Raw genomic sequence first — 288,358 nt, 5'->3', positions numbered from 1 at the left:
GACATTTTTATTTAAATGCCACGGGGGATATTTAAATCCCCCGCGGATTTCCCTATTACAATCTCAAAAATTACCATGCCCCTTCCGGAAAAGGGGCCAGTGTAGACGAGCCCATAAAGTTTGGAAAAGTGGCTGCATTTCCATTCCTTTTCTTGGAGTTTTCTTTTTTTAACAGAATAGTTCAACATAAACTCAACTCAGACATCTTTCACAGACTTCTAAAATCCTGAGTTTGGTGCCTGGCCTTTCTTGAAGCTTGATCCCATTACAATTTCTATCGCTTCAGGTATAGCCCACTGGACCTTATATGTGGCTTGTGCAGAAAGCCCCTCCTTTATCCTTCCCTGGTGCTACATCTCCCTCTCTGAAGCAATGTCTACACAGCAGCATTATTTTGAAATAACACACATTATTCTGAAACAACATAGTCCACATCTACACAGCAAGCAGCTATTTTGAAATTGTCAAGATGGAGGACTTTTTTCCCCGACTCCAGTAACCATTATTTTATGAGAAGCAAGGGAAGTCAGAGGAAGAGTGCTCCCTTAGAGTTCCTGCTATGCAGACTGCACCGAAAGCAGCTATTTCGACTTAAACTGCATAATTGACGTACCTCAAGTTGCATAGCTTATTTCAGCTTTAGTTCTGCTGTGTAGACATGCCCCAACATAGCAGGTTGCCTTTTGTCAGCTGATTCCCTCTGCAGAACTGGGCTTGTTTTCATGCTATATCATCTGTTTTACCCAGGTGTTTTATTAAGACACCTTTCTGACCATATAGGGTATGTCTGTATCAAATTACAAACTCTGTGGGTAAGTCTACACTAAAACTGCAATAGTGGTGCAGATGCAGTGCCACACACACGCTGATGGGAGGCCACAGCCTTCAGTTGCACCAGGTCATGTGGACATTTGGAGTCGTTGTGCACAGCACATTCCCTCCTGGCACAGGACTGATCACCTCTCTGTGGTCAGGAGATTTAAACTTCTTCTGCAGGATCTGAAGTGAAAAAAAGGATTTGGTGCTTTTTTCAGTGGTTCCTTCTTGCATATTTACAGCATTGATGAAGTGGAATGGAAATGTTCTGCTTGCAGTGGGGCAGCAAAGATTCTTTCATCTTTCTATTTTTTTCAGTTTTTGGTACAATGTAAACTTTATGCACAAACAAACCTCATGGAAAGCGTAATTTTGTAAGCCCTTTTAACTCATTGAGCCGGAGGTGGTTCACCTTGGCTTTTTATTATCAGAGCTGCTTATAGGCACATGCAGCATAATTACATCTTTCATTCCATAGGAGTTTCTCGCCCTTCCCATTATGAAGGCTGAGAACCACTACAAACTGATCATTTGAACTGGAGAAACAAGTAGTTCCTTTGCCACAGGAGGTAGCCTAAAGATCCTCCTCTCAGAGTTTAAAGGTGAAAAAACAAAAAAACTCAATTCAGCCTGCAGTATGGGAAAATTTCCCATTGCCTTCAATGGGCTCCGAATCAAACTCTATATTCAAACAGACCAGATAACATCTGTTTTCAGTATTTCAAAATTTGTACATGTAAGAAACAAAAGGAGGTGGAAATGAGCAGAGAATGTTGGGAAATGGATCATACTAAAGATTTATAGTTGGAACATTCCACAGGAAATCAATATTGTTGCATACTTAAAAAAAACCTTCAAGTGACATTGTTAGCTGCTAGGCTAGGTTTCTGGATTAAAAGATCTGATGGTCTGTTTTCACTCTTGATTGACACCTTGGTGCTGCTGACTCACAACAAATGATTGCAAATAGTATAGATTAAAGCAGGCATGTCAAACTCTAAGCCTACTGAGGGCTGCACAAATGAAAACGGATAGCTCTCAGGGCCACCAAAGAAAAAGTACTTCTATCAGTCAATTATTTATTATTATTAGATTATGTTTTAGGTATATTTTATAATTTTTCAGATTTTGTTTTAATATAATACAGTAATTTGATGTGTAAAATTATTTGCCCATATAAAAATTTTAAATTTAACTATAAATTTAAGGTACTTTTTAATATGATACATAACTTGTTTTGTTGAGAAAATATAGACCATGGTTAATCAAATAGAACAGGCTTCTGTGAAAATTTCAGATATTTTGTAAGTTTGAGATTTTGCATAAACATAATTATTCATGCAATTGAAAAAATTGACATTTATTGATATACACTGTGATTTTATTTGGGAATAAATAAAAACCAAAATGTTAACATAATATTCCCCTCCTCTCCCCCAGAGCCAGGCACTGCCCATACCCCCATTCTAACCCAATCCTTCACTACTCACCCAGAGCACACCCCCTCCACTTTAACCCAATGCCTCATCCTTCCCCCAGAGCCAAGCACACATCCCCTTTAACTCAATGCCTCCCCACTTCCCCAGAACCAGGCACCCCCAACCTAATGCCTCCTCCCTCCCCCAAGCCAGGCACGCCCAGCCTCTCCACCTGCCCCTCCCAGCCCCCCCAAACTTAATGCCTGGGTCCTGGAGCCACCATCGCCACACATTTCTTCCTCAGGCATTGGGGCACTGAGCGCAGAGAGACCTGGCCGGCCATAAGCTCATGCTGGAGCACCCAGGTAAAAATGGCCCGGCTGGCTATGAGCACGTGCCGGGTGCCGTGCACAGAGCAGCCAGTCAGCCGGCTCTGATTTGCACTTGGCCATGTGCTCTAAGTAGCCATCGGGCCCCACTTTATTCTTTTATAAGAATGTAGTGGTGGGCCACAAAAAATTTTGATCGGGCCTCATATAGCCCTCCAGAGGCCTGTTTGACATGCCTGGCTTAAAGCATTTATTTTATCTTGAAAGCCAAGAAGAGAGAGAACCAAAATCCAAAACTGAATGTTCATTACTGCTCTTAACTACATCAGTCTAAAGAGAGATATGCAATCCCAAAGTTGAAAAGCTTCTTGCAGCAGATTTATGTTAGCAAGTTAAAGTGCACATCAGTAACAGAGGTGAATATTTTTCTATTCTACCTTTACTAGGTCAGCGAGCAAGTCATGCAATCTTTGCTTCAATTCCCTGCCTGTAAAATAGGGATGATGCTCCTCATTCACCTGCATCTAATCAGATATGAACTTTTGGGGGCAAGGACCCTTTTCCTATTTATTTGTGTAGTGCGTGGGTAAAATAAGGCCCACGGGGACTAACTCTATAGAAATATTCAGCAATAACTACATGCTTCTAGTTTCCATCCAAGACACCTTTTCCAATCAATTGTTTACAGTCAGGCCCTAAAATACAACTGGATTTGTTCCAGTCCCACAGGCAGAGACAAACACCTACAGAATCTATATAAACCATTCTTAAAACTGAAATACCCACCCAGAGAAGTGGGAGAGGGGAAACAGACTGACAGAGCCAGATGAGTACCCAGACATCAGCTACTTCAAGATACCACTTGTCATCACCTACAGCCCCCAACTTAAACCCCTCCAATGCGTTATCAAAAAATCTACAACTTATCCTGGAAAATGATCCCTCACTGTCACAAGGCTTGGGGGACAGACCAATCCTCACCTACAGACAACCCCCCTAACCTCAAACAAATTCTTTCCAATAACCACACAGCACACCATAATACTCATCCAGGAACCCACCCCTGCAATCAGCCTCAGTGCCAATTCTGACAAGTACTCTTATCAGACCATTTAGCATGGACGCTAAGGGTATGTCCAGACTACATGACTCCATCGACGGAGCCATGTAGATGAGTTTACTAGACATAGGAAAATGAAACGGAGATTTAAATAATCGCCGCTTCATTTACATCAAAATGGCCGCCGTGCTGTGCCGATCAGCTGTTTGGCAGCACAGCGCCGTAGTCTAGACGCTCTGCGGTCGACAATGTAAGCCTTTGTCGACTGCTCCGTTATGCCTCGTGGAATGAGGTTTACCGGAGCGGTCGACAAAGGTTTCCGTTGTCGACCGCGGAGCGTCCACACTACCATGCTGTGATGCCAAACAGCTGATCGGCACAGCGCGGCGGCCATTTTGATGTAAATGAAGCGACGATTATTTAAATCTCCACTTCATTTTCCTATGTCTAGTAAACTCATCTACATGGCTCCATCGACGGAGCTGTGTAGTCTAGACATACCTTTACTGACAATTTCTTTCCCCCTTTTTCCTTCTCCCCTCCACTATCCCTTCTCCATGCTATTTATTTGAAAACTGGATTCCTTAAACTCCATTCATCTGAAGAAGGGGTTGTGCCACGAAAGTTCATGATACCATCTACATTTTTGGTTTAGTCTCTAAGGTGCTGCAGGACTATTTGTTGTTTAAGTTTTACTTTTAGAGGGGTAGCCATGTTAGTGTTTATCTGCAAAAATAAGGAGTCTTGTGGCAGAAGCTTTTGTGCACTTCATCAGATGCATGGAATGGAAACCACAGAGGTCGGGGTACACATCACCAAAAAAAAAGTTATTTATCAAGTATAGAACCAGTTTTAATGAGGTGAATTCAGTCAGGGCGAATGTGGCTCATTACTAGCAATTGATGGGGACATGTGAATACCAAGAGGGGAAATTGCCTTCTTTCAGATAACCATTCTAAATCCTTATTCAGTCCTAATTTGTTCATGTGAAATTTGCAAATGAATTGCAGCTCTGTTGTTTCACTTTGTAGTCTGGTTTTGAAGGAGGTTTTTTAAATTTTTGGAGGGTGGGGAGGGGATTAGAAAGATGGCTACTTTTAAATCTATTACTGAGGCTCCAGGGAGATTAAAGTGTTCTCCTACTGGTTTTTGTATGTTACCTCTGTTGATGTCTAACAGAATGCGCTCAGTTTGGTTGGCCAAGTTATTTCCACCAATCCTTTCCTGACAGAAGTATTAATTTAGAATGGATGTTATTTCTGCATGTTTTCTCATGTGTTTTAATTCAAAATAGCATTGCAACAAGCTCTGCACAGGGAAATGCAAGCACCAGGATTAAGATAATTTCAGACACTGTACAGCTCTCATTTAAAAAAATACTTAGATTTTAAATGGCACTTTTCTGCAGCAGATACCAAAGCACTTTATCCAAGAAGTCAGTATCACTATCCCCATTTCACAGATGTGGAAATACACAGAAGGGATGTCAACACTACAATAAATAGCAGCAGCGACTCTCAGAGCCTGGGTCAACTGACATGGCTTCACAGAGCTCATGCTATGAGCCTACAAATAGAGGTGCAGACATTCCTGCTCAGATTGGAGCTTAAGCTCTAAGACCCTGCCCTCATGCTGGATTTCAGAGCCCAGGCTCCCACCCAAGCCTGTGCAGCTACACTGCCATTTTTAGCCCCACAAACCTGAGTCACTTGACAGATAGAAGAAAATCCACATCCCTATGTCTTACATCAATGTCAGCTTATCCAGAGAGGGGAAGAGATTTGCCCAAGGTCATCCAGCAGTCTAGTGGCAGAGAAAGGAAGAGAACCCAGGTCTTTCGGGTGGCAATCCACTAGGCCACACTGCTTCCCAAAGAATAGGTGTTATGAAACATCACATTTCCAGAAAGCAAATGTCTGTTTGCCCTTTAACTGTGCTTTTCCACCTGCCATCAGCCAAATGCAAATGCCACCAGTAGGAAATAAATGCCCAACTTCATCTGGCTGACCTTCATTCAGTGACTGTAACCATCAAATTACAAGCTCTCTCTAACTCCCCAAGAACTGAAGTCCCGGAAGAAGCTACTACTTTAAAAGAAGACAAAACTGCCAATAATGTGCTAGAAGAATTTGTAAGTGGAGCATTTAAAGCAAATGAAAGCTCCAGTGGTCACTATTAAAATGTCAAAACTCTGTGGTAAACGCTGACAATTATTGAATTTTTAAATGTCGACCACTGTATGTCTTTTATTGGAACATTGTAGCAGAAAGTTTTGTCATTTAAAAAGCACTGCCCATTCCTTTCAAATCTTCATGTTTGTGGGTTTTTTCAATATCTAGCACAAACAGGTAGCCTGTGCAACTCTCATCCCCCAACACATCCTACACCAAGGTTATGTCTCCTGTCCTTCAGTGACAGCTATATGGAAGCAACAAAGTCCATTTGGTAACTCTAGTCACATACACTTTTCCATATAAAAGCATTTATAATGCACAAAACCCTGTATGTGTGTCATTGTTGAGTGCATGATGGTTTCCCCCTTAGTCACTACACGTTAAGAATGAACTTTTCACAAGCATTCTTTCTAAACACCTCTCCCATTCTATTCCTATGGATGTCAGGGAGAGCTTAGTTACACCATTATTGCTCATTTTTGAAAATCCTACCCTGAACCTTTAATGCATCACTTTGTACAACACAGATCCACATCTGGGAAGATGCTGTAAGCAAGCCAACCTCTATCTTTATTTGAGATCTGGCCCTGAACGATGCACTGTTTGGGTACATCTATACCACACACTTATTTCAAAGTAAGCTATTCTGGAATAGTTATTCCGAAATAGCACATTTACACTGCAGGGAAGCCTCAAAATTAGTCCAAGACGGGCTTCTGTAATGTAGATGTGCTTTCTCAATTTAGAGCCCCAGAAGGCACTGGGGAGGAATAACTTAGAATGGCCCTGGTGATAAGTTGTGTCAAAATAGCAGGAATGGAGCATCTACACCCGCCTTATTTCAAAATAGCTATTTCGGAATAAGCGTTATTCCTCATAGAATGAGGCTTACAAATTTCAGAATAAGCCATCCATTATTTCAAAATTATTTTGACATAACAGAATGGCTGTGTGGACACTTGCATTGTTACTTCAAAATAACACTAGTTATCTAGAAATAACAGTGCAAAGTAGACACACTGTTTGAGTGGACTGCTGGTCTTGCACGTAACACACTAAAGACCATTGGGCCTTCATGCCAGGAGAAACCTCCACCCACTTGGAACAGTTTGCAGAAATGGAGCCTTTTTTTCCTCTGGGAAAGAAAAAAGTTTTATTTTCAGATGTTTGCATATTCTGATTCATATTCCCAGTAAAAAGCTAGAGTCAAGCAGATTTGCCTCTGGAGTAAGCAGCCCTGAATAGAAACATTTTTCAACGTTGACTAACTTACATTAACCCTCTGGATCAGGGACTGTCATCTCTTAGGTCTTCCCATTTCTACATTGTAATTAACCTTTTGGAATATGGTTCTTCCAGGAATGACTAATGTTGTTAGACTATGCTGAGCAATGGATGGTTTATGATCATTCTCAGAAGTAATCAGTTGGTTTTGAGATGTCAAGATAAGCTAAAGTGATAAATAAGCATTATAGACAATATTTCCATCCTGTCCATTCAAGTTTAACAGATCTCTTCCCCTACACATAGAAACCAAGCATTCTTATAAGCATTCCCCAATTAATATATTAAAACATTATTTTAACTTCTGGAGAGCCCTTTATTCAAGGATCTCAGCACAATAATTGAGTGATGTACATAGGTAGGTACAGCAATACCTTCCAGATTTTGTTGCAAATTTCTTTGCTCAGACCATTCATCATATCTTACATTTTGGGAGAAGGAGGAAGGAGTAGTTGAGAACATCAGGTTTGCTTTCACATACTTTTTTATTTTTGCTTTATGGTTTTATATAATACTTGTGATAGCAGATCAAAATGGGCATCAAATAATTTTTCATCAAAAAAGATAATGTTTGGCTATTGTTGAAACCCAAAACATAATTTTTGTCACCAATTTTTCAATCAATTCTAAACCATATATTTACTTCTGCTGCATCTGTTTTCATAATGGTCAATTGAGTTTCTGGATTTGATTTGGTAAAATGTATTTCAATAACAGCGCAGCATATAAAGAAGAAAGTAAATTTAAGGAATGTTTTGCACCAGACATAGCTGATATTGCATTGCTACTTTTATGAGACACGTTAGCCCATTTTTAAACAATAGTCAGACTAGATTTAAACTGAAAGTCAAAATTATTTATACACACACACACACACACACACACACACCCTAACACTTAAACCATTCCAGAGAACTTGTACAGTGCCCTTAGGTGAACAATTTTTAAACAATAAACAGACTATTATATAGTACAATAAAAATGACTGACATCATTTGCAATACAATGCCAGAAAAAAAACCAGGAAAATGTACACTATTTTTAAACCAATGATGTAGCCAAATGAGAGGGATTACAGTTTAGGTATAGAGTACACAACTTCCTAAAAGCAGCTGAATGAACAATTTCAAATAATGTCAGAATGAATAATTTAAAAATATTTGTCATGTCTGCATGAATTGCTTGATTTTCAAGGAGATGCAAGTTTAGGGATCATGAATCAGATGATCTTGGAAAATACACGCATAATATTTTCTTCTTTCCTCCCTTGACATGGAAGTGACAAGCTCAAAATAGAGCCAAGAGGGTAAATCAGACAAATTTGCCCCATGATATACACCTGACACAGTCACTGATTGATTGGTTATAGGGTGAATTAATTTAAAAGCACATTAGCTTTAGTTTACTATTATCAGGGCCGGACTAAGGAGGGGGCTAGCCGGGCAGCTGCCCGGGGTGCCAACCTATGGGGGGTACCTGATTGAAGTGTTAAGGGGTGCCGTGTACCCGGGGGCGGGGCTGAGCATGCGCCATGCGCCCACTGCCCGGGGTGCAACTATGGCTCGGTCCGGCACTGACTATCAGTGATGGCTGTCCACTGTTACACCTCTCACTTTCAAAAACCCCACTCTTATACATCACTCATTTGGATCCAAGTATGCTGCCATCCTTCATCATCTGCATGTTAACTTAGAGCTTATTACAATACAACCCAACCATCAAAAAACCTCAGTTTTAAAACAGAATTCATGATAATGAACACATGATAATGAACAAAATCTACATTTCCTTCCTCCAATGCCTGCAGTATTTTAGTTCTATTTCTTCTGTTTTAGTTCTCAAGTATGTGCACAGCTGGGCTACAGGAAACTCTTCTCGTATCACTATATATATCTTGTCCTCCCTCCTCCATCCCAGCCATGCATTTCTTTCATCCACCTGCTGTGTACTATCTACAACACAGGCTGAGAGCAGAAATTGACAAGTTATTACATTTTTATACACCTACCACAAGGAATTCTAGGTGTTGCCGTAACATACATAAGAAAGTAAATGCACCGACTTCACTTAACTTACCTCTAAGAGCAATATAGAATTTTCACATCCAACACATCTAATAACAAGGGGTCCCCCAAATAGTAATATTACAAAAGAAAAACTTCAAAAAACAGTGCCCAGCCTAGCCTCTCCCACTGGCTTGACAAAACCATTTGACACTTTGCCTCTGGTCCTGGCTAGAAACTAGAAATTAATAAACTTTCTCCTGAACATTTCAGAATCCCAGAAAATGTTGGGATCCATTTTGAAGAATTATCTGAAGGTTTTAGAGTACAAGCAGTTATAGAAAAACATCCTCTCTCTGAATCAACCTTTAGTTCAACCTTTTGTGGGAACAAGTTTGTTTTGTTTTAACAAAGTTTCCAGTGCAAAATACTTAACAGCATCTACCTGAAGAATCAATTTCCTCAGCTAAGAACTTCGGGGAAGCCTGGATCCAAACTTTGCAACTCAAGGCTATTCATTTTATTCTCCTCCTCCTCTCCCCATGTTAAGAGTGGAACTGGTCTTCTTTGCTTGCAACATAGCTTTAGGAGTAACGATATGACATGGCAGTAATTATACTTGTCCATGGTCTCAAAAAAAAAGTGTGTGTGGGGGGGATATATATCAATTCCTGTCTTGCCTGCATCCCTAGCATGCCTGTCGCTTTGAGTAATTCTCAGTGTATTATCAATGACACAGGTTGAGGGCAGGACTCAACATTGCATTTGTATACAACCCCGACCACAAGGAATTCTAGGTGTTGCTATAATGTACCTAAAGTAAATGCACCAGTGTGCATCCTATAATTCTTTCAGCAGCTTAAAGGTTGGCAATTTCTAAAGCTACATATACATTACAGTGGGGTTTGATGCTCTGAGATCAATCCTTCAATGGTCAATTTAGCGGGTCTAGTGAAGACCCACCAAATCAATCACAGCTCACTCCGCAGTTGACCACAATGAGAAGAGTAAGGTAAACTGATGAGAGAGTTTCTCTTATTAACCCCCATGATATAGACCCCACGATAATTCAATTTATGATTAATATAGCTGGAGTCAGTTTCTCACATAGTTGGAGTTATGTACCTTAATCAGCTTTCTGCACATAGCTAGGGGACTAGCAGGGGGCCTGGCACTACTAGTAGGGATTTCCACTTCCCCCTCCAGCAGTAGCAGGAAGCAGAGTGACCACTCTGCTCCCCCCGGCTCCCATCCATGTTGCCCTGCTTCCCACAACTGGCGAGTGCAGGCAGAGGTTCCACCCCTTTCCCCAGTGACATGGCCCAGAAGGCCGTGGGTCACAGGCTGCAGGGGTTGAGGCTCCTCACACTCAATGGCTGCAGGAAGTGGAGCAATCTGGTGCCAGCCCACTCCCCTCCCCGAGCTCCCAGCCACATTGCTCAGGGAGAGGGAACTGAGGGAAGGAGTGGAACTGTCGTCCCATCCTCACCAGTGGTGGGAAGCAGAGCCCCCTGGCTCCCAGCTGTGTGAACAGAGCTGTCTGGGACCAGGTGCAAAGGGGGCCGAGCCCTACTACTGGAGCCAGACCCCCGCTAGTCCCCCTGGCCGCATTGTTTAGGGAAGATGGTTTGGGGCAAGGGGTGAAGTGGGGAGGGGTGGAAAGAGGCAGGGCCTGGAGTGGAGTGAGGGCAGGAAGAGGTGACTCTCCCTAAGGCTAGAGGGGGTGGTCACATGACCAGTGTCCCATTGCGTCCTCCCCACCAGTCGCCACTGGACATAGGCTAAGAATTCTGTTACTGAGAGAGAGAGGCTGTTTGGACTGGCGTAGTTACATTGGGCCACTATTGCCTTTATCAGTCCTGGGTTTCCATGGGGTTTATAGAATGGTTTTTAAAACGGTCCCATGGCTAAACATGAGCATATAGGATGAAACCTTGACTGCACTGAAATTAACAACAAAACTCCCATTGACTTAAATGAAGCACAGTTTCATCCACAGTACCGGATGTTTTATCATTAATATTTCAGCTAGCTGTTGCTTGGTTTTTCAGGTTTAAAAATCTCCTATATCACTTGTTGTTCAGGGTCTTTCCAAAAATAGAAATGCAAACCATGGATTGAACTGATTTGTAAAAGATAGAATGCATAAATCCATGTCTATTCACATGTATCATTACGTGACCACATGTAGATATGAGGGATTTGCATCAGCCAACAGCCACATATAAGCAGCTGGCCACTTATACAGTCTGTATAAATGCTTTCAAGGTAATCATATATACATAGACTTGGACAGTTAATTCAGTCTTTTAAAAATAATTTTACTTGGATGCACTTGCATGCACCTGGTGTTTTGAAAAAATCAGGCCCATGCTTTTCAAATCATTCTAGAAAATGATGATGTGGTGTCAGGACTTGGCTACCATGTGTCTTCCTTTGTGCTCTGCAACAGCAAAAGACAGCTACTTTCCCCTGCCTCCTGTGGATTTCTCTGGCCCATTGCCACCATCCTTTCATAGACTCAGGTCAGGGGGCATTGTTAAGTAATGCTATATTCTAGTGCCGTGGTGTCCAAAACACTAGCCACAGGTGACTATATGGCCGGTTGAGTGTGGCTTCTTCATTTTAGAACAGGTTGGACTCTTCGACTCTAGTGAAATCCAGCTCTTTGAAATCCCTTAGAGACTGTTATAGCTGGATTCGTTAACTGAAAGCCTGAGGTAGCTCTGAGTTGCACTGCTGAACACACTGAATCCCGAGCAAGTCCAGCAAGGCAACATAAAACCACCTCTGTCTCTCCCCACAATTGCACAGAGCAAAGCTCAGCCATCGCTGAGCAATAAAGCTCAATATTGCTGTTAAAATAAGGGCAACAAAATGGCAAATGAAATTTAATGTTGATAAATGTAGAATATTGCACATTGGAAAAAATATTCCCAACTTTATTTTCCAAATGATGGGGACTAATTTGGCTACAACTATTCAGAAAAAGATCTTGGATAATTCTCTGAAAACATCCACTCAGTGTACAGCGGCAGTCAAAAATAGAATGTTAGGAATCATTTTAAAAAAAGGATAGAGAATAAGACAGAAAATATCTTATTACCTCTATAAAACCAAGGTACAATCACACCTTGAATACCACGTACAGATGCGGTTGACTCATCTCCAAAAGATATATTGGCATTGGAAAAAGTTCAAAAAGGGCAACAAAAATGATTAGGGGTTTGGAACCGGTCCCATATAAAGGGAGATTAAAAAGACTGACTTTTCATCTTAGAAAGAGGAGACTAAGGGGGTATGATAGAGGTCTATAAAATCATAATTTATATGGGAAAAGTGAATATGGAAAAGTTATTTACTTATTCCCACAATAAAAGAACTAGAGATCACCATATGAAATTAATAGGCAGCAGGTTTAAAACAAACCAAAGGAAGTTTTTCTTCACAGCCAGCCTCTGGAACTTCTTGCCAGAGGATGTGGTGAAGGCTAGAACTTTAACAGGGTTAAAAAAAAAAAAAAGAGCTAGATAGATTCATGGAGGTTAGGTCCATCAGTGGCTATTAGCCAGGATGGGTAGGAATGGTGTCCCTAGCCTGTTTGTCTAGACATGGATGACAGAAGAGGGATCCGGTGATGATTACCTGTTGTGTTCCCTCCCTCTGAGGCATCTGGTATTTGCCACTGTCAGCAGACAGGATACTGGGCTAGACGGACTGACCCAGTATAGCCGTTCTTATGTCCCCTCTCTTAATAGGAGGCAAGTGGTCAAAGACAAGTTGTTCATTTGCCGTCTCTATAGAAAGCTAAATGAGTCTGAGGAGTTACAGCTCTCCTGTAGGGAACCTGCAGCGAGAGCAAAGTAAAAGTTTAGTTCCCATGGTTTCAGCAAATTCAAACCATCAGGTCGGGATACACAGCTTAACACACTGGGATTGACATGGCACTTAATAATGCAGTGGGGTCTAGTGATCTTTTGCCATGTGATGACTAATTGCTAGGAAACGTCATAGGACCCAATTGTTCCTGATTGTTTTTTAAATGAAAATTAAACAAACATTATATAATCCAACTGGCATCAGAGCCAACATTTAAGTTAGCCTATAAGAATGTACAGAATATAACTGCAATTCCAGTTTCTGGCTTAAACCAAGTGTGGAAAAACTTAAGTCTCTTATGTGTCTTCAGACAGGAGGCTGTACCCTACATTTGCAGAAAGCCTGTCAGACTCCTGAGAGATGGAAGAAAAGACCCCACTGCACCCCCTCAAGTCTAGGGAGGCTGAAGAACCCTAGGAAGCAATGACGAGGCTGGGGGGGACTGCAGAGGGGCTGAAGTGAGGATGCGGGGGATTGAAGGACTGTATTGATGGTGGGTGCTGAAAAGATGGGATGAGTGCTAGGGGGGTGAGCTGAGGGAGGTGGGAGTTAATGGGATGGGGAGTTGAACTGATGAGGTGGTAATCATGGGGGTCTGGGAGAGAATTAACTAAAGGAGGGCTGAATTGAGGAGGGGGTGGATCGACAGAGAACTGATGCAGGCATGTAGAACTTGATTAATTGCTTGCAGGAGATGGACAGATGTGGGGGGCCAAAAATCACCTTATCGAATACGTTTAGAAGAGTGAGCAACATTAGTTATCACATGCATACACCCTGGGCATGGGTGGGAGGAGGAGTATTAAAACAAAAAACAAAACAAGAGACTGACTTAAAAACACAATATAATCTTTTTTTAAAATGTCATGGTTTTGAGGGCTCTAATCCCTGATTATTTGTTTCTCTCCTGAAGTTGGCAATCCTGTAAAAAGTTAGAGAAAGGAGTGGGGGGAAAAAAAGCCAAACTCTTCCAAGTTAGTAACAAATCTCCCATGCTTTCATAATCCTGGCTGTGTCAAAGGCCTCCCCTGTTTAATTAGCTAAAAGTTAAGACAAGAAAGAGCAAACCAGAGAAAGACAGAGGGTTGTGGTGGTGGAAGGAAGGAGAGGGACAATAAAATGAAGAGGTGGGACGCTTAAGCAAAGTGGAGTGAATGAGGAAAAAAATAAAAGGCTAACATGACTCAGCAGCTCAGCTCCCAGGTGGAATAAGGACTCATTTCTGGAGATGGAAGAAATATGAATGAAATCACATTAAACAAATATGGCCTGTGACATTTTTCACTCATCCTTTCATTCCTTTTCTTGAAATTTTCCATACCAGCTGTAATTCATTCTGAAGCCAAAATCCATCCGCAAATTGAAAGATATAAATGCTTGAGCCTATTGTATTTTTCTAAATAGATAAAATATAGCCCTGCTGGGAGGAAGTAACTGCCTCACTTATTACTGAATGTTCTTCCTTTGAAGTGAGTGGTAGGTCAAAATGATGTATTTGAAACCACACAAGCAAGTCTATAAAACCGCTTCTGCTTCAATGAGAAATTCAGAATTTGAAAAAACAAACAATTACATCTTCAAATTAAGCATTGTTGATATTAGATAATCCGTTAAATTGCTAGTGGACCACACTGAGATCCCTCAAAGAGAGAGTGCAGGGAAAGAGGCGTGCTAAAGATATAACAACACTGATTTACTCCTGCAGAAAGGAATAAAACCTCCAAGTGAAATGCTGATAGAATAACAAGCAAAGTAGTAGAATAGAGTCACACAAAAGCCTGAGAAGTTTCTAATACAGAGATATTCATATCACAAACACATTTCCATAGCAGACAAGGCAAGTTTAATACATTCCAACACACTGACCATTGGTGGAATCAAAGGAAAGCCCATTATGAGTAATTACAGAACTTCATCTTTCTCGCTAACCACAACAGGTTAGCAGCTGGCTTGTCCCGGGAAGTAAAGGGATTTGTATCATGTTTTTAGATTGAAAAGGTCTCATTATCCATATACATATCCAGCCTCTACTAAGCTTTTGGCCTTTTAGAATATCTTGTGTTAGTGAGTTCCACAGGATAATTATATTCTAAAATAAAGAAATATTCCTTTTGTTTGAAATATATAAAGCAGATTAATCAGCTCCCCTTAAAGAATGCCTTCTATTTTAGATATAAGGTTTTCCAGCCCTCCCTTTTGGAGCTGTGCGCTCCCAGCTCTGCCTGCTCCCCCACTCATAGATTCTCCCCTCAGGTTCATGGGCTGAACAGCCTTCCTTTCTAGGGCTATGAGCTTACCACCGAGTTCTTCTCCTTAGCAGTTCCTTCCTGACTGGACTTGGGGCTCCTTTTGTGTCATCTGTCCCATCTACTAATCAGTCTCTTGATCCTCCCCAGGTGGGCATACTAACCCCAGGCACCTGTCTGTGCAGGTTGGGTGAGAGAGGAATCTTGCCTTCCCTGCCCTACTGGGTCCCAGGGTCTTCAAGGACTATTGATGTGGGATGGTGCTATCCATTCTCTATGCCAGATGCTAACTATTCCCAGGTTTAATCATCTTCCTCCCACCCCGTCACCTCTGCCAACCCTCAGAAGCCAGCCAGAGCACACTGCACAGGGCCCTGCAGCAGTTGTAAAGGGCCCAGGGCTCTGGACACTACCAGCAGCGGCCATGAGCTCCGGGTCCTTTAGAAGCATTGGGTCCCAGTGCAACAGCACCCTTGTGCCTGCTCCTGCCCTCTGCGTCAGTGAGCTTGGACATGATCTAGTCACATGAAATGTAAATCAGTACAAAAGGTTTCTGTGAAATTCAAGATGCATTCATCCACTTTGTCAATAACTGCAGAGCACCCGAGACTGCCCCCAACACCCAAAACTTGCGCCTTGGGATAACTCTGCCAGGTATATTTCCTGCAGTTTCCAGTTCTTAAGTCTGCACTTTTCAAGACACTTTCAAAACTTTCTTATTGCCTTGCTTTTACAAAGCTGGGGAACTACACACTGGACACTTCATTGGAGAGAGACTGCACAGCTCTAGGGTGCCACCAACAGACCAGAAAGGGATAGGAAAAGATTTGATTGTTGCAGGCACAGGCATTGAATGTCTCCACATGCTACAGAGGGCATGCGTTTGAGATACATATTTGCACCAGTATCTCCTTGCAGCAGGGCCTGGGACCACACTTGCTATTAAGAAGCATTGTACAGAGTTCAAAAGGCAACAAGTTCTTTTATTCTTCCCTTGGGATGTAGGGTTGGACAAAGAACTGCTCTACATTGCAGACAGCAATATTCAAATGATTTCATTAAACACATACATTGTTATTTTTAAGGCCACAGCAATAGTATTTCATTGTCTTATTTTGATCCTTACTGGTTTTATTTAACCAGTAACATTTACATGAGAACCCCAGAGCTACAAATACTAGAGTTATGAACTGACCAGTCAGTCTCACATCTCAAGTGGAACCGGAAGTACACAATCAGGCAGCAGCAGAGGAAAAAAAAAATCAAATATGGCCCAGTGCTGTATTAAAGATAAACTATTAAAAATGAAGGGAACGTTTTAAAAAAGGATTTGACAAGGTAAGGAAACTCTTCCTGTGCTTCCCTCTTTTAAATTAAAATGATTAAAAGCAGCATTTTTCTTCAGCACAGTAAAGTTTTAAAGCCATATTAAGTTACTGTTCAGCTGCAAACTTTTGAATAAACCACTATAATGTTTTGAATATTTCAGAGTATTAACAACAACAGAATGTTCTCATTATCTCGGTTTCCCACAAGATGCTCTTGATCCATTATGTCTCTTTTCCTGCAGAACTAGAAGTTCGATCCCCATCTTGCTTGCAGGCAGCAACTTAACTCTACCCAGAAATGCAAGAGTTACCTTTCTCCAAACTCTGCTATCAAACCTTTTTGACTTTGTGATACAGGCATCTCCTGGAGCAGTGTTTCTGAAAGTGTTCCACGGAATCACTCTCGGAAACACATTAACTGGCCGCCCTGGTTTGTTTATTTACTGGCACCACAGTCACGAAGCCTCACGGCTCCCCTTGGGTCCGTTTTGTCTTTTTGCAGCCAAGGGGAGCCGCGGGAATTGGTGTGGGCAGGGCCACCACTTCCCACGGCTCCCCTTGGCTGCAAAGGAGCCGCGAGGCTCCGATAAATAAACAAACTGGGGTGGCCAGTTAACGTGTTTCTGAGAGTGATTCAATGGAACACTTTCAGAAACACTGTCCTAGAGTATAGCTGCTCTAGTCTCCAGACTGAAAATCCTACACGCATTAGAGAGCGAAATGAAATCCATCACCTAGTAAATCCTGATGTTTCACTGCTTGGCATCAGAAATCTAAACCTTCATGAGGCTAAACACTGCTGCTGGTCCCCTTCCCCAGCTTGATGCTTTGAAATAAATCTAAGTTATATTTACCTTGAAACAAGGTGTTTTTCTAACTGTCTCAAATGTATGTAGTTATATCTTAAAAACAGACAGACAGCAACCAATAGCCTTGACTCATAACATGCCTCCAAGCCATTCTAAAATTTTACAGGATGTTCTTTTTCTGAAACATCAGTAGCATTCAGAGCTCAGGAAAGTTTCCAAAGACTATCAATCTACCGTATTTTCCGGTGTATAAGGCGACTGGGCGTATAAGACGACCCCCTAATTTTCCAGTTAAAACATAGGTTTTGGCCTATACTCGCCGTATAAGACTACCCCCCCTTCCGAGGCAACACCATTTAATAACATCAGATTTGATTTAAATAACTTTAATTAAAATGGTTTTGACTTACCGGTACTTAAAATCCTTCAAAATCCTCATCATGTTCATCCTCTGACATCATAAGTTCATCAATGACATCTTGTGGTACATTTGTAAGACAGTCATCATATGGATCTAATTCCGAATCAGATGGTGTGGCTTCAGCTTTGGCTTCCCCTTCATCTTGCCACAAGAAGTCGTCCTCCATACCATCCAAAGAATTTGATATGCCACACTTCTTGAAAGACTTGATTACTGTTTCTGCATCAATATCATTCCAGGCTTTTATGACAAAGTTACACAAAACATCCAATTGTGGCGCACGCATGTTTCCTCCTTTTGTGAATGACTTTTCGCCGCTAACCATCCACTCATTCCACTGTTCTCGAATGCGATCTTTAAATGACTTGTTTAGGCACACATCCAGTGGCTGTACCAATGATGTCAATCCTGCAGGAATAACTGCCGCATCTGTGTTTATTCTTGCCAGCCTTTTCTTTGTGCTGGTAGTTAAATGAGCCCTGAACATATCCCACACCAGTAGGCTACGTTCTTGACGAAGTCCACCTGGTCGCCTACTCCATACATTATCAAGCCATAGCTTTACCCCTTCTTCATCCATCCAGCCTCTCTCATTCACATGTACAAAAACTCCAACAGGGAACTTGATTTTCGGCATTGTTTTTCTTTTAAAAATAATCATTGGTCCTAGTTTGGCGCCATCAGCTGTACATGCTAGTACCACTGTAAAACTGGACTTCTCATGTCCTGTTGTTTTAATTAACACTGTTTTTGCACCTTTTGGATTAACAGTTTTATTTCCAACCATATCGAAATTCATAGGAGTTTCATCCATATTTCCGATCTGACTTAACGCATAGCCATGTTTCTTGCGCTGTTGTAATACATATCGATGGAAAAGACTTACTTTGCCGTCGAGATCTGCAGGTAATTTTTGTGCAATTTTGGTCTTTTGCCTCAGTACCAGATTATGCCTTTCCAAGAACCTAGTACACCAGGATACAGTGGCCTTAAATCCTTTGCTGTGATCTGGGTTAGATTTGGCCCACTGAAGTGCAAACATACGTATTTTGTTTCGTGTCACTACATAACCATTTTGACGATGCTCATGCACCATGTCTGCTACGTGCTTTTCAAGTTCTGACCAATGTGGGGTGCCTCTTCTTAATGCACACTTACTACTTGGCATACTCTTTAATGCATCTTCATTTGCTTTCCAGTCTCGGACCATCTTTTCTGTTACTCCATATTGACTTGCAGCAGCACAGTTATTATGTTCCTTGGCAAAGTTTACAACTTTCAGCTTGAAACTGGCTTCACATTTCCTTCTTCTTGCTGGAGCCATGATGGGGTCTTTTCTACCACCCACTTACAGAACGTCCCTAATCTTTTAGGCCGCTGGATGTGCGGTAATACGGTACTGTAGCTTCGGCTACATACAGAACGTCCCTGTGCTGATACTGTATGTACCGTGCGGAGCCAATCCCGGCAAGCGGTGTATTCTATTAATGCATACAAAGCCTCCAAAGGTTGGCAAAGGTTATAATAGCCCACCTCTCTGACTCAGCCAATCCGAGCAGGCTTTGTATGCATTAATATAATACATCGCTTGCCGGGATTGGCTCAGCGCGGTACATACAGTATCAGCACAGGGACGTTCTGTATGTAGCCGAAGCTACAGTACTGTATTAGGGCACATCCAGCGGGCTAAAAGGTAATAATAGGGACGTTCTGTATGTAGCCGAAGCTACAGTATGTTTATACCCGGCGTATAAGACGACCCCCGATTTTTGGGGGATGTTTTTTGTATAAAAAGTTGTCTTATACGCAGGAAAATACGGTACTGTTACCTTAGAAATTTATGTGTTACTGTGACTTGGAAGAGGAGAAAAGGAAAGACTCTGTACAGTATATTCAACCACATTAGGAATTATATATTTCTCTAACAGATAATAATACATTGGGAGCATGATAGTGTGTAAAGTGGCGCAGAATTTGACAATCTCAAACATCCACAATCACCATAAAAATGCTAATGGTAAAGTCAGAGACAGCTTTCAGTTTGCAATAGGTGAATTTCAAAAGGACTGGAAGAGATTAGTGTAAGCATTTAAAATCAGAACTAGGACTGCAAATCTCAGACGAGCTGATGTTTTCATGTGATTTCTTCTACTTCCAGGGCACTGGAAACTAAAACAGCCTCTCTTATGGCGTATTAGTCCTTTGGGCTTCCAGCTAAGGCAGAACCTAGAAAAGGAGATGAACATTGACATGAAAAATCATGGAAAAGGGTAAGTTGTAAAAAGTGTTTCAAACTTCATTGAAGAATGGGTTGAGTTTGGAGGGACTATGGAAATGAAATTATATCATAACTAATTGCCTCAAGGAGGACTTGCAAATTGTTATACAGTTTCTCATTAAAACCCTTTTCCTTTTATACTTATTTCCATGGGACCATCACTTTTCCCCTCTCACTTCATGCCACTAAAGTAACCCTTTTTGTTTCTTTATTTGCGTGTTTTGTTTTAATGGCTTCTGCAGGCCAGTTATTTATTTCTGAATCAGCCAGCCAAAAAGCAGATACAATTTCAGCAGTTTCAATGGAAGCTGGGGCAGAAACTAAAGGTTAGGTGTTTAGATTAAGTTAGATTTTTTTCCTTATCAGAGGAAAGGGAGGAAAAAGACCCAAGTTCACATACTTCACAACGGAAGCCAAACTCTAATAGAGAGGGCTAGGGTGGAACTCCTCTGATGGTCTAGTTAGTCCATGAGAGTCCAAAGTGTGATTTCTCCCACTGGTCTGAATGATCCGCCAACTTGTCTGATGTGGCGATTCTTGTGCTCTCTATTTTCAAGGAATTTCTAACAAAACAGAGCAGATGTTAAACCAGAAAATCTGTTGTGTCTTTCCCTTAATCATTTACATCTGTTCCTTTTCGTATATTGCTTCTTGATGCAGTTTGACTACCATGAGTGAAAACGCGTTGTTTGCTTTCAAATTTTCTTGTTAAAAGAAAAATACTGTTGGACACTCGATACATATTCCCAAAGTATTCATCACAATACACCTCTAAATATCTTTAAAAACTAGATAGATTCAATCAATAGATAATTTGGTTGCTTAGAGGATAGATAATGGAACTGAGTGACATAAATTTCAATCCAGGTCAACAGTAATCATTAGTTGTTACTTTATGATGGCCTACTTGAAGCGAGACAAAGGTTTTAATACAGCTCATTGTAGAAGAGTATCTGTATCATAATGAGCTTCAGAGGAGTAGCCGAGTTAGTCTGTAACTGACAAAACAATGAATAGTCTTGCAGCACCTTAGAGACTAACAAAACATGTAGATGGTGTTACCAGCTTTTGTGGGCACAACCCACTTCCTTCAGATGAACTGAATTATTAAAGGTCTAGTTTCTAAATAAATAGGGACGGGGGGGGGGGGGAGGAGAAAGGAGGAAAATAAAAAAAAAGGGAAAGAAATAGTATCCATGCTATATGAAGCTGATAGAGAAAGTGCTAATTGTTCATAAGTACCCATTGCTTGCATTTTTATATCATTGGCTGGATGGCCCACTACATTCCACTCCTAATGTCTTTATTTATACCTTCATTATAGGAATCAAACTTTTAAACAAAGTTAAGTTCTAAGACTTCCCTGTGGAGTTAGCTTGTGAAATTGGCTGGAAACAATACAGTGACTTTGAGATACATTAATGAGTGTATTAATTAATAATACATTAATAATAAAATGTATCATGGTGAGTGCCACAGCTGGCAACCTTGATGTCAGTCTCAAAAGAAATGCCCTGGACTGTGCAGACATGAAGCCCTGGTCTACACTAGGGTGTGATTACAAAATACCCCCCCTTATTTTGAAATAATACGTGGACCATCCACACTACTAAGGCTGCTTATTTCAAAATCTGTATTCCTGCCTTCCTGGGGGACTACGCTTATTCTGAAATAGTTATTTTGGGAGTTATTATTCTGAATTTAGTTATTTTGAAATAATTTCCTAGTGTAGACATCCTCAGACTGAACTACCTTCTCCCGTACATATGTAGCTGCATCAGCTCAGGTTTGAAGCACATTGCCAGCACCATACAAGGGGAACTTGCACTCCAACTGTACATGCAATACTGAATGAGACCAGGTTCCCAGGACAGCAAACCAACCACTTCCTTGCAAATGGTACATTAAAAATTTGTAAAACTACAACACTGCTACAAAGCCAAAAAATGCGTCTAACAAATAACAGGAAGCCAAGTGCTGCTTGTATTCCTATCCACAATACTTGGTGGGTGTAACTATAATTTAGTAGACAGGTAGTGTGCTAACAACTCTATTTAGAGACAGAGGCCTGCAGCTGAACAGAAAACAATTACCTGTTGTGTTTGGCACCATTTTATGCTTCTTTTTTTTCTTCATTTCAATAAATATTTACATTTTCTGGAAGAAAGAAAAATATTCACTGTTTTGTTCCATCTAGTACTTTCTCCCTAAGAAGATTGTGTAGTTAAATAACTTCATTGAACCAGGCCTTTCAATACACCACAAAGCTGGCACAGTATCAATATCATTACACGCCTTTGAAATCCATGCCTAAAAACTATTCAAACAAACAATGCAAAAAGTGATCTATATTACAGCTAGTCCTTAGGTTAGAAACCTAAATTTAAATAAATGGTTACTCTTTATCTTCTTTTATTTAGAGTGAACAAAACGTGAGATTGTGTGTGAGTTACTCACTGGCCTATTCCATCTGAGTTCTAAAGTGTATTTGTACATTAAGGCATAGTAAAAGCACCCAAAGACTGTATCATTGTGTATTTAAATGACAGGGAATGGTCATGAAGGAAACAAATAAAGAAGGGCTAAAATTGAGCCTATAACTGAACCATTGGGTGGCCCCATGGTTAGCCCAGCTCAGAAACACAAGAACACCTATTTTCATGAGACTTGAGCTAGATGATGAAAGTCTTATTAGATGAATGGAGACTCCAAATTTCTACCTTTTGAAGACAGTGAAAATCTCAGAGATAATAAAGACAGCCCTCATTTTGAGTAGGACTGTCACAAGAGCAGCTAGTACCAAACTAGTGAGAGGAAACAAGAAGCTAATCTTATGCCTGTAGGACTCAGCAATACAATCTACACCCCATCAACATCCCCAGCATGGGGAAAGCCAAATGAATTGCCTTAAGTCTTTGCTCCAGTAGTATCAACCATTTTATTGGATCTTCATGTCCAGAACAGAGGGGTTTCAAACTTTGGGCATTTAACCTTATAACCAATTTCCTGCCATACATACACTGCACCAAGCTTTGGTCCATCTTCCCAGGATTTTTGGCATTCAAGCCTATGGGAATGGTTCTTCCTACAGTCCCACTAGTGGTTGCACATAAGTGTTCACTATATGGTATCAGGTTTTATACAAGTGATCTTTTGTTATGTTTGACCAAAAGCTTGGAATTCTGACCTACACAGCACCAAATTTCGAAATAAACCGCTATTCCGAAATATCCCTTATTCCTCCCGGATGCTGTAATAGGGAGTCCATTATAGTGTAGATGTAGCCCCAGTGTTTCCCCTCTTTGGCTGTACGTGCAGCTATACCTGAGAGATGAAAGGCTAGTTGCCACAGTGACACTCCACAGAGAATAGGGTTCCGGCCAAGGCTAGTATGGAGATATGCTCCTGTAGTCACAGCAAAGCTGATCATGTGTTTTGTTACTATGGCAAAGAGCACCAATCTTCAGACTCTATGTGGACAAGAATCCAGTATTTTTTTTATTACAAGGTCCCAGGAGACAGGGTGAGGAAGAGTTCCATTATCAACTTCAGAACTGAGAGCAAGAAATCCAGCACTGCTCTTTGGCTGGATTTAAAGGGATTAGCACCAAGTTACCATAAAATTTAGATACTACTGTATTATGTAGTCATAACGTGCACTGTATCCACTAGAAGTCTAAAAGGACTAGCTTATAAGTAACTCCTGAATACCTTGATTCCCCATCACCTCCCTTTCACCTCGTTTCAGGGGACCATTTTACAAGTGCTGGTCTGACATGTTCAAAAGGCAGTAACTAGATTCTCCTCTGCAATCTATATAAGACCCAGCAACAATTTGTAGCTGCCAATTAATCCATGACAAGTAACTTAGGATCTAGCAATGCTCATTCTGTTAGTTCAGTTGATTGCAAAACATTGTAACTTCTCCAATTCCTAACAGTGCTCGTGATTTGCAGTAGAGGCGCCATATGTCTACCTTGGATGACAATGAACAGCTTATTATGGCTCAAAATCACCTAGGTGTGTTTCCACCCACCCCCCGTGTCCACCAACTCAGAAAGCCAGGCTAAAATGGACCATTAAACTTGAGTATCTCCACAAGCAGGATTTGAGGGTAGCCACATGATTATTCATATGGGGGGAGGGGAGAGGTCATACTCCTCCACAGCAGTCTGTGCAGGTTCAAAATAGGGATGTAAAATCCCAGTTAAAAAGTTCACCATTTAAATGGAACAGTTAACCATGATCCTGTGGCACAGGGCTACTGGCTTTCCACCCGCAGTGCCTCGTGGTGGGCTGGGCTGGAACATCTCATGGGCAGGGGACAGCTCCAACCACACCAGGCCCACTGTGATGCAGGCTGCTCTGGGAAAACCAGGCCAGGCCCACTGCACTGCCCGGCCACAGCAGCCCCCTGCCAGTTAACCAGTTACCCGGGTAAGCATGCTGGTAAAGTGCATGCTTACCAAATAACCAATTAACCCTTTACATCCCCAGTCCAAAAGAGTTCACCGGTTTCAGGACACACTGCAGGGCCTCCAGGCTGATTGCCCACTCATCCTGCTCTGGCTTCTGCATGTGAAAAAAATTTGATATGCTAGCGGACCTCATCTTCATGAGGATTGTGGGACCACATAGGGTCCAAGGACATGTCAGCCTTTAGAACAAGAGAAGTAACAAGGGGTACTTTGAAGGCAGAGAATTAAGCTAACACAGTGATTGCAGAATATCCTGCTAATTCAACGAGGATCAGGGAAAGGTGCTGAGGACTTGCTTGAAGCATTCCACTTCCCTCACTATCAAGACTCCCTCTCCCTTCCCCTGCTACACAAGTCAGACTCCAAAGGAGCAAGTTGCCATCTCCTCCAGGAAAGTAGTTGTACTGGTATGGCACTAATATAAGCAAGCAAGGATTTAAGTTGCATCAGTTATATTGAAACTCATCTGAGCCACTATGCCTGCTAATTTGCCAGAAGGTCCCTCAGCCTACCAGTATTTGAGGAAGTTGTCCTCTACTGCTAGCAGCCTTTCTTCAGACAGTATACAGTGCCTCAATACTCTTGGGCATGTCTACACTAGGAAACTATTTTGAAATAACTAAAATAGAGGTAATAATTCCTGAAATAATAAAATTGAAATAGCATGTCCCACTACAAGGAACCCTTGAAATTGGTCCAAGGCAGGCTTATTATTGTGGATGCACTACCTTGACTCTGGGTGCATCTACACAGCACCCTCAATTCTAAATAAGATAAACAGTAGTTTATTTTGAAATTTGGCACATCTACACCACATTTTGCACCAACGTTTACTGGGATGGCAAAAAAAGCACACTTGTAATTTCAAAAAATATTTTGAATTAATGGATCGCTTAAGTAGATGCAGGGTAGTTATTTCAGGATACCTCTAGTATTCTGAAATTGCTGTGCAGTGTTGAGCCGCAGGAAGCACTGGGGAAGCAATTACTTCAAATTACTCTGGGGAGTAGTTATTTTGAAATAGCAGCAGTGGAGCATCCACACTACCCCTATTTCAAAATAACTGTTTCAAAATAAGCATTATTCCTCGAGGAAAGCAGGAGTACAGATTTCGAAACAACCAGCCCATTATTTCAAAATAACAGGCTTCGTAGTATGGACCCTCTGCTTACTATTTTGACATAAGGAAGGGTTCTTTTGAAATAACTCCCTAGTGTAGACCAGGCTTTGTAGGGGAAAGAACAATAGCATCGACTACAGCTAAGCATATTGCAAGAAAAAGGTGTACAAGCTTCCCACACAGTTTTAAAATGCAGATCCACAGCACCCCTTAGTGTTTTATTTATAAGTTACAGGCATCTGTTAACACATATTCATATCAAGTCACTCCAGATAGAAGCTTTTCTTGACTGACAGAAAAGAAGTTATTAAAACCACCCATTTATACAAGAAAAGAGTATAACGATAATGCAGCAATAACCTGAGATTGTAGTTTATCTGGAAATATTGAATCCTTCTCAATATAGTTTTAAAAATCCCTTTTCTGGGCACATGAATGGATTTGTTTTGTGCCTTGATGTCCTGCATGACAATCCCTCCCTCCACCCCTTTTGTTTTCTGGCATGACAGAAATCTCTCTGCATGCTTCCTCGCCTCATAGGACTTCTCCAGGAACTGGGCTGTGTGCCTCAAAGCCATATCATCATGGTCAAAAGAGCAGGACTGTGAAAATAAAAGAAATGAGCATTACACATTACAACTATGGCTAGTTAAGGAATCACAGATAGTTAGGATATTCTCTTTGGGTACGTCTAGACTACAGGCTTTTGTCGACAGAAGTTTTGTCGACAGATACTGTCGACAAAGCTTCTGTCGACAAAGAGCGTCTACATTCAGTTCTGTCGACAAAGCAAGCTGTCTTTGTCGACATGGTAGTGTAGACGCAAAGGACAGTTTACATGCAATAACTCCTTCTGTCGACAGAACTCTGTCGACAGAAGGCGTTATGCCTCGTAAAATGAGGTTTACCAGCGTCGACAAAACTGCTGAGTTCTGTCGACGTTATGTCGACAGAACTCAGCGGTAGTGTAGATGCAGGTATAGTTTTGTCGACAAAAGTGGACTTTTGTCGACAAAACCCTGTAGTCTAGACACACCCTTACATATATTCTACAGTACAACTGGCTCTGCTCCTATGAGCACATCTTCCTTCCTACAGCTTCCACAGCAGTGCTTCAAAATCCTCAAGTTTCAGTCTCCTATACAGGGACCTTTATTTGAGCCCATTCTGTAGCCACAGTACCCCAAATAACCCTCTATTGTTTTCAAATTAGTATTACCTCCAATACAATGCATTACTGGTGTCTAGATAAAAGACCATCTGATAGTTCTCCACCAAGGAAAACAGCCACACCAGCAAGAAACAAGGTTCAGAAACATTTCTAAAGTTAAGCCTTAGACTCTTTTTGGGGGTCTAAGAAACACAGACACTCACCATGGACAGATAGACAAAGCTGTTACACAGCCCCATTTTACAACATGGTTCACAGTAGCCTCAAATTCAGCATGGAAGTTCTGACACACCTGGGATTCTATTTGGCAGATGTAATTCTACAGCGACTGTAATAATTTAGGGCCCAATGAGGTTCTGGGCAAATTCTACTGAAGCACAAACATCACCCAGAGCAAATGCAGAAGTCGGGTCTCACACAGCCACTATTAATAGTGCTCAGACAAGGGTACGGCTATGATTGGCAGCTATTTCTATCCAATAGAGTTCTTTGTCCACCTTAGCCTCCTGGATAGTGCGTGGTAGACATTCCACAAGGTAAGAGCATGATTCAGCAATGAGCCAGCCCTGCAGATAACATGGGTATTAGTCACACGTTCTTGCAACAGCCTGAATAGGCACCTTGTGGCTCCTTCCCTTTGAGTAACTGTATAGAGTATGATACAGTATATGCAAAATGAGGGGAAATGAGTAAAGATATACAGATTCCATCCACCTCTAATGTGCATCTATATCACCAGTCATGGTAATACTTAGGTGTTGGTACCTCACAACCACTTCACCCCAACCCATTACTGGGGCTACCTGATGTGCCCTGAATATACACAGTTTTTAAGTGAACCCTGAATGGCACTATGAAGCATTTCTATGATCTATTAGGAGCCCTGGCCTTGCCAGAGGCATATGCCTATTACAACATACAGCAACCTCTGTTCTGTAGTCCAGTATCCTGAGTGTGACATTACAAACCTACCATTCAGGTGCTCTAATCCCATGCCACACTGACTCTCTCTGCAGCTCTAGGCAAATCGTTTCACCTTTCTGCCTTATTTTCCCCTTCTGCAAAAGAGGAATAATCATGCTGTTTGTCTGGTTCAAAAGGGAGCTGACTGATTTAATTAGCTTTGAAGTTTGAAAATGCCATGTAAATGCTCAATATTATTTCAGAACTCTGAGATGATTCAAAGTCAAGACATGGTCAGAGGTGGCCTTCCTCTTCACTATGTCGGAAACTGGCCATAAGCTATGACATCTTTATACTCTGCAATTTGAATATTTAGGGGGAAATCTTCTTTTCTTGGCTTTTGCTCTGCATTTATTAAGCTGTGTGTGCATTTTGTGCTAAAATGTTACAGTGCATGTGTGGCCTAGCAGAATAAACCTTGCAAATTGAGTAATGAACACCTGGGTTCCCTCACTACCCCCATTCCAACATAGATAATACCTTAGACCAGGAGGTTCTCAACACAGGGACTGTGCACACTGTGAGCACTGCTGCAATTAAATAATAATAAGGGGTTTATTGAAGAATCAGGGCCTAGCTCACTACACCCTCAATCTTGTGAACACTCAGGCTCATGCTTAACTTTAGGCACTTCAATAGTCCCATTGATTTCAGTGGGGTAGCTCATATGCATAAGGTTAAGCTATGGTGTGTCTGCAGAATTGTGGCTCTGTACAAATCAGTCTACAGCTTGTCACCTGTAAAATGGGGAAAACATTTACTGAATTCCACCAGAGATTCTTTGAGGATAGTTAGGTAACATGAGTTATACTTTGAACATGTGAAGTTATAAGTATTACATCAATTGTACTACAACTTTTCATCTGTTGTGAAGTAAAAGCAAATCACAGTCACAGCTTGAGCAATTCTGGGCTACCCTAGAGCCACAGACCCCAGAAAATCTGGCAGCCCCAAACTCTGAGCCAGCCAGGCAAGCCTCTGAGCTGCCAAGAAAGGAGCCTGGCTCACATCAGAGCTTCAATGAAACTGAACCATCTCCATGAAACTTTTCCAGTTAGAGAAATCAGCAATTTCAAACATGTTTCACCAGAAGTTTTGTAATGAAAGCTAATATTTCTATTGTCCCTCTTTACAGTGCATGTGTGTGTAGGAGGTGGGGGGGAATACATTAGGTAGAGAATGTAACATTAAGTACAGAATGTCTATTAGCTATTGAGCATTCACCATTTGTCCCTAGCCTCTGTTTCTCTGGAGGTGAGTGACAAGGGAGGATTACCTGTTGTGATCCCTCCCTCTGGGGCATCTGGCATTGGCCAGTCAGCAGACAGGATACTGGGCTGGATGGACCGTTGGTCTGACCCATTATTAGCCGTTCTTATTTTACACTTGGGTTAATACCAAAACATTATAACCTCACACTGAGGCCCAGATAAAACATGTCCCAAATCTGGATTTACAAAAGTTTGCAAAAGGTAGGACTATGATATTCCCAGATACTGGCAAAAAAATCCATAAAGTCCAATACTGTTAACAGAAGGAGCAAAGCAGGGTAAATACTTTACCTCGGTAGAGATCAGAGTATGTGGTGAACATGACACGGTCTTGAGCTGCTTACAACTGAGTGCACCTATCCACAGGCAGACTATCAGAAAACAGGGCAAATATCCCAAACTCGTGCTGTGCTCTGTCATTAGATTTTAGCAAGCCAATAAGCAGGGATTAAAGTAATTTACATTTCCTACAGATACTGTTGTACTGCACCCCTGGGAGACTCAGGGCAGGGAGTTGGGGTGTACATGCATGTGACATGCGAGAACAGTACCCGTAAGAAATTTAAGTGGCAGGTGGCATGTAGGGGGCTCAGGGGCAGAGGGTTAGGGTACATGTGGAAGGATTCAGGAGTCAAGGTTAGTGGTGGAAGAGGAGCTTGGGACAGAGCTCTGGGGTGTGGGGGTGCAAAAATCAGGGTTGGGGCATTTAGGGGCTCAGGATAAAGACTTGGGATAAAAGAACCCTTTAGAGGAGGCAGGGGGCTAAAGGCCCCCCCCCCCCCATCATTCTACTGATGCTTCTTAGTACTTGCTCTCCCCTGTGTCACGGGAGTAAGAGACCCAATGGAACAGGTTTTCCCCACACACAGTCCCCCTGGCTTCTATCTTGCCCCCCAAAACAAACTGGACTTTGATAAAATGGTTACTTAAAACTAATAAATGTGATTTCTGGTGTGTGTTTCCAGTCCCAAGAAAGCAGCCACTTCCAATTGGCACCCTAGGCCTTACACTAAATAAAATTCTGGCAGGTTTACTCAATAAAAGGAGAATGTGAAAGTTATTAAAAGTGAAAGCAGGAAACTTCTATGTACAGGGGGAAACAGCCTATAATTTTAAATGGTGGCAGCAATGTAATACACCAAGTTTCCCAACAGTCTTCTCACTGTACTGACATTTTCTCTACAGAATCTCTACTTTGCATCTGGCTCGCTTCCCAGTAAGAGTCCAAACAATCCAGAGATGCAGGATACTTCCTTCAATCCATACTTATAGCTTGTTTCCTGCGAGGAGCAATGTCACTACCCGTTGGCCTTTTCCTTTGATGGAGTGAGGAATGCAGTTGGAGCCTTTGATCTTCTCATACAATGAGTACTTGCTTTGAAGTTACCATATTTCTATTAAAAGTTCCTCATTTGCATGCCACAAGGCTTCTCACTCACTGGAGAGGTTATTGATTTGCAGGGAGATAAATGTTTGCCACTACACTCTACCTTGGATAACAGGATACAGACAAATGAAAAAATCCAACTAACACCCCAAGAGTTTTCAGGATTCAACACCAAGTGCACTCAGACATTTAACAATTGCTTTATTCTATTCTATTACACAAGTGAATTGGTATGGGGCTGGAACCTAGCTATCACTTCAGCTGCCGGTGTCACAATGGGCTTGGCAATTCACAGAGAACTTCATAACATACAGTTGCTGGTCCACTAGAAGTGATCCCTTGCTCTTTTCATTAAGACAATTTTGTTTGGTATGGTTTATGTGCATGGCAAAGTATCACAGTTAGACATTCTGCTGTCTTGGTATATGGTACTGGTTCAGATGACAGCACAAAATTGATTGTGAGGATGTTTGGGTACAGTCTACCTTGCATTTTGCTCAGTTCCTGCTCTGTTTCTTTGGGTTAGGCAACGTCTTTCAAAATCCCATTAGCTGCGCCTAGGACTACATCCCTTTTTTGTAAAAGGGATGTAAGTTAGACGTATTGCAATTGCTAACGAAGCAGGGATTTAAATCTCCCCCACTTCATTAGCATAAAAATGGCTGCTGCTTTCCTTCCCCCCCCCCCCCCCCCCCGCACGAAGCTTTGTCAGAAAAAGCGCCAGTCTAGACGCTGATCTTGCGGAAAATAAAGCCTTTTCCAAAAGATCCCTTATTCTTCTATGAAATAAGGGATCTTTTGGAAAAGGCTTTATTTTCCGCAAGATCAGCGTCTAGACTGGCGCTTTTTTCTGACAAAGCTTCGTGCGGGAAGGAAAGCAGCAGCCATTTTTATGCTAATGAAGTGGGGGAGATTTAAATCCCTGCTTCGTTAGCAATTGCAATACGTGAATTTACATCCCTTTTACGAAAAAGGGATGTAGTCTAAACGTAGCCAATATTATGTCCTTACAGGAAGGTCTGAGCCCACTTCCATTTAAAACAAGTATTTCATCTCTCTTGATTCTCTGCTCACTTCATTCAAGGAAGACAGGAAAAGAGGGTCTTGCTCCAGAAGCAGGTTTTCAAGAGTATTCATGGAAACCGCTGGAACAATTGGATGACTTATTCACAAGTCTTATTCTTGCCATTTAAAAAAAGACACACACACACACACACAAAACCTGGAAGATAATCCCTATGTTATTTTACCATAATAGTCAAGGTCACTGTTCACCGATTAGCTCTTTCATGAATGTTTGAATGACCCTCTTGTTACAGGGACACGAAAGGAGATATATAGGAAGAATTGAAGTTCTGATTACTGTTTGTCTCCATTCAACACTGACATGGATTACATTAACAATTCAGACACTAAGATCTCATTAGCCAACACTATCCTCACTATGACTCCCAAAGTGCCTGGCAGTCATATAGCCTGATTTCTAGCTCCCAAGCTTCACCTGCATTCATGAGCACACAAACTTCTGTACTCCACTGGATGTACAATGATGAAAGAAAAGAGGTTCACATTTACTGCCATTGTGGGGGTGATGTGTCAGAAACATACTATCCTCTGTTTTGGATAGAATCATTTTGTTGGAGTAACAGTCTGGTTATTGGTCATAACGTAAGAGGCAGAGAAGAGTTTCTGCTGTTAGAATATGCTCTTTGAATTCTTTAAGTAATGTGGGAAGTGACTAGGAGTTACCATGATACTGCTGAAACAAGATGTCAGATCATAAATATGGGCCTTTGTTATTTAAACCCTTATTACCCCAGAGTAATTAAGGGCATCAAACAGCACAGATTAAGTCAAGGGCTTTAAGGGTCTATAGACTGAAATATTGGCATAATCTCTAATGCAAAAGCAGGTTAGGCAGGGAGGTACTTGCACAATGTTTGAGCTGGAGGTTAGAGTAAATTCAAGGACATGCATAGTATTAACTTGATCAGCTATCCTTGTTGCTTAGATATACTGGAGTACTGCCTAGGGCTCTAATTTGATTGAAGAATGCCTAACATGCTTCCAACATGCTTTGATTGCTGCTGCAATTTTAATTAGAAGCACATCATGGTGTTCAGAGGCCTGTTTTTGCCAATATGCATGCCAGTGCAAGTCTACTGAGGATTAAATTTTCTTAACTTCTTAGATCAATACGCAGCTTCACCACCCCTCCCCCCCACATACACCCCTCTACTTTACCCACTGCAGAGCATAAACTATGCAAGGCAGCACCCGTGATTGCTAGCAAAGGGAACAATTCATCATTCTTACTTTTCCATCAGATTCCTGTACCCTCTGAGCCCTTCCTCCATCCAAACTGAGCAGATACCAGATTGCAGTTGAAGGTCAACCTTTATGTGGATTCATAACAGCCAGCATGACAGAAAGGCCTAGGAGTAAGTCATTCACTGCTCTCCCCCAGGATGAGCTGGTCAAACAGGTACTCTCCCATGCTGTTCTGGGACACTCCCAGGCGCTTCAGATTGGTGAGGTGGTCTCCCAGCTGCTTAATGGCCTTCACCTGCTCCTCCAGGAAGTCTGACTCCAGGATGTCACACAGCTGCAGTCAAGCAAGGAGAGGTAGAGGAATATTAATTTCAGTTTGACTATGCACCATTACATATCAGTGCAGAGTTTCAGCTTCAAATAAATTGATTGATCTGAAAGACAAACTAAATGACAAAGATCAGTTTGTTACCTGCATACATCATGTGTGACTGGAAAGGACTGAATAGAAAAGTTTTAAATCTCTTTTCAGTTCCAGGAGTCTTCCAGGTAAAGGTAAGAATCTCTGCTGGCTCAGCATCCATGGGGGGAGCGGGGAGAGGAAGAGATTGAGCAACCATTCAAGTTTAACATTTACCAACAGTCAGAATTCCCATCCACCCTTCCTGTCTACAGCTATTCCCAGCATTTTGGTTGCAAGAGAGCTTCATGCTGGTGATACTTACGTCTAGTAACGTTCTATACTGTATGGCTACAAATATTCAGAAGTGGATGCTGTTCGTGATGGGTTAAGATCCTCTTAGCAGGAAAAAGGAATGAAGACATCTAGATTGGGGTGGGCAAATGGCCTTCCAGGAGAGTTGATCCAGCCAGCAGAGGCCCTGTCGCTCCCCCCACCCCAGGCTAGTCAGGTCCTGGGGGCGGGGAGAAGCACGCAAAGTCTCCTCCCACCCTGCAAGGGGCTCATCACTAAAGTCAACCACCAGCTGCTGCTCAGCGGGTGGTTGACTAAGTATGGTGCTCCCTTGCAGGGCAGGGAGTGAAAGACTTCACGTGCTCCCCTCCCCAGGCCCTGATTGACCTGAGGGTTGTGGGGGGAGCATGCAAAGTCTCTTCCCACTGCCAGGAGAACAGGTACCTGCCAGTTGTTCAAAACAGTTGTTTGTTCTCTCTGGAGGGGAGCAAAGACTTTGTGTATTTCCCCACCCCCAGACCAATCAGGGGGTGTTGGCAGGAAAGCACAGAAGTGTCCTGGCCCTACCCTTTCTGCCTGAGCCCACTTCAAAAATTTCAGAAGTGGCCCCAAGTCCAAAACTATTGCCCACCCCTGGTCTAGATTCAACACAAGTGAAAGAGGCATGTGTTTTCCCACCTCATTTCATTCAAGACTGCTTATGTTCACCCTTGCTCTAAGTTGTTCCTGGAAGAATGACACTGATAACTAAATGGAAGATTGCTCTCATAATGCCTTTCCTCACCTTCTCGAAGGTCCAGCGATTCCTATGGCTCCAGTTAATCCACTGAGAAACAATTAGGGACCTATCAAAATGTTTGGCAATAGCTGGATCCTGCCCAGGATAGTTTCTGGTCATGAGGATTTCCCTGCCCAGTTCTACATAGTCTCCTCTGTGTACGGGCCCAAGTGCCAGTAATACTTTTCAAAGTCAATAATAGTTCTACTTACAGAAGCTTCATTAATAAATAAATAAAGATGCAGATCTTGCCTTTCAGTGCAGGGGTCAGCAACCTTTCAGAGGAGGCGTACCAAGATTTAACTTATTCATGGATCTATGTGCTGGGAGAATGGGTGTAGAGGAGGCAAGGCAGACTAGGTTTGGTGACCTTATTTTCTGAACCAGCTGCAGCTAGGCAGAACGGTTTAATTTAAATTATAAAACAGATTCAGCATATTAACTCTCTCATATTAATTTTGATAAACTAACATTTTATTTTATTGAAAATGATGTCTAGCACTAAAGGTTTCGATGTTATCTTTATTTATGGCAGCGATGGGGACACGTTTTTGGGTTTGGGGGGGTCCACTGACCCATAGAAAAATAATTAGTTGGGGACTACACAAGTGAGAAGCGAAAAGCCTCCTCCAAAGCCCTCCAACTAGAACACCTCCCTCCTTTGGGTGCTCCCACCCCATAGGGTGAAGGGAAGGGAGGACTGAGGTTTGGGGCTTCCTATAGGCCAGATTTACTTTTCTGGGGTTCCAGTGGATTTTGTGGACCCCCTTAGGCTCTGGGGTGGGGACTGGGCAAGTAGGATAGCGATGAGGTGCAGGATCTGGGCAGGAGATGGGGTATAGGAGGAGGTGAGGTCTGGGTGGAAGGTAGGGTGCAGAAATAAGCTGGGAGTTGGGCATCTGGCCAGGGGGAGGGGGCAGGAGCAGCCAGGCTGTCTGGCTGTGAGGAAGGGCATGAGTGAGGGAGTGGGGGTCTGGGCACGAGGTGGTGTGGGGGCACTCGCTTGTTTTCTTACCTTGATGTCCTGCAGGATAATGCGGCCCCCTCACTTGTTCTGGTAGGTCAGAAACTTCTCTGCATACTCTCTCTCCTCATGGGACTGCTCCTTCAGGAACTGGACCACATGCCTCAAGGCCACATCATCACAGTCAAAGTAGCCGGACTGGGAAGAAGGACAAGCCTCTACAGAAAACAATATTATTATGGCTATTCCAGACCCAATAGCAGTCAATATCAAGGTTGTGGTTAGTGCTCAGACTCATGAATGTTCAGGCCCATGGAATTACAGCAGAGCAATCAATCCATATAGTCAGGATATTTAAGCAGCTCTGGGGAAAACCTAGTTCTTCCATCACTAGCCTGTAGGAAGAGCATCTTCCCCCAGCTGTCCTTAGACAGACCTCATGCTATTTGTTTTGTGTGGCAATCCCGGCCATTGATTCAGTTGCCATTTTATCTGGCATGCAGTTTGCAGTTCAGTTCACTTAAAAGGAAAGACTGTCTGGACGCCTGGAGAAGATGCATGAAGAACCTTCAAATACAAGCCTGTTTGTTCTGCTTTTCCTGACGAGAAAAGAGTTTCTACAGCAATCATCCAGAGACGAGAGATCTCTAGAGAGAAAGGAAAAAAAAGTGGGGAGACATGATCCCTTTTGAAATAGAGCTACAGCTTACATCACCTTTTTATTGGTTTGAAAGAATAGGAGTAGTTTGTGCTTCAGAGAGCAGGAAACCAAATTATGTAGAAGTCATACCCAAGCAAGAACTGTCCAGCAATGCCTGTTTACAACCCTAAACCACAACGACCGGCAAACAGAGAACAGCATGAGAAATAGACACACTTGCAATGGACAAGTAGACATAGCTGGCATACAACTCCATGTTCACCATGCAATTGACAACAGCCTCGCAGTCCAGGTGGAAGTTCTGGAGCACCTGAGGCTCCATCTTTGCAAGTCCAAGAGAAGCTCACAGGTAAGACTAGCACATGCATCTCTCCAAGCGCTGTGAAAAACAAGGCCCCACCAAAGAGAAAACTCTGCCCTACCACAGCTATTCTTAATAATAGGCATAGGCGTGACTGGCAGTTGCTGCTGGCCAATGGAAATTCCCTTCACCAGCAAGGAGCTTGTTAGTATTGTGGGTGTATTTATAGCAGCATTTCTTCTCTTGCCCTCTGCCCACCTAAAGGAGTTGGGGATTGTAGATTTTCTCCAACAGCAGCTAAGTGAGGTCACTCCTTGGTTCCTTTGTATCTGATAACTGAGAGGAATTAGCTCTGATGTGGAAAAAAAAGCCAGTAAGTCAAATTTCCCCAAAAAGGGATGCTCTGAAGAAATGAAAGTGGCTTCCGGAGTCTGGGGCAGTGATACCTACTGTGCACAAGTCAATGTTTCCTTTTAATTCTGCCCTTGGGTGTCAGAGGCTTGGCATGATCATGGGACTTATGCATCTTACAGTCCCTTCTCTGCGTAGCCAGACTTCTCTCTTAGATCCTAGCTGTAGCCAAACAGAGATAGTAGTATTGACATGCAGGCGTCACAGGGAGAGTGGCGGACACAGACAGGTTACTGGGACAGGAGATATTTCACACTTTTGCCTTTTCAGACACCACAACTAGGGAAACTATTGCAGATCAAGGTTCCCCCAGGAATGTCATGGTGTGTACAGGAGGGGCAGGATGGACAGTGTATGTGGATCAAGAGGAGCAGCAAATGAAGTTATATCTTTCATATACTTTCTGAAAGACAGAGAAAGCCTTGGCTTCTGTGCCTCTGAGATAAATACCTCTGCTGCTGTATCAAAGAGATGTAGAGGTTCAGAAAAGGAAGCATTACATTCTCTTGCCTCTTTTTGAGAACTTAGTTTTCATTGGCAATGATTTTAATATTAACTAAACTGTCCCCCAAGCACATCCCTTCTGTCTAATCAAGTGGGGTTCAGCTGGAATTTCCTGGCTTTTGGCCTCTCACCACTGCAGAATACAAATAGCAGCTGATAAAGAAATGCTTTCAAGCAATTGACTCAAATTAACAAAAAATTGGCTCGTTTGGCCCTTATTCCTCCTGGGGCAGTTTGCTTCTTCTCCACCCCACCCTTTTAGATTCATTAGGTTATATTCTGTGTCCCCCACCACTATACCTAATGAAACCACTCTACTGTTTTCTGTGAGTTGCCATTTCCTCTGCCAATAAGGGCAGAAATTATTCTTGGACCACTTCTCGGAAGAAGTCACAAAGGAGGGAAAGTCCTTTTTGAGAGGGCAGGGCTTGCATCCAGCTTGGGTGATGACATTCCATGAAGTTCAAGCTCTCTAGTGTAGTGGTCCCCAACACGGTGCCATTTGTGTGCGCCCGCCCTGCCATTTGTGTGCCGGAGCCGGCCCGGGGCGCATGGTAAGCGCCGCCCCGGGAGCGCCGCGAATTGGCTGCTCGTGCCCCGGGCGCGCGGCGCTTGGGGGGAGGGGGGCGCCGGCCCCGGGCGTGCAGCGCTTAGTAGGAGCGCCGGCCCAGGCGTGCAGGCGCTTGGGGGGAGGGAGGTGCTGGCCCCGGGCGCCCGGCGCTTAGGAGGAGCGCCGGCCCGGGCGTGCGGTGCTTGGGGGAGGAGGGGGCGCCGGGCCCAGGCGTGCGGCATTTGGAGGGGCCGGTCCCGGGAGCACGGCGCTTGCGGGGGGGGGCGCCCGCGAGCACACGGCTATTGGGGGGGGCCATCCGCCCCCGGGCATGCATGTGTCCCCGCCCCCTGGCGCCCGGCAGGTGAACGGCCACGCCCCCTGGCGCCCAGCAGCCTCTAAAGGTTGGGGACCACTGCTCTAGTGTTTCCGTTGGCACCATTATACAGTCGGTCTTCACAACTGATGGCTAACGATGCTGGAGTGGTGATTGTTGGCTTTCACCCAGTAGAGAGCAGCACTCCAGAGCTCAGGGCCAGGGGATCAAACTTTCTAGTCTCCTGCTCAGAAGCAGAGATCTTGAGACAACAGTGAAGGAAGCAAACAGGTGCATGGTCAATGTTCTCTTGTCTTTAACCCCTAGCTTGCTTTTTTGATTGTAACCACATGGGAGCATTTGGAATACGTGCTACAGTGGTGATGTACATGATTCCTGCAATTGTTGTGCTGCTCTAGAGCCCTCTTTCTTTTACAGAGTTTTATAGTTGCCAATAGGTGACAATCAGGCCCTGGCACCATCAGACTTTACAACTCATGAAATATTGCTTCCGCCGCATACAGTGTGGCTGTGTCTAGACAGGCCAGTTTTTCCGCAAAATCAGCTGCTTTTACGGAAACTTGCCAGCTGTCTACACCGGCCGCTTGAATTTTCACAAGAACACTGATGCTCTCATGTAAGATTGTCAGTGTTCTTGTGGAAATACTATGCTGCTCCCGTTCAGGCAAAAGCCCTCTTGCGCAAATCATTTGTGCAAGAGGGCCAGTGTAGACAGCACAGTACTGTTCTGCGCAAAAAAGCCCTGATGGCTAAAATGGCGATCAGGGCTTTTTTGCACAAAAGCGCGTCTAGATTGGCACAGATGCTTTTCCGCAAAAAGTGGAGGAAGAGATCCAGATATTTTGCTCCTCAGAGGCCTTACAGAAAGGACACTCTCAAAGGTTATGACAATGCCTAACTAATGCAGTACTTAGATCTCAAAGCACACTTTAAGGTGGACAATACCATCGTCCCTATTTCACAGATATGGAAATTGAGGCACAAAAGTGATGGAGTGACTTGCTCAAGGTCAAGTGAATAACAAAACCAGGACTAGAACCCAGGTCTAAGTCCAATTCTAGTGCTCCATTCATTAAGCCCTATGGCTCTACATTTTGCTCTTGCAGGGTCAGCAAGTCATGTTTACAGTATGGAGAACTGACTTCTATCTCCTGGGGCATTTTAGTGCGCTGCCTGAGAATCTGTCCTTGAATTTGTTTCTCACCTTGATGTCCTGCAGGACAGTGCCCCCCTCGCTTGTTCTGATAGGTCAGAAACCTCTCTGCATGTTCCCTTGCCTCATGGGACTGCTCCTTCAGGAACTGGGTCATATGCCTTAGGGCTACATCATCACGGTCAAAATAATAGGACTAAGGAAAAGTGAAACTATTAGCAATGACATCACACACACACACACACACACACACTTTCCTTCCAACATGCAGGGGAGAAGCTCAGAGTAAGAAGAGTTATCCCATCTCCTACTTCTGGTGGAAGAGGCTAGACTCAAATTCAAGAATCTCTCCCAACTAACCTAATGAAGACCTCCCCACTTACCAAGGAGGATTACTATCATATTCCTGATACTGCTGCCATAGGGGCCTCAGGTGTTGAGTGTTTGTAGCTCTTCCACAGCCCACAGAACATGTGTTGCTGCAAGGCCTGACTATCTGTCTTATACCCACAACTGTTGATGAGCTCCTCCCGGTTCTCACAAGTAGAGCTAAGAGCAGCTTTGGGGGTGGTGAAGCACAAAACCGTGACTATTACTGGCTACATGATTTTGCTAGTCTATGTTTGAATTGTTGATATTTTACTAAACCTAGTTCGCTCCCTCTGTTACAAAGTTCTCTTCATATGCCTCCTCAGGAGCATATCTGTCTGCTTCCTGATAACAGCCCTGTCCTCTGAAACAGAGGAAATGCTTACCATGGACAGGTAGACATAGCTAGCATACAGCTCCAGGGTCACCAGATTGTTCACAGCAGCCTCACACTCAGCATGGAAGTTTTGGAACACCTGGGATGCCATTCCTCCACTTGCAAGATTTTTGCAGTCAAGTGAGAACAGCCAGCTAATGCTTAGGACAACTTCACTTCAACAGCCACTGCTCAAAACCCTCAACTCCTCCCTAGCACAAAATCTTTCCCACCACAGCTACTATTAATAGACTTAAAAGCCAGGTGTGGGTTTGAATGACAACTGTTGCTGCCCAATAGAAACTGCCTTTCTCTCCAAGGAACCAGATGGGACTGTGGGTGAGGCTCTCTCTCAAATTGCCAATTAGCAGAATGATCTAGAAGAACAGGCCATATAGACGGTGAATATCAATAAATGAACCCAGTTTCCCAAAGGCTCTGTAAGGAAGGGAAGGAGGCATAGTGGAGGTTTTGGAGGACGGCCTGTTGATAATGCAGGCTGGAGGAGTGAATAAATATGAAGCTTAGGGAGATACCTTGGGTTAGACAAAATGGTCTGTGGAGTGCACATCTTTCCTATGACATCTCCAAAGAGGAGCATGAGCCTCTGCTAACTACATGTTACCTAACACAGCTGGTGTTACATGGAGAACTTGGAAAGGACCTTGAGGTTTATCATAAGATAAGGCATGGGAGAAAAAAAAAATCAAGATCCGGAAGGACACATAGCAGCAGAGACCTATCACGCTGGGACTACACGACGAGCTCTCTCAGCAAAAAAATATTCAAATAAACTCATTTGCATGGGTTGTGATCTCATTTGCATGTTTTCTGCAGATCCATTTTTGTGCTGGGCTTTTTGTGAAAAAACAAGCTGTGTAGACATTCTTAAGGTGCAAACCTCCTTCCCCCCCCCCCACCTCCTTTTCTGTAAGATCAGTAAACCTCCTTTTTTGGGGGCATAATGATCTTGCAGAAAAAGGGTTTTTTGCACAAAAAGAAAACGTCCACACTGCTTGTTTTTGAGCAAAAATGGATAGGCAGAATATACAAATGAGATCACAATGCATGCAAATGAGTCCCTCATTTGCATATTTTTTTCAGAGAAAACTCGTAGTGTAATGCCCTGTGACTTTGTCTACCAGAAATGAATAAATAAGGAAAATATATGGACAATGGGGCAAACAGGGTGCTCCAGTGACCCAAGGAGAGAGAGCGGTCATGTCTACACAGTAGCATTTTGGAATAATTCCAAAACAACATATTGCACATCTACACAGCAAGCCTGTTATTTTGAATTTATTTCAAAATAACAGGCTTCTTACTCTGGCTTTTGTAAGCCTCATTGTATGAGGAGTAAGGGAAGTCAGAGGAAAAGTGCTTTATTTCAAAATAAGTGTTGTGTGGACATGTCCAACGTCAAAATAAGCTACTTCGATTTAATCTACGCAATTAATGCAGCTCAAGTTGCATAGCTTATTTTGAGTTGAGCGCTGCTGTGTAGACGTACTGGGAGGCCTGGTGGGAGCAAACTGCCACGTGGCATGTAGAAGCAGAGGTCTGAGAGTCGGCACTGGTGGTCACCGAAAGAAAAAGCCTGTCTGTGGAAAGGGTAAAGCTGAACACAATTCACAAATACCGAGCTTGAAGGTGTCAGTGCCGATGAAGTGTTTGTAGTGAGCAGTGGCCGAACAGAGGCTATGTCTACACTTGCAGCTTCTTGAGTGAGTAATATGCAAATGAGGCTAAGCATGGAATATTGCCATTCCTCATTTGCATACCTAAAGAGCCACCTTTTTTTCAGAAGAGGCTCTTGCACAAGAACGAGCGTCTGCACTGCCCCTTCTTGCACAAGAAAAACCCTCTTGCGCAATGCCATTGTGTTACACCTTGGTTCGGTGATGTGATGGGAGCCTCAAGGGTTAAAGCCTACTACCCAGTGAAAACTACTGGATGATGGTGAAACAAATGATTTTTATTCAGTGGTCAAAACCAGCAATTAACAAGTAGGTGTTTAAACTAGCAATTGCTCAATGCTTTTACAGTGTAGAAAAGCTTGGGCACAATTATACCCAACTGATTACAATTCTTTGATTACAATTCACTTATATCAAATCACTATCCCTAATTCGCCTAAGGCAACGTAGCATACAAATGAAAAATACAAAACACAAAGCCAAAGTAATGATAATAAAAGAACCGTCCAAAGCCAGCCCCTCTATGGTTATTTTAGGACAGCTGGTGGAGTTAGTAATAAATCTACTTTTACAACTTAACTCTGGGGCTTCTATTTCTAACACTTATACTTAGCCTAAATACAACACTACTATACAACACAAAATTATACAATTATACAATGTGGTTAACAACTTAGATACATTTTACAGAATTACACAGTGAAATTAACACAATTTAACTATTAAACCAACAACTAATACATTTAAGCAATACTTACAAATCCAGAAACGATAACAGAAAGACACACTAGAACTCGGAGCATGCTCAGGACTCGTGCACCCCTATATTTGACTCGAAGGGTGGGGAGGCAGCCTCAGGGTGATCAATCCTTTAGCCAGGCAAAAAAAAAAAAAAGACACGTGCCCTCAATACACGGAACCTCTGTCGAACAAAGGGATTGAGGGTCTTTTATACAAAAATTCGGTGTCTAATGCCATGCTAGGGTCTGCATTTGGCAGGGCCTGATAGGCTAGTGAGGAGGTAGTATGACAATACTGCCCTACAGGAATTTTCGTGATGTATGCGTGATCCCCTTGTGGACAGGACCAGATGGGGCATAGTTCGTGTAAGACAATTATGTTTTATTACCCTATGTTTTTTTCCCTTGCCCCTAAGACTGGTCAAGCTACAGTCAAATGAGGCTTATCTGTAAGCACTATCTAGTCATGCTCACCTCCCTGTTTTTTTGGCGCCTGTGAGTCCCAGAATGCCTATAAGATCAAATTCCATTCACAAAACTGCATTGTGCTGCCCATGCTCCTCTGAGTATCTGGGTTTTGTGTGAGGGGCCTTGTGTGGCAAGATGGGCTATACGCGAAGGCCATGGACAGAAAAAGCCTGCTTTACAACACGTTGCCGTTCTTCCTGAAAAGTAATAGGTATAACGGCATTGCGCAAGAGGGTTTTTCTTGTGCAAGAAGGGGCAGTGTAGATGCTCCTTCTGGCACAAGAGCCTCTTCTTTAAAAAAAAAAAAAAGGTGGCTCATTAGGCATGCAAATGAGGCTCAGCAATATTCCATGCTTAGCCTCATTTGCATATTACTCAAAAGAAGCCATGCCTGTAGACATAGCCTCTGTTACATTTCCAGTGGCTGGGGCTTAGAGTGAACATGAGTACATGTTTTGAAGAAACGGGCCAACCCGGGTTGTGGGACTTCTGTGACCCACCTTCAATGATTTGATTTCCAACATCTTTCTTCAATAGACATTTACAATATTTCCCTCCTTTTATTCCAAAGAGTTTCTGGCTGTATGGTCACCACAGAATACCACTCTCCCCTCTCCCCCGCCCCCCCCCGCCCCCCACACACCCAATGCCAGCACCTGGCTGCTAGTAGTAGAGCTAGCCTGTCCGCAAATTACTACATTTCAAGAAAGCCAGTGGCAAGAGCAGCAGTGTCGCCAAGGTGTCACACTGGTTTTTGATTCTCTGCCTTTTGCATCTATTAAATGGATCTTAGCAAGCAGGGAGGGGAATCTGGGGCTGGTACCTTTCACCAGAGGTGGAAATGAGAGGGGATCCCTTTGTACGCTCATGCACACTCAAAATGGGAAAGTCACCTGCTTGTAATAGCCCGAGCTGGTATTCTGCCAGTTTGAAAAAGCAGCTTATTAGGGATAGTGTCTATGTGCAGAGCTAACACCAGCAAGCCAGCTGCTCCCTGCTGCAGATACCACCTCATACACTGTAGCTGACAATGGGCAGCAGGGGGCAGCTAAGATTTACAGCCCAAGTTCTCTCAACAGGCCTCTAGTGTTAAGAGTAGCTCTAGAAACCAAACAATCAGCCAGAGCTTGGCCCAGTCAATTTTCTGTTTCATCACCCATGTCAAACCAACATCTAAATAGAGCCCAACCTTCGGTGCCTAAGCATTAGTCCTACCTATGTAACTGGGGTGGCACAATGGTGTATTAGTGAGTGGAAACATGCCGAATTCTGTTCTTTATGAAAAAGGAGAGGAGCCCCTGGCATTTGGTTTAGCATTACAGTAGCCAGAGTGAGGTAACAGCCGTAAACCAAGCTCACCGCTGACCTACCACTAGCAGTGAACACTAACCAACCACACATGTCATCATCCAGCTACGTAGTGTCTGGTACTAGGCTGTGGGAAGACAGATAATATTGATACTTGGTTGGGCAGGATGCTTTTATTGCACTTCTCAAAGCTAGCAGAAGAGGCCTGGGAATGGGTAGCATACTGCTATGCCTTAGCACAAAGAAAGGTTTATGGGAAGGCCTGTCCTCTTGTTTGGCATTATATGGACAGTTCTTGCTGAATTATTTTTAGCTGCTTGCAGGGCCAGATTATGTTTGACATGTCATGTAAGCCCAGTCCTGGAACAAAGCTTTCCACCCGTGCCTGCAGCAATGTACCTCACTGATGTTTGCTCTCCAGTTGAAACCCTACATTGAAACAGCCTTGGGTAGTAAGAACTAAGCTGGGTCTGTTCTTAAGTGACTGTAAGTAGATACACCTTAGCTGCAGGCATAGTAGTTTCTGCATCTGTTTTGTCTTAACCCATGAGTGAGACTAAGGATTAGAATGAGCCTCAGCTGCGAGTGTTGTATGGATTGGGAAAGGTAACAATAGCAGGCACAACTAAGAATCATGTTATTTTATGTAGTAATTGCTAGGGTACGGCATGTAGCTCTTGTTGCCAGTATGTAATGTAGCAACAGGCTAGGTTTACAAGGGCATGATCTTGTGCCAGAGCTATGCAAATGAGGCTAACTGGAATATTGCCAAGACTCATTTGCATATCTAATGAGCTGCCATTTTTGCAGAAAAGGCTCTTGCGCAAGAAGGAGCTGTCTCTACCACCCCTTCTAGCACAAGAAAAACCCTCTTGCACAATGCCGTTATTCCTGAAAATAATCAGCATAACAGCATTGCACAAGAGGGTTTTTCTTGTGCAAGAAGGGGTGGTAGAGACAGCTCCTTCTTGTGCAAGAGCCTCTTCTGCAAAAGTGGCAGCTCATTAGATATGCAAATGAGTCTTGGCAATATTCCATGCTTAGCCTCATTTGCGTAGCTCTGGCACAAGATCACGCCAGTGTAGACATCACCTTAGAGTTTACTAAGAAAGGGCACAGTCCCACTTAAACACTGAATAAAACATGGCTTCAGTTGTAACTCAATTAACTCATTTTCTCTGCATACAGAGGAGCCCCAAATACCCTTGGAGTCTAGTTCAGCTGCTCTCCCCCAGAGTGAGCTTGTCAAACAGGTACTCCCCGATGCCATTTTCGGGCACTCCCAGGCACCTGAGGTTGGTGAGGTGGTCTCCCAGCTGCTTGATGGCCTTCACCTGCTCCTCCAGGTAGTCTGACTCCAGGAAGTCATACAGCTGCAATAGACAGAGGAGAGTTAACAGGGAAGTCACACTGCTGCAAGAGAAAGACCAGAGAGTTAGGAGAACTATGCTGGGTTGCAGATTTTTGTATCTCAGCGATTAGCCACACTTCACAGCTGCAGAGTTTACATGGTATATGCCCAAAGTGGAACCTCCACTTTCAGGTATTGAGGAATGTTGCTTCTTGTACAGTGTTCACCCAACAGCACCCACCTCAAGCCTAAATGAAGTTTCCTATAAGAAAAGCTAGGAGGTGGTAGCAAGGAACATCAGAATTCTATTAACCACTTGCAAGGCAAAACAAAATTCCAAACCAGTCCAAAAAGTAGGCCATAGTCACCTTAATCCTAGGCACAAAGCATCAGATTAGAGGGGATGGGGAGAGCACAGGTGGGGGGCTGGGAATAAGTCACATGAAGGGGCATTATATAGGGACCCCAAAATTCTAAGAGTGTTCTAAAGGAACTAAGAGTTGCTAGTTTTCCCTTCTCCATTAGCCAGTCACTCACATGGGGGTCATTCTTCTCTGTAGCCAGCTTATGCAGGTCCAGCAGGGCCTGGTTCACTGTCTTCTCCAGCTGCAGGGCACACTGCAGCGCCTCCAGGCTGTTCCCCCACTCATCCCGCTCTGGCTTCTGCAGAAGAGACCAGCAATAGACTGGAGACAGTTTCTCTATTAGAAATGGATTCCTTAATTTAGAAGAATTGCCCCTTTGCTTAGCTCCTTGCTACACAGCCTCTTCCATTGAAAGGATGAGATCAAAATTGCCAAACACTTTGAATAAAAGCATTTCAGGGGAGGGGTCTTCCTTGACCCTGGCACACTTCAGTTATCTTCACACACCCATCTTGTGCAATGCTGTTATGCTGATTATTTTCAGGAATAACGGCATTGTGCAAGAGGGTGTTTCTTGTGCTAGAAGGGGCGGTAGAGACAGCTCCTTCTTGCGCAAGAGCCTTTTCTGCAAAAATGGCAGCTCATTAGATATGCAAATGAGTCTTGGCAATATTCCAGTTAGCCTCATTTGCATAGCTCTGGCACAAGATCATGCCCAATTTTCTAAGGGCAACAGGAAATGCTGAAGGATTTGTTGGAGAATATACACTTTAAAATATGTTTTCCAAAAAAGCACCAACTTAAGGGACACTCATTTCATTTATGAATGCATTTTTATGTACATGTATTATGCATATGATAAATAAATTGTTGACTAGGGCACATGGTGCTGTTGGATTCATTCTGCACTGTAACTTCCTCAGTTCCTCATTATTTGATTTTTTTTTCAGGAACTACCAGTTGACCCAATAAATCCAGTCCTAGTTTACAGGAACAAACTCTACACCCTGTCCAATGCACACCCATAGGTCGTGTATTATGTTTCCTGCTCTTTCCTTCATCTTATTTCCAAGAAAAGAGGCTTTGGATAGAGAGGAAACACTATAGTGCCAAAAAGGAGGATAAAGCAAGGGCAGACATTCTAAAAAGCGCATACTTAGTTGCATCAAAGGGTGAAGATAGTAGAGCAGATGCTGAAAAGCAGAAATTGAGTGTTTCGCATTATCTGTAGATGAAAGTCACTAGTACCACTGTCAACTCCAATATTCCTTCCCGCAGCATCCATGAGAGAATATCTACACTCAGCAATCTGGGAATGCTCCTTTTATGTAGTCAGAGAAGTGAACCTGGACAGGGCAATGACCTATTTGCTTATTATGTAGAACGGGCAATGGGGCCATTGTAGAGGCAGAGAACTGGCTGGCGCTTTCTGCCGACATAGTGAAAGAAACACGAATCAGAACCCACGAGTGCTTAGCTACCCCGTAGCATTGCAAGTATCCACACATGCTCCTTTTCCTGGAAAGCAGCAGCTAGCTACTACCCTCTTCTGCCCAGCACAGTGGAAAGGAAATAAGATTCCTGTATTCCAAGAAACTACCCTGCTATATGAAAGTTAATGCAGAATAAAGAAGCAGTGCACTTGGGTAGAAACTATGCCCACAAACTAGCAGTGCAGCCTAAGTAATTTTGGTATATAGTCAAAGAAGTAGAAATAGCCCCAGGATTGCAGTTGTTGCTCTGGAGTGCTGCAGTCATTACATTTACTATGATGTTTTCTTGTGTCAGGCTGTAGGTTTATTACATGCACAGCACACATGCGGATAAAGCATTTGTTAGATGAAGTTGGATATGTGACCATGCAGACAAAAGATATTCCGGGTCAGAAAAGATTTCAGAACTTAGTGTCCTTGTGACTGGGAGCAAAAGCTGAAGACTTCAAAGGATAAATTTAAAAAAAATTCTAGTCCTTCGTTGTTTCAATTTTGAATATTATATAATGCAAATACTAATTCCCAACCAAAAATCAAAATGTTTTATTCCAAAAGGATCACATTGTCAGAACTACACATTTTTACCAAAAAAGAAATTCTCTGCTTAAGCAACCTAATTTCATTAACCACTTTTATTTAAATGGAACTCGATAAGCTGAGGGACTATGGTTCCATCACCATATGGTGCCCAGCTCCTTATAATGTGCTATTTAGGAGAAAGGGGGGAAGTGCAGGGGGAAGAGAGAGAATGTTGGGAACAGAGTAAGACACTAACATTGATCAATGATGAACTAGCATTAGGTAGACTTGAAAGATGCAATTACAGTGAGAAAAGAGTTAAGTTATTTGTTGCTAGCGATTTCAACACCAGTAGGGGAGTACCAGATAAGTAAAAGGCAGCTACTTTATAGACTTGAATCCATTTATAACTGGATGTGAAGTCTCAATCAGCAGCCACATATGCCAGACAGTAAGAAGTTGGCTGTAATCTTAGTCAGAGCTGTAAGTCTGTTTGAGCCCAGCCTAGAAGATAGAATGACTCCTATACTTGCTGAGTTATTTACCCGTGACTTGCTTCTAGTCCCCCACATCTGTAGAGGATACTACATACTGTTTGGAACAGTATCAGTGACAAGACACTATTCTGTGTTCTTTGTCACTATCAGACTTCCACTAAACAATAGATCATTGCTTAGGGCATCACCTGCTTTGGGAGAATAAGCTATTTTGCCAAGTACTTTGAGCAGTGGTTTATTGCTACTTCAACCCAATTTTGCATTTGATCAGCAGGCTCCTAAGGAAAGGAAAAAGCACAAGACAATTTCTGGCATAGGGATGGTCTTGACTTAGGAATTTAATGAAGAGGATTCCTAAGTCAACATCATTGACTCCCTCCCATCAGGACTAGGACACTCATTAATAGCATGAAGGCTACCTTAGCTATCTATTCCCAAGTATGGTAAGCTAGCACTCTCCAGGCTTTCGGGAAATCACATCTATTGACATTTCTTCTGCCCTTAGTAAAGAGAGCTTCTCCCATTGTGCGTAGGTGGTTGTGTTGTGCAGCTTCTACTTCCTTTCCCGTGCTCGTACTGAGCATTCCCTCCCTCAGCTAAGTTTTAGGGTGTACGATGGGAAGGCTCTATTGGAGAGCGTTCCAGGTTGTAGTGGGGCTGGAGGAGCACAATATGGTGTGCCTCGGCAACATCCCAGCTGCCAGGGAGGAGAAGGAATACTGTCCAGAAAGTTTGGCTGACAGCCACTGCCACTTGTCCTCATTTGTCATCTCCGGCTCACATGAGAGCCAAGATGTAATACTCCAATAAGGTATAAGACAGGTATAGCTCAAAAGTTTTATTGTTTGTAGAACTAGTCCACTGCTTCTTTACTGTGACAAGAAATAAAAACCAGAAAGATAACAGCGAAGTCCTTTACAATTGCATTCATCTCAGGCATAGATTTTAGTTGCTCTTTCCCAGAGTGTGTGTGTCAAACAGGTCCTTTCCCTGCTTCAGGTTGGTGGGATGGTCTCCCAGCTACTTGATGACTTTTACTTGCTCCTTCAACTATTCAGACTTCAGGAAGGCACACAGTTGTAGAAGAGGAGAGAAAAACAGCACTGGGAAAAGGGGATTTTTAAGACAATAGGTTTAACCCAAAAGTTATGAATTTGTGATAGGTTTACAACTGGATTAGCAGTGGGCTTGACTAATCATAGGAGGCAATATGGGATTCCCTCCCAAAAACATGGAAATGAAGCGTTATATTATGATCAAGTACATGTTAATCTGATCATTTCCCATCTCAGTGACCTTAAGGGATACAAGTAGACAAGCTAAACTGTAAACACTTGATTGTTTATGGACAATTCCACTCCATCTTGATTCCCTGTTCCACTGTCATATGCCAACGGCAGCAATTGCTCCTAACTGTTCATGTTTGTCCTTCCTCCTTTCCTCAGATTTAGACTCCAGCCAAAGCGAAAGACATAATTTTGATCCAACCTAGTTGGGGTATTTCATTTGCCAAAGATTGTGACATTTTTTTTGATTGAGAAACTTCATTTTGGGCTTAATTTTGCAGAATTGCCAGCAGACAAAAGCAATCCATTATTCACCAAGTTTAGTCCCGTTTGCAGATTTCTAGCTCCCAATTAATATGTAGTTTTGAATTCTTGCAGAGTCAGGACATGACTTTAATGCATGGAACTAATGCTACTGGGCAAAAGAGGACACATGATCAAAACTGCAAATACTAGACTAGTCTTCAGAGAGAGATAAGAAGAAAGGGAAAGAGTCCACTCCTAATAAAGCCACACAAGAGCAGCGAAGACAATCTGGCTTAGAATTAGACTTGTCTTACAGAATTCATCCTACTCCTTCTCTCGCATTGGGGTCGTTCTCTGTAGCCACATTTTGCAGGTCCAGCAGGGCCTGGTTCAGAGCATTCTGTAGCTGCACTGCACACTACGGGGCCTCCAGGAAGTTCCCCCAATCAGCCCGCTCTGGCTTCTGTGTGAACTCAAACCAAGGACACGAGAGAGATTCCCAGTTCCATGACTCCTCCTCCCCCCTTGTCTTTTGTTACTATAAGTTACCACAGAAATTCCTCACTCGGTTAAAATCTGCAGAAATAAAGACCTGGCATGTGCTTTACATTAGCGCTTTAGTCTGCAAATTTATGTAGAAAAAGATGGAATAGCAGCACTGTTTGGAGCAGATCTTAGCTCAGGCAGTCCATGCTAGCCTCCTGCAAAGCCATGCCAGTTCCCAGTCTCCCATCACTTACTGGCTTTGGTCCTCAAACTGAGCCTCAAGTATACCAGACTACTCCATAATTTTGGGAGAATGCCTCAGTACTATAGCTTTGTGACCTGAAAGGGTAACTCATAGGCCTCATGCTTTTATAGACAAATTTCCAGGTTCATACACCCTAATTAGGACTATCATTACAAGACCTCTCCAGAGGAAGCTAAAACAGCTCAACTGCCCGCTAATTCAATCATATACTCAACGAGGAGAGTTAGTCAGCTACAGAGATTAAGAAGGGGGAACTAGACTGTTATAACAGCCATACTGGACCAGACCAATGAGCCATCTAGCCCAGCATCCTGTCATTTAATAGTGTCCAATGGCAGATGCATCAGAAGGAACAAACAGAGCAGAGCAATTATCAAATGATCCATCTCCTGTCAGCTTCTGATATTCAGAGGCTAGGAATACCCAGAACTTGGGAGTTACATTCCTGTCTTAGCTAATAGACATTGATTGTCTTGTCCTCCAGGAACTTAGTTCTTTTTTCAATCCAGCTATAGTTTGTTGGGGATGTTGGGAAGGCCCAACGAATTCTGCTAACTGACTGCACACAGCGTGAAGAAAAAAAAATGTCCTTCTGTTTGTGTTAAACCTGCTGCCTATTAATTTCAGTAGGTGTCCACTAGCGCTTATGTTATGTCAAGTGGTAAGTAATACATCTTGTCCACTTTCCCCACATCATTTGTGATTTTATTGACCTCTGTCATATCCCCATTAGTCCTCTTTTCTTACATGGACAGTCCTGGTCTTTTTAATCTCTCCCCAGACAGATGTTGTTCCATACACTTAATCATATGTGTTATAAGATATGAAGAAATGTCTTTTCCTATTTAAAACACATTTTTTCGGAGTCAGGGCAACCAGACCCGCAGTGTTCAAGGCCCGGGCATGCCATAGATTTACACAGTGATATTACAATATTTTCTGTCTTGTTATCTATCCCTCTCAAGGATTCCTAGCAGTGTTTGTTTTTTTTCCCCCGACTGCTGCTGCACACTGAATGGGTGTTTTCAGAGAACTATCCACAGTGACTCCAAAATGCCTTTAAGGGAGAACAGCTAATTTTGACCTTTCTATTGTATTTGTACTTGGGATTGTTTCCTAATGTGCATTGAATTTCATGCGCTATTTTGCTGCCCAGACACCCAATTTTGTGAGATCCCTTTGTAAACCCAAAGCAGACTGTGAGGGGTTAACACAATTGCAAGTGATGCTATACTGAACAAACAAGCTAATCGACAGAGAGAGAGGCAGAGGGGAGGAAAAGGCAGCAGTTGCTGAGGGCTCCAGGGCTCCCAACTGCTGCCACTGCTACAGCGACAGCTTCAGATCATCACTGGAGTGCTGCGCTGCACGCTCCAGACAGCTGCAAGGGGTAGGCAGGGGGAGAGCCAGTGCTGGGGACTGCCTGCTGGCCAGTGTGGCATGTTCCAAGTGGTGCTCAGGGATGGCTGCCCTACCCTTTGTGGGAGCCAGTCTCCCCCCCCAACACACACACAGTGTCCAGGAGCTGTTGGTGCCCCTTCCTGCAAACTGATTTCCCCATGTGTGCTGAAATGTGAACTTCCTCCACTCTGGTTCCAATCCCTTTTAGCTACATCCCATAGATATTCACCTGATTGTCCAGAAGGACGCTATGTCTCCCTCGCTTGCTCCGGTGGGTCAGGAATGTCTCTGCTTGCTTGCTCTCCTCATGGGATTGCTACTTTAGGAACTGAGCCGACAATCACAGTCAGTCAAAGTAGTAGGACTGAGGAGAAAGACAGTACTCAGTAAACAAACAATACCATTCAGAATTTACATGTATAGGTTATAGACCCTATAAAGTATGAAAGTGGGTGGAAAAATCCCAGCTGCCTATACATTGTGTTCCAAGGATGTATGAGGACATAAACTTTGAGTTTGCTATTGGAGCCCCAGAACTTTGGATTCCTGGTGTTTAATCTTAGACTTCCATCATGCAAGGAATTCTTCCATATGCAGTTAATAGAAAGACCTATTAAGAGACCCAGATTTACAAGGTATTATAATACTGCATTAATTGATAGTATGGCTTTCATACAAGCTGTTAGTAAAGGAGTTTAAGTCAGTATAGCTCTCAGCCTAACATGTCTTTAGGCAGCTATTGAAAAAGAGCCAAGTTTGTTGTGTGTCCTAGAAGATTTAACCTAGGAACCTCAGTGCCTCTACTAAAGAGAACATACTTGTATTCACTTACATACTTAAGAGCTACTAATCAGGGAGTACTAGCGCTAGTAAAACTTACTCCCTCACTCAAACAGGTTTACAAATTTCTCTCAAGTCATTAGTATGTAATAGATTGTACTGTTTTTGAATTTTGCCCTAAATGGGAATTTTGCCCTAAATGGGAAGACAGATGCAGAATGGAGAATGTGAACTTCACCCATCTTAACATTGTCTGCAATTTTCTTAGGTATTGCAGGGCCTAGATGTAAGCTCAGGAAGTAGGGTTACTATTGCTTGTTAAATCAAAAGCTCCGGAGTTCCTGCTGTGGCAATGTACTCTGTCCGCAGTCCAAAACCATGGCATTATCAGTCCGACTATAAAGACAGAACAGGGGGTATCTATCTGAGTGAAAGGAAGAGAGACTTGCAGGGACCAGGGGAATGCAAGAGAGGGAATTGCAGGATCAGGTCTACCCATGAGAAAAAGGGGCAAATAGGGCAACTGCCCTGAGGCCCAGCAATTCAAAAGGGCCCAGAACTCCCAGCTGTTGCTACTTCCAGCACTAGAGTGTGCTCTAGGTGGTGCTAAGGGCTGGCTACCCTGGCCCCACCCCTTCCACATGAGGTTCCCCCACTTCCTGGAAGAGCAGAGCAAATCTGGTGTCCCCTCTGCACTGGATACAGACACAAGAAGCGTGGCTCAGAGAAACATCATGAAGACAGGATGGGACCAATATGTAGAGAGATGTGGTTTGGGGCATTTGACTCCTATCAGCATAGCTTGTAGGCTAGGCTCTGTGTTGGCATTAGCAGCCCAATACCTGGACTCACTGCCCTAATGTGCATCTCAAAGTAGAATGGACCCAGCTTCAAGCAATTTAATCTCCCGTTTGGCTGTTGTAATGGTAGGACCTTTTCAAAAAAACACTCTGTAGTAATAATCCAAAATGCAGCCGCTATACTGCTTTAGCACCGTACTCTGACTGGAGGGCAGGGATATTTCTTTGGAAGACCCCACCCTTGCTAGTTATTCATGATGCTTCTTTTCTGAAATCTTGACCTGCAGAATTCCTCAAACTGTTACTTCCTCTTTCATGTACTGACTGGTATTCTGAGCTACAGTTCCAGCTCAGCTACACCATTCATTTGATTTAAATTACTGCATCTTGAGAGGGGCATAACTAAGTTCAGATTGGTGAGTCTGAAACCCCCAGCATCTTTTTAAAAGAAAAAAACTTCTCAGCAAACAGACATTTATCTGCTGGGTAGTCAACTAAAAGCCAAAGATACCATTTTGGAATTCAGAGCTTCCCCTTGTGCTGCCTAAATAATCAAAATATATCCTGCTTTCCTTTAGTTTTTGTGCAAAAGTGGCTGGATCCAATGAGTGATGTAGGCATGTACATTTTGGAAACACACAAATGGTACATCAGAACTGGCCCTATATTTGGTGTACTGTCTAAAATGTCTTTACCATTACTACAGCAACACAACATTAGAGTTAACAGCCTACAGGCCACAGTGAGGGTAATCATGTGGATTTTCTGCATAGTAGCAAGGCAATTTTTGGCCATTTATCACAAAGGCAGCATGAAGCATGTTACTGCTCTATACCTTTTTGATGCAAAGCATTAAATGGCAATTGCTTGATTGGAAGGCAGTTTCACAGTTTGCCCATGCTATGCAGTATTATCATCTTTGAACAGGTTAGTAATAAAGAAATCCCCTTGAGCTGGGGGTGGATCAAACCCTCCCAGCAGCTGATAGAAGTGGGGAGCATGTCTTGTCTTTAATGCAGCTTGAAAAGAGATCTTGAACACAAGAAAGGGCCCCTTGTCAGATTGGGGCAAGTGGAACCTAGCATGGGAGCTAAGCAGCAGAATGTTCTCTAAAAACACAAAAGACCATGAGAGCATCCTGTTTACTGCAGAGCCTGTGGGTTTTGGCCATGAAAGCTCATGATACTATATATACTTTTGTTAGTCTCTAAGCTGCCACAGAAGACTACTTTTTTTTTAAGTTAATTAACATAGCAACCCCTCCCTCTTTTTAAACACAAATAGTATTGCTACTACAGGTTTTTGCCAGCACCTAGAGCTAATGCCACACACAAAAATTGGACAGCACAACAGGTATTTTTGAAGAAAGTTCTGTGCTGCAAGAGGTAAGACAAGCCAGCTCAAAAATAAGCTTCAGTCACCGTTTCTAAATTTGTGTCTTATGGGTGAGGTGGGAATTCCTCTAACAAAACTGGGTCTACTGTGGGAATGACTAACAGCACAGGAAATAGAAGCCCAACTTAAATGTATATCCCAAATTAAAAAACACAGTAAGAACCAAAAAAGTGCCTCTGTGGCTTAACAACCAGTAAAAAAAAGCAGTGACAAATAAAAAGACATTTTAAAAAGTGGAAGTCAAATCCTAGGGAGGAAAATAGAAAGGAGCATAAACTTTGTCAAATTAAGTGGGAAAATACAATAAGAAAAGCCAAAAGTTTGAAGAACAGCTAGCCAAAAAAAAAAAAAAAAAAATAGCAGAATGCTTTTTAAGTATATCAGAAACAAGAAGCCTGTTAACCAATGGAGCCCTTGGATGATCGAGATGGTAAAGGAACACTCAAAGATGATAAAGTCAGTGCAGAGAAGCTAAATGAATTCTTTGCTTCACTCTTCATGACTGAGGATATTGGGGAGATTCTCAAACCTGAGACATTCTTTTTAGGTGACAAATCTGAGGAATTGTCCCAGATTGAGGTGTCATTAGAGGAGGTTTTGGAACACATTGATAAACTTGAGTAACAAGTCACCCGGACTAGAAAGAACTCAAATGGGAAAGTGTGGAACTAAATCAGCTTCTGTACCTAATGACTGGAAAATATCTAACATGACGCCAATATTTAAAAAGGATTTTAGAGGTGACCCTGGCAACTACAGACCATTAAGTCTAATGTCAGTACTGGGCAAGTTAGCTGAAACTATAGTAAAGAAAAAATTGAGATATATAGATGAATATAATTTGTTGGGGGAAGTTAACAGGGTTTCTGTAAAGGGAAATCATGCCTTACTAATCTAGGGTGCATCTAGACTGGCAAGATTTTATGCAAAAGCTTGCCAGCTGTCTACAGTGGCCGCTTGAATTTGTGCAAGAGCACTGACTTTGTAATGTACAAAATCGGTGCTTCTTGTGCAAATACTTTCATGCTCCCACTCAGGAGAAAGCCCTCTTGCGCAAGAATACTTGCGCAAGAGGGCCAGTGTAGACAGGGAAGAACTGTTTTGTGCAAAAAAGCCACAATGGCTAAAATGGCGATTGGGGCTTTCTTGCGCAAAATCGCGTCTAGACTGGCCACAGATGCTTTTTGCTTTTGCACAAAAGCACTTTTTGCGCAAAAGCACCCGTGCCAATCTAGATGCACTTTTGCAGAAATACTTTTAATGGAAAAACTTTTCCGTTAAAAGTATTTCCGCAAAATCATGCCAGTCTAGACGCAGCCCTAGAGTTCTTTGAGAGAGTCAAACATGTGGACAAGGGGGATCCAGTGAATATAGTATACTTAGATTTCCAGAAAGCCTCTGCCATGGTCCCTCGCCACAGGATCTTAAGTAAAGTAAGTTGTCATGGGATAAGAGGGAAGGTCCTTTCCTGGATTGATAACTGGCTAAAAGTCAAACAAAAGGTAGGAATAAATAGTAAGTTTTCAGAGTGGAGAGAGGTAGCTAGTGGGGTCCCCCCAAGTGTCAGTCCTAGGAGCAATCCTATTCAACTTGTTTATAAGTTATTAGAGAAAGGGGTAAACAGTGAAGTGGCAAAATTAGCAAATGATACCAAACTGCTCAGTTAAGACCAAAGCAGACTGAAGAACTTGAAAAAGATCTAATCAAACTAAGTGAATGGGCAATAAAATGGCAAATGAAATTTAATGTTGATAAATGTAAAGTAATATACATTGGAAAAGATAATCCCAACTATACATACAATATGATGGGGACTAACTTGGCTACAGCTACTCAAGAGAGAACTTGAAGTCATTGTGACTAGTTCTCAGAAAACATCCACTCAGTGTGCAGCACCAATCAAAAAGCAAATAGAATGTTAGGAATCATTAAAAAGGAGGGGGGAGGAGAAATACAGAATAAGGCAGAAAATAACTTATTGCCTCTATATAAAACCATGGTATGCCCACATCTTGAATACTGTGTACAGATGTGGCTGCCTTATCTCAAAAAAGATATTGGCATTGGATAAGATTCAGAAAAGGGCAACAAAAATTAGGGGTTTTGAAAGGGTCCCATATGAAGAGAGATTAAAAAGACTTGGACTTTATCTTAGAAAAGAGACTATGAGGGGGAGGATATGATAGAAGTCTATAAAATTATAACTGGTGTAGGAAAAGTTATTTACTTGTTGCCACAATATAAGAACTAGGGGTCACCTAATGAAATTAATAGGCAGCTAGTTTAACAAACAAAAGGAAGTTTTTCTTCACTCAGGGCACAGTCAACCTGTAGAACTCCTTGCCAGAGGATGTGGTGAAGGCTAGGACTTTTAACAGGGTTTTTAAAAAAAAAAAAAAAAAAAAAAAAAAAAAAAAAAGGAGCTAGATAGATGCATGGAGGTTAGGTCCATCAGTGGCTACTATCCAGGATAGGTAAGAATGGTGCCCCTAGCCTCTGTTTGTCTGGAAATGAGTGACAGGGGAGGGATCATGTGAGGATTACCTGTCATGTTCCCTCCCTCTAGGGCAGGAGGTATTGGCCACTGTTGGCAGATAAGAACAGCTAGCCAAGTATCCTATGAAAGGGTAACTAAGCCCCAAATAAAAGTGAGTGTAAACAGAGTTTTGGTTCTTTAGCTTGAATCATTATCAACACCCATCTTCTGAAAGCCAGTATGGTCTCACACTTGGCAGCAGAGTAATTTTATGTTTGCTGCTATTTAGTTATATAAGCTTAGGAACGTGCTTTATTCAGAACAATTTCACATTCGTTGTGTGATTAGATAGCTATTAGATCACTGAGAGCACCACGAGAGAGTAAACTAACATTAGGACCAGAGTGGAGCATTATAATCAGTTGTAGTCAAACATCCTGTCTGCTGCTGACTAGAAAAACCTCACTTCATAAGATTACCCAGAAACAGAGACAAATATATACTATCCATTGGTTAGGAAGAATTTTGCATGAAATTTGACAGATGTTTGTGTTGTAGGAGCTACAGCAGCATATTACCTGCTAACTTAAAGCAGCTGTGTGTTTGAGCCAGAAGTCTGGTTTTAGGTGATGTGCATATGCCCTAAAGATACAGATCCTCATACCAATGCTTCCTCTCAATCTACGCCAAGACCCAACAAAAGATTTTCTTCCAACAGGCCACTAACCCTAGTATTTATTGTAGGGCTGGTACTGGAGATTGTTTCACAAGCTATTCACCTGCACAACTGCTGCACTTTGTCAGCACAATTTCTCTTTACCTTCCAGTCTTCCCCTGACCATACAGGCATCTGATTTTTTTTAATCTATTTCCAACTGAGGACCTCTTATCTACAGTTACTTATCTGTTTCTAGGAGCACCAAACTCCCCATGACAGCATGGCTATAGTAGCACTGGAAGAAACACCATGAATGACCAAGTTTTACTCAGACAATAGAACTCAAGCAACAGATCTCAGCTCTTCTACAAACTCAGGCACCCAACTGGCCTCCCTCAGGGCATGCTGGTCTCCCAGCATTTTCCAGGTTAGTGAGATGGTCTCTTTTAAAAAAAAAAAAAGGCTACTGGGAGGCCTAGTTCAGCCCTTCTGCATGTCAGTTAGGCAAGATCATTTTTGCCACCTCGTTACTACAGGAAATAAAATGCAGAGATTGGTCCTGCCTTCAAAGTCTGGCAGCAGTAGGCACTTTGAGGACTATTGAAGCAACACTGAAGAAGGCAAACACCTGCTATCAGGAGAGGCAGGTAATAAAGGGAAGATAAGAATTAGGCAGGAAAAGAAAAGCAGAGGGAAGAAAATGGCAAGCCACATACAACTGGAGCCAAAAGAACATTAACACCTCCACCCTAGAAACAGCATTGGGGGAGGGGAGAGGGCCAGCACACAGGAGAAGGGAAAGAAGGTTGGGCAAGATCTTCCATACTACAAACCTCCTTGGTTCAGTGTCCTCAAATGCTGCTGCCTTACAGGAGCTTGTGTGTCTTCCTTTTGTTGTCCCCCCTTCTCCATAATCTGTCGTATTTCCCCCCTCCCCCCCTTCCCCGGCTGGGAAGCCAGGTTCCGTCACAAGCCTAGAGGCTCATAATCATCCCCATAGGGATGGAGCATTAGGAGTTTGTACACAGCCCAGGGATGCTGTTAGAGTGAAACCACTAATCTTGTTTCCAGCTGCAGAGATATTCAAGGAAATGGTTCCCAAACTTAGATCAGGCCTGCCCTTGTGTATAGTCAGTTATGAACCACACACACTGCCACCCAGCACTGCAGGCAGTGCTGGACCAACCCAGAAACCAAGGAGACAATGAGGAAGCAATACCACTACTTCCCCATGTGGACTTGCACCCCATTGTTACCCTGACTTCTGTGCTGCTGCAGGACCAGCCCTAGATGGACAGCCCCAAAGCCTCCCCATGAGCAAGGAAGGAGAGCTGGATCCCAGGTGGCACCAGCAGGGCTGCAGCTGTCCCCTTTGTCCCTGGGTGTGCCCCTCTCTCCTGCATGAGCCCCTGCCACCAGAGCAGACAGCCAGAATTCTCAGAAAATAGCCATGGACCACCCCTGGGAGGCCTGCCCCATAGTTTGAAAGCCAGGAGCCTAAGAGGAACTCACAGTTAGGAATGCCACATTCCCCCACCCCTAGTACAGACAGTTACTTTCACCATTGTCCATGAAGACCCTGCCTCAGTCCTTCTTTCACATTTAGTCTCAATACTAGAGCATGGTACTCAGTGTTGTGATTTTCCTGCCCTGCCCTCCACAAGGATCCTGTTCTTTGTAGCATCAGTGTGCCTTCATAGCACAGGGGGAAAGGCAACCAGCAACCCCAGTTAGATTCATTCCATGAGCCAGGTTACACCAGAAAACAGATTTTATTCTCAGTATTTAGGTAAGACAAGGCATCTATTTCCTGACCAATATCCAGGGTAATGCAGTTAGGACATCATGACCCATACTACAGTGCTGGTCCCTAGTGTAGTTCAGCTGCTCTCCCCCAAGGTGAGCTTGTCAAACAAGTACTCTCCCATGCCATTTTCGGGCACTCCCAGGCGCCTGAGGTTGGTGAGGTGGTCTCCCAGCTGCTTGATGGCCTTCACCTGCTCCTCTAGGAAGTCCGACTCCAAGAAGTCACACAGCTGAAAGAAGAAAAAGGGAGTCATTCTAGCTCATCTAGAATTCCCTCTTTCCTTCTCTGTTCCTCCATGGCAGAGCCTGAAACCTTGATAGTTTTCTTCCCTCGGGCCCAGCACTATAAATAAAAGCTTGGATTCTTGCAGGAGGCAGCTTTGCCAGATGACATCATGGTCAATAGCCCCTCCCACACACACACACACAGGGTGCCCATGCAGAAGCAGTTTGTTCTGGCACCAACACAAGATGCCCCAGGGAAGGAGAGGTTATATAGAGTTGCTCACATAGTACACACCATTGAGAACAGTAGGAAGTTAGCTGCAGAATAAACCCTCTTCCATTTCCCATCCCATCATTACCCCATCCCTAACCCCTCAGCCTATGCACTGAAGTTAGTTATCTAACAGTGCTGGTCCAGACAGAACCCATTTTATATGGGTTGATAGTGGCAGAACACAACTCACATGGGGGTCATTCTTCTCTGTAGCCAGCTTGTGCAGGTCCAGCAGGGCCTGGTTCACTGTCTTCTCCAGCTGCAGGGCACACTGCAGGGCCTCCAGGCTGTTCCCCCACTCATCCTGCTCTGGCTTCTGTGAAGATGAACCAGGAAGAGAACCAGACACTCTGCTCACTGGCAAGCTGCAGTTTTGCATCTGAAGTAGCTTTTCACCTATGCCAATAACAGCACCATTCATCCCAGTTTTTAGGGTTCTATAATTATGAATTGAAGTCATTGCTTGTGACAAGATGGAGTAAATGTCCTGCTCACAGCTAAGCAAGCCCTTCTACACTTAGTGCAGAAGCCCACCCATGCTTGCATGGGCTCTTTAACAAAGATAATGCTCTTGAAACATGCAGCTGTTCCTAGTTTAGATAGGAATGACTTCATTAGGCATAAGAGATCTCCCAAAAAAGCCTCCTTGCTTTCCCTTGAGGAAGGGCATTCAAACTCCAACAGCACACATGGAGATAGCAATCTAAAGTGCCCTCCCAACAACACCCCCCCTTTATTGCACACCTTGATGTCCTGCAGGACAATGCGGCCCCCTCGCTTATTCTGGTAGGTCAGAAACTTCTCCGCATGCTCCCTCTCCTCATGGGACTGCTCCTTCAGGAACTGGGTCATGTGCCTCAGGGCCACATCATCACGGTCAAAGTAGGAGGACTGAGGAGAAATAGAGGAGCACAGTTGAGGTAGTGATACTTCTAGCTAATGGCAGCATACAGTAAGTCTTCAAGCTTAACAAGAATGCTGACTGCTCATATGAACAAGTTTCACCATCTTCCCACAAGGAGATGACAACAATAGCTATTAGAGTCAGGCTTATAAGTGCCCCTAGTAACAAGCCAACAGGACCAGAAATAGTCTTACTTTCTCCCTACTCACCAGTATCGCCCATTGGGAAGGCAGAACACACAACTAGAGGGCTTTTTTTTGTAAGAGGCAATAGCAGAAAAGCCCTTATCTGAATTTAAATGAATTGGTTAAAAAACAAACCCCACCCTTCCACCACCACCACCCCCAGCACATCTCTTATATTACACTCACCATGGACAAGTAAACATAGCTGGCATACAGCTCCAGGTTTACTATCTTGTTGATAGCAGCCTCACATTCAGCCTGGAAATATTGGCGCACCTGGGACTCCATTCTTCTATTTAGAAGACTTAGCACAAAAGGCACTCAAAGACCTTCCAAAGCTACTAAACAGAGCTCACAGAAAGACCATGAGCCTTCTTCTTCACAGGTAGTAATAAAGCTGTCCAGAGCAGGGTGTGGGCGTGACTGACAGCTGCTGTCATCCAATAGAAATGTCTTTCTTTCATACAGCACCAGTCACCAATATCCACAGATGAGGGATGATTGAGCAGAAGGACAACCCTTGTTGCCCTATTACGTCTTGGGCAATGGGGGAGATTGACAGATTGTAATTAGATGAAAACCAGGAGTATTCACCAAATTAATCCAGCCTCCCACAAGCCCTTGAGACACAGAGAAGGTGGCAAATGGAAGGGCTCATTGTATATCCTTTCCCATGGGGTCTGTAGGTCAATGTTTCTCTAACATATTAAACCTGGGGAACCTTGGTCATTTTCTTCCAGTATTCAGAAGGCTCTGAGACAACTGATGAAAATTCTATGAAAGAAATGCAAACTCTCTCATTTGAAGACATGTTGGAACTATTCAGTCTGGAGAAGAGATGGAAAAAGAGGGGATGTGAGCAAGACATACAAATTAAAGAATGTATGTAGACTTTAAATTGGGTGCTCTCTTTTACCAGTAGAAGAGAATAAGGCTTTTTAAAAAGGATAAAAGGAAAAGCTTCTCAACGCAACACATATGTATCCTGTGGAGCTCACCGCGGGAAGATGCAGGATTGAGTGCAAGAGCTTAAAATGATTTTGAATAAAATGTTAAATGGGTCTATGACTGACAATGTGCAGTTTCATTACATCAGGTAAAACATGGCTGCATAGGGGAGATGGCCTCTCATGCTTTAGTGCATGTACCAGCTGCCAAGGTCAAAAGTTATAGAGTTGATTGGCTCATGCCTTTTTATTTCAAGAAATAGAAAACTGCAGAATTAGTCCCCATGTTCCACTCAGAACTCTGAGTAAACATATCCAATAAGACAAGTAGTATATTATGCCGTTAGGTGTAATCTAAGCATGGTGTATTGCTGGACACTTCCCTCAGGAAGGGAGAGAGATTGTTGGGGCCCAAATTTTACAGGCGCTCATGCAACCTAATGCAGATCAGTTTTTAATTCCTGTTAGCGGTGCAATAGACTTTGGCCCTCCCAGAAGTAGTTTGGCTAATAGGAAGAAAACTTCTCTTGGTACTGTATTAATTTGGGACCTCAAAGATCTGGGTTTAATTCCCTGCTCTGCTCCAGGCTTCCATGGGTAAGTCACTTAATCTTTCGGGGTCCCCCTGTAAAATGGGGATTATGCACTTTCCTGGGGGTGTTCTGAGGATTCAAACTGAAGGCATAGCTACTGTGAGAGGAGCCAAGTAAGTATCTTAGATGGGGGCGGGATTATATGGCTTTAGTTCTGTTCAGCAATGTTCTGTGGCTTCCTTTCTGTTTCCCTCCCCTTGGAAACCCTAGAAATATTGCAAGAGTTGGGACAGAATGCACAGTTCATGGGGGAAGCTGCAGGCAAAGTCTGCACTAGCTCACTTTATTTGTCCAACTGATTACAATTGTGTATATATAAACTCAACTATATAGTGTCCATCACTGCATGGTTTGGAAAATCTAATGCTTCAGTTGCAGTGTAGATTTTTTTTTGAGCAAATGCATTTAAGTTCTTTCTCTTGCTCATTGAAGACATCATTTAATCTCTCTATACCTCATCTAATACTCAGTACAATTTCTATTTTATCTCCCTGAGAATGGAGGTTAGAGGAACAATGAGTTTGTAAAGTGCTTTGGGAGCTAAAGAGAATATATGCTAGTGAGGTGAAAAGCAGTAAATAATAATTACATGGCAGAACTCAGTTTTTCCATATTCGGCTTGCCACTAAGATGATTCTTTTATCTCAGCTCCATTGGCTAGAATATAATCAGTGAATACAAAGATTAGTCAAGTCTACTGCATCACCTAGAATAGATGCCTTTTTATAAATGCCACCTTTAGGTATCCTAGATTTTTGCTATAGGTAGATGATACCTATGGGGAAGAACTGGTGATGTTTTCTATCCCATGTCCCTGTTAAAGCAACAGTGATTCAGTTAAACCTGGCAGGGTCCAGTGGTTCCCAAACTTTTTGGCATCACAGACCCTTTTGATTTTTGAGAAACCCTCACGCCCCCACCCCACCTCACCCCTTAGCAGCAAAACTTGTTGAGCAAAAAAAAAAGGAACTGACTGGGGCCAAAAAACAAAAATAGCAATACAGCTTGGGGAGGAGGGGGAAATTGATGCGGGGGGGGGAGTTGGGTTGCCTCGCACCCCCCCCCCTGGAATTTCTTCATGCCCCCCAGAGGGGCATGCCCCTCAGTTTGGGAACCCATCCTCCATCCTTTGGAATATGATGACTATTGGAACATGAGCACGACATATTGTTATTGACTGAAACATGAGTCAGACTTTTCTATTGTCATCTTGTGTTTGCTTCTACATAGTAAACCAGGAAACATGAAGACCCAGGAATATGTACCACCGAACATAGATTTCTCATATTCAGATGTAATTTTGGGAGTGGGGGATTAGACACAGCAGTTCCTTGAACAGTAATGATGCAACAAAGTTGGTCAAATGGATTTATTCACCCCTTTTTCTGGTTTCAGGTCAGCTCTGTTTGTGTCCCTGAGGGTCTTATACACTACAGCATGCATCCAGGTTCACATTTCAGCCAGTGCTTCAGACTGTTAGGTATAGGCCTATTTCTGTTTTTGAACTGAATTTCAAGTTCATCCCTAAACCAGTTTCAACCCCTAAAACAAGCCCTAATTAATGCAATCATGCTAGAACCCAATTTGCATGACACACAACTCAGGTTTGCTGAATGTTCCACCAGTCTGCAAGCTCTTTGCTAAGTCTAAGGGCTGTGAAGAAACTGAAAACCTCACTGTTTTAGCTGGTTGGGAATCTTATTCCAATATTTAATTGTGCTCTCGGTAAATCAGACAGCTGAATTGGCTTGCACCAAAGACTAAAGAAAGTCCAGAGGATCAGCTACAAAGTTCAAAATCACATTTCCTTTGCCAGTTTCATCACAGATACTGGGGAAATCTCTTTATCTTAACATGATAGAATTTCAAGCACATGAAAGAGTAATTTAGAGGCTTCAGACTGTCAAGTGTGTAAATTCCTTCATTTTCCTCTCCCCTTCCGCCTCCCCTCCCCCCAATCTATCCCTTATGTTGGCAAAACTGTCATCTCTAAATTGTATTGTTTTGTTTTTAGAAAACTTTCACCGTTTTCCCCCCAGTTTAGGGACACCTATTGAATTTCCTTCAAATACAGAGTCAGGCAAGATTTACTAGGAAGCATTACATTGTGGAAACATGGTTAGCATTAAGACTAATTAGATTTTAATACTTCAGCCTTTGATGGACAGGGTCAGTCCTTTGATCTTGTTAGCTTTTAAAAAGATTATGGGAATGAAATTTCCCGCTCCTACCCCTTCCCCCACAGTATGTGTTGCAGCCCTGCACTAGATATCACCCCTCGCGCTTCTTTAAACATAATGTAATGATACATTTATGTAGATAAAGTTTGGAGACATTGTGCTATTTTCTAAAGTACAAAATCACCCATCACTTTTAATTTTAGGGGTGTAATTGTGCTGACTTTGAATATCAAAAGAGCAGCTGTGGTTGCTAGATGGTGCCCCGCCTCCCAATACAATTAGAATAAATACATAATTGTCCAATTTTTGGTGTTCTCAGAATTGTCCAATTAAACAAGCACTCTCACTTCTAACTGGGCTGTGTTCTCAGGCTTTAACCCTCAGCTGCAGAGGAGAGTCGGTAAAGAAATAACAAGTGTTCTCCATATAAGCTTTTTTCCATAACTTTCTGCTCTTGTTTAGCCCAGAGACAACAGGAATCTAGAATGGCATGATTCCATTCTACATCTAGAATGGCATGATTTTCCGCAAATGCTTTTAACAGAAAAGTTTTCCGTTAAAAGCATTTGCGGAAAAGAGCGTCTAGATTGGCACGGACTCTTTTCCGCAAAAGCCTCTTTCTAATGTATTAGTTCTGCAGCTGCTTTTGCGGAAAAACTTGCCAGTCTAGACACAGCCCAGGTAAAGAGCCCCTCTCTCACCAGGGCAACACTTTTGCTTCCAGCCCAAGGCAAAAGCAGAGAGGCAGGAAAATAAACAATAATGTTGCTGTGAACATGCCATGAAATGGCTCTGGGGCGCTGACAGATTTGCTGAGCCCCTGGGTAAAGGATTGGGGGCCCCAGCTCCGTGTTCCCAGAAGACCCAGGGCCTCAGGCAGAAAGGGCAGGGCAGTTAGCCCTCAGCACTGCCCATAGCACACCCAGCCTGCCTTCACAGCTGCCCAGAGTGTGCCAGATGGTGCTAAGGAGGCTATTTAAAAGGACTGGGACTCCTGCTACCATGGTACTTATGGTAGAGGTGGCTGTGAGTCTCAGGTCCTTTTGAATCGCTGTGCCGAGGGCTCTGGAATAAATTGCTGAGCAAGGTTGTGGAATTTCCATCTTAAAACTCTCCAATGAGCAGGTTAGACAAACATCTGTTATGGATGATCTAGATGGCACTTGGTCCTGCCATGAGGGCAGGGGACTGGACTAGACTTCTCAAGGTCCCTTCCAGTCCCATGATTTTAAAGACCTTACACTCTCGTAGCCAGGATTTGGTCTGTCCTCTGCAGTTTCAGCAGAATAAGTTCTCATGACAGCTCCTAACCATTAAAGAATTGCCCTGTGTCATCAGGGCAGAAGCCGATGGCTGAAGTATTCTGTATCTATAGCTGATAAGTATGTTTGAGTGTCTGTAGTATTCCTGTGAGGGACCCTTGCAGGTGAAAGATACTAAGCAGAACTAATACATTAGAAAGAGGCTAATTCACCTGCCCCATAATAAACTCATTGCGGGCAGCGAGCTATCTGGACTCATGGTGCCCCGGCACTAAGAACATTCCTGGCCTGAGGCTCGGCTCCACCAAAACTCACCTGCTGCTGGTGCCAACCTTCGCTCTTTGCCTCCTGCATGCCCCAGCCCACAGATGATTTAAAATGCCCCTGAGGCAAGGGTGCCATTTCGGGAGGGAAAGGGCGGGCAGCAGCCATGTGTATTGGGATGCTGCTTGTAGGGTTGCCAGGTGTCCGGTTTTGAACTGGACAGTCTGGTATTTGAGGGTTCTGTTCGGGAAACAAATTGACAAAATACCGAAGTGTAAAGAGGCCGGTATTTTCTAATGAGGTAAGTTTTACTAGTATTAGGAGTATCAGTATGTAGTTGCGTACTGCCTGGCTGGTAGACATGCTCATGCGGCGTGAGTGTGTCTACCAGCCAGGCAGTATGCAACTAGGTGGAGGTGGGGGCCAGAGCAGGAGGGAATCCCCTGGGCCAGACTCGCTTCTACTTCACCAAGACCGTGCGCAGGACGGGCAGCGCCCCAGGATCTGCCTGCACCCTGGTCAGTCCCACTCCCCGCCAGCCGATTCTCTCCCCCCACTTCCCCCCACCAGCCCTGCTCCCCCTGAACCCCTCCTGACCAGCCCTGCTTCCTGCCAGCCCGTACCCCCTGATCTCCCCTGGTCAGCCCCACTCCCCCCGACTCTCTCCCTCCCCCCGCCAGCCCTGCTTCTCACTGGCCAGTTCTCCCCCCACATCCCCCGGCCAGCCCCGCTGTCCCTGACCTCCCCCCTGCCAGCCCTGCTTCCTGCCAGCCAGCCCCCCCATATCTCCCAGCCGACCCCCCCCCATTTGAGATCAAGTGTGTCCGGTATTTTTTTTGAAGGCCCCTAGTAACCCTAGCCGCTTGCTTTTCTTCCCATTCCCCTATCCAGGAGCAAGGGGATAGTCCATGGCTTGTGTGCTTGTCTTTCACTCCTGGCTGGTGAAGGGGCAGAGGAGTCAATCTACGGACTTTCCCCTCGCTCCCTGATAGTCAGGGGAGCGGGAAGAAAAGGAAGCCACATCCCGGTGCTGCTGCCCCCACGGCCCTCCTGAAATAGCTTCCTTGTCAGGAGGGGAGGGGCCACTGCCCCCACCAGCAGCACAGCGGAGTTAGGGGGCTTCCCGCCACTCACTCCCCGTGGCTGCTGCCAGCACGTGTGTCCTGCAGCCTGAGGAGGGGGAGGGGTCTCCGCGGGCTGCTCCAGCTGCTTGAGCAGTGCACACCACAGAGACACCGCCTTCCCCTCCCCCTCTCACCGTGCTGTGCTGCCAGTGGTGGTGGCGGCGGCAGGCCCAGAGGATGGATGAGGGGGAGGACAAGGGGACTGGAGGAGCGTGTGAGGTAGCAGGAGGACAGCAGCACCTCGAGCCCCCACACCTGCAGGAGCCATTTCCAGGCAGGGGTGCCCCCAGGTAAGTGTGACACCCCCACCCACACACCATTGTGCACCCCACTTCCTCCAAAGCCTGCGCCTCTCCAGCCCCCAAACTCCCTCCCAGAGCCTGCTCCCAGGACCCCCCACCTGCTGCCCCAGACCAGCCCCAGCCCCCACATTCCCTTCCAGAGCCTGCACCCCAGATCCCCACCTGCACCCAAGCCCCCCAGACCCACTCCTCTTACCCCTCCTGTACCCAAAGTCCCTTCCAGAGCCTGCAGTCCCTCCTGTATCTCAATCCTCTGCTTGCACCTGGCAAACTCCCTCCTAGAGCTCACAGCCCCCTCCCTATCCAAACTCCCTCTGAGAGCCTTAGGCTATGGCTACACTATAGCCTTCTTGTGGAAAAGCTTATGCAAATGAAGCTTGATGTGGAATATTGCCATGCTTCATTTGCATAATTAATTAAGAACCATTTTTGTGCAAGAGGCTTTTGTGCAAAATGGCTACTCATTAATTATGCAAATGAAGTGTGGCAATATTCCATGCCGAGCTTCATTTGCATAAGCTTTTCCACAAGAAGGCTACAGTGTAGACTTAGCCTTAGGAGGGGGAGGGAGTAGGAGAGGAGTGTGGGCTTTGGGCATTCTGGGCACCAAAATATTTCTGCAAACCTGCCAGCCCTGCTCCCCCTTCATTCATTCCATACTACATGTCAAGCCTTTCTGGGATGGGGCAATGACTGATGTGTAATAAGCAGCAGACGGTATAGGCACTGTAAACAGGGTCTGTGCAATCTGGCAGCTTTCACATTTCTACTAGGGTGGTAGTGTAGACATACCCCTAGAGTTCTAGGGCCTGAGTTTCAGAGATGCTGAGCACGTGTAGCTCCTGTTGCCTGCAAGGCCATGGGCATTGCTCAGCACTTCTTAAAGTCAGACTTATGGTCTTACCCAGTTATGGCTTGTTTAGATCTATTTCCTTTCAAGCAAATACTGACCATAGGCCTGCAGGAAGAAAACCTGGGTAAGCAGAGTGTGACGGGGCAGAACGCCTCTGCCCCGCCGAGGCGAACCCGCCCGCACGGAGCCGGTGGTGGCGCTTGCGCTGCTCGGCGCTGCCGGGGAGAAGCGGCGGGTTTGCACGGCTTGCACGGTCGCCGCTGGGCAGGGCACCATCGGGCGCGGTGGTAGCCCCGACATCCGACGGAATGACGTCAGGGAGGAGGCACCGGGGACGCACCAAGGGGGAGGAGCAGCGCGGGGGGATGACGTAGGAGGGCGGCGGGTAGTTTAAAAGGACAGCGGGAAGCTGCAGTGAGGGGGGGGGAAGAGAGGCCCAGAGTCAGGGTCAGAGGCAGAGGCAGAGGCAGGCGCAAGTGCCACAGCAGCAGTTGCTGTGGCGGGTTGGGAGTAGGAAGCAGCCCAGGGCAGGGACTGGAGTTGGCCCGGCGAGCCGGAGGGTTTCGAGGTTAGATTCCCCCGCCGGCTGAGTAGGTCCGGCCGGACCTGCTCTTAGGGCCCTGGGCTGGGGCCTGTGAGTGAGGGTGGGCCCGGGCCCCCCTACTCCCTCCCCCGGCTGAGAACCACCGGGAGGCATCGAGGGCGTGGCCGCGGCAGAAGCGCGCACTATGCTCCCAAGCGGCGAATCCGCCATCTAGGACCCTAATGTAGAGGGCAGGAGGGTGAGCCTTTCACCGTCGGAGACGGGATTTGAGGGGGGGGTCGTACCCCGACAACTGGACCCGGGAGGTACGCCTCCCCACACAGAGTATGAGGCACAAGGAGAAACTCACAGCTTTTAAAATCTAAAATTGCTCGTTAGATTAAGGACAAAACCAGAGTGGATAAGTGGCCATGAGCAACTGAGAACTCTGAGCTGTAGCCATTGCAGTATCTTACAAGATTTAAAGACTGGCCCAGGGACAATTTAGGTTCCCAAACTTCAGTTGAAATCCTGCATGTCATAGATGTGAGGAGCTTGAATTCCATTGAGGATCTCGCCCTCAACATACAGAACAAAGACATGGGAGTTACAAAGCTAAATCTGCCTATTGTATTAATTTAGCTGGAATAGATGGGCTCAGGGGGTCAAACCCAATCACTGTCCAACATTCAGAAGCTTTCAACAAGGTTTGGGTTTGGTATACAGCTACTTCAGCCTGCGTAGCACCCTGACAAACATCTGTGTAACCATATACTAACAATGCAGAAAAGACAGAAAAATGGTTCAAACATTTGAGAGGTAAAATACTAAGGCAGGTTTTATGTTAACACCTTTATTCTCTTTCTCACCAGCTAGAAGGTGAGGGAGTGTTTAGGAGGCAAAATCCCTTGATCGATTGTCTTTTAGATGGTACTTTACAAAGATCTTACAGCAATGTTGTAAAAATACATGGTTTTGGTTGGCTAAACTACACATTTATGACCCAGAAAGTAAAAAGGAAAGATATGGGAAAGAGAAATGAGGGGGCAGAGGGAGGAAGTCTCATGCGCCACTTGGTGTTTGGGAGTCAGGTGGAGCCAGTGAAGGTGGCAATATCATCAGGGTCCCTTTTTCTGGCTCAGCAAGGACAGCTCTCAGCATCAGATGACAAAGACTCAGTGGTGTTACAGGTTTCAGAGAGGTAGATGGGTTAGTCTGTTTCAGCAAAACTGAGGAGTCTAGTGGCACTAACAAATGTAATAGGGCTTAAGCTTTTGTGAGATATCACTCACTTCCTCAGATGCTTGAAGTAAAAGAAAAGCAGGGATAGAGAGGGGAGTGTAATTACAATGCTACTTAATTCAAGGAGGATGTGGGTCACCTCCAACAGTGCTGAGAAGGTGAGAGGACCTGAAGGGGAAATTACTTAGAGTAATGCGTGAGCCATTCCATGTCTCTATTCAGACCCCCTTCTGACTGTGTCAAATTTGCATACGAATTCCAGCTCAGTAGTTTCCTATTGCAGTCCATTTTCAAGGGGTTTTTTTGTTTTTTGCCCAAGAATGTCAACTTACAAGTCAGTAACTGTGTGTTCAGTGATGTTAAAGTGCTCCCCACTGGTTTTTGTATGTTGCTATTCTTGATGTCTGATTTGTGTCCATTTACTCTTTTGTGTAGAGACAGTCTGGTTTGGCCAATGTACATGGGGAGGGCTTTGCTGGCACATAAAAGCATTTATCACGTTAGCAGATGTGCAGGTGACCAAGTCATTGATGGTATAGCTGGTGTGGTTAGGTCCTGTGATGGTTTCACTAGGGTAGATGTTATGGACAGAGTTGGCAATGGGGTTTGTTGCAGGGATAAGTCCCTGGGTTCATGTTTCCATTGTAGAATTGTGAATATGTTACAGTGGATCCCATTTTCTGTCACTCAGTATTTGTTGCACTTCTGCATCTCTCCCTGATTTTGAAGTATTTTGAGGACCCCCAAAGGGCAAAACAGTCCATCCCCTCACTATTTTATCCACCAATTAAGCCTAATTTCTGATACACCAATTTTGATGCATCAATTTCTAGCCCTACACTTTTGTTTACCAGGTACAACACAATTCTGGAATTACGTTAGTAGACTGAGACTAATATTGTGACATTTCATGTTTTCTCAAAGTTGAGCTAATAATTAAGGTAATCATGAAGACCCAATTACAACTACATATCATAGGAAGAGAGGAAAAACAGAAGTGCTCATTTGATTTGTATTTTTAAACATTCATTTTTGTTTGCTCTCTCAGCTGTCCACTCCTTTATACAGGGAAATTAGCTTTATTAATGCAGACAAGTTGCCAAGGATGGTAATGAAAGGAACAGCACCCAACACACCCTTTATGAATGAATGGCTTAACCTCTGCCTTTCTGGCAAGACAAGGATTATGCTGGTTTAAAGTCTCCAGACAATAAGGAGGACTGTGCTTGCCTTCACTTCAGGAGAGCTGGTCTCTGAGAAAGTGCATTGTGCTTGTCCTTAAAGAGAAAAGCAGATTGGCATTTTATTATGGGAAATGCTATGTGGTTTCTCAGGTGAAAGCAGATGAAAGGGACCTACGGAAAAATACATTCAGCTTTGAATTTTGCCAGCTTATTATGAGGCAGTCCATTTCATTTTGCTCTTTAATGTTTCTCTCCCCTCCCCCTTTTTTTTAAATCTGAGAACCAAATTGAGGGTTTAGCTAGAAAAATATGAAACAAAACAGAGCACACATTTGTTATAAATTTAAAAAACTGTTTCAAATAAGGAGACACTTGACAGATGTCCTGTGTATTCAACTACATGAAGAGGGCTGTGTCATTTTTGCAAAGAGCTACATTTGTCACTTTTTGCTCTCATTAAGTCTTTAAAATTAAAGTTTGTATAACTGTTTCCCCAGACCAACAGTTCATACAGCTAACAGTATACCCCCATGTTTTCTGTCAGACACTCAAAAGAGTGGAGCTATAGTCTACCTTAAGGCAAGCCAATTCTCGCTGGACTGTGACCCATTTCTGTACTCAGTCATACAAAAAAAGTAGGCAAGTCAATTGAGTATGTACAAATCAAGACATCCTCACCCGACATTACATTTTGAGGTTCAAACTTTAATGACTCATTTTCATTTCCACATCTGAAAAGAAAGCCCCAGCACTGGAGCACAGTTGGTCCTGCTGAAAAGCAAGGAACACAAGCTACTTTATGGGTGTGTGGTTCTGTGATTTCTTGCACAAAGTTTGGATTTTTATCTAAGCCTCTAAATTCTGCAACATGCAGGGCATCAGTTTGCCCATCCACTCCCAATTAATATATCCATTTTACAAAATCACAGCCCTAGAAAATCTCAGGGGTTCTGCAGTGTACTTGCACAGTGTGCCTTCCTAACCATACTTCAGCCTCATATTGGACCAGCTCACTAATATGCCATCATCCTGTCAGCAATGAGATGTTCAGTTTGCACATTAGTGCACAATGGTATTTGTTGCTATACCACCAGGTTAATTATAACAGCATGGCCAATCCTTGGCTGATACCTTCAGCCCCATTGCTTCCGGGGCTTTGACTGCCACCTGGTGGTCCTACAAAAAAGTGGGGCATGTACTATCAGAGAACAGCCTAAAAGTAAATGCGCCAGCCCCCTTTGCATCTTGTGCTGAGCAAATGGAACCCAGCACCCAGTGCAGCTTCAGGAACTAAAAGAGCAGGTGTGCATCATACCTGGACCACTGCAGAGGGTATGTAACATAAAATCAGTAGGCCTGAAATCTAGTGAGCCAGACTTTAGCTCAGTGAAACTGCAGGCAGGAAAAAGGCTTGGCTAAAGAGAAATAGGATAAGCCAGGTTAAGCATAAAGTACCAGGTACAGGTACCATGCACAGGCTGTAAGCAAATTCCAGAGGGGTTCTAGCAGAATGCCTCACTGAAAAACATCTTGGTCCCAACTACCTTCTCATAAATAAAGTACATACTGACCTAGGTTCAGGACTGGGTCGAAGTTGACATCACAATAGATAGTCAGTAGATAGATGAATAGTAAGTAAACCCACTTCTGCGAGGTAAGGGGCGGTAACCAGGTAACAGAGGGTGGCAGGCAACCTTATATGTCAGTGATGTGTGGCTTGTTTGTACCTATGTATAAAAATGCACCTCAAAGGGTGATCACTAGCTGACCATAGGGAGGAGGATGCGCTGTAAATCCAGGGCACTTAATGAGTGTTAGTCCATTGCCACGGCTTACATAAGGTGTAGCGGCACAGTGGCGAGTCTGTCTCCTGACAACTATTAGTGTATGTTGTTTGGCAATAAACCTGCTCGTGTGATTTCAATCCCTATCTGATTTGTGGTCTCTGAAGGCTCTCCGGGAGTCTGTCATGTTAATTAATTGTGCATGGTTAACACACTTAGACAGGGGAGCAAACCCATGAATGCACGCAGCCAAAAGTTTATCATCAACGGACTAGAGAAATGGCAGGAACCCAGCAGGACAAACCTCAAAACTTGACTGATGACAATTTGCTCAGGAAACTGGCTGTGTCCCATCTTACCTCCACACTGCTACTTAGATCAGACATTGGGCCTGTGGTGACAGGGCTGACCTATTTCCTGGTTTTAGGCTGTGGTGTTGATTTTGGAAAATACATCTCTTTTATTCCACTTCATAGTGAGTGTCCAAGTGGCCAGGGTCTCTATTGTTAGAGGCTGGAGACTGGCATGGGAGTAGTGATTGGGAGAGATTTTCTTCAGGCTTGTCATCTGCCATGTTGTGTTGTAACAGCTGCTGTGGCCTGCCATGACCCAAACTCTTGGGAGGGCACCTGGTAGTTGCAGTGAGGCAGCAGAGATTGTTTCCTCTAAAATCACCAAGATTTGAATGACACCGTCTCAGCTACTTTCCAGGCCTGCTGTTTTTACCCAGTTCTTAAGAGGAGGATTATTTTCGAGATTGTTATGGCTTTAGCAGGTGCTGTGCTTGCTGAATACAGAAAACCCCTTGTTTGAAAGTACAGCTCTGAATTTTATCAAGCATCTAGCCTTGGCAGTACCTTCATACAAACCAGGGCTAAATGATGAGCAAGTTTAATCTGCCAACCTTCAGAGCATACCACAAGGCACTGCTAAATGGGGAACTTGATCTATGTTTTGTCTTAACGAGCAGAAGTTGTTTCTTTATCTAATCACGTAACAGGTAACTACAGTGCCCTCAGGATTATCTTTGTAAATAAATAACATGAAAAATTCACTAAGAATTGCCCCTCAGCGGGTGGTTCATAAACAATCAAATGCACATTTCCTCATGTGAACAACTCTCCCAAGTGCCTGGCACTCTAGTTCCCTCTTGTGGAGTTGAGGGTCTAAACATCAACATTTTTTGCAGAATCTCTCCCCACTGTAAAAGTTAAGCTTCAATAGCAAAGTACCACAGCAGTCCTCTTGGAAAACATTGCTCCATTGTCACTTTAATAAAAAATGGCGTCTACAAGTAACAGCAGAAATTCTGATGCTTGTACTCCATTAACATTTGTGGTGTCCCAGGCAGGCAGGGATAGTACAAATACTGCTATCTTTTTTTAACTGACAAAGATTGATATTTGCAATTTAAAATGTCATCTTGGCCTATAATATTTACATTTTTTTATAACCAATACAGAAATTTCTGAAGAAATAATTTCATGTATGAGCTTGTTTGTGTCCTGAAATTTATGCTAAATGTTTCTCGGCTTGTTATAAACTGTATCATTTCCAGTGTGAATGCATTTTGTGAATCTCCCCCATTACTGATGGGTTCACATCAGTTCATATGCACAAACCCATTTGATTAACACTAAAACAGAACACCTGGGGGAAATATGAATAAGTACAAGCTGTGTGGATTAGGAAGGGACTGGAAATACCCACAGTTCCATCAAGAGGCAGTTAAGGTGATTCAATTAGATACTACCTCTTTGCTTTGATTTTTTTTTTATTCTGCCTGTCCCATTCCATCTCTCCCATGAGTTTTCACTGGACTATTGCCCCTCTCTCCCCATTACACCCTACAAGAGAGGCTGAGAAATTTGGGGAGGTGGGTGAGAAATTTGAACTCACTATAAAAATACCAAGGACCAGGCCCAATTTTGTTTTCGCTGTCTGTATATTCCATTGAAGTCCTTTTTAAAAATCTATCTTGCATGCTTCCTGCCTACATTCCAACACAGCTAACCCAACGTGCTCAGCAGCACAAACAACAAACATTAGAAGTTAAGGATAAAGTCTTACAGTTCACTTGAGCATGCAGTAGATGGCACTAACACTCCTTAATAAAACTGAGTTGCATGATGCCAAATGCCACAGGAACATGATTTCCATGAGGAACAAATATAGCTTGTTGATTCTTCAGTATGGTGTAGCTCTGGAAAGTTTAAATATGGTGAGTGGATGTGGGGACAAAAAAAAAGTTAGTTCCTCAGAGCTGTTCTAATAAATTCTAAGGAATAAACCAACAAGAATAATATCTCCTCTATTACAAAACTGGCAAATAAGCTATTGTGATTGTGAACAGCTTAAGTTTATACATGTTCTTTTCCACACTAGCACTCATTGGAAGATGTCTTTACAACTGCTATTGTTCATCACAAATATTAAGCACGCTATACTTTTTTCAACTTGTTCTGAAACAAAGAGTAAAAATGATTAAGGCTGCCAGCTACTATTAACCAAAAAAAAAAAATTCAGTTCTTCAATACAGAGCTAGCCCTGTGGTCCTTTCATGAGAATTAAGCTCATGCAAAAAATAATGCCAGTGCTCTTCAAAATTCATCCCTCCCCCCCAACATATTTGTCCCTTTTCCTGCGAGGAGGCAGGTCCTTATGAATCATCTTTGTGGAGATTGCTATTCGGAGTGTTGAGAAGGGGGAAAGAACAAGCATAGAATGTGAGGAGCAGTTCAGTGTAGCACCCACCCGTCAGTGACCTGGCATGCTGGACACATGGATTGCATCCTGGGTACGCTGATAGCAAGGAAGAGAGCAGGACTTGCAACAGAAAGAGGAGATCAGAAAACCAGACTTTGTGCTATAATTCCACAATGGTATCTCTCTATCCACCCCCAGGTTACACAGTTCTCACTGTGCTCCCCACCATGGTAACCCCAGTATACACAGGGACATCTCAACATCTCCTAATTAAAAAGGGGAAAAAATCACAGCCCCTGTCATTTCAGTAAAGGAGATTTTTTTTGTACATTATTAATTGTAACCATCCAGTAATAACATCTAGGAGTCATTGACTAGATCAAAGAAACATCTGCATAATGTGACATGGGACATCTTTTTGCAATAGAACTTAGGTCATAGAATCATAGAATTGGAAGAGACCCATTCTAGTACTTCACCAGCCTCCTAGCGAAATAGTTTTCCCTAATATCCAGCCTTGACCTCCCCCACTGCAACTTGAAAACATTGTTTCTTGTTGTGCCATGTCACTACTGAGAACAGCCTCCCTCCATCCTCTTTGGAACCTCCCTTTAGGAAGTTGAAGGCTGCTATCAAATACCTCACCTCCACACACACACTCTTCTCTTCTGCAGACTAAATGAACCCAGATCCCTCAGCCCCTCCTCGTAGGTCATGTGCTCCAGCCCCCTAATCATATTGGTTGCCCTACGCTGGACTCTCTCCAATGCACCCACATCCTTTCTGTAATGAGGGGCCCAGAACTAGACGCAGTACTCCAGATGTGGCCTCTCCAGTGCCAAATAAAGGGGAATAATAACTTCTCTAGATCTGCTGTCAATGCTCCACCTAATGCACCCTAATATGCCTTTAGCTTTCTTGGCTACAAGGACACACTGTTGACTCATATCCAGCTTCTCATCCACTGTAATCCCCAGATCCTTTTCTGCTGAACTGCTACTTAGCCAGTTGGTCCCCAGCCTGTAACAATGCTTGGGATTCTTTTGTTCCAAGTGCAGGAGTCGGCACTTGTCCTTGTTGATCCTCATCAGATTTCTTTTGGCCCAATCCTCGAATGTGTCTACGTCATTCTAGACCCTATCCCTACCCTCCAATGTATCTACCTCTCCCCCTACCTTAGTGTCATCTGCAAACTTGCTGAGGGTACAATCCATCCCCTCATCCAAGTCATTAATAAAGATGTTGAACAAAACTGGTCCAAGAACAGATCCTTGGGGTACTCCACTAGAAATCAACCACCAGCCTGACATTGAGCCGTTGACTACCCGTTGGGCCCGACCGTCTAACCAACTTTATGCTTTCACTTTCCTGATTACTCCCCTGCATTCTTGAACAATATATCTATACTCCTCCCTGCTCATCTATCCAAGTTTCCACTTCTTGTAAGCTTCCTTTTTGTGCTTAAATTCACCAAGGATTTCCCCGGTTAGCCAATCCTGTCTCCTACCATATTTGCTTCTCTTGCTGTGCATCGGGATGATTCGTTTCTGTGCCTTCAATAAGGCTTCTTTAAGATGCTGCCAGCTCCCCTGGACTCCTTCCCCCCACACTCATGTTAGCATCCCAGGGGATCATGCCCATCAGTTCTCTGAAGGAGTCAAAGTCGGCTTTTCTGAAGTCCAGGGTGTGTATTTTGCTGCTCTCCTTTCTTCCTTTTGTCAAGATCCTGAACTCATCCATCTCATGATCACTGCTTCCCAGGTTGCCACCCACCTCCACTTATCCTACTAGTTCCTCCCTGTTTGTGAGCAGCAGGTCAAGCTGTGCATGGTTCCTAGTTGGTTCCTTCAGCACTTATACAAGAAAGTTATTCCCAACATTCTTCAAAAACTTCCTGGATCATCTGTGTACTGTTGTATTGGTCGCCCAGCAGATGTCAGGGAGATTAAAGTCCCCCATGAGAACCAGGGCATGTGATCTGGGAGTCTCTCTTAGTTGTCTTGTCTACCTCATCTGGAAGTCTATAGCAGACAACAATCACAACTTCACCTCTACTGCTCCCGCCTCTAAGCTTAACTCAGAGACTCTCAGCACGGTTTTCTCCCTCCATATATTAGAACGCTCTGAGCAATCATACTGCTCTCTTAGGGTACATCTACACTACAGCATTATTTCAAAATATCTAATTTCAAAATAGTTATTTTGAAATAACACATCTAAACACAAAATGCATTTTGAAATAGCGTTTTGCTATTTTGAAATAGTACGTCCACACTGATTGGACGCTGAATCGCATTTAAGGGCAGCTGAAACCACTTCTGGTAGGGCATCAGGTCAGGAGTTATTTTGTGTGGCTGAGGATTACATGGGGGTTGTTCCTGGGCAGTACAGGGGTGCAGGGCAATGGCGGGGAAGGAGCACACTCAGCCACCCTGGCACCCCAGTGACTCTCAGTTTTGTGTGTCCCTCTGCAGGTGGTCAAGGCCATCAACAGAGTGCTGCTCCGCAGAGTCATCCGCCTCACTGATGTGGATGCGGTGATCAAGGGGTTTGGCAGCCTGAGCTTCCCCAACCGCGGGGGGCAATTGACAAGATACACATCCCCATCCGTGCCCCGGACCACCAGGCCTCCCTGAACATAAACCAGAAGGGATACTTTTCCATCATCCTGCAGGCTGTGTCTGACCACCGGGGCCACTTTGTGGACATTAACATGGGCTTGTCCAGCAAAGCACACGACGCCCGGGTGTACTGCAACTCCTGTGCCAGGACTTTCTTCCCCGAATGCCACATCAGGGTTGGGGACGTGGACATGCCTGTGTGCCTGGTGGGGGATGCAGCCTACCCCCTACAACTCTCACATGAAGCCCTACACAGGACACCTCAACCCTTCCCGATAGGCCTTTAATGCCAGGCTCGGCAGGGCCCGCTTCATGGTGGAGGGTGCCTTCAGCCAGCTGAAGTCCCGTTTTTAGATGCCTCCTCACCCGCCTGGACCTCTCCAAGCGGAATATTCCACATGTGGTGGCGGCGTGCTGTGTGCTGCACAATTTATGTGACAGGAAGGGGGAGGCTTTCCTGCCAGCCTGGATGGCAGAGGCCGAGCACTTGGTCAGCCTGTACATGCAGCCCCGCATGGCTGCCAGCCAGGAGGCCCATCGGGGGGCTCTCCATATCCGGGAGGCCCTGCAGGAGAGCTTCCACCCGGAGGAGGAGTGAAGTCTCCCTGGTCTGCCCCACTGGAGGCTTGTGCCTCATTCCACCCTCATGTCCTTCCACTGACCCCTCCCTAACCCCCCTTCCTGAGGTACAAAAAAGACACGTGTGGATGAAAACAAACTCTCTTTATTGAACAAAGCTGGGTTGGGGGGGAATGAGGGGAAGAAAGGGGAGGCATAAACCTAGAGGAGGGAGCTGGAAGGGGGAGGCAAGGGGAAAAAGAGGGAGAAGCTCAGAGTTGGGGGTCTTGCTGGCCCACCTGTCTCCCAGCACTGTGGGTGTGGGGGCCTTGGCATCCCGGGGGGGGGGGCGTATTGAGGCTAGGGCAGGTGGGGAGGAAGAAGCGGAAGGGGGAGCAGGAGTGGGAGGAGGAGCGGTAGCTGGGGAGGCAGCAGGGGTTGGAGCAGCAGGAGACAACAATCTGTGCACCAGGGTCTGCAGCTGGTCGCAGATTGCACAGCCCTGGGCAAGCAGCTCCCGCCAGCTCTCCCACCGGAGCTGCAGGTCTTCATGCATCCAGTAGTCCAGGGTGCGGTGCAGGCCCCGCAGTATCGCCAGGTGCTGCCGCTGGTACTCCTCCTGGTTATGGGTCAGCCTACTGAGTGCCCATGTGCGGGAGGATGTCTTGGGCGGAGTGGTGCGCCCTGCACTGGCTGCTGCTGCGGCTGTGGAAAAATAAAGGAAGTGGTCAGTTATCCCTGGGGAAACAGTGGGTGAAGCCCAGCCCCTCTCTGCAAGGCAAGGACGACAGGTCTCTGCACCATCGGAGCTGATGTGCTTGCACACAGGCCATGTTCAGGATGTCCTGCTATTCCCAGGATTGGGAGCTGGCCTGGGACTGCACCCATGCCTCTGCTCTGTATATAGTGTGTATGGTGGGGGGGAGATGTCCCCTGCCTCTGTGTAGAGGGGGCTTGTGGAGGGAGGGCGTCCTGCTGTGTCCCGCCCCGGGGTCAGGAGCATGTCATGTGCCTTCGTACATACACGCATGTGGATAACAGGCCAAGGCCCCTGTGTGGCAGCCAGCTGGGGCCACGTGCCTAGGGATGGCATGGCACATGCAGAGGTTGCTGCGTGAGCCGTGGCCAGCAAGGCCCACGCGAGCGGTCCCTGGTCTCCCTCCCCTCCCGCCCCCACATACGGGGACAGTGATGGCACTCACATGTTGGTGCCTCCCTAGCCTCAGACGACACCGGCGACAGGTCTGCTGGGACGGCTCGGGGGCCCTGGCTGCATGGCATGCTTCCTCTGGGCTCCTGGCCCCCTCCTCGTCCATGCCCTGGTCAGGGCCCTCTGCCCCACGGTCAATGACCACCTGGGGGGCACGGACCGTCCCACCCTCCAGCATGCAGACTAGGGCATCATAATAGGGACAGCTGTCTGGGTCTGCCCGTTTGGGAGCAGCGCCGTGACCCTGGCATAGGCCTGCCGCAGCAACTTGGTTTTCATCTGAACCTGCTCCTAGGTTCGGATGTGGCCTTTGGGGTCCAGGCTGGCAGCCATCCACCTGTAGACAGCCACATTCCTCCATCTAGTGCAGAGATCATGGACCTTGGAGGCGGTGACCTTAATCAGGTCCATGATCTCCACACTGGACCAGGAAGGCACCTGTCTTTTCCGGCCCCTAGCAGGCTCCTGGGAGCTGGCAGCCTGGTCCTGGGGAGCGGTGGAGGGCTGGCTGCCACTGGGTTGCTGGCTCATGCTGCAGCCAAGCTCAGGGCAGTGGCAGAGTGGTTCTGGACTGGCAGACCTGGTGCTAGCCTCAACAGACTCCAGTCATGTGAGTCATCCCACCACGTCTCCATTATTCCAATCACCTCATAAATATTTAAATCCTTCCCATTACTCCCATACTGTGTTGGCACACCATTATTTATTATGGGGTATTACAAATCAGGCAATGTCAGACAAGACTTCGGCTGGGGTGTCAATTCTTCTTGCCTTTGACAGATAGTCTATGCAGATTTAGCTGAACAATTCCAATTCCACACAATAGAAAAGAGTGACGGGTGCACACTAGCTATTGCATTACAGAATATGGAACTCCACACTGTTTAATAATGGAGTGTATGCACATTTTATTGAAAAAATATGATCCTGCTGTACAGTATCATTTAATGGGCTTGGTAAAAATCTTCAGAGAGAGAGATCCATTAATCAAAAGGGGTCTTGGTTGTTTAAAAAAAACAAAAACAAAAAAACCCAATCCTACAAAAAAAAGCAGCTCCTGTACTTGTGCAAGTCTTGCGCACATTGTTGTGTGCAGCACACACTTCCACGTACTGGAGTTTCACTATACTCAGAATCATACAATGACGGGCTGCAGGAATTTTTAATAGGGAAGAACTGCACAGGACTTCTCTTGGATCCACTGATGAGTTGAAATTTATTTACGAAACCTCTCTGTGAAACACCGAGACTTTTTTCATTCATGTTTCCAATGTTTCTAACAAATAAATATAAAAATAAATAGGGATCTGCCTCTGCCACAGACCCAAAAGTCTCAGAAGCTACTCATTCTCTGTAGCATTCTACATACATAATCAGCTATATCAACATAATTTATTTAAATCTATAAATGTATTAAAGTATACTTTTTTATCCAAAACTCAAACTGTACTTTTGGAAAGGAACCCACAGAACTGTAGCTTTGTCAGTCAGTTCCTACATTTTAGTCTCCTGTTTAGAAAATGCAGTACAGCTGAACTTTTGCAGAAACTAGCTGCTATATAATGTCATTCTCTATCCCCACAAACTAATATAAAAGCTTTTAAAATTTTGTTACAGTAACTGTCAAGTTCTAACTTTATACAATTTCTAAAAACACTGCACATTAGCATTGTTTTCTAAAACCAGTTTAGTGTTAAAACTACATTCACAAATGCCAGAGTATCAAAGCAGAAGCGCCAAGTAATATTGTAGATTCATGATTCACTTGTGTTGCCAGTTGGATGGTGTCATTCTGCAATACAAAAGATATGTATGTAGCAACTGGAGTGTCACCTGACAGAAAACCAATGGAACCAGTACTAAGATCAATAGTATACTATAAAGGTTGGTTGGTGAAAATAAACCTAATACTCATTGAAGAGACAGTATGGATGCTGGAAAGTCTGTGTTTGTTTGGAAAGGGAAAGAGAGAGAACCTATTTTCTTCTCCATTTAAAACTGGAATGTCTTTTGTCATCAAGAAGGTATATGTGCAATGGTGCGAAAAGCTGTATTAAAATCAAGAGTAAATTGTGATGACTTCACGACCTCCTCCTCTAACAAGTAATACTCTTTCCAAACCCTCTGTCAAAACTTCCAGGAATTCCATGTCTGAATCAACAAAGTCAAGGACTAAAGACATTTTATAACTTACATGCAGATGGAGAGTAACTGGCATCCTTTATACTGAATAGTAATACAACAGCAATAAGCCTTCCAATATGATGAGTGTAACTAAGAATCTTGAGTAATTTCTCTAAAACAAACTTCTTAATTGGGTTCTTAACTCCAGAACCCAACCCTCTTCTCCCTACCTTCAGAGGGTCCCTTATCTTGCCTTCACAGGAGCCAGGTCCATCCCTAGTGCTGCCCGTGTTGGGGCTGATACACGGGATGCCAGGTCCATCCCTAACATGGGAGCCAAGTCCATCCCTAGTGCAGCCCGTGTTGGGGCTGATACATTTATCAGGAAGTCAATTGCAAGCTGTGCGGCTAGAGTTGTTTTAAACAGTATGAGAAAACTTTTAAAGAACCAGATAAATTAAACTTCTGAAAAGCTGGTAGAGTTAAAGTTTCTCAAATTGATACAAATATTTCATATTCATGGCAGAATATACTTTGTAAATGTTTATATTTTGAAACCAACTGAAAGGCCAAATTATATCTTGCCAGTAAATTAATTTCTTGCAACTCATTAAATCTAACAGATCTGTGTTGGCTTTGTGAAGAAATATAGCATCAGGCAACACATGTATGGGTTATCTCAGCCATATTTTGAGTCATGTTTCAACCACATACTAAATTTTTTTCAAACACTGCCTACTTCAGAATGCAAGCTGGGTCTATAAAGGGGCGAGAGTGGACAGCTGTCCACCAGGAAATTTTAATCCACGCCAACTGTAGGAGGAGCTAAGGAAAGCAGAGGGACAGCTAATTCATGTAAAATAGTAATAGAGGTGTAGCTGTGTTAGTCTGGTGTTGCTGAAACAAAAGACAGGACTATGCAGCACTTTAAAGACTAAAAAGATGGTTTATTAGGTAATGAGCTTTTGTGGGCCAGACCCACTTCCTCAGATCAAATTGTATAAGAAAACTGGCATGACCATATATACCAAAGGGATACAATCAAAAAAGTGAACACATAAAATAGACAAATCTCTATTCTAAAATCTGATTTGTCTATTTTATATGTGTTCACTTTTTTTTTATTGTATCCCTTTGGTATATATGGTTGTGCCAATTTTCTTCCACAATTTGATCTGAGGAAGTGGGTCTGGCCCATGAAAGTTCATCACCTAATAAACCATCTTGTTAGTCTTTAAAGTGCTGCATAGTCCTGTCTTTTGTTTCAGCTAATTTATGGATTGTATCTATCCAGAAATTTCTCCCATTCTACATCTATTCCTTAAGCTTTGAACCATGGGAGGCAATTTCAGTTGTTAGGAACTTCCAAATAGAGGGCCAAATAGATTATAGATTTGAAGTTACCATGTCAGAAATACTTCTTTTGTTCTATAATTAAAGTAAGTGCATCTTCAGAAGCCAATCAGTGAGTTAACCCCTTTCCCCCATTTTGCTTGTTAAATTTTGTGTAAAATTAACTGCTTCAAAGTACAATAAGAAAAGACTTACAAATGTTTTTTTAATTCATCCTGCGCAGACCAACTTGTTTACCTCCTGAAGCAATAAGAAAAAAGTAACTGCTATTGCTTGAAAGAGCAAACATCATTTCCATACTAAGTAATGGCAAATTTTTTAGCCTTATTGTGTAGGGAGCAAAATTACTGCTACTGAATTTCCTTACTGTTACCACAGCTTGTGAAGGCAGGCCCATTAGAGAAAATGAAACTAAGAAAGAAGTGCAGATGACAGGTGATATTAGTAAAGCATCCTGGGTACAAAACAGAACAGTGTTCACCGCAGACGTGACTTTCCCCGTAAAAATATTTACTGTATCTCAACTGTCCTGAATTACTACTTTCACACCATTGGAACGGTAAGTTACACTTATTTTGGTTTAAATACATATCTTTGATAGGCATAGTATGAGAACTTGGTTAGAAAGAGAGATAGATATTGTGTATCAACTTGGTTTCCCTTCAAAGGATACAGTTTTCATCACCATCTATGTTCTTTGGAGGGCCAGGCATGTTGAGAAGAACAAGTCTGGCATCATGGGATCTATTTACAATTACTTCATTTAACTTCACTGCTGTGTGCATTCTTCTGACATTTGACTGATTCCTGTTGAAGAATCACATGTTTCTTGTTAGAAAAAAGCACTTGTAAATCTGAATTTTTTAAATAAATCACTACAAAAAATAGCTCACAAAGACCATTTCTACCAAATACTATTTGAAATGCCAGCTAATCAAGTATGCACAATTATTTCCAGATTGTATTTTAAAGGCATAGAGTTATTTGTACTGCCACGTGTTTAGAGCTAATACTATTCCACTGGATTTTGTGATCTGTTCCAAAGATTTCATTTAACTTATTTCCTATTCCACTGCTGTCCTTGGTGTCCCCTAAGCAGCTATTGCCAGACTGCATGAAACAGAAAATTTACCTTAAGTGACACAATAAGATCAACAATCTTTTATGTATTTGAGAGAGTTTGTCTGTCTCCATTTATTCCAGAACTCTTCCTAAACTGTAAGAGCTAGGGCCATCAAATTTGGTATATAGCTTCCTCTTATCAGAATTTAAAGCAAGGTAAGGGGGATGTGCCTCGAATGGGATTGCTTCTCATAAAACCAGACAGAGAGAAAGAATCACCAGGCAGGTGAAAGGGCTGGCTGGGGGCAGCAACTCCCCTACCCCCATCTGCGAATGCCCCAGCCATGAACCTCCTCCCTTCCCCCAAGCACTCTTTAGGGAGAGCAGAGGGATGGAGTATGGGGATGCAAGAGTCAGGTTTAGGAGTGAGGAGGGGTTTAAGGCAGAGGGCTGCGTGTGTGTTTGTAGGAAAAAGCCCCCCCCCCCCTTCATACAGGGACATAGGTGGCTGTTGCTCTTAGTCAGAGAGCAAAGGGAAAATGCAGTTTGCTGCGTTCCTTACTCTGGATGGGGAACACATGGGCAGACAAGCTGGACAGAGTCTTCTCGCTCCCTGACAGGGTCAGGAAGCAGAAGAGCAAGAAGCCCTGGTATGAATATCGGGGAGAGGGGCTTTAGCCCCCGCCCTTTCCCCTACAAACACACATGCAGCCCTCTGCCCAAGCCCCTCCTCACTCCTAAACCGGACTCTTGCATTCCCGTACCCAACCCCTCTGCTCTGAGCCTCTCTCCGCACATATAAACCCTGTGTCCTGCACCTTCACACTCCCCAAGCCCCCTGCCCCTCGCCAAGGACCCAAGCAATGCTGGATAAATGTGCTAATACAAATATAAATACCAAGGTCATCCAATGTGACCTCAGATTAGAGTTGAGTTGAAATTCTTCAAGTGTCACGGCCAACAACTTACAACAACATAAGGAGCCTTCCACCAAACCTGTAGGGCTTTCAAGCAGGGCATTATAGGAGAAGGATCTGTGCTTGTGAACCATGGGATAAATCACTAGCCCTATGCATCCCCACACAGGGAATAAGCCACTGCTCCCCTACTCTCCTGCATGGGGATCCAGGCCTCAGGTTTCAGTACAGAAAGGAAAGCAGGCTCTACAGAGCCATTACTGCTCATTTGCAAGGTGGCTATGCTCCTGCCATGCACCAGTCAACACAGCCAGCATGCAGGTGTGGTAAATTGTGCTGAATGTTACTCCCTCAGAATCAGTCTGGTCCCTACGCTGCCTCTTTTTCAGGGCACATTACAAACCATTAGTCCATTATTCGCACAGACAGAATATCCCCCTCTCAAAGCACAGAAGAAATCCTCAACCCTGGGCACTCTGGCTGTATCTACACTGGCATCCTTTCTGGAAAAGAGATGCTAATGTAGCACATCGCAATTGCAAATTCCGCAGGGGATTTAAATATCCCCCACGGGATTTGCATTTACATGGCTGCCGCTTTTTTCCGGCTTGGGGAAAAGCCGGAGAAAAGCGCCAGTCTAGACGTTATTCTCTGGAAAATAAAGCCTTTTCCGGAGGATTTCTTATTCCTACTTGAAAGTACTTGAAAGTAGGAATGAGAAACCCTCCGGAAAAGGCTTTATTTTCTGGAGAATAACGTTTAGACTGGCGCTTTTCTCTGGCTTTTCCCCAAGCCGGAAAAAAGCGGCAGCCATGTAAATGCAAATCCCGCGGGGGATATTTAAATCCCCCGCGGAACTTGCAATTGCGATGTGCTACATTAGCAACTCTTTTCCGGAAGGGATGCCAGTGTAGACACAGCCCCCATGTTTCTCAAAAAACTCAAACTGGTGACGTGGGACTCAACACCGGCCCACGTATCTAGGAAGTGCACTGAGCTCAATCCCACAAAAGTGCTCAGGCATCATTAGATTGAAAATATGATCACATCACACCAATCTATGCTGGAGAGCAGGGAGTCATTTTTATCCAGAAGATTACTCATTGACTCATAGACTTAAAGGTCAGAAGGGACCATTATGATAATCTAGTCTGACCCCCTGCACAGTGCAGGCCACAAAATATCACCCACCCATCCCAGAATAATCCTCTCACCTATATCTCAGATATTGAAGCCTTCAAATACTTTGAAGACCCCAAGATGCAGAGAATCCTCTAGCTGTGATCTGTGCCCCATGCTACAGAGGAAGGCGAAAAACCTCCAGGGCCTCTGCCAATCTACCCTGGAGGAAAATTCCTTCCTGACCCCAAATATGGCGATCAGCTAAACCCTGAGCATGTGGGCAAGACTCATCAGCCAGACACCCAGAAAGTTCTCTATAGTAACTCCTATCATCCCTCCATTGACCTATTTCCCACTGATAATGAATGGTCAATTAGTTACCAAGATCATGTTATCTCATCAAACCATCCCCTTCATAAACTCATCAAGTTTAATCTTGAAACCAGATAGATCTTTTGCCCCCACTACTTCCCTTGGAAGGCCGTTCCAGAACCTCACTCCTCTAATGGTTAGAAACCTTCGTCTAATCTCAAGTCTAAACTTCTTACTAGCCAGCTTATATCCATTTGTTCTTGTGTCCACATTGGTATTAAGCTTAAATAATTCCTCTACCTCCCTGGTATTTATCCCTCTAATATATTTAAAAAGTGCAATCATGTCCCCCCTCAGCCTTCTTTTGGTTAAAGTAAACAAGCCAAGCTCCTTGAGTCTCCTTTCATAAGACAGGTTTTCCATTCCTCGGATCATCCTAGTGGCCCTTCTTTGTACCTGTTCCAGTTTGAATTCATCCTTCTTAAACATGGGCGACCAGAACTGCACACAGTATTCCAAATGGGGTCTCACCAATGCCTTGTATAATGGCACTAACACCTCCTTATCCCTACTGGAAATACCTTGCCTAATACATCCCAAGATCGTATTAGCCTTTTTCACGGCCATGTCACAATGGTGGCTCATACTCATTCTATAATCAACCAGGACTCCGAGGTCCTTCTCCTCCTCCGTTACTTCTAACTGATGTGTCCCCAGCTTATAACTAAAATTCTTGTTATTAATCCCTAAATGCATAACCTTACACTTCTCACTATTAAATTTCATCCTATTGCCATCACTCCAATTTACAAGATCATCCAGATCTTCCTGTATGATGTCTCCTTCCATTAGGAAATTAGGCACTAGTGAGGTTAAAAAAACAGAAGACAGACAGCTGCAGACCTAAAGGGAAAACCAATTTGCCTTTGTAACTTAGATAAGAATTTCTTTATTTCTATTAATGTTTTCAATCAAAATCAGATATTTTATAAAATGGAGTGAGGTAAGAACCCATTTTACATGTTAAAAATTATAGTAATAGACTTTAGGGAACTAATTTCTTTTCTGAAGGCTTTTTTGTTTTTGAGTCAGTTTAATGTTAGCTTTTATCTTTTAATGATTTATAGGGTTGCATATTTGTGACATTTTCTAGTGGAATAATCTTCCCAAAATATTCCAGAAGCAGCAGATACACCGATATGGCTCATTTGCCCTGCCTTACCAAGAGAAGGTGCTAGTGCAGAAAATGTTTAGGAGCAAGATTACAACTGGATGCAACTTGCCCAATTTGGAATACAGGAAGTCCCCGGGTTACGTACAAGATAGGGACTGTAGGTTTGTTCTTAAGTTGAATTTTATGTAAGTCGGAACTGGTACATATTGTAGGGGAAACTCTAGCCAAACATTTCTCCAGAGCTCAGTTTTATTCTCCCACACCTCACTTCCCTCAGTCCTTTATTCTCGAGCTGAGGTGTCTGCTGAGAAAAGCCGCTCCGCGTCTCCCTGGTCTGTTGGGAGGGGAGGGGTGCTAGCTTCGCGTCTCCCTGATCTGCTGGGGGGAAGCAGCTAGTGCGGGGTTGCCTCACCCCATTTGTAAGTAGGGATCCGATGTAAGTCGGATCCATGTAACCCGGGGACTGCCTGTACTTTCCTTGTGATGTCAGGATACTTTCACATATTTTTTTGAAAATGTGAGCCCTGTCTCTGCCTCTGCCATGTCAGAAATAGAAATATCAGACAAGAGAGGCAGGAAATGAATGTACTACAACTATGGGAGATGAGGAAGGAATTGTTATGTTTGTAATAAACCGTTTGAAAAAGATCCAAAAAGACCAAAAGATTGTTCAAGGTGACTCTTAAAACTGGCATTTATCCAGAGCTGGGAAAATGCCATTAACTGTAGGGTAGGCATTAGAGATGTAATACTGTAGTTGATTAACTGATAAGCAAAAGCTTAATGCTACAGACTACATGCATCTCATCTCCTCTCCTCTCTCTCCCCCTCCCCCACCCGTGAGTATTCTTTTAGCAGGCTGGCCAGGAGCCCAGCTCAGTTGTGGCTCACACTGAGTCTGGGACCTACCCCCTCTGCAGCTCTCCATTTAAAGCGTATTAGGGGGCAGGCAGCCCAGCTCAGTTCCGGCTTGTGCTGGGTCTTGGAGCTCACACCCGCCTCTGGACAAGGGCTGCTGCCTCTCTGCGCTACTGCCTCTGTAGCAGGGTGACAGGCAGCCAGTCCACGAGGGGAGCTGGATTTTAAACTGGCTCCCCTCACAGACCAGCTCCTGCCTGGCATCCCACGCTGCTGCCTCTTTATCAGGGGCGTGGAATGGTAGGGGGCTTCTCGGGAGCGGGGCCGTAGTGTACTGGCTTCCAGCCCCGCCCCGGGGACTATAGAATAGTTGCGTAACCGATAAGAATTCATGAGGTTAATTGGCTATTCAATTAACCGATATTTAACATCCCTAGAGGCGTGTAAGGAATGGCTCATTCAGCCTCCAGAAGAGACTGCCAACAGTGCGATTCCTGCCATATGATCAATGAGAGTTTGGTTTGTGGATGTAACACTTCTGATTATGTTGACACCCCACCCTTTAGCTGGAGCCCCAGTTATAGGACCCTGTGAGGCTGGACAGTCCCAAGTCCTGTCTCCAGCTCCATCCCACACATCCACACGGCAATTTTTAGCCCCACAGCACAAGCCTTGCAAGCCCTAGTCAGCTGACACAGCCACACCACAGGGGTTGTATTCCTATGTAGACATGCCCGTAGAGAAAACTACTCTCCCAAACTGGGCACTAACAATCTATGAGGGGTGGGGAAGTGAAAAGGAGGAAAGAGGAATCTATCCAATCCCACAAGCCTCTGAAACCCTCCCTCTCCCCCACCCCCACCGCAGCCTGCTGCTGCAGCCTACTATGACCCTAGTGTCCTCTCAGAACTGGAGGATGCAGTTAGCTGCAGTTCTTCCAGTCCAACATGTGCCCCATTGTTCAGGAAGCCCTGGTGGACTTGGTGTTCCTTTGGGGCAGGACTGGGGACATCTGAAGACAAAACTGGACCTGAAAAGAATCTCATTTCAAGTGCTTGCAAGCTATTGCAAATGATGGAGAGTAAAAACATTCAAAACAAATCTGACCATGTCCTTTGCATATCATATTTAAGCCTATGAGAAAACTACAGCGCTAGAAAACTTAAGACACCTATTCCCTTAAGAATTCAGGACCCGGTTTTGCACCCTTTAAAGACAAGGGCAAGTCTCCCTTCAACTTTAAGCATGCAGGATCAGGCCCATTGTACAACATCACAAGTAGACTAAAAATGACATTCTTTTTCATCCAGGGAGAATTTGTATCATCCCACTCCCAACAATAGAAAATCATTTTAAAATAATTAACAAATCAACTTACAGGTTTTCCCACTCTCTGAAAGCATGAAAGGGAGGGAAGAATGCACCATTTAAATGTAAACAAAACCTCAGAATTTCTATGATTTTTCACTGTAATATACTAGAATTACCTATACCAATGAATAGAAATTTCAAATATTCAGGAATTTTTACGGCGTGTACTCAGCCATAAGTTATATCATTAGCTAGCAATAACCTAGTGCTGGATGGTTCAGAAACACATTACATAAGGGATTACAAACAATTCTTCCATTTTACAGGAACCCACAACTAAATTGCTGATTCTAGAACATGGAAATGTTTTTATTGTTTTAAGTATTCATACCCAGATTCCACCTTTAATCTTAGCTCTTTATTGGGGTGACTAAGTCTGCTGACTTTACACTGTTAAAGCCTCAAAGGTTTAAATGCAAGACACATCTGTGCGGTACTAAAACATTTTTATAAGGAAGTCAAATTATGTTGTCATTAGGGACACTGGACAGCAGCACAAGCAGACTTTAACACAGGTATCCCCTCCAATGAGACTCACGGTTTAATACTGATCAATTCTCTGAAGTTTTCTACTGCACTGTTCCGGTTCCGTTTTTCAGATTCACACTTGTCTTTTGTCCATGTCATCTGAATTTTCTCAGGTACGGACTCCCCCTCATCTTCTTCATCTGAGTACAGGCTTTCCAGCCGTATTATAGAGTGTCTATCCTTTACCAGCTGTGCCTGAAAAGTGTTTAAGTGGAAAGTTGAACAGGTTAATGTCTCTTTTCCTGGATCCCTTTCACCTATTAAACAGCTCTCATTTCATGGCACTCTTCGCCTGTGTTCAAGATAGGGATGTGAAAGGTTAATTGGTAAGCATCACCCACGTAGGTGACACTTACTGGTTCTGTTTGAACAATGGAGGCTGGAGCTGCTTCCTGCCTGCCCTCAGCAGAGGGTGCTCCAGCTGTGCAGGGGGCCCACCGCAGACCAGGGGTGCTCCAGTGTCCGGAGCAGCCTCTGTCCATGGGGAGTCCAGGTCCGCTGCAGTCAGTGTCTGCTTCAAACGGCAGATCCAGAGCAGGTCTGGGAGCCAGGAGCCAGCCCAGGCCCAGCCTGGATCTGGAGGTTGGATCCCGCTTAGTCAGTTAACTGATTACCCAGGAGTTTACACATCCCTTGCTCAAGATAGAAGTCAGCAGTTCATTGACACGAAGAGCAAATGGAGTTATGGTGCACATGAGTCAACCAGAATTTATACCAAGAGGGGTGTCTTTATACAGAGAAATAGAGAATTTAACATCATAAGATAATATAGGACAATACAAACTGAATAGCTTCGGTGGCCAAGTGAACTAGTTGTCTTGTTCTACAGAAGCCAGGACATGACATTTCCCATACCAGCAAAAGAGAATGCATCGTGAGCGGGCACAAACCCAGGATATCATTTGTACCACAAACTCTTGAGACTTTCAAGAAACCTTCTGAGACTTAATGTTCTGAACTAACTGACCATCACATAAAGGGAAATGCACAAAGGGATCTCTATGGCTCACATGACCACCATGCTAATTCTTTCCTAGTACAAAGCATTTCTAGCATGGCTCCATGAGTGCACCCAAGATCAGAGATGAAAGTGGCCAGAACAGGCCCTTTTGCTCCCCACCCTGCCATGCCCCTCACTGTAGGGGTCTGGCAGCATTACCAAGGCCACACTGCTAGGCCATACCAGCAGGACCACTAACATTGGGAGCAATAGGAACAGCTACTCTGGGACCCTGTGATTTAAAAAGGCCCTGAGCTTCTAGTTGCCATTGCCAGCACTACAGCAGCAGCCATGAAGAGCTGGCTGGGGGAGGGGTCTGGCCTCCAGCCCTGTACCTTCTGCCCCAGGTATTGCCCCTTCTGAGGGCGCAGAAGGCCCCTCCTTCCCCACCTGGCCAGGGACTCAGACATACCGGCAAGTTCAGGCAATTACTTTCACCCCTGGCCAAGATGTTAACCAACAGGAATAAATCCAGTTTCCAGGCACAGCAACTAAAAAGGCTGCACAAAATCTTCACTTTGTTCCAGATGGTGGAGGTCTCTGGGTATTAATTCATGAAGGATTTTCTGTGCTATGGGAAGGATTTGAAATGCTACCAAGGACAGCACTTGGATTCATTGATGCGAGCTCTTTTTATAATGAATGACATACCTCCCTCTCCCTCTCTGTTTTGGTCAGTCTCATTTGCCTCAGCATCTGAGATCTCTGTTCCATCATTAGAGTCCGCTCGTAGGTATAAGCTGAAATGTCACTGTTTTGCTGCAGAAATCAGAAAAATATTCCTCTTTGTAATCAAATAATTCACAAGCATTCAAACCCCAAGGAGAAACAGGACTGAGTCCTTACCATTTCCACCACTTCTACCTCTGCCTCTATTCGTAGGTGATAAAGGAAAGTAGCCAGGTCCTTCTTCATCTGAATGCTGTTGTCATCCATCTGCGCTACTGTGAAAATTCTCATTTTGCACTTTCTCCAGACCTATGGGAGAAAATACAAGCTCTCAAAGCATTAGAACCAACAATTTCTCTTACACAAAAGAGAAGTGCAATAAATACAGCACCAGTGTTTTCCAGTGTAGTTATTGCACTGGGCTCTGTGGATTCTCTTTTTAAAATATCCATACTATTGACTTTCCCATCACAGAAATCTAACACAGTTTACAAGCACGTTGTTGACAAACTGATAAGATTATTAACCATGGCTTTACCAAATATGGTTAATGAGCCATTAATTAAAACAGGGTCAAAATTTGTATCCAGCCCCTCTTTCAGCTTAAAAATAACAAAGAAAAGTTGTATGAACAATGAGACTGGAGCAAAAGACCTACGGATTATATAACATGAGAAAAATCCCAGTTAGATTTCTCATTAGTGAACCTACACATTTTGCACTGCTATGTTTATTCTGACAAACCCCATGACTTTTTGGGGGAGAGGAGATGGGACAGTGAATACCTCATTAGAACACTACTCATTTACCCTGAATTACTTGATGGTGAGACTGCCACAAATCCATATTTCATTCCTCTGGGTATTGTATGATCCTTATATTCTTTTAAACTTAACAAACCCTGATGTGGATGAAGGATGACATTTTTTTTCTTATGACAAAACTAATAATAGCTATTACATTGGCTGAAAAGTGTTTTGGCCTTATCAGGTGACCCTACTGGTCAAAGCAGAAGTGCCTGCAGCCAGCTTAATATGTCCCCATCCAGCCTAAAGCCATGATGTGGGGACCTACAAGTTACCTGCAGAGGATAAATTGGGAAAGTCACCAAAAATGCAAGGCTCCTATACCACCCAGAAGTCCCAAGGGTACTATTTTAAAATCATAACATTTTGGACACATACACGGTCTTATTATTAAACTATACTATAGTATTTGAGCACTTTTTAAATCAGCTTGCTTTAAGTGTCTTTCCTGGTAATAAAAGGTTAGTGGATGTCTTTTCGCGCTTTCTCCAGACCTATGGGAGAAAATTTGTATCCAGCCCCTCTTTCGGCTTAAAAATAACAAAGAAAAGTTGTATGAGCCATGAGGCCGGAGCAAAAGGCCTATATAACATGAGAAAAATCCCAGTTAGATTTCTCCTCTTGTCTCTAATAAATAACCACCACACTTTGGAAGAACAGGCAGCCTCTTCCAAGGGAGGCCAAAAATGCAGAAGCAATGATAATGCAAGGAGGGAGGGGTTCACTCATTGGCAAGTATGAGATGTAGAAAGTCATCTCTTTCTCGATTAGAGAAAGTTTTCAAATTTGTGAAGTTGCAATTAATTTGTTTAAAGTTTTCATTAAATTTTTATTACTGGTTTTCAACCAGTTTGGTCATCATTTCTCAAAATAATCAAATTTAATTAAAAAAATGATAGTTATTAAATTGACAGTCATTTCTCAACCAGCTGTACTAATAACACTATTGTGGTAGTGTTCATGAAAATAGTAACTTTATTAAATTTAGTTTAACTTCTGGTATAGGTTGAACCTCTCTAATCCAGAATTCTCACATCCCTCATCCGGAATGGTTTTAGTTAGCCGAATGTCCACTTTTCATGAGCGTGGTCAAGTTTCCTGCGGTCCCATTATTTAGCTCTAATTTACCCCTAAATGTTCTCTAACAGCCCAGTAAGCAATGGAAATATTGGTAATGCTGCTAGACAATAGTGATCTCCTGTGGTCCAAAAAATTCTCTGGTTCGGAACTGGTCAAGCCCCAATGGTGCCAGACTAGAGAGGTTCAAACTGTACTACAAATGATTAGTACAAATGAATTCTGTCTTTGGTTAAAAAATATACCATCCTCCTAATCAACACTTGTCACATAACCTGACATTTTTTCCCTTTTGTATGCATATAATCCAATTATGCTGCAACAAAATATATCAAGTGCTTAAATTATGACACTCATTGGGTCCTGCAGCCCCTGCAAAAATGGTAACCATAAGCAGTCACCTGAGTCGTTCATGGTACACTTCTTATTAAATCCACATAGCTATCAACAGAAGACTGAGTGAGACCCAAACATAGCTACAAAGGCTCTATCTTCTCAATGATCAAACTTACAATGCACTACAAGCTTTAAGAATTCTTTAATTTTTTTAAAGGCAAAGACATATGAGTTTGTATGACCACTACTGCTATGATCGTGTAATAAAAATACATTCTGTGATTGTAAATTCTGCTCATGAGCAATATAATTTTACACGTGGGTCAAAAACATTTTCATGAATATACTAGATCTACCCGGCAGCCTTCAGAGCCAGGGGCAGGGGCTGTGAGGGTACAGGAGTCAGGATTGGGGGTAAAGAGGAGCTATGGGCAGGGGATGGGGTGCAGGACCAAATGTAGTGGTCCTAGCTCTTACCATTTAGGAGGAGTTCTTGAACAAACAGACTCACAGATACACAGACACAGTATATCGTAGATAACAAAAAAGTGTTCTGGGAGAAAAGCATGAAGATTAATTCTAAATCTGAAAAATCTAGCCCACATAGGATTTATCACTTATTGTTTCTGTTCTACACCACACATTTTCTACTTCATACAAATTCGCAGGCTAGAGAACAAGTTCATCTGCTCTTTTTATCCTTACTTTATGCTGTTTCAGTAGAAAAGGAAGCAACATTAACATGCCTCCATCATGCACAATCCACCACACATCAATGTTGCCTTCATTGTAACGTTCATGGTTACTGGGATAGAAAGATACATTTTTGGGCACCAACAGAGCCAGATGGGCAGCCGTTGTACAGCGCACAGTATCTGAAGGGGAAGAAATCAAACAGTCAACTTTCCATTGTTAGTATAAGAAATAGTGGAAAAGGCTAGTCAGTGAATAAAGATGATAGTGTTTATGAAAAACCATTTGGAATGGCATGTAGACATGGACCTGTCAATGTATGCCATTATTTTCCTAGTGCTTTTTTTAACATTCATGCAAAACAGTGGGAAAGGAATAAATCTGTTCTATTAAGAATACAGAACTTGATTCTGGGTGTCTAACAAAATGACATATTAAAACTAACCTATAAATGTTTTCCAGGCTCTTGCATCTTCACTTTGTCTCCAGCCATATGGCCATCCCAAAACCACTGTGTTGTGTTTCATGCCACCTAGTCCACAGGACTGTATCAAGTGGGCAATTCCTTCTCGAACCTTAGTGGCTACAACAACTTGACAAAATCCTTTCACTTTCTCAATTTCAATCATGTTTTTGATAGTCTGAAAGATAGGCAAGGGGAAAAGGTTCTCTCTTTTAAAATGGACACCCTATATAGATCCACTGATTAAAATATTTCTGATGCATGTTCATATTGGAATCTCCCTATACTCATTAGGGACAAAAGTTTACTGCCCTATTCAGAGTAATGAAGGATAGTAGAATCATATGTAGTATAGGCTTATATGCAATAAGGCTTTATAATAAGGCTGCAAGATATAAACAGAACAATAATTTTATCATTAGCAAGATGTTATCCCATAGATATATAAATTAGTTTTCCATTTTTAAGTACTGTGTCCCACCTCTTGAAGACCTGCTGTGGGGGAGGAAAGGACATGCCTTTGAATGTCATGGCATGTTGTGAATAAGTAGATGTAAATGATTAAGCATTAGGAAGGTGCAATGGGTTCTCTGCATCTTCTATCACTATATCAGTGCATGTTCTTAAGCACTTTGGTTAACAGGCATACTAGCCACATGTTTTAAGAGCTTTGCTTTCTGGAGCCTGCTTTACTTTCCACAAAGTTTAATAAACATTCACTACATGTGTGTAATACTGTTGTTGTTATATGTCAGTATTTGAACCACACACCTGTTCAGCAGCTTGTGCCTCGCCATAGCTCTCCAGGAAATTCCCTTGGATCACTGTACCTATGATAGTCAAACCTTTGCCAGCTTTCAGCTGAGAAGCAAATGTTAGCAGCCTTGGATATTTCACATGCAAATCTTCATCTAATTTCAGAAGCACCAGCAATTGAGGCCTAGAAGAAAAGAAAAAGTAGTCTGAATTATTCTTGTGAAACTTAAGAAAAAATATTTGCCTCACTAGTTATCTGAATTATGCTTTAATGTTAACACTGATACCAACAACAGCAAAGTACTATCTCGGTAACATGTACTAACAGTGCAGTACTTAATATTTTATTTCTTTACACAAAGCAGATTTGGAATACTGTCTGGAGATTCTTCTTTCATGTGGTTTTGAAGAAAATATTTTACTAGTCTAAGAAATCTGCATTAGCATTTTACTTACACTGGTTTTCAAGTACACTGTACACTACATTTGAGCAATATGGCTATATTCTCAGTCTATATGGCTACTATGTACCAAACGTGGGAATTAAGATCACATTCCAAATAGACAAAAGAATTTCACCTTCTTCTGCCATGTGAGATACATACTTCAGTTTGACATTGCCAACATTTGGATTTTCTTTTCCTAACATTCAGCAATGAGTAACAGAAAACCATGATTTATATCAGTGGTCATCGCAATCAACTAGTCGATTGTGGAGGCACTGCAAATTGCGTAGCTTATTCCAAATCTAAATCGAAAGAGCTTATTTTGAAATTTGGCACTGTCTACACAAAATAAGGCATTATTCCAACAAATCCCTTAACCCTCATGGAACAATGGTTACAGGGATGCCGGAATAGTGTGCCCTCTATTTCGGGAAACAGTGGGCGCTTTTAAAGATGCAGCATTGCTCTTTCAGGATACCAGAAGTATCTTGAAATAGCAATGCAGTCTAGACGTATGCCTACCTCCAGTTCTTGGTGTGGGGAGGACCTTCTTCCAGCCTTAGCAAGGCATATCTGGCAGCACTGAGTGACAGCCCCCGAATACCATCACCCCATTCCTTCTCTGCACTGCAAAGAACCACATATTTTAGTAAATACATGATTTGAGATCTATTGATGAAACGCAATCTATAATACCTAGGTAGTGTTCTTGCATGGAAGTCACAATTACTTTACAGCTCATTTACAGATGTGCTTCACGACACAATGCATCCACAGGCCTGAAATACAAAATGTATTTCAAGCAAGCACAACAAGTGGAGCAGGAAGCCTTCTAGTTCTAATATGTTAATTGCTCCTGTCTGTGGTTGTGATTTCTTTGGGACATCTTTGTGCATGAACAACACCCCCATGTACTTCACCACATGATTAGTGAAGATGAAGTTATGTGACCAAACTACCAGTCAAAGAGATACCTTCTTTTGACAATGACCGCCACAAAGCAGTTGCAAAAATACTCTTGTGTAGAAAACTAATGCCATAGACACAAGCTGATGCTCATTCATGTGCTGAACCATTAAATGGCAAGTAAGTTTAAGTTTCCCCTTATCCTGCTCCGCCCAAAAATACTTACCCTTGGTATTCAATGTACTTGTAAATCATGCCTGCAATGAGCATAGCCACCAGAGCATAATACCAGGATGAAATGAACATCAATGCAAGACAAATACTCATGCCTAAAAATGATAAGGCCCTGGGAAGGAAAAAATAGGCATTAGCAAGTACCTGGGGGAAAAGAACTAAAAGCGTGAAGGTACAAACCTATTGGTTATTTTAATTAACATAAGAACTTACATACGGCCATTCTGGGTCAGACCAAAGGTCCATCTAGCCCAGTGTCCTGCCTTCCGACAGTGGCCAATACCATGCCCCTCAGAGGAAATAAAGAGAACCTATCATCCATCCCCGATGCCACATTAATCGCCACAATTCTGGTCCACTCTAAACAGAGGAGTTTCTTCCACGACGGCTAGCAAGCAGACAGAAGGAATGAAGCAACCTTGACTAAGTCCCTCCCGAAAGCCCCAGAGCACTGCAGACTCATTCCATCTTCTCAGCCACCCGAAGGTAGAGCAAGAAATGATCTCAGAAATGAGAGTAAGGCCCTTCATGACTAGTGGCAAAAGCCTCCTTGAGAAACACTCCACACCTGTGATCAGCAGCAGAAAACACACTCTAACATCCCCTCTGTTAGGGTGCGCTTCCCCTCATATGAAGGGTTAACAACATTCTTCCAAACCCACTCAGGAGAACATAGCACATGGGCTAGAAAGAATAACTGAGCCATTTGCTTACCAATGATAGTATCTAAACCGGGGCCGCCAGTTTGGAGTTCTAAGAAGTGTTTGTACTGCACATGCCAGATTAACAAATAGGTAACACATCAAGAAAAACCTGGGGAAGGAACAATTTAGCACATATTAGTCTTTGACATAAACTGTAATAATGGAAGGATTTGACTGCCACTCACATAATACCAAAACCAGTATCTGTTTTGCAACAAGAGGCTAATCCTGTGATTTGTTACTAGAGAGAGACCTAAATGGTTAATACAAATTAGGTGTAAATGTAAGAGACTCTTTACAAATGAATCTAACCAAAATTCTTTCTGTTCAATTGCTGAGCGTCAGACATGATGCAGTCTTCTAAAGGGAACACCAATCCAGCTTTGGCAGAAAAAAATGTTCATTCACAATGTATTTCAGAGACATGACAATTTACATGTTACTTAAGGTGGATGTCAGGTCATTTGATTTCCTTAAATAAATGGAACTTCAATTCCAGTAACTATTGTATTTATCTAAACTAGAGATTCTAACTGGCAATCAAGTTAGCAGAATTCAGACGCATGCCATAGATATCTTTTTATAGTGACTCAGCTCCTTACATGGAGAGAATTGGTGCCACCATGTCAAGAGAAGCTATAAGAATTCCAAGTTCAGCAATTAATGCTGTTAGCAGAAGTGCCCATGTTGGTTCTCCGTTTGCTTTCCCATGGCCAAAGACCTGGGGGAAAGGGTGAGAAAAAGAGGAACATTATTTGTACTATATCAAACTTGATTCGTACCTTAACTTGACACTGCTTACAAATAGGTTCAGTATCACTCTAAAATACGATCTGTTTTCCACTTCAAAGATAGCATGGGGTTGAGGGTTTCATATCTTTCATTGAAAGACAAAGACAAGAGTCCAACTAGCTTCTAACCCTAATTTCTCTTCTATTTAGTTTTGACATTAGATTCCTTAATGATACACAAAACATTCATTCAAATCCTCCCTTCAACAAAAACCTACAGGGTTTTTTTTTTGGGGGGGGGGGGGAGGTTGGAGGGGGGCATAAACACAGGCCCTCACATAAAATAGGGACATAGTGAAAAATCCAGTTGTACAGTGGGGAATCCTGGTCCAATCTTCCTTTCTTCCCATTTCCCTGCTTTTGACAGGATTAAGCAAGAAGCTAGTCAGAGACCAGTAGACAACCACTGAAGAGGGAAGAAATGGCTGCTGCTTCAGCAACAAAACCTAACTGAGGCAAAGGGGGATTGTTCCCTTCTCTGACAGAAACGCTGAAGAATGGATGAAAGAATGACCATGAGGGTCCAAATCCCCCATACAAGAGGGACTGGAGCAATCTCAGCACTTACATTTACCCCACTCCTTCTAGCACCAGATTAAAGTGTAGGCAGGGCCAATAATAGGGCTGGTGGGCTTGCGAGCACAGATTGGGGGCTTGAAGCTTAGTGGCCTGGTTTCAGAATAACCAGCACCCTACAACTCAGGGATCAGGTTTCTGATCTCTACCAACTGCCTCGACGTATTCTGATTCCCTTCTGCCAGTCTCCAGGAACGTAACTTTACCCCGCTGGCTAGGCCACGGGGTTTGCATATGCTGGGACAGCACAATGAACATTTTTTAATGTTTACAAACCCATAGGAAAGGAATAATGTTGTCCTTGGCTATAGCTTGCAGTAGCCGTGGGGCTCCAGTGAGGCTCTGTAAGCCTGCTCCACAGGTAGAGAAGAATGAGCCTATCACAATGACCCAAGGTGAGGGCCAAGAGAGTGTGCCCACCACTAAGTTCTTATTCACTGCATCACCATACCTGTAGGATAGAGAAAGGTGAGCCAGTCTTACATTTCACTTCGACAATCTATCTTACCCAAGTATAAGCCAGCAAAAAACATGTTATCAGACTTAAACCAAAAGTTCCGGCAACTTCTTGAACAGAAAACTGCAATATAGGAAAGTATCTGAATTAATAGCCCAAGTGACCCCTTACGACAAGCTGACCACTACTGGAAAGAAGGCTGAGCCCATTTTCCAAGGACAGCCATCTAGAAACTCACTTCTATCTTAAATGATTTATAACAGTTCTATTGCCTTGTTAACTAAGCACTCCTTTTGGTTCACCTGGTGAAAAGCCAGTCTTATTACACTGAAGCTAAGCTCTCCTCTTTGTTTAAGCAACCAGAGACACCTATGTTCTTCTGCCCCTACATTTTTCTTTTAGTGTGCAATCACCACCATTATATGTGGAAATTAGTTGTACAGTCCCCAATATCAGACACGCCGACCCCAGGCTGCTTCAATAAGGACAGATCTTTTCAACCAGACTGTAGCCTCATTCCAAACTTTATTAACAAACAGCTCTCCTGCTTGTCCCTTGAGAGAAGGTCATCTTGTTATGGCAGCTTTTCAAAAATGCTGTTTGTACATTCCAGAATTCAGTTAACTATCAGTACTTGATTTACAGGGTTAAGAACTTAAGGGTAAGAAAAATGATCATCAAATATGGCAACATCTTTTCAAATTACAAATGACTGCTTAGGTTTGACTATGTTCATGTCCTAATTCACAAGTGGGATTTTGGTCTCACAAACATTTAAGGGAAACAGCAGTCCTTCGTATAAATATCCATATGTGAACAAAACTACATATGAGCAGACACAATCACAACATACGCTGTCAAGTGCCAGCAATGCCCCTCTGCCATGTATATTGGCCAAACTGGACAGTCTCTGTGCCAAAGGATAAATGGACACAAATCAGACATAAGGAATGGTAACACATATAAACCTGTAGGAAAACACTTTCAAATCCATTACTCACTGCCCAAGGGGGTTAAAGTAATCCTTCTACAAAAGAATTTCAAAACTTGATTACAAAGGGAGACAGCTGAACTGGAATTCATTTGAAAATTCAACACTATCAACAGGATTGAATACGGATCTCATCTGGTTAATGCATTACAAAAACACAGTTTCCCCTCTCTGGTTATTCACATCTCTGCACCATATGCTGTGAATGGCTCACTTCCACCCTGACTTGAGTAGCTTCATTAATACAAGCAACTTCTTCCTTACATATACACACCCCTGCTTCTGTAACTTCCACTCCATCTCATCTAATAAAGTAGGTTTTTCCCATAAAAGCTTTTGTCCTAACAAATATGTTAGTCTCTAATGTGCCACAAGACTCCTCGTTGTTTTTATACTATTAGACAAATTCTCACAAAGTCTATACATTTGCAAAAAATTTTTAAAAAAGAGTTTATTGGGAGGAAAAAGGGACAAATTCATCAGATTATTTATTTCTGAGGGAAAATTTCACTAGATCTAATACAGAGGCAGAAAGGGAGAACAGGGGAGCAACGGGGAGCAACGGGGAAGTTAAGTGTTCAAGAAATATCCTTGGGTTTTTGATTTTCCGGAAATCAACTGTAATGTCAAGAAATCAATCTTGAAACCCAATTTCCCTTGGAACTCAAAAGACAACATGTAATGCAAGACAAAATGGGTAAAATATTCCTCTGAAGACCCTATACTGCTTGATATTAGAGGGAGCAGTTACACAAAGCAAAGGGAAGTGCAGAACCCATTCTTTCAAATTATCCCTCGCATTTTGAATGCAAACACGACTAAGAGATTGCTCTAGTCAGGGGTGAAGGCAAAGAATAAAACATTCATTGTCCAAAGACAGGGTTCAACTTCCCCTATCATGTTACAGGAAGTCCCCGGGTTACGTACAAGATAGGGACTGTAGGTTTGTTCTTAAGTTGAATTTGTTTGTAAGTCGGAACTGGTACATATTGTAGGGGAAACTCTAGCCAAACATTTCTCCAGAGCTCAGTTTTATTCTCCCACATCTCACTTCCCTCAGTCCTTTATTCTCAAGCTGAGGTGTCTGCTGAGAAAAGCCACTCCTGGTCTGCTGGGGGGGGGGGGGGGGGAGAGAGGCGCTAGCTTCGCGTCTCCCTGGTCTGCTGGGGGGAAGCAGCTAGTGCGGGGTTGCCTCACCCCGTTTGTAAGTAGGGATCCGATGTAAGTTGGATCCATGTAACCCGGGGACTGCCTGGATAGGCAAAATAGTTTGTCATCACTTACTTATCTCTAAGAACAACACCTTCTATACAGGCTCCAAATAGTAACACGCTGCTAAAGTCTTGAGTACAGAGTACATTAAGGAAGATACTTTTATTTAGACGTGTTAAATCAATGCAATTATACTGAACATCATTAAAGCTCTATATTTGCTCCTGTGTAATATAATATGAATAGCATGATAATTTGAGGTATGTGGGGCAGCGAGTTTTTACCACCACCAAACGGACGTATGCATCTTAAATAAATGAGAGACTAACATGAACAAATTGTTGTTCCAAAATTCAAATGTCAGAAAGACTGGCTTAAAGAGACACAATTCATGTTTTTAATAAAATTAGTTTTACATTTCAAAACTCCCCGGTGGGAGCTGAAAGCCCTAAAAAAACCTCACTGAACAGGACATGAACAGACTAAGTGGAGTCTAAGCCAGCAACCATGCACCAAGTAGAAGAGCTCCAGTCTGGCAGGAAGTGACCCAGGGAAAGTGTATCTTGGGATAGATCAATCACGCACCCGGACACTTTATCAAACCCCTAGGGCCCTGGATGGGGAGCAGGTGGAGTGGGCCCAGGCAGCCCTCGCTTTGCCTCCATGCGCCCCTCTAACAGCAAAACTAAGGAGGGAGTGGGACCCAGGGCATACAATTTGGCTGGGATGCCCCCTGGGTGACTGGGCCATCAGAAGCTAGAAGGCCACTGTCTGGCCACAAGTCCATCTGGTCAGTGGACATTAACATACAAACAACTCTGTACCTGTGACAAGAGGAGCCTGACATGAAGTACAATGTCCCAGTCAGAGCAGCCCCTGCTTGCAGTGTGCTGTTGGGTGAGGAGATGGGGGCGGGAGGCAGCTTCACCCCAGCCACGCCCAATGTGCTGCGCTCCGGGCCAGTTGTTAAACATGTAGTTTAACTGCTTAACATTTTAAACCAGGTTTACGTTTCTACTTTTGATGCAGCTTCGCAGAAGTGGGCAGAGGACAGGTTCATTCCCAATGCATGCTTCAGGTCATGTGCCATCTTGGTTCATATGCAGTTTGCAAAAGAGCATGTTAGCAGAATATCAGCAGCAAATTTTAAGAGTGTTCTAGTCTACAATGATTCTTTTTATTCTAACTTTTCACCCCTCCTCAATTTTGTTTCTTATGTAACAATGTAGCTGCCTTACTTGCCCTTCTACACAGACATTCACTTTCAAAATATTAGATATAAGATATTGCCCTCCCTTTCCTCAAACTTAAAAACCTATTTGTCTAAAAAGGTACCGTGGACTAGAAATTCCTGCATTAAGGCCTTTCTTCATCTTACCAGTTGGCAGTGTTTTTAACACATTTTGCCAGCCCAAGAAACCACTGACTGCTAATTGGGTTGATTAAAGGAGCAAATAGCAGCATTCAGAATGAAGAGGTAAAAAGGGGAGGTATTTATATATACTCCCAATTGAACTAATGTTTATGTTCCTTCACAGGCATATGACGTTTTACAGTAGTATTTATATCAACTGAAAACACAGCAATGAAAAGAAACACAGTAATATTTCAACTAAGTGACAATGTGCTAGATTCTATTTTAGTTTTAAAAGGATACAGACTAGTGATGTAGTGACAATAGCCAGAATTGTTCCAACAGGAATTGACTTTTGTGCATCTTTGAGGTCTCCCGATCTGTTTGAACCAGCCATGATACCTAAACATATACTTCAGTTTAAGAAAATATCTTTGGAAACACCACAACACATCAAGGAAAGGTAGTTAAAAATCCCACAATACCCATTCCCAATATTCACCAGTCACTGAAGGGAAGAATATGCCAACTAGAACTGTGAAGGAAGTTGCTATATCCGCAAACACATAAAGGTGAAGGTTGCTTTTCAGCCCAGGTACATCAACTGATGGATGATCAGCCTTTTCCAGTATCTCTCCTTTCTCCATATAATTGCTCCACAAGTTATCTAGAGGCCAAGAGGAGGGCAGGAAAAGAGAATTATCACCACAAGGAGTAATAAACACAAATTAACCCAAACCTAATTTATTGAACTCTTCAGGATCTCCCCAAAGCAGTAACAGGCTAGAGCAAAACTTAGTGGGTTACTATAGTTAAACATTTCCATTGCACAGATTGGACTACTATCATCTGGGCTTCTGTAATCCAGAAACATCTTGGCTGTGTCTAGACTGGAAAGTTTTTCAAAAAACTTGCCAGCTGTCTACACTGGCCACTTGAATTTCCGGAAAAGCACTGACGATCTCATGTAAAATCATCAGTGCTTTTCCGGAAATACTATGCTGCTCCTGTTCGGAGAAAAGTCTTTTTCCAAAAGACTTTTGCGCAAAAGGGCCAGTGTAGACAACATAGTACTCTTTTCCACAAAAAAGCCCCGATCGCGAAAATGGCAATCGGGGCTTTTTTGCGGAAAACTGCGTCTAGATTGGCCATGGACGCTTTTCTGCAAAAAGTGCTTTTGTCCTGTGCTCAGCCATGATTCCCTCATCCTCCCAAAGCTTCTGGAGTACCACAAATAGTTCATTTCTGGCACTCAAACTAAGGGAGGAAGAGTGAGGAGCGGAGACCGGGGGGGATGCTCGGGGAAAGAGACAGGATGGCTGCAGAGCCCCATGGGGCTGCATTCTTGGCCCCCGCTGTGGGGCTCTGCAGTCAACCGACCTCTTTCTGAATACCCCCCCTCCAGTCCCATCTTGATCAATGCTGGCACCTCCGCTACCACTGGCACAGAGCCCTGCAGCTGGAAGCAGCAGCGGAGCCAGCACTGACCTCCCCTGTTCCAGCAGATTTGCTGGTTCAGGACTGATCGGGTCCCCAGGGTGCCAGATCAGGGAAGTGCAACCTGTATTTTCATGGAAACATTACACAAGAGCACTGAATATTTTGATTATTCCCATACAAAGCAACTGCCTAGAAGGGTCTATGCTACATTTATTTTTATTCTATTATATTAATGAACTGATACAATATCATTCTAACTTCTCACTTAAATACACTTGTTTTTACCAAAGCAATATAACTTTAGCATTGTCACACTCATCAGGCATATTAAATGAAAGAACATAGATACACATAGTACCTGAAGAAACCTAAACCAGACCAGAAACCTGACCAGCATTGTGGATGGAGGTTATTTTATACTTTAGGAAGTGTTATGGCAGTATATGGATTTACATTTAACTAAAGCTTCAGCACTGCAGGGAATAAGCAGTGCAAATATCTTAAGAACTACCGGTATGCTAATCTTTCTTGTTAAATAGGAACTTTAGGAAGATATACATATCACCTCCACACAGCAAATGTTCCCTCTAATTCCTCTCTGTGGTGAGCACTTTGTAGTATTACACACTTTATCTTTGGGACAAGTTTGCAGACAGGAAGGACACAGATAAATTACCTTCATACACACACATCTAAGTTTCTTCCAGCTAGAATCTAATCTAAATCTGGGTATGTAACATCCTAACACTACTCCCCAACCTATGCCCATGTTAATTCACCATACAATATTAATGCAGTTGAGCTTTTAGTGCAAATATCAGATATGCTATTTTGTCAATTTTGTAAAACTCAGACTAAACTTCTTATCTAGACAAGTGATTAAAACAATCTGCTCCTTAAAGTATTTTAACAGTTTTCTTCACAAGGGTTTTGTTAACTGTCATTACATTTCTTCAGAGCTTTTTCTAGCAAAGAGCAGCTCAATCCTCCTCAACTGCTTTGCATGTCTCTTAACATGAGGATTTCCTCTGATCCCAGTGTTTTGAACCATACCTTTTAAAATGCCACTTGCAGCTCCAGGAATACCTGCTATCTCCGTAACATTGTTAAGCAGAAAATACTCATCACAGTTCTCAGCGGTTAAGTTAGAACTATGGCAGAAAAGTTCCCAGAGCTTGGTGGCCACTGTAACATTGCCCACAATTGTCGTTTTGGCACAGACATCAAAATGATCTCTAGTCAGGGTCCTATTGCCCAGCATGCAAATCCTGGAAGGGGAATGACAGTCATTTAGAACCACATACTATGCAAATATGGTTACTCACATCAGATGATACCTGGAAAATGGAACGTTTCCCTTCTCATACACGGGCATTTTAAAATGGTTCTACTCCCTAACAATTTTGTAACAAGTTTGTAACAATTTTCCAAACTCAAGAATCTCTTGGGCAGCAGAACCAGGAACATACATTTTTGATGGTGTATTGTTTTAATAAACAAGTAGGGACTTGACAGGTAATAAAGTGTCTCTTTCTAATTTTAGAATCAAATACTACTACACAGAAATCATCTTGAACCTTTTGTTCATCCCTTATTCATAGATTAACTCCCACAATTATTTTAACTCATTTTTAACACTAGTCCCATCACCAGGACCTCAGTCCTTTTCCTGCACACTATATTACAAATGGCTGCCATGATAGATGGTCATTGTCAGATCAGCAGCTCCCAAAACAGATTAAGACTTAACTGGCATCACAGACACTTGGTGGGATAAATTTCAGGATTGGAATATTGGTAGAGAAGTGTGCAGCTTGTTCAGAAGGACAGGCACAGAACAAAAGGGAGGTGCTGCATTATACATCAAGGACATAAAAACAAGTAGTCCTGCGGCACCTTAGAGACTAACAAATATCTGAGGGTATGTCTACACTACCACCCTTGTTCGAACTAGGGTGGTTAATGTAGGCAACCCAAGTTGCAAATGAAGCCCTGGATTTGAATTTCCGGGGCTTCATTTGCATCTTGCCAGGCGTCGCCATTTTTAAATCCCCGCTAGTTTGGACTCCGTGCCCGCGGCTACACGCGGCACGGAGTAGGTAGTTCGGATTAGGCTTCCTAATCCGTTCCAAAAGTGGGTTTTGCCCACAAAAGCGCATGATACTATATATATATATATATGTATGTATGTATTGAAGGGTATGCATGTGTTCATTTTAAACAAAATGTGGTTTGGAAAGTAGATATGCATAAAGAAGCATGCTATGGCTCACCACCCTAGGAACAGTCTAGAAAAGGCAAACAGGAGGGGTGTGAACTCAACATGTGGAGTGGAGAAGTACAAGCATGTGACAAACAAAGCCATATATGGAAAGGTTGAATCTGATTGGTTTAGAAGTTTGTGTTATATAACTTGTTATGTAACTGCCACGTGCTATAAAACAGCAAGGGGAGGGGCTCCTTGCTCGAGGGGCTCTGGCTGATTTTAGTACCAGGGGCTCTCCCCTTGTGCACATTGAGTAAAGTTTTGTTGAATTGATTTGAAGTATCGAAGACCCTTGATTCTGCCCAGCACCTGACTCTCTGGGAACCACAAAATCCCAACAGTATGTTAGTCTCTCAGGTGCACACAGGACTACTCGTTTTTAAAGTTACAGCCTAAAATGGCTCTCCTCTGAGCTGTCCTCGGGAACATCTATACACTTGTTCTGAAGGAGAGGAGATGCAGACCAGTTGAACATCTTTGGATGAAGAGAGAAAAAAAACATGGATGATGCTCTACCACTGAACACCACATCACAAAGAGGTGGTGGATGAGGCATTCCTAGAGAAATATCCAAACCATGACACCTGATGGCACTGGGAGATTTTAAATACCTAAACGTGTAGTGGGAAGCATAGCAGGTGGCAGGACGCAGGCTAAAACTATAACTGGATAAGCGCTATCATTTAACTGGTTCAACATCCCTAGTCTTCAAATATGTGAAGGGCTGTTATAAAACGGGCTTTTGCCAATTACTCTCCACGTCCGCTGAAAGCAGGACAAAAAGTATTCATTTGCAACAAGGCAGATTTAGATTAGACTAGGGGCCTGCACCCCCTGCTCGCTATGCTCGCCAGCCTTCTGGGGCCATACCAGCCTGGACCCTTTCTCCCTCCCTGCCCCCCTCCAGCCACACCAGCCTGAGCCCTTTCCCGCTCCACTCTCCCCCTCCCCCCCCCCCCGGCCACAACCTAACCCTAATCCACCCTCCCATCCAGCTCTCTTCCCGCCGGACACTGAGGGGGAAAGAGGGTTGCTCTGACACCTCGCAGGCCTGGCGCAGCAGCAGAGTTCTGGAGAAAGTGGAGGGAAGAGGCAGGTGGGACCCAGAGTGATGTTATGATGTCACTCTATAGTCCATCAGGAAACGTTTTTTTAAAGATATAGAGAGATGTTAGGAGACATTTTCTAACTATAAGGATAGTTTAATTCAGGAATAGGCTTCCAGAGGAGATTGTGGAATCCCCCTAACTGAAGGTATGTAATAACAGATTGCACAAATCGCTGTCAGGGATGGCCTAGGATTACTGGATCCTGCCTCATGACTTGAGGCCACTTCCAGCATGAGCAGAAGGAAACATTCGCTAAGTAAGAGAAAGCAGCAAGGAGAGGGAAACACTGTTGCCATGGGCAGCAGGGGTTTGCCTGCCTCCCAGACTCACCAGCAGGGCAAGCAGATCAACTGCCCCAGCATGCTCTGCCTCCCGCCAATGAGTGCAGGGAAGTCCTGTCCTTCCCTCAAGTGACTCAGCCGGGCACCCTGCTGTGGGCAGCCCCCTGCTAGCCTTCTCAATGTGCCATCCCTTTGCCCCTCCAGCCCACAGTTTGGGGGTTCCCATTCGTGCCCCCCACAAGCCGCCTGTCAGCGGGGACTAGCAGAGGGTTGTGGCTGCTCATTTAGCATTAGACTATTTGATCAAGTGAAAAATTTGTCAGATTAAGCTACCCTAACTGCATAAATCTCCTTCTCCCATTGCCTTGGCCATGCATTCCCTTGTACTGCACAAGCCTGCATTGAGCATAAAAATAACAGAGCTGAGTCAACCATGCTCTGACTCAGAACTAAAGCTACTTTGCAATACAAAATGAACCAATGCCATGCGCATCCGGTTCTCTCTTTCTGTAGGAGGGGGGAACAGGTTGAAAAGGGGCAACTTCCTAGACCCCATCCTAGTGAAACTGGCTACAGATGGTGAAGATAGACAAGGGGTTTATTTTAGGCTAAAAAGCTCTGTTTTACATAGAGAAGCCAGAAAACACAGTCACTGAACTAAGCTCACTGCAACATAAAACTGGCCGTTCATAAAGTAGTTTTTTTTAATAGATTGTGCTGCATATTTGCTGAGTAACTTTAAAATAGCTCCCATTGAATTAATGCTTGCAAATTGCAACTAAAGATATTTCTGACTTGGAGGCTGACATGCCCAGCCAGACAGATTACTTACGGAAAGGTAGGTGGATCAAAGATGGACTTGATAGCTCCAGCATAAATGGACAATATGGATATTATTACACAAGCCAAGAAAAGAGAAGCAAATTTGTTAACATATTTCACTCCTACAAAAACTACCACTGCCATAAAGGTGAGGAATATGGTTCCATAAACGCGCATGTTATTCAGTGTTGCAGTAGATGAATCATGGGCACCAGTGGGATGAAAAATTGCTGCTTGTGGAGCTATGTATGTCTGAAATAGAAAACAACAAGTTAGCTAAATGTCTGCAATAAGACAACAAAAGTTTCAACTATACTTTCACTTATTGCATTTGTTTCTATTTTAAATAAGCATTACACAGAAAAATTATCTCACTGTAAAACTATTTAGTATTTGCAAAATACATTGAGCTAGGATCCTTGACCCTGTAGACTAGTTTATCAATATGGGCAGTTTTCTACTTCAAGCTCCATAATACACCTAATTAATCATAGCTATGCCACTGACTCATCACGTGTTTTGGAACAAGTCACACTTCAACCTACATTTTCCTATGTGAATAATGATTTTGGGAGTCTCTGTTTTTGATACCCAAATCTTCAAGGGCCCTGGCTTCCAGAAGGTGGATACTGCACTTTCTAAAAGTCAGACCACCAGAAAAGAAAAAAATAATCCAATAATTACTTTTGAAGGTGTAAACCTTAATCCTCTATGCCCCATCAAAATGAGAATAATTCTATCCCTATGAGGCAGGAATTGTGCATAATTTCTGCCTGTGAATTGACACACAAGCCTTACTACTCACCAATAAAATCTCAATGGCACCAAGAATGTACATAGCTCCTGCAAATGTTGTTCCCAAGTAAAAGCACAATCCCACAGCTCCACCAAACTCTGGACCTAATGACCTTGAGATCATGAAATAGGAGCCACCAGCTGCAAGACAGGAAAGAGGGATGGTATTTTCCACAACGCTTATATTATGAACTCACCATTTTAAAATCTTTATACAAAGTTATAAACTGCTATCTATTTTTTAGCGCTGTACCAAAAACATCTTTGTTTATACAATAGCAAATGAAACAAATATAGCTCTTATCTACATATCTGCAAAAACGAGGAGTCCTGTGGCACCTTACAGACTAACAGATTTATTTTGGCACAAGCATTTGTGGGTAAAAACCACTTCATCAGATGCATACTGACAAAATGATTTATATCCAAATAAATCAGTTTGCCCTGGTCTACACTGGGACTTTATCTTGAAATAACACCCCCAAGGTTGAATGTATAAGCCGAGTGTCCACACTATTAAGCTTGTTATTTCAAAGTAATGGGGCAAGGCATGTGAAATCTGTACTCCTGCTTCTCATCAGGAATAATGCTAATTCTGAAATAGTTATTTCAAAAACCAGTAGTGTAGACATGCCGGTGCTGATATGATATATATATATATATATATATATATATATATATATATATATATATATATATATATATATATATCGTAGCCCAGGGTATGTGAGTCTGTAATGCTGAAATGCTGGCTGTTCCCTCTGGGGGGCGCTGTTGCTGAAATGCTGGCTGTTCCCTCTGGGGGGCACTGTTGCTGAAATGCTGGCTGTTCCCTCTGGGGGGCGCTGTTGCTGAAATGCTGGCTGTTCCCTCTGGGCGGCCCATGCTGCATGGGGATTGCGGGGCCCAAATGGCCGCTTGCACCACTTGCTCCCCCACGGCGGCCCGGCTGAGTGGCGCAGAAGTCAGCTGAGTGCCACGGCGAGAGGTGAAGGGGAGCGGGGTGGTGACGTGCCGCATGACAGCGTCTCCAGGCCCCGCCCCTGGCCATGAACGTCACCACCCCACCCCCCTTCGCCTTCCGCCGTGGTGCTCAACTGACTTCTGCGCCGCTCAGCCGGGCCGCCACAGGGGAGCCCAAACAGACGCTTGCTCCCCCGCGGTGGCCCAGCTGAGCAGCACAGAAGTCAGCCGAGTGCCACGGCGAGAGGTGAAGGGGAGCGGGGTGGTGACGTGCCACATGACAGCGTCTCCAGGCCCCACCCCCAGCCATGAACATCACCGCCCCGCCATGGCACTCGGCTGACTTCTGCGCTGCTCAACCAGGCCGCTGCGTGGGAGCAAGTGGCGCAAGCGACCATTGGGGCTATGCGCTCCCCCATGTAGCACGGGGAGTGCGTAGCCCAAACAGCAGGAGGGGGAGGAGAAGAGAGAGAGACAGAGAGAGACAGAGAGATAGGCAGTAGGAGGAGGACGAGGAGGAGGAGGAGGGAGAGAGAGAGACTGAGCGAGAGACCGGAGGCTCAGGAGAGAAGACCGACATGGAGGAGAGACCTGAAAATCCCGTCTTATGACGGGCTAATTGGCTAGTTTTGAAATAATTACTCCCCAAAGTAATTCAAACTAATCTGCAGTGCTTCCTAGGGCTCTAAATCCTGAGATTACTTAGGGTATTTATGTATTCATAGTCTATTTTGCAATATCTTATTCAATTCAAATTTGTTAAGACTCAAAAACATATATTCTCACTCTCTTCAAATAAGAGAAACTCTCATATGCACAGACAAACAGAGTCAATGATGGATTATGCCTAATAAAAAATACAAATGAACTACATTATCTGCAGTGCAAATCTCTCTAATGTCCAATGAAAGATTAACTAGTATCACCACTCCAAAGAGTGGACTACATTTTAAAGTTCCTGGATTTCACATTTTGAATACACTAAACCACTTTTCTTCTGCATTAAATACTGATCTGCTGTGAAGTTCAACTTTATGGGATATGAAGCAAAAAACCTTCAGAAAATAGCAGAGACCATAGCAATGATAGATATTTTAGTACAGGACCTGTTTCTCTTATAGGTGGGAAGCTATATTGTCAATTTATTATTTTAGCAAGTCACTCTTTTTTTAAAGAGCTGAATCCAGGAGGTATGTGATATGAGGAGAATCCCAGCTTTCATTTAAAGCAGTTCTAGTCCTCGTGGTAGCAGATCAGAGTTTAAAAACGTGACCCAAATATACCTTAATGAAAGAGAAAAACAACAGAGCTTCTTTAAAATCTCATGACTCTTAAGCCAATCTGACGGGGAGGAGGGGGAAGAGGCTCTCATGACTTTTTAAACACTTGGGGTTGAAAATTCTGGAGAAGATACAATACAGATCTTCACTTGACGTGATAGGATGTTAGTTTGCCTCTTTGACTAATCCCCCCATTTCAATGGAAAGTAACAAAAAAATTACATTTATTAAACCACTTTTCTAGTTAGCATACATATTTGCATGTCTACAGCTGTATTTACAATCAGGAAATTAGAGCAAAAAAAGGATTACATATATGCTATTCTTATTCCTCATATCAATTAGAGTTACCTGGAACAACACCATTTGTCGCTATTGCACTCATTGATATGGCTGTCAGCATAGTCTGTGGAGAACAAGATCGTACATATATTTACATAAGTAACAATCTCAAAAATTCAATTATTTTCCTGTAATGTAAAATAAGTGAAATAGAAAAAGTTGTTATGCTTAAGTATGAATTTCCAACACTTCTGTTCTATCTTGCAGTGACAGACTCTATCCCTGTATTCACATCATGTATGATAATAATACTACAATAATAACTGGACAAACTATGCCTTGTAAGTTACCATTTGAAAATTCAATGTGTTGATCTGGTAAAATATGTATGACAACACTGCAGTGTGAAGTTATAAGCGTCTATAGTCTAGAGCAGTGGTCTCCAACCTTTTTACACCCAAGATCACTTTTTAAATGTCAGGACAAGCCAAGATCTACCCCGCCCCTTCCTCAAGACCCCACCCCTTCCTTGAGGCCCCGCCCTCTCTGTTCCCCTTCTCTCCATCACTTGCTATCCCCGACCCTTATACACTCTCAGGGTATGGCTACACTACCACTTTTTTTCGATCTTTCTGTTGGAAGAAATTTTTCCGACATTTGGCCCATCTAGACTGGGCCAAGTGTTGGAAAACCCCCGTCTTTTGGAAGTCCCCTTATTCATCATGGAATGAGGAATACAGCGGCTGCCAAAAGAGCGTGTTTGCCAGAAAAACTGGTGCAGTCTAGCCATACCCTCACTGGGTTGAGACAGCAGGTACGGGCTCTGGAGTGTGAATGAGGGATTTAGATGTGGGAAAGAGTGAGAGGTGCAAGCTCTGGGAGGGAATTTGGATGCAGGGGGATGTGAAGAAGGAGATGCTGGCTCGGGGAAGGAGCTCTAGGGTGAGGAGTGTTGGGCTCAGGTGGAGGGTTAGGGTGCTGAGCAAGCCGTAGGCTTGTGGATATTAGGGTGCAGGAGTTTGGGTAGGGGTGTGTGAGGGGCTCAGGGCAGGGAAGCTGGGCATATGATGGGGTCAGGACACAGATTTGCAGAGTGTGAATGGTGCAAGAGTGTTGTAGCAGAAGACTGAGGATGTGGGGATGCAGGAGTTTGGGGATGTGAGAGGCTCAGGACAGGGGGTTCCAGTGTATGATAGAGTCAGATTTGGGTTGGGGAGGGGGAGTACAGGAGTGTTATGATGCTGTGGCCAGATGAGGGCTTGGCCCCAACTGGGGGCTTGTTGGCCAGGCTTCATTTTTAAATAAAATATTATGTCAAACACAAAAGATTTCTGCATTGTCTTTATTTATGAGAGGGGTGGGAAACCTGTTTTGAATCAGGGGTCGCTGACCCACAGAAAAGTCAGTTGAGGCCACACAAGTGAGATACAAAAACACAACCCCTCCATACCTCACTATTGTGGCCTCAACTGTGCTGGTGGGAGCAAGGGACAGGATACTGGGGCAGGGTGCCTGTGGGTGCTGGGGCAGAGGACAGGGTGACAGTGGGTGCCTGGGGAGGGTGCCAATGGGTGCTGGGGCAGGGTACTTGTGGGGGTCTGGGTGGGAGGAGGGGACAGGGATCCTGAAGCTGCATGCCAAGGCCCTGGAAGTACATGGACTGCTCCTCCGTCCCCCAAACAGCAGTGTGGTACCTGAAACGCTGGTCCGTCACTTGCCTGATGCCTTCCTGCACAGGTGGGAGGGGGAATCCCAGACCGTGCCAGCCCCAACTGCTGGGGCAGCGCACGCCACCCGAGAAGCTGGAGCTAGTGCACTGGAGACTTTATTCCCCCACTGCCTTCCCACATGGGGAGAGGGTGGACAGGGAGTCCCGGTCGAGGGGGAGTCCCAGAGCTGCCACGGGGAGCAGAGGAGCAAGGCGCACGTGCTGCCCGAGCAGCTGGCGCCAGCACAGTCCCAGACACTCCCCTGCGTGCAGGAAGGCAGCATGGGAATAAAGTCCCAGCATGTAACGGACTGGAGTTTTAGGTACCGCACCAGCTGTTGTGGGGGGGGGATGGGAGAGCAGCCCGCGCACTTCCAGAACCTGGCGCGCAGCTGCAGAACTCCCCCCAACCCCGCAGGAAGGCCACGCTACCTCCATAGTCCCTGGAGGTAGTATCAGCGTGGCATTAATCTTGGGGGTGGAGGGCAGCTGGGGGGGCCCCCAAAGCCTTGTAATCAACTGGTCGAGCCTTCAGAATCAACCAGTCAATCGCGATCAATGGGTTGGTGACCACAGATCTAGAGTATGATGTTATTACTATACTGATGAAATTGAGGTTAGCAAACAGGTGTATCTCAAAGGAACATGTGCTCTGTTTATTTTGCATTTAAGCAGTACACGGACTCATCAATCAGGAAGGAAAACAAAGGGAAAAGCAGCAGGGAGCATCTTTTTCCACAGATTTTTTTGTCTCATTTCACCCAGCTGGAAATTTTTTTCTAGAGAGGCACTAAAACTAAAACTATAAAACTATAAAAAGGCAGGACAAACATCCCAAGGTACCCATTTCTGACCTGACCTGATGTGACAAAGAAGGCATTCACTGGATTCTGGGAGAAGCAGTCCTAACCTATGGGATTTGGTCAGTAAGCAAGCTGAAAGCATGGGGTGAAAAATTTTGCTTTGACTCTAATATAGGTTATTAAATTAGGCACGAGTAGCATTTTAACTTTATTTTCTTATAACCATTGCTGACTTATGCCTTATTACTTTTACTCGCTTTAAATCTCTCTCTGGGTATGTCTACACTACCACCCTAGTTCGAACTAGGGTGGTTAATGTAGGCAACCGAAGTTGCAAATGAAGCCCTGGATTTGAATTTCCCGGGCTTCATTTGCATCTTGCCGGGCGCTGCCATTTTTAAATCCCTGCTAGTTCGGACTCTGTGCCCGCGGCTACACACGGCACGGAGTAGGTAGTTCGGATTAGGCTCTCTATTCCGAACTACCGTTACTCCTCGTGGAACGAGGTGTACCAGTAGTTCGGAATAGGAAGCCTAATCCGAACTACCTAGTCCGTGCCGTGTGTAGCCACGGGCACGGAGTCCGAACTAACAGGGATTTAAAAATGGCGGCGCCCGGCAAGATGCAAATGAAGCCCGGGAAATTCAAATCCCGGGCTTCATTTGCAACTTCGGTTGCCTACATTAACCACCCTAGTTCGAACTAGGGTGGTTGTGTAGACATACCCTCTTTGTGGTTGTTTTATCTGATCCAGCTGTGTTTAATTTAAGCATCTGGGAACCTACATTTGTTGTGGCAAGTTGTGTGCACATTATGTCTATTAAAGAAACAATGGACGTTATGTAAACCTGTATTGTCCAGGAAAGGGCAGGGTAATACAGGACATACATTTCTGGGGGAAATCTAAAACTGGGGGTGTGCCGGGGTCACCTTGCAACAAAACCAACCCTGGTGAGAGCCAGGAGATGAGTGTGGCTCCGCATAAGGTATAATAGATGTGCCAAAGAGACCAAGAGTTGAACAACAGCCAAAGAGAAGAGCTTCATAAAACTTGAAACATTTATGGTCAAGTTTTGTTTGGATGGTATGGAGAGATTTGAATTTCCAAATCCCACATACAAGAGCATGGCTGCTTAGCTGGTCAGAGTGCACATGCAATCTGAGCCATTTATCTTAGAGACGCAAACTAGATTCTCCCATAGACCACAGCAGGGCCTCCTTCACCACTCTTCACGACCCTGTTAACTTAGGCCAGGCTTCCCATACAGCAGGTGTGCGGACACAGCTTTGCCAGCAGACCCTCCTAATTTAGTCACCGCTTATAGCAGCAAAAAAATGCTTTTGGCAATATAGGCTATGTGGTTTCCCTGAGCCAAAAAAGGCTACATCTGCAGTGCTTTAGCAGCACAGATGTGCCAGTATACTATCCTGGAAAAGAGTGCCTATGGGCACAGTTGTATCAGCAAAACAGCACTTGGTAAATCTCCCTCTCATCTCCCCAGCAAAATAGAAACATCTGTACAGAGCCAATTTGCGGATACAGCAGGGGATTCTGCCAGCCACGGATCTCTTCACATCCTGACCAACATAGCAATACCTGCAGACGTCTGGTGCAGACACAGCCCAAGTTACACTGGCAAAAACAATTTACACCATTATATCTGCATTAGGATTTTTACCAGCATAGTGAGGTTTACTATCCCACGCTCAGAAAACAAAAATCACACCCATAATTGACATTACCATGATGCCAATGTTTCTGTTGTAGTCTTGGTCCTAAACACAAGTACAGTACAGCCCCTTAGAGAGGCACTAAAAAAAACTTTGCCAGAGGTATATACATGGTAAGAGAAGTGTCTTAATTTGATCATGTACTCACACAACAGCAGCAGATCAAGACTATCAAGAAGGACTGTAGAACTCCTGCTGTTCCTACCATCCATGTCAACCGAAGGAAGAGAATAACACCAAAGATATTCTGCATACATGGAAGGTACACTCCCATCAGGGTGCCCATGCTGGGTGACTAAAAATAAGCACATACCCAGTTAATAAAATTTGAGGTAACTCAAAACAAGGTTTAGGAAAACAGATTTGAACTATTTAAATTACATCATGCTGTGCTAGATTATTATAAAAAGATGCACAAACGTTACAATGCTGTACTTCCAAAAAATCTCAAGAGAATAGTTTAAAACAAAACCATTAGTTGACTGGCAACAAAATTTGGACCACATAGCTAGCTATTCAAGTCAGCCTTACCTCCCTAGCAGTTACCAGCTGACATATCTTTTTTATTTATTATGAATGCTGTGATAGTACCTACAAGCACTAGTAAGGAGCTAGACTCTGTTGTATTAGGTTGGGGTGGGCAATAAGCAATCCACTGGCCCAACGCAGCTCATCAGAGTTAGCCCCTGGCAGGCCACTGGATGCTTTATTTACTTGTGTGTTTGCAGGTACAGCCACTCGCAGCTCCCATTGGCTGCAGTTTGCCATTCCTAGCCAATGAAAGCTATGGGAAGCGATAGCCAGCTCTCACCGGGCCCCCGCTACACCTTTGTCTCTTTTGCTCCCCAAGATGGTGCTGGGGGGGGGGGGGAAACTGGCTTTTCAGCCAGCTCCCTCCAGCCCTGGCCCCTGCTCCCCCACTCTTGCTACCTCTCTCTGATAGAGGCAGCAAAGGGGGGGGGGAGGAAGCACTTAGTCAAGTCACTACTCGACTAGTCACTTCCATCTCTGATCTACACCTCTAAAACTGAAGTGCAGCTGTAGCTTAAAGTGAAAGTGTGGTCATGGCCTACATGAGAGAGCTCTTCTCCTTGGGCTCTATGCAAACCACTTCCAAGAGGCATTTTACAGCTTTGTAACTTGCTGTGGTGGGAGGGGAGGGGATGTTCACATCCCTCAACCAGAAAATTGCAGCATATGAAGCGGCTGTGTGGACTCAGTATTGCATTTCTCCTTGGTCCCCTTCACTCAAGGCATCATTTGTGTGCTTGACATCAGCTTGGGGCTCCCCTTTCTCTCTGTCTGGTAACTTGGTGCTTCCACCTCCTCTTTTCTGATCAGCAGCTCAACTCCTCTGATCTCTCTTCCCCTGCAACCGCTTCTAAACCAAGTTACAATATTAATCAAAAAGGGAAAACATTGTGCATTCTAGGGATGTAAAAAATAACTGGTTAACTTAAACATTAGTCTCCCCACCATATTTAACAGATACCTGGTTAACTGGAGGGCCTGGCCGGTGTAAGCAGCCACCTTGCCCACAGGGGCCCGGACAACAGGCCCCCAGCAGTGACAGCAGATGGGGCCAGAGCAATCTCCACCAGCTGTGGCCTGCCAGAGCCGGGTCTGGAGCAGCCCCTCACTCATGGCCAGTGGTTAACCAGTTAAACAAATCATTTAACTGGTTAACTATTTGAGGCAGCTTTTACATCCCTAGTGCATTCATCATATACTTTGAGAACTGCAAAGCTTAGAAGATCCCAAATCACAAGATTACTAAATGCACTTCAGATGTTTTTGAGGGGACGGGGGTGTGTTTTGTTTTTGTCCCCCATTAAAAATACTGCAACCAAAGAAATAAAGCCACAGAACTAGCAAAAACATTTGTATCAGTGATTTGCAATGCTGGAGCCCTTCTCTGCAACATGTTATATCAGCAGATGCCACTACTGTAAATGGTTGTATGAAACTAGTCAGTAGACTGCAGTCAGAAATAGCAAATATGATAGAAAGGGAAGATATTATAATCAACAATCTTGTCAGTACTGAATAGGACAATTGAAATACTATGCTAAAGACTGCACAGAGCTAATAAAATATTTCAAGCTGATATGCAGACAATTAGCAAATAGTAAAAACTCTTATATCATCTCTGAAAATTATCTGTTGCAGCCAGGCAGACCATGCTTCCACGTGTGTGATATCCACTTTGATCAGCTTTACACATGTAACTGATGAATACTATTGATCTGATTCTGAAGGACAACACTCCCCTTGTGCTAGCCTGATTGGTTTTTAAAACAATTAGCTGCAGGACCCAAGGAAATTGACAACTGCCATTACCAGCTGCCCAAAGCAAGTAACTGATGATGACATAGACAAGCCCTAAGAACCAGAAAAACAGACACTTGCATAAAGTTGAACTGCCCAGTTAAGTTGTAGGAGCTGAAGTAGTTAATCTGATTTCCAATATGGGATTTTTAATATTCATGAATCATAGGACCAGAAGGGACCCTATGGAGTCTCCTAGTCCAGTACCCTGGACACATGGCCAATGTTCCCTGTAAGCTGAGTGCTTGGGCAGCCACCCAGTAGAGATGCAGGTGCCACCCAGATGATTAGCAGAGCACTCACAGCCAATACCATGTGTTTTCTACTGGTGGTGCATATCTGCACGTGCTGTGGTTCACATAACAAAATTTATTCTGCACATGGATGGAAAAATTAGAGCACTGGTTGCCAACCCATGGTCCGCGGACTCCTTGTGGTCCACAATAGTACCACAGGGATCCATGGAAAGTTTAAAAATAAGGATCAAGCCCACCTTGATGGGCCCAATCCTTACTTTTCTTTTCCTTTTTTTTTTTTTCTTCCTCTCCCAGGGAAGGTGATCCATGAAATTTTAATAGACTGAAAAGGAGTCTGTATGGTCAAAAAGGTTGGGAACCACTGAATTAGAGGGAACATTGTTCATGGCAAGACTAAGTATTATCCAGACCATCCCTAACAGATGTTTGTCTAATCTGGTGTTTGAATCAGCATAACTATATTGGTGTTTTACAACAAAGAGTATTCATACTCATCTAAAAAGCAGAACAAAGACCCCTGCTGCCCTCTTGAACAGACAGCAAGTAACTGGTAATGTATCTTGATACACAGCAAAGAGCTACAAAACAATGCAACACTGAATACTAAAAGGCTACGTCTACACTGGCACCCTTTTCCGGAAATGCTTAAAACGGAACAGTTTTCCGTTATAAGTATTTCCGGAAAAAGCGTGTCTACACTGGCAGGATGCTTTTCCGGAAAAGCACTTTTCCCGGAAAAGCGTTCGTGGCCAATGTAGACGCGCTTTTCCGGAAAAAAGCCCCGATCATCATTTTTGTGATCGGGGCTTTTTTGCGGAAAAGACTACTGTGCTGTCTACACTGGCCCTTTTCCGGAACAGTTTTTCCGGAAAAAGACTTTTGCCTGAACGGGAGCAGCATAGTTTTTCCGGAAAAACACTGACAATTTTACAGTAGATCATCATTGCTTTTCCGGAAAAGCAAGCGGCCAGTGTAGACAGCTGGCAAGTTATTCCGGAAAAGCGTCTGCTTTTCTGGAATCAGTGGCCCAGTGTAGACACAGCCAAAATGTATGGCAATATTGAAGCGAGATGAAGTAGTTACATTGAGCTATACTCCACTAAGTTTGTCTGTTCTTAAAATTTTCACAAGCCAAGCAAGTTTTCTAAAGGCCTTTTGTTTTATTTTTCTAGACAGAAATTCCATATAATAAACTTCAGGGGGTAGCCGAGTTAGTCTGTAACTGGAAAAACATAAAAAACAATGATAGTCTAGCAGCACCTTAAAGACTAACAAAACACGTAGATGGTATCATGAGCTTTCATGGGTACAACCAAGAAGTGGGTAGCTCCCATGAAAGCTCATGATACCATCTACATGATTGTTAGTCTTTATGGTGCTGCTAGACTATCTGTTGTTTTTTAAGTTACTCCATATAACGTCGTTTCCCACACTTCAAATGTTTGTGGAAAGTTTTCAAGTCTCCTTCAATTTTGTAATTTTAGTGAGACCAGTAGAACGTAAAAATTATCTGCAAAACTTAAAGCATCAGATGATGTAACACAGGGGTCTCAAACTCCCAGCCCGCAGGCCATTCCAAATTGGAGCAATTGCACAATGCAGTCTGGGAATGGCTTGGGGAACAGAAATGGAGATTCCCCCTCCTGCCTCAGGGACTCCTGGGCCAGATTGCACAACTGCCCCAACCAGGCATTGCTCCAGGGCTAGCAGTCTGAGAACCCTGAAGTAGCAGATAAAGCATGCTATCAGCTTTCCATGTCTGCCACTCACCTGCCTTAATTCTTTGCACTTGCATACAAGTGGGTTTTCAGATTTTAAGTGGCAGTGATTTTGGAAGGCAAATATGCCGGTGCTAATACGGCTCTGCTGAAAAAGCTTGGTACCGACAAGCATTTATTGAGAGATTGAATTATATTTCTACTGTTGGCAGTTGGCAGAGATATTATTTTTATTTATAGAAAGACTACATTATTCATGCAGCTGAGTATTCCACATCCAATGATCATTTCAGGTATGAGATAAGGTGGAAAAGCCAGACCATTAACAATTCATTCTGATAACATGAGTCTACAAAGAGTTGGACAAAAGAGATTCACAGAGTCCAAGCCAAAAGAAAGCTCCCATTCCTGTTGCAGCATTTCCCTATGGAATGTCAGTGCAAATGCCTGAAGAGACCAGGTGGGGGAGGTAATATCTTTCTTTGGACAAATGAGTTGTGTCTCTAATAATCTAGGACTAACATGTTACAACAACATTGCGTAATTCAAATTAATGACATGTCAGCACATGTAATTTACTTTCAGCTGAGAGGCCCCGGGCTGGGCAAGCAGGCTGGCTCGCACAGTCACTATTAAAGGGATGACGGGTGGGCACCAGAAAGCCCCTGTATTTTTGTTATTTTATTTATAGGACAAAAAGCAATGGGCTCAAACTGCAGCAAGGGAGGTTTAGGTTGGACATTAGGAAAAGTTTCCCAACAGTCAGGGTGGTTAAACACTGGAATAAATTGCCCAGGGAGCTTGTGGAATTTCCATCACTGGAGATTTTTAAGAGCAGGTTACACAACACCTGTCAGAGATGGTTTAGATCAGTGGCTCTCAAAGTGTGTCTCACTAGTGGTCTGTGACCATCTTGCAGATGAGCCACGGGCTCGGGGCTTGACCCTGCCCCAGCAACAAGGAGCCTGCACTGGTGCTCCAGCCCCCCCCCGCGCGGTCGGAATATCAGTGCTGGCTTCCCGCTGCAGGGCAGAGGTGAGTCTTGTGGGCTGGATCTGATGTGCAGGGGAAGGAAGCAGCTCTACATGCTGCCACTCCCCCTCCCACCACTCGCTTGGAGGATTTTCCTGCTGCTCCCCCCACTGGCCAGAATCCTGGCCAATGAGAGCAGCAGAGGGCTCTCTGTCAGGAGTGGCAGAAGACATGGAGCCAGGTAAGTGCTCCCATTGCCCTCACACACACACCTTCTCACCAAGACCCTGTACCCCGAAGCCACTCCTCTCTCCCTCCAAGATCCCCCACCCTCAGGCCGCTCCAGCACCTTACCTCCCTCCAAGACCACCACCCTGCTCCTACACTCTCCCTCCTTCCCAGAAGCACCACCCCACCCCACTCCTGCACCCTCTCTCCCCTCGGACCACCCACCCTCATTCCGCTCCTGCACCCTGCCTCCCTGTCAGACCCCACACTCCCCTGCACCCATTTTGTCATCATGGGTGGCTGGCTGGTGATCTGCGGAAAAGTCTGCATTGAATGGGGTGGGCCATGGACCAAAAAGTTTGAGAACCACTGGTCTAGATGGTGTTTGGGGGCTGGATTTGATGACCTCTCAAGGTTCCTGCCAGTTCTATGATTTGCTGGATGTATCTGCATATTGTCCAGCAAAAAACAGTTAATAATGCTAATATTTAAAATCAGAGTGTCAGAGTTTAACTCCCCACCAAGATAAGTGGGGATTTCATGCCTCGTTGCTACTGTTTCTTTGTGTCAGTATTTTCACTTCAAAAGGAAAACTATAAACTTTTTAAAAATAAAAACGGGAAGTCTGTAGGAAAATGACATTTCCTCAGCTTCTGGGGGCTCACAATGCAGGGAACTTCCACTATCTTTGCCCATAACTTTGCATTCCTTTTTTAATGACATGAATCAGTATTTCATGTCTTTATTCAACTTCCTAGTTTTGTATTCCATAAGATGCCTGACATTCCCGCCACTTTTATGTTACTATGCCAACTACTGTTAAATTTAAATTACACACAGTGGGTCTTTTACTATAGTGCCCTTCACAAAAGACACACTCTAGGCAGAAATTCACTAACTGGAGTTGCAGCATGGATGCTGTATTGAAACACTAGTTCAGGGTAAAGTATTAAAAAGCTGTGAACATGTTAGCCAGAAACTACATTACATAAAGTTAACACTGCAGGTCCCACATCAGGGTAGTAACTAACATGGCTAGGACAAGCCTGTCTTTGTGCAGGCAGATGTGCTAGAGGCTAATGAAGGAACAAGGTTTGAAAAAAAAAAATCTGTCCTACCCATACAATGAGAACAAAATGTGCTTTAATCATGTCAAGTTCTACTGTGGGAAGACCACAAACTAGGAATATGCGAGAGTAACCAGTTAGCATTGCCTTAATAGCATATTTATGAGTTAATTGGTTAACCAGCAGAGCGGCTGGACACTGGCCAGCCAACCAGAGCAGCCCTTTCCTCCTCCTCCATCCCTGCCTGCAGAGGGCTGAGTTGGAGAAGCCCCCCAACCAGCGGGCTGACTGGAAGCCAGCCAGTTAACCAATTAAAAGACTGCAATTACATTGTTTAACCAATTAACGTTTTACCTGCATATTTATATCCCTGCCACAAACCACAACGGTGGAGCTTAAAAGGGGTCAACTGTGATAGTGCAGATGAAGGCTCGCTATATGAAATTCACTTTCAGAGCTCGTCTACACTTACCGCACTGCTGCGGTGGCAGTTAGGAAAGCGGCTACCTATGCCACTGGTAGAGATTCTCCCATCAGACCTGGTACTCCAGCACACTGAAGCCCTCCCATTATAGAGCGCTGACTATGCCAGCAGTTAGGTAGGTGTAGCTGCATTGTTCTGGGGATTTCCCACGCCCTGGGTATGTGTTCTACAGAGATCAGCGGGTGGAGAAGACCCAGCCGAAGTGGGTTACACAGTATATGCAGTATTTAAATACAGAATATTTAACACTACTAAGAATTACTGTGCTAGGCACTGACAGCTTCTCAGTTTTCCATCACTGCCTAATCTCTCTCTCAGTGAGATTAGAGCCAGCTACCAAATGCTCTGCCTTCCAAAGGTAGAAGAAATGGCTGGCTTCCCCATGACCAGTGAGGTTCCATTTAATCATTAACGGTCTTTAACAATGGCCAAAAAAAGTGTAGTTTACAGGGTTTCATCTACCCTGTTCTCCTACATTATGTAAGAGGGTGATTTCTCCCATTTTTTAGAAGAGACTGAATAATCAACTGAGAGTAGGCAATGTCATAGATTAACAGTATAAGACAACAGCTGGTCATTGATTTTAGTCATTATTCCCAAACTGTTATAGCGATTTCTATAGTATTTAAGAATACACACAGTTAAAGTTATATACCTAAAAGGAAATCCAACTATGTGAAGATATCAAAATGCACAGTTGCCTAAGTAAATTAACTCTGTCCTTTTCATCGTCATAATAATCACAACTCTGAGGCATTTTAATGCTTGTGGTCCCAGATTACAGAAAATTAATTTTTAGTTGGGTTTAGTGATTACTGAAATCAGAGGGGACTCCACGTGGAGTGAGGGTTCTGGAATCGACCTTTGGCATGTTTGGGTTAACATGCATTCCCTTTGAAAGCAAAACAGCAGCCTTCAGTGTTACTGCCTCTCTGTTGTTTCAGTGGGTGCAGATTTCTCTGCGTATGGCAATGCAGGATGACAATAAATTCCAGACTGTTCAAGTTTCACTGCAGTTTAGTTGAAAATCTTTGGCTGAACTTCAGCTTGGAAATCTGCAAGCAAAGCAGCAAGCCCTTTAAGAAGGAAGTTTAGCCTTAATGTGCTGATTTTTAATACCCTGCTGGAGCATATGGCTTGATTTTCAGAGATACTAGATAAAGGGAGATGCTGGTGCACAGCACCCTCAAATCAGGCTACTACCCTCACCTGCAATAGTATTAGAGATGGCCAGGAAAGCCCATCTCCTGCAAACAGGAAACCTTAAACACACACCTTCCACCTCTAAAAATGGCTGTGAAATCAGTGTGATGACTCAGATTAGGTTTTTATTTAAGGTCAATAAAGGTGGCAGAAACAGGTGGCAAGATTTAAACACACGATTTGTATGATGTTGGAAGACTTACTTTCAATCAAACTTCCTGAGAATGATACATACTAAGCCTGTCAAAGTGCACTGACATGCTTAAGCATTATTTCACACCTTTGATCTTCGAGGGCAATAGCCTCGGTCTAGAAGCAAGACATTACAAGCAACTCACAGTGTTCATTTGGGGGCCAGTTCTGCTCCCAGTGGATCCAGTGGTGAAGGGGTTGGCAGAGTATTAGATCCTTAGACCCAGAGCATTAGGAAATCTGATGAAGCATGAGGAATTTCCACGCTCTCCAGCTGCACATATAAGCAACCTCATTTACCAGCTGGCCACGGAGAGAAGTTCTACTTACTTTTGATACTTTCCTCCTTGAGCCGTCAGCATTTTCCGCCTCCTCATGTTCCTTGGCTCCTTGAGTGAGATTTGTGTAGTTGACCAACTTACCAAGCAGAGAAGATACCTTTGGTCGTATATCCAGTTCCTCCTGTGGAGTAAAACAGCACATGTAAGCCAAAGCAATCAGAAAGAAGAGGAGGCTCCTATAGCTCCCTGGAAGGGCTGGAACTTTTGGTATACTCGCTGGAAGAGGAGGCAATAGAATAAATATTAATTTTGTCTGATTTGGCTAACGGACATTTGGGTTTTGAAAGCAGACTTAGGAAGGGTTTACTGTCACAGGAAGTTTAAGACAGAGGGGACTCACCTTCCACTTGTGAGGCACTAGCATTGAAGCGCAAGGAAAAAGAACTCTAAATTCCAGGGCTGCGTCTAGACTGGCAAGTTTTCCGCAAAATCAGCTGCTTTTGCGGAAAAACTTGCCAGCTATCTACACTGGCTGCTTGAATTTCCGCAAGAACACTGACTTCCTACTGTCTGAAATCAGTTCTTCTTGCGGAAATACTATGCTGCTCCCGTTCAGGCAAAAGTCCCTTTTGTGCAAAGCTTTTGTGCAAAAGGGCCAGTGTAGACAGCTCAGATTTGTTTTGCGCAAAAAAGCCCCAATCGCAAAAATGGTGATCGGGCTTTTTTGTGGAAAAGCGCATCTAGATTGGCACGGACGCTTTTCCGCAAAAAGTGCTTTTGCAGAAAAGTGTCCGTGCCAATCTAGACGCTCTTTTCCGCCAATGCTTTTAACGAAAAACTTTTCCGTTAAAAGCATTTGCGGAAAATCATGCCAGTCTAGACACAGTCCAGGATTGCAGGAAAGTGAACAATTTACAGTTGGTTAATACACATATCATGGGTTAACATTAAAAAAAAAATTCTTAGTTCTTCAAATAAGCCACAGATCTGGTGGCCAGAGCCCCAACCACAGCAGTGTTATGGGCACATCCTGGTAGATTTAATATCAATATCCTAATTCAGGGCCTTAAATAGGCTTGAGGTAGGATAAGCCACACAAAACGTATGTTTGTTTGAAGGTCTCATAATTCCCTATCCCTAGATTCCCCACATCCAGCAGTGTCCCTCTTACTCTGTGGTTGTCTTTGAAGGTAGAGCATGCTCAGATGTTGGTACTTTGCACCAATGTGCTCGAGGGGCAGACAGGCACATACCCATATTGCAGCTTCATCCTATCTTCTGGGGGAATGTGATAGAAGTGAGCCAGTTGTTTCATTTTGACACCAGCTGGGATCTTTCGCGAAGTGATTATAGAGTACTTTGATAACTCACTCTTATAGTGTCTCCTCTCTGTATTCTCTCTGCATTCTTTCCTGTATTAACTCTGTAAAACAGTTCTGTTGTCCTGAAATTTCTGTTCTGCATCTCCTTTCATGCTCATCCCACACACAGAGCACACCTGGCAGGCTTGCATTTTCTCAAGTGCTTATGCTACTACTGTAATAACTAAAAATCAGGGAAATCGCCAGAAAAGTCAACATACTCAGTGACACCAACCTCAGCCATCACGCAGACTCCACAAGCCCTGCAAATATACAAACTCCCTTTGTTCTAACACAGCCACCCACAAAGCTCCCAATCCCACTCAAAAGCAAACTCCAGCCAGAATAAGGTCTCTTTCCTGGCAGACTTGAGACAGGCTCTGGTTTGTTATCTGTCCACGAATCAGTGAGGGGTCTCAGTTAAGCTTTTGCTTAGAGTGAGGGGAGTAGAAATTAGAAGTTTGCATTGTGACTGGTTCCATCTTACAGGAACTAGACTTCCTCAGCACAAGCCTCTATATTCTGGCTCAGCATCGTGGAAACAGCTTGTGCTATCATAGAGCTGTTGTGACCTGATGGAGCAGTCACTCAGCAGCAACTAATCTAAATGGCCTGTTGGAAATTGGAGAGTTTAGGAAAGCTCAGAATGTGCCCTCTCATGAACCAAAGTAACAGGATGGAGGCTGAGAATTCTCCCTTCGAGAAAATGTCAAGGGTTCTTGCTTCTTTGAATTCTACGGGAGTGGTACAAACAACAGGCAGCACTATAATAAGAGACAACTGGAAGCAAATGGGAAGATTAATGGAACCTGACACTTATATCAGGGTTCTGGAAGTACTAACTTCTTCTCTATACAAAATACACAAGTTCCAAGAGGAGTACCTGTATGTTAGCCACCTGAGTAGCCTGATTCAGAGGAACCCTACAGCCATAATTACAATTGAAGATAGGAACTCCAGGACCAATGAAAATTAAGACTGCTAAATAACCAACTTTAGGCACTAAAATCTGAAAATTCTGCCCTTCATATACAGAGCTTCCCATTTCAGAAATACAGCCTTCCCCATGCGAATTGATGTCTTTCTATCCCAGCCGTACAAAAAACAAAACCCGAACAAGTAGACAATAAACAGTTGTACTGGTAGGAAGTGATTCCTCCAATCTTATGCGAACCTCAAAACATCCTCTCAGCATGTCAAACTTGCTAAAGAGCTATGACAGACCACCTAACACTTTAAAACAATTTTTAAAAGGCACGAATGGTGTTAAAGTATCTGGCTCATTGTCTTTAGATGGGAACTAGGCATCTACTGCCAGTTGTAACTTCAAAAGCTGCCCAGGTTGAATCTCCCATGTGTGGTACCCTCGGGACCTGAGTGGTCCCAAATCACAGAGTTTTCCAGACAAGGGGATGTCAAGGCTCTGCCTGGCTGTAGGCTCTGCTCCTGGCTGAGGCTGCGCTCAGTGCCACCTGCCCCACTGTCTGCAGCCCTGCACCGAGCCAGCATCCCCCACTGTGCCAACCCTGGATTGTGGCTGGCCCCACTGGATTGTGGCTGGCCCCTGGGTTGTGTGCAGCCCTAGTTTGGGCTGCACACCCAGTTGCTGACCCTACTGACTCAAGCCCTGGTCGGGGCTGCACTCCCCACAGCAAGCTCCAGCCAGGACTACACTCCTGGCTGCTGACCTTGTTATCTCTGGGGCCACGGCCTTCACCTCACCAGCCCCAACCAGGGCTGCACCGTTCCTTCCCTTTTCCAGCAGCCTCAACCGTGGCTGTGCTCCTGGTCGCTGGCTCCGCTGCCTCCAACCCTGGCCAGGGCTGCGCTCCTTGCCATCAGCCCTGGCCAGGGCTGTGTTCCCTGTCATGCCAGCCCTGCTGGGGATGGGCTCCCCACTGCCACCGCGGCCCGGGCTGCATTTCTGAACATGGCCAGCCGGGGCTTTCTGGTTCAGCAGTATCTGTGGTCCAGCAGAATCCCGGATTTCAGAGGATTCAACTTGTAGCTTCCATCCCCATCTTTCACTGATGAGAGAGTTAAAGACCTCAGCTCCTATTTTTTGTAACCTACTCTCAAGGATGCTCATGTCCAGTGGTCTGGAAAGGAAAGCTAAACTTTACCTCAAACAAGGCCAAGTTTCTGTCATAATAATCGCTTCCCTTGCCAGCTTCAGAACTGTTGAGAAAAGGGCTGTTTTCTTTATGGTTGCCATGACCTGCAGGGAGAATAAAGAAGAAGTTTGTGGTAAGTTTAGCATGGAGCATGTCAACTCTTCAAGGAAGACAGGAACGAGCTGTTCTAAACAATTTTTAAAATCCCAGGTTTTGTTCAGCATATAAATGTAAACGGCCCAACTGTGTTATATTTGATTTACCATGACACAGAGAAATTGAAACAGTTATTGATTTTGCTTTGAGTGGTGAGCGCAGTCTTTTTTGAGAAAGACAAGAAGTAACACAAAACTATCCAGAGGGGAAGTTTACAGGTGGGACTGCAGCCAAAATGATGTCTTGGACCTAATAACCTTGACAGTTTCCTTTCTAAGTTCTTTTACTAGAGTACTATGATAAATAAGAAAAATCAGAGGTAGAAAATACCGCTGATTTGCAACACGATTTTCTGTTTAAGCAATATTATTTAATATTATATTAATCTGTTAAGCAAATTATTTTCCTTCTATTTTATTGCAAACTCTAAATGATGTAAACAAATATCCACTTTCTCATTTGCAGTAAACCCTTCCCTTTCATGTTGTTTTTGTTCATTTAAAATTACAGGCTCTTTGGAATAAAGATTCTTCTTAAGAGTCTAAACTAGCAGCTAGCACATTTGGATGCTGTACAAACAAATAATTCATTGCTTTGATATACTGTATAATGTAAAAGAAAATTTAGCATAGCACAGAGGACCTATAGAGAGTTTTAAAATAGTTTCAGTATCAAAACATTTTAAGGGTACTTTGGCATAAAATGATGTGACATTGTGCACAATGGAGCAATGGTTCAAGTTTTCAGAAACTCTTAGCATCTGCAGCTGCCATTAGAGCTATGGGTGATCAGCATTTCTTAAATTCACATCTGTCATGGCTCCTTCCCCACTCTGGCATGATAAATGCAGAAGTGGGGGCCAGCAAGTGTACCCCAAAGCCTTATCTACCAGGCTTTGGTATAAAACTTCCCCCCAAGATCTTAAAACCCTAGATCTTGGGAATAAAACTTCCGCTGCCACCACCCAAATGTTGATAAAGAAATCAGGGGAAAGATCATTTGGGAAATCTTACCCCTAAAACAAAAATCAGGGTACACCATTAACCACTGCCAGGTTAATAAAAAGAAAAGAAAGAACTTTTATTATTACAACAATATTCCTGTTGCAAACATAATGACTAGATAGGGAGGTAACAAAATATACTCATGGAGAAACTCCATGGGCCTAGAATTTAGTTACAAAGAAAAGCCAAAACATCTTTTAAACAGTGCCAGATCTCAGATCCCATACCCAATCCATAAAACAATAAAACCTAACGAAACTACCTAAACTTTACCCTACTTACAGAAAATGAAGAATGGTATCTTGGAGAGAGAGAGACATGCTTGTCCCTCTCTGTAGCTGCAGAGAACTCTCTGAGACAAAAGGGAGAAAGGGAAAAAACCCAAATTCCTTTGTCCCAGTTTGAAAAGTCCCACCTACATTCCTATTGGTCACTCCACCTGGCTAGGTGTAGTTAACCCCTTAATCCCCAGGCTGCTGGCTAACCCTCATAATCATGACAACATCTTTTCTTTTGTACTCTGAACTGTATTCCATGGGTTTCCAATACATAGGCATAGGTTTTTACAGATTCATGTCCCTAAAAGAAAACAAACAGAACCTAAAAGATATTCTAGTCACTTTTTTCAGAAAACTGAACTACTAAAGAAAGTGACAGAATAGCAAAGAATATCTAAACAGAAAGATATCCTACAAGTTAAAAGGGAAATGTGTGTTGAATTTGTAAGGAAAAAAAAGAAGATTGAGAAGTTGAAAACATCTTTCAAAAATTAGATCTTACAACTAATTCAACAGTGGTTAAAGCAATTTAAATCAACTGGGCTAGCCTCTGTTGAATAAGCACTATGTAAGTGCAGGCATCTATTTCAATATAATGAAACCTGGACACATTTTACAAAATTACAAAACCTGGTAGCATGTAGCTGGCAAGCCAAGCGGAAGCCTCCTCTTTATGTGCAGCATCACATGATTCAAGTGTGTTTAAACATTCAGCATGTTTAGCTGGATAATTATTATAATGAAAAGAATCAGTTCGTATCTTGCCATTTCAGTACAATTCTCATCTTGGAAGGCATGGGAAAAAGCACAGCTGTTTGCTGCAAAGTAGAGACATTGTGTATCCACTTGTTTTAGTTAGTAAAAGCAAAACTCACAAGCAGATACTCTCATGTAGGCAAAGTGATTTGGTTTATCCACTGAAAACAACTGATTGGGTGGCCCTTTTGTGCTGGAATTAAGTCCTGATTTCAACAGGTGGCCTCTTAACACCCATCAGGAAGATTGGCACCTTCAGATCCAGCACACACCTCTGCCACTTGAGCTAATGGAGGAATGGGTAGCAGAAGTATGTTGTCATCCTAAAATTGTTGATAAACTTAGTCATCTGGTTTCCTCAATTTGCTTTCAGTAATCTTGAGTTCTGTTCAGGCTTTGCAGGGGAATGTGTTCTAGCACAGTGATTCCCAACCCTTTTTATACCAAGGTCCGGCAAATCCATTCACAATCTTTTGGTGGTCTGGTAACATTTTATTTGCATATGTGCATATTTATCATCCAAATAATGAATATGCAAATATGCAAAGAAAATGCTACTGGTCTGCCAAAGCCCCAGTCCCCAGAATCCCCCAGTGTCAGCCCTAACCCATAGAGCCCTCCACTACTCCCCAGCACCAGCCACTGACCCCAGAGACCCCGGCACTCAACCCCTCAGTGCCAGCCTCCCATCCTCAGAGCTCCCCAGCGCCAGTCCCTCATCCCAAATACCTCAGTGCCAACCCCTGCCCCTTAGAGCCCACCACCACAGAGGCCCCCAGCACTAGCCCCATCCCCAGAAACCCCAATGCCTGCTCTTCCCCCTCACCTAGCCCTGTGCTGCCTCCCAGCCACCATCTGAGCGCTGCTGCCTGGGTCATGGCTGCTCTAAGGCTGCCATGCAGGACTCCATGTGGCCCTCCCGCCATTAAGCGACCTGTTCTTCCGTGACTGGAAGAGACCCCACCCCTACCTGTCTGTCTGAAGGGCCAGGCAGGACACGTCTCTTCCACCAGCTGCAGCGGGAGGGGAGGTGCTGGGCAGTGTATCCCAGCCCTGGCCCTCAAGAGTCGCCGCTGGCGGTTGGAAACCACTTCTCTAGTAAACACAAACTCTTCTGTCCCTTCCACACCTCCATGACTGACTTCTGCCTCGACTCCACCAAACTGTCCCAGTCCTGTCTCTCCCCTACCCCACCCAGCTATTTCTAATTTCACCACCACCACACCCAGCCCCTTACACTATCCATCTCTTCCCCACATCTCTCATCCCCACTGGCTCCCAGCCCTAATCTCCCATCATCTTCATCTCCTTAATGCCACTCTCTTTGCCTAGCCAGTTCCAGTTCTCCCCGACGACCCCAGCTTCTAGTCTTCCCTCCCACCTCACTGGTTCTCAGTCCATTTCCCACATTGCAATCCCCATTTAATTTCCCTCTCCTCTCCCACCACCTTCCAACACAGTGTCCACTCCAATTTACTCCCTTTCACCTTAGATCAAATCTGTCTCCTTTGCGATCAGGTTCAGAGCACAGGACAGAGCCTCTGTCAGTTCAGGTGCCCAGCCCCAACAGAACTTGCAACAGCTCCATTGCAGAGAAAGTCCTATTTAGCTCATGGTGTGCCCAACAGATGGGTCTTCAGGGGAATGCAGCTCCTAAAAATCTAAGAAATCTCTACTGAGCATGTTTGTTAATTTTTTTCTGAAGTTTAACAATTTTGGGGCAGATTTTCAAGGGGACAGTACAAAGGCACATTCATGGTACAAAAGCTACCCCCTCAACCGGTTCAAATCCCCGCCCTAAAGTTTTGGGGACAGAGGCTTTTCAAAGAAAACGTCATCTGAATATTTTAATATGACAGCATTTTGTCACCTCTAATTTAATCCTCAACTGTTTTGGCTGAAAATTTACGAAAAAATCCCAACTGAGACCGTCACTCAGCATGGGAAATTTCAGCCCCAATTGTTTAAGTTTGGCAAAGATGTAAATATTTGAAAACAAGGATTTATGAGAAGTGTTGAGCAACTTTAAGAGGCAGTGCTGCTAGACTGGTTTACAATATGCAGCGCTGGCAGACCCCAGTCATCTGTAGGCAGCATCAAATCTGGGACCTCAGTGCCACTAAATGGGATAATACACCACCTGCAGAAGTCACAAAGCAGTGACTGTGTATATTATAAATGAGCCTCTGAACTGTATACGTCCACTTGTCCAGTGCCAGCCACATTTTTGGTCCCATTTCAGCCCCCTTCAAATACTGAACACTTCCCCAATAATAACCAAAAGCTTAGAGGTTTATGGTCAAGTTCACCACAAGGACATGTTATTTTAACCTCCATCAATCCTTAGATTTGGCTACTTACAGAGGCAGTGCGCTGTATTTGTTATACTCTCACTGGGAGTATGGATATATCAATGTACCAGAATCACCTTCAGCATAACAACTCTTCTTGAGCAATCTGTACATTTCAGCTGGGATTAGAACACCCTAACGATCTCTTTTCATCTGGTTTTTACTTGCTTCTAGTGTCCTGAGTAACACCAAATAAACTGCCCCCATTTCTGCTACGAAACAAATACATTTGTAGAGCAATTGTCTAATAATGTACAGTGCAAAGTAATTTTCACAGGGCTTGCCACACTGGAATAGAGCATGAGTGTTCTGTCTGCCTCATGTAGGTCTGGCAAAATATAGCCTGTGGGCCGCATGAGGCCTACCAAGCTGCTAGATCCAGCCTGTGGGAGTCTCAGAGAGCTCCCTGCCTCTCCCACTCCCACCCAAGCACTTCGAAAAGCTTCCTGCAGGACTCTGTGAATGCTGCAAGCCCAGAGCTGGGGGTGAGAGGCTTCCCACACTGCCCCTATTCCCGGCAGTACTGCAGCTTCCATTGGCCACAAACCGTTGGCAGGATAGGCAGCATATGAAGTACCCTTCCTCTCCCCAGCCCCGAGCATTCAGTTCAGTTCATGGCCTCTGTAGTTGCTCTCAGCATGTGAGAGGCATGGAAAGCAGAAACCCTGGTTAAGGAACCTGCTGGTCTGCTGACCAGGAACTGTCGAGGTAAGCACCTTCTGGCCAGAGGCTGCCTCTGGCACCCCAGCCCCTTTCATGCCCCCACTCTTTATCCCCTTCCTGCACCCCTATGCCACATAACCCAAACGTGATCAGGAATAGTCAACACGGATTCACCAAGGGCAAATTGTGCTTGACCAATTTGATTAGCTTCTGTGATGAGGTTACTGGCTCTGTGGACATGGAGAAGTCAGTGGATGTGATGAGGTCTCCCACAATATTCTTGCCAGCAAGTTAGGAAATATAGATTGGATATAGGGACTGTCAGATGGATAGAAAGCTGGCTAGATTGTCAGGCCCAACGGCTCGATGTCTGGTTAGTGGTTGGTTTCAAGCAGAGTGCCCCAAGGATCAGTTCTAGGGCCGGTTTTGTTCAACATCTTTATAAATGACCTGGATGAGGGGATGGATTGCAGCCTCAGCACCTTTGCAGATGACACTAATCTAGGGGGAGAGGTAGATACGTTGGACTGTAGGGATAGGGTCCAGAGTGACCTTGAAAAATAGCAGGATTGGGCCAAAAGAAATCTGATGAGGTTCAACAAGGACAGAATCCCAAGCACTGTTACAAACTGGGGACCAACTGGCTAAGTAGCAGTTCAGCTGAAAAGGACCAGGGGATTACAGTAGATGAGAAGCTGGATATGAGTCAGTGTCCCCTTGTAGCCAAGAAGCCTAATGACATATTGGGGTGCATTAAGAGGAGCATTTCCAGCAGGTCTAGAGAAGTTATTATTTCCCTTTATTTGGCATTGGTGAGGCCTCATCTGGAGTATTGCGTCCAGTTCTGGGCCCCCCACTACAGAAAGGACGTGGACACATTAGAGGGAGTCCAACGGAGGGAAACCAAAATGATTAGGGAGCTGAAGCACATGACCTACAAGAAGACACTGAGGGATCTGGTCTTATTTAGTCTGCAGAAGAGAAGAGTGAGGGGGGATTTGATAGCAGCCTTCAACTTCCTGAAGGGAGGTTCCAAAAAGGAAGGAAAAAGGCTGTTCACAGTAGTAACGGACGGGAGAACAAGGAGCAATGGTCTCAAGTTGTGGTGGGAAAGGTCTAGGTTGGATATTAGGAAAAACTATTTCACTAGGAGGGTGGTGAATCACTGGGATGGGTTCCCTAGGGAGGTGGTGGAATCTCCGTCCCTAGAGGCTTTTAAGTCCCGACTTGACAAAGCCCTGGCTGGGATGATTTAGTTGGGGTTGGTCCTGCTCTTCTGCCCCCCTCCCGGCCCCAGGGCCCTTAAAGGGGCACGGGCTGGCTACGGTGCCCGTGCCAGGTGCAAGCCTGCCAGCACCCAGCCAGCAGACCCTGCACCTGCCACGGCTCGAGCCAGCCACCCGCTGCCATCCAGCCCTCCGCCTCTTCCCGGGACCAGGCTGGCAGCTCCCGGGAGCCTGCCCAGGTCCGCAAGAGGCGGGCACCCGCCTGGTCTAGTGAAGACATCGTGGACCTCATCCACGACCTCCGCACTAGGCACAGGAAAGTGGCCATCTAGGGCAGGATAGCTGCCAGCCTGGCCACCCAGGAGCAGGTTTGCATGAAAATCAAGGGGGTCCACTGAGACCCCTGACCCTGAGCCCTGAGCTTAGAATGGCCGTACTGGGTCAGACCAAAGGTCCATCTAGCCCAGTACCCTGTCTGTCAACAGCGGCCAACACTAGGTACCCTGGAGGGGATGGATTGAAGACAATGACCAAGCCATTTGTCTCGTGCCATCCATCTCCAGCCTTCCACAAACAGAGGCCAGGGACACCATTTCTACCCCCTGGCTAATAGCACTCCATGGACCCAACCTCCATCACTTTATCTCACTTCTCTTTAAACGCTGTTATAGTTCTAGCCTTCACAGCCTCCTGCAGCAAAGAGTTCCACAGGTTGACTATTTGCTTTGTGAAGAACAACTTTCTGTTGTTCGTTTGAAGCCTACTACCCATTCATTTCATTTGGTGTCCTTTAGTTCCCATAATATAAGGACTAATGAAGAACTTTTCTTTATGCATCCTCTCCACACCACTCATGCTTTTATAGACCTCTATCATATCCCCCCTCAGTCTCCTCTTTTCTAAGCTGAAAAGTCCCAGTCTCTTTAGCCTCTCTTCATATGGGACCTGTTACAAACCCCTGATCATTTTAGTTTCCCTCCCCTCTCCCACCCTCTCTCTTCCCCTCTCCCACCTCCTTTTCCCAGTCTCCCCGAGTTTTGTTCAGTAAAGAGAGTTTCTATTTTTGAACACACGTGTCCTTTATTTTGTACATCAGGAAGGGGGGCTAGGGAGGGGTAAATGGAAGGAGGTGAGGGAGGAACGGAGTACGAGCCCCCAATGGGGAGGACTGGGCTGGCTCTGCGGGCTCCTCGGGGTGGAAGCTCTCCTGAAGCCCCTTGATTGACACCCCCCCCCGGAAGGCAGCCTGCGGCAAGTGCAGCCGGGCTGATGGCCAAGTGCTGTGATGTGCCGAGTGTGGGCACTCAGGGCACTCCAAGGCAGGACTGCTTTGCAAGCGGGGAACCCCTGAGAACTGTCTGTCCGCGGTGGGGGTTGGGTCCCTTTAAGCACAGCCCTCGGCTAGCCTGAGACAGCAGCTCCACACTCTAAGTCCTAATCTGATGCCCTGCCGGCACTGCTTCCGGCCAGCCTTAACCCCGGTTCAGGGTCCACTCAGTGTGGACGTGCTAGTTCAAATTAGCAAAACGCTAATTCGAACTAGTTTTTAAGTCTAGATGCGCTAATTCGAATTAGCTTAGTTCGAATTAACTAATTCAAACTAAGTTAGTTCGAATTAGTGCTGTAGTATAGACATACCCCCTCTTAGCTGGCTCTGTCCGTGGAAGATGCAGGGTGTCTGTTGGCACCCTCAGGTATATCAGCACAGCCTTTTATTTTCATGGACACCTGCTGCTGATTGGATTTATTTTCCAGTGTGACCACTTTCCTTTGTCAATTTCACAACTTTTTGATTAGCATTAGGCTCAATATGCAATTGGACTACCACTGTGAAGCAGACAATACACAATGGCCAGACAGGGAAATAAAGAGTCTATTATCCCGTGCTTGAAGGGAACTGGCCCAATGTCCCCTGTTGGTGATTTGCCCTCCCTTCAGAACAGTTTTCAGCAGGGCTCGACAAATCCATATATCTACTCGCCCGTGGCGAGTAGATTTCAGCCAGTTAGCCCGTTCACAGCAGTTCGCACATGCGCAGTGTGGGGCTGGCGAGTGGTTTTCGCTGCGATTTGTCGAGACGTGGTTTTCATTATATATTTAGACCTTTTTAAATATTAGTCTTACATGCACATCACAATTATGACAAGCAATGGGCTGCTGGCTCTCAGTACAGACCTCACCCTTTGGTGAGGTACTATACTTACATCTGACCCACTGGATCCCTGTTAAGCTCTAAACCCTCCCTTTGCCCTCTGCCAGGTGGTATCAAGAAGTCCCAAGATGTCACACACTCCTAGTTGAGAGCTATCCCAGGGTACTCTACCCAATACAGCAATACAGGCAGTCCCCGACTTACGCGGATCCGATTTACGTCGGATCCGGACTTACGAACGGGGCTTTCTCGCCCCGGAGGTCGAGGTGGCGGATTGCTACCTGCGAGCTCCGGGGCGAGAAAGCCCCGTTCGTAAGCTGCTCCGGTGCCCCTCGTCTGCTGGAGACCGTCTCCAGCAGACCAAGGGCACCGGGCGGGTTCCCGCGCTTCTGAGGCTTTGCCAGAGCAAAGCCTCAGAAATACGGGGAACCGCCGCTGCTGCCGCTTCAGTCCCGGTGCCTGTGGTCTGCTGGGGACGGTCCCCAGCAGACCACAGGCACGGGACTGAAGCGGCAGCCGCGGCGGTGTCCCGCGCCTCTGAGACTTTGCCAGAGCAAAGCCTCAGAGGCGCGGCTCTGCTCCCCGTGTCCCTGGTCTGCTGGGGGAGGGGGGGCGCAGCTAGTGTGCCCCCCCCCCCAGCAGACCAGGCTTTTGTTTTGGACCCTGGGGCAGAGCAGCTGGGGCGCTGCCGATTGGTCCTGCAGCGCCGCTCTGGGCACTACTGGACCAACCCGGCAGCACCCCCACTGCTCTGCCCCAGGTCCTGATTCAGCCGCTGCTGGTCAGTTTCAGCAGCGGCTGAATCAGGATGCCTGGGGCAGAGCAGATGGGGTGCTGCTGGGTTGGTCCAGTAGCACCGAGGAGCGACGCTACTGGAGCAACCCAGCAGCACCCCAACTGCTCTGCCCCAGGCATCCCCAAGTCAGCTTTTGCTGAAACTGACCAGCGCTGACTACAGGAAGCCCGAGGCAGAGTTGCTCTGCCCCGGGCTTCCTGGAATCAGCTGCTGATCAGTTTCAGCAGCAGCTGGCTTGGGGACGCCTGGGGTTCTTAAGTTGATTCTGTATGTAAGTCAGAACTGGCGGTCAGTTTCAGCAGCGGCTGAATCTGGACGCCAGTTCCGACTTACATACAGATTCAACTTAAGAACAAACCTACAGTCCCTATCTTGTACGTAACCCGGGGACTGCCTGTAGTCCCGGTGTAGATAGGACTATACTGACAACACTGTGCTTTTGTCATCTTAGTGATTATGCTGGCAGAACTCCTCCTGTCGCCTTTAGCAGCATCTGTGCTAAGGGCCCCGGTTGGCATAGACCAGTGGTCTCCAACCTTTTTAATCACAAGATCACTTTTTCAATTTAAGTGCAATATAAGATCTATCTCAAACCCAAAGACCCTTGCCCGGCTTCCTTCTCCCATTTCTGAGGCCCTGCCACTGCTCCACCCCTTCCCTGAGGCCTCACCCTACTCACTCCATTCCTCTTCCTTCCCAAATCTCATTCTCTTTCACCAGGCAGGGGTAAGGGGCCGGGGTGCAGGCTCTGGTCTTGTGCCAAGGGGTTTGGAATGTGGGAGGGGACACCCTGAAGGTAGGGAGGTGGGGTGGGTTCTGGAGTGGCCTAGGGGATATGGCACCAGCATCTGGCACACAGGGTGGTGGACTCAAATCCCATCACCACCCCACTCAGGCAGCAACCTGGCAGCCAACATCAGTTGCCCTAGGGATGGAGCTGGCTCCTGCATTAGGAAGGCAGGATAAGGGATGCCCAGAAGATAAGGGGGTGGGATGGGTTCTAGAGTGGCTAGGGGGTGGAGCACAGGGTGGTGGACTCAAGTCCCCAACCCCGCCTTGGCAGCTCAAGTCCCATCTCTACCCACCCTGGGAGTGACTGAACAGCCAACACAGAGTAAGGGACCCTCTGAAGGTAAGGAGGTGGGCTGGGTTCTTGTGTGGACTAGGGGATAAGGCATTCACCTGGGGGCCATGGGTTTGAGCCCCACCCACCCTGGGAGCAGCCAGACAGCTGCCCTACAGATGGAGCTCACTCCTGCCCTGGCCCTGCACTACTCCTAAAAGCAGCTTGCCCCTCATCGACAGGCACTGACCCCACAGCCTCCACTGGCAAGGACAGCATGTGGAGACCCCCTGCTCTGACCTCTCAGGGGCTGCAGGGACATGCCAGCCACTTCCAGAAGCACAATCACCACAGGCATAATTACTCCAGACATGGCAGGTTAGGCATTTTAGAACTCACTGCTCAAAGAATTAAATTTAAGCATGAGAGAGAAATGGAAGTTATGAAATGCACAGACCAGTCAAAACCCAAAATCAACCCACTTTGCAAGCAGTGACAGTAGTAACAACCCCCCATGTGCGTGTTGGGTCAGGAGATGAGGGAAGGACAGTGTGTGTTTGTGAGAATGACAGACACACACACAGTGTGTGAGTGTGACAGAGATTTGCATTGCCAAGCTCCCTCCATCCCCTTCTCTCTGTGTGGAGATGGGGTACACAAGTGGGGGGGAGACATTAGCCCCCCCCTTTTCCTTCCCACACAGCAAACAGGAGGCTCCCAAGGGGCAGCTCCAAGGCAGAGGGCAAAAGCAGCATGACAGTGGGGGGAGGGGCAACTGAAGTGCCAGCACTTGATAGCTTCCTAGCCAAACTAGTCAGGATCCCCTGTCAGAGGCTCCAAGATCTACTGGTAGATCCCAATGTACTGGTTGGTGACCACTGGCATAGATATACCAGCAAAGGCTCTACAGTGTAGACAAGCCTGATAAAGAGGCAGCAGTGTAGGGGAGGGAGCACGTACCCTGCATGTAACCATTTACATGTTAACACTATCACAAACTACATATGCAGATTCTAGGTGCATGGTGAGGCTCTCACATTTGTACTAGTGACTGACATGGACACTTGTTCTCGCCAGAAGCAAGAGTTACATGTAGTTTCAATACAGAGGAACAACATAGAAGCTAGTTTCCACTAATTTTAGGCTGTGTTTTAGCTTTCTGCTGCCCAACAATTCCACTTCAAATTTCAGACACCATGTTTTAGTCAAGAGTAGAACGGATTTTAAAAGTTTACCCCAAACTGAAGAGTTTTGGAGATATTTATGTTTTTGCAACACAAGTGGCTCTCTCATATAAAGTCAGGGCTAGCCCCACCATGAGGCGAACTGAGCGGCCGCCAGACTTTGGGGGGCACCACTAGGATCCAGACTGCGGGGGGGGGGGGCGCCACTAGGACCCAGAGTGTAGAAAATTGTGTCTGCTGCTGGTGCATATGTAGGCAGAAGAGCAGTACCATGAGAGGAGAAGAAGAGGAAGAAGGCAGAATTGAGACCTTTCAAAGTTTTGGCCCAAGCGAGGGGGCATGGGGTGTCATTTGAGCTCCCCGCCTCAGGTGCCAAAATGTTGTGGGCCGGCCCTGTATAAAGTTTTAACAATATGCCTTCATGATTGTCAAGGAGAGAAGTTACTAGCAATTGGAAATTCAGTGGTAGCAGGGAAAATATTCCATATGCGAAGGTGCAGCAGGGAACCCAAGGTGAGCAGGGACTACAGCAGTCCCTGCTCGCCCGGTCCCGACTGCTGTGCCTCTGCTTTTGAAACTTAGCAAGAGTTATGAATGGCTCTTGCTGCATTTCAAAGGCAGAGGTACTGTGGGGAACCCAACATAAGCAGGGACTGCTTCAGTCCCCACTTGCTCCGGGTTCCCTGCTGTGCCTGCGCCTCCCCTTGTCAGTTCCCCACTGAACCTCGCAAGGCCTTTGAAACGTAGCAAGAACCGCGAGCTCTTGGAAATTCCATCAACTACTCAATTAGCTGATTAATTGAAATTTAATATCCCTAGTTCCCTAGCTACTCAAAATTGCATGAGAACTTCTACTGAATAAACCTATCTCCCAAAGCCTTGGTAAAATTCCATGAAAATTAGCAATTGTTCTGTTTTCTTCAGAGTTTTCCAAACAAACTACAAAACTGAAAAATCACATTCTATTTATTTTTAAAGCTATTGGCTTCAAACTGCTTTAAAAAGGCAAAAGAAATAATAATTTATAAGACAACAGAATTTACAGCCTATTAAAAACATGGTTGGTTCTCTCTAGACAACACTGAATAGTGCTTGATTAAACTGTGTTAACATAATGCAAATTTCTGGCTGTAACACATTTACATTCTCTCCAAAAGCAGCTGAGGTCACAAATCTGATGAGGAATATTGATTTATTTTTGCTTTAACTGCATTTTGATCAATAATTAAATTGTCAGCAGCGTTATTCTTTAAAAATGTAAAAACAGGTCCCATGGCTATATCAGATTTTTAACCTGTTCATTTTTTTTAGAATTGAAAAAAGTGTAAATACAGTTGTATCTTAAGCCAGTCAACCTTTTGGTGACTCAGCTCTGTAGACACCACAGACCAAAAACTCCTGTTGAAGTCTAACATACTGAAGGGAATGAAGGGTTTGACTTTTTTTTTTTAAATCCCTACATTTATATATCTCCAATTGTGAACATCAGGAAAATAAAATGGCATTTTATCTGACAGAACACAATTTTACTTTATATTCATACTGAGAAAAGTACTGACAGTGACGAAGTGACTGCTAGGGGAAACCATCTGGGACTTCAGAACCCATTTCACTGAAGGAAAAGGTTGGGGGAAGAACTGCTGAAATGCTCACTGCTACTCTGGGTTTAATCTCTACTTTAAGACATGGTCACTGAAAAGTCAAATCTGCCCTGAATTTCAATGCATCAACAGGGGCTGTACAGGGCATATGATAGGGTAGAGTTTTACCTAGGATCTCGGATCTGTACCTGAGCTGCTTCTAAGCATGCAAAAGGGATCACGTTGTGCTTTAAACACAGAATTGAATTCCAGAGTTTACACTGACACATTTACTCTTGAACATCATTACAACAGATGTGTCTCCATTAGCCACAACAGCTTACAGCCAAGTAGGAAAACCAACCCATTAATATTTATGGCTATTTCAAAAAGAGAAAACTGTTCACTGCCATCTTTTAACCTATAGTACGTTGCTCATCTTAACACTGGGTCACCACTTTAATCAAGACTTTGTACTTAATGTTTTTTAAATGGCAAAATAAAGGTTGATTAAGAACAGCTCAATTTGCACATGACACTGCAGATAAGACATGTAAAATGAATTTATGGCCAGCAACAACAGCTTTTGCATCTGAAAAGGATTTAGTACAAGAAAACCAAAGATTTTACAAATTAAACACTGTTCAAAAATAAGCCATTAATATGTTTTAAAACAGATGAAGTGCAATTCCCAGCTCAATATTCCATACCATTATTTGCATGGTTTATTTAGTACGCAGATGTAACAGCAGACTTATGAAATGACAGACTCTACCTTTCCCCAGCATTTTGCAAGACTATGATAATACATTCCCAGCCATAACAATGCCAATGAGAACTGCACAATTCAAATGATTTAGCAATTTACATGTTTGTGATTAGTAATACAACAAGTCCCTCTATTTTACTCCTCATAAATAAGCCACACTGATAACTTCAGAACATGGCACTCCTTTATAGTATTAATATCAACATGCAATACTTACCCCTTAGTGGTAACTGTTTGCCATTTTCTGTAATTTGGTTTACCATTCTTCTCTATTCTTCAGAGAGCATTTAGTTAGCACATGCTTTGTTGTGCAGCCCTGAAGGGCCAGAACTACTAAAACAAATAATACAGTACTTCCAAAGGAACTTTTAACTATTGCCTCGGACAAACTGACTGCTGCACTGCACAGAATTGATTTGGCTCATAAAGCAATTATGGTTTCTCACAGGAAGACTAAGCAGACATTGATACAATCCTGAAACTATAATCCTTTCAACAGAAACAAACTATGTAATGTCATAACTTACTGAAAATGCTACTGCTAAAATTCAAAGCTATTTATAGTCAGAAGACACCAACCTACCATCTTCAGAGGCATTCATGCCACAAATCTGCTACTCATGTTACAAGTCTACAGTGACCAAGCTTGTTAATGGCACTGGAAGTATATGGCTCTGAGACATTTATCCTCCAGGCTTTTCAGCTTTTGCATGATCACAGTGATGCATTTTTCCATCTTCAATATGTTTTATTGAAGTTACTAATGAATGGAGGAGACATATGAAAGTTTAGATTACAGAAAAATGAGTGTGGGAAAGAAGCAAGCTTTAGAGAAAAGATACAAACTTAAATTTAAAGATTGCAGAATTGGATGACACTCTCCCCATTTTACCTAGATTTGTTTTATTGCAAATGATAAGTCAAGCGCTGCCTCTAGACACCCTGAAAACACACGAAATAAAACTGCCTGAGTGACTGACTGTCTACACACCAGTAACACACTCACAGCTGGCCTGTGACCGCTGACTCAGGCTGCGGGGATATAAAAGTGCAGTATAGATGTTCCAACTCAGGCTGCAGTCTTGACTCTGGAACCCTCCCAAACATCTCCCAAACTGCACGTTTATAGCTCTATGAATCCAAGCCAGCTGATGCAGGCCAGCCATGGATGTTTTATGTAGCATAGACATACCCATAAGCCCCAGTTGCCTTTGAAAAGTGGGATTCCGGCTCCTATGCATTTTTGAAAATGACACCTATTGTTGGCTAAAAAGGATCCTAAAGCAGTCTTCACACTCCACTGTAGTAATACCACAAACTAATACCCACACTGGGCAGGACATGAAACAATTGAATGTCTATCTGAGACCAACACAGTATTGTGCATGAAATTCTTCTGGAGTCGAAGATGCGGTTCCCGGGTGTTTTGGTATTTCAAACCGAAAGCTTTTTTTTTTTTTATCATCTAGGAGGATGGCTCAGTGGTCTTTCTTCAACTTCCCAACTCCATTAATTACAACTGAACAAACAGTATTTGCTGTGTGGTGAAGAGCTGAAGTCAAACTGGGCCTTTTCCTTAATCATCTGAGATTATGCAGTGCCTATGTATGCCTCCTATCTTTGTTTATACCAGCATCTGCCACAGTAGAGGTTCTCCAATTATTTCCTGTGGACCACTCATAGTCTGCAGAGAGCTGGCCAAGCAGATTGTTTTGGTTCCTCCTTATTCCCAGCGCCAGAAAAAAAGCTAAAGAACATACTCTGCCTCCAAATATAAGCAATTGCAGTCATCATAGCAAGGAAGTTTTGTGGTCATGAATGAGGAGGGGTGAAATTCAGTACCAGGAGGTAGCTAGGGTCCTGGACAGGGGGCAGGTGGCTCGGGAAGGGGCAGAGACTCAAGCAGAAGGGGTGGGATTGCTGGCCGGCCCTTCATGGCTACCACTGCCACGGCGACAAGGAACCCTGGGGCTGCAGCTGGGAGCCTCAGGGCTCCAGAGGCGATTTGAAGGGCCCAGGATTTACACCAGAGCTCCAGCTGCCACTGTTGCATTAATAGCAGCTAGGAGTCCCAGGTAGGGTTGCCAGATGGTTGAAACAAAAATACTGAACACACACACACACACGACCCCTCTCCTCCTGCCAAAAAAAAGAGGGGGGGGGATTCTGTTGAAGGGAAAAAATGGAGGGGAGACCAAAGTTGTTGAGCAAAAAAAAGGGGGGTGCTCCAAGGACTTATTAAGCCCCCCAAAAATGTAAAATAAAACAGTATTAAAACAGCTTTACGAGTGTCCCCTTTTAGAGTGAGTGCAGGGATAGGAACAGGGGAGCAGGGCCATCGACTGAGGAGAGCAAAAGGGGCAATGACTTTAATATGTCCTTACCAGCCCACATTCACCTCTGAGGGACAGCAATCTGTATAAACATTGCTGGGAGAGGATATGGCCACACTACAAAAGAGAGAGACACCTGAAACCCAAAAGATTCTCTTTAGGTTTGGTAAAAGTTGTGTGTGAGGCTTTGCATAAAAGTTCTTTAAGGTCAGTCCATGCTAAAAAGTTAGGTTGACTCAGCTACGTTACTTAGGGATGCTAAAACTCCACACCCCCTGAGCGACAACCTAGCCCTCAGTGTAGACAGTGCTAGGTCAGCAGTGAGGTGGATTAACTACACTGACGGGAGAACCTTCTTTCTGCTTCAGAGAATGTCTACAAAGAAGCATTTCTAGTAAAAACAGCCTGAAACAGAAAGGTTATCTTGATGCGTTGGCTATTTCACTCTAGCACAGGGGTCAGCAACCAAATATGGCTCTCTTGTCATTCCCAAAATACAGACAACTTTTTAAAGTAAAAGGAAAGATTAATTCAAAAAATGTTTAAAAATGCGTAATTCCTCGTGTCAGTTTGGTCTTTTTTTGTCTATTTCACCTTTAACCAGAGGTGGAAGTGAGGCGGTGCGCCCCAGTAAGAACCGGCTGGGGGACTCTGCTCGTTTAAAGGGCTGGCTGAGGTGTACTGCAGGGGACGCGTGTGAGCTCCCAGATGAAATAGTGAGAGGGGCTGGTGGCGGCAGATGCCTCCATCTGGCTGCAGCGGCCCAGCACCAACCCCCATTGATTGCTGTGGTCTGTCCCCAGCTGCCATGCTCCTGAGGCAGACCCCGTGGGTCCAGCCCCAGTGGCCCTATGAATACTGCAACAGCCCAGTCGCAGTGGCCCGCCTTGGGCTTCGACTGCGACAGCCTGGCCAACAAGGCCCCAGTCGGGGCCCAGCCCCCATCTGGCCACAGCGTCCCGTCCCTGATCCTGGGATAGGCCCCACAGTCCAGTCCCATCTAGCAACAGGAAGGGCTGGTGGCAGCCCCCACCTCCTGCTGCAGCACAGATAGGAGGGGAGGCCACAATCTGTCTGTGGTGATCCTGGTCCGGCTCCTTGTCCAGCCACTGCTGCACGGATGCAGCAACTCAGCCCCAGCCAGGTAAGGTAATCCGGGCACAGCACCCCCCCCCCCCCCCACACACACACACTCTCTCTCTACTTCCCATCTCCAATGCCCTGCCGTGCCTCCTGCACCTCTCACACCCCAACCCCCTGCCCTGAGCCCCTCATACACCTCAACCCCTGACTCCTGCACCTCCACATCCACAAACTGCACCCCAGCAGCAGCAGAAGTCCCACTGAATAGTCTGTGAGTACAATGTTTCATTTGTGCTATTAGTCATTATGTCAATTATCAATAATATTAAGTTGTCTATTTTCAGTCATGCAAATGGGCATCCTTATTCTGGCTCTTTGTTGACCACTTGCTCTGCATGTTAATGCAGTTTGGCTCTTCAGTTTGAAAAGGTTGCCAAGCCCTGCTCTAGCAGACCCCTAAAAGGTTTTGTCCCCAGGCAGTAAATGTGTGAGGCAACTTTGATGCAAATGACTTGTGCGATGAGCTGTATTCTGCGGGGCCTTGAAACCTTTAATGCACAGAATCAGACTGCATGTGCACGGATTAGGAAACACTTTCTGATAAACATCCTTGATATTTTTATTTCAAACCTTGGCAAAAATGCACCCTGGATCCCATCATGACTTTCCAAATGCTACAGACATCTTTCTTCCTAGGAAATCCTAGTGGAGAACAAATCCTAAATCAAGCATTAAATGAGACACACCGTACTTATACAAAATTTAAGTTCTAGTCAATATGCATAGAACAGAGCTAAGTTTCAAGTACCAGCTCAGTTTCATCACATAAATCCCTTCCCCACACTTGAATCACAGGTTTTCCTCTCAAACCATCAACCTCTCATGCTGTAATATGGACTACCCTGAAGCCAGCAGCACCATCAGTTGTGCCCCAATTCATTATACATCCCTATTTTTCAGGGATCATTCAGCAGGGTAGTTTATAATATCCCATGCCCAGAAGCTGAAGGTAGAAATGTTTAATGAAGGAAGATTTCCAATCAGAAAAATGTATTCTCCATCATAGTGGAGTCAGATACTGACATTTTAAAATTAAATTGTTTCAATCTTCCCCCAAGAGGTCTGTTTTCCCCTTTGATGACAAGTAGCCACAGATCTGCAATCCAGTTATATGAAGTGGACAATAGGGTAGCTGCTCACTGCCATTTCTCCAAAGAGGAAAATAGCTTTTGCTAATCCTTGTTACATTTTGTGCCAATTAACATCTAGAAGAGAATGTTCACCATAGCCAGTCAAGCTAAAAGGAAACGGCAGGGAGGGCTCCATAATTAGCAAAGAGGTTCAGAAAGAAGAACACCATTTGTGCCACAGAAAGAAGGAGCAGCTCACCACTTTCAGATTGTTAATTCTTTGGGGCAGGGATCATGTCTTCCTCCATGTTCTGTATAGTCTTAGTCACAGCGCCCAAATAACTGTTCACAGGTATGTAGTGACTCTAATCCTAAATCATTCTATTAAAACCACCAGTGAAGCAACCCACCACAGAATTGATAATAATTGGTTCTGAATAAGCTTCATCCAGCCCACACTAGGGATATGAGTGATTCGTTTCCTTTCCCTCCCCTTGCTGACTCTATAAGAAAGAGGGAGCAAGGGGGGACGAGAGGGGGCGGAAGAGAAGGGGGTGTTTCTAAGTGGCAGCACCATGTGGCAGGGCCTGGGGCCACACCCCAGGCTCAATGCAGCACTGCCGCTTTGAAACACTTCGGAGAGCCCCGGGGCTGTTGCTACACTTCAAAGGTGGAGGTGCTCTTATCAACTAATCAAATAGTCAATGCAACCTGCATCGATACTTGATTAGCCCATTAATCTAAATTTAACATCCCTAGCCCACACCACTGAGGGAAGGTTTCTTATTGTTTTGTTGTTGGTTTTTTAATTAAGCTACCAGATTGTTAAATACATGAGCCCTTCAGAGGACAAGTAGGATACTGCTCCAAGTGATGCACACTCATGATTTACTGCTATTAGCTTTCTGTCTCTGCCTATGGTATTAGGTAAGCACTGTGGCTTCTACCATAAACCTAGTCATTTCAGGCCCTTGCACAGCTCTTCTGTCCTCAGAGCAGTACCTGGCTCTCAAGAAGAAGCTGCACTCTTTTTGCAATGGACTCTTGTGACTAGGGCAGCATCATAATATGCCTGGGGTATGGTTTTTTATTATTTTTGTTCTTGTCAAGGGAGCAGTATTCAGCCCAGTGTGCTTCCTTGTGTACAGCGATGTCTTCACACGCCATTTTAAATGAAGGCCACTGTGGGAATTAAACAGAAGCTATTTAGCGCACTAAGTGGCAATTTAGGCCAGAAAGTTAACAGACTAGAAAACTGAAGGAGGAATTTGAAAGACGGAAGGCAACTACCAGATTTGGAATATGAGGAGGCTGATGGAATGCCTTATGAAAGGCAAAAGTAGAGTGGGATCTTTAACACACATAAGCAGTGTCTCTCTCTGAATGAGGAGACCAATAGCAGCAGGGTGCCACATTTTGAAACTTGGTTCAGCAAAGACCCACTGATTATGGGCAACACCTTGAGTTTCCATGCAGACAGCCTTTGCATGCACTGACCAAGTTCAGTGCTGTGCTATAGCATAAGGTGGTGGTGCTATAAATCTTTTTATAAAAGTGTGTGCTCCAAGGTATAAAATGTGTTTCTGACTGTGGTAATCAACCATTTAAAGTACGCAATAGCAAGCCCCAACAAGTCTGCTTTCTCTGGAGTTACCCTAGCTCAGTTAAACAAACTATTTCAAATGGCATGCAACAAGCATCTTTATGTCTTTGAAATGGAGATGAAAGCCAAGACAGCAATGGTCTGACTCCCCTAAAGATATATTTTCTCAGACAATATCTGATGCCCTAATTAAGAAACTTCTCATACACAGGACCTGCCTAAAAATGAATAAGAAAAAGCACTGGGCTGTAAGATGGAGAGTGGCAGCTAGTTTTCTACTTAATTTTCCACTCTGACTGCCAGGTAAATGTATGCCTGTGGGCATACAGAGCAGAACAATGACTAAAAGATCATCAGAAACTCAGCACGACATTTTGTAATGCTAAATATTTCAGCAGAAATGGATTCCCCTCACTCTTCTAGGCAGCTTTCATTCAAGGAAGGTGTATGCTGACATGCAGGGAAGACATTTGTTGGCACTTAGAAGTCCCAGACTGGTCATTCTTACATCTAGGGCCAGAATCCACTGAATTAGGTGACTGTTACTCAAAAACCTACAAAATGCAGAATATCAATATACAAGAAAATACCTGTTCACAAACTTCCAGTTGTGGCAAGGGCCCCTCTTACCCAGGCCTCTGCTTGGGCCAGTCTCTCACCCCTTTCCCCAGAGGTTGGGACTTGTAGCAGGTCTCTGTGGCAGGGAGCCCAGCCACTGCTCCTGGGACTCCCTCCCCTGCTGTTTCTACACTAAAGCTGGTATGACTCACTCTCAAACTTTTGCTCTGTCTCTCCTATACTTCTCCTCCTGTTCTCTCACTCTCTCTTCCCCCTTTCCCCCAAACCACCTTCAGCAAGCCCCAATCTGCCTGAGCCAGCTCCCTCCCAGCTGCTACTAATTTCCCTGCTGCCCTCTGCTTCTATTTAGCAGGTCTTTTCTCTCTTTTTGGGCTACCTTTCTCCCACCCTGCAGGAGCCCTCTGGCCTGACTATGCCACACAGCATAGAAATCAGATGACTTGAAATCCAGGAGAACAGATTATCCTTCCACCTTTTATGGAACCATACCAATAAGCAGTTTTGATATACTGACTGAGAGTTTCCTACAATACCTGGACTGCACTTAAAGTAATAAACTTAAACTTTACTGAATTAGGAGGTCCACTATGCTTGTATTATTGTGGAATTATACAGCACTTCTGTAGGAGGAAGAGGAGGCTAACAGACATGCTTTGAAGCCACCCACACACCTCCACCTCTTCCAACCTTATAATAGGGGTTGGAAAGACTGTGCTAACTGATGCTCCAAAAGGAGATGCTGAAGCTGAAGCTTTGATGAATTTGTGACCACAAAGGAACCTGGTGGCTAGGGTGCTGAAGGGCTGCTCCTTCCAGAGCCTAGGTTGAGATGGTCTCTAGTAAGCTTATTAGCATGCATGTAGCTTCTTTTATTGTTTCTAATGTTTTCTCTGTAATTCTTTTACCTTAAGGAATAAAAGAGGCTTACACAGAAAGTACTTTGTAGCAAACTGGAGCAACTAGGCCTGTTAAGTGTCTCTGAAAAGAAAGGAAGCAGGTGTGCTTGAACAACCTGTCTCTGCTGGGAATAACACAATAAAGGCAGGAAACTACAGCCTGCAAGTAGCCCAGACACAAGGCAGTAAGATGAGTGTCTGCTCTTCCCCCCCATGAAAGCCTGAGCGTGGGTGCCCCTGCTGAACCACTGAGGGGAAACACAGGTGTAGTTGCCTTGAACTCTGACTCTTATCTTCACAAACTCCACTAACACATACCAAACCTACTAAAGAACAAAGTCTGTGAAGAGACTGGGAGCAAAAATACCTAATACTTATGCACTCCGGAAAAATGCTCTCTTATAGGATCCACAGAATTATCTTTTCATGCATGGAGAGAAGGAATATTTTATTTAACAACTTTTTTTTCCCAACGTACACCTACCATTAGCAAAACATTGCAGCAAAGAGCCTAGGGCTGTGTCTACACTATAGTTTTTGACAGCATACATTACATTGCTCGGGGGTGAATAAGTATTCCTGTGAACAATATAGTTTACACCAACATAAGCACCTGCGTGCACAGCACAATGTTGATGGGAAAGTTTCTCACATGGACATAGCTTAACTACTCCGGCCTCCTGTGAGTGGCAGAAAGGGTTATGTCTACACTACAGAGTTAGTTCGAACTAACTTAGTTCGAATTAGTTAATTCGAACTAAGCTAATTCGAACTAGCGCGTCTAGAACTAAAAACTAGTTCGAATTAGCGTTTTGCTAATTCGAACTAGCATGTCCACATTGAGTGGACCCTGAAGCAGGGTTAAGGATGGCCGGAAGCAGTGCCGGCAGGGCATCAGAGGAGGACTTAGAGCGTGGAGATGCTGTCTCAGGCTAGCCGAGGGCTGCGCTTAAAGGGACCCGACCCCCACCCCGGACAGACAGTTCTCAGGGGTGCCCCGCTTGAAAACCAGTCCTGGCTTGGAGTGCCCGGAGTGCCCACACTGGGCACATCACAGCACTCGGCCATCAGACCAGCTGCACTTGCCGCAGGCTGCCATCTGGGAAGAGGGGGCAATTGGGAGGCTGCAGGAAAGCTTCCACCCCCAGAAGCCCGCAGAGCCAGCCCAGTCCTCCCCATCGGGGGCTCGTACCCCATTCCTCCCTCACCTCCTTCCACTTACCCCTCCCTAGCCCCCCTTCCTGATGTACAAAATAAAGAAAACGTTTCTTCCAACATTGACTCTGTCTTTATTGAACAAAACTGGGGGAGACTGGGAAAAGGAGGTGGGAGAGGGGAAGAGAAAGGCTGGGAGAGGGGAGGGCAACTAAAATGATCAGGGGTTGGGAACAGGTCCCAGATGAAGAGAGGCTACAGAGACTGGGACTGTTCAGCTTAGAAAAGAGGAGATGGAGCGGGGACAGGATAGAGGTCTCTAAAAGCAGGGGTTGGGTGGAGAGGGTGCATTCAGAAAAGTTCTTCATGAGTTCCCATAAAGAAGGACTAGAGGACATCAAAGGAAAGGAATGGGTAGCAGGCTTCAAACTATTAAGAGAAAGTTGTTCTTCCCAAAGCAAATAGTTAACCTGTGGAACTCCTTGCTGCAGGAGGCTGTGAAGGCTACAACTAGAACAGAGTTGAAAGGGAAGTGAGATCAAGTCATGGAGGTTGGGTCCATGGAGTAGTCTTAGCCAGGGGGTAGGAGTGGTGTCCCTGCCCAAAGTTTGTGGAAGGCTGTAGAGGGATGGCATGAGACAAATGGCTTGGTCACTGTCTTCGGTCCATCCCCTCCAGGGTCCCTAGTGTTGGCCGCTGTCGGCAGACAGGCTACTGGGCTAGATGGACCTTTGGTCTGACCCAGGGCGGCCATTGTAAGCTCAGGGTTCAGGGTCGGGGGTCTCAGTGGACCCCCTTGGTTTTCATGCACACCTGCTCCTGGGTGGCCAGGCTGGCAGCTCTCCTGCCCTAGACGGCCACTTTCCTGTGCCTAGTGCGGAGATCGTGGACAAGGTCCACGATGTCTGCACTAGACCAGGAAGGTGCCCGCCTCTTGCGGTCCCGGGCAAGCTCCCGGGAGCCGCCAGCCTGGTCCCGGGAAGAGGGGGTGGGCTGGGGGACATCGGGTGGGTGGCTCTGTGCTGTGTCAGGTGCAGGGTTTGCTGGCTGGGTGCCGGCAGGCTTGCACCTGGCACGGGCACCGTAGCCAGCCCGTGCCCCTTTAAGGGGTCCGGGGCCGGGAGGGGGGCAATAGAGTTTCCCTGGTGTTGGCCAGAGTGGCCACCAGGGAAACCTGGGGAGGGCTAGCCTCCCACTAGTTTGAATTAAGGGGCTACACACCCCTTAATTCGAACTAGTAAGTTCGAACCAGGCTTAATCCTCGTAAAATGAGGTTTTCCTAGTTCGAACTAAGCGCTCCGCTAGTTCGATTTAAATTCGAACTAGCGGAGCGCTAGTGTAGCGCCTATGAATGTTAGTTCGAACTAACGTCCGTTAGTTCGAACTAACATTGTAGTGTAGACATACCCAAACTGACGAGCGCCCTCTCCTACAACTAGGGATGTTAGATATTGTTTAATTGAATAATCATGTAACTGTACCAAATCTTAGCAGTTACTCCCTAGGGCTACGTCTACACTGGCCCCTTTTCCGGAAGGGGCATGTAAATTTCACCAGTCGTCGTAGGGAAATCCGCGGGGGATTTAAATATCCCCCGCGGCATTTAAATAAAAATGTCCGCCGCTTTTTTCCGGCTTTTAAAAAAGCCGGAAAAGAGCGTCTACACTGGCCCCGATCCTCCGGAAAAAGTGCCCTTTTCCGGAGGGTCTTATTCCTACTTCAAAGTAGGAACCATCCCTTCTTACAATGACTACATAAGAGAGTCTCAGCAGTGCAGTTGCCCTGCTGTAAACTCTGTTATATCCATGCTCTAGATCAGGACTGGACAAAATATGATCTGCGGGTAGATCAGGCCCGCCAAGCCACCGGATTCATTCCACAGGAGCCTTAGCTGGCTCCCTATCTGTCCCACCCCTCGGGCACTCAAAAATGCCAGCTGCGGGGCCATGTGCTTCTGTGAATGCTGAAAGAACCCAGGGGCAAGGGAAGGGGGCAGAGGCTTCACATACTGCTCCTGCTCCCAGGAGCTCCCACTGGCTGGTTTCTGGCCAATAGCAGCTGCCTGTTTACAGGACAGGCACCATGTGAAGTGCCCCTCCCTGCTCATCTCCTGGGCTCAGTGTAGTCAGCAGTTAACATGGCCCTTGTAGCTGCTGTGAGCAGTTCAGGAGCATGGAAGGCAGGGACCCTAAAGAATGTGCTGGTCTGCTGGCCATCCAGGTAAGGTCTCCCAGCCAGAGCCTGACTCTGGCACCCCAGCACTTCCATCCCCCAACCCTCTGTCCCCACCCCATGTAACAAACATTCTGTACCCCTGCTCCAGTCCCCATATATCTTCCCAGAGACTGCATCCCCTCCTACATCCCTCCTCAGGTTACAACCCCCTCCCAGACCCTGCACTCCCTCTTCCTATAACCCTCCCCCAGGCCAGAATCCTCTCTTGCACCCATATCCTCCCAGACCCTGCATCCCAATCCTCTGTTCCATGTCATGACCTACACATCTGCACTCCTACCCCAGGTCACACTCCCCTCCCAGACCCATCTCTTGTACCCCAGTTTGCTGCCCCAGGTCACAATCCCCTCCTTCACCCAAACTCCCTCCCAGATCCCACACCCTCAGTCTCTTACCCCAAGTTCCCTTCTGCACCCAACCTCCATCCCAGACCCCCACACCTACTTCATTAATATAATGGAAGAGTGTTGCCATTGACCACTTACCAAATTCTTGGAGTAGTAAAAATTATTGCCCACCCCTGCACTAAATACTGTAGATTTATTTTGGTTAATTGGCTTGAAAGGAGTCCAAACCATAGTCTGCCTGACAGACTACCGCAATGTGCAGTTTGTTACTTGGATGTTAAAGAGCTGCCCATCTCTAAGAAACGGAAGCTTTTGTTGTTCCTGCTGTTGGCTCTTTTGTGATTTAGTTCCATAACAACTGGGATTAATTGTGAGGCAGAAAGATTAGCACACGTATAAAAGATTTTGAAGTATGCATGATAAAAAAAAAAGTATGCCCTATTGAACATTGTATTCACGCACACTTATAAAGTTCAGTCTGATAGATTTGTGTAAACAGGCTAGTGCTCTGGAAGCCGTTTCACACACCTGGCAAGCGATTCCCTAACTTATGATATTCTGTGTAACAAACCCCGCTCCACAGTATGCAGGTCTGTCTAGTGTTGCTGCCATTTTGCATACAAAAATCACTTGAGGACTCTTCTGTATAACCAGTAAAGCATTTGCAATAAATATGGACTACCATAAAGCTTCCTTATAGTCTTCCAACACGGTAGCTGAATGTAGTCCTCAACAGCTGCTCGCCGTGCTTACATTATAATGAAAACTTTATTATCCAGAAACCATACAGATTCAATAGTCATTGGAATAACATCTTTAAAAAGTGTTCCCATTATTTTTTAACTGAGGGCACGTGCATTCTCTTAAGGTGTTAGGCATGTGGAATTTATAAATTAAGATATCAACTTAAAGGATTTTTTTTTTTTTTTTGCTTCCTGCAATTAATCTGATAGCTAAAGAAAAGTCTCATACACCAAGACCTTTACATTGTAAATATTTGCAACTGCAAGACACTTAGCAGTCAAAATTTGACATTGCAAGCTGAAAAGTTCAAATACATTTTTGTCTGACATTGGGACAAAGTTTCAAGTGAATATTAAAAAACTATACATTAAAAACAGGACGGAGAACAGGCATTCAGAAATTAAGAACCTGAATTAGTTACAAGACGTGGAATACTCACATACAGCTTTCTGTTTTGTTGCCCACTTCAAAAACATTAGTTCTGGAAGACTTTACTTGACTGCATATGCCACAAGCATATGGCTCTAAAGAAGCTCTATGTAGCTCAAAAGCTACATAGAGCTCTGTGGAGCTTAGAAGCTTGTCATTTTCCCCAGCAGAAGTTAGTCTGATAACAGGTATTACCTCACCCATCTTGTCTCTCTTAATATGCCATAAACACTCAAATAATGTCTACCACAGTTGGAAGAACCAACTGTACACAGTACAGCGTACACATAAACACTACAAAATACACGCTTCCTGAGTAGTATCAAGAGGAAAAAGCTACAGTACAACAATAGCACTGATTGCTTTCACTAATCTGTCATAAGGAAGACAGGGAACATACTAATCTTATCCATTACTATCCATGTTGAAATCACTATTAAAAAGAAACAATTAAGAAATAAAGATGTTGCCTGCCAAATCAAACAGAAATATGCATTGATGCGCTAAATATCTGTTGCCCTAACAGAAACAGTGGTATTTGCTTCACTGCATTATCAAACAATTCTGCTTGTTAAATCTGGGAAAGCAATCTTAAATGACTCTGTCAAGATGAATTTAATGTTTTAACTTGTTCCTGGAGTTTTCTATATACAAAGAACTTACCACAAAATGTTGTTCTTTCTCTGTGACACTGAGTGTCCCCCATTTCGTTATAGGCACTTAAAAAGAAAATCATGAGCAGCAGAGGGTTTTTTTTTAAACTTGAGTGAATGGTGTTTATGCCTGGCTGCATTTACTGGCCAATAGGGCTGCAAAGTGGAGATTAAGACACTTAGCATGGGGCTTCACTGTGAAAGCCAAGTTTTAAAAGATCAATAAAAACATAATCAGGCAATTTTGTTATTGGTGTAGGGAAAAGGAGAAAGGATGCTATTTGCTTTTAATGAAACCAAACACTGGTAAGCAACCGGGGAGATGGTAGAGGAAGAAAAACAGAATGAAGCAGAGATTAAATGGAAAAAGACCAGTTGGGGATACCAGAGTTAGGATCCCTGAAAAAGCAGATAAGAATTTTCATGCACATTTTTCATCGGCTGTGTTCCAAGTTTTAAGAGCTGTTTCACCTTTATTTGGAAACAGATACTGTCATCAGACATTTTTAAAATACCTATTTTGGAAGAAGACTAAAGTGAAAATATATAGTCTTGCTATAGAATCATAGAATACTAGGACTGGAAGGGACCTCGAGAGGCCATCGAGTCCAGTCCCCTGCCCTCATGGCAGGACCAAATACTGTCTAGATATTGTCATTTCATGCTTCTGTTCCCCCAACCATTAAAAATACCAGCTTACAATATAAATAGCTTTGTTGCATCAGGCCATCATTACCTATCTGCAGCTATCAAAAAAAAAAAACCCACAGTCATGCAGCAACACAACTTGTAAGCATACTACTAGCCTGATTAGAGCACTGTTCCCTGAGTTCCATGGATTCAACTAAAGCTGTAATACAACTAGCAAATAAGCGTGAAAGTGCATTGGCAAAACCAGAGGTGGCCACTGCCCAAACTAGGTCAGTGACATCAAGCCCATTAGTCTCAATTCCACACACATCACTGAAAAATAAACAGCTTTCCATAGGGCTTATATCTGAGACTGTCATATCTGTACGGGCAGAAGTCAAGCACATCACAGCAGTGAACTGCTTAGCCTTCTGAGGGTTGGAAAGAGTAATAATCTTTATGAAAGATCAGATTTAAGGTAGCAGATTTGTATTTCAAACCTTCTCTTTGCCGCCTCAGCGTTTCAAAGGGACAGCGCTGCACAGCTGATCCCGGGCTCAGCTGTACAACGCTGCTGCTTTGAAGTACCCCCTTTTTCCTCCCCCCTTTGCTGCCTCTATCTGATAGAGGCAGCGGGGGGAAGCAGGGGGAGGAATCAACTAGTCGACTGACTATCCGATACGCATTTGCTTGTCAGACAGTCGACTAGTCCTTAACATCCTTAATTTACATCCCTTCTTCACATGAGGAGAGGTGTCATGGTTTAGCCATAAGCAGGGAGAGTAAGAAGTACCTGAATAGATTGTTTTATTTACAAGTGAGCAAGTTAGCCAATGGATAGAATTAAATAGTCACATGTTAAATATTTTCATTAACAATGTTTTACTTGCATTGCACTTTTGGTTATTTTGATTTACAATTGTTTACAGCCAGGCCCTAAGATACAATCGGATTTGCTCCAATCCCACAGACCGAGACAAACACCTTCAGGATCTCAATCAGGCATTCTTAAAACTTAAATAGAAAAAACAGATTGACAGAGCCAGGCAAATACCCAGGCATCAGCTTCTTCGAGAGGCCCACCAAACAAAATAACAGAGCACTACTGGTCATCATCTACAGCCCCCAACTTAAACCCCTCCAGCGTATCATTAACAATCTACAACCTATCTTGGAAAACGATCCCTCAATCTCACAGGCCTTGGAAGACAGGCCAATCCTTATCTACAGGCAATCCCCTAACTGAAACAAATTATTTCCAGTAACCACACGTCACACTTCAAATGTACTCACCCGGGAACCTACCCCTGCAATAAACTCCATTGCCAACTCTGTCAACACATCAATGCAAGTGACATCATCACAGGACCTAACCACATAAGCCACCATAACAGGCTCATAGAACTACACATCCAAATATGCCACTAACTGCCAGCAACTCCCCTCTGCCATGTATACTGGCCAGACTGAACAGTCTCTATGACAAAGGATTAATGGATACAAAACAGATATTAAAAATGGTATCACACAGAAACCTGTTGGGGAAACATTTTAACTTGCCAGAACAACTAATAATGCAGTGGTCACCAACCCGTAGATTGGGCTCTACCAGTAGATCTTGGAGCCTCTCACAGGTGATCCTAACTGGTTTGGCCAGGAAGCTATCAAGTGCTGGCACTTCGGTTGCCTTTCCACCTACTGTCATGCTGCTCCTACCCTCTGCCTTGGAGCTGCCCCTTGGAAGCCTCCTGTTTGCTGTGTAGGTGTGGAAGGGGGCTGACTGCCAGGGTATCTCTCCTCCCCCAACTCCTGTACCCCATCTCCACACAGAGAGAGGGGGCTGGAGGGAACCTGGCAATGCAAATCTCTGTCACTTTCACAAACACACACTGTCCTTCCCTCTCATCTCCAGACCCAACACGTACATAGGGGGTTGTTACTACTTTTATTGCTTGCAAAGTGGGTTAACCTGGCATGGCTGGAGTAATTATCCCTGTGGTAACTGTGCTCTTGGAAGTGGCTGGTATGTGCCTGCAGCCCCTGAGAAAGTCAGAGCAGGGGGTCTCCACATGCTGTCCTTGCCTGTGGACACCACTCCTGTAGTGCCCATTGATCAATAATGGATAACTGTGGCCAGTAGAAGCTGTGGGGTCAGTGCCTGTAGATGGGGGGCAGCACACGGTGCCATTACTGTATATACCAGCTGCTTACAGGAGTGGTGCAAGGCTGGAGAAGGAGTAAGCCTGCCTTAACCCCACTGCTCCATTTGTGGGACAGCTGTCTGGCTGTTTGAGACTTGAACCCACAACCCTGCCCTCCCCAGACAAATGCCCCATCCCCTAGGACACTGCAGAACCTACCCCACAGCCCTACCTTCAGAGGGGCCCTTATCCGGCTTTCCAAATGTGAAGCTGGCTCAATCCTTGGGCAGCTGATATTGGCTGGGTGGAGGGACCCAAGCCCCCAACTCTGTATTTCTTATTTTGCTTTCCTAATGCGGGAGCCAGCTCCGCCGGCTCCATCACTGGGCAGCCTATGTTGGCTGTCCTAATGCTCCCAGGGTGGACAGGACTTGAGCACCCTTCACTCTCCAGGCAAATGCTTTAGCCCATAGTCCACTCAAGAACCCAGCCCACCTTCCTACCTTCAGAGGGTTCCTTATCCTGTATTGGCTGTCGGGTCACTCCCAGGGTGAAGGGAGCAGGGGGTCGGTTTTGCGCTGGCAGGGGGGTGGGAGGCAGGACTCAAGCCCACCACCCTGTGCTCCCCTCCCACATTCCGAACCCCTTGGCCCAAGACCAGAGCCTGCACCCCAACCCCCTAGCCCTGCCTGGTGAAAGAGAATGAGATCTAGGGAGGAAAGGAGATGGAGTGGGATGGGTGAGGCCTCAGAGAAGGGGTGGAGCAGGGGCAGGGCCTCAGAGAAGTGGGGGAAGGAAGCCGGGCAAGGGTATTTGAGTTTGAGGTAGATCTTACATTGAAAAAAGTGATCTTGTGGTTAAAAAGGTTGGAGACCACTGTTCTAATGTATCTAAACATGGCCGTCCTCTTACAGAATAATTTCAGGAACCAACTAGTGAAAATAACTGGGGAACTGGCCTTCATATACAAATGTGACACATTTAGCCAGGGGCTGAACAAAGACATCTTTTGGATGAGCCATTATATTCAACACACAAATGATATCAGAAGCTAAGTATCAGGTACTTAAGGCCTCATTTAAATGACAACCACTGTAATTGACAGGTTTTTTCCTTCTCTCCCTCTCCTCTCTTTTTCTGCTTTATATTTGACCCTCTGTGTCTCTTGCTCCATATTTGTCATCTGAAGAAGTGTGTTGTGCCCATAAAAGCTCATGATACTATCTATATTTTTGTTAGCCTCTAAAGTGCTATAGGAACACTCATTTTATAAGCTTTTTTTTAGTTACAAACTAACAGCGCTATACTAGTTTTGACAAGAAACTGCAATGGTGAAATTCTACCCTTCAGTTAAGTTTGTAAGGCATCACTTTATGTCCCTATAAAATAAAATTAAAACATTGAAAACGAAAACTTCCGTGAAGCAATCAGACATGGTCTGAGGGAAGGGAAGAATCACATTATGTTTCCCCTAGAATCACAAAGGGGCACAGCTTTATCAAAGCATGAGACACGGGCTCTAGTTGACAGTCAGCATTACCATGATAAAATCTATATTTGCAGGATCAAACAATAACTCAGTCATATTAGGCCATCCAGATGATCAACTGAGCTACCTAGTGCAACATTTAAACATGGCTTTTACTAACAAGCTGCCAAAGTAAGAAGCTCACAAAAATAACTGTGTTTAGTTTCACCACTTCAACCCTGGTGGCAGGGATCATTTTACTGGCCCACAGGGGAAGAAATGGATAGTGTGCCAGCGAGGAATGTTAAATATCAGTTAAATGAATAGTCAATTAACTGCATGAATTCTTATCAGTTCCTCAACTATTCTATAGTCCCCGGGGGTGGGGCCGGCAGCCAGTGTGCTCTGGCCCCACTCCCACGGAGTCCCCTGCCACTAGCAGGAGCTAGTTCATGAGGGGAGCCAGATTAAAATCCAGCTCCCTTCGCAGACCAGCTGCCTGTTGCCCCGCACTGCTGCCTCTGATATAGAGGCAGCAGTGCGGGGTGGCAGCAGCCTCTGTCCGGATGGGAAGGGGGGCAGGCTGAGCGCCTGGACCCAGCGCGAGCTGGAACTGAGCTAGGCTGCTAGCCTGCTAAAAAAATGACTTGCGGGGGAGGGGAGAAATGTGTCTAGTCTATAGTGTTAACCTATAAGCTTTTGCTTATCAGTTAATTGACTATACTATTACATCCCTACTGCCAGCACGCTTATTGCCAGGTGACACCTGCACATGTATGCATGGACTGCCCACATAACAGCACACGCACTTTGGGCAGAATCAACAACTGAATTGTAAATGTACACATTCCAATTACACAAACGTATAACAGCCTATCTGGGGTGACAGCTCCCACCAACTGCCAGTAGCCTACTCACATGCCATACTCACAACTGCCATGGAACATCCTGGAACACTCTCTGCTGCCTGTTGCTCCCCTCCCCTGTGCCCATCCTCAGTTCCAGTCGGCTACTTGCAGAGTTTCCAGGTGGCACTGCCGGCCTTTCGTAGGAGCTTGCCTCACTCTGAGTGCCTCATTACTTGGTTCTCCCTTGCACTGGATGCTTCCCTACTAGAGATCCTCCCCCTTTTTCTTTTGCACTCCCCTCTGGCCCCTAACTTGCTATAAGCATTCCATGACCTACCAGTGCCACAGCAACTGGCTTTCTGCATATAAAAACAGGGCCGGCATTAGGGGTAGCAATCTGAACAGTTGCCTGGGGTCCTCTGCAACATGGGCCCCTGCAAATCTACACTGCTTAGGCTTCAGGGCCCCGGGCCCTGGGCCCTATTCAGTGGGGTGTCTGTATTCTACTCTGGGCCCCTGCACGTTTAATGCTGGCAGTGCTTGGTCACTGCCCTCCAAAAGACCCTGGACTGCTGGTTGAGAACCACTGCCTTACACCTCTACATTAAGGTGGAGGGAGGGTCTCAGAAGCACAGAAGAGACACAGGGCGTTATCGTCTTCTCTGTGCAGTCACAAAAGGATGGAACCCAGCAGGAGAGAAAAGAAGGGCCAGCTGTCTTCTCCCCGGACCTGGAGTTTTCCTTTGCTGGGTCCAGAAAACAGAAAGGGGTCTTCACTTCCCAATCCCTAACTACAAGTCTGGAGATCACTGGCAAACAGGGACAAAAGATTTTCCCCCTTCCTCGAACCTCCAAACTATGGGTCCTGAGGCAAGGAGCTAGCATGTCGGTAGAGGCAGCAAGTCCACGCACAAGGCTGGATTAAAGGCTTTTAGGGGCTGCAAGTTAGGGCCCCAGGCTGGGCAGGAGGGCCCTTTGCCCAGAGCCTTGAATTGTAGCGCTTAAAACTCCAATGTTCCTGGCCAGTCCTTCCTGACACGGGAGGGGGGAAAGGCGGCTTGGCGCACTGCCATTCCTTTGCTCCCTGAAACTGGAGCCGGGTGGCCATGAACACCAAGAAGTGCCATCCCCGCTCTCCTCTTCCCTGAAGGGTCTGCCCCCGCAGCTCCCATTGGCTGGGAATCACAGCCAATGGGAGCTGTGAAGGTGAGGGGCAAAGTGACCTGTTCCCCCACCCTGTCAAACAGGAGCTGCCCCAGGTAAGCACTCCGCACGCCCATTCTCTACCCCAGCCCTGAGCCTCTTCCTGCACTCTAAGGGTACGTCTAGACTACATGCCTCTGTCACCAGAGGCATGTAGATAAGGCTACCAGGCATAGGAAAATGAAGCGGCGATTTAAATAATCGCCGCTTCATTTAAATTTACATGGCTGCCGCGCTGAGCCGACAAACAGCTGATCAGCTGTTTCTCGGCTCAGCGCGGTAGTCTGGACACACGGGTGTCGACATCAAAGGTATTTGTCGACCACCCAGGTATGCCTCCTGGGATGAGGTTTACCTGGGCGGTCGACAAATGCCTTTGATGTCGACACCCGCGCGTCCAGATTACAGCGCTGAGCCGACAAACAGCTGATCAGCTGTTTCTCGGCTCAGTGCGGTAGTCTGGACACGCGGGTGTCGACATCAAAGGTATTTGTCGACCACCCAGGTATGCCTCCTGGGATGAGGTTTACCTGGGCGGTCGACAAATGCCTTTGATGTCGACACCCGCGCGTCCAGATTACAGCGCTGAGCCGACAAACAGCTGATCAGCTGTTTCTCGGCTCAGTGCGGTAGTCTGGACACGCGGGTGTCGACATCAAAGGTATTTGTCGACCACCCAGGTATGCCTCCTGGGATGAGGTTTACCTGGGCGGTCGACAAATGCCTTTGATGTCGACACCCGCGCGTCCAGATTACAGCGCTGAGCCGACAAACAGCTGAGCAGCAGTTTGTCAGCTCAGCACGGTAGCCATGTAAATTTAAATGAAGCGGCGATTATTTAAATCGCCGCTTCATTTTCCTATGCCTGGTAGCCTAATCTACATGCCTCTGGCGACAGAGGCATGTAGTCTAGACGTACCCTAAGTCCCTAACTCCCTTCCAAACCCTGCACTCCAACCCAAAGCCCCAGCTCCAAGCCCACCACAGTAGCCTAGCTCCATCCTATACCCCAAGCCCCAACCCTGAGTCCCCTCCTGGGCCCTAACTCCCACCCAGACCCCACACCACCAACCTCCTGCCCTGAACCCACTCCCACAGTCCAAGCCCCTTCGCCTCAGCCTGGAGCTCCATCCTGCAACCCAAATGCTTCATCCCCAGCACTACCCCAGAGCCCACATCCCCAGTTGGAGCCTTCACCCTAGCCCATCCCCACGCTCCTGCCTCAACACACATCCTACCCACCCCGCACACTGAATCCCTCATTTTTGACCCCACTATGGAGCCTAGGAGTCCCCAAAATATCTAACAGCCCTGAGCCCCAAGAAGAGTTAATCTGGCCCTACCCATTCATCATCTCTATGTCATGCCTATGCCCAGTGATGTGACCCAACCCACACAAATTCTATAAGGGGGATACAGAAATGGAAAACGTTTTGAGAGAGATGAAGTACAACACATTAACATGGAACTTTCAGCAGATATTTGTCAGCCTCGATATATGTCAGATGTTGCCCTTTGGGCACACTTTTGTATAACACAACTAAACTAAAAAGCAGCACACACGGAGCTATGATACGGCACCCTGCCAATATGCAGAACAGACAACTGGGATTTTGATGGGAAATGAAGTTGCTTTCAGAACGTCAGCAGCAGCTAAGTAAGGCAACGTGGATGCAGCCAAAAGCCTGTACTCTCTTCCCTTCTCTACCCAAATGGATCAGATAGCAGTAGCTCCTGCTAATCCCAGTGGTCATTCATTCTACTCTATCCCCTCCCCCACCAGTGTCTGGGAGCAGGAAAGGATCAAATGCTCCACCATGTGGAGAAGGAACAAGTGAGACTCTTCTCCTATGGCCAGTTGAGGAAAAGACCAACTCATGATAAAACTACAAACAGCCTTGTCTGCACATGGATTATACCTCATGTTAATTACCACACATTAAGACTACATCTATACCGCACCCTTCTTCCGCAAAAGCTTATTCAAATGAAGCATGGAGTAGAACATCACCACGCTTCATTTGCATAAATAATATGAGGCCATTTTTTAACAAGAAGCTTTTGCGCAAAAAGGGCCTGTGTAGACGGTTCCTTTTTGCGCAAAACCCCCTCTTATGCAAGAGCTGTTCTTCCTGAAAAAATGAGGAAGAACAGCTCTTGCGCAACAGGGGGATTTTATGCAAAAAGGAGCCATCTACACAGCTCCTTTTTGTGCAAAAGCCTCTTGCGCAAAAATGGCCCCTAATTAATTATGCAAATGAAGTGTGGCGACATTCCACTCCATACTTCATTTGCATACGCTTTTGTGGCAGAAGGGTGCAGTGTAGAAGTAGCTTAAGATGAGATAAGAACAAACATTTTTACTCAGTGATTAATAAATTTGATGGGCTAATTCCTTACACTGATTTTTGTAGGTGAAGGTTAATCCCTAAAAAGCACTTAGGGACTTGGAGATTGAAGGTTTTCAGAGTTAAGAAAAAACTAGGCCAGCAGGTCCCGACCCACCAAAGAAATTTAAAGTCTGGTACAGAAGCAGACTGCCTGAAGAGACAAGTCAGATAAAGGGGGGCAAGGGAGAAAAAGTTTCACTGATGGGAATCTGACACACAAAGTACTTTACCCAAGACTGAACACCACACCTCTAGCTGAGCCTAGCACTGAACCACAATCTCTCAGGTTCCAGACCAATCCCTTAACCACAATACCATGAAGGTGGTTTGTAGCTGCATGGCCCATGTCCACTGCCAACTACTCCAGCTCCCCCCACCTGTGGGCCAGAGCTGCAATCCCCCAGCACCCAGAATCCTCTGTAGCAGCTGGATGCAGTTAAGGAAGCAACGTATTTCTGGTATTACTCTTACCTCAAGAGACTATCATGGCATCTGTTCTGTATGTCATGAAGCAATACGGTAACAGAAATCCAAAAACGTTCACAATAACTGCTAGGTTACCCAATAAGCATCACCCTTAACTGAGATGCAGGAGCAGCCCCCTAACTGTGGCCCACCGAAGGCAGAGGAATGAGCCAGCCCTGCAGAAGTCAGGAGCCAGTCAGCCTACACAGAGGAGTAACGGTAGTTCGGACTAGGAAGCCTAGTCCGAACTACCTAGTTCGTGCCACATGTAGCCGTGCGGCACGGAGTCCGCACTAGCAGACATTTAAAAATGGCGGCGCCCGGCTTTATGCAAATGAAGCCTGGGAAATTCAAATCCCAGGCTTCATTTGCAACTCCGGTTGCCTACATTAACCACCCTAGTTCAAACTAGGGTGGTAGTGTAGACATACCCTTGGAGATTGTATTTGAAGCTTTCTAAATCTGTGTTGGCCTTACAACACACCCTGGCCTGGCACATTAAAACAGTGGGGTTTCAAATTTTTTTTTCTCATCATCCAGTTGAAGAAAACTGTTGATGCCCACAACCCAACATAATTTGACTAGAGCAGTGGTCTCCAGACTTTTTACACCCAAGATCACTTTTTAAATGACAGAACAAACCAAGATATACCACCCCATCCTTCCCCCAAGGTCCCACCCCTTCTTGAAGCCCCGCCCCACCTTCTCTAGTCTCCTCCTCTCCATCACTTGCTATCCTCAACCCTTATACTGCTGCTTTTTTTTTTCAATTCTTCTGTAGGAAGAGGTTTTTCCAACATTTGGCCTGTCTAGACTGGACCAAATGTCAGAAAAACCCCTTATTTTGGAAGCCCCCTTATTCTTCGTGGAAAGAGGAATACAGGGGTTACCAAAAGAGCATGTTTGCTCCTCCACTAAAAAAAGCGGAAGAACAAACATCCCTGGATGAAGAAGAGTTTTTCTGGGATATCTCTGGAATCCTAAAAAACTCCTGCAGTCTAGCTGTACCCTCGCTGTGTTGAGACACGATGTGTAGGCTCTGGGGTGGGAATGAGGGACTTCTGTGTGGGAAGGGGTGAGAGGTGCAAGCTCTGGGAGGAAATCTGGATGCAAGAAGAGCTTGGGAAGGGGATGCTGGCTCGGGGAGGGGGCTCCAGGCCGGACAGTGTTGGGGTCAGATGGAGGGTTGGGGTACTAAGCAAGCCACAGACTTCTGGATGTGAGGGTGCAGGAATTTGGATTGGGGTATGTAAGGGGCTCAGGGCAAGGGGTTCCAGTGTATGATAGGCTCAGATCTAGGGTCTGGGGGAAATGGGGGTACAGGAGTGTTACGATGCTGTGGCCAGATGGGGGCTTGGCCCCAATTGGGGGTTTGTTGGCCAGGCTTCATTTTTAAATAAAATACTATGTCAAACACAAAGTTTCTGCATTGTCTATATTTATGAGAAGGGCAGGGAACCTGTTTTGAGTCAGGGGTCACTGACCCACAGAAAAGTCAGTTGGGGCCACACAAGTGAGATGCAAAAAAAGAACTCCTCCAAAACCCTCCAAGCCTCACTAATGTGGCCCCAGCTGTGCTGGTGGGAGCAGGGGACATGGGACTGAGGAAGGGTGCTAGTGCATGCTGGGGCAGGGGACAGGGTTCTATGGCTGGGGGGAGGGGAAAGGGAACAGGGTGCTGGGAGCGCAGGGGACAGGGTTCTGCAGCAGGGGACAAGGTGCCAGTGGGGACGGGGTTCTGCGGCTGGGTGCAGGGGAGAGGGGGCACGGTGCCAGGAGGGCAGGGGACAGGGTTCTGCAGCAGGGGACAGGGTTCTGCAGCAGGGGACAGAGGTCTCCTCCCCACACAGAGAAGGGAAGCCCTGTCATGTGCCCCCTGCGGGTCCGACTCCTCCTCTCACAGAGCAGGGAAACCCGCACACGCTCCCCCTACGGGGCCAACACCCCTCCCCCCTATCCCCCCATGGAAGAAGGAAGCCCCATTGCGCGCCTCCTCCGGGTCCGGCATGAACCTCCTGCAGAGCAGGGAAGCCCGCACAGGCGCCCCCTCCGGAGCCAACTCCCCCCTCCCACGGAGCAGAGAAGCCCGTGCACACACCCCCTCTGGGGCCAACTCCCCCCTCCCGCAGAGAAAGGAAGTCCCAGCGTGCACCTCTGGGGACTCCCCCGGTAAGCTACCGACATGCCACAGACCTGGGGCAAGGAGCAGCCAGTGCATTTCCGGAACCCACAGAAGTGATGCTCAGCTCAGGACTTCCGTCCACCCAGCAGAAGGCTGCCACTACCTCCATTGTCGCTGGAGGTAGGTAGTGGGGCTTCTTGGGGGTGGGGGAAAATGGGCGGCCCGGAATGCCTCGCGATCGACTGGTCGATTGCGATCAATGGGTTGGTGACCATGGGACTAGAGTGTGGGCTCCCAGGTGAAACTGAGGATAGGAATTTTGGGCTGTAGGAGGGGGCTCCTGCTTTGGGGGGGGTCAGGGCTGGGGAGGAGGGGCTTACCTTGAGAGGCCCCAGTTAGTGGCGCAGTAGGGGTGCTTAGGAGAAGCAGGTTCCCAGCCAATGGGAGTGCAGAGCTAGTGCTCGGTGCAGGGGCAGTGCAAAGAACCTTGTGTGCTCCCCGCCCAACACTCCCCCCTCCCAGGATCTGGGTCTGCTGCCGCTTCCAGGGCACAGCGCACTCTGCGGTGCCAGGACAGGCAGGTAGCTGCCTTAGCACCCCCACTTGATCCCCATAGCAATGAGACCTGACATTCCACCACCCAGTACTGGATCACAACCAGAACTAAAATGTAAAGGTCACTTGCATCACTAGAACCTCCCTGTTTCCATCACTTACCATCACCATTTTGTTTTTATTTTGTCTGTTTAAAATTCCATTGTTGCTTGCAGTTTGTAGCCACTTTGGTCACCCACAGTGGATCTTCTAAATTCCATTTCATTTTAAAAGTCACAGTGAAACATCCACAAAGGCTAAACAGTGACATCAGTAACCAGTTGAAAAGCAGCCTAATTAAAATTCCATTTCCCTACCATCAGCCCCCAGGATACGCCCCTCCCTCTTAAGAGAGATCTCCTTCTTTAAATAAATTAACTGCTAATGAGATGCGGTTTTGCCTAGCAGAAGCAGCTGCAAAAGCAGCCCCAAGACAATGCACAGAGTATTTGCTTCATTATTTAAGCCCTCATTTTACATTTAAAAAAAGTAGCTGTCAGACCTACAGACCAAAGGAATGAGAGGACATAACCACAGTAGGAAAAGCAAACAGCAACCTGAGATTAGATTGTTTATCTATAGTCTATCATAAATTTATTTAGTTGAAGACCATTTAAATATTTACTCCTGTCAACTTTTAACACTCCTATCACAAATCATGAACAATCCTTCCATGTGCAGGACTAGGCCATAAATTCTATACTCTTCTTCACTAAAAAACTTAAATTTAACACAAAGTATCAACAAGTGATTCAGGGCACAAACTGTTTTGAGGGGGAATAGGGCCAGAAGCAGAAGGATGGGTTGGTTTTTTTAATTGCAGGGACATACGGTCTTTTTGCATCAGAGAAAAACCACTGTAACAAAAATTATGTCTCGTCTCCAGTTCAATGACAGTGCTACACAGACAGGCTAGCCATACACTTTAGAGGGATAGCAGAGTTAGTCTGTAACTGGAAAAACTTAAAAAACAACAAATAGCCTTGCAGCACCTTAAAGACTAACAAAACTAGCCATAACTACTCTTTAGTGGAAAGAAGCAGCATTATTTAATTTTAAAAAGCACTTTTAGATGATAGCCTATCCTACAATTGCATTAGGGCATGTCTAAGAAAATAGAACAAAAATAACTCTGATCCCCATTGATTTTAAAAATAAAAAATGTGGCATTTGAGTTAATCTTCCCATACATGTCATCCTTAGACTGCAAAAGGCTAGGACAGATAGTCACTGGGTAAAGTTTTTCACAAGTAAATCTTATGCTTTACAACGTAGCACAACATCACAGGTCTCATGATTACAGACAGATTTTTCCAAGGGTGCTAAGGAGCTATTTGAAATTCCAGCTTCAAATATTCTATCCAAATAGCATTCTAGTTACATAGAACAGAATAAGCACGTCTGAGACCCATTTCCATTTACTGTATGGCTCTTTTACTGTTATTTTAGCTTCCTAAAATATTTTGTCTTACTGTAGTGGCCAAAAGGCCCGGTTCGTAATCAGAGTCCTCTTATGCTAGGCACAGCAGGGACCCTGAAGAAGAGCAGACACTGATCCTGCCAACCCTCAAGCAACGAGTAACTTTATTCACAGGAGCAGCCCCCTTTGTAAAGTCACAAAACAAGAGCTGCGCCGAGCGGCGAAGAGGCGCCCTGCTGCCCGCGGGGCAAAGGGAGGGAAGCAGCTCGGGGCTGGGGGCTTTAACCCGGCGCTTTTACTCTCGCTACCCTGAAAGGAGAACTCGGGAGTGTGCGGCGTCAGCTGCTGTAACGAGCCTGGTTCCCGGCAAGCAGCTGGACTTTGCGAACTCTCTGCCAAGGCTACACCACCCTCTGTCTGCCCGGGAAAGGCATCGCCCGTCCCTTGCATTGTCCCCACAGCAGTCCCGGCTCAGGGCGGCTGAGCTGCGCTGGCGGGGGAACCCCGGAGCCCCCCCCCCCTTTCCAGCGCCGGACAAAGGGAGACGCAGCCCGGAGGCCCCAGCCCGAGCAGAGGCGACACGTCCTGAGCCCGCCCCAGCGCCTGGCCCGGGAGCCCCGCGGGGGAACGTAGCCCGGCTCACCCTCGGAGCTGGCCGTGTCGTAGGGGTCCGCGGGGCCCCGCGCCCCGCCCGGCTCGCTGTAGTCCACCCAGCTCAGCCCTTCCAGGCTGTCGTAGTCCCCGCGCTGCTTGTCCGCCACCGGCACCACGGTGAAGTGCGGCATCTCGGCAGGCAGCGGCGGCTCCCCGCGGGTCGCTGCCAGCCGGGCGAGACGCGCTCCCCGCCAGCTGCGCATTCCAGCCGCGTGCGGTCACTTCCTCTCGGCAGCCCGGGCGCCTCCACCCCACCCAGCCCGCGGGCCGGCCGGCCTCCAAGGGGGGGGCTGGGCGAGGGGGCTCCGCTCGGGGAGGGGGAGGGGACTTAGGGACATGACTCAGTCCAGGAATTGAGGGGATCGCTCCGCTCTGCAGTGGGGGAAGGCGAGTTCGGTGTATCCCGGTGACTCGGAGGAGGATTTGGGGGACCCCACTCATCCAGAGGGAAGGGGACTATCACTGAGCGCGCCAGGGCGGGACATTGGGGGTGCTGCACGCAGCAGTGGTGGCAGAGAGAGAATTCCACTGAGCAGAGAGAGGTTGAGAGACGCAATTCATTCAGCAATGGGAAGAAGGGAGGAGACTTGGGGGACCCGGCTCAGCCATGCCAGGTTGGGAGTAGGGACCCCATTCAGCTGTGCTTAAGTGGGGGAGAGAGTGGAAAGAAAAAGTCAAAGCCGGGATCCAAGCAGCATTGTGGCTGGAGAAGGGAGGGGGCAGTAAAAGGAGAGGTCAGGGCAGAGGTGGGGAGATAAGGCCTTGGGAGAAGTCACTGTAGGGGAAGAGGCTAAGCAATGGCAGGACCGATGAAGACAGGCCTTTCCCATCCCCACGCCAATACCAGGGAAGAGCCCTTCCCCCTGCAAAGCACAGTAAAGCCAGAGATAAGCCACATCTTCCCCTCTGCTAAGTGACAGGGTCAAGGAGCATCTCTTCATCTCCTTGCTGTATTGTATTACCAACTCAGGGTTTCCTGCAAGGAATAGTTATAGGGAGGGGAAGCTCAGCCTGGCAGCCCAATGGAGAGATGGGGCACCTCTTTGGCCGACCCAGGTACCTCAGAAACCTATCATTCTTCCTTTTCAGGCAACTAGAACCCCAATCCATCAAAGATGGGGAATTAGTCTCCTCTGCTAAATAGAGGCTCTTAGGACAAAAAAGACATGCGGAACCCTTCTTTTTGGCTGGCTGTTCAGGACAGCAATTCCCCTAGAACCTAAGGATGATTTCTGGAAAGCAGGAGGCAGGCAAGCTGAGCCAGTTTGTGTGCAAATCTCACAGAGCTCTTCTTGCTGTGGAAAACAGACTGCTACTGTCTCAGAGGGTAGACGTGTTAGTCTGTAACTTAGAAAAAATTAAAACAAGTGGTCCTGTAGTACCTTAGAGACTTATTCTTTTTCCCCTCTCCCCTCTTTTTCTCTTTTAAATGTTGGGGCTTCTGTGCCTTTTGCTCCACTCATCGAAGAAGTGGGTTGTGTCCGTGAAAGCTCTTGATACTATCTATCGATCTTGTGAGTCTCTAAGGTGCTACAGGACCACTCTTCTTTTTTTAAGACTGTGGCATGAAATGTTTATGTCACTTTCCACAAGCTAAGCCCCTCCACATAGAACCTGTCAGGAGGAGGCAGAAACAGGTTCCAGCTGAGCTTCAAGGAGACAGCCAATGGGAGCATCTCATTGATCATTTGGCAGTGCCTGCCTACTCTGAGGCAAAGGTGAATTAGCAGGAGAAGGAGGTCCTTAATTTGAGAGGCACTAGATAGGGAAGGATATTTTTGGACAGCTGTGGAGCTGTTCACTATTCTTTTCTCACAAATATCTATCAGGAACAGTTTTAGAACTGAACAGGTAAACATGGCTGAATCTGAACAGGCAGCAGTATGGCCAATATCAAATGTTCAAAGGTTAGGAATCAGGCTGTAAAAAGTCATAATTAGCTTTAAAATATTTTTTAAATAAACCAAGCAATTGTGCAGTCTTTTTATTTGCCTTCTGAGATTCAAGTCTTTAATGAAGCTGGGGATATTTAAATCCCAGCTTAATTTACATGCCAGAGCCCACCCTCCTCCCTAACTTTCAGGGCATCCCTTATCCTGTGTTGATTGGCTGGCTGCTGCCAAGGTGAGGTAGAGCTTGAACCCACCACCCTATGCTCCCTAGGCAAATGCCCTATCCCCTAGGCCACTCCAGAATCCACCCCACCTGCTTACCTTCCAGGTGTCCCCTCCCACACTCTGAACCCCTTGGCCCAAGACCAGAGTTTGCACCCCAAAGCCCTACTCCAGTCTGGTGAAAGTGAATGAGATTCGGGGACAAAGGGCTATGGAGTGAGCCGGGTGAGGCCTCAGAGAAGGGATGGAGCAGGGGTGGGGTGTCAGAGAAGGGGGGGAAAGAAACAGGGCAAGAGTATTTGGGTTTGAGGTAGATCTTACATTACAATGAAGTTGAAAAAGTGATCTTGTGATTAAAAAGGTTGGAGACCACTGCCTTAGGTGTTTTGTTTAATCTCATCCTGCCTTCTGTACAGAGGAATGTCCTGCTTGTCAAAAGGTACTGATTGTAAGCAGAAATAGGAGACAAACAAGTGAGAGAACTCTCTGTTCACAAGAGCACAATAATAATTCCACTCTTAATTAGTTGGGTTTGAGGATCCATGCTGTGGAGCAACTGCTGCCAAAAGGGATGCAGGTTTTTCAGTTCACTTAACACATTTACTGATGGACCACCTCTGGGAAAAGCCAGAACAATTGCACTCCCTTTGCAATAAGAGAGGTGGAAGGACTTCTGAGAAAGAAAACAGTTTTCTATCATCTACATTTTATTTATGTCTTTTCACAGTGTTAACAAACTGAAATGTGTCTGGTTGGTTTGGAGCATTCCACTTGTTTTGCTGTGAAGCATCTTCTCATTTCCCTATTTCTGACCAGATACATGTATTTTCTTAATTTTAAAATATTTGAATATTTAGGGTTGGATTTTCATTGATCCTGTGGAAGTCAATGTCCAGTGACTTCAATTGGAGCAGTTAGTCTGAGCACTTCTGAAAATCTACCTCAACTTTAGGTTTTAAAAACACAGATATTACCACATCAGATGAGACCATTGTTCCATCTAGTCAATATCTTGTCTTTGACAGTGTCAGGTATCAACTGCTCCACAGGGAAGTGCAAAGAATCCCACATTTCTCAATTATGGGATGCCTGATCTTGAGGATAATTTTCTAACCCTTCAATTTGAGGTTGAATAAAGTCTGCCTCATATGTCATACACTCACACAAAACTGAAGTAGTTATTAGAACTATAATCATTTTCTGCAGATGCTGGATTAGCAAAAGCAGTTGCCTGTCAATCAAGTTCACATAAAAAGTCAGAAAATGCTTTCTCAAGAGTAAAAATTAACAGGTTAACCTCTTATCTGAAGTTTCTCTCACCTAAAGTTCCCTCCCTGTGTTTCCAACCACACTCGACTGAAACCCCTTTTTCATGAAGCAAAGCTGCAGTCTGATAACTTCCTCAGCAAAGAGAGTATCTTCTCTGCCCCACAAATCTAGTCAAGCATATCTTTGTTGTAAACCTCAAGATAAGGTTCTCTCCCCTGCTGTATTTCTCCTTCTGTTAGTACCTTTCTGAGGGCTTGTCCACAATACTATTTCACTGCCCTTTTACTTTCTCTCTGTTTTTTCTTGCAATTTGCATTTAGTTCAGACTATTGATAAGAAGCCCATTGTGAATGAGGCCATACTCAATTTACAACTAATTCAGGGATAAACATCTCATTTGACAGAGAAACTGTTTTTCTCCTTTGCTGGTGACCAAGCCCTGCCCTGTCACAAACTCTAAGAACATATTTTCAATATATATAAGTAACTTGTCACATTTGTACATTCATTTCATAATGATATTGATGACCAGTGTGACATCGACTTTTGTGTAAGATCTCACGTCATGCTTTGGTAAACTTGAATGTACATATGAGACTCAAAGGATCTCTTTGACCATTCTGCACTCTTGGGGTATATCTAGACTACATGCCTCTGGCGACAGAGGCGTGTAAATTAGACTACCCAACATAGTCAATGAAGCTGGGATTTAAATATCCCCGGCTTCATTAAAATAAAAATAGCTGCCGCGCTGTGCCGGCTCAGCTGATCGTCGGCACAGCGCGGCAGTCAAGACGTGGATCGGTAGACAGGGAACGCCTTTGTCGACTGCTCCTGTAAACCTCATTTCACGAGGCATAAGGGAGTGGTCAACAAAGGCGTTCCCTGTCAACCTATCTGCATCTTGACTGCCGTGCTATGCCGATGATCAGCTGAGCCGGCATAGCGCGGCAGCCATTTTTATTTTAATGAAAAGCTGGGGACATTTAAATCCCGGCTTAACTGACTATGTCGGGTAGTCTACTTTACATGCCTCTCTTGCTAGAAGCATATAGTCTAGACATACCCTTGCAGTTGGCATTAAAAATGTCTGAGGTCACAGTCTGGCCGGGAATTATTTGCCTTCTTCAGATGCTTCTGTTTGTATCTAGACTGTTTGTATCTGGACTGTCTCAGAAAGTGCAAGCGTTTGAAGAACCAGCCATCTTGGTTTCCATTCATTACAGCTATTGCACTGAATATATTTCAGCGGAGAAAAAAAAAACTTCTGCATTCACACTTGTGTCCACCACTCCCATTTTGTTGTTGAAAGGGAATTGTACCTGCATCTCTGAAGAGGCAATTTGCCCCTAGGGAACTATGCAAATTTGAGGGTGAGATATCCTTTTGTATAAATAGCTTGGGTTACTGGTTACTGGCAGGTTCATAATTAAAGATAAGACCTTGCTTCTCCATAACTTTGTTTTGTAGTATCTAGATTAAAAGGGAACAGGAATTTTAGCTGGGGTATTAGGGATCTAATAACATACTGAGAATTGAAGAAAGTAACTGGACTTACTGTTATACTGACTAATGCAGTTTATTGTTCATCTTAATTTCTTTTCTTCACTGAAAATACTAACTATTATTTATGAATGACACAAATGACAGTTACTCAGCCAGTTAAAAGTGTTGACTGATATGGTCAGGAGCCATTTGTGGGATCAGATGTTCGGTTTCTCTAGTGGCATCATTCCGTTTGCCTAAGATATATCACCCATTGTCTCTCATCATACCAAAGGGGTGAACAAGAAAATTGTAGGTTATTGGCCTGCTCATCTAAAAGACCCATTACCGACAGAGAAGTGGTCTGGATTTTTATGTTAATATATAAATGAATTCAGTGAACTGATAGCACCTTGAAAGCAGAAATGATGAGAGTAAAAGACCTACATATTCCTTTGCTTTCCTCTTTTCCAAAGGAGGAGAAAAAACCTGCAATTCTCAAACACACAAAGCCAACTGATTACATCAGGAGTCATATGCAGGTCAGCTCAGCAGAAGCAGGCTCTTATTGAATGGTGAAGTACCTGATTTTACAGATTTAAAAATGTTATTGAAGGTGCCTTTTGAAATAAAAATGGACATGGTACACAGGTAAAGAGGAAAGGATCAATACATCTGGGTGTCATGCTTACATGTTAGAAAATTCCCATGAAGTCAGTGAGCCCAAAGTCAGCAAACATCTGACAAAAGTGCAGGATAGAGATAAGAAAACTGATTAGGACCAGGGCTGTGGACAGGTATGGGATGGGCAAAGAGGGCAGCTGTTCAGGGCCCAGCAATTTAAAAGGGTCTGGGGAAACTGAAATCTTGGGCCCTTTAAAATGCCGCCAGAGCCCCCACCTAGTATGGTCTAACTAGCATTGAGGTCTGGCCACTTCCAGACCCAGGAAAGTTGGTCGCCAGCCCTGACTGAGATAAAAAAAATGGCCTGACATTTTGCTCATTCCCCTTATTCAAACTGAAATTTAAAAAGCAAATATAGTCAGAAAACTCACTGTAAATGTATCCACTTTGACCTGAACAGATCTGCTTCTTCCATGAATTCATAATCAGAAGGAGCTGGATTCTACATTGGCTCCTGCATCATCTACAAACTGAATAAGTAAGGGCATGGATCCAACTCCCATTTTTTAAGTCACCAAGGGTATGTCTACACTACCCCGCTAGTTCGAACTAGCGGGGTAATGTAGGCATACCGCACTTGCAAATGAAGCCCGGGATTTGAATTTCCCGGGCTTCATTTGCATAAGCGGGGAGCCGCCATTTTTAAAACCCCGCTGGTTCGAACCCCGTGCAGCGCGTCTACACGGGGCTCGAACCAGGTAGTTCGGAATAGGAAGCCTAGTCCGAACTACCTAGTTCGAGCCCCGTGTAGCCGCGCTGCATGGGGTTCGAACCAGCGGGGTTTTAAAAATGGCGGCTCCCCGCTTATGCAAATGAAGCCCGGGAAATTCAAATCCCGGGCTTCATTTGCAAGTGCGGTATGCCTACATTACCCCGCTAGTTCGAACTAGGAGGGTAGTATAGACATACCCCAAGTGACTCATTAGGTTCAATAAGCAGTAGTTTGGAATCAAACTTCCAATTGCAGGGCCAATATCTCCCCTCCATTTCACCCATGCAATTCAATTCAAAACAATGGATTGCACAATCACCAGAGAGCAACTTAGAAACTTCAGTAAATTAATGTTGTAAGATGTGCATATACACTAGGCAAACAGGTGTAATCAACAGTACAATCTTTATTACAGGTAATTAACATGCAAACAAAAGAAGCCAGTATGACTTTTAGAGTCCACCATGAGATGGTGGCACAGCAGCTGCTGGTAGTTATAAAATGTGCTGTATATTTCAGTATGGTATTTGGGGCTGTTTTACTTGTTTAAATGTGTTGCAATGAACACACCACTAAGCTTCTGATGTTAATGTAAGCGGGGGAATGGTCCCGCTCTTGTGGGGAACTTTCCTGGCTTCTATACACCCCGGTGAAATGAACCAGCGAAAGGATCTGAGTCCCCGCTCCCACTTCCTTTACCCCACGGCTCCCTGATCCTGAGGGCTCCCCCTCCACTCTCCTGAGTAGCAGAGCCCTTGAAACCCCAACAAGGCTGGGCCCAGGTTTCCTGGGGCTTAATCCCTGACCTTGTAGTCACTAGGGGCAGGAGTTAGGGTGTCCCCACTCCGAGGTGCTCTCTTTACACTGCAGGCCTTCTTGGCCCAGTGATCACTTCATAAGGTTCAAAGCAAATACAATTTATTAAACAACAACTGATTAAAGAGAATAGAATAAGAAACAATGAGAATGAGAACACACAGCCCTGCTCTGTAGCACAGGGACATCAACACAGCAGTCTGCAGAGTGTAAGGACAGTTCACAGTCTCTTCCTTAGAAGCCCTGGATGTGCTGCAAGGGGTTGCAGGCTGGACATGCTTGCACTGGCAGTGACCACACAGCCTCAGTCTCTAAGTGGCCAGACCCCTCTCCCAGTCCAGAGCCTTTCCCCACACTTTGCAGGTCCCAGTAGCTCACCACATCCAGCTGCAGGCTGTGCTGCTTGGCCAGTTCCAGCTTCTTGTGTTGCTTCTCTGTTCCTTTTGGCTTTCTGAGCACTGCCAGTCTGCTGCTCAACAAAGGGTCTGCACTGCTTGGCCTGTCTGTGTCTGGTTCTGTCGCTGCAGGACTTCTTCTTGTACTCCTCTTTCAGATCTCTGTCTTTGCAGGACCTCTCCTGCACACAGCTCGCTCTGCTCTTTCAGCTCCCTGTTTGCTCAGAGAGAGAGCCAGAACAATCCCCACTTACAACCTGCCAGTCAGGCTGAGCTGGAGTGTTGACTGCTTTCCATTGTCTCTGGGGTCTGTCAGTCTCATGAACCCTTCCCCTTCTGAAGCTGGTAAACCAAAAAACTCCCACAGAGTTTTAGTAAGGGGTAACAGTCCCCTTACATTCCCCCTTGCTAGAATTCTACCACAGCCACAAAATTCACACCATATAAAAAACATTAACAATTAACAAAAACATTTCACATACTTAACATCTTATTTCTACTGGACATGCGGACACTCATTAAGCCATTACATAGGACCAATAACATAATCATCTCTAAGTTTAACAGGCAATACACCCTTATTAGTTCTCTGGGACCTTCTTACAACAGGTGGTTCATTACCCATATTTTCTATTTCCCTGTCTTCGGGTAATACTGGGTCAGCCTGAGGGATCTGGTCATCCTCGTTATGGACTGGGGTTGCTACCCTCTGTTCCCTTTGGTATTCAGTTTGTGGGACTAGAACCATTCCCCAACTCCCTTCAGTCTCTTCAGGCCGTCCCGATCTACGCCTCCTAGGATTCCTGACTGAACTAAAGGTGCAATGTTTTAGCTGGTCTCTATGAACTGTTCTTTCCTGACCTCCGCGTTCAGGTCGAATGGTGTAAACTGGTAGGTCAGGATTGTTATGAGCAACTACAATGTGAGGACTCGACTCCCATTTGTCCTGTATTTTATTACGCCCCCGGTGTCTATGATTACGAACTAGTACACGATCACCAGGCCTGATGAGAGCCCCCCTGGACTTGCGATCATAAGTCCTCTTCCTGCTTTGGGCTGCCTGTTTAGACGTACTGAGAGCAACTTCACAGGCTCTCCTCAGCCTGTCATGGTGACTTTTGACCCAGTCATCCAGATTGGTCACATCATCTTCCTCAGGGCCCTCTCTGTCCAGAATATCCAATGGCAACCTGGGATCTCTAGAAAACATGAGATAAAAAGGAGAATACCCTGTCGACGAATGGATGTGACTATTATAGGCCATCACCAGCTCAGGGAGATGCTCCTGCCAGGCTCGTTTCTTTTCCGGTGGGAGTGTTCTGAGCATGTCATGCATTGTCCGGTTAAACCTCTCACACTGAGCATTTCCTTGTGGGTGATAGGGTGTTGTTCGGCTTTTGGCTATGCCATACAGTTTACACAATGCTGATATCACCCCTGACTCGAAATTCCTCCCCTGGTCTGAGTGTAACCGTGCTGGACAACCATAATACATAAACCAGTGTTTTAGGAGGGCTTCAGCCGTTGTCTGCGCTGTCTGGTTTCTAGTTGGAACTGCAACAGTGAATCGGGTAAACATATCTGTGAGAACCAGTACGTTCTCAAACCCCTCTGAAGATCTCTCTAGCCGAGTGTAGTCCATTGCTAAGACCTCCATTGGGGCAGTCACATTAGTGCAGGTCAAAGGGGCCCGAGTGGGCGGAAACACATCCTTGGCTAGGGCACACCGCTTACACTGACGGATCCATGCTGTTACATCACTAGCCATTGTAGGCCAGTAATAGTTCTTCCTCATCACCTCAAGAGTGCTTCTGTCTCCAAAATGCCCTCCATGGTCATGCCTGGCTTCATAAACTTGTCGGCGAAGTGACACTGGCACCACTAACTGCCACACTTCTTCGCCATCACGAGGATGACAGATTACACGGAACAGCACTCCACGGTGCAACCTAAGTCGCTCCCACTGTCTGGTCAGCTTCTTAGCCTGAGGGTATTTGTCCCCAAAGCTCCGGTCTGGCCTCATCCGCTTCATGACTGCCTCTAAGACTGGCCCAAGGTCCCCTTCTTTTTGCAGGGTGTGAATCTCTTCCCACGAATACCCTGAGATTATTGCATCCTCACCTTCTACCAGGTTTTGTGATACCTCTTTTACCATCACTGTCAAGCAGTCCCCAAAAGCTCGACCACAGAAGTCATCAAATGCACTAGCATCATCGGGGTCCTTTTCCTTACTGCTGGCATGCTGCCCTTTTCCGAGGGACAGCCGTAGGAACCCTTCTGTCCCCGCTTGGCCTTCCCCTGATGTGCTACTCGATCTTGGTGTCTCTTGGATTCCAGACGCTCGGGATTCCAGTCCCCTCTTCAGTGGACAATCTCGACTAGTATGCCCTGGTCTTTCACAAGTGTAACAAATGTACCTTCCCAGCTCATCCTTTAGTGGGGGTCTTCGGGACCCTGGGGTCCTGGGGTATTTTGGCCAAGTAGTGGAGGAGGTGGATTTTTCTTTCACCACCTCAGTCATTACTTTCAGCATCTCCCCCTGCTGGATTGCCAGTTTTTGGATAGCTTCACTTAAACTTTCCAACGTTAACTGTGTTTGGGGCAGGGCCTTTTCCCCAGTAGTTGCACTGACTAGGCCCCCACTCCGTGTTCGGGAGTTAGGCTTGGCGGTCTCTTCCAAAGGAGCCTCCTCTTCTTCTGACCACATAATGGCAGCCTGCATGAGTTCAGGGAACTTCTTCCCAGGCTCTTCCTTCAACCTTCTCTTCATTTCACGGCGGAGGGAGTCATCCCGGAGCCCAAACACCATCTGTTCTTTCAGCGCCATATCTGCATCTGAAACTCGTTGAGGGTCTCGCCGCTCCACTTTGCTCATTCTCTCCTGGAGTTCATAGGCATATGCCCGGATAGTTTCACCAGGCTCCTGCTTTCGCTCAAAGAACTCCTTTAGCCGGATTCCAATAGGTACCTTGTCTCCATACACTTCTAGGAGGAGTTCAAATACCTTTTTCACATCTTTCTTGTCTGCCATTGCCATAAACTTTACTGTGGCCTTGGCCTGGCCCTTGAGGTGCTCTTCTATGAAATCCACATGATCTTCTTCAGGTATTCTTAGCACATGCAGAGCTGCCTTCACAGACTTCACCCACTCCTCTACCGTAATGTCTCCTGGCCTAGTTGGGAAGCCACCAAACTCTGCAACCTTCCGCTCCCGTGGGACATAAATAGTAGGGGGTTTCTTAGCTTCTGCTGCCTGTTGGTCTATAACTGCCTTGGCAAGTGATAAGGCTTCTCTATGCTCCGCTCTAGCTTGCTGTAATGCCTCACTTTGGTCTGATAATCTGCGCTGAAGTTCAGCAACCTGGGTCTGTAGTTCTTCAATTCCAGCCATGGTAGTGCTCTCGACCAGGCCTGGCTGGTGCTACCAGAACTCAACAAATAAACCAATGGGATGGGCCCTTTGAATGGGATCCTGTTCGTGACGCCAATTATGTAAGCGGGGGAATGGTCCCGCTCTTGTGGGGAACTTTCCTGGCTTCTATACACCCCGGTGAAATGAACCAGCGAAAGGATCTGAGTCCCCGCTCCCACTTCCTTTACCCCACGGCTCCCTGATCCTGAGGGCTCCCCCTCCACTCTCCTGAGTAGCAGAGCCCTTGAAACCCCAACAAGGCTGGGCCCAGGTTTCCTGGGGCTTAATCCCTGACCTTGTAGTCACTAGGGGCAGGAGTTAGGGTGTCCCCACTCCGAGGTGCTCTCTTTACACTGCAGGCCTTCTTGGCCCAGTGATCACTTCATAAGGTTCAAAGCAAATACAATTTATTAAACAACAACTGATTAAAGAGAATAGAATAAGAAACAATGAGAATGAGAACACACAGCCCTGCTCTGTAGCACAGGGACATCAACACAGCAGTCTGCAGAGTGTAAGGACAGTTCACAGTCTCTTCCTTAGAAGCCCTGGATGTGCTGCAAGGGGTTGCAGGCTGGACATGCTTGCACTGGCAGTGACCACACAGCCTCAGTCTCTAAGTGGCCAGACCCCTCTCCCAGTCCAGAGCCTTTCCCCACACTTTGCAGGTCCCAGTAGCTCACCACATCCAGCTGCAGGCTGTGCTGCTTGGCCAGTTCCAGCTTCTTGTGTTGCTTCTCTGTTCCTTTTGGCTTTCTGAGCACTGCCAGTCTGCTGCTCAACAAAGGGTCTGCACTGCTTGGCCTGTCTGTGTCTGGTTCTGTCGCTGCAGGACTTCTTCTTGTACTCCTCTTTCAGATCTCTGTCTTTGCAGGACCTCTCCTGCACACAGCTCGCTCTGCTCTTTCAGCTCCCTGTTTGCTCAGAGAGAGAGCCAGAACAATCCCCACTTACAACCTGCCAGTCAGGCTGAGCTGGAGTGTTGACTGCTTTCCATTGTCTCTGGGGTCTGTCAGTCTCATGAACCCTTCCCCTTCTGAAGCTGGTAAACCAAAAAACTCCCACAGAGTTTTAGTAAGGGGTAACAGTCCCCTTACATTAATCTCAGTTCAACAACAGGTCCTAATTTCCTTTAAAGAAAAAGTTATTACTTATTACTTTAAAGTTAGTAGGTTCGGGTTATGCATGCCCAGGATGTGGAACTAGATTTAACCATATCTTCATAATTTTACATCCCCACAGAATTTATATGGGGGAGGGGGAATCACAGTTAAGGATACATTTCAGGTTTTGTAACAGGGGCAAATAAATGATGGTGTGTCAAAGATCATCATTAGAAGCAAAAGGATGAGAAATTTTACAAAGAGCTCAGATTATGTAGAAGGAATTTTAAGATTCAGAGTGCACACTTGCCAAACTGAGTTAGCTCTGATGTTCTGTTTGGATTGCTTTTAAATGAGAACAATATGATGAGATGCTGATTAATACAGAAAACTTTGTATATGATTCAAATCAGTCAATGCAAAACTCATTTAAAATATATGAGGATACCATACAGAACGTCAGCACCTACAAAGCCTACAGCCATTGATAGTCAGCAGTACTATATATATTCCTGAGGATCTGTTAAAGGGGAAAAAAAGTAGTGTGGTTGAAGGCGCATCGACTGGAAATATTGGTCGAAGGATATTGAAAGAACCTAAAAATATAAGCTTAAGATTTCCATCTCATCTCTTTGTCTTATGGAAAGGCACCTCTTTTGCCTTATTGGCCTCAGCACTGCTCCCTCCTCTCTCCTACTCCAAAGGTTTTTTATTTCTTCACTTTAGTTTATTTTATCTTAAGCAACACACAACACAACTTCATACTCTTAAGGAGGCATGCATGGAACCTGGTGAGATACCTGGGAGCTACAAATCCCATACATGGCACAAGGTGATAGGCGAAAGCCAATTTACTAGTAGTGAACTAGAAAGTTCATTTTTTGAGGTTTACAGGATCTTTCGAAAAAGGCTTCTATTTTCTAAAGAACCACGTCTAGACTGCGGTTTCAATTTTGAAATAGCGCTTTTTCGAAAGAGAGCCAAGAAGCGATTATGCAAATGAAGCACAGAAAATTCAAATCCAGGCTTCATTTACACTTTCGAAGTGCTTCGTTTACATCCTTCTTCCAACAGATGTAGCCTTAGTGTGTGGAGAGAAGCCAAAGATCATTGCACTTTGAAAGTCTGGGAAACCTGCAGATCATCATTCTAGTTAGGCCAATCTCTGTCTCGAGCACCACCGACACGATGATGGAACATGTGATTCTGAACCAAATAGGCCCACTATGGAAGCCCGAATACCCAAGGAGCAAGCAGGTTTTTGACTCCACAGAAGTTGCCACAACCAGATTCAGGCTCTCACTACAGACACTGGGTTGGATTCCAATGGAAACTCAAGGCCAATATTGTTTTCAGCGGCATATGACACAGTCCGGAAGGATGGTCTAGTACTGAAACTGGCCAGTCTGGCATGGATAGCCCCTGTAATCAGATTCACAGGCTGCTGAACACCCTATTTAGCAACTGAATGTATACTTCGAAGATCAACCCTTTGATTAAGTAGGCTACCAATGTATTCTGTTCTTGCTCCAGCACTCTTCAGTGTCTGCACTCAGCGATATGCCTGAAACAACAGCGTAGAAGTTTGCATATGCTGATGACTTATTAATGTACTTAGGCCTGGAATTTTAAAGAACTTAAAGTGAACTTACATCTGACCATGAAATCATGGAAGTGTACGTCCTAAAATAGCAGCTAAGATTAAATCTGGGAATAAATTGGTAGTCTCTATTTTCCACCTTGACAACATAATCACTCAAAAGGCTCTAACTGTAGAGTTTTGGGAGTGAAACTGAACATCATGACCCAAATCAATGCATCCTGCTATCACTCTTGACTGCCCACTGACTTTTATAGCCACTTCAACAAAGTAGCCTCTACATCAAACCGACATTCTTCACGTTAGTCGAAACAAGCTGGGGATCAACTGCCTTGGTGCTGTGAATATTGTAGCCTCAGCACTAGTGTACTCATTTGGAGGGTACTGTGAATCGGTGTGGACAAGAAGCTTCCCTATCCAACTTGTGGATAGGCAGCTGAATCAGACTATGCAAATCATCACAGGAACCTTAACATCTCTACTGGAGCTTTCTGTATTAGCAAACAACAAACCTCCAGCTATCCCTCAAGATGTAGCTGTAGCATAAGAACTTAAATGATCCAAAGACTTGCCATCTAGGAGGTTATGAATAACATACTCCAACACCTCCTGAAATTGTGAAAGCCACTATGGATCACATGTGAACACCAACTGTCACTGGATCTAGCCAGCAAATGGCAGAATGTCCAGATCTACTGTTCCAAACAAGCGTTTTATTACTGATCCAACAAGGCCCCTTCCCAGTTTTAACCTGCCATGCAGACTTTGAACCACACTGAACTGTATCCAAACACACCATGAAAGACGCAGCTGCTTGATGTATAAATGGGAAAAAAAATCACAGACCCTTCTTGCCTCCTCCAAGTGACTGCAGTGAGAACAACCAAACCAAACACATCAGAATGCAGCACCCCAGATATGGATTCAAACATGAATTGTGTGATAGTCACAGAGAAGGTGTTAACATGGCTTATGGTCCTACAACAGCATCTCTAGAATGTTACTCTGCAGATGTCCTACGTGTGAGAGAGAGAAACTAAGAAACATTCATAAAACAAGCATTAATACCTCTCTCCATCCCCTTTCCAGAGTGTTGCCATATTATGCTAATTTGCCAGTACTTCCCCAAACAGCAGTTAACAGGATTATAGGGAGGACAACAGCCTTCCACACAGGAGAAGACTTTTCTCCCTGCTGCCACTGAGGGTATGTCTAGACTACATGCCTCTGCTGGCAGAGGCATGTAAATTAGACTACCTGACATAGTCAATGAAGCGGGGATTTAAATATCCCCCGCTTCATTAAAATAAAAATGGCCACAGCGCTGTGATGGCTCAGCTGATCATCAGCACAATGCAGCATTCAGGATGCGGATCGGTCAATGAGGAAAGCCTTTGCTGACCAATCCCTTATGCCTCATAAAACGAGGTTTACAGGATCAGTTGGCAAAGGCTCTCCTTGCCGACCAATCCGTGTCTTGACTGCCGCGTTGTGCTGGTGATCAGCTGAGCTGGCACAGCGCGGTGGCCATTTTTATTTTAATGAAGCGGGGGATATTTAAACCCCTGCTTCATTGACTATGTCGGGTAGTCTAATTTACATGCCTCTGCCGGAAGAGGTATGTAGTCTAGACATACGCTACAGCTTGTTTTTCCTTCCTCCTCCCTCTCTTGCCAGAAAAGGGGTTTTTAAAGGACACAGGCAGCTCTTCATTCGATTCGGATGTCCCTAGTTGACCTGAAGTAACCTTTTAAACTCAGGGAAAAAGTGCCCTCATCATTCTAGGGCTGACAGACCAGACTTCTAACTTTGGGTATGTCTACACTAGCTTGTTAGTTCAAGCTAGGTAGGCAAATGAGGGCAAGCGGAGTTGCAAATGAAGCCTGGGATTTAAATATCCCGGGCTTCATTTGCATGTTCCCGGGTGCCGCCATTTTTAAATCCCCCTTAGTCCGAACTCTGTGCCCGCGGCTACATGCGGCATGGAGTAGGCAGGCAAGGCATGGGTTAAAAGGGGAGCTATGAGAATCAGGAATTGTTTTGCATAACAATGCAGATTAAGCCTGGTACAGCGAGACCATGTCAAAAACACACAAGACAAGCAGCCTTGTACTGGTCCTTTTGTACCAATAAGCAAAAAGTACAGAGTACAGCCATGAAACTGTTCAATTGTGCATATAGTTTTAGCAACATCCTGCGTGGCAAAATATACTCCAAATATGAGCGTAATAGGTGCCTTGTACAATACGTAATTACCAATATGTAATCGATTGGCTAGAGATGATTAGGACAACCAAGTTGAGTATAAATATAGGTGCAGAACACATAATCAATGGAAGGGATGGGGTAAAGGGCCCCCACTACCTTACTCTCTGCAGTTAAGAAATTGGTGCCTGTTCCTACCGGCAAATGCATTGTGGACACCTTTATGCATGGGGAAAGAAAGAGGCCACAACCTTCCATCTGACAATTGTAAGTTGCTAACGGTGGAACTGTGTGTGTGATTTATAGCAATGGTACATGTCTACTTATATCTGTAAAGTTAACTATCTTGTGTACTGTCCTAGGTGTAGGTGTTATTATATTATCTGTGCTACCTATCCCATTCATTGGAATGAATTGATGTAACTCTGCATTTCTTTCCTTTACTTTTCTGTGTATAATAAAGTTAGAGATCTAGTTTATCTTTGGTGTTTACTGGCTCCTCTCGTTATCTAGTATCCCGAACACACGACAGCCTCCCAGCACTCAAGAAGACCACACTGTTCTCCCTTGGCACATTTGAGGAGCAGTGGGCACTGCCTGGGGTTTTCTACTCCATGTCCCCTTCAGGTTCCCTTGTTTTGATCCTTTGACCTTCACGCCTGTCCCTGTTATATTCTTGGTTGTCCCCCATAAATAGTTGAGTTCCTGGTCCTTGTAGATCCTCCTGGAAGGCTGGGGGGATGGGGTCCTTTAGCTGTGAGCAGGTTTGCCACAGCTACACCCAATAAACTACACTCTTCTAGCAGACAGACTCAGTCCTGACTTCGTCACAGTCTGTAAATTGCAATACTAAGCCAAACTCTGACAGATGGGATACTGTAACAATTTTGGTGATGTCCCGTGTATCTCTCCAAGTTCAGCAGAATAGATCCAGATGAGAAATTTAGAGGCCTTATCACAATGGTCTATATCAGGGTTGGGGAACCTTAAGCTCAGGGGCTGGATGCAGCCCCCAGCTTACCCGGATCCAGACCCTGAGCCTCAGGGCTTCCCACCAGCATTGGGGAGCCCACACTGGCACTCTAGTCTCCCCCTGTCCCCCCACACACACACTTCCCTCCAACCTCCCCTGGGGGTCTAGAGCACACAAAGTCTACTAGCCTTGCCCTCCTTCAGCTCTGGTGTGTGTGTGGGGGGGGGGAGCATCTTTCTTCTTCTCAGTCAGGGGGTCACGTCAATGAGGGGGGGGTTGTTTTGTTTTGGGGAAAGGGTTGCTTCTCCCTTATGTGCAGCCCCAACTGATTTTTCTGAGAGTCAGCAGTCCTGCCCCAAAAAAGATTCCCTACCCCTGATCTATATAAATCAATCCAAATGGCAAATGTTCTTAAAATAACCACGTGACTTAGGAACATAAATCTCATTTTCAAAATCAACTTAGGAATTTAGGAGACAATGTCACTTTTGAAAATGGGACTTAGGCATTTTTGAACTTTGCGTGATTAGCCTTCTAAGTATGATATACTTCATTTCCTGGCTACACCAAATAAAGGATTCTGTACAGTACTGTAGTGTATGTACAGGCTAAACCTCTCTAGTCCAGCATCTTTGGGATCTGACTAGTACTGAATCACTGGAGGTCAATATTGTCTAGCTACATTACCAACACCTCCACTGCTTACTGTGCAGTTAGAGGACAGTTGGGGTAAATTAGAACTAAATAACAGAAAAGAACACTGAGAGCCAGGACCGGTGGCTCTAAACAAACTTTATGGGACCATCGGAAACTTGGTCACATGCACCCATGATAAGTGAACATCTAGCTAATTAAAATCATGCTGGACCACGGATGTTGCCAGACCACAGACTAGAGAGGTTCAACCTGTAATGTTTTTATTGCTACTATTAGCTTAGTCATTTATTTGATCAGATACAAACTGCTTGTACAGGCAGTTGTGCAGACATCTGTCTGCTGCTGCAGAAAAGGTCATTTCTTATTTTTTTCAAGTGCCATATGAGACTGTGTTTCATTACAGGTGTTACAGAGGCCTAAAACCCTGGCAGCATTATCCATTTTCCATGCATAAGGCTTTTAAGAAATACTGGTGAATTCCTACTTCTGTAGACGCATCAAACCTTATCCTTTGAAAAGATACCACTATAGTTTTCACAGAGTAATATGAAAGATCCTTAAAATTGCTCCTCGCTTGCTTGGGAATTTTCCACATTATATTTAAGTAACTAAGAGCAGGATCATAGGTAGACCAGCTGGAGTCTTGTGTTTATTTTTCCCCTATTGACTTAGATGTTTTCTTCATTTTCTTCCCATCTCCTACTTTCTCAAATCCCTTTCATTCCATTCACAGAGTGGTTTCCATTCTATATAGTTCTGAAACATGCAGAACATTCCATCACTTGCAGCACAGACCAATCTAAAATCAGATGGAAACAATTCACAGGACCCTCAGCTGCGGTCCTTTGCTCTGAACTAATAGTTGCAATAAACACTAAGCTACCCAGAGCTGAATGAGTATTTTGCATTTATCTGAACCTAGGCTATAATAAATAGTGTCTTGGCTGAATTATTTATCACTAGCAAATTTACTCAGTGTTGTTTGGGAGCTTAACTCAGTTAAGGTTTTTTGTGTTTTTATTTGTTTGTTTGTTTGTTTGTTTGTTTGTTTGTAAAATAGGAAGAAAATATACATGCTTTACTTACATGATCGTATTTTTAAAAAATACTGTGTTATTTTTATGAAGTTAATTTTTATTTTGGATTTCTTCAGAAAGGATTGTTAAAATGTTTTTGTTTAATTTTTTCTAGTATATTTTTTAAAATGGGAATTCCATCAAGTGTATTTTTTCATCTCTATAAACTTTTATCATTCATTATGTTTTAACAAAAAAGAGCTATAGTCAGTTTGGTTTCCAATAACATTGTCTTCTAATTTTCAAACCTTAAGCATTCATTTATCCGTGACAAAACAGAGCACTAATCCAAATTTCTCCCTTTTATATCTTTTCTTTAAGGTTTATTGAGAAACAATCCTAGGGCAGGTTCATCCTATTTTTCTGTCTCATCTTAATTCAGTCTCTTTCAGCATTCACTTAGTTATGTTAATTTTGAGGACCGTACTTGCTTTGGTGATTCTGTCTCTTTTCTGTTTTGTTTTAGGAGATGAAATCCCATTCCAGGCTCATCCCATTTTCCTGGCCCAAACAAACCCTTACGTTGCTTTACATTATGATCAGAGGAACCTGTATTCTGAATTTAATTGTCCTTGCTTCTAACATTTAGGAGGAGTTCTTGATCAAACAGACAGACAAAACTCTCTAAGATTTATAGCAGAATATGAGTACATTTAGTAGTTTTTGAATCAATGCAATTGGAAAATTGTAAGTAAAGAACAAAATGCCAATGATTCACACTGTAGCTGGAACACACGTATAAAACTGTCTGCACTCAGTAAAATCAAGTACTATAACTGCATACTGAATACATGCTATTTAAGTAAACAGCACCCTAAACACTGACGCCTCATGACAGCCATGTAATTCTACCATTACAAAAACCACATATGTGGATATTTTTCTTCTCACTGAGGAAGCTGCTCTGCAGGTTTGGAGCCACACTGAGATTCCTGATGTGTATCCCCATTCCTCCAGGGATACACATCAGTAATCCCGTGTGGCTCTGACCCTGCAAACAGGGACGTCAGGTTTGCAAATGATGCCCAGTATACCCAGAGCCCACATCCCTCCCCCACTCAAACTCTCCCTCCCCCCTACCGGTCTGAAGCTCTGAGAGGGAATTTGGGTGGAGGAGGGGTATGGTTTGTTGGACCATCCCTAGGGGCAACCTCCTCCAATGCCCCAAGCACAGGGCCCACAGCAAGCTTCCCCACCGCAGGCCCCGTCCTGCTCCACCGCTTCCCCCAGCCCCTAGTCCACCCCTGCCTCTTGCCAAAGCCCTCTCAACTGAGCAACATGAGCAGGGGATGACCAGGGAGCCTAGCACTGGGCGACAGCAGGAGTCGATGCCCCCTCCGGCACTCACTGAGGCAATGGGAGTCAGAGCAGCCCAGCAGCCTGCTCCACTCCACCGCCTTCTCCCAGCCTGCTGTGCCCCCTTATCCGAGGTGGAAAGAAGTGGAGCACCCTGGGGCCCAGGTGCACTGCTTCCTGCTGCTGCAGGCTGGGAGTAGGAGGCAGAGGGGGCAGGGTGGAGTGGGGCAGATTCCAGGTCACTCCAGATCCCACCACTACGGTGAGTGTGTGAGGTGGGGCCAACCCCTGCTGCCATCCTGTACTGGGCCCTTCCCCCAGGTAATCCCCTAAGCCACCCTAGGACCCGTTCACCCCAGGAGCAGTGCATGGAGACCCTCGCATCTCCCCCACCCCTGGCCACAGGAATGCACATGCTGGCAGCCAGGGTAAGCGAGTGGCTGGAAGCTGCTCTAACCCCACTGCACTGCCGGCAGGGCCCCCCAGGGCATTTTAAATCATCCTGAGCAGCAGGCGGGGCCAGAGGACACACAGGGAGGTGGGGAGCATATGAAGTGGCTGAGGGACCAGGGGATGCTGGCGAGGGGTGGCAGGTGTCAAGTTTTCATAAAGCCCAGCCCCAGGCTGGAATATTCCTGGCACTGAGACTCCACAGGCCCATATAACTCACTATCTGTGTTTGCAAACATTTGTAAATAAAGTTAAGCATGTGTACATGACTTATGCCAAGAGGTTGTAGGATGGAGCCTTTAAAACTGGATGCTACTCAGGGTGAAAATGATTTCAATGTGTATTTTACAAGGCTAAGTTTATTAGCATTCAATAAATGCTATTTTATGAGAATGACTTTGAGACATTGTCTTTTTAGGAGTTTGCATCACATTTAACCACTTAACCTTAAAAAAACAAAAACAAACCCCCTGACCTACACTGTAGCTAAGTGCTGAGATTCAATATATAATCTCCCTTATGGAAGAGTAAGTACAGCTTTAACATCCACCATTCCTACATAGTGAGCGGTCCCCATGATTTTTAACAGGGGCTGTTTTCAGTGCCATCTAAAGTTGAGGCACACCTCAGAGAAACTCACCTCCATCATCTCAACTCACAGTACCTGGCTGAGCTGCAGGCTATGTTAGGGGACTTGATCTTGGAAAGAGGTAAATCACTGCTGCTCCCATCCTTGACTAGTTACATGATGGTGATCACAAAATTAGGGCCTGCTGCTGGTCCTATGGAAGTCAAAGGGAGATTTGTTATTATCTGTAATGGGAACAGATTCAGCCCCCTAGCCAGTAACTTGGCAGTACAGCAACATATGGAGAGGATTTCAATCAACACATGGATCTACCTGGGGATTATACTTCTGTACGAACAAGCATTCAGGTATGGACTTGTTTATTCACCACAGCAAACAGCACACATCCCTTTTCACTAAGGATGCATCTACACTACAGGACAAAGTCGAATTAAGCTACGCAACTTTGGCTACATTAATTGTATAACTGACGTCTAAGTAGCTTAACTCAACTTTTGGCCTGTCTACATAGCAGGAAGACGACGGAAGCATATTCTCCTTTCGACTTCCCAGGCTCCTTGTGAAAGGAGGGTTACCGGCATCAGCCGGAACATCCCTTTCAGTTCGAATTAGTGTGTCTTCACTAGACCTGCTAATTCAAACCCTGGAAAATCAACAGCTGCAGCTTCGATCTTACACTGTAGTGTAGACGTTCCCTAATATTTTAACAGAAGTGAGTCATGCAGGGAAAACCTGTCAAGAACAGCAGCAGCAGCCTTATGGCTCCTGAAAAGACAAATTGTCACATCAGTGGCTTGTAGTTTCTTCCATGGCATATAAAACACCAACTTGAAACTTTGATTAAATACTTTAAAATCCTTAAAGCCCATATAAAAATTAACCGTGAATAGAGTTTTACGATGGTAGCTTTAGATTTCAATACCAGATGACACCCTGCCAGTACTTCATGGGCCCAAAGTGGCCTAAGTGCAGAGGGACCAAAGTGGCTCTCTGCATGGGGGGGTTAGATTACAGGGGCCATTGCAGCAACATCACCTGTGTGCCACTGAGAATAACTCCCGGAGAGGTCAGGGGATCCACCACTAGGATTTGGCCTCACAGGACATTGCTTCCTTGCAGCTCCTCTCTGCATCACGTGCATATTCAGCCTGCATATTGTGGGCAGGATTTGATTTGACCTCTGCAGGGGAGGGGGAGAGAACAAATACATGCATCCAGGGTGAAAAGAATTTAAATTTCTTCAAGGTACTTTCTTAGGTGGACAACAGGACAGTACCTGTAAGAAATAAGTGTGAGCTAGAGGGCTGGGGGCTCAGGGCAGGGGACTGGGGCTGTAGGAGACACAGAGCAGGGGTTGGGGATGTGGGGGAGGAGCCAGGGAAAGAGGATGGGAGGTATACTGTGTGAGGGAACTCAGAGCAGGGATGTGGAGTATGTGTGGCATGCAGGACACAGGGCAGGATTCTGTGGAGTATGGGGGGAGCTCAGGGTAGGAGTGTGGCCACCACGGGTAGTGATCAATGGCTCGATGTCAGGTTGGCAGTCAGTTTCCAGTGGAGTGCCCCAAGGAGTGGTTCTAGGGCTGGTTTTGTTCAACATCTTTATTAATGACCTGGATGAGGGGATGGATTGCACCCTCAGCAAGCTTGTGGATGACACTAAGCTAGGGGGAGAGGTAGATACGCTGGTGGGCAGGTATAGGGGCCAGAGTGACCTGGACAGATTAGAGGACTGGGCCAAAAGAAATCTGATGAGGGTCAACAAGGACAAGTGGAGAGTCCTGCACTTGGGACGGAAGAATCCCAAACGTTGTTACAGGCTGGGGATTGAATGGCTAAGTAGCAATTCTACAGAAAAGGACCTGGGGATTACAGTGGATGAGAAGCTGGATATGAGTCAACAGTGTGCCCCTGTAGCCAAGAAGGCAAATGTCATATTGGAGTGCATTAAGAGGAGCATTGCCAGCAGATCCAGAGAAGTGATTATTCCCCTTTATTCAGCTCTGGTGAGGCCACATCTGGAATACTGTGTCCAGTTCTGGGGCCCCCACAATAGAAAGGACGTGGATGCATTGGATAGGGTCCAGTGGAGGGCAAAATGATTAGGGGGCTGGAGCGTATGACCTATGAAGAGAGACGGAGGGAGTTGGGTCTGTTTAGTCTGCAGAAGCAAAGAGTGAGAGGGGATTTGATAGCAGCCTTCAACTCCCTGAAGGGAGGTTCCAAGGAGGATGGAGAGAGGCTGTTCACAGTAGTGAGAGATGACAGAACAAGGAGCAATGGTCTCAAATTACAGTGGGAGAGGTCTAGGTTGGATATTGGGAAAAACTATTTCACTAGGAGGGTGGTGAAGCACTGGAATGTGTCACCTAGGGATCTGGTAGAATCTTCATCCCTAGAGGTTTTTAAGTCTCAGCTTGACAAAGCCCTGGCTGGGCTGATTTAGTTGGGATTAGTCCTGCTTTGGGCAGGGAGCAGGACTTGGTGACCTCCTGAGGTCTCTTTCAGCCCTAGAATTCTATGATTCTATGATATGATTCTATGCTGCCGAGCCACCCAGTCCCTGGGACTAGCCCAGAGTGCCAGCAGAATCCGGAGCTCCCAGCCCAGCCAGCCAACCTCTCACCAGTACAGCGCATGGGGTGCGCACTGACTTCCTGGAAGAGGAGTGTGGTAACACTCCCCATATAGGGCTATAGGGTCCACTAGGGTGTCGTGAATGAAATTTCCTCATTAGAAACATTTATTTTTATACACCCCTCTAAAAATCGTGCCAACAATCCAAAACCACCTTGTGATCCAGGTCAGGCCGGAGGTTGGCTCTAAGAAGTGGTCACAAATAAAGTGAAAGCTTTGGGCTTCTACTTCAAATAAGCAGTTGTGGAAGCAGGTCCCTTCCATCCCCAAGGAGGCAAAAAATAGTTACCAAAAGTTTGCAAGCAAGCTGCAGCTGTGGGAGTTCTGCTTTTGTTGGTGAGATGTCCTGCAAAGTATGCCAAGGCTTAGACTCTAAAAACCACAAGGGGGCACTAGCGTATCATGTAACAGGGAGATTTGTCCAGAAACAGTTTTATCCCAAATTAACTCCTGAGAAAATATCTTTCTTCTTTGAGTGATGATGGTCCCTGTTCTAGTCCATTGAGAGTTACATGTGTTCACCCCATGCCCAGAGAAGGGGCATATGAAAGTAGCATGTGCCCTGGCACACTTTGTGCTTCTGTCAAAGAGGGAGGGGACCCACTGCACCTACAGTTCCTTCTTACTGTCACATGGTCTGGATCCAAACTCTCAGGGCCTGTCTACTCTAGAAAACTATTTCAAAATAACTAAATACAACTTAACTCCCAATTTTACAAAATCAAATTGGCGTGTCCCCATTATGGGGAAGCCTTGAAATTAGTCCGAGGCAGGCTCAGTTAATGTGGACATGCTACCTCAGCTTAGCGCCTCAAGAAGCACTGAGGAGTAACTAGCTCGAATTACTCTGGGCTGTAGTTATTTCAAAATAGAAGCACTGGAGTGTTCACACTAACACTATTTTGAAACAGCTATTTTGAAATTAGCATTATTCCCCGAGAAAAGCAGGAGTACAGATTTCAAAATAAGCAGCTCCTAATTTTGAAATAATGGGCTTGGTAGTGTGGATGCTCCGTTTATAAATTCGACCTAAGCAGGGTTATTTTGAAATAAAGCCCTAGGTTAGGTCAGGGCACAGTGTACTCGTCTCCAGCACATATGTCTAAAGAGGATAGCTGGACAGTTTTATTTTTCTCTTCGCTCCAGTCATGAATAGAATAGTTTTAGTGAGACTTAGGGATTTACACACACATACACACACACGCACGCACGCACACGTGCGACAACCACCAACACTGCCTCCCCTCCCTGGGGGAAGCTCACATCATGACTAGGGTCAGTATTTGCCAGTCCTCTCTCAGCTGCGCCTAAGAAAGCTGGGCAATTTCCCTCTGGAAGCATCTCTTGGAGCTTGCCACGAGACCATTCTCTGACCCAGGCCAGGGACATCCCCCGCCCCAGTACTTTGGCCTGATTCAACCTAAGTTTTGAACATAACACAGGCTCCACAGCTCAGGGGATTCGATGGTCTCTACTTTAAATCCAACAAAACTCAATGGCAAATCAGCCATTACTGTCTGAGGGTATGTCTACATTACAGAGTTTGGTCGGAAAAATGGCTGTTTTTCTGACAAAACTTGAGGAACTTCCATACCGCAATTGCATTCTTCCACAAGGAAATCAAAAGAACAGAGAGGGTTTTTCCAGCATTGGTAATCCTCATGCTATAAGGAAGAAGCCTTTTTGTGAAAGAGCTCTTTCACAAAAAATCCTGTGTGGACAGGGAAGAGGGAGTTCTTTCGGAAGAAGAGGAAAGAGAAAAAAGCACAGGTGCCTTCATGGCCAGTCCATCCCTAGCAATCACAGCTTACATGCAAGAGAGTGTCCATTCAGTCTGGATGCTCCCTATCGAAAAAGAAGATTGGTTTTTCGATGCACTTTCACAGTGTGGATGCTCTCTTTCAGAAGAAGTTTTTTTGGAAGATCTCTTCTGAAAAAAGCTTCTTCCGAAAGAAGCCTGTAGTCTAGACGTAGCCTGACAGATCCTCGCTACAGGTTATATAGCTTTTCAAATTACGTGGATAGGGGGCTTGATCCTTATAAGTACACAGAAGGAGAAGCAAAGAACTCTAATTTAGGGTACGTCTACACTGCAATGCTATTTTGGGATACCGGAGTATCTTGAAATAGCTATCCCGTGACTTCACAGCAAGCCCATTATTTCAGGCTCACTATTCCAAAGTCCCTGTAAACCTCATTCTACGAGGAGTAAGGGACATTTTGGAATAGCACTTTATTTCGAAATTTGGCACTGTGTAGACGCACCAAATGACAAAAGAAGCTATTTTGAAATAGCATCAAAATAAGATACGCAATTTGCGTAGCTCAAATTCTTCAGATGAAGAAGTAGCTTGCGCCCACGAAAGCTCATGATACCATCTACCATCTGGCCCATTGTTTCAAATAGTCCTCTAAGCTCCTAGCACAGAGGTGGCCAATCCGCTGCTCTCAAGCCGCATGTGGCTCTTTGCTTAAAGAAATGTGGCTCTTGTTAGTTCTGAGCCGCATGCCCGGACTGCTCACAGCCAGCCGCTCTGTACACGCGCCCCAGCATCTGGAGGGAGAAGGACCCAGGCATTGGGTTAGAGCGGGGGTGGTGGGAGGCTGGGGGTGCCTAGCTCTGAGGGAGAGGAGAAGGATTGGGTTAGAACGGGGGGGGGGGGGGAGGAGGGCTGGGGGTGCCTGGCTCTGAGGGAGAGGAGATGGATTGGGTTAGAACGGGGGGGGGGGAGGAGGGCTGGGGGTGCCTGGCTCTGGGGGAGAGCTGGGGCATTGGGTTAGAGCAAGGGGGCTGAAGCATCTTAAACTCAAAGTCTTCATGGATGCAGAATAAGGAAGCCAACACAGATGTCATATTTAAATTCCAGGGCAAAAAAAAAAAAAAAAAGAATCAGCATGTATCTGGTTTACACTGTATTTCTTTAAAGAAAATTCAAAGGCTATTGTTTGCCAGGCTGAAGCAATTATTCTGAGATATGAGTCTCTCCCTTATTGTTTTTCAACCTCTCATATTTTGCAGTCTGGGACAGACCTGAATTTTTTAAAACTATAAAAAAGCCATAATCTTCATGAGTAAAAAAATGAGGAAACCATGCCAGAGATCAACAAGCTGGAGTGAAACAGGCACTTCAGATTGTACTAATTTACTTCTCAGTTCAATTTAATTTTAGAAAACTCACCGGACATAGTAGGGCAGAAGTGTTAATTTTAAAATACTTGCTTTTTTTTAAAGCAAGGGGATTAAAAAGGGGATGCCTTTTTTTTTTTTAGTTTGGGAATATTACTGTATTTTTAAAGGGTTGGGTTTTTTTAAGTTAATGTTTGTTCTTTGTCAAGTTCTCTGAAGATCTATGGACTGGCTGTGAATTTTTTAAGTGACTCGAGACTTTTTTTATTGTTTTTTGTCTGAAATGTCCTGTAATGTTATTTTTATCACTACATTTTGTGTACTATATCTATATATCTATAGATATATAAAAATAAATACATAATATGTGTCGCTTCACACTCTATCCACAGCTATTCTGGCTCTACGTCTCCTGTCCTAGCAGTTCCCAGGACTCACATTAGTCACATCTCTCCCCAGAGGCATTTACATACCACCTCACAATAATACATACCCATTAGAATGTTTAATACAATGAACTCCTAAAAACTTAAATGAGGTAATGAGGTTTAATTAGTTCACTACATTTTGTCCAGGATATTGCAGGAAATGGCCATTCCTTTCACACCCTGTACCTCCTTGCAACAAATGCATGTCAGAGACAGGAGCTGAACTACAGAGACTCACAGTTCAGCTGTGTGTAGCTAGAGCTTTAGAACTGCTCTGTGGCATCGTCCCTTACTCAGATAGGCACTGATTAGTGTGTTTGTTTCAGAGGGCCCTGCAGCCACTTGCTTTGAAAACCAATAATACTTGCACAAAGAAAGTGATGTCCTTCAGTGTCACATCAATATTTTGTTTGTAGCTTAGTGGGGGTGTCACGTGAGCTGGCTGGCTGAAATACATTTTTGAAAGATTGGAGGCTCTCTTATTTGCAAAGCTGAATTAAAGCAGTCGACAGCTGATTAGTAAATCAGCTCGATCTTCATGCACTAGTTTATGTAGCAGTAGGGATCGATATTCCCCGAACACAGACATTAGTGCAGCTCAGGCTTTGCCACGGAGTGTCTATATGGCTCCATAAAGCAGCAGACAGGCTATAATGCTGTCTGACTGCCTTTTACTCACTGTCCATTCTATAGTAGAATGTACTAGGCCTAGATGCTGCAAAGATACCACAGCCTATTCCAAACACAAAGGTTTTTTTCTAACTGGTGCAGGCTACACCCTTCTGTTGTCTGCACACACTATGACCCTAAGGCAGTGGTCACCAACCAGTAGATCAGGATCTACTAGTAGATCTTGGAGCCCCAGACAGGGGATCCTGACTAGTTTGGCTAGGAAGCTATCCAGTGCTGGCACTTCAGTTGCTCCTCCCCCCACTGTCATGCTGCTCCTGCCCTCTGCCTTGGAGCTGCCCCCCGGGAGCCTCCTGCTTGCTGTGCAGAGTGTGTGTGTGGGTGAGGGGGGGGCTGATGTCAGGGTTTCGCTCCTCCCCCCACTTGTGTACCCCATCTCCACACAGAGAGAAGGGGATGGAGGGAGCTTGGCAACGCAAATCTCTGTCACTCTCACACAGTGGAAACAAAATACAGGACTATGTAGCACTTTAAAGACTAACAAGATGGTTTATTAGGTGATGAGCTGTCGTGGGCCAGATCCATTTCCTCAGATCGATCTGAGGAAATGGATCTGGCCCACGACAGCTCATCACCTAATAAACCATCTTGTTAGTCTTTAAAGTGCTACATAGTTCTGTCTTTTGTTTCAGCTAGACCACACTTACACAGCTGCATCTCTATCACTACTCTCACAGCGTGTGTGTCTCTCTCATTCTCACAAACAAAATGCAGGACTATGTAGCACTTTAAAGACTAACAAGATGGTTTATTAGATGATGAGCTTTCGTGGGCCAGACCCACTTCCTCAGATCAAATAGTGGAAGAAAATAGTCACAACCATATATACCAAAGGATACTATTAAAAAAATTGAACACATATGAAAAGGACAAATCACATTGCAGAACAGAAGGGGGAATGCGGGGGGGGGGGGGGGGGAGGAGGGAAGGAAGGTAAATGTCTGTGAGCTAATGGTATTAGAGGTGATAATTGGGGAAGCTATCTTTGTAATGGGTAAGGTAGTTGGTGTCTTTGTTCAACCCCCCAAGGAGAGTGTCGAATTTTAGCATGAATGACAGTTCAGAGGATTCCCTTTCAAGTGCAGATTTGAAAGTCCTTTCCCCACCTCTAATATCATTAACTCACAGACATTTACCTTCCTTCCCCCCTCCCTGCATCCCCCTTCTGTTCTGAAATGTGATTTGTCCTTTTCATATGTGTTCATTTTTTTTAATTGTATCCTTTGGTATATATGGTTGTGACTATTTTCTTCCACTATTTGATCTGAGGAAGTGGGTCTGGCCCACGAAAGCTCATCATCTAATAAACCGTCTTGTTAGTCTTTAAAGTGCTACATTGTCCTGTATTTTGTTTCAGCTACACCAGACTAACACGGCTACATTTCTATCACTATTCTTCTCACAAACACACACTGTCCTTCCCTCTTATCTCCCGACGCAACACGTTCATGGGGGGTTGTTACTACTTTTACTGCTTGCAAAGTGGGTTATTTTGGGGTTTTGACTGGTCTGTGCATTTCATCACTTTCATTTCTCTCTCATGCTTAAATTTAATTCTTTGAGCAGTGAGTTCTAAAATGCCTAACCTGCCATGTCTGGAGTAATTATCCCTGTGGTGATTGTGCTTCTGGAGGCTGGAGGCTTTCTTATTTGCAAAGCTGAATTAAAGTAATGTCCCTGCAGCCCCTGAGAGGTCAGAGCAGGGGTCTCCACATGCTGTCCTTGCCTGCGGACACCACTCCTGCAGCTCCCATTGATCAACAACAGGGAACTGTGACCAGTAAAACCTGTGGGTTGGTGCCTGTAGATGAGGTGCAGCACATGGAGCCATTGCTGTACATGCCAGCTGTTTGTGGGAGTGGCACAGGGCCAGGGCAGGAGTAAGCCTGCCTTGACTCTACTGCTCTATCTGTGGGGCAGCTGTCTGGTTATTCCCAGGGTGGTTGGGACTTGAACCCACAACCCTGCTCTTCTCAGGTGAATGCCTTAGTCTCGTTTCTACTCAAAGACCCAAACCACCTTCCTACTTTCAGAGGGCCCCTTATCCTGTGCTGGCTGTTTGGTTGCTCCCAGGGTGGGGCTTGGGCTGATGGGGGGCAGGACTCAAGCACACCGCCCTGTGCTCCCCAGGCAGTAGGCCCTATCCCCAACCACTCCAGAACCCACCCCACTTCCAGTGGATCCCTTATCCTGCCTTGCTCACGTGTGGGACAGCTCTCCGTGGAGCAGCCTGTGCATGCTATCCTGCTACTCCCAGGGTGGGTAGGACTTGCACTTCCAGGCCAATCCCTCTCCCCTAAGTCACTCTAGAGCTGCACCACCCTGCCCCCCTCACTTCCTTCAGCATGTCCCTTATCCTGCCTTCCTAATGTGAGGGCTGCAGGACTAAGCCCCCACCCCTGTGCTCCCCAGGAAAATGGCTATTGCCCAGACCACCCTCCTACCTTAAGAGGGTAGCTTGTCCTGTGTTAGCTGTCTGGTCACTCCCAGAGTGGTGAGACTTGAGCTAGCGAGGTGGCAGGACTCTAGTATCCCATTCTGTGCTCCCCCAGCAAATGCCCTATCATTCAATCCACTCCACAACCCACCTCACTTCACCTCCCCACTGTCAGTGGGCCCCTTATCCTGCCTTCCTATCACAGGAGCCAGCTCCATCCCTGGGACAGCTGTCTGGCTGTTCCCAGGATGAACAGAAGGACTCAAGCCTCCAACCCTGTGCTCCCAAGACAAATGCCCTATCCCCTTCCAGAACCTACCCCACCTCCCTACTTTCTGGGTGTCCCCTCCCATACTCTCAACCCCCTACCCCTGCCTGGTGAAAGTGAATGAGATTTGGGGAAGAAGGGGAATGGAGTGAGTAGGGTGAGGCCTTGGCGAAGGGGTGGAGCAGGGGCAGGGCCTCAGAGAAGTGGGGAAAAGAAGTATTTGGGTTTGAGGTAGAGTTTACACTGCACTTACATTGAAAAAGTGATCTTGTGGTTAAAAAGATTGGAGACCACTGCCATAAGGAAATCTGCTTGGGGTGCCTTAGGATGTTTCCAAATTATGTCTGGATTTCCCAGGCAATAACCTCCATTTTGGTCTGCTCCTCTCTGGCCAGGCAGATTTTTAAAATATTTACTGCTCTGGATTTTCCCGCTGCTGGGAGGGAGAAGGGGAAGGGGGAGGAGCGCAACAACTGGAGATGCAGCCTCGCCACCAAATATCCTCTCCAGCTTCCCCTACCTTCAGCAGGGCCCTCTTTTTGGGAACCTGAAATATGGTACCTCTAGGCTAGGGGTCTGTTCAACGGAGGTGTAGTGTTTGGGCTCTGAGTCCCTCCCACCTCGCATGGTGCTAGGGCCAGGGCTCCCGTCCAAATGCAAACATCTGCACCTCAATTAAATAGCTCTTAGCCTGAGCCCTGGAAGCCCAAGTCAGGAGGTGCAGACCAGCCACTCGTGTCTAACTGCAGTGTAGTCATAGTCTCTGAGGGCTCATCTAGACTACAGGGAATGGTCGAAAGAAGATATGCAAATTCTGCAGGAATTCGCATATCTTTTTCCAATCGCACTTTCAAAAGTGGAGCTTTCAAAAGTGAAAGTAATTAAGATGCAGCTTTTTCAGCGTAAAAAAGCTGCGTAAACTTTTGAAAAGCTGCGTAAACCTCCTTTTTTGAGGAAAAGCGGCTTTTTGAGTAAAGGGGTGGTTTGGAAGAAGATATGCATATCTGTTCCGTGTAGTCTAGATACGTCCTGAGGTATGTGCTGAGTTTTTTCCTCTTAGCAGCTCTGGGAAAGGGGAGTGGAGGACATTTGGACCTCTCAGCCTCAAGCCAACTATGATTTCTCTGCCTGAGGTCACATCAGTGTATGAGATCATTGTTGCATAAAAAAAGCCTCCGCATGAGTTTACTTGATTTTACACATGCATTTTCTGAGGATAAACTAACACTAAGGACTAAGATTTTAAACTACAACTCATTTTAGTATTTGTCAAACCTTGCAACTTGCTGTAATCTTTGTAAAACTTTGTAATCTTTGTAACTCTCAGAAACTTACTGTAAGCTGCAACTTTGTAATCTTTGTAACTCTCAGCCACCTTGCTTGTAACTTGCTCTAAACTGCATTCTCCCCTGAGTGATGTGTGTGTGTGTGTGTTTGTGTTTGAAGCTGCAAGGCTAAGGCTGGAGCACATGGTGATGAGTCATCAGAGACTGCTGCTTTGCTGGATAAAGGGAAGTCTGGGCATCCTCCCTGGTGATGAGGTGGATGAGTCACAGGGGCCATACAAACACAATATAAAGGAGAGGGAGTACATGTAAGACTCTCTCTCTTTCTTCCCTTCCTCCTGAGAAACTCCTCTCTACAGCAAGTCTCTTTCCTGACCAGCTCCCCAGCCACGATGAGCAGACAGACCCTCCAGAATCTACATACCTAGGCTCCTTCTGCAACCCATATGCCTATGTAAGTGTGTGAGTGCCTGAGGGCAGGAATGAATAGCTGTGTCTAGACTGGCCAGTTTTTCCGGAAAAGCGGCTGATTTTGCCAGCTGTCTACACTGCTTGCCAGCTGTCTACACTGGCTGCTTGAATTTCCGCAAAAGCAGTGCTTTTTGCAGAAATACTATGCTGCTCCCGTTTGGGCAAAAGTCCCTTTTGCGCAAAAGGGCCAGTGTAGACAGCTGAGATTTGTTTTGTGCAAAAGTGCATCTAGATTGGCCACGGACGCTTTTCCGCAAAAAGTGCTTTTGCGGAAAAGCGTCCGTGCCAATCTAGACGCTCTTTTCCGTTAAAAGCATTTCTGGAAAATCATGCCAGTCTAGACGTAGCCAATGTGTGTGAATGAATGAATGAATGAATGAATGAATGAATGAATGGAGGGGTATGTATGCTTGTTTGATTGTGTGTGTGTGAGAGAGATAGCTGGTTCCCTCTTTAGTTAAAACCTTTGATGGCAGCTCTATCCCCTTCAGTTTAAACCTTTGGTGGCAACTCTATCCTCTTTAGTTTAACCTTGTAGTGCAAATAGTGGAGTGTTAATTCCTCAAGCAATAAACTCATGCTAGTGTAACCCTGGGTGGTCTTCAGTGGGAATTTTTGGGGTAACAATCATATCAGTATCTGATGATGTTCTGCTTTTCAGTTACACAACTAGTAACACTATTTTCTCCTGCGGTTGAAATTTGTATCTGTGCATGTTTTGAGAGTATGCAGGGAAATGACCCAACTGTACTTTCTATGCAGGTAGCCAGCTGCAAGGTATGCGACTATGACTGTCTTCCATAATGACTTTGCATTTTGTTCCTTAAGGATCATGAAATCATAGATTAGTCTCAAGGAACCAGGTCACTTGGTCTACGCTTGCAGCATTACTTTGGAATGAGCTATTTCAGAATTAAAACTTCGAAATAGTTTATTTGGAAACAGTGCATCTACACTGCAAATGCCCATCAAAACAGCACTGAGCCATTTCAGAAGTGTCCACACTGGTTAGAGCCTGAAATGCATTTTACAGCCCCTTGGAAGCACTTCAGGCAGGGCATCAGGACAGCAGTGACTTACTGGAGCCTGCATCTGAGGCTCGTGCTTAAAGGAACCTCCCCTGTATACCCATGTCTCAGGCTCTTCTTTGCCCATTCCACTGCCTGCTGTGATTGCCCTTGCAGACACCACAGCACTTCTGCTATGGAGCCGGACCTGCCTCTAAGCACTCGATGGCTCCTAGACCTCATGCCACACTTCCTGGTCCAGTTACTGCAGGCTGCCCTTGCGGCTTTGCAGGAGGAGGACCCCCAGCTCATTGTGGGGCACCTCTTCTCTCTCCACACACTGCTCATGTAGCATGATCCCACCCACCCTTCCCTGCACACTGTGCACTGCTGCTTCTGGTGACTGGACACCAGCTCTGACTAGTGGGACCAGATCGTCATGGAGGGGTGGGATGACCTGCAGTGGTTCCAGAACTTCCACATGTAGAAGGACACCTTCCTGGAGCTGTGTGAGTGGCTCACCCTGCCCTCGGGGATGGGATACCCACATGCAACTCACCGTCTCCCTCCAGAGGCGGGTCGTCATCGCTATCTGAAAGCTCACCACGCTGGACTGCTACGAATCCATTGGGAACCAGTACGGCGAGGGAAATCGACCGATGGGGCTGCGGTCATGCAGATATGGTGCTCTGGTGCTATCATCTTAGAAGGGTGGTGAACTGCTAGAATGGGGTTCCCTAGGGAGGTAGGGGGAGTGGTGGAAGTTCCCTTCCTGGAAGGTTTTTCAGTCCTGCCCTATTGAGGGATGGGGTTCATTGGGGTTGGGCCTGGTGTGGGGGGTGGGCGGTTGGGCTCGGGGAATTCCTGGGGGCCCTGCCAACTCTGTGATTCTGTTTGTCTCCTTCTACAGGTGGTGCAGGCCACCAACACTGTCCTGCTGTGCAGGGTCATCATCCTGGGCAATGCAGAACCCGCTCCCCCCCCCCGCACCAGGTCACTGGCTTTGCTGACATGGGCTGCCCCAGCTGCGGGGGGGGGGGGGGAAGAAAAGGAAGGGTGTGGCTATTGACAGCACCCAAGACCTCATCCAGCCCCCGTCCACCAGACAGCATGATATCTGTGCTGGCCACCTCCTCCTCAGCCTCATCCTCCTACCCTGCCATGCCCTCTGGGAATCAGACAACAGGTGTGACCAGGCTGGAGACAACGACGAGGGGAGGGGAGGTGAATGGGTGAAGAAGCGGGAGGTCTCGGGGGCCATTCCTGACTGAAAGCTTTTTTCTCTGTTCTTGGCACAGGCTGGAGGAATTCCTTTATTTTCATTTTGACCTGGTCCAGAGTGCAGCTGTGCCCTCTCTTGACCAGGCTATTGGACATCCAGCCGGAGACATCAGCATTTCGCCATCTGATGCGGAGATCCTGGATGTTGGCGTGTTCTCCCCAATGAGATCCAGGCTCTCTGCGTCAATCCATGAGGGCACCCTCTATGGTGGCTGCCTGCTTCCTTGCAGCCGTGTGGGGCTTGGTGGGAGCACAAGGATCTGCCATGGCAGCAGCGATAGCTGTCAGGGATCTGCTGTGCGTCACGTTGCAAGCTGGGCCTGCTGTACGCCACCAGCCCTTTCCCCTGTGGCTGCAGCTTTAAGGGCCGCAGGGGAAGGGGAACTATAGAGTTCTGATGAATGTGGACAGAGTGGCTACCAGCGCACCTGTGGGAAGCCCTGGAGGCCACTTATTATGAAATAACTTCACCTTCCCTGTCTACATGCAGCCTGTTTCGAAATAGCTATTTCAGAATAGGCATTATTCCTCGTACAATGAGGGTTACGGAATGCAGAATAAGAAGCCCGTTATTTTGAAATTATTTCAAAGTAACAGGTTGGGTGTGTAGACACTCACTTTGCTATTTCAAAATAACGCTGCTGGGTAGACGTGCCCTTAATGTCTTCCTCACTGGCACTGGTTATTTTAGCCAGCATTTTCTTCCTCAGCTTTGGAGACAGAGTTATTTGTAATTACTCCATTACCTCATTTCACTCATCTATCTCTACTTGACCCCCACCTTGGGCTATGTCCAGACTCAGGGTTTTTTTCGAAAAAAGTAGCCTTTTTTCGAAAAAACCTCACCTGCGTCTAGACTGCAGCCGCGTTCTTTCGAAATTAAATCGAAAGAATGCGGCTTTTCTTTCGATGGCGGTAAACCTCAATTTACGAGGAAGAACGCCTTCTTTCGAAAGTTCCTCTTTCGAAAGAAGGCGTTCTTGAATGTAAATAGGGCTTCTTCGAAAGAGAGCATCCAGACTCACTGGATGCTTTCTTTCGAAAAAGCAAGCCGCTTTTTCGAAAGTTCAACGTGCAGTCTAGATGCTCTCTTTCGAAAGAGGCTCTTTCAAAAGTATCTTTCGAAAGAGCCTCTTTCGAAAGAGGCTTGCAGTCTAGACATAGCCTTGAGGTCCTTATACTCTCCACATTAAAAAAAAAAATCCACATGGGTCAATTCAAATAAAGTTTCAAGATTCCACTTTTTAAAAAATGAGCCATTTGTTATGGGCAAATTTTCTAGCAAGCGTGAGATTTGCTTTGGAAAAAACCCTACTAACTCACCTTTTTACACATTGTTAAGGTCAAGGCTACAAATAGAAAGCAAACTGCCAGCTTGTGTGTGCAACTCCAACTGATCATCATCAAGCTTTTCTAAGCATTTCCAGGAAGTGATGGCCAGCAGATCTTCACACTGTCATGGGATGCAAACGTAAGCAACTGATGGTGAAATGAAAGCTTCTCCTTCTTCACCCCATTTTAATAGCTCTGTTTCATATTAAAGCAGCAATTTGCAAAATTTAAGTAGCATCTCCCTTTGAGTTATAATTTTTGGGGGGGTTGTCCCATCCAAGACAAAAAAAGACACATGCAAAGATATGCTGGATAGCATGCTCATAAACATAACAGACAGTTACCTACAGCTGTAAGTTACAAGTACAGGCGATTAATTAGCCCCGCCCATTCAGAGGCTCAGGGCTCCATCCACTATGGTTTATTAGCTGATGAGCTTTCATGGGCCAGACCCACTTCCTCAGATCAATATGTGGAAGAAAATCGGCACAACCATATATACCAAAGTGATATAATAAAAAAAAGTGAACACATGTGAAATTGACAAATCAAATTTTAGAACAGAAAGGGGGTGAGGGAGGAAGGTAAGTTTCTGTGAAGTAGTGATATAGGGGTGATAATTGGGGAAGCTATCTTTGTAATGGGTGAGATAATTAGAGTCTTTGTTTAAACCCATACATAAAGTGTCAAATTTAAGCATGAATGACAATTCTGAAGCTTCTGGTTGAAGTCTGGAGTTAAAGTCTCTTTGAAGCAATATGCATGTTTTAAGGCCATTAAGTGAATGATCAGTCTGGCTGAAATGGCAGGCAACAGCTTTCTCTCTGTGAGAGAGTCTTATGTCTGTTTTGTGTGCATTGATTCTTTGGCGAAGTGTCTGAGACGTTTGTCCAATGTACATAGCAGATGGACACTTTAGGCACATGATGGCATAAATTATATTTCTGGATGAACAGGAAGCTATCTCCAAGATACTACTGACTTCCTGAGAAAACCACAAAACATCAATAACCTCCCTGATAATGCCATCTTTGCTACCATCGATGTAGAAGCTCTCTACACCAATATTCCACATGAAGACGGATTACAAGCAATTAGAAACACTATTCCAGAGGATACCACTGCCATTCTGGTAGCAGACCTGTGTAACTCTGTTCTCACCCACAATTATTTCCAATTTGGTGACAACTTATACCTCCAGATCAGCGGCATAGACTTCAACGAGAAGCTTCAGAATTGTCATTCATGCTTAAATTTGACTCTTTATGTATGAGTTTAAACAAACACTAATTATCTCACCCACTACAAAGATAGCTTCTCCAATTATCATCCCTAATGTCATTACCTCACAGAAACTTACCTTCCCCCCTTACCCCCTCTCTGTTCTAAAATTTGATTTGTCAATTTCACATGCGTTCACTTTTTTTTTATTTTATCACTTTGGTATATATGGTTGTGCCGATTTTCTTCCACATATTGATCTGAGGAAGTGGGTCTGGCCCATGAAAGCTCATCACCTAACAAACCATCTTGTTAGTCTTTAAAGTGCTACATAGTTCTGTCTTTTGTTTCAGCTTGTACTGAAGAGTTTACTCTAAGGAAAAGGTAGGTGCTAATATTAGCCTTAACCTTACACAACTAGAGGAACAGAGTATGAGATGGATAAAGAGCAGCAGAAATGGCAATTCATTAAAAAACAATGTTTTGTTTTAGGAAAGAACAGCATTAGCAATCGTCTGCCACTTGGCATGTTAGAGACAGGCCTTGAGTACATTAACCGTAACCAATAGGCAGGAGAAAGGCCTATTAAGATCCCATGATCTCTCAGATGAGCAGAATTATTTCTTCAAGCTCTATATCCCAGAGCAATAGATCTCAAACTTCATTGCACCACATCCCGCTTCTGAGCAAAAAATACCACATGACCCTGGGCAGGAAGTGGGGAGACAGAACCCAAGCCCCATGGTCTCATGATAAAGCATGAGGCTTCAGCTTGAGCCCTGGGAAAGCTAGTGGTCAATTTTCCCAGTTAAGGTTTTGCATAGAACAAGGCATTTAACACCTTGAAACTATTTGGATAGTTTTCTGTTCAAGCCTGTCTCTCACTTCCTGACATGGAGAGTGTCAAGTCTAGTTATACCAGTTTGTGAGTACAATGTTCTGTGTTTGCCCCCAGAATTCCTTATGAATGATGCTGCATTCAGGGACTACTGCACCAACTCCAGCTCTGTCCTGCTCAGTCCCATTTACTCAGTGTGATCAGAACCAGGGGGGTCAGAAAAAGGAAGTTTTTCTTCACTCAGCACACAGTCAACCTGTGGATCTCCTTGCCAGAAGATGCGGTGAAGGCTAGAACTTTAACAGGGTTCAAAAAAAAGCTAGATAGATTCATAGATCCTAACCGGGATGTGGTGCAATGGCTATTAGCTAGGATTGGTAGAAATGGTATCCCTGGCCTCTGTTTCTCTGGAGTTGGGTGGCAGAGGAGGGATCGCATGGTGGTATTGGCCACGGTCAGCAGACAGGATACTGGGCCTTATGTCTGACCCACTATGGTTGTTCTGATGTTCTAGAATCCTCTGACCAACAAACTGCAATAGCAGCTGTGGCTTTAAGTAGGGCTTAGGCCTCCTGTCTAACTACTTCCTTCTAATAGACCCTCTATTCCCTTCTTCAGATCCCCCTGATCTTGCTGTGGTGGCTTCCCTGGAGCTGTGCTGAGTGTGGAGAAGATGCTGAAGCCCCTCTCCCCTTGAGTCTCTCTAGATCCTGCCCTTCCCGCTGCAGCAGAGTTGTACCGAATCTACTGCTCTCAGGGTTTCTGCAGCCCCGGGCATTGCAGCTGTTTGGTTAGATTACACCACCCAGACTGCTATTTGAATAAAACCGTCTCTTTATCTTTTCTTCACATACGTTGCCGCTGATGTTGGAATTATCAGTTGCAGAGTGGTCAGCACCTCAGTACAAAATAATGTGACTCAAGTAAGATAGTAAACAGCAAATATCTGGTAGAGTACAGGAAGCAGAAGTCTGACTTGCGTAGGTGTCCCTGGGCCAGGTTTTATTTCTGATGATAGGAATGCATTTTGAATACAGCGCTGCAGTGTGGGTACGTCTATGCAAATAAAGGGAGCATTACATGTGGGGGGAGGGAGAACATTTTATACTTGCAAAGTTTTACTCAAGTGAGTGGTCACAATCACAATACTGCCCTTTAAGACAGTGGCAGAGAGAGGAGGTGACTTGCCCACAGCTCCAGAAAGTTAATAACACAGCTGGACTCAGAACACTCCACTCAATTCTTTTAATCATTTCACTTATCATGCGCTCCAGGAACATGGAATTGTGCAAGCTACATAACATTGGGAAGGCCAGGATTATTTCAACTCCACGTTGTTATTTCCAGTTGTACAGCCACACCTGACGCCAATATTTGATAAAGCAGTTCTTAGAAATATAAGTCAAAATGTTCTAATTTACTCAACATGGCTAGGTTTAAAAACACAGTACCTAGAGCAAGATTCAGACTATAGCCAACATACAGGCAGTCTCCGACTTACGCGGATCCGACTTATGTCGGATCCACACTTACGAACGGGGCTTTTCTCGCCCCGGAGCTAACAGGCGGCGGGTCGCCACCCGTGTCCTCCGGGGCGAGAAAAGCTTCTCCCGGTCCCCCTGGTCTGCTGGGGGGGTCCAGCAAAGCCGCTGGACCCCCCCAGCAGACCAGGGACACCCGAGCAAAGCCGCCGCCTGGGCGGCTTTGCTCGTTTGCCCGGGAGCAAAGCCGCCCACGGCTGACCAGGGAGACCAGGGAGATGGGGAGCAAAGCCTTGGAGCACGCCAGCAGTGGGACAGCCGCGGCGCGCCTGGACTGTCCCGCTGCCCGCATGCTCTGCGGCTTTGCTCCGCGTCTCCCAGGTCAGCAGACCAGGGAGACGGAGCAAAGCCGTGGAGGACTTGGGCGGTCCTGCCACCCCTGTCTCCCTGGTCTGCTGGGGGGTGAGGGTGCAGCTAGTGCCCCCCCCCCAGCAGACCAGGCTTTTCTTGCCTACCCCTGGGGTAGAGCAGCTGGGGGCTGCCGGGTTGCTCCAGTAGCACCGAGGAGCCGTGCTACTGGAGCAACCCAGCAGCACCCCAGCTGCTCTGCCCCAGGCGTCCCCAAGTCAGCCGCTGCTGAAACTGACCAGCGGCTGACTACAGGAAGGCTGAGGCAGAGTTGCTCTGCCCCAGGCTTCCTGGAATCAGCCGCTGATCAGTTGCAGCAGCAGCTGACTTGGGGACGCCTGGGTTTCTTAAGTTGAATCTGTATGTAAGTCAGAACTGGCATCCAGATTCAGCCGCGGTTGAAACTGATCAGTTTCAGCAGCGGCTGACGCCAGTTCCGACTTACATACAGATTCAACTTAAGAACAAACCTACAGTCCCTATCTTGTACGTAACCCGGGGACTGCCTGTATTCCAATAAAGCTGAACACAACAGATGGGGAAAAAAGGCAACCCCATCCAAAGTCGTGCATAAGCTCTTCCTGAAAGAAGGTAAAAAACTTACTAAAGAAAAATCAATATGTTTTTAGATTTCCCCATGGGAAAGATTAATACATATTTTTAACTGCAGCTTTAAACACAAGGAATGAAAGGTAAGCAGGGAATGGGTGCTACCCACCAACATGCAGAGTGAACAAAGAATCCAAGCAATGTGGATTTGGAACACGGAGAGCCATTTCTAAAAGCCTGTCATGGGGACCACTCACTGCATATGGTGCCTCCTCCTTGCGCCTGTGGGGATTAGCTCTTGCCAGGCACTACCCTCCTCTGGCATGTCTCTGTCCTGTAGCTCTTTCACCGGAAGTCCCTTCTCACCCCTTGGAGCAGCAGCCTCCTGTTTGCAGCTTGGCCCTGCACATAGGCCTCTGACGTCCTCCCACTTTTAGGGAAATTGCAGTTAGGGTTGCCAACTCTCCGGAAGTGGATGGACCAGACACCATTGTTGCAAAATGGCCTCCCTTCTGGAGAGCTGACAAGCTAATTGCAGTCCTTTGGAACCAGCTGTCTGTCTGGCCTCTCCAGTGTCTGGTAGTGGATCCCTGGTCTACCCTCTACACTGGGCTCCTACCCAGGGACCCTACAACAAGCAGCCAAGGACTATACAGTCCTACCTCTTGCTACAGATCCCCTAGGCTTCTTCCTATTTTCTGGCTTCCCCTTTCTGGTTTGCTAATCTGTGGTGAGCGCTAAATCAACTACCAGAACATCAACCTCAGAGTGCGGATCCCTCCTCCCGTAGAATGACTATAGAGCATTTCCTTGCAGGGCTCTTACTGCTCATGTCTCCTAGGCTTTCTACAAGCCCCTCCTGGTTCCTTCCCAGACAAGCCTGTTTGCTGCTGGTTGCCTGCTCCCTGCCTCCTTCTTCAGGTGCAGCCTAGGCAGTTATTTGGCCTGCCTCCCCACTTTAACACTTCCAAGCCTTGTGTGGCGTGGGCACCTTGTCACAAAGCCTGAATACAGGCTTCTGCCCTGATTCACACCCTTGGCAACCTCATCGAAGGCAGAGTTTCAGTCAGGACAATGAAAAGCCTGCAGCTGGCTCATGCCAGTGACTTGGGCTGTGTCATTGTTGTGTAAAGTTACAAGCTTGCGCTGGAGCCAAACACTGCGACCATCCCACCTCACAGGGTCTTACAGCCTGGGCTGCACCCTGAGCCCAGATGTTTACACAGCAGTGGAACAGCACCACGGCCCAAAGCCCATGGCACCAGCCAGTCACAGGTGTCTAGCTGCTGTGTTGGCATATCCCAGTTGGCCTCACTGTGTGCGTCTGAATAGAGGTCAAGGGCATGTCTACACAGCATTTTGGAAGGAGCCTCTCAGCCTGGCATGACAGTGCTTAAGCACTGAAGCTGAGGGGCAGCATGGACTTCTGAGCTCATGCTCCACCCGAGTTACAACGTCCCAGTGTTCTCTGTACAGTTGTCTTTAGAGCACTGCTAGCCCAAGTCTGTCAACCGGGTCTGGAAGTCTCTCTCCCAAATGCTGCATGGACACATACTACAGGATTCCAGTCCATGGCTGAGGTGCCTAGGCTCTGTCAGTAATAACAGGCAGCTGGATCAGGACCAGGCAGGGCTATAGCTAGACGAAGGAATATAAAAGTTGATGTGTTCTAGAGGGGGCTTTGCTTCAGAGCCACAATAATGAACTTGGCCTTCTTCAAGCAACCTACGGGTGTGTCTAGACTACATGCCTCCATCGACGGAGGCATGTAGATTAGCCAGATCGGCAGAGGGAAATGAAGCCGCGATTATTTTAAATTTAAATTTAAATGGCTGCCCCGCTCTGCCGATCAGCTGTTTGTCGGCAGATCGGGGCAGTCTGGACGCGACGCGCCGACAAAGAAGCCTTTCTTGATCGGCACAGGTATGCCTCATGAAACCAGGTTTACCTGTGCCGATCAAGAAAGGCTTCTTTGTCGGCGCATCGTGTCCAGACTGCCCCGATCTGCCGACAAACAGCTGATCGGCAGAGCGGGGCAGCCATTTAAATTTAAATGAAGCCGCGATTATTTTAATCACAGCTTCATTTCCCTCTGCCGATCTGGCTAATCTACATGCCTCCGTCGACGGAGGCATGTAGTTTAGACGTACCCTATTTGTGGATGTGCTGTATAGGATCTTTCAGACTGAGACTCTTTGATTTCCTGTTTGCATTACAGAAATTATCAGCATTCTCTTTGTTACTATGATCTAGGTATCATGTGGTTTTTTACAAAGATCATTCTTAGTTCAATTACAGGCCTTTGTTTAATGCTACAATAAATTACCTTACACAACAATCACCTAAAGAAGCCATAATAAAAACAGATTTACTGAGTAGTAAAGGGACTTCCAGGATCCCGCACGTGATCAAAGCAGCTTTATAAAGTCAGCAATGCAAACTTAATTTTATTGTGTATTTTCAATATTTGTTTTTATTAAAGCCTAAGTTTCTTAAGTCATGTGATTATGTAAGAATCTCAGCTCTCTCTATAGAAAAAGATTCAACTTTATGACCATGTAAAAGAAAACCTCGAACCTAAAGACTCAAACATCAGAAGGCAAATAAAAAATAGCCACATTTTAAAATCTAATTTTTTAAGCCAAGTGCTTGATTTGTAACGCTGAGACTGGCAATACTGCAGTTAGAGCTGGGTGAAATATTTTAGTGGAATGGTTTTAAAGTGCCTATTTTTAGGAACATTTCTTGAACATTAAATTCCTCTTTTTACAAGTTTAAGATTTTTTGCAAAATGTAATGCAAATTCTATTTTCTCTGAGTCTATTGTGGCAAGAATGGCCTGGTTCCCCACTGGATAGTTCAGTTAAGCATGACCAGCTCAGGTTGCATCAAAACACAATCGTCCCCAAAGCCTCACTTCAAGCAATGATCCCAACCCTGACCAGCTTATGGAACTAGGAGAGCTTGAAACTGCAGGATGCAATACAGATCCTTATACTACTGCTGGGAGTGGATCCTGAGTTGACATATCCCTGGCATTTCCATGCCTATCTTATCTAGGACAGTCGGTCTGTGGAATCCAACTTTCCTGGTCCTCTCATGACTGCAGGATACAGTGGTGATGAATAAGGCACATTTTTGGTTACTTATTTAAACAAGAAATAACTTCCAAAGTAATCAAGTATTGATGCTGAACCCTTCATGTCTTTCATATTAATCCCTGTGTAATGCCGAATAGGCGGAACCAAGCCTGGGACTGCTGTAGTTTAGTGCATGAACCTATACCACTTGAGCTAAAAGCCAGTTAGCTCTCAGCCAAGGTTGTAGAGCTATCTTATTCTTTCTCTCTGTAAATGGTCTAAGTTCCACTAAATGGGACAGTGAACCACACTCAAGAGGTGTGCGGGTTACACCTGCACCTGACTCCTGTCTGTCACGCTACAGCAGGGGTGTCCAAACTTTTTTCAAAGAGGGCCAGATTTGATGAAGTGAACATGCGTGAGGGCCGACCATTTTGCCTGACATTCTTTGAACCATTAAAATTAAATGCAAATTAACTATTTTATGCAAAGTTTATTGCAAACGGCATACTTTTATTTCGTCACATGGATGACAAATCTAAACAGGTGTTAAATCGCTCTGCCTTTCATATCTGAAGGCCAGATGAAAAAAAATCCAGGAAGCTGAAATATGTGTCAGGAACATTGTAAAGTACATTACATATTATTGGTAATAAAGGTTGTCTGTCAACTTTTAAGTTCAAAAAATATGAACAGGAACATAACACCAAGTATACATGTTGTGTCCAAATATATTTATAACTGATTTAGACCAACTGACATTAACTGAGATTTTACAATGTATTCATCTCAATACATATGGATTCGTTGGGGGCCATAAAAGATAGATATTGCCAAATTACCTGGGGGGCCGTATTAAACCAGAACACAGGCCGCAATTGGCCCGCGGGCCGGACTTTGGACATGCCTGCGCTACAGCTACACTACAGCCAGACTGATGCTCTGAGATCAATGCACTGATAGTCAATTTAGAGCAGGGCTGGGCAAAACACGGCTCGGGGCTGGATCCAGCCCACCAAGCCGCTGGATCCGGCCCTCGGATCACCCTACCTGAGACCCTCCTGCATGCAGCTGCCGCAGTGAAAATGCAGTGCATGCAGCTCTCTGCTCTGTAGGCAGGGAGAGGCTTTGTGTGATCTCCCCACCTCCAGCCCAATCCTCAGCTCCTATTGGGTGGAAGCAACCAGCCAATAGGAGCTGAGAGATTGGCCTGGGGGTTGGGGCAACGTGAGCCTCTTCCCCCTCCCAGAGCTGAGAGCCATGTGAAGGGAACAGCCTGCAATTTTAAGTGGTCTGGAGCTGCAGTAGGCAGGAGCCCAGCCCGCCTTCGGGGGGGCTGCAGGCCAGGAGACACGTAAGTAAGTGCCTCCCAGCCAAAGCCTATCTCTGGCACCCCTGACCCTCCTGCAGCCCAACTCCCTCCCCCAGGTCACCATCCAAACTCTCTGCATCCCCCTGTCCCAGGTCACAGCTCCCTCCCAGACTCTGAAACCCTCCCCTCCCCCACTCCTCCACCAGGCCAGAATCCTCTCCTGCACCCATACTCCCTCCCTGACCCTACACCACAATCCCTGACCCAGATCACAACCCCCCCCTCCACCCAAACTCCCTCTCAGACCTCACACTGTCTTCTGTGCCCCAGTCCCTTATCTCATGCACCCTTCTGCACCCAATCTCCATCGTAGACCCTGCATCTCCTCCACAGAAAAGTGTGGTCCTTGACCACTTTCCAAAATCTTGGAGTGGCCCCCCACCAAAAATTATAGCCCACCCTGATTTAGAGGGTCTAGTGAAGACCCACCATCTTGACCATGGATCCCTCACTAGTTGACCCCAGTACTTTACCATTGACGAGTAAGGTAAGCCAATTTTCTCCTGTCAACTATCCATGGTGTAGACCCCACAGTAACTCAACTTAAGGTATGTTAAGGTATGTTAACCCCAGCTACGTTATTTAGCTAGCTGGATTTGCACACCTTAGGTCAATTTACTGCAGTAGTGTAGACCTACTTCCAGTATCAACAAGAGGCGCAACACTGTAGTGTCTGGTAGGGTGAGGCAATTTCAGACTTCCTGCAGAAGTGTAATCCTTTTAGCACAACCACAAGCCAAAATAGCTGATGATGCAGCCAGGATGTTAACTATGTGCTAGAAGTGGGTCTTGAAAATTGAACTGCATACAAATTTAACAAGAAAATAACACTGACAATTGAAAACCACATGAAATTAATTGGCAAAAATATCAGACGCAATTTTCACAAGAAGTTTTTCAGCCAACCCTAATAATCATCTCCTCCAAGAATGCTCTATATTTTCCAGCTGTCCTCCATAGCATGGGGAAGTTCAAAACAACATCTGACAGCTTTATTATTAGTAACTAAGATTATGTTTCAGTCATGGGTATTTTTAGTAAAAATCATGGACAAGACATGGGCAGTAAACAAAAATTTGTGGCCCATGATCTGTCCATGATTTGTACTGTGTACTCCTGATTAAACCTTGGGAGAAAGTGGGCCAGAGGTTGCATGGATGCTCTAGAGGAAACAGCCCAAGTCCCTGACTGGTGCTGAGGGCATGGACAGAAGAATGTGGCCCAGATGGTACTGGGGATGGAGTATTAGCAGGCTCCCTGACTGGCTCTGTGCAGCCCCCTGGAAATGGTGACATCCCTCTGCTCCTAGGCAGAGGCACAGCCAGGGAGATCCACATATTGCCTTCATACCGAGCATTGGCTTCGCAGCTGGAAACAGCAGCCAATGAGAGTTGCAGGGCAGCATTTGTGGATGGAGGCAATGTGTGGAGGCCCCCTGGCTGTGGATACACCTAGGAGTTGAGGGTGATATGTCACTGCTTCTGGGGTGCTCCCAAGGTAAGCAATGCCCAGAGCCACAGACACGCCCCCCCCCCCCATAGCTTAGGTCCTGAGTACCCTCCCACACCCAAATGCCTGCTGCTGGGGGAGGAATCCCAGTGGCCCAAGACTATCCTAGGAGAGTCACAGAGATCCTGGAAAGTCATGGAACCCGTTTTTTCCATGAGCTCCATGACAAACTTGCAGCCTTACTAATAACTCATAAGACGTTCATTTACTAGCATCTGCAAAAACAAAAACCGGAACTGGGCAAAGAAACAGGGCTACGGAAAGGGAAACACCGGCATAATTCTGTGAAGTTCTTATAATGGAAGGCAGACTCTTGATTCTGACATATTTAGAAGAGATCTAAATTTCAATAAACAATTCAGATATTCAGCCCTTGTTGCCCTGAGGATGTCAAATTGATTCCTTCATGAACATGGAACAACTCCCACTGAAGTCAAAGAAGTTATGTCAGCTCACTCCAGGCTGAATTTGACCCATAGAGCTGGTGGGTAGAAACGCCCTGTCTTCTGACGATCTACTTTTTCTCAGGGCATCTAGATGTCATGCAACAATAGATGTCATGATCATAAATAATGGTCACCTGGGGTACTAGAGGAAGAAAGGACCCAATGGGACCCACAACAGATCATATAGGCTGTGTCAGGGTGGCCAACCCATTACAGATGAAGAGCCAAAATAGCGGTGGATATAGCGAAAAGAGCCAAGGGAAAAAAGTTGTTGAGAAAAAAAAAAAAGCCCTGGCCATGGTGTTTGGAAAGGGCCTGCCGCAGCCCTTTTAAGAACAGAGCAGACATTGCCCTTTTAAGGCCGGCCATTTTGAAGTCTGCACCGGCATCCTGTGCAGAAACACGCTGCTCTTTGAGAGCCCCGAGCTGCAGGTGCGGGTGCCACAATTTTTTCTTTGAAGAGCCGCATGTTGGTCACCCCTGGGATATGTCTACACTGCAGAGTTTTTGCGCAAAAGAGCGTCCACACTGCAAGCACGTTTTTGCACAAGAAAAAGTACAGTAGATCGTCAGAAGACAGGGCGTTTTGTGCAAGAATTAATCCTCTTTCTACAAGGAATAAGCCTTTTTGCGCAAAAGCTCTTGTGCAAAAAGGCATGTGTGGATGGGGAACAGGAGTTTCTTGCAAGAAACCCCTATGCGAAAAAAAGCTTTCTTGTCCAAGAATGTCAATGGCTATGCGGACACTCTCTTGAGCAAAAGCACATGGCAGTGTGGACGCGCTCTTGCACGAGAACTTTTTGCGGAAGATCTCTTCTGCAAAAAGTTGTTGTGCAAGAAGCCTGCAGTGTAGACGTAGCCACCTGTTATTTAGCATCCTCCAGCTCAAAGCAACAAACTGGAGATTCAAAATAAGATATTGCAGCATTTATAAACCATTCTGTCCATGGTGAACAGCATTCAAACACTTCATTCTGTCCATGGTGAACAGCATTCAAACACTTGTGGCAGATCCAGCCGCACCTAAAATCTTTTCCTCACCCAGAGACATAAGTGAAGGCAGTTACTGAAATGAGATTAAATAAAGGACAGAATGTAGCTTATCAAATAGCCTCCTGGTTATTTCATAGAATCCTTTAATTTCTGGCAAAAAAATAATCAAAAGAGGCCACATTCCCCTTCAAACAGTCCAAGTATTTTTCCTTCTCAGACTGATGTCACAATGTCACAAACTTAGCTGGCAGTTAATTCACACTTAAATTTAAAAAAAATCCATTTGGTTAGTACTTCTGGTACTTCCCAAGTTTTCCAAAAAGATATTATTCAGTTTTTACTGATTTTTCACTCAAATTTTGGACATCTCAAATATATAAAAATACTGATTACATTAAGCAAATCTACTAACATTCCATTAGGTGATATGTTTATATTAATAATAAGTTTGCATTTACACTTAGGTTAGGCTATTTGTTAAAGTAAGGCAAAGGTAGGGGAAGATACATGCATACATGTGCATGTGTGTAGAAATAAATCACAACACAAGCTGCTTTTACTTGAAATATTCCTATTTTGCTGTTTGTTCCTTTTTCTTACTAACCCAGAATACCATGACATTATTTTTCTGCACTCAATTTCATCCATTTTTAAAATTTTTATAATAAACCAGTGGTCACCAACCAGTAGATTCGGATCTACCAGTAGATCTTGGAGCCTCTGACAGGTGATCCTGACTAGTTTGGCTGGGAAGCTATCAAGTGCTGGCACTTCAGTTGCCCCTCCACCCACTGTCATGCTGTTCTTGCCTCTGCCTTTGAGCTGCCTCCTGGAAGCCTCCTTCTTACTGTGCAGGGTGTGGGAGGGAGAAGTGGGGGGCTGATGTCAGGGTGTCCCTCCTCCCCCCACTTGTGTACCTCATCTCCACACAAAAAGAAGGGGATGGAGGGAGCTTGGCAATGCTAATTTTTGTCACTCTCACAAAGTGTGTGTGCCTCTGTCATTCTCACAAACACACACTGTCCTTCACTCTTATCTCCTGACCCAACACGCACATGGGAGATTGTTACTACTGTCACTGCTTGCAAAGTGGGTTATTTTTGAGTTTTGACTGGTCTGTGCATTTCATAACTTTCATTTCTCTCTTATGCTTAAATGTAATTCTTTGAGTAGTGAGTTCTAAAATTCCTAACCTGTCATCTCTGGAGTAATTATTGCTGCGGCAGTTGTGCTCCTGGAAGTGGCCAGCATGTCCCTGCAGCCCCTGAGAAAGGCAGAGCAAGGGATCTCCACATGGTGTCCTTGCCTACAGCACCACTCCTGCAGCTCCCATTGATCAATAATGGAGAAGTGCCATTAGAACCTGTGGGGTTGGTGCCTGTAGATGAGGGCAGCACATGGAGCCACTTGCTGTACATGCCAGCTGCTTTCAGGAGTGGTACAGGGCCAGACTAGCTTACCTTAACTCTACTGCTCCATCTGTGGCACAGCTAGCTGTCTTCCTGCTCCCAGGGTGGGTGGGACTTGAGCATACAACCTTGCTGCTCTCCTCCTCAGGCAAATACCCTAGCCCCATGGATACTCCAGAGCCTACCTCAGAAGGGCCCTTACTCTGCTTTCCTAATGCGGAAGCCAGGTGCATCCCTGGGGCAGCCTGTATTGGCTGCCCAGCCACTGCCTGAGTGTGCGGAGGGGGGCGGGATGAAGCCCACAATCCTGTGCTCCAAAGGCTGATGCCCTATCCCTCAGTTCACTGGAGATCCCACCCCACCTCCAGCGGGTCCCTACTCCTTCCCAAATGCAGGAGCCAGCTCCAACACTGGGGCAGCCTGTCTTTGCTGTCCTGCTGCTCCCAGCATGGGTGGAACAGGGGCAGGACTCAAGCCCCCAACACTGCGCTCCCCCGGCAAATGCTGTATCCCCTAGTCCACTCCAGAACCCACCCCCACCTCCCTACCTTCAGGGCATTCCCGCCCCACTCCAAACCCCTTGGCCCAAGACCAGAGCCTGCACCCCAACCTCCTACCCCAGCCTGGTGAAAAGTGAGTGAGATTCAAGGAAGAAGGGGGATGGAGTGAGTAGGATGAAGCCTCGGAGAAGGGGTGGAGCGGGGGAAGAAGGAAGCTGGGCAAGGATCTTTGGGTTTGAGGTAGATCTTACATTGCACTTAAATTGAAAAAGCGATCTTGTGATTAAAAAGGTTAAAGACCACTGTAATAAACACTAAACTTTCCAGGGAATTTTAAACAAAATAAAAACTGTAAACCACGGGCCTTGCACATGGCATAGAATCCGACCTGAGGTACTGGGCATTACCAGCTTCCTTCAACATCAGTGGATCCAAGAGTATTCAGCACGAAGCAGAATCATGCCCTTAGAATGTCATACATTGCTATCTAAGCACTTAAGAAAAAGTAATCTTTACCATATGTAGGAGGTTCTTAGAAATTATGGCTAAAGGTTTAATATTATTAACACATCTTTGAGGTACAACTTTGTAGCTAAGCAGAAGACTTATCCACTTGCATTGCAGTTCACTCTACATGTAATGTTGTTTGGGTATGTGTATTCAATAACCCTTTTGAACCATCAGGTTTCAATGCATTGGAAATGCAATATTATTACAGTAATGAACATTAGACCGAATAGCTGTACCACAGAAGGAGATCCACAGGAAGTTGCAATAGGAGGTTTTCTGAGGTCTAAACGACAGGAATTTTGCACCTCTTCTTGTGGGATTTCATTCTCATTCTCACTCTCATTCATGATATTCCTCACCTGGAAAAATTCAAATAGTATTGCCCTAGAAATCAGACTTGTAACACATTTATTGAGAGTCTTATAACATAACTGTTAATTCAAGCAGGCCATTCTAGAACTGTATTGCAAAATATATTCAGGAAAGCAACTTAGGGTATGTCTACACTACCCTCCTATTTCGAAGTAGGAGGGTAATGTAGGCATACCGCACTTGCAAATGAAGCCCGGGATTTGAATTTCCCGGGCTTCATTTGCATAAACTGGGAGCCGCCATTTTTAAATCCTGGCTAGTTCGAACCCCGTGCCGCGCGGCTACACGCGGCACGGAGTAGCTAGTTCGGATTAGGCTTCCTAATCCGAACTAGCTGTACTCCTCATTCCATGAGGAGTACATTCCATGAGGAGTACAACTAGTTCAGATTAGGAAGCCTAATCCGAACTAGCTACTCCGTGCCGCGTGTAGCCGCGCGGCACGGGGTTCGAACTAGCCGGGATTTAAAAATGGCGGCTCCCGGTTTATGCAAATTAAGCCCGGGAAATTCAAATCCCAGGCTTCATTTGCAAGTGTGGTATGCCTACATTACCCTCCTACTTCGAAACAGGAGGGTAGTGTAGACATACCCTTAGTTATCTTAATCTAATCTACTGCACTCTCATGAGTTTCTTAAACAAAAGATTTCTCAGAGCCTGCTGTGCACACATCCGGGTAAAGTAATAGCATGTAAATCTTTTGGTAAATGTCTGTTGTGGATATCTACTGGAGACCTCCAACTAAACTGAATCAGTATCTCCACTTTAGTCAGTTAACAGTCTTTATTCAAAGACAAACTTCTCTAGCAATTTTTAACCCTTCCGAATTATTTAAGTCAGTGAAAGGTGGATTAGGTATCATGAAGACTTCCTGACATTGTGCCTGGCAACAGCCAGCTGCACACGTAAAATTCAGAATCAGACATGGACATCTTTAGAACTCAAGGGATAGTCCCAATGGTGGTACATTTGTAGCTAGCAAACTGAGAAGTAATTTAATTTAGAATTAAACAACCACTGCAGTTACTGGAGTCTTCTTTAAAAAGAAACTGGTTCTGTGTTTTCCCATCCGTGCTCTTCCCCTTGCCTCTTTTCTAACTTTTGCTTTCCAAGAGCCATTTTGAATCTTCACATTAACTCCCTGTCCTGTTTTTCATGTTCTTTCTTCACAACAAACAAACAAACAAAAGGGGAGGGGAGATTTTGGGCACACAGTCTCTTTTTCCCTGTGGCAACAACCAGAAATTCAGTGCTGGTCAAAATAATTTTGCAACTGCTTGTAATCTTACGTTTTCCACCTCCTTGAAAACACGGATTAAGTTTTCCCTTAAAACCCCTTTCAGTTCTTCTTCAGTCCAACCTCTTCTCAGAAGTTCCTCAATCAATCCAGGGTATTTTGAAACGTCTTCCAGTCCTTCTGGGAATCTGTAGGAACAACAACAGAATGATGAACCAAATAACCCATCCTTCTGGACGAATAATGTAGAGATGGGTTTTTTAATGATTATGGCAAGGGTTCAGTTACACTGACGAATAAGTCACCAGAGGACTCAATTCTCCTTCCATTATGTCAAAATAAAAAATCCAGCTGACTTCCTTGGGAAAAGTGTTGAGTCTCAGAGCCATCCAAACAAAATTCTTTCTGCATGAATTATCTTTTAGTGGGACTAAACTATGCAGTCTATATTCTGTTCAGACACCAAAGCAGCATGGACAGTATTAAAAACTTCCACTCCTTAATTAATAACTCATCATCCTCTATATACCATTTCTGATGGCCAGGAAAACGTCCATGCAACAGAAGGCTATAGTGCACAATACCTATGACATTTTATACTGTTAAAAAGAGTCTGTATGCATAAGATACAGGAACAATTGACCGTTTTTGTACTATAGTATTCACTTTAAGTCATTTATCAGAATGATATGAGGACAACATCCTAAGAGAAATACCAGTTTTGAGCTCAATGGGAGTTGGGGCAAAGAAAACTCCATTCAACCCTCCAATTTGAAGGGAATACAATAAACAATTTGATGTCTGTTGTGTAATTCCTGTCACCCAAAGGGAGCTAGAAGTAAGCAGATAAGCCTATGCATAACTGGTATTCATCAGTTCTCTCTGTGTATAAGACAATAATCTCCAAGGCTGTGTGTACACTGCACCCATAGCTCGAAATAAGCTATGCAATTTGAGCTACACACATTGCATAGCTTATTTTGAGTCCATTTCAAAATAGCTTATTTTGCAATTTGGCACTGTCTACACAGTACCAAATTTCAAAATAACCCTCTATTCCAAAACATCCCTTACTCCTCGTTGAATGAGATTTACAGGGATGTCGGAATAGCGAGCCCATTATATTTCAAAATAATGGACTTGCTGTTAAGACGTGGGAGAGCTATTTTGGGAGGATATCCTGAAGTAGCGCTGCAGTGTTAACTGTAGCCCAATTGTTAACTGTAGGAGATTCCACTGATAGTTACAGAAAGTCCCTGTGGGCGCAGGCTTTTTTGTGCTCTACACCATCTGAAGGTGCCCAAGTTTCTCTGAAACAAGCAAGGAAGATGGGCAAGATCAAGAGCGAACAGAAGAGGAAAGGAGAAAAACTTAACTGTAAGCAGGAAAGTGCCAAGCAGCCTAGACTGATGCTACAGCGCACGTATTATGATGGGCCACATAATACCCCAACTTCAGGCGTGAGCAGGGGGAGCCATGGTGCAGAGATCAGGTTGTTTGCTTTGAAGAGAAGAGAGGCCTGTTACACAACAGAGTGTTGCCCTCTAAGCCCCTACCTCTCAGGAACCAATGGAAGCCTTAGCCATGCTTCACGTGGTCCTTCCTTGCTTGCTTAGGCAAGGGGAAGAACCATTGTTCAGTACAAATGGGCTCACAAAAGAGCTCACAGTTTGAGGCGGCTTAGCTTTCCTGCCATTAATTGCTGGCACTTGCAAATCCATGACTTCAAAGAGGGCACCTGTCAGGTTAGGAAGACAGTAGGAGGATTGCTGTACGGGCAAGCTCATTTCCACCCCACACCAAATTAAACGTATCTGCCCACTGATCTAGAAGGGAACGATCAAGCCCTTGCTTTTCAAAGTGTGTTTCAAGACAATTTGCTCCAATTGCTGTAGTCTGCCTTTTTCAAAAGAATGGAAAGAAAACCCTCATGCTCGGAAGAGCACTTCAGTTTTGAATGTATAGATTGCTTTACTAACTGATCCACTCCATCGTAGTCACCACCAATTCCAATTGATTTTGAGCCTGCAACTTTCTTTATGTGGTCAAAATGATCTACAAGAAAATACCACAGAAAACAATGTCAAAGCACATGGCAAGAGGAAACTATTTCAGACCCATATTGTATTTCACACAATATTTAGACTTAGCACTAAGCTCACCTAAATATGTGACATCAGAAGATACATTTATAAGACTGGCTAAAAAACTGTGTTGCAAGTGACGGGCCATTGACACTTACTGGTGCTTAACTTGATATTTTGTATTCAGTGCAGTAGCTAGTCATCTTGAAACTAAAATAACTAGACTGATGAAAAGTGATTTGAGGAATATGATTGCCTCACATGCAGGACATTCACTCTCTAGAAACACCTTTATATAGTAATGAAAATTGCATGGCCCATAATATTCCAACATGTCTGGCTTTTTTCTACTCAGGACAGATATGTATTAGACCCAGAAGGATGGCTTAAGGTACATGACTCCAGCTATGTAAATAACGTAACTGGAGTCGACATGCTCCCATTGACTTCCCTTACCCCTCACAAGGAATTGGAGTACTGGAGCTGACTGGGGTGCCCTCGGCATTCGACTCAGTAGGTTCTTCCTAGACCCACTAAATCAAACACCAGAAGATTGATCTCCAGTGCGGCAAGTGGAGCCGTGGACTAGACTATTTACTGTCAGGATTTTTCCTAGAGTAACACCCAGTTAGGGGTTAGTTAACAAACCACTTATTAATGGCTTGTGACTCTCATTAATAGCCTGTGCTCAGTAAATGTAAACTCTAAAAACAATCAGATTTACATCTGCAGTCTAAAGAGATGTGTGGTACCAGTCAATACATGGCTGTTACGTACACAATGGGGGGTTGAGCAAAGGTTTACATTACAACAACAAAGAGTCATCCTTGAAATGTAGCTCAGACATGGAGAAATTTAAAGAAGGAATTATTATTCAGAACTGCAATGTATTAGATTCAAACCTGCAACAGTTGAAATATTCACAATCTCTCTTCCACAGGCCACCACCTTTGAATAGAAAGTCACCATCACAATTCCATTTTTTATTTTCTGAAAGACAGAGGGACATTTTGTGAGCAGGTATTCATGGGCTCTGTGTAATGGTCACTCTCAAGGGATGATCACAACTCCATCTAGAGTCCATCAATACATTTTACATGTGAAGGGCAGTTGAGAAAATAAGCTGCTGCCTTCCTACCCCTTATCCACTCCTAATTTGGTGTAAATCAGCATAACTCCATTTACTATAGTGATCATTTTAAATCAATTCAACGTCCTCTCATCTCAAGAATTTATTTTCAACGTACCAGCAATCATTGCAACTTTGCACTCGTACTGAATATAACCCAAAACCACAGCCTCGAGGAGCAAATGCTTAACTTATTGCTTAGAATCTGGAAAATCTTTAAAAAACAACAAATAGTCTAGCAGCACCTTAAAGACTAATAAAACACATAGATGGTATCATGAGCTTCTGTGTGCACAATCCACTGCATGTTTTGTTAGTCTTTAAGGTGCTGCTACACTATTCATTGTTTTTCAAGTTATTCCAGCTTACCCCCCTGATGCCTAGAATCTGCTTACGACTATTAGTGAATTGACTTCAGAGATGACTGGAAGAGAAGTACATATTGAATCCTCTATGCATGGGATTGTCTTGGGCCAGCCAGAGGAGTGAAATTTTTTCAAGTCACTCACCAAAGTCTGAAGAATATCATCAGGAACATTTCTTGAATGGTTACAAACAGAGAAGGATGAAGAATGACTAAAAATGACTGGTGCTCTGGAGATATTAAGAACCATTTTTGCTGTGGAGTCTGATGTATGGGATAAATCTATCATCATCCCCAATCGATTCATTTCCATCACCACTTCCTAACACAGATTTACAGACAGCAGTATTAGTATTGCATTCTTTTAGAAGAGAGGAGTTAAACAGCTATATGTGACTAAATACACTGTACATACATTCTGCAGCTGTCATAAAAGTGAGTATGAGTCTCTACTTGAGTATTTTTTGTGGCTAGCACAGGCTTCCTAATAGTTTCTCTAATGGGGATACATTCACACATCATGGAGTCTCCTTCTCAATGTTAACAGCAGCTATGAAGTTTTTAAAAGTTCAGACATATATAATATACACATCTTGAAAATTCACTATATATTGTGTACTTCACACTGCAAAAGCGCATCGGAAAAGCAATTTTTGTGCAAGAGAGTGTCCAGACTGTATGGACGCTCTCTCACAAGAAAGCTCTGATTGCCATTAAAAGAATGGCCACCAGGGCACCTGTGCTTCTGTTTTTGCACAAAAAATCCATTTCCCATCCACACTCATCTTTTTGCCCAGCTTTGCTAGGAAGCTGCTGCCTTGCACCAGGCAGTGTGTGGCTGGAAGAGGAGAGGTGCTGGCCTTGCCCTTTTCTCTTTCCACCAAGGCCAGGAGGAGCACTTGACCCTTTGTGCTCCTCCCACCTGTCTTGCAAGCTATAATCTCAGGTCCTGAGGAATCCTGCCCTCTGACCTTCTACATAGCCCATTCTGAGAAAGTGATACAGAAATCCTTTCTGTAGGATGGGGAAAAGTCTACAGAATTGTATAGTAAGAACACAGTTTTTATTACATGCAACAGGACTAGACAGAGTCACATTCTCTTCATATATTTTACTCTCTCACTACTATTAAGTTCTGAATCCCCTCTTCCAAGCCCATCTACAATTTATAGTAATTAAATCTCTTAAGACAAATTGCCTTTAAAAAAAATCAGAATCTCTGAGGTCGTTAATGATAGAAAAGTTTGCTTAGATTGCCATGGAGGAGCGATTCTTACTTTGCCAAATGAACTCAGCCCAGTCACATAAGGATAAAAGTTATGTACGCCCTTTGATGAAGATTCTGCCCTTCAAAAAGAAAAGATGTAGACACCGTTGCATTATTCTAGTGGACTAGATCCAAACAATCACATTTCACATGAACACAGTAAAAAGCCCTCTCCCTGAAGTCATATGAGAGCATGACGTCACTGTCATTCGTGCAATGACATTCTTGTGTCATGAATCTCACTTTTAGGCATTACTCGGCCCAGTCAGAACAGTTCCCATGGGCGAGGCAGTTGGAGGCAGTGCATGCTGTCTAATGCTGCATCACTTCTAGGGCTCACTAGCAGAAGTCAGGGCTATCAATTGGGTATCTTTCACTAAAACTAGGCTCGCTCTTAAAATTGCACTCACACCATCTGACAGGGCAATTTGGGTGAAAAGGAAAAGGAATTACAGCAAGGAATAGTGGGGTGATTCTTAGGTCTGGGTGAGGCATGGGAACAGGTTACTTTTTAAATGACTTATTTCTGGTGGTATTGCAGCAGAAAGCGGGTCTTTAGAATGAATCAGAGCGTAGTGGTCTTCCAGAGCAATTCAAGAAAGACAATCCATGGACCTGGAGACAGTGCAGAAAGATATGACAGTGGCTCTGTAAGAAGTGGACATGAGAAACTGGAGCGCAAGACTAGACAAGTAGTCAGGAACAGTTATGCAGGGCCATTTCCTACTGTTAGCTCTTCACCCCTGTGTGGGACTCAGCGATTAGCAGTATGATTTGCAGGCTTTGGGAGTAAGGTCATCAGTTTGAACCCAGCATAGAATGTTATTGCTCAAAAGCGGCTGGTGGAAAGAACTGGTACAGTGCAAGTCCCAGAGCTGGATGTCTACATCACAAATACCTCAGTTAAGAGTCCCTCTAAGACTAGATGGCTGTGTCTACATTGGCCCCTATTCCGTAATAGGGATGCAAATGTAGCACTTTGGAATAGGCAAATCCGCGGGGGATTTAAATATCCCCCGCGGCATTTGCATTTTCATGGCTGCCGCTTTTTTCCGGCTTGTAGATAAGCTGGAGAAAAGCGCCAGTCTGGGCGCAATCCTCTGGAAAATAAGCTCTTTTCCGGAGGATCTCTTATTCCTACTTTGAAGAGCTTATTTTCCGGAGGATCGCGTCCAGACTGGCGCTTTTCTCCGGCTTATCTACAAGCTGGAAAAAAGCGGCAGCCATGCAAATGCAAATGCCGCGGGGGATATTTAAATCCCCCGCGGATTTGCCTATTCCAAAGTGCTACATTTGCATCCCTATTACGGAATAGGGGCCAATGTAGACACAGCCGATGTGTGTGAACCCCTCTCACACCAAGACAGAAGTGCAGCAATCGGAAGGAGACTTGCAATGACATTTTCCCTGCTGCACAATTCTGTGGAGAGAGGCTGACCCTATAAAAATCTGCAGAAAGAGGAAGCAGGGTGTCATTTCAGATTTTGGTGGGGTGGGGGGGTGACTTGTGCATGCCACAATAGTAGGGAGCAAGTCAGGGCATCAAGAGATATGCAGGGGAAGATTGAGCAAAGAAGCTTCAGCAGTGGAATACTGAGTATGCTCAGTACAAGCCAAGCAGAACATTGGGATCAGGGGGCTGATCCTGTCCACCTTCCCAAACATCACATCTTTCCAGGACCTGCTAGGAAGTTTTAAGGCACTTGAAAACTCTAGGTTTTGGAAGATAATGTAGCCATTAGCTGGCAGGAGCACTGTATCTAATTCCTATGTAAAAGAAACAAAAATGAATAAATATTAGCTCCACTCAGTTCTAACATTAACATGTTTCGATACGTTGTGGCAGGTCACTTAAGGGACACAATTTAAGCTTAAAATGTTCATGTACATTCTTATTTTGTTACTAACTCCGCAGAGAGAGAGAGACTGTCAGGACTCCTGGGCTCTATCTCAGCTGTGGAAGTGGAGTGGGGTCTGGTGGGTTACAGCAGGGCACAGATACATCTGGATTCTAGATAAGAACATCAGGACGGCCATACTGAGTAAGACCAATGGTCCATTTAGCTCAGTATCCTGTCTTTCTATAGTAGCCAATGCCAGGTGCTTCAGAAGGAATACACAGAAGAGGCAATCATCAAGTGACCCATTCCTCTTTGCTCATTTCTAGCTTCTGGAGTTTCTGGCAAACAGAAGCAAGGGACACCATCCCTGCCCATCCTGAGCCACTGATGGACCTAGCCTCCCTGAACTTATTTCATTCTTATTGGGACCCTGTTATGGTTTGGGCCTTTCCACCATCTCCTGGCAAAGAGTTCTACAGGTTGACTGAGGAAATAACATCTGTTGTTTGTTTTAAATCTGCTGCCTATACATTTAATTGGGTCAGCATCTTGTGCTATATTAAAGGAGTAGATAACATTTTCTGATTCAATTTTTTCACTCCATTCATGATTTTCTAGAAGTCTACCGTATCTCCCCACCCAGGAGTCATTTCTTTTCCAAGGCATTGTAATTTCTCCTCACATGGAAGTTGTGCCTTACCCCTAATCATTTCTGTTGCCCTTCTCTGTATCTTTTCCAAATCTGTATCAGGGATCTCAAGCTCCTAGCCTATAGGCTCTCCCCAGTCAGAGCAGTGGCACAATCAGGCATGGGAATACCAGCAGGCTGTGAGGAGGGGGAGTCTATCTGTTCCTATCACTCCAGCCCCATCCTTATCCACCATTGCCCTGCCCTCTTCCCCCCACAGTACCCCAGCCTCTGAGGGACGTGGCCTAAGAGTTAACAGGGGAGGGCAGTGCTACGTGGCCTCCCGCACGAGCATGGGGAAGTGGAGTGGAGTGAAGTGGGGAGTGGGGGGAGGGGTGACCACTGCTGCCACACTGCACCAGGCCCCCCTGGTAATCCCAAAGGCCACATCCTTGGGGGACAGGGTGCTATGCGCGGAGAAGGTAGGGCAATGGTGGGAATGAGAGGCCTGTGCCATGGAATAGACAGGCCTTCCCCTCGTGGCCTGCCAGTACTTCTAGGCCAGTCTGCACAACTGTTTTGGCTGGGGATGGCCTGTAGGCTGGCAGACCCCCAGCTTTTATAGAGGGGATATAATATTTTCAGTCATATTATCTATTCCTTTGCTAATGATTCCCAGTGTTCTGTTAGCTTTTTAGATTGCTACTGCACTCATCATAATGCACTTTCACTGGGCAGATGTTTTCAGGTCACTATCCACAATGACTCCAAGAGCTCTTTCTTGAGTGGTAACAGCTACTTTAAACCCACTGTTTTGTATGTACAGTTGGGATTATAATTTTCCATGTGCATTACTTTGCATTTATTAACACTGAATTCCATCTGACATAGTTTTGACCAATCACACAGTTTTGTGAGATCCCTTTACAATTCTTTGCTGTCAGCTTTGGACTTTTGAATAATTTTGAATCATCTGCTAATTTTCCACTTCACTCTTTACCCCTTTTTCAATATTATTTATTAATAAGATGAACAATGCTGGTCTCAGTACAGACCCCGGGAGCACACCACTATTTATTCCTGCCTGGAAATGTTTATTTCTATTTATTCCTACATGGCAACGTTTTCATGATTATGTAATGATCCTTCAATTACTTAAATGACAAGCCTTTGGTTATCTTAATCACCTGCCTCTCTCTGCTTAAAAACAAACTAAGCCCTTGGTGGAGAAAGAACAGGGTAAGAACTATTTAGAAAAGCTAGACATACACAAATCCATGGGTCCAGATTTAATGCATCTGAGGGTACTGAGGGAGTTGGCAAATGTCTTTATAGAGCCTTTGGCCATTATCTTTGAAAATTCGTGGAGATTGGGACAGATCCCAGATGATTAGAAAAAGGCAAATGTAGTGGAAAAAGGACGATCCAGGGAACTACAGACCATTTAGTCTTAAATCAGTCCCCAGAAAAATAATGGAGGGGATTCTCAAGGAATCCAATTTGAAGCACTTGGAAGAGGGGAAAGTGATCAGGAATAGTCAACATGGATTCACCAAGGGCAAGTCATGCCTGACCAATCTGACCAGCTTCTATGATGAGGTAACTGTCTCTTTGGATATGGGAAAGTCAGTGGATGTGATATACCTTGACCTTAGCAAAGCTTTTGATACCGTCTCCCACAATATTCTTGCCAGCAAGTTAAGGGAATATGGATTGGATAAATGGATTGTAAGATGGATAAAAATCTGGCTAGACTGTCGGGGCCAACTGGTGGTGATTAACGGCTCGATGTTAGGTTGGTGGTCAGTTTCTAGAGGAGTGTCCCAAAGATCAGCTCTGGAGCCAGTTTTGTTCAACATCTTTATTAATTACCTGGATGAGGGGATGGATTGCACCCTCAGCAAATTTGCAGATGACATTAAGCTTGGGAGAGAGGTAGATATGCTGGAGGACAGGGATAGGGTCCAAAGTGACCTAGACAGATTAGAGGATTGGGCCAAAGGAAATCTGATGAGGTTCAACGAGGACAAGTGTAGAGACCTGCACTTGGGATGGAAGAATCCCAAACATTGTTACAGGCTGGGGACCAAATGGCTAAGTACAAGTTCAGCAGAAAAGGACCTGGGGATTACAGTGGATGAGAACCTGGATAGGAGTCAACAATTGCCCTTGTAGCCAAGAAGGCGAATGGATTATTAGGTTGCATTAGGAGGAGCATTGCCAGCAGATCTAGAGAAGTTATTATTCCCCTTTATTTGGCTTTGGTGAGGCCACATCTGGAGTATTGCATTAAGAGTTGTGTCTGTGGCTAGGGAATGTGCTTTAAGCAGACCTCAAGTATGAAATTCAGGGGGTCAAATTTCAGGGGGGAATACAGCCTCTCTAGCCCCCCATAATGGGCACCCCTGTGAGGAAGGGCTCTCTGAAAGACTTAAAGGCTGATGTATAACTAACTGTAATTTAGATAATGGCATAGCGAGGATGCTTATAAAGTTTGAGGATGAATCCAGCCCGGAGGGGTTACAAGTAATTTGAATGATAGGGTCATAATTCAAAATGATCTGCACAAACTGGAGAAATTGTCTAAGGTAAACAGGATGAAATTCAATAAGGACAAGTGCAAAGTATCACATTTAGGGAGGAATAATCAGTTTAACACATACAATATGGGAAGCTACTGTCTAGGAAGGAGTACTGCAGAAAGGGATCATAGTGAACCACAAGCTAAATATGAGTCAACAGTGTGACGCTGTTGCAAAAAAAAGTAGATATGATTCTGGGATGCATTAGCAGGAGTGTTGTGAGCAAGACATGAGAAGTTGCTCTTCCACTCTACTCTGTACCTATTAGGCCTCAGTTGGAGTATTTTGTCCAGTTCTGGACACCACAGTTCAAGAAAGAGGTGGAGAAACTGGAGAAGGTCCAGAGAAGAGCAATAAAAATGATTAAAGGTCTAGAAAACATGACCTATGAGGGAAGACTTGGGTTTGTATAGTTTGGAAAAGAGAAGACTGAGCTAGATAAATTCATGGAGATTAGGTCCATCAGTGGCTATTAGCCAGGTTGGGTAGGGGTAGGGGTGTTTGTCAGAGGCTGGAAATGGGTGACAACAGAGGGATCACTTGATAATTTCCTGTTCTGTTCACACCCTCTGGAGCATCTGGCATTGGCCAATGTTGGAAGACACGATACTGGACTCAATGGACCTTTAGTCTGACCCAATATGACCCTTCTTATGACTGAGAGGGGACATAATATTAGCTTTCAAGTACCTAAAAAGTTGTTATAAGGAGGAGGGAGAAAAATTATTCTCTTTAAGTTTTGATGATAGGACATGAAGCAATGGACTTAAATTGTAGCAAAGAAAGTTTAGGTTGGACATCAGGAAAATCTTCCTGTCAGGATAATTAAACATTGGAGTAAATTGCCCATGGAGGTTGCGGAATCTTTATTATTGGAGATGTTCAAGAGCAGGTTAGATAGACATCTGTCAGGGATGATCTAGATGGTGCTTAGTCCTGCCGTGAGGGCCGGGGACCAGACTTAATGACCTTTCCAGGTCCCTTCCAGTTCTAGTATTCTATGAGTCTATGGGATGAAAAAGCATTGCTCATCACCACTAGTGTGGCAGAGGGAAGCATGACAGCAAAGTCTTCAAGGAGGTGGATCAATCAGTGTCTTACAGGGAGTTTGGGATCCTTCCTTTGCTGGGTATGTAGAGGAGGGTGTGGTTGGTCAGCAGGGAGAGGCCATAGGTGTGTCACTGAGATGTCAAGTAGCAGAGAGATTCTCCTTCATTAATCCCCCATGTAACAAGCTGACCTGTCTAAAGGACCCAGCCACTCCTCCACCACTAGTCACACATAGCAGTATCCCCACATTTTTTCAAACCAACTTTGACCCATTTAAAGCTGTCATCCCTTTGCTCTGGAAAAGAGTTACGTAAACAAGTACACATCAGTTACCATGGAGTATTGCAGGTGTGTGTTAAAGACATGTACCGAACACCCAGGTCATAATAGATCCTTAGTGTTGCGAGACTGCTGTCAATGGAATGGCCACCTTCTATTCCAATCAAGCAGGCTATCTTTTTACTATCAGCAATACCTGGAGTGTAAAAGGAAGATAAATGCCACAGTAAATTGAAGCCAAAGACTTTGAGCTATCTGCATTGAGCAGCAATCATTCCACAACCATAAATGCCAATGCTCACATTTTTAATTATTTTGAATGTGTGATATGTCAAGTACTTCATCTCACATATATTCTCTCCTTCAATCTTATTAAAGAAACATTTTCATAATAAAAAGTTTCACCTTGAGAAGTAGTAACAAATTCAAATTCTTGATATCTTTGACACATCCTCTTGACAACATCGATCTGCTCTAGGGTCAGACGCACAGCATCCTTGTTCTGAGCATTACACAGAACATACACTGACCAAAACTGGAAAAGAGACATTGATAGATAGGCCAAACAACAAGTTCATGAACATCATTATCAGCAAAAAGATGAGAACCCTAAAAAAATCACTTCTTCCTTGTCAATTTGTTGGGAATTTTTCATCACTAGGATATCTCAAAGGAACATCTAATCTGACTAGGAACACACTGATAAAAGGCACCCTCAGTCACTGACACAATCTTTCAAGGACAGGAGGAGAAGACAACTTTTTAATTCAGTTGCTGTAAAAAAAATACATAACACTTTGGATGAGTGGAGCTGAATTCTACAAAGACATCTGAAGTGTAGTGAATCAAATTATATTAAAGTTTCTGTAGCTATGCAGTTTTCCCTTCTTTTTATTATGGGCTGAATCAAAATCCCAGATCTGAACCATCTCTTCTAAACTATGGCTTACCCAAAACCTGGACATGGATCTGGATTTTGCTCCACTCCATTTGTAGAACAAGAAGTATAAATACTCTCTCTAAGGGCATGCCTACACTAGGGAATTATTTTGAAACAGCTCCACTTATTTTGAAATAACAAGGTGAGCCTTCACACTACCAAGCCTTATTTTAAAATAATAACTCCCGCTTGTGAAGAGGAATAAGCTTATTTTGAAATAGTTATTTCAGGAGTTATTATGAAATAACCTGGTAGCGCAGACATAGCCTCAGAGATCCAGGTCATAGCACCAACACTACGTACCTGAGCTCCAACGTGGCCATTCTGAAGTTTCTGGATGTTTGTGACTGTGGTGTTGAGGGTTTTTAAGTTGATTTTACTTAGTCTGTTTTTGTACAATATCCTCAGTCGTAAGGGAAGGTCATTGTGCCTAAAAAATAAATAGCATTAATGATACAAAATTTGACCTTTCCTTTACAAAATGTTTATTCAGCTATTTTTACGTTCCCCTTGAACGTTAACTGTCAACATCCTTGCCACAGTTTTCTAGGGGGCAGAGAGGTTGCAAACCCAGCAAAAAAATTAATCAAGTTGGCTGGCTGAGAGATACACTTTAAGCACCCACTTTTCTCAAACCACTATAAGCGTGGCCTCACAGTGAGGTTTGCTTCAGAGCCTCACTCTCTGTAAAAATTTCATTCCTCACAGATCTTTTGTTCTGCTGTCCTGACGGATTTCCCCCTTTTACTCCTTGATGCTGAAGTCTCTCTCCTAAACTCCTCTTTTTACCCAATTCTTCTAGCTCTATTCTCATCTCTACTCTTTCTGTTCACATGTTGGAACTGCAAATAGCAGCCATACTAGCTTGGTCTTAGATTTTTTATTTTGATTAAGTTTGATTTTAGAATTTTACTTGAGTTACTGAGCAATAGTATTTGAGTGACCCCTTTCCTTTATGTTACATCATTCCTTGAGCTGCCTGAGCATCCTGTCATGTCATGCTGCCTGCTTACCAAACATAGGCAAAAGGAAGTGAAGTTACAGCTGAAGAAGGGTACTTTTAAAAGGAGACGGTAGAATTGCATAATGTGAAAGTAGATAAACACCGGACTGCCCCCTCAAGGCTAATACAACTTGGTCCAAAGAAGTTTATAATTAGCCTCTGAATTCATATTGAAAATGTCTTCAGGCTGACACGAGACAGAAATGCTATGCCACAGGTGTTGCTTATAGCTCTGGTCTTCAACATGTGTTTCTGCCTTCTCCTCAATTTCTAAGATCCACTGACATGTAAGAGTGGCCAGGCCTCTGCCTTCAGAGCCCAGTTTGAAATCAGAACTGGTTGGCCCTTGGTATGGTATATGGGAGGGGTGTGTGATGGGCTGGGTCACAGAAATCCTCTTGGGTTTGTGCCTGGTGTGCGGATCAAAACACCGATGCCCACCTTCCCACTCTCTGGGGCTCCCCACCACCCTGTCCTGCTGGACCAGAAGCTCTGGTCTCCCCCAGCCCAGGCACAGAGTTGGGGATACTGCCCCATAGCAGAGCAACACAGACATGGAACCAGCTTAGCTCTGAAAGGGCTCAACTATAAGGGCTCAGCACCCAGGAACACAGACTCCAAAGAGTACCAAAATCTCCAATAAATCTGTCTTACAAGACAAACCAAACTATTCACAAGTTGTTGGTTTGAGTACTGAGTTGTAAGTTCCTAAAGTATCACTAATGGCCCTCATTTGCATATTTAGAATTGAAACCAGATTCACATTTCATATATCTAATTTCACACACACATAGTAGACTTGTGGCACCTTGGAGCAGGGGTTGGCATTCACTTCAGAGCTCTCTTTGGCTCACTTAGGAGCTAAATATGGTTCATGGCTTGAGCTCAGTCTCCCCTCACTCCCCTTCTCCGGAACAAGGAGCCCATGCTTGGCGCTACAGCCTAATGCCCTTCTCAAGATTGGAGCCAGCGCTTGCTTGCTGCAGGGCTGGTGGGTGGAGAAATCCCTGAGCCTCATTGCGCGACTGGGGAAAAGCCAGAACTACAAACGGCCCTGTGCATGCGCGCTTCCCTTCCCCCTTTCCCGGCTGGAGGAACAAAGCAGCCACAGGCATACTGCCTGCAGGCTTTTCCCCCTGCTCCATTGCCCAGAATCTGACCAATAGAGTAGCGGGAAGCCATGCCTGGGACAGGAAGCCTGAGAGCGCAAAACCAGACCCAGCAGCCATCGTGGCCGTGAAGGACTTCCTCCTGCCATGGCCATGCTCCCGCTGCTCTGCGCACTGCTCCGCTCCTGCCTCAGGCCGCCTGCATGTGCCATGCTCTCACACCCAGCAGAGAACCCCATGGGGCCACTGGAGTCTGTTATTGGCCTGGGCACCTTCTTCCTGGTACCTGCAGGCTGGATCCTAGCCATCCTGCCCAGATCTACCCAGCTGGACTCCCTGCGCTTCTGGAAAGGCACGCCCTCCATTCCACACTCGGCCCGTGGCTGCTAACTTATTCCGTGACCTGCACGGAGCAGCAGCTGGTTGCCACGTGGGAGTGACTGTTACAATGAATAAGCACTGTTACAGACATCAGGGAAAAAAAGTAAGTGCTGCCCAGACCCTGCACCACAACCCCGCTCCTACCCTGGCCAGACACCTGCCCACAGCCTGCTCCTGCACCTTCCCCCCTGGCCAGACACCTGCCCACAGCCTGCTCCTGCACCTTCCCCCCTGGCCAGACACCTGCACACAGCCTGCTCCTGCACCTTCCCCCCTGGCCAGACACCTGCCCACAGCCTGCTCCTGCACCTTACTTCTCACCCAGATCCAGCACCCCCATCCCTAGTCCACTCACTGGCTGCTATGTCCTGCACACTGGATGCCTCATTTTTAGCCCCATTCCGGAGCCTAGGGAGGCTCCACAAAATCCACTAACCCTTGAACCCCACAAGAGTTAATCTGGCCTGAGACCTTGAACCTTAGTCTTCCCTGCCCCTCCCCCTCCCATGGGGCTGGAGCACCAGGGGAGTGAGGTGTCTCAGTTGGGAGCGAGGGTTGGGGGTATTTGGAGTTGTTTTTTGGCTTCTCACTTGTGTGGTCCCTGACTGATTTTTCTGTGGGTCAATGGCCTGTGACCCAAAAAAGGTTCCCCACTCCACCATACATAAAGACAACGGCGAAACCTTTTGTGTTGGGCATAATATTTTACTTTATTTTAAAATGAAGCCTGGCCAACAAGCCCCCAATTGGGGCTCAGCCCCCATATGGTCACAGTGTCATAATACTCCCACACGGCAGCCCTGAGCCCATCGTACACCTAAACCCCCTGCCATGAGCCCCTCATACCTTCACATCCCCACATCCCCAGACTCCTGCACTCCCACTTCTCCAGCCAGCTGCCACAAGACTGACAGAAGACAACCTGAAAGTGTGCATGAACCTCGATTTGACCAGTTAGGATGTAAACGTCAAAGAAATGTGCAAAAAGATGCAGCAGCAGAAGTCCCATTAAATAAAGTCTGTGAGTACAATGTTTCATTTATGCTATTACTAGTTGCTGTTACCTGCGTTGCTCGGGAAACTGGAAGAACAAAATGTAGAAAAACAGTAGTCCATTCTCTTTTTTGGAATGGGAGAAAAGTTGCACTGATTTCTATAGGGATTAAAATATAGGTCCGCGTCATCCCCGGGGGGGAGGGAGGTTACACACACAGGAGGGGCGCCCCAGCTTACTCCTGGGGCTGCAGGTGCAGCAGGGGTGCCTGAACTGTTGTGCACGTGGGGGTCAGGGCACTGCATGCTGGCATGGGGAGGGGAGAGGGAAAGAGGGTCGCTTATGTAACCTCGCAGGCGGGAGAGGGTGAGTCCCGGACAGCGCTGGGGGCTACAGGCGGCGGGCACGGGACCTAAGGTGGGTGGGAATGCCCATGCAGCACAGTGGGTTACTTTTTAATTTTTACAGCTTGAGCTTGGGCCCGATCGGGTCCAAAAGTACCTTAAAACCTTCTCCTGGATGAAAGGTTATCCTATGCAAAGTTTGGTTGCAGTAGCTCTTATAGTGTCCAAGTTATTAGTGCACAAACTTACAAACATTCTCCTTTGTATATTAGATGAATCATTATGTCAATTATCAATATATTAATTTGTATATTTTTAGACATTCTTATACAGCTTTTTCTTGACCACTTGTTCTGAATTTTAATGTAGTCTGGCACCTTGGTTTGAAAAGGTTGCTGACCAACAGCATCTCACCTGTAAATGTGGGTTTTGCCTACAAAAGCTTTTACCATCATATATGTGTGTGTGTGTATATATATATATATATATATATATAGTGGTAGGTCAGTCCTACTCCTGGGTCCCTGACCTGTTCTGTCCACTATCCCAGGGTATGTCTACACTACCCCGCTAGTTCGAACTAGCGGGGTAATGTAGGCATACCGCACTTGCTAATGAAGCCCGGGATTTGAATTTCCCGGGCTTCATTAGCATAAGCAGGGAGCCGCCATTTTTAAATCCCCGCTGCTTCGAACCCCATGTAGCGCGGCTACACGGGGCTCGAACTAGGTAGTTCGGACTAGGGTCCTATTCCGAACTACCATTACTCCTCGTGAAACGAGGTGTACCGGTAGTTCGGAATAGGCACGGGGTTCGAAGCAGCGGGGATTTAAAAATGGCGGCTCCCCGCTTATGCTAATGAAGCCCGGGAAATTGAAATCCCGGGCTTCATTAGCAAGTGCGGTATGCCTACATTACCCTCCTAGTTCGAACTAGGAGGGTAGTGTAGACATACCCCCACAGATTTAGGACCACAGCATGAGACTCACTAGCACAGTTTTAGCACTGGACCTTCTGTCCCTCAGCATAAACAATGGAGGGTTGGGCTAAAGTCCTGGGCCAATCAGCACTGAGTAGTAAGTCCTCCTCTAGCCCCTTGGGTATAGGGAGCCTTTCAACACTCCCTGCTCAAGCACCTCACCTCCCCGTGTAGCCTTTAGCAGGGCTGGTGGTTCCTCCTGATCCACTCCTCTTCATCTCCTTATCACCTGGTTGCTTGTTACTCTCCACATTCACACTCTCTCCCCCAGTCTTGCCCCCTAGAGAAAGCTTTTAAAGAGGCCCTGTGGCAGCCTGCTTCAGCTCACCTGGCTCTTAATTAATTTGTAGCCACCCTGTCTCAGCTGCCCCTAATTAGCTAAGGCCATTGCTGTTCCTCTTGTAATGGCTGCCTCTTTCCCCTTTAACAAGCCTTTTAACCTTCCCTGTCACTATATATGTTGTAGAAAGGGCCCCTCTCACCCAGGACACCACTGGGGCCAGCCTCTCGCTGCCAACCCCAGAGATTGGGGTTTTCAGCAGGTCTCTGTGGTAGGGAGCTCGGTCACACCTCCTGGGACTCCCTCCCTGGCTGTTTCTGTTCTAATGTTGGCATGAATTGCTCTCTAACTTTTTTTTTGTCTCTCCTTTACCTCTCTTCCATCCTCTCACTCTCCCACCTCCAGCTTTCAACTGCTGAGGCTTTTAAAGGCCTTCAGCCAGCTAGCAGAGGAGTCAGCTGGCCCCAATCTGCCTGAGCCAGCTCCCTCCCAGCTGCATCTAATTGTCCTGAAACCCTCTGCTTCTAATTATAGGTTTTTTACCTTTTTTGGGCTGCCTCTTCCCACCTTTGCAACAGCTCTTTAGCCTGACCCTGCCACACATCCCCCTCCCCTGCTCAACACCACAGAGTTGGGCTACTTGGGTTGGGAAACTCTGCACCCTCGACAACCCATCTGCGTTCCCATGGTGGGTTCCCGATCTGTGTTGCACCCGGAAGTGGAAGGGCTACAGGAACAGAAACAACTAGGTTATCCTCACATTCTTGTCCTTGTTTCAGTGCATCCATTGCAGGGGTGCGTGATCGGTGACAAGAAATAACTTGGTATTGTGGACACACCACTTGTTATTTCAACCTAAGGGGGGTTATTTTGAAATAACTCCCTAGTGTACACCATGACTAAGGTGCCACAGAACTACTCATTTTAAAAGTTACAGACTGACACGTCTACCCAATGACACTTTTTTCACATATTCTTATACATGCGTAAAATAGAACATGTAGATTCAGCAGATTGTGCCTTTAAAAGTCATGTTACGTAACAGGTTTTTGTAAAAAGCATCTTCAAGTTATGCATATTCATAAGCCAATTTTCATAAAGCATGGCAGGAGGTAAAGGGTGACAGGGTGAATTAAAGGTTTTTGGCCAGTTTCAGGTCTCTGATATAATTAATCTCTAAACAAAATATATTACGTATAATTTAGCATTTCCCCCTAAGCCCTACCCTTAGTCTACTAGCTACATAACTTAGGCTTGATCACTCTATCTAAGTACATTGAGTATATTGAGTACATAAGGATTCCTTGGCTGCATCTAGACTGGCATGATTTTGCGCAAATACTTTTAACAGAAAAGTTTTTCCGTTAAAAGTATTTGCGCAAGAGAGCTTCTATACTGGCATGTGCCTTTGTGCAAAAGATTTGCTTTTGCACAAAAACATCCATGCTAGTGTACACGCTCTCTTGCGCAAGAAAGCTCCGATGGCCATTTTAGCCATCGGGATTTCTTGCGCAAGAAATGAACATTCCTGTCTACACTGGCCCTTTTGCACAAGAATTCTTGAGCAAGAGGGCTTATGCCTGAGCGGGAGCATCAAAGTATTTGCGCATGATGCACTGATTTTGTACATTACAAGTCAGTGTTCTTGCCAAATTCTCGCAACCAGTGTAGACAGGCGGCAAGTTTTTGCACAAAAGTGGCTGCTTTTGCGCAAAATCTTGCCAGTCTAGACGCACCCCCTTATGTTTAAGCAACTGGGTTAGAAATGTTAACACTGTTAATGAAAGTTACCAGGATATACTGAAAACCAAGACATTCTACATACCCATCAATTAGAGGGGCTTGCTTCATCAGCTTAACAGCCCTTTCTCTTTCTGGTTTATCAGTTCCGAAAACCAAACCATCAGCAATGAGCAGCAAGAGCCAAAGGAATAGCTTGAGAGGATCACTCTTCATTTCCACAAGGATGTTAACTGGAGAAGAAGGTTGCCACCATGGAACGTTGGTTATGAAGAAGAGAAAACAAATTTCCGGTCTGCAAAGGTTTGAGCTGCTGTAACTCTGTTGTTGGTCAGGCACAGGAGAAGAAAGTTCTGGAGAAAACAAAAGTAATGAACAAAGCAAGAAAGGAGAGTAGAGGTGGATGATGTCCTGGTAACCAATTCCCTTTTTTTCTAAGCAAGAGATTAAGACTTCTGAAGGCTGTTCAAAAGTTGAGCAGTAGATATTTGCATTTATACCTCCTGTCTGAACATTGTTATTGCCAGTTGAAGTTAAACTTGTTTACCCATTTTGCAGGTGGAGGAAATAGGCCTCATTTTGCATCGACTAGTAATGACATGTTCAAAGTGTGTAACTAAAGCTATGTATCTAGTTATCCATTTGAATGTGAAATTAACTGATCTACAGGTACAAATAGGCTGGTTTCCTCAATTTTGAAACTTTCAATGACATTGTTGACAAAAATTCCAAGTCTCAAATTTCAAATTTCACTTGAAAGCAGGCTCTTTATTGTATACAAATAAAGCTGCTGCAATAACTGAAGCAATAAACCCATTGTATGGAGTGGATTTTCAATCTGGATGCAACACTTCCATTATGAAATAATTTGAGTAATCAGAGCACAATCTGAAATGATTAATTTGTTCTTTTCAATTGATTTCCATTCAGAAGAGTTTAGCAAGAAATTCTTTTATGAAATAAAGTGAGCATTCTTCCCTGCCTTCTTTAGAGCAGTAATAGAGATGTAGACATGTTAGTCTGGTCTTGCTGAAACAAAAGACAGGACTATGCAGCACTTTAAAGACTAACAAAATGGTTTATTAGTTTAGGACCATCATTGGACCTACTCATTTCAGTCACAAGATCAAGAATACATATTCCTGCTCATCCAGAAATATAATTTATGCCATTATGCGCCAACAGTGTCCGTCTGCTATATATATTGGACAAACTTCTCAGGGTATGTCTACACTACCACCCTACTTCAAACTAGGGTGGTAATGTAGGCAACCGGAGTTGCAAATGAAGCCCGGGATTTGAATTTCCCGGGCTTCATTTGCATAAAGCCGGGCGCCGCCATTTTTAAATGTCCGCTAGTGCGGACTCCGTGCCGCGCAGCTACACGCAGCACGGACTAGGTAGTTCGGACTAGGAAGTCTAGTCCGAACTACCGTTACTCCTCGTTTCACGTTTCACGTGGCACGGAGTCCGCACTAGCGGACATTTAAAAATGGTGGCTTTATGCAAATGAAGCCCGGGAAATTCAAATCCCGGGTTTCATTTGCAACTCCGGTTGCCTACATTACCACCCTAGTTCGAACTAGGGTGGTAGTGTAGACATACCCTCAGACACTTCGCCAAAAAATCAATGCACACAAAACAGACATCAGACAGCTTCACACTGAAAAAACAGTTTCTTGCCATTTCAACCAGACTGGGCATTGTCTCAATTACCTCACTACATGCATCCTGCTTTAAATAGACTTTAACAAAAGACTACAAAGGGAAGCCTCTAAACTGTCATTCATGCTTAAATTTGACACTTTACGAATGGGCCTTAACAAAGATGCTAATTATCTTACCCATTACAAAGATAGCTTCCCCAATTATCACCCCTAATATCATTATCTCATAGACACTAACCTCTCCCCTCATCCCCCCTCTGTTCTAAAATCTGATTTGTCAATTTTATACGTGTTCATTTTTTTTATTGTATCCCTTTGGTATACATGGTCATGACAAATTTCTTCCACAATTTGATCTGAGGGGTGAGTCTGGCCCACGAAAGCTCATCATGTAATAAACCATCTTGTTAGTCTTTAAAGTACTGCATAGTCCTGTCTTTTGTTTCTGTAGAGCAGTCTAGATAACTGTTATACGTAAGCACTTCTATGGCATCTTTTAAAAGCATTTTACAACCATTAATGATACCTGACAGTATGATGTAAATATTAAACTGGGTAGCAGATGAAGATGACATCCTAAGGAGAAACTGATTTTTTCCAGAATTAAAGTCAATGGCGGAGCTATGAATAAAAACCAAAAGGTTCCTCCTGACTACTATTCCCTGTTCCAACAATACCTCCTGTAGGGATTCAGATACTAGTAATGACACAGCTGTGTAATTTTAACCTCATATGCCTGCATTGATAACCATGGGCATTCCAATAAATTATGAGTCAAACCCCAAAAGAGTATGAATTTAAAAAAAAACACACAGTTTTTATTTGCCTTCCGGTCTGTGAGCCTTTATTTTTTTCGTATTCTCATTCCTTTCTCCATAACCAAGAAAGTTAGAAACAGCTCTCACTAACAGTGTTTTCATGTAATCTCATGATTAAGGCACCTGTGGCTCTAAAACAAGGCTACTCAACACACGGCCTGCCTGCGGCCCATTTGTTTGCGGCCCGTTGTGTGATTTGGGTTTACAGTGCGGTTGAGGTTGATATGTGTTTCAGTAGTTAAATTCCTGGACTGTTGTGAAGCCAAAACAAAAAAGCAGTCAATTTAATGGTCTTCTGTTAATACACATTTTAGTAGTTAAATTCCTGGACTGTCATTGCTCATTAAAAGTGCTGTTATATGGGTGGAAATCGGGTAAATATTGCATTTTATTAATATCAGCAGAACTGACTTAAATGGGGCCTGTGTGTTGTGTAGTCTTTGTATTCATGTCTGTTAGTGTGAAAGAAACTATTTGCATATATATTTGCATATATATTTGCATGTACATGCAGCCACACTTAAGTTGCAGCCCTCAGCATATGCTGTGAGTATCATTGTGGCCCCCAGGCTTCCAAAGTTGGGTAGCCCTGCTCTAAAAGAAACCCAGCCACTTGTTGGGGGACATATGATAAAATCATCTGGATTGATAACAGATTTGGGCTTGATGTAGGAATTACCAGACGGGCTGTAAATTGTGCAGAGAAACACACAACGTAAGAGCTGTCTTACTAGGTCAGAACAATGGTCCATCTAACCTAATTAGTGACCAATCCCAGAGCTGCAGGGGGAGCACACTGAAGAGAGAAGTTTTTGAGACGTCCACCTGATTTTACCCTCCTAGTTTCTGGCAGTCAGAGGTATAGGGCAAGGTTCCCTCTAAGCTGTGCAGTAGCAACTGCCCCGCAGCTGCTTAATATGCCCCAGCCAGCCCTGCCCAGGGTTCCGCACATGGAACTCCCTGACTGGGGAAGGGGCACTTCTCCCTCAGTGAAAGCAGCAGCTCCCTGCTAAGGACAGAGCAGTGTGTCTCTCTTAGCCAGTAGGAACACGTCCATCCCTGGCCCTCTTTGCCCACAGCCAATTATGGACCTGTCTTCCAGGAACTTATCTAGTTCTTTTTTTTTTTAATCGTTTTACTTTTGGCTATCACAATGACTTCCACAAGTTAATTGTGGATTATGAGAAAAAGCATTTCCTTTTGTTTTTATTTAACCCACTGCACTATTAATTATATTGAGTTTCCTCTGGGTTTTGTGTTGTGGGAAAGAGTAAACAACACTTCTCTATTCACTGATGATTTCATAGATATCTATCACATCCCCTTAATCATCTCGTTTCTAAGATAAACAGCCCTAATATCCTTTTAGTCTTGCCTCATCTACTCAAACTAGTTAGTGATCTCTCCTGGTCTGAAAATGTCAGTTATTGTAATCGAAAAGTTAAATAAAAAAATTGTACTTGATGCATTTGATGGTATTATGTGACTGTCTAAACCACTCTCCCCTGCACAGTCTGTTTACCCTTTATGTAGGCCTCCCATAACAATGGGGGAGAGACACTCTTATTAACAAATTAACAATGATAAAACCACAGAAACCGGAGACCAGAGACAGCTGCAGACCCTGACATGAGCCCCTATTCCACGTCTACACAGCGCCTATTTTGAAATAGCAATTTGAAATAGGCGGTATTCCTTGTGGAATGAGGTTTACCAAGTTTGAAATAAGCCGAATTAATTTCAAAATAGCAGTTGGCTTGTGTAGATGCTAGTACAGTTATTTCAAAATAACGGCTGTTATTTTGAAATAATTTTGCGGTGTAGACATACCCTAACTTGATAGTAGCTTAGTTAGAACTTTTAAAATCTCTAAGTTAACCCAGCACTATCTCTTAAAATATGTCTTCTCTCCTTAAATCAAAAGAATTATACAGATATTAAAATAAAAATCCTTTTGAAAGCACATTGTGGGAGTCACATTTTATTCTTTCCACATTCTTTCACTAGATTTCTACAGAACATAGAGCAATATTATGATAGTTCAGCACCAACTTTTCCAGAACAACAACTGGTAGTCTCCCCTGAACTTCCAAAACCAAATTCCATGCAGAAAAAGATTATGCGTGGAAACTATTCTGAATATTACCTTTAGGTCCACTAGTCCTTTGGGCTTTCTTGGAAAGATGCCAGTTTCTGTTCTGATAATTTTCTTTGGCAGTTTTCAAGTGTGTTTTTCCTTTGGAGGACTAGCACAGTTCTTATTCATACTAGAACTGTACAGCAAAGACAAACTTGCAGGCACTTGGAAAGCTGCCAAACATGTTGATGTGACGATACTACAATATGTGCAACTGAAAAACATGCTTATTGGAAACAGAATGCCGGGTGAAGAACATTTTAACCCTCAACTCCCAGCAGATCAATCTTACCATGACCGCCTGGTCCAGGATAGCAGCTATGGGACTCTGTCAAGTGACATTAGCTCCCAGACCAACCAAACGCAACCTGGTTGCTGCCCAGAAAAAAACCAAGCCAATCTGTGTTTAACAACCTGTATATAATGCCACCACGTTTCTATTGATTAAAACCCAGGCACTGTTCCTTCTGTGAGCACCCAACTCTGTTCACGTTACTCACAGGAGTAGCTCCCGCTGTTCTCTTCTCTGCATTCCAGTTTTAAAGAACTCCCACTGGCAGATTCTGAGCAGGGCTGTCAGCGATCAATCAACATGGGTGGTTGGTGAAGGCAGGATTCGGGAAGGCAAGCCCCCAGTCCTGCCTCCAGCCTGCCCCTTTTGCTGAGACCCCGCCCCTTTCCTGCCTTCCACAGGGAGGTGGGGCGGCGTGCGCATGCTCCCCCTTCTTCCAAGCACAGGGAGGGGAGGAGAGCGGGCAGGCATATGCTCACCCCAGCCTCCTTAGCCCCAGAGGGTGCGACGTGCGACCCAGCTTCTCCAGCCCTGGAGCACTGGGGACGGGAGGAGGGCGCGCCGCACAGCCAGGCCCAGACTCTTCAGCAGCAGGAGGGCGGAAACTGGGGGCAGCAACACTTCACCCCCTGAACGCCTACAGTTAGCGTTCTGGGAGTGGAGGTTTGTGAAGGCACAGCCTTCCCCCAGCTTACATACTGGACGACCATGTTAACAGATAAGCATGGGCAGCAAGGGGGGAGGGAGGGAGCTGGTGCCTGTGAGGAGCTGGCTTTTAATCTGGCTCCCCACAAGCACTGAATCCCGTAAAGCCAACTGTCCTCCCTCTACCTACACGCTGGTGCCTCTGATAGAGAAGCAGCAGTGCAGTGGGCGGGGCCGGCCTGAGCCATTTTGGTGCCCCAGGCGTGCAGCACTCCCCCCCGGATGCACGGCACATGCACTGCCCAGCCCTGCCCGGCCACCGCTGCTTGCGCGCGCGCTGGGCAGTGCAGGGCCCCGCAGCTGTGGGGGGAAGGGCGCTGCTGGCCAGTGCCGTGGGGCCAGCGCTGCAGGAGCCAGCGCACCCCTAGCAGCTGCTATCAGGGCCCACTATTGGTTGGCGCACCGGGCAGCTGCCCGGCTCACCCACCCCTCAGTGCGGCCCTGGCAGTGGGTGAGAGTGAGTGGGTGGGAGCTAGTACATGGGGGAAATGGCTTTCAAGCCAGCTCCCCAGGCGTATCTGCTCAGGCAGAGCCACCTGGCTACCTCCCACAGAGGCCGTGGGATGGGACAGGCAGGAGCCAGTGCTCAGGGGGAGCTGGCTTAAAAGCTGGCTCCTCCTAACTGTTTCTTACTAGCCCTGTGCTCTTGGGGAGCCAGGGAGTGACATTCATGGAAAATCACCCCCCCCCCCTTTCCCCTTGGACTCTGCTAGAATCAGACAAAGCAAGGAAAAGGCCGGGGGAAGACACGCCTAAACTAATTAAGGAAACACCCGAGCCTCTTCTGCATTGAAGAAAGAACAGAGGCACGTCTCATTAGCATACAAAATGGAAACCAGCTCTTCCAAAGCAGGAACCGCACTAAGCTATGGTACACCGAAAGCAAAGAAGCACTGCCTGATGGGAAATTTCTGCTCCAGATGCTAATGAACCCAGGCCTGCTCACACCCAAATTAGTCATTATCAGACCAATTCTAGTAAAGATCCTATTGACATCCAAAATACTGAAATTGCCTGGTTGCATTGTGAGCATGTTCAAGGAACAGCACCCATAACCAAGGGTGATCAGTCTCTATTGTCTCGCCTCTGTTTACCCATAAACAAATCCAGTGTCTCTTCGAACTATTGCCCTATCCCTATAAAAACTCTTATCCTTGCCCAAGAAAAACTGTTCTGATACCTGGATTTAAACTGCATCAGTTCCATTGAGACTTCTTCATCTCCTGTCTGATCGTGCTGGGGGCTCTGCTCTGCCTGTCTCCTGCCCTGTGGACCACTGGCTACCATCACCATCTGGGAACCCCGATCAGTGGAAGCTCCATGGAGTGGTGAGCTCTCTCTCTCTTCCTCCCCCTGCCCTCCAGCATAGCCTCCTGACTCTGCCCTATGTAAACTGTTATATGGTTAGCTAGCCGTAACATTTGTAATCAGTTTCAATTTAGATTTAATTTTGTAACTGTTATATGTGTTTAGCTTCCTAACACTACCCAGAAATAAATAACTTTCATTGTTAAGCTGGTTTCTTCTCTCTCTTTCTTTCTCTTTTGCTCACTCTTCCTCAAGGGGTGTTGTTTTGGCTTCCCCATTTGCTCTGCAACAACGCTTCTTGTACCCAAGCTAAAGATCCCCGTAGTGCCCAAAGTCCTATGGGGTTTGCTCATCGTGTGGTTTACCCGTGAATGACTGTGGTGTGAAGGTGGGGATAGGGAAGCGCTGAACCTGGGGGCTTATGAGGATGGCAGCTTAAAGTGCTGTTTAATCCAGCCCACGGAGTCCAAAGGCTCATGAGGGTGCAGTGTGGCATTGCTGTTAACCCAGCCTGCTGAATCCAGGGACATATGAGGGGGTCAGCTTGTGAGTGCTGATTACCTAGTCCTTTCAGGCGTGCTCTGTTAGTCGGTGTGAGTGTCTGTGTGTGTTGCTAACGTGGGAAGAACCCCATCCTGAGGAACCTAGTTCCTGCAGGAGAGCTCCAGTGGGAGGGGGAATTGGCAGCAGGGAGAATTCAGCTCCATATGAGAGCACAAGTAAGCACAAGCAGCACACCGATAGAATTGTTAACCTCCCCCGTCCCATAAGGGTAACCCTAATAAATGAGCATACCCCAGAGTATTGGGCAAATCTGGTAACACTAACCTAGCCGCTCCCCCACCTCTGGTAGAGGTAGGGACGCGGGGCAGGGGAGGAAGGAGCCAGGAGAGGCTGCGGCGGAGCAGCTTCTGTCCACGGCAGACCTGGACTTGTCTTGGAGAGAGGCTGCTACATGGATGCCGTGCAGCCTCTGTCCATGGAGCACTCAGGTTCCCCGCACAAAGGACCTGCTGCCACCTCTGTATCAGAGGCGGAAGCACAGGGCAGCAGGCAGAAGCCAGTTTTTAAAATGGCTCCTCTCATAGACTGGCTCCCACCTGCCACTCCTCACTGCTGCCTCTGACCCCCGAGGACTATTGAATAGTTGTGTAACTGCTAAAATGTGATGCGGTTACATGACTATTCAGTTACACGCTATCTAATGTCCCTAGTTCAGAAGTTGACTAACCGTTCTCCAACACTGTCCAGTCGGTCCCCAGAAATCCTATGGACTTTCACAGGGTTTGTGCCACTTCTGACAGAAGAAGCAATCTTTTCCCCCATCTGAGCTACAGCCACAGAAATCTTCCACGCGTCTCCTATGTTAACTGGCCTTTCTACACTGTGACTCGGGATCCTCTTGGTGCCAACTGACAAGAGGCTCAGGGGACATAAGGACTACAAAGATCTCCTGTGTTTGGTGCATAAATTATAGCTCACGATGAGTATTGTGAAGTTTCAAATGAAAGTTGGTGCCACACCGATCACTAGTATCATCATGAAATGTATTTATGGATGTAGTGTAAGGCGTTATGTGTATACACTGCAAATTAGATTCTTAAGGTCTGTGTCTAGGCACTTGTCAACAGAAAAAGGTGAAAACCACAGTTTCAGTCAGACAAGAAATCTTTATCTAGTTGACTATTTAAATGCAAATTTAGTACTGTATGGACATGGTTCACCTTTACTAGTCTGAACTGAATGTTAATGAAGTTTTTAATGTGAAAACTTCAAAGAAAGAAAAAGTAACAGGAGCAGGTAAGCAGCAACGTCCACAAGGAAACGGAGGCAGGGAAAATGAGACTTCTGTTCAGTGTAGACCAAGAACCCTCAACTCCCACTGACTTCAATAGCAACAGCAGTTATGAGTAGTCAGGCTGTAGGTATCCAGTTAGACTCCCAAACGAAAGAGACATTCAAAATTAGCAGTCAGAAGTATAAGCATAACTAGCTTTCTCAGTGCTACAGAAGCCAGGAGGGCTGAGATCAAAAGTCATTTTGTGGATCAGACCATTAAAACATGCCTCTCTCCAGTGAATTCAAAGCTAGATTTGATCAAAAGAAAAACGGTGCTGATGAGAAGAATAGTTACAAATCCTATTATGAAGTGAAATGGTTTTGCAAAAGATGTTCTTGTTCTTCTTTGGGCAGTTCCAGGAAGCAGCAAAAACTCGGAGTGTTTGTGGTTCAGCTGGGTGTGAATGACAATACAAAAATGACTACAAAATTAAGCCAATGGTCTCCAATCTTTTTAAACACAAGATCACTTTTTCAATTTAAGTGCAATTTAAGATCTACCTCAAATCCAAATACCCGTGCCCCACTTCCTTCTCATCCCTTCTTCAAGGCTCCGATGCTGATACACCCCTTCTCTGAGGCCTCACCCTGCTCACTTCATCCACCCTCCTCCGACTCACTTTCACAAGGCTGGGGTAGGGGGTTGGGATGCAGACTCTGGTCTTGAGCCAAGGAGTTTGGAGTGTGGGAGGGGCTCCTGGCTTAGCCCAGGGTGGGAGATTGGGGTCCAGGAGGAGTTTCAGGGTGCAAGCCCTGGGAAGGAGTTAGCATGCAGGGGGACTCATGTAAGGGGCAGGAGGCTGGGTGTAGGAGGAGATTCAGGGCAGGGACAGTCAACACCCAAAAAATAACACCCTTTGCAAGCAGTAAAAGTAGTAACAACAACCCCCCACGTATGTGTTGGGTCAGGAGATAAGAGTGAAGGACAGTGTGTGTTTGTGAGAATGACAGAGACACACACAGTGTGACAGTGACAGAGATTTGCATTGCCAAGATTCCTCCATCCTCTTCCCTATGTGTGGAGATAGGGTGCAGAAGTGGGGGGAGAAGGGATACCCCAACTTCAGTTTCCCTTGCTCTTCTTCCTCCCACACCGTGCACATTAAGCAGGAGGCTGCCAGGGGGGCCGCTCCAAGACAGAGGGCAGGAGCAGCATGACAGTAGGTGGAAAGGCACCTGAAGTGCCAGCGCTTAATAGCTTCCTGGCCAAACCAGTCAGGATCACCTGTCAGAGTCTCCAAGATCTACTGGTGGCCACTGAATTAAGCCAATGATCCATATAATTCTATTTCTCAAACTGAGCGAAGCACCAAAAGGAAACAAAGCAGTGGAAAAAATAAATCTATTTTACAATTTTCATCTCAGGTTTAACTAGTAAGAAAAAAACAAGAAAAAGGAAACCTTGTTTAAGTGTCCCTTAAGGGTCCTCACCTTTTTATTGTGTATTTAACCACTGAACACTGTTCATTACTTGCTGTTGGCTGTAATATGCACACCTCTATTACTCTGGCTTTGCTACTTTTTCAGAGTAGTCACCTCTCGTACTGCAATCCTGTTTATTATACCATTTCCTTCCTGTGCCTGCTGTACCTCCCCCACTGCTGACTCAGTCAGTGCATGGGCTAACTTTAGAGATTAGTATGCATCGGATGAAGAGGGTTTTACCCACGAAAGCTTATACCCAAATAAACCTGTTAGTTTTTAAGGTGCCACTGAACTCCTTTTCAGAGATGATGTGAGGCAGCCTAGCTCACAGTACTACATGCCCACTTCATAAATCTATTGTATCCATTTATCAATGTTCAGATGATCACAAGGCAGTCCTTACTGGTTGAAAGGAGCCAAAAGGAAATTAGAAGTTGCAGTGAAGTTGGTATTATAGCTGGCTTAATGTAAACTCCTTATTCTTTCACTACAAACGCTCCCATCAGCTTCCCTTATCCTTGTGAGGAGCAGGAGTACCAGCGTCAATGGGGGCATACTCTGTGTTTCATTTAGCAGGTCTGTACTACACCTGGAGATCAACTGTGGCAGAGTCAACCTTCCACATAGTATAGACATGGCTTTTGTGTCCTGCCAGAGAGTTAGTACCATACCTTAAATTCTTCTGCACTGTAGTTTCCAGCTGGCTAAATTCAGAGTTGATACCATAACAGCTGCTGTCTTGACAGAGCCAGGGATTGAACCAGGGACCTACAGAGTTAAGCCGATAATAGGCCATAACTCGAGCTAAGTCAAGCAAGCTGCATTATGAACTAGGACATAGCTTGAGCTAGAGCCAGCCTCTGGAGAAGGCTGTAAGAGTTGTGTCTACACTGCAGCTGGCAGTGTGCTTCCCAGCCCAGGTAGACAGATACACACTAGCTGGGCTTGAACTAGCAAGCTGAGTATTGCAAAGTGGATGTGGTGGCACAGACAGCGGCACACACTAGTCACCCAAATGCAGTCCTACCTCACCCGGGGTCCATACTGGGGCAAGGAGCCTGTGCCAGCCATGTCCACTCTACTGTTTTTAGCACACTAGCTCAAGCACACTAGCTCAAGCATGTATCTGTCTCCCCAAACTGAGAGGATGCCCCCAGATGTAGTGTAGACATTCTCTAACAGACTCATGTTCTCTGTGTAGTGTGGACTGGGCGCACGTAATGACCACTGGTCATAGGTAGCATATGTAGTTACACACTGGTAATGCAAGTTGCTGTAGTGGTATGCCTTCCTCTACCACTGTCAAATGCAAGTTACACCAAATTACACTCCTCACAGAACTGCCTGTGAATTTGGACCTGAAACTCAGGAGAATCCACTCACCAAGGGTATGTCTACACTACAAAGTTAGTTCGAACTAACAGACGTTAGTTCGAACTAACTTTAATAGGCGAACTAGGTAAACCTCATTTTACGAGGATTAAGCCTAGTTCGAACTAGCTAGTTCGAATTAAGGGGTGTGTAGCCCCTTAATTCGAACTAGTGGGAGGCTAGCCCTCCCCAGGTTTCCCTGGCGGCCACTCTGGGAAACTCTATGCCCCCCTCCCGGCCCCGGACCCCTTAAAGGGGCAAGGGCTGGCTACGGTGCCCGTGCCAGGTGCGAGCCTGCCAGCACCCAGCCAGCAGACCCTGCACCTGGCACGGATCGAGCCACCCACCCGATGCCCCTCAGCCCTCCCCCTCTTCCCGGGACCAGGCTGGCGTCTCCCGGGAGCTTGCCCGGGACCGCAAGAGGCGGGCACCCGCCTGGGCTAGTGCGGACATCGTGGACCTTGTCCACAATCTCCGCACTAGGCACAGGAAAGTGGCCGGCTTGGGCAGGAGAGCTGCCAGCCTGGCCACCCAGGAGCAGGTGTGCATGAAAATCAAGGGGGTCCACTGAGACCCCCGACCCTGAGCCCTGAGCTTACAATGGCCGTCCTGGGTCAGACCAAAGGTCCATCTAGCCCAGTAGCCTGTCTGCCGACAGCGGCCAACCCTAGGGACCCTGGAGGGGATGGACCGAAGACAGTGACCAAGCCATTTGTCTCGTGCCATCCCTCTCCAGCCTTCCACAAACCTTGGGCAGGGACACCACTCCTACCCCCTGGCTAATGCCACTCCATGGACCCAACCTCCATCACTAGATCTCACTTCCCTTTAAACTCTGTTCTAGTTGTAGCCTTCACAGCCTCCTGCAGCAAGGAGTTCCACAGGTTGACTCTTTGCTTTGTGAAGAACAACTTTCTGTTACTAGTTTGAAGCCTGCTATCCATTCCTTTCCTTTGGTGTCCTCTAGTCCTTCTTTATGGGAACTAATGAAGAACTTTTCTGTATGCACCCTCTCTACCCCACTCCTGCTTTTAGAGACCTCTATCCTGTCCCCCCTCCGTCTCCTCTTTTCTAAGCTGAGAAGTCCCAGTCTCTTTAGCCTCTCTTCATATGGGACCTGTTCCCAACCCCTGATCATTTTAGTTGCCCTCCCCTCTCCCAGCCTCTCTCTTCCCCTCTCCCACCTCCTTTTCCCAGTCTCCCCCAGTTTTGTTCAATAAAGACAGATTCCATTTTTGAACACAATTGTCCTTTATTTTGTACATCAAGAAAAGGGGCAAGGGAAGGGTAAGTGAAAGGAGGTGAGGGAGGAATGGGGCACGAGCCCCCGATGGGGAGGGCTGGGCTGGCTCTGTGGGCTTCTGGGGGTGGAAGCTCTCCTGCAGCCCCCCAATTGTCCTCTCTCCCCAGATGGCAGCCTGCGGCAAGTGCAGCCGGACTGATGGCCGAGTGGTGTGATGTGCCCAGTGTGGGCACTCAGGGCACTCCAAGCCAGGACTGGTTTTCAAGCGGGGCACCCCTGAGAAATGTCTGTCCGGGGTGGGGGTCGGGTCCCTTTAAGCACAGCCCTCAGCTAGCCTGAGGCAGCATCTCCACGCTCTAAGTCCTCCTCTGATGCCCTGCCGGCACTGCTTCCGGGCATCCTTAAGCCCTGTTCAGGGTCCACTTAATGTGGACATGCTAGTTCGAATTAGCAAAACGCTAATTCGAACTAGTTTTTAGTTCTAGACGCGTTAGTTCGAATTAGCTTAGTTTGAATTAACTAATTCGAACTAAGTTAGTTCAAACTAACTCTGTAGTGTAGACATACCCCAAGCCTGTCTGTCTATAGCAGGCTTTTTATTGATTATACGCCACAGACCGGGGCATAAGAGCAGGGGTGAATGACAGAAGCAGCCAAGTCACAAACATTGATAGATTAACCATGTTCTGTCCAGATCAGTGTGGACCTTTCTATATGTACTGCGTTTTAATGAAATATCCATTTCTGACCCTCCTGGGAAGCTGTAGTACAAAAAGTGGTGCGTCCTCTTTAAAAATGTAGGTTGCACGTATCAGCTTGCGACCAAGTACACAGGCCTCTGGAACCAACAGGGGATCGTACTAGACTGAAATAACCCTGCCTTGCTTGCTGCAAGGTACTGCCACCCCAAGAAGTGTTTATGGCATTTCTTCCTGTTTTAGAAAGCACACTGGCAGTTTCCCACGTAATGAGTTTCCCTGTGGAGAAGGTTTTGTTTTTAGAAACTTTGCTCTGAGCTCTAACTAAACCCCGATTCTCAGGAGATTACATAAGGTTGTCAACATGAGGATTGCCAACATGTTTTCTTTGCGCACACATACACACACCCCACGCCATATTATCATTAGTAAGCAGTACTCACTTGCATTCGCTAGGTGTGTTCTTGCTATTTTTTACAGCACTCAGCAATTCCAAATCTTGTATCGAGATGAAAAAATAAGGGACTGTTGGCAGCCTTAGGCGGTACTGAGCACCCTCACCTCCCACTGAAGTCAGCACTTATCCAGAGCATTCAGCACCTCCCCCAAATCAGACCCCAGCTCTATAGATCCCTAAGAGGCCAACTTTTCCTATCCCTGCTACTCTGGGCTGAAAGGAAGCATTTATGCCTTGTGCCTATTTTAGTTAGTCAAAACAAGGGATCTTGTTAATCTTAAATAGGCTCCTATGTAAGAGTTCCCTCTCCATGAAGCACGAGGTCTGAATTGAAAAGTTCTTGCCAGAGCAGTGAGATTTGGGTAAATAAGTTGATCTATTTATATTGCTAGACTGAGAAGATGGATATTTTTAAGCCCTGAGAGAAAACAGGGATTCTGAATACTGTTTTGTCAATTGTCACAATACGTCTGAAACCTAGAGAGCATCTCTGCTGTTACCTCCATGCATGCCTCTTAGCCCAGTGGTCCCCGAACTTTTCATGATTGCATTCCCTGCTCCTCCTGGAGCCAGGGCTGAGTAGGGCCATGGCTCCTGAGGAAATGGGATAGAAAGCAGACGGGGTTAAGGAGCTGAGGCTGGATCCATAGCTGTGGGAGGGTCTGGGGCCAGAATGGAACTGAAGCCAGGGGCAGGACTAAGGCAGCTGGGACCAGGAGCAGAGCCGTAGCTGGGACTTGGGTTGAGGCTGGAGCTGCTGAGCCAAGAACTGAATCCGCAGCCGGATCACAGTTGGGGGCCAAGGCTGAGGCTATGAGCAGAGCCACAACCGAGAGACAGTCTATGGCCATGGCCAGAAAAGAGCTGAGGACAGGGCAAGGCTAGATAGTGCTCCTCTCCTGCCCCCCTGGTGGCTGGGCTGGCCTCCACCATACACCCCAAATGTTCTTCGGCACCTCTCTCCCCACCCCCCATGTCTTAGTCCTTTAAAGAGATTAATCACTTCTGCAACCAGGCACATTTCAGTACTGAAGGCTTCAATAGCAGCCACAGCATGGTACACAGAGCTTCACAAGGAAGGACTCTGCAGATTGCGCTGATACAAGGCAGAATGCACAAGCACAAAATGGCACAACAGAGTCCCAGTGTCCAGTGTGGTGCAAATGTATTAGAATCCATGTTTATATTTTAACAAAGGAAATGCTTGGAAAAAGTAACACAAATGCATCCCAGCTGATCGGATCAGCACTGGGAGGCCACCTGATGCGAGAAGGAAGAAAGATCTCTGCCGCCCCATGTGGGGAGGAGCCCCTTGCTGCAGCTCTTTAGGTAGATTGGGGCCTTCTGCCATCTCGTTTCCTAGTATAGGCTGGGTAACTGTGTGGGGAGGAATTGGGGGGATGGGGATTGCCTGACCTACCCAATCCCATACAGGCAGCTGTTTTAGGAACATTACAACTCCATGCACAAGATCCTGGGAGATTTGGTGTGCCCAGTAATTAAGGCCGCACGTCTGCCAGGGAAATCACAAAAGTCATGAGTCTGGAGACTTTCCATGACCTTTATGACTTCTGCTCGCCCCAGGAAAATCAAAACTTGCTTTCTTCTGCTTTTCAGCTGTTATAAACAGGGAGAGAGGCAGTAGTGCTCCTCCGCTGCTTATCAGCTGGAAGGCGGCTCCTACGCTCCTACGACGACAGAATGTGAAGCTGTGAGCGAGCCCTAAAAGAAGTGCATAAAGTTTCCTCCTCCCTGCCAGGAGTGCGCGGCTCCTGGCCGGGCGGGAGGAGACTTTGCACACTCCCCTGCCACCAAGTGCTGATTGGCCTGGGGGTGGAGGGAGCATGTGACGTTCCCTCTGCCCTGCCCCCGCGCTGCAAGGAGAGCGCAGCACTTAGAAGTGCCACATGCTCCTGGCAGGATGGGAGGAGACTTCGTACGCTCCCCTGCCCACAAGCTCTGACTGGCCTTGGGGGCAAAAGGGGGAGCACATGAAGTCTCCTCCCACTGCCAGGGGCATGGGTGCCTAGGAGGAACCTCAGGTGGTGGTGGTGGGGGGGAGCAAAGGCACTCCCCCACCCCCAGACCAATCATGGTCTGTGGGTGGGGAAGCAGAAAAGTATCCTGGCCCCGCCCCTTCCGCTTGAGGCCCCACCCCTTAAACAATTTCTGAAGTGGCCCCTGGCAAAAAAATATTGCCCACCCCTAAATTAGATGGAGGACTGTAGAATTCAGGCTAGCCTCCAAAAGAGGCTGATGGTCACCTGGAAGAGGTGTCGAGTGAGCGTATCTCCCATTGGCCTGGCCATTCCTTTACCCACTCCCAGGCCAGCCTCGGCCTCCCTAACAGAGTAGAAACTGTGGATGATTTACGCCTTGGGCCCTGACCCAGGTCTATTTAATGCCTCTAGGAGTGTTGGGTTTTGCTGGAAGTACTCCCCAGTAAGTCACACCTTACCTTTGTAATGCTAGCAGGCTCTGTGTGGTTAGAACTAATGCTCAGAAGTCTGCCCAGAGTCCACTAGCCTTAAACTGCCAGTTACACTTCTGGAAAAATAATTTTGTTTTCTCTTTTTAAACTTATCTTGTTAACCCCCTGTCTGTAATGGGAATAAACTTTCAATCTTTTGTGCAATTAAAGCTCTCATAGACTTTCCACCCGGTTCCTGTGCTTCGTTGCCAGCGTTACCATGGAGTTCTTGTTGCTCTGTTCCATGTTGCCTCAGATTTAATTTTGCAGCTCACCATACTCTAAAGTTGGTTCATTTGTCTGCTATCACATCCACCCACGCACATGCAGAAATATCATAGTGATGGGTCATATTTCCTTTAACAAACGAAGCTCAGAAAAGAGTCTATCGCTCCCACGACAGCCAAGAGAAACACAAAGTCTTAATGTCAGAGAAGAGGACCAAGTAGAAATATTAACTCCAAATTTCTCAGGTTTTCTCCTTTATAGAGAGATCTACTTTTTCATGTGCTGTTTCCTTATGAATTGCATCTTCAGTGAGTAAATGTATCACAACAGTCTGATGGCTACCCACAAAGTACATATCAAGGGGTAAAGCTATCCCTGATTTAACACCACTGACTTCAGAAGAGATACATCAAGCCATGGGTAAATCTGGTCCTACCTGTAAAATATAGGGAGGGCTGCTCCTTTGTTCACAGGTCTTCTCTTTTAGCATTTAGTTACCATCTCTTTCCTGGAACACAAACCAAAATGCTTTGAACAAGAACATGAGTCTTCAGTAAAAAACAAAGGCTGAAAACACTTCCAGTTCCTCACACACTTCCAGTTACGCAAACTTTGTTGCTTCTTTTGGTCAAATGCATTACATATACCATGGATGCTTTGCATTCTTTCATTTCACATATCACTCACACCCCAAGGAGCTAGCCTCCTTGTGCCACTCTACCATCCACCTCTACTTCCTGGTACTTCCCATTCTTCCGTCCTCCCCATGCCCTGTCCACCATATGATAGCAGCTAAGACGCCTTGTCCCCTCCTCTCCTCCAACCATACCATTCCCCTCCCTCATGACAGGCACTCTGGGTATGTCTACACATCAGCGTTATTTCAGACTAACTGATGTTATTCTGAAATAATACAGTGTGCATCTACACTACAAGCCTTTATTTGGAAATAATATCGAGCTGGAAGACTTCTTACTCCAACTCATGGCAACCCTCATTTCACAAGGAGTAAGGGAAGTCGAAGGAAGAGTGTTCTTCCTTTGACTTCCTGTTGTGTAGACAGTACCAAAAGCCGAATTAAGCTATTTTGCAATTTCACAATTGATGTAGTTGAAGTTGCATAGCTTAATTTGACTTCAGCCCTGCTGTGTAAACGTACCCTCTGTGTCTGTGTCCCTCTTATGTCTGCCACATGCCAAGATCTGTGGGTGCTCCACATTTCCCTTATGTCATGGGCACTATGTGGCCTCCTTTCCTCCACTTTCCCTTCATTCCATCCCACTCTCCACGTTCTCATTTCTTTTGCATCTCTCTGGCAGTCTAGAGGGTGAGCAGAACTAAAATGGGGGCCATTATTACGCTGAAATATCCCCTGTCAACTGGTTCTTTGGTCTACGGTCAACCACAATTGCTAACTCTGCTAACCAGATGTCACGGGCTCTATCTGTCCCCCATTTTCATGTTTTTGTTTTTCTCATTGTCATGAAAAAAAAAAGGAACAAGGTTTTGGCCAATGATCCCTAGAACAGTTCCTTGAAATTTTAAATTGATAAGATGCTGCATTCAAAGCTTATCACATTACAGACAAAGAAATGTCACAGAGGTGTCAGACAAGGTGGGCAAGGTAATATCTTTCATTGGGCCAACTTCTGTTGGTTAGAAAGACAAGCTTTCAAGTCAAAAAGTCTAGAGGATATTCACTCACCTACTTTGTCTACTATCTCATTAACCTATTTAAAAGACAGAAGTAAAAACAAAAAACACCCCCAAGTTTCAAAACCCATTTAAGATTGTTAACTGAATGACAATGCACCCATTATCATAACAAAGTACTTTAAAGGAAAATAACATCTCACTGTCCATCTTATGCATTACTAGAAAAATATCTAAGATAGCTTTAACAGCAATTTTAAATATTTAACCAAACAATTCTAATGTCATCTGATACAAGGTTTTCCCATATAATACTATCATTTGAAAGAAAATATTTTGACACTGAAATAAGGCTGTCCAAAATAAATGGAATATCATTTTTAGGCTTAGTATGACCATTATTATGTAGTGGAAGAAACTCAGTTTTCTGAACACTAATCCTATGAAGGACAAGTTATAAAAAACATGTCTCCCCACTCTGGACAATAGTCACATAATGAAATGGATCTCACTGAAGAACAAGCTGACAGTTCTTCACATCCCAATATTTTCACACATTGGAAATAACTTGGAAGCACAGGAAGCGAGGCAGTGTGCCCTGGTGCAATTTATGCACCAGACCTGCCATCATTCTGAGAAGTTCAATTGCCTTAACTTTTTGATTTTATGAACTGCTCCAGCCCCAATGAGTTCACCAAACAGAGGTTCGACTGTACTTGAAAACAATGCACTGTGTTGACGTGTTGCTCTTCCGATGTCCTGCAAATGGGCTGTCAGTGAACAGGATCATTTAGCACTTTTAAATGGCTTTTTGCAATTACTCTAGGAATGCTGCAGACTGCACCGTTAAGCTAAAACCGGGCGCAGCAAAGCACGCGTGTGTAACTGGCACCGACTGCACGCAAGTGCAACATCCCCGCTGCCGTTTTCCCTGCTGAATGAACAAAGCTCGCCAGGGAGCAGGACAGAGCGTTGCCGCTATTTCTTGCTTATAGTAATGCTCCTTGGTGTCAGTTACCTTCTTTGGGCAATGACAAAGAAGCGAGATCCACATTCCGCTGGGCTGCACGCAGCAGCAAGAGTCTGGCACCGCTTGCTTGTGGCTTCACATGGAGCGCACAGAGCTCTGCCTCTGCGAGGGCTCGCGCACTGGCATCGCGCGCTTCACAGTCCGTCCGAGGAGCCGCCGCCCGCCCGCGGATAAGCCACTGGAGCTGCGCAGCCAGTCACTCCCCGCTTGTCATCGCTCTGCGGCAGAGGGCAAAGCGCTGGCTTTGCAGGCCGCTCGGCGTCTCTCTCAGCGCCCCCTTGTGCGCAAAGCTCTTCGCACATCTTCCGCGCCACCGCCCTGCACACGCAGAGGAGAGTGTGTTTTGCCTTGGCTTCCAAACAGCAGCTTATCTGGAAGAACTAGATTTAGGGGAATGAAACTAAGCCCCTTTATGGAAGTATAACTCTGTCTGCACCAGGGGTTGCTCTAACCGGATTGGTTTCTCAGCCAATATAGTTAATGCTGTGCAAAAGCCATGTAAACCGAGCCCTAGAAGTGTTACATGAGAGCAGTGCAAATCTATATAGGCATGCTTATTTGAGCCTAGAAGTGTCTTAAATTGGTTAAACCCTAAACCTGTTTGCAGTGGTTCTAAGCTAAAACAAAAATAGGTACCATATTACCTTTTTTGTGGGTTTAACTGTATCAATTTAAAAACACCAAGTTACTCCATTGCAACTGTGTGTAGACAAAGCATCAAACCGTTTCAAAAAATGTACTGTATCTAACAGGCTAGTCAGTGTTAGTTCTAGGAAGGCATCATTATTTCTTAGGATTTTGTTGTAGTGGTTTTACAAATGAAGTATACTCTGAAGTACAGGCAGTCCCCGGGTTACGTACAAGATAGGGACTGTAGGTTTGTTCTTAAATTGGATTTGTATGTAAGTCGGAACTGGTACATATTGTAGGGGAAACTCTAGCCAAACATTTCTCCAGAGCTCAGTTTTATTCTCCCACACCTCACTTCCCTCAGTCCTTTATTTTCAAGCTGAGGTGTCTGCTGAGAAAAGCCGCTCCGCATCTCCCTGGTCTGCTGGGGGGGGGCGCTAGCTTCGCGTCTCCCTGGTCTGCTGGGGGGGGGGGCGCAGCTAGTGCGGGGTTTCCTTACCCCATTTGTAAGTAGGGATCCAATGTAAGTCGGATCCATGTAACCCGGGGACTGCCTGTACAAGAAAGTAGCCTCCATAAAAAAGGATTTGCTCAATGGTCATAAAGCAGCTTGTGTCACCCTGTAATTTTGTTACTGCAGATAACTCTTGATGGAAAAAAAAATCAGATCAGGTAGAGAATGTCCAGTTTTCCAGTCAGAATCTCAAAAGGAGCTGTAGATGTCTGGCACCTTCTGGGACTGGATATTTTATCAGAAATGTATAGATATGCATTAAAGGTCAGTCTGCATTCAATGTAAGTATATATTCTGTGGTTCACAGTAGCATAATAGCACTTAATGTGAGGAGCAAACAGAGAAATGTATTAATAGGATAGTGTCAGCAATCCAAAATGATTACATTTGAGAGATTAGGGTTTAAAAATTGATAGGAAAATACAATGAACCAACTCATCACTCTGACCCTGATCCCACTTAGAATCTTGTGTTTGCTACTGAAATTTTTCATTTAAAATGAATAGAAAGTCTTATAGTACAATACATATTTTTAAATCAACTGATTAATCTGTGGTGTCAGCTTTCATGACCTAATTTGCTTTCAGATTGAAATGAGATATGTAGCCAAAGGGTGTCACCATATTACTCTGAAAGCATTCAGGATACATTTTACTCTACCCTACTAGAAATATTTTCAAGCAAAATTGGGCTCTTTGGGCAACCTTCAGCAATTCTTTAGGACAGGGCCTTGTATCTAGTTGCGCAAAGCCTGTGGTACAATGTTGTAGTCTGTCATGTTAATTTAGCATTTGAAGCAACTTTTCAATGTTGGCATAGAAAAAGTGCTTGTTACTATATTTATCAGTCTGTCTGTCTGTCTGTCAATTAGAATGTTTCTGTCTATTTGTCCGTTTGTTCAAGAACTCTTCCTAAACTATAAGACTTAGGACCACCAAATTTGGTATGCCAGCTTCCTCTTACCCTAAGTTAAACGAAGGTCAGGGTTTGATTGTTCCTGGAAAATGTGAAGTGGTGGGAATGGACTATTTCCCATAACAAGGAAAGGGAGGAGGCAAGGAGAGGAGGAAAATGAAAGGGAGGGGCACAGAGATGGGAGAGATTTGATATTGAGAGTGGCTGCTGGGGGCAGCTCCAGCACCAAGAGTGTGGCCAGCACGGCTGGGGCTCTGCCATCCTGTCTGACAACACAGTAGTAAGGAGTCCCTCTGCCCCAAACCTTGGAGACTCCCCCACCCCGTGGAGAGCCTGCAGGCCATGCTGCGGGGGAGGGGGAAACATCCCAGAGTCTGGCCCCTCCCCAGACAGCCTGCAGGTCACAGGAGGGCTCAGGAAGGGGCAGCAGCCTCCAGGGCCTCGCCTCCCTGATAGCATGCAGCCTGTGGGGGGACGGGACACAGGAGAGGGGAAGCCACCTCCAGAGCCTGGTCCCCCCCCAGATGTGCTGCAGGCCATGGGAGAGGGCAACTGGGGGGTGCTGACAGGGGAGCACTGCCCCAGCTCTCTGAGGGAGTCGCTGCCAGAGCAGCACCAATCTCTCCACCACAGGTGGCCCTGGTAAGCCCCAGCCCACCTCCCAGCCCCCTGCTCGGAGTCCTGCACCTTCCACTTGCCTTGACTTTAGCACCCCCTCCCCCGAGCCTCCCACCACACGCCCCTGCTCTGAGCCCCCCCACATCTTCCAGCCCTCTTCCCTAAGCCACCAACCCCCTGCCCCTCCTCACCCCCGAACTCTCACTCCAGCCTTCATTTTCCTTCATTTTTGAAAAATGCAATCATTGAAACAACACAAGTATATTTTTATTTATTTTTCCAAAAAAAGAAATCCCTTCAGTTCCAGACTGGAGTAATGCTGCCTACATCTGGTAGTGTGTATATATAGAGATATAGATTTTACAGTGCATCTGTTTGTCCGTTTGTTCAAGAACGCCTAAACCGTAAGAGCTAGGACCACCAAATTTGTATGCAGTTTCCTCTTACCCTAAGTTAAATCAAGGTCAGGGTTTGGTTGTGGCTGGAAAACGTGAAGTGCTGGGAATAGGACTATTTCTCATAACATGGAAAGGGAGGGGGCAGAGAGAGGAGGAATACAAAAGGGAGGGGCACAGGGATGGGAGAGATGCGATACTGAGAGTGGCTTCAGAGGACAGCCTCAGCACCAAGAGAATGGCCAGCCCCTTGCCCCAAACTTGGAGCCTGCCCTCCCTGGTGGAGACCCTGCAGGCCATGGGGGGCATGCTGGAGAGTTGACAGCTAGAGGGGGAAGCTGTCATTGTCTCGCCCTCCCACCCAGTAGCCTGCAGGCCGTGGGAAGGCAATCGGGGGGGTCCTGCTGGCAGGAGTTGCCACCCTCGCAGCGCCACCCTTGCTGTCATGAGTGCCCCCAGTAAGCCCCCTCCAAACTCCCAGCAACTTGTCCTGAGCCCCCTGCCCTGAGTCCTGTATATCCCATTTTCCTTGACTTCAGGACCCCCTCCCCCTGCCCTGAGTCCCTCCATCTCCCTCCCTCTGCTCCGAGCCCCCCGCATACTTCCCAACTCTTCACCCTAGATCACCTACCCCTGCCCCTCCTCACTCCAAAACTCTCTCTCCAGCCTTCATTTTCCTTCATTTTTGAAAAATACAATCACTGAAACAATAGATGTATATTTTTTATTTATATTTCAAAAAAAGAAATTCCTTCAGTTACAGTTACAATGTCGGGTACATCTGCTAGTGTACTATATTTTTAAGCCAAATGTACAGCAGATGTTGATAACTATCAAAATCCTTAAACTAAATGGCTGGATTTTTAACCGTGTTTGGGTATGCAAAGATAAAAGAACTAACACCCAAGTGGTATTTTTAAAAGTTCCTAGGCACTTAACTTTCATTTTGAAAAGTTAAGTATCTTGGTGCTTCTAAAAATCTTACTAGGCACTATCTGCATCTTTTTTCACCTAAATTCCTTTCAAAACTGCCCTTTAACCTCCTTGAAAGTCAATGTTTCAAAGCAGACGTGGGCAATAATTTTTAAAAGGGGGTCACTTCATAAATTTCTGATGTGGCCCCAAGCAGCTCCAGATGGGACAGGGCCAGGAGATTTCTCATGCTCTCCCACCCACCGACCCTGATTGGCCTGGAGGTGGGAGGTGTGTGAAGTCTTTGCCCCCCACCTCAGCACAGCTGGCGGTTCCCTCTAGGCGACACAGTGGGAGGAGACTTCATGCGCTCCTCCAGCCCCCCAGGCCAATCAGGGGGGGGATTGTGCAAAATCCTTCAACCCCTGCTTCATCAGGGGTGCACGGTGGCTAGAAAGAATCACTGGCTATTTTAAAACAGTTCCCACTGGTGCCATGTGCCACTGACGGGGAAAGAGACTTTGTGTGATCCCTTGTCCCCAGGTCTTGATTGGGTGGCCGCAGGATGGATCCACCAGCTTGGCAGACCGGATCCAGCATGTGGAGGCTGTCTTGCCTACCCCTTGTTCAAAGGTTTCAGTGACACAGGCTCCTACACACCTACATCACTTTTTAGAGGGGAAGAATTTTGCCAGCAGTCAGGACGATGTCTTTGCCAAATTACAAATGAGTAATAGCCCTATTTTTGCAAAACACTCAGGATCTTGAATGTCTCATCTAAAAACAGAATCATACAAAAACTGGAAGAATCTGTATAAAAAGCTATACCCCGTTGCTTTAGTACTGGTCAAGGTTCTTAACTGGATTGTTTGTATGTCATCAACAGAAATAGAACTCTATGGGTATGTCTACACTACAGAGGTTAAAAAAAAAAACACAACTGTTTTTCCAAAAAAATTTCACTTACATCCACACTGCAATCGCGTTCTTTCGGAAAAAAATGGAAAGAACAGAGGGGTTTTCCCGTCATTGGTAAACCTCTTTCTATGAAGATGAAGCCTTTTTCCGAAAGAGCTCATCCATAGTAATCACAGCTAAAATGCGAGATAGCGTCCCATTCAGTGTGGATGCTATCTTTCAAAAAAAGCAGATTGCTTTTTTGATGCGCTTTTGCTGTGTGGACGCTCTCTTTCAGAGGAAGTTTTTTCAGAAGATCTTACAGAAAAGCTTCTTCCAAAAGAAGCCTGCAGTCCAGACATAGCCTAGGATGCAAACAGAGAGAAATCCATTGTCCATCAGAATTGTTGCTGGATATTGTTGATGCAGTGAGCATAAGTTATAAATGTTTTCTGTCGAGTCACATGAACTACAGCATCCTAAGCAAAAGAGATTGAAGGCTGGGACAAATCCTCTCTTTTGTCTAGTGTTCTCCCCTCTGAACCTTGTGGCAAAGAAAGGCTTTGTGGTCAAGAGCCATCTTTGTTCTCTATTTATACTCCTATCACCAAATACTAGTCTCTGTTTCCGTCTCTCGCATCAGTGGCAGTCTGTTACAGTGTGCTTTTGCCTCATAGGGCAATGACTGCTTGTAGTGGGACTACATCTTAATGCCCCAGGACAGCTACTTCTTTATCCCAACATCATCTTTCCCAGAGAAGGTCCTCCCCTTGCTTCCCTTTCCTAGGTCTTCCCCCTCAATCAAGTTCTTTACTCTGTGTCATTTCCTGACCTGTTCAGACCTGAGGTCATTAGTTAGCAGTAAGTTGCCATGTCACTGTTAGGTGGGGCCCGTCTGACAGCAGTCTTCCTTCTAATTTTTCCACACATATGCAGAATAAATATTGTTATGTGTACCAAGGCAAGTGCAGTTGTGTACCACCAACAGACACACATACTACCATCTGTGGGCACTCTGCTAATCATCTGGATGGCACCTGAATGGCTGCCAAAGCGCTCAGCTTACAGGGAACACTGTTATCTAGTGTTTCTCAGGCAGGGCTAAGCCCAGCTTGCTTTAAAGGGCTAGCCAGCCTATGACTTTATCCCAGTTTCCTGGCCAACATTGAATACAATTCTCAGCCTATATTTATGTCTTCCCCTCTTCTTCCAATAGTAACAACCCTACATAGTCCTTATCACATTCAAAACCAAAAAAAGGGAGGGGGGAGTTGAATTCCCTCCCCTCACAATACCAAGCGTCAGTCTACAAAATGCTTGGGCTTGCACCTTCTGCAATAAACCCAAGTGGCACCACTGAGTTTCCTTCTGTCTGATAACAGTTCAGACAAAATTGCTGATGGCTTTGAGTTTTAACAGTTCACCTTATTAAAAGGTTAAAATGTTTAGGATTTTTTTTAAAGTCACAAAAACTTGTAGCTGGCCACCAACTGCTGATTATAAAAAAAAAAAAAAGGAGGTGGGGGGGGGGGGCGGTGGCTGAAGCCAGGTGTTTCTTATCTCCTGCATAGTCAGAAGCACACAGCTGTTTTCATTTTTCATGTTCTAAATACAATATCTTTGTGGAGCATCTTATAGCACCACAAAAACTGTGCAGTCAGCAGAAAGTGAAATGGTAAACCACAGATTCACTTCACTTCTAGGTATCTGCATGGTGAATCTGTTGAAAGGAAAGGAACAGCATAGAGATCTGAAAAGATACAGGTGAGGCTACCTTTCTCTGAAACAGACTTTTTGCCAGTATTTATTTGTTATTAGGCTGATCACATCCAAGTGCTGATGCAAATCTAACAAGAGTGCTGCTACTCCATGAATTTTGTTTTGCTTAACTATAAATTTTGCCTACCAAAGACAATTCCACCACTCAAAAGCAAAACATGACATCACTATTTAAGTACTTGAAATTATTTTAAATGTTTTTTCTGCTTCTTATTATTAAGAATTTGGAGTGTCCAATCTGGTCTTTCCTGTTTTCTAGGGTCCCCTGGGATTTCTCAGAGCATGTGAAGGATTTAGGAGTGTTGAGTTGTTAGCAAATTCATTTTCTTTTCATGACATTTTAATCACTGAAGTTAAAATGTCAGAAACAGGAAAGCTTTAAACTCAGTCTTTCCCTCATTTGCTCATCTTCCACAGAGCCAGAGTTTTCTTGTGAAGGCAAAACCTGAATTTCCAATGCAAAAATTAAACAAAGAGCTTTTAAAAAAACTTGATCTGTTCTTTGTACACTATGTATAAAACCGTACATAACTAATTCCTCTACAAAACTTCCTTTTACAAGGAATTCATTTCCTTAGTGCAATGTTCAAAGGGCAAGCAGCATGTCACCACAAACTGAATTATATTAAGACTAAGCTAAACAATTGATTATTCTATGGAAGTAACCATAAAACTGAAAGTCACTTCACTAGCAATACTGACACACAGTGAAATGTCTGAGGTATTTTGCCAGTTGTCAAAATGCTTTAAGTGTGGTTCTGCTCTAAAGAATTTTCAGGAACAGAAGGATTAATTTATGTAACAACCTACAACCTAAAAACAAGAGAGTTGTGCAGTCCATAAAAGTTGCCACAAGGTGGAAGTAGCTTCTCAGATGAGGCCTGATCTAGCAAGAATATTTTTAACTTCACTAGGGAACTGTGCCCCCTGCTTGCTACTTTCATCATCCTCCCCCCCCCCCCAGCCTGGGGGTAGGCAGCCTCAGCTCTCCCCCCACCTCCCAGCTGCCAGGCAGGACCCAGGCCAGGCCAGCCCTGGCTCTCCCCCCATCCTCCAGGCGGGACTGAGGCCAGGCCAGCCTTGGTTCCCCCCCCGCCCACCTCCCGGCTGCCAGGCAGGGCTGAGGCTGGGCCAGACAGACCACACTCTCTCCTCCTGAATGCTGGGAGGTTGGACGAGGCCACTGCCATGAAGCAGGAGGCCCGGCTCTTCCTTCAGACCACTGAGGAGGGGAAAAGTTGCATGGCACCCGGCACTGGGGAGGGAGAAGTCAGGAGGGATGCAGAGGGACTCTGTTGTCGTGCAGCAAAGTATTTATATAGAGAAAGAGAGAAGGAATTAATTATCTGACTTTGAAAATCCATATATAATGGGAATGTGAATATTTGCAGTTACGAGCTAACGTTCTGAACTAAAGGGTTAACCTGCAAGGTAATACAGAATTGGGGGTGGATGTGTGGATAACAAAAGCTCTTTGGGTAGCTTGTAAATTCCTTCAAACTATCATTTCTTTTCTCTGCTTCTCTTTGAAATTGGGGGGAGCAAGGGCTGAGAGAGGCAAGCCCTGCCCCCATCACTCAAGGCCCCACCTCTGCTGCCTAGCACCCCTGAGAAATCAAGTGTCCCCCCAGTGCCCCTGATAGGGGAAGGTCATCCCTCCCCCAGTGGGCAGAGCACAGCTCCAGCCTTCCCTGACCCCAGGCAGAGTGAGCACAGAGTGAGAAGGTGGGTGAGACACAGCTCCAGCCTTCCCCAGAGAATGGGGAGGGCAACTCCCCACCCTGGAGGGCACATGCCCTCCCCCCCCCCCCAGAGGGCACATGGTGGGCAGCTCCCCAGCCCCAGAGCATGGTGGTGCCTGGCCCTAGCTTTCGCAGCCCTCAAAGAGCTGACAGCATAGCTCCAGCTGTGCGGGGCTAAATACCAAGCAGCCCCAAGAGACTGAGGGAGCTGGGGGCAGAGTGCAGATGGGGTCAGCCTGGCAGTTTGGAAAGGTGTTGCTTCCCCTGCCTCTTATACATGCTGCCCGTGCTCCTCCTGGTTGGCACGGTTCCAATTCCCTGGTACACTAATAAATTAGATTATTACCACTGAGAATGCAGAGTCTGACACTGAGCCCGTCTCTTTAGAGTGAAGCGTTGCTGGTGTTTCAGCCTGAACACCCCAATTTCTTGTTTGGTTTCATGTGAGACTTTTGGCATTTTCACCTGAAGTCTATAGTCAGACGGATTTATCTGTGAGTTTCCAATTTCTTAGCATCCAATCTCTGATCATATGGCTAGTGGCAGAAAGTTTATGATCTAAATAAGTGCATGGTAAAATATGCCAATGAGACCATAAGTTCTGCATTGAGCAGGATCAGCTCACTTTCTAGAAACTGAAAAACTGCATTCCTTGCTTAGGGCATGGCTTCATGGAGACTTGATGTGGATGTACCTTTGCTGAGCAGTCAGCCAGGTATGAATCTATAGCTCACTAGCTTGCTGCATGCTAAGGGCTTGTCTATCAGTTATACCACAAGAAGCTTGGGTGTGACTCCACCCCTGACTAGCCTGCTGTGCTGTAACTGTCCCTGTGTTAACAGTTCATTAACGCGCTCTGAGCCACTCCTGTTTCAAAGAAGACTAGGTCCAAGCACATTAATGAACAGTTAATGCATGTCAGCAGGGCACACAGCAGGTAAGTCAGGGACAGTCACACTCAAGCTTGCCCTAAGTCACCACTAGACTGCTACCACTGCCATTTCGTGCATGGCAGGCTAGTGATCTATATACCACAACTAGCTGCCTACACACTAAAGGAAGTTTCAGGGGGTAGCTGAGTTAGTCTGTACAGAAAAAAACAACAAATGGTCTGGTAGCACTTTACAGACTAACAAACCATGGAGATGAAACAAAATACAGGACTATGTAGCACTTTAAAGACTAACAAGATGGTTTATTAGATGATGAGCTTCCTCAGATCAAATAGTGGAAGAAAATAGTCACAACCATATATACCAAAGGATACAATTTTAAAAAATGAACACATATGAAAAGGACAAATCACATTTCAGAACAGAAGGGGAATACAGGGGGGGAGGGGAAAGGAAGGTGAATGCCTGTGAGTTAATGATATTAGAGGTGGGGAAGGGTAGATGTCTGTGAGATAATAGTATTAGAGGTGATAATTGGGGAAGTTATCTTTGTAATGGGTAAGGTAGCTGGGGTCTTTGTTCAGCCCCCCGCGGAGTGTGTCGAATTTTAGCATGAATGCCAGTTCAGAGGATTCCCTTTCAAGTGCAGATTTGAATGCCTTCTGAAGTAGATTGCAGGTGAGTAGGTCATTGAGACAGTGTCCTTTCTGGTTGAAATGGCAAGCAACTGTTTTTTCTTTGTGATCCTGTCTAATGTCTGTTTTGTGGGCATTGATTCTTTGGCGAAGTGTCTGAGACGTTTGTCCAATGTACATAGCAGACGGACACTTTCGGCACGTGATAGCATAGATTATATTTCTGGAGGCGCAGGAATATGTATTCTTGATCTTATAACTCATTTGGTTAGGCCCAATAATGTTGTCAGCAGAGTGAATATGTGGACAAAGCTGGCAACGGGGTTTGTTGCAAGGGAAAGTACCAGGGTTGGTATTAGTGTGGTATGTCCTGTGGTTGTTGGTAAGAATCATCTTGAGGTTAGGTGGTTGTCTATAGGAGACTATGGGTCTGTCTCCCAGAGCTTCTTGGAGTTTAGTGTCCTGTTCCAGTATAGGCTGTAATTTATTGATAATGTGTTGGACAGGTTTAAGTTGGGAGCTGTAGGTGATGACAAGTGGTGTTCTATTGTTGGTTTTCTTGGGTCTGTCTTGTAGTAGATGGTTTCTAGGTATTCGTTTGGCTCTTTCAAAAACCATGGAGATGGTATCATGAGCAGCATATGAAAGTGCTACTAAGGGAAGTGTTCTCAGTGTGATTTTCAGATCATTAGTGGTCTGCCACCATCTTGCAGGTGGGCCAGGGACCATGGGCTCTCTCCCTCCTCCCTGCAGTAGGAAACCTGCACAGGAGCTCCAGCCTCCACCCACCACAACGTTGAAGTGCCAGCATCAGCTTCCCACTGTGTGGGGGCCTCTCGGGCCGGATCTGACTTGCAGGAGAAGAGGCTCCGTGTGCTGCAGCTCCCTCTCCCTCTGGCTGGGGGAACAGCAGGACCCTGGAAACCCCTCTCCTGGAGACTTTCCCTGCTGCTCCCATTGGCTGGAATCACAGCCAATGGGAGCAGTGGGGACAGTGCCTGGGAGTGGTGGAAGGCACAGAGCCAGGTAAGCATCCCGCATCCACTGTACCCTCACACACACCCCTCCTACCGAGACCCACACGCTTACCCTATTCCTGCACCCTCCTTTCCAGACCCTACTAGTCTATTCATACAAGCAACTGCCCAGCCAGAACCCCCCACCCCCACCCAGCCCACTCCTGCACCAACTTCACACCCAGACCCCCGATCCTCAGCCAGCTCCTGCACCCTACCTCCTGGCCAGACCCCACACTCCCACCCCCTTCTGCACCCATTTTCTCATCATGGGTGATTGGCTGGTGTTCTGTGGAAAGGTCTGATTTCATAGATTCATAGACTCATAGACTTTAAGGTCAGAAGGGACCATTATGATCATCTAGTCTGACCCCCTGCACAGTGCAGGCCACAGAATCTCACCCACCCCTCTTAGAATAATCCTCTCACCTATATCAAAGATATTGAAGCATTCAAATACTTTGAAGGACCCAACATGCAGAGAGTCCTCCAGCTGTGATCTGTGCCCAATGCTACAGAGGAAGGCGAAAAACCTCCAGGGCCTCTGCCAATCTACCCTGGAGGAAAATTCCTTCCTGACCCCAAATATGATATGACCACTGCACTAAGGGTACATTTATATACACAAGGCCCACAGCATTGGTTCTTGGAGCACTCGCCAACTGACTTCAGCCTGCACTATAAGGCTAAAAATAGCAGCATAGACATTCCCACTCTGCCTGGAACCTGGGCTCTGAAACCCGGTGAGAGAAGCAATTCTCAGAGCCCAGGCTTCTGCTCAAGAGGGAATATCTACATTGCTATTTATCATCCCCATACGATGAAGAGGCCAAAATACCTGACCGGGTTCTGAGACTCTCTGCTCTGGATTCTGAAATTCTGTCCCACCTCAAAGGGACTTTACTCTTCAAAATGCCATTTTACTCTGAAAATTCGGTGATCTTCCCCAGGAACCTGTTCCCTGCCTGTATTCAGAATCCGATCTCCAGACTTTAGTTACAAATAGTTCATTTGTACCATTTCTTGTGTTATATGGGTAGACAAGCATCCATCAAGCTGAATTTTATTCCTCCTTGTGTGTCATATCAAGCTTATGAAATTGCAATTGTGTGTGCAAACCAATTGAAAGGGAATTAAAACAGTGTATTTTTCAATGAGGTGCAAGTAGCCTTTTAATAAATCAGGGAGATAAAGTTTGAAATGGGAAGACTTTGAATTGGTTGAGAAACTGAAAAATTAATTACACATGAGCAAAAGGGTAAATAGATCCCAAGGCCACATGGGGTCATTGTGATCATTCTAGTCTGACTTCTTATATAATACAGTCCCTAGAACTTCCCCAAAATAATTTCTATCTAGATCAATCTTTTTTTAAAAAAAATCCGTTCTTGTTTTAAAAATTGCCAGAGATGGAGAATTCATCACAATCTCACATAATCTGTTAGGGTACGTCTACACTACAGCGCTAATTCGAACTTAGTTCGAATTAGTTAATTCGAACTAAGCTAATTCGAACTAGCGCATCTAGAACTAAAAACTAGTTCGAATTAGCGTTTTGCTAATTCGAACTAGCGCGTCCACACTGATTGGACGCAGGGGGGCATTTAAGGGCAGCTGAAACTGGTTCTGGCAGGGCATCAGGTCAGTAGTTGCTTTGTGTGGCTGCTGTCTGAGGCTATCTGAGGCTCGAGCTTAAAGGGACCCCCCTGGACAGCCGGTTCTCAGCTTTTCCTGCTTGCTTGCCAACCTCGCCGAGGGAAAGCAAAGCGTTGGTCTCTGTGCCCGTCTGTGTCGGTGCTTCCCTTCGGGGGGGCCACCGCAGGTGGCAACATGGAGCCACAGCTCGCCCTGCACCGTCTGGTGCACTTTCTGGACTTGCTGCTGCAAGCCTGCCACCAATGGCTCGAGGCTGCCTGGCACCACCTGGCCAGGGCCCGCATCGTGGTGGATGGGGCCTTCGGGCAACTGAAAGCCCGCTTTCGATGCCTCCTCACCCGTCTGGACCTGGCCGAGCACAACATCCCTCCCGTGGTGGCAGCATGTTGTGTGCTCCACAATTTGTGTGAGCGGAAAGGGGAGGCTTTCCTGCCAGCCTGGATGGCTGAGGCTGACCGCATGGCTGGACACTACGGTCAGCCCTGCACCGCCGCCATCCAGGAAGCCCAGCGGGGGGCCGTCCGGATCCGGGAAGCCCTGCGGGAGAGCTTCCTGGTGGAGGAGGAGGACTGACCTCTCCCTGCATGCCCCACTGGGGCCTTCTTCCACCCTACCCCCCTTCCTCTTTCCCCTCCCTACCTACTGTAAAATAAAGACACCTGTTTTTCAAACAAAAACGTATGTTTATTTAACATAAGGGGGATGGGGGGAAGCAGGGAGGAGGGTGGGAGAGGGGAGGGGGAAACCTGGGACGAGGGAGCTGGAAGGGGAGAGAAGGGAAGAAGGGAAAGGAAAGCTCAGTGGTGGGAGTCCGGCTGCCTCTCCCGTCTCGCCACACTGCGGGTCCAGGGGCGTCGGTGGGAAATGGTTGTGGGGGGGGGGCAGGAGGGACGGGGGTGTGGAGGAAGCAGGAGCAGGGGGAGCAGGAGGAGCAGGGGGAGGAGGAAATGGGAAGCGGTCGAGCAGGCTCTGGAGGTGGCCTCGCAGGGCACAGCCCTGCTCCTCCAGGGCCTCCAGACTCCTCCGGCGCAGCCTCAGGTCCTCCTGGACCCAGTGGTCCTGGGTGCGGAGCTAGTGGTCCATGAACCGGAGGTGCCGCCTTTGGTACTCCTCCTCATTCCTGGCTCTCCTGCTTGCCCAGGCACGGGCAGCTGCTGCAGGCGGTGTGGTGCGCCCTGCAGGCCCAGGTGCTGCAGCTGTGGTGCAACAAGACCAGCGGTCAATTACCCCAGGGGCCCAGGTGTGTGAAACCCAGCTCCCCTCTGCAAGGCCAGGGCCCCTGCAGGATCCCCAGATGCTGCTCCTTGGTGGGCAAGGCCCAGGCGCACAGTCCCGGGGCTCCCTCTCACTCCAGCCCCCCGTACACATAAGGGGAACACGATGGTACTCACATGTGGACGCCTCCCCGGCCTCGGACGACACAGGCGAGCAGCTCTGTAGGGTGCCTCGGAGGTCCCGGGTCCCGGGCAGGCTGGCGGCAGGCTCCTGGCTCTTAGAGCCCTCCTCCGTCTCCTGGAGCGGGCCCTCTGCCCCGGGGTCTATCATGTCCCGGGGGGCAGGGACGTCATGAGCCCCCAGGAGGCAGTCCAGGGCGTGGAAGTGGGGGCAGGCCTCCGGGTCGGCCCCTGGCTGGCAGGCCTGGGAGTAGGACTGCCGCAAGTCCTTAATTTTGCACTGGACCTGCTCCCGGCTGCGCTGGTGGCCCCTGGCGGCCAGGCTGGCAGCCATGCGGCCGTAGACTGCCGCGTTCCTGTGGCTAGTGCGGAGATCGTGGACATTGGAGGCTTCCCCCCAAACCTCGATGAGGTCCACGATCTCCGCACTTGACCAAGCGGGCGCCCGCCTTTTGCGCCCCCGGGCAGGCTCCTGGGAGCCGCCAGGCTGGTCCTGGGGAGCAGTGGAGGGCTGGGTGTCCTCGGGTGGCTGGCTCATGGTGTGGCAGGTGCAGGGTCTGCTGGCACAGGTGCTGGAAGCCTTGCAACTGGCACAAACTGTGTAGCCAGCCCGTGGCCCTTTAAGGGCTCCGGGGACGGAAGGGGGGTAATAGAGTTTCCCTGGTGTTGGCCAGAGTGGCCACTAGGGAAACCTGGGAAGCCTTAGCCTCCCACTAGTTCGAATTAAGGGTCTACACAGCCCTTAATTCGAACTAGCTAGTTCGAACTAGGCTTAATCCTCGTAAAATGAGGTTTACCTAGTTCGAACTAAGCGCTCCGCTAGTTCGAATTAAATTCAAACTAGCGGAGCGCTAGTGTAGCGCCTATTAAATTTAGTTCGAACTAACGTCCGTTAGTTCGAACTAACTTTGTAGTGTAGACATACCCTTAGTGGTTAATTGCCCTGTTAAAAATGTATGCCTTATTTCCAGTCTAAATGTATTTAGCTTCAGCTTTCAGCCATTATAGCATGTTAGCTCTATTTGCCATATTGAAGAGCTTGTTATTAAATATCCTGATGTAGGTTCTTGTAGTGTGGTTAATTCACTCCTTAAATTTCCATTTTTTAAGCTAAATAAATTGAGTTCCTTGAGGTGAACACAATAAGGTACAGACACATATATATGTTTGATGATGAGGACGTAATGGAAACGTCTAACCAAAGCTATGGATAAAGAGCAGGCAAGGGGATTCTGGAAAATGTGAACACATGCAAATTAGCAAAAATACACGACATGCATCTTAAGGTATTTGGCAAACAAACTTACCAGATCACAAGCAATTGTTTTGAATGATGTAGAGAAATGATTAAAAATAAGCATAGTACCAGTTTTCATGGAGGTAAGAGTGACAGGTTCACCAGGCTTCAACACTAGTGAAACTATGGAATAAAACATTAAGAATGTCATTAAGCATCTGAAGGAGAAGGACTTATGATCCTAAGCAGCAAGGGTATCAGTAATGGTTCATGAGTAGGAGAGGTCACCAGAAGAAAAACATTAAGTGACAAAGTTGGCATTACTTTCACACACATTGAATTTTCTTAGTATGGTGCTAGAGATGGTCTGATTGGAACTGTTGGCCTCTGGCAATGGCTTGTTAGCATCCTTGACTTTTCTGGTCTGAGCTCTGCTGCTGCATACAGGACTGGAGCTGTGCCGTCTCAGAGATAAAAAATGCAACTCATTTGAATTCTACCAAGCTCTGCTCTAGGTTGACAGATTGACTTGTGTTAGTGTAGTATAGACATGACCTAAGTGAGCTCACTTCATGAGACACCCACTGACTCAGGCAAGCCAGTAACATGGCCCCAATTTTAAAAATAATAGTTTGGGTGCTCTTGTAGCACTTGTAAGTTGTGTGTATATTAATGTTAGTGTAAAATAACTTACTGGATGGCATGACATGGCTATGTTTGCCTGGGCTCTGTCCTTTTATGGTTTGGATCTATGTTGAGGAAGTGAAAGGTCCACAGTTCTAGGGAACAAGGTATCCTGCAACAGACTCCATCAGTGAGGCTAGTGCAACTTCTGGGAGTTGGTATGACAAAAGTTTTAAGAAAATGTGTCACGTTAAAATAGCACCTGAGTCTGTACTTCCTCTCTCAAAAAATGTGTTCAAATCCATTTCAATCCAGTCACTTCTCCAATTATGGTTGGACCAGTTATTATCACTTTGAAATGGATATCTGGTTACTATTGTTCATGCTAAGCAAGTTATTACAATATGCTATCTAGGTCTAGCTGCTCTCAGGACTAGCAAATTGCATGTTACACAGCCTTTGAATATCTCATTTCTCTGCATAGAAGTATTTTTAAGAACTGTAATTTTTACAAGTAGGGAAAATTTTAGAGATTGCATCCAGGAATTACTGTACTACTGGAGGTGAAATAATCATATCTTGCAGTATGTAAGCTATAGGTTCCAATAACCCTTCCTTTCAGACCTAAAGGCAAACTAGTACATCAATACTTTAAGGCTACGTCTAGACTGGCATGATTTTCCGCAAATGCTTTTAACAGAAAAGTTTTCCGTTAAAAGCATTTGCGGAAAAGAGCGTCTAGATTGGCACGGACACTTTTCCGCAAAAGCACTTTTTGCGGAAAAGTGTCTGTGCCAATCTAGATGCGGTTTTGTGCAAGAAAGCCCCGATCTCCATTTTCGTGAAAGGGGCTTTTTTGTGCAAAACAATACTGCGCTGTCTACACTGGCCCTCCTGCACAAAAGCATTTGCGCAAGAAGGCTTTTGCCTGAACGGGAGCAGCATAGTCTTTCCGCAAGATGCACTGATTTCAGACAGTAAGAAGTCAGTGTTCTTGCGGAAATTCAAGCGGCCAGTGTAGACAGCTGGCAAGTTTTTCTGCAAAAACAGCTGCTTTTGCGAAAAAACTTGCCAGTCTAGATGCAGCCTAACTGCCTTAGCTACTGCCACCTCTCCATTCCAGTCTTCAGGACACTATGGCTCACTTCTACTGTCCTGTTTTCACCCATCCCAAAATCATCATGTCATTTTCTCCACATTACCCAACTCCTTCTGATGGTTTTCCATTGTCCTTAGCATCAACTTCTATCTCCTTAATTTGAAATCAACACTCAGGATAATAACAAGAAACCAAACTCCTTGACTATGCCCTGAAGGCATAACCACCATAGCCTCCAATCTGAGTTTCTTCCATAGTCCCAAATGGTCCAACAATTTTTATACCTTTCCAAACTCCAAAAGCTCACTCTGCCTCTTTACCCACAACAAGCAAGAGGGAGGGAAAGAAAACAAACAAACTGAACCAATTTCTGAGTAACCAAATTGTTTTGCAAACTTATCCTTCCTTTCCTCCCTTATGATCTACTATTTTACCACTGTATGTTTCTGAAAGTGGGGGGCCATTGGTTTTGAGGTGCCTGCATGTATTTGGGCACTTGACAAAAAATTGGCCCCTACCTCTAAAGCATACTCAGAAGACTATCAGAAGGTACTCAGAGGCAAAGTGCCTTTTCCTCCCCCCTCAGAACAACTTTCATAAAATCTGATGAAAATCCATAAGATTTAAGTACTCCGAAACTATAAACCTCAGGAGGTCTGATATGCTCGATTCCTCTCCTATGTATTTTAAGAGCTAGATGAGGGGAAGTTAGCATAACTGTTAGTGCTAGGAGGCACAGACTAACCTCCTGAGAAACTGGGAGAGGGCTAGTCAACATTTAAATCTGTCCACATTTTTTTTTTTTTTTTGAAAATTGTCTCTTTCTCTTTTCCCAGTGACAAGTAAAATGGGAAGGAAATTAGAAGAAAAACATTAAAAGTTGATTTGCTACCAAAAGAAAACGTTTCTTATTCTAACACTTTTCATTAAAAATGGAAATTGTATCACATTTTGATTTGTTATTTTTCATCAAAAAGTTTGAAAAAAGTTTCCAACTGTTGTAATTGGGAACCCACCCTTCCCCGGATTTACTGAATTTGAGACCCCAGTCTGGCTGAGGCAGGAAAATAAAATTACAAAGAGAGCAGGTGAGCGGACTGGCAATATTTCTAACCTAGCAAAGAGGAACTAGAATATAATTTTTTCAATAGGTGATATCTAATCTACTTTTAGGACCAAAACTTAGCTCAGTATCCCATACTTAACCAGATGCCATATTTGTGTAGTTTTCCTTCAGTAACTGGAGGCATACAGAATAAAATTGATTTGACAGAGATGGTTACACAAGCTGGTCTATAAGATTCTGCTTATCAAGATATAAAGCCAAAAAAGACTATTCTATTCAAGTAATGTTTCATGTAAAAAAACAAAAAAAAATGTTAATTCGTATGTGGCAAGTTGAAAAAACTGCTCAACAACCAACAATGATGGTTAATATATAAGAAAACCAGCTGTTTTGGAGGAGAAAACATATAAATTTCCATTAAGTGTTTTATGCTGCTAGTACTTGCAAATAAAGTATGCACTAGAGATACAGCTGTATATACTAGCTGTATGCCACGGATGAGGCTTACTGGTTCAGTTTTCCATGGCAGGTGAGGAGCGGCTCCAGCCCCGCAGGGCCCACCATGAGCGGGTGATGCTCCAGCCCAGCAGAAGGAGGGACCACTCCAGCCCGGCCACGGCGGGCGAGGGGCCACTCCTGCCCAGCTGGGATAGAGTGGCTCCCCTCCCCCCCAGTCACCTGTTTAATGTGTTAACTGGTTAAACATTAGAGTTAACCAATTAAACAGGATTTTACATCCCTTGTATGCAGAACAGGAAATCAGCATGGATTATGTAGGTGCAACGAAGTTAGTGGAATAACCAAAATACCTTTCAATACTTGAAAGCAGGAATAAGGGATCATCTGGAAAAGGGCTTATTTTCCGGAGAATCGTGTTTACACTGGTGCTTTTCTCCGGCAAAAACCCCGAGCCAGAAAAAAGCGGCAGCCATGTAAATGCAAATGCCACGGGGGATATTTAAATCCCCCGCGGATTTGCAATTTCGAAGTGTCTCATTAGCATCCCTTTTCCGGAAAGGGATGCAAATGTAGACACAGCTTTGGAGTTTTCAGGTATCTATTCCTTAAATCCCTGCTACTCAAAGGTGGGCCATTTCTATCTTTTTATTTTCAAGCTATCATTTTCGACTGATCTTCACTGTTACTGAAGGGCTGCACATCCATCTGAGAACAATGGTGTTTGCATCAGATACACAATAGACATCCACAGTTAGAAAGGGTCAGATTCACAAACAGAAACTTCTCTTTCTGAAGTTGAAGTAATTCATTCAGCAAATAGAAATCTCTGGCAATTTAGGTAATTAATCGTGTGCCATAAATACTGATTCACAAAGAAGCCAGCTGCTAAAATTTGTTTTCCCAATTATTGACAGTTCCCTTGTAAGAAAAAACCTCAAGGTGTTCAATGCATACATTTTCCAAAGACAAGGGATAATGTCAGATTAGTAATCTGCAGGTACTATATCAGTACAATAACTAGAGAAATACAATTGGCCTACAATATCTATGGTAATATGACTTATAGAATTATGATTCACATTAGAAAATTATATTTCTTATGTAATTTCACAGAAGTTAGGAGGCAGTGGAAGGAGCATGAAATGGGAGAATTCAGTTCATAGCTTTTAACTTCTGTCTTCCTGTATATATAATCTGGGACGCTGATAGCCTGCAAGAGATGTTCATTCTTTTCCACCCATGTGCAGAATAATCTTTTTATGTGCATTGAGGCATATGCAAATCTGCATCACCAGTAGAAACAAAAAAGGAGCTGTGAGCGCTCTGCTAATCAGCTGGGTGGCATCTGAATCTCTCATGGGCAGCTGCACAAGCATCCAGATTGCAGGAAACAATGCCAACCCAGGCCCCTGGGCAAAGTGCTTGGGAGGGGGGTGACTCCGCACTCCCAGAAGAGGCGGGCCTTGGGGAGAAGAGGCGGGGCTGGAGGCAGCCAGCCCTTCATGCCACCAGAGCACTTTGGTGGTGATTTAAAGGGCCTGGGGCCCTGGCCACCCCCATTGCTGCAGTGAGAGTGGTGGTGGCTGGGAGCCCTGAGCTCCTTTGTATCCACCAGGCCTCAGGACAACAGCCCTCTTTTCCCATCCTGTTGGCAGGCCTGTATACAATCCATGCAGTGACATGTGCTCATCCCAGTTTTAAGGGGTGGCTGGATAAAGGAAAAGAACTTCCATCACCTGCAATGGGCAGCAGAGGGTGAAGGGGAGAAAAATTTTCAGGGACAGAAAAAGAAAATATCTAGGCCAGTTTAGGGGGATATCACTGCCCATACCCCTGACCAGAAGGGAGGTGGGAAGAATTATACCCTGTTGAAGCCCTGGAGAAAACTTTTCACCAGGAACCAGGCTCGCAGAACCCATTCAATCATGTGCTTTTTACATGGGTTGTGTTTCCTCCTGGCCCAATGCAGGCATTATGCTGCTCATCCTTTTTACTTGGAGGGCTGGGAAGGAATTTTCCCCTCCCCAGGCTGGCTAAGGCAGGGCAGGCTTTTTCTCTTTCTCTGCAGCAGGTTTCAGAAATGGTGGCGTGGGGAAGAGGAGTTAGATTATAACACTGATTTAGTACATAAAGCTTGTGGTGGCTGTCCAGTGCAGGTACTCAGTATGGAAAGAATGGCTAGCAGATACAAATGGACTGGATAAGGATCTGACTGAAAGCATTCCTTAAGGGAGCAGGTTTGTAGGACTCCCTATGAGTGATATGTCAGGGAGCCAGCCAGTCTCCTTTTATAGCCTCCTTTTGTGTCATACAAGTGTGTCTAGACTGCATCCCTTTTACGGAAAAGGGATGCAAATTAGACACATCGTAATTGCAAATGAAGCAGGGATTTAAATCCCCCCCGCTTCATTTGCATAAACATGGCATACTTCATTTGCAATTGCGATGTGTCTAATTTGCATCCCTTTTCCGTAAAAGGGATGCAGTCTAGACACACTTGTATGACACAAAAGGAGGCTATAAAAGGAGACTGGCTGGCTCCCTGACATATAAACATGGCATGCATAAACATGGCATGCTTCATTTGCAATTGCGATGTGTCTAATTTGCATCACTTTTACAGAAGAGGGATGCAGTCTAGACACAGCTGGTGGGTGACAGAATTGCAGCAAAAGGATAGCTGGCACCTGGGTGGGGATTTCATGGAAAGGACAGTGTCCTGCATTGCACAATTCTATTGCCAGGCACTCCCAGATATTTTAACTGAGTAAAGTTGCAGTCGAATTAAACCACATCCATTGCCTTCTGTCTTTCTTCTGATGTGGATGGACAACAGGAATGAGTACTTTATAGGCATGCTGTGCCCATAAATGTTTGAAAAAATCTTTGAAAATAAAATGGCAGATATATTTACTGAAACATATTTGTCTCTGTAAAATAGGTGAGCCAGATAGAAATGATCAATGTTAGGTGCGCATCATTTACATTATGTGCAGACCCATTATAGGTCTGCATTCATTCCTAACCATTGATTTCAGTGATGTTGCATCAGAGATGAAGATGTTGGAATGATCACTTGTTGGAATCAGGGGTGCGGACAGTCTCCGTGGGACCCTAGGCAAGGTGGGGATCCAGCTCTGTTCTCTCAGAAGGGATGGGGCTGAGGGCATCCAGCCCTCAGAGCTGCCTGGAGCATAGTGCCCACCCCCATCCCATAGAGCTGCCCAGAGTGTGTGGCACAGCACTCCAGCAGCCGTCTAAAGGCCCAGGGCTCCAGCTGCTAACGTAGGCTTCAACACTAGTGACATAATGGAATAAAACTTCCCCCTTTCCTCCTCCCCATCAGCGGGGCTGGTTGGAATGATCTAATACAGGGTACACTGAATGTTATGAATCTTAATTGATAGACAGTGAAAACAAAAATTAATAGTCCCCCTCAGTATTCATTATTTTATGCAATAGTTTAGCATGATAAACAGGCAACAGCCTGTAGTTGTGATTGGTTTACTAATCAACAACTTGAGATGTAGACCGTGGCCTTTGCTCCAACATAGCTAACCGTAGTAATTACAGTTTTTATTATGGGAGGCTTAGAAAATTTATTTAATGGTATGGCTAACTAGGTTTTTTCTTCCTGAAGCTTATGGTTTTATAGTAAATTGACTATTGAACGTATTATAATTAAAACAATGGACAGAGGCAATATAGGATTTGGAGACTTTGCAGTTCACCTGTTTGCCATTAAAGAGAAATTAGTAACGGGGGATTTTCTCAGGCAATTTACAAAATGTACTGAAGTCTGAGTTAACTTTAACAGTGGAGTTCAGTCAATTCCTGTTGCAGAAACTCCAGCTAGAGCATCAAATTAACCTTGTTACCAAGAAACAGTTCCATTCTCTGCCTCCCTTTATGAGTATCTTGTTAGAACATGTTCTTTTCTGCATGTGTCCTGTCCTCTTCTCCTAGGAAACCCTTTAGTTACCTTAACTCTTGATTGTGTGAACTAGTTTGAACAGACGTGAGTGTTAGCTCTCCTTTGTGTGCAGCTGTGCTATGACAAAGAGCTCCTCTATTAGCCCCTTTCCAAATGACAGATTGCTTAGCCCACGCTCAGATTCTCTGCCATTCATTCTCTTAGGGTACTTTCTATGTTTACATCTTCTAGGGCAGTAGCTATCAACCTTTCCAGGCTATTGTACTCTTCAAGGACTCTGATTTGTCTTGCATACCCCAAATTTCACCTGACAAACTGCTTAGTAACAGAAATCAGACATACCGTATTTTCCGCCATATAAGACGACTTTTTATGCTAAAAAACATCCCCCAAAAATCGGGGGTCATCTTATACCTCGTGGTCCCGCTGCCTGTGTACTCTGGGGCGAGAAAAGCTGCTCCGCGTCTCCCTGGTCTGCAGACCAGGAAGACGCGGAGCAAAGCCGCGGAGGGGCTCCGGCAGCGGGGCACCCCAGGCGCACCTGGGCTGCCCCGTTGCCCGAACCCCTCTGCGGCTTTGCGAAGCCGCGGGGGAAGCCGGCAGCGGGGCAGCCCAGGCGCGTCACGGCTGTCCCGCTGCTGGCATCCTCAGAGGCTTTGCTCCCGGTGCCCCTGGTCTGCTGGAGACGGTCCCCAGCAGACCACAGGCACCGGGAGCAAAGCCGAAGCGGCGGCGGGGTGCCGTGCTTCTGAGGCTTTGCTCTGGCAGAGCAAAGCCTCAGAAGCACGGCACCCCGCCGCCGCTTCGGCTTTGCTCCCGGTGCCCCTAGTCTGCTGGGGACTGTCTCCAGCAGACCAGGGACACCGGGAGCAAAGCCGGGGAGGCGGAGGGGCGCTGGGACGCTGCCGGTTGGCCTCTTAAGGGGGGGTAGTCTTATACGGCGAGTATAAGATGAAAACCTATCTTTTCACTAGAAAATTAGGGGGTCGTCTTATACGCCCAGTCGCCTTATACGCCGGAAAATACGGTAATACAAACGTTTCACAGCACGCTGTTGCTGAAAAATTTACTTGCTTCCTCATTTTTACCATATTAATAATAAAATAACTCAGTTGGGACTCAAATATTGTAGTCACATTTCAGTGTATTGCATATAGAGCAACATAAGTCACTAGATGAAATTTTAGTTTGCACTGATCTCGCTAAATCTTTTTATATAGAGGTAAATAAATAGATGAGTTGATGAATGCCCTGGGAGATCCCCAGGGTTATGCTTTCCCCTGATAAGGAACCACTGTTTTATGGGATGTTTCATATTGAGTCTTTAGAACACGTTTCATTAATGCTTTTGCTACAGTATTCTATTTTCTTTCTGATCCTCTGAGTAGTTCATGCCTTTCCCTCTACCTAAGTCCAACCTGAGTGATGCAAGGAATAGGCATGGACCTGCTGACACATGAATATTGGACTGAACAGCATTGGAGTGTTTACTCATAGCCACCCCTATGGTATTTCAAAACTCACCACCATATGCTGTTTCACAGCACATATGACCAAATCTGAAGCCCAATTCACATTGGAAGCAGAGTTGTAAAAACAATAAAGGAAGAAATACAAATAATTTGCATTATAAAATTCATTCTCTGCTTATGCAGAGACATTCAGCACATTCGCTATGCATGCAAATCACTCTTAGCTCTCACTTAATTAAATGCAACAGTTGTCTTAAGGAACATTAACCATAAGACCTAAAGTCAAAAACTTAATAAGATGAAGTTGGTAAGAGAAAACACTCATCTCTTCAAAGCCAACTCAAGGAAGCCAATCAATACTTTATTTACAACAACCCGGAGGCTTCTCAACACCTCAAGTAAATCAAAATTGAAAAAGTCACACATTATATAGAAGACATTCTATATATATATATATTAGAAGCAACAGGAACACAAAGGACAGGGTAAGCCCATTGCTCAGTGAAGAGGGAGAAACAATAACAGGAAACTTGGAAATGTCGAAGATGCTTAATGACTTCTTTGTTTCAGTCTTCACTAAGAAGTTTGATGAAGGGATGCCTAACATAATGAATCCTAGTGGAAATGAGGTAGATATAGAAGTTAAAATTTAAAAAAAAAAGTTAAAAATTACTCAGAAAAGTTAGATGACTACAAGTCACCAGGACCTGATAGAGGAGGTATCTGAGCCTTTAGCTATCATCTTTGGAAAAACATGGAAGTCGGGAGAGATTCCAGAAGACTGGAAAAGGGCAAATATAGTGCCCATCTATAAGAAGGGAAATAAGAGCAACCCAGGAAACTACAGGCCAGTCAGTTTAATTTCTGTGCCAAGAAATATAATGGAGCAGGTAATTAAGGAATTAATCTGCAAACACCTGGAAGATAATAAGGTGATAGGTAATAGCCAGCATGGATTTGTAAAGAACAAATCATGTCAAACCAATGATAGCTTTCTTAGATGGGATAACAGGTCCTGTGGATAAGAGAAGTGGAGGACATGGTATACCTAGATTTTAGTAAGGCATTTGATACGGTCTCGCATGACCTTCTTATTAATAAACTAGGGCAATACCACCTAGATGTGGCTACTATAAAGTGGGTATATAACTGGATGGATAATCATTCTCAGAGAGTAGTTATTAACAGTTCACAGTCATGCTGGAAGAGCATAACATGTGGGGTACCACCGGGGTCTGTTTTGGGACCAGTTCTGGACAATATCTTCATCAATGATTTAGATATTAGCATAGAGAATACGCTTATTAAGCTTGCAGATTATACGAATCTGGGAGGATAGGGTCATAATTCAAAATGATCTGGACAAACTGGAGAAATGATCAGAGGTTAATAGGATTAAGTTTAATAAGGACAAATGCAAAGTCCTTCGTCTGTTCTACCGTGCACTGATTAGGCCTCAAATGGAGTATTGTGTCCAATTCTGGACACCACATTTCAAGAAAGATGTGGAGAAATTGGAGAAGGTCCAAAGAAGAGCAACAAAAATTATTTAAGGTCTAGAAAACATGACCTATGAGGCAAGGCTGAAGGAATTTGGATTGTTTAGCTTGGAAAGGATAAGCCTGAGAGAAGACATGATAGAGGTTTTCAAGTATCCAAAAGGGTGTCTCAGGCAGGAGGGGGGGGAATTGTTCTCCTTGACCTCTGATGATAATGGGCTTAAACTGCTGCAATGGAAGTTTAGATTGGATAGTAGAGAAAACTTCCTAACTGTCAGGGTGGTTAAACACTGGAATATATTGCCTAGGGAGATTTTGGAATCTCCATTACTGGAGATATTTAAGAGCAGGTTTGATAGACATTTATCAGGGATGATACAGACTGTGCTTGGTTCTACCATGAGAGCAGTGGACTGGACTTGATCATCTCTCAAGTTTCCTTCCAGTCTAAGTATTCTATGAAATCCCAGTGATGCAATCTGTTTAGTTTTGCACTAGTTTAGCTGAGGACTCAAAAATGATGGAACTGAACAACATGGAAAATACATTAACAACATTCAAGATTTAATTTAGCATGTTTTAGGTACTCAAAGTTAAATATAGAAGCTCAACTCCTTTAAATGATTTGAAATAGCTAATGAGTATCTTAATTAGCTACTACTTGTATAGGTTGAATGTCTCTAGTATGGCATCCTCAGGACCAGACCAGTGCTGAACCAGAGAATTTGTTGGGCCATGGGAGGTCAATATTGTCTAGCAGCATTATCAGCACTTCCATAAGAACATGAGAACAGAAGAACAGCCATACTGGGTCACACCAAAGGTCCATATAGCTCAGTATCCTGTCTGCCAACAGTGGCCAGTGTCAGATACCCCAGAGGGAGTTAACTGAACAGGTAATCATCATGTGATCCCTCTCCTGTCATCCATTTCCATCCTCTGACAAACAGAGGATAGGGACACCATTCCAACCCCTCCTGGCTAATAGCCATTGATGGACCTAACTTCCATCAATCTAGCTCTTTTTTGAAGTCCTGGTCTTCACAACATCCTCT

General features: G+C 45.2%; 3 protein-coding genes and 1 pseudogene across 8 annotated transcripts; all 4 read right to left on the bottom strand.

The window, feature by feature from the left end:
* Window positions 1-45,234: 45,234 nt before the first annotated feature.
* On the bottom strand, window positions 45,235-59,600 carry LOC149523720 (ferritin heavy chain A-like; annotated as a pseudogene).
* Window positions 59,601-59,788: 188 nt separating this feature from the next.
* On the bottom strand, window positions 59,789-61,803 carry LOC102462424 (ferritin heavy chain A-like). The gene is made up of 4 exons (XM_006121108.4): window positions 61,616-61,803; window positions 61,085-61,231; window positions 60,531-60,656; window positions 59,789-60,071 (listed from the first exon to the last, which is right to left on the bottom strand). Exons 1-4 carry the CDS (start codon window positions 61,715-61,717, stop codon window positions 59,916-59,918), a joined length of 531 nt encoding a protein of 176 aa, XP_006121170.1. The 5' UTR covers window positions 61,718-61,803; the 3' UTR covers window positions 59,789-59,915.
* Window positions 61,804-81,979: 20,176 nt separating this feature from the next.
* SLC12A4 (solute carrier family 12 member 4) lies at window positions 81,980-172,019 on the bottom strand. 2 transcript variants are annotated; one of them, XM_006121105.5, is made up of 24 exons: window positions 171,849-172,019; window positions 130,769-130,863; window positions 127,334-127,465; window positions 118,703-118,849; window positions 114,382-114,436; window positions 111,798-111,928; window positions 111,003-111,244; window positions 107,568-107,782; window positions 105,577-105,741; window positions 105,378-105,476; window positions 103,793-103,850; window positions 101,337-101,511; window positions 100,296-100,414; window positions 99,704-99,802; window positions 98,982-99,101; window positions 98,372-98,476; window positions 97,419-97,587; window positions 96,630-96,825; window positions 96,197-96,366; window positions 93,450-93,581; window positions 93,255-93,362; window positions 91,614-91,798; window positions 84,933-85,066; window positions 81,980-82,933 (listed from the first exon to the last, which is right to left on the bottom strand). In XM_006121105.5, exons 1-24 carry the CDS (start codon window positions 171,988-171,990, stop codon window positions 82,842-82,844), a joined length of 3,285 nt encoding a protein of 1,094 aa, XP_006121167.2. In that variant the 5' UTR covers window positions 171,991-172,019; the 3' UTR covers window positions 81,980-82,841. The 2 variants fall into 2 exon arrangements, with proteins under 2 accessions (XP_006121167.2, XP_014428041.1); XM_014572555.4 differs by lacking the exon at window positions 171,849-172,019 and adding an exon at window positions 144,955-145,179.
* A 49,970-nt stretch (window positions 172,020-221,989) lies between these two features.
* LOC102461639 (dipeptidase 2) lies at window positions 221,990-262,230 on the bottom strand. Of its 5 annotated transcripts, none has more exons than XM_089781448.1 (12): window positions 261,906-262,224; window positions 259,671-259,742; window positions 242,662-242,929; window positions 236,050-236,176; window positions 235,212-235,341; window positions 234,861-235,002; window positions 228,437-228,506; window positions 227,305-227,481; window positions 226,569-226,614; window positions 225,562-225,637; window positions 223,635-223,770; window positions 221,990-222,333 (listed from the first exon to the last, which is right to left on the bottom strand). In XM_089781448.1, the coding sequence occupies exons 3-12, from the start codon at window positions 242,790-242,792 to the stop codon at window positions 222,145-222,147; spliced, it is 1,224 nt and encodes a 407-aa protein (XP_089637574.1). In that variant the 5' UTR covers window positions 242,793-242,929; window positions 259,671-259,742; window positions 261,906-262,224; the 3' UTR covers window positions 221,990-222,144. The 5 variants fall into 5 exon arrangements, 4 of the variants coding, with proteins under 4 accessions (XP_089637574.1, XP_014428037.1, XP_014428038.1 ...); XM_014572551.4 differs by having other exon boundaries at window positions 226,569-226,656; window positions 261,906-262,220; XR_016350496.1 differs by lacking the exon at window positions 221,990-222,333 and adding an exon at window positions 224,959-225,082 and having other exon boundaries at window positions 223,633-223,770; window positions 226,569-226,656; window positions 261,906-262,230.
* Between the last annotated feature and the right edge of the window lie 26,128 nt (window positions 262,231-288,358).

Source organism: Pelodiscus sinensis, chromosome 12 (assembly GCF_052426305.1).
Source record: "Pelodiscus sinensis isolate ZL-2025 chromosome 12, ASM5242630v1, whole genome shotgun sequence".
NCBI classification, from domain to species: Eukaryota; Metazoa; Chordata; order Testudines; family Trionychidae; genus Pelodiscus; species Pelodiscus sinensis.
The sequence above is the reverse complement of the archived record's forward strand: the minus strand, read 5'-3'. Positions and strand labels throughout refer to the sequence as shown.

Excerpts from the sequence above, each read along its gene's own strand:
- LOC102462424 (XM_006121108.4), bottom strand. The coding sequence starts at position 61,717 with ATGGAGTCCCAGGTGCGCCAATATTTCCAGGCTGAATGTGAGGCTGCT. Across the intron at positions 60,657-61,084 it reads TTGTCCTGCAGGACATCAAG|AAGCCAGAGCAGGATGAGTG; the intron begins GTGTGCAATAAA and ends TCATCTTCACAG. Across the intron at positions 60,072-60,530 it reads CAGAGAAGAATGACCCCCAT|CTGTGTGACTTCTTGGAGTC; the intron begins GTGAGTTGTGTT and ends TTCTTCTTTCAG.
- SLC12A4 (XM_006121105.5), bottom strand. The coding sequence starts at position 171,990 with ATGCCGCACTTCACCGTGGTGCCGGTGGCGGACAAGCAGCGCGGGGAC. Across the intron at positions 130,864-171,848 it reads CGACACGGCCAGCTCCGAGG|GTCATGGCAACCATAAAGAA; the intron begins GTGAGCCGGGCT and ends TTCTCCCTGCAG. Across the intron at positions 105,742-107,567 it reads TGCAAGTGGCATTTTAAAAG|ATAACTTGTGGAGCAATTAT; the intron begins GTATGGTTCAAA and ends CTTGGCCTCTAG.
- LOC102461639 (XM_014572551.4), bottom strand. The coding sequence starts at position 242,792 with ATGAAGAGTGATCCTCTCAAGCTATTCCTTTGGCTCTTGCTGCTCATT. Across the intron at positions 236,177-242,661 it reads CAAGCCCCTCTAATTGATGG|GCACAATGACCTTCCCTTAC; the intron begins GTATGTAGAATG and ends TTTATTTTTTAG. Across the intron at positions 225,638-226,568 it reads GAATATTTCAACTGTTGCAG|ATCATTTTGACCACATAAAG; the intron begins GTTTGAATCTAA and ends ATTTTCTTGTAG.